At 43.2% G+C, this 208,717-nt stretch overlaps 5 protein-coding genes, 2 long non-coding RNA genes and 5 pseudogenes across 22 annotated transcripts; 6 read left to right on the top strand and 6 right to left on the bottom strand.

Moving 5' to 3' along the window:
* Positions 1–14,917: 14,917 nt before the first annotated feature.
* Positions 14,918–15,844, bottom strand: LOC123804614 (annotated as a pseudogene).
* A 1,291-nt stretch (positions 15,845–17,135) lies between these two features.
* Positions 17,136–18,068, bottom strand: LOC123804758 (annotated as a pseudogene).
* A 5,687-nt stretch (positions 18,069–23,755) lies between these two features.
* On the top strand, positions 23,756–118,846 carry RPRD2 (regulation of nuclear pre-mRNA domain containing 2). 8 transcript variants are annotated; one of them, XM_045816430.1, is made up of 13 exons: positions 23,756–23,896; positions 24,494–24,909; positions 66,178–66,307; positions 88,876–88,976; positions 89,857–89,934; positions 91,216–91,268; positions 91,813–91,939; positions 93,214–93,389; positions 105,937–106,219; positions 107,402–107,662; positions 109,336–109,536; positions 113,337–113,759; positions 114,662–114,890. In XM_045816430.1, the coding sequence occupies exons 2-13, from the start codon at positions 24,705–24,707 to the stop codon at positions 114,748–114,750; spliced, it is 2,127 nt and encodes a 708-aa protein (XP_045672386.1). In that variant the 5' UTR covers positions 23,756–23,896; positions 24,494–24,704; the 3' UTR covers positions 114,751–114,890. The 8 variants fall into 8 exon arrangements, with proteins under 8 accessions (XP_045672386.1, XP_045672384.1, XP_045672382.1 ...); XM_045816428.1 differs by having other exon boundaries at positions 113,337–114,521; XM_045816426.1 differs by having other exon boundaries at positions 107,405–107,662; positions 113,337–118,846.
* Positions 79,293–80,102, top strand: LOC123804311 (annotated as a pseudogene).
* A 6,039-nt stretch (positions 118,847–124,885) lies between the features above and the next one.
* Positions 124,886–138,869, top strand: TARS2 (threonyl-tRNA synthetase 2, mitochondrial). Its single transcript, XM_045816709.1, has 18 exons — positions 124,886–124,979; positions 125,271–125,467; positions 125,793–125,916; positions 126,967–127,091; positions 127,841–127,958; positions 128,075–128,139; positions 128,403–128,481; positions 129,620–129,766; positions 129,948–130,046; positions 130,629–130,846; positions 131,306–131,468; positions 131,682–131,819; positions 131,982–132,059; positions 136,083–136,183; positions 136,389–136,490; positions 136,666–136,738; positions 137,534–137,648; positions 138,506–138,869. Exons 1-18 carry the CDS (start codon positions 124,914–124,916, stop codon positions 138,652–138,654), a joined length of 2,157 nt encoding a protein of 718 aa, XP_045672665.1. The 5' UTR covers positions 124,886–124,913; the 3' UTR covers positions 138,655–138,869.
* LOC123804560 lies at positions 133,927–135,537 on the bottom strand (annotated as a pseudogene).
* A 647-nt stretch (positions 138,870–139,516) lies between the features above and the next one.
* On the top strand, positions 139,517–145,030 carry ECM1 (extracellular matrix protein 1). Of its 5 annotated transcripts, none has more exons than XM_045816712.1 (11): positions 139,517–139,716; positions 140,910–140,960; positions 141,041–141,142; positions 141,284–141,361; positions 141,450–141,560; positions 141,859–141,903; positions 142,226–142,521; positions 142,766–143,140; positions 143,659–143,879; positions 144,046–144,133; positions 144,551–145,030. In XM_045816712.1, exons 1-11 carry the CDS (start codon positions 139,647–139,649, stop codon positions 144,764–144,766), a joined length of 1,653 nt encoding a protein of 550 aa, XP_045672668.1. In that variant the 5' UTR covers positions 139,517–139,646; the 3' UTR covers positions 144,767–145,030. The 5 variants fall into 5 exon arrangements, with proteins under 5 accessions (XP_045672668.1, XP_045672666.1, XP_045672670.1 ...); XM_045816710.1 differs by having other exon boundaries at positions 141,856–141,903; XM_045816714.1 differs by lacking the exon at positions 141,284–141,361.
* Positions 145,031–145,429: 399 nt separating this feature from the next.
* Positions 145,430–150,140, bottom strand: LOC123833506. 3 transcript variants are annotated; one of them, XR_006788280.1, is made up of 4 exons: positions 149,768–150,140; positions 148,552–148,655; positions 147,561–147,754; positions 145,430–146,105 (listed from the first exon to the last, which is right to left on the bottom strand). It is a non-coding gene; the product is annotated as an uncharacterized LOC123833506 (long non-coding RNA). The 3 variants fall into 3 exon arrangements; XR_006788281.1 differs by having other exon boundaries at positions 145,430–145,921; XR_006788282.1 differs by lacking the exon at positions 145,430–146,105 and adding an exon at positions 146,711–146,867.
* Positions 150,141–165,526: 15,386 nt separating this feature from the next.
* LOC123804612 lies at positions 165,527–165,806 on the top strand (annotated as a pseudogene).
* A 12,716-nt stretch (positions 165,807–178,522) lies between these two features.
* On the bottom strand, positions 178,523–182,238 carry LOC123833505. Its single transcript, XR_006788279.1, has 3 exons — positions 181,945–182,238; positions 180,533–180,645; positions 178,523–179,280 (listed from the first exon to the last, which is right to left on the bottom strand). It is a non-coding gene; the product is annotated as an uncharacterized LOC123833505 (long non-coding RNA).
* Positions 182,239–182,347: 109 nt separating this feature from the next.
* ADAMTSL4 (ADAMTS like 4) lies at positions 182,348–193,062 on the top strand. Of its 2 annotated transcripts, none has more exons than XM_045861759.1 (19): positions 182,348–182,461; positions 183,137–183,283; positions 184,855–185,026; positions 185,247–185,304; positions 185,849–185,938; positions 186,126–186,804; positions 187,040–187,142; positions 187,873–188,009; positions 188,368–188,572; positions 188,752–188,924; positions 189,056–189,167; positions 189,277–189,462; positions 189,648–189,777; positions 190,124–190,328; positions 190,656–190,832; positions 191,133–191,318; positions 191,428–191,607; positions 191,886–192,030; positions 192,179–193,062. In XM_045861759.1, the coding sequence occupies exons 6-19, from the start codon at positions 186,157–186,159 to the stop codon at positions 192,313–192,315; spliced, it is 2,724 nt and encodes a 907-aa protein (XP_045717715.1). In that variant the 5' UTR covers positions 182,348–182,461; positions 183,137–183,283; positions 184,855–185,026; positions 185,247–185,304; positions 185,849–185,938; positions 186,126–186,156; the 3' UTR covers positions 192,316–193,062. The 2 variants fall into 2 exon arrangements, with proteins under 2 accessions (XP_045717715.1, XP_045717714.1); XM_045861758.1 differs by having other exon boundaries at positions 182,352–182,461; positions 184,926–185,026; positions 185,583–185,938.
* A 10,430-nt stretch (positions 193,063–203,492) lies between these two features.
* Positions 203,493–208,227, bottom strand: MCL1 (MCL1 apoptosis regulator, BCL2 family member). 2 transcript variants are annotated; one of them, XM_045816630.1, is made up of 3 exons: positions 207,428–208,222; positions 206,844–207,091; positions 203,493–206,322 (listed from the first exon to the last, which is right to left on the bottom strand). In XM_045816630.1, the coding sequence occupies exons 1-3, from the start codon at positions 208,122–208,124 to the stop codon at positions 206,206–206,208; spliced, it is 1,062 nt and encodes a 353-aa protein (XP_045672586.1). In that variant the 5' UTR covers positions 208,125–208,222; the 3' UTR covers positions 203,493–206,205. The 2 variants fall into 2 exon arrangements, with proteins under 2 accessions (XP_045672586.1, XP_045672587.1); XM_045816631.1 differs by lacking the exon at positions 206,844–207,091 and having other exon boundaries at positions 207,428–208,227.
* Between the last annotated feature and the right edge of the window lie 490 nt (positions 208,228–208,717).

The following is a 208,717-nucleotide window of genomic DNA, read 5'->3' as shown; positions in this document are numbered from 1 at the left end:
AGTAGTTGAGTCAGAATAAGTATCCATAGTCAAATTCTTACCATATCTATCTTTATATTTCATGTTGCCTATTGAGGACATGGTGCAAATGAACCAAACACAGTAACTAAAAGCTCTCAATAACTCCCTGCTAGTTGTTGCTTACTAGGCAGTATTGTTGGATGCTTGGCCAGAAATTACAACATTCTGTTATGAAAGTAACCCTTGTATCTTTCAGGTGCTAGTTAGTGTTCCAATTTTAAGGCAGTAGTAGGGAGCAGTAGGATAAAAGAGGTGGGAAAAGACAAAGGAATGCAAAAGGTCTTAAGGAAAACTAGCAAAATCTATAGGTAAGCAAACTATAATCTAGACAGGCGAGGTCACTAATTCTGGAGCAGGATGAAATCTGGAAAAGCCAGACTTCCAACAATGAAGACTAGTTGCTTGCTAGTAATCATCTTTGTATCTGAGAATTGGGAGCTGAAGAATTGAACTTGGTTTTGATAATTTCTTGATTTAACCAAATCCAGGAGGAGAAATCATTGTCATAGAAATAAGAGCTTTTGGCCCTGGCTGGTGTGGCTCAGTGGATTGAACACTGGCCTAAGAACCAAAAAGTTGCAGTTTAATTCCCAGTCAGTGCATATGCCTGGGTTGCGGGCCTGGTCCCAAATTGGGGGTGTGCTGAGAGGCAACCAATTGATGTTTCCCTCCCTCTCTCCCTCCCTTCCCCTCTTTCTGAAGTTAAATAAAATTTTAAAAAATGAGCTTTTGCTTTTATTAAAGATCTATCACAAATATATGTGTAAGTAATTTATGCACAACATAATATAAAAGGTATATTTATACTAAATATATGGTCGTTGCTTAACGATGGGGATGTGTTCTGAGAAATGGGTCATTAGGTGATGTCACTGTGGACATCACAGAGTGCGCTTAAATTGAGATGATAACAGTCTGTGACAGGCTACAAACCTATATGCCATGTCAGTGTACTGAATACTGTAGGAAACTAACACAATGGTGTCTGAGTACCAATATCTCTAAACAGAAAAGGTATAGTAAAAATATGGCATAAGAATGTTAAAAATGGTACATCTGTGTAGGGTACTTTGCTCTGGGTGAGTCAGGGAGTGGTGAATGAATGTTAAGGCCTAGGACATTAGTGTACAGTATTGTAGGCTATAAATACTGTGTGCTTAAGCTACACTAAATTTTTTTCTTCAATAATAAATTAACCCTCGCTTACTGTAACTCCTGCTTTATAAACTTAATTTTTTTAAACTTCAACTTGTAACAACAGCTTAAGACATTGTACAGCTGTACAAAAAAACTTCTATCCTTATTCTATAAACCCTTTTCTATTTTTGTAATTATTCTCATTCTTTAAACTTTTGTTAAAAACTAGGATAAAAACATGCACATTAACCTAGGCCTACACAGAGCCCATCATGAGTATTGCTGCCACAGAGCACATCTTTTCCCACTGGTAGGTCTTCAGGGGCAATAATGCATGGAGCCATCATCTGTCTATGATAACTGCTTTCTGAAACACCTCCTGAAGTACCTGCCCAAGGCTCTTGAGGAGTTACTCTTTTTTCAGAAATTTGTCCATGATGGTTGGTTGGTTTTTGTTTTTGTTTTTTCCGATCATAGATTTGCTTGTGGAAGCAGATAATGCACCGTGAACATGCCTCTCTATAAAAACCTTTTGATTTGGGGATCCATGAATCATGTCTAGGAGCTCCTCAATGTCATCCTCAGCCATATCCAGGTCGAAGTTGTTTACTGTCTCAACCATAGTCTTGATTTTTGCAACCTCATCCTTAGCAAATGACTTAGCATATGACTTTGATGTCATAAATGAGCTTTTTTTTAACAAAGATTTTATTTATTTTAGAGAAAGGGGTGTAAAGGGAGAGAGAAACGGAGAAAAATACTGATAGGTGAGAGAAACGTCAATTGGTTGCCTCTCACACACGCCCCAACCAGGGGACTAGTCCAGCAACCCAGGCATGTGCCTTGACCAGGAATCAAACCAGCAACCTTTTGCCTTGCAGAACTATGCTCAACCAACTGAGCCATGATAGTGATAGATGAACTTCTTGTCTTCTTAATGATGCTGTTCACACACTCCTTGGTAACCACCCCATGCCCAAGCAAGGTTCTCAATGCAATCATAGATGTAATCCTTCCAGACCTGCATTCTTCCTCACTTGCAGAGAAGACACTGGGAAAATGTCCTCTTCAGGTGGTTGGCCTTAAAAGCTGTTGTAACTCCTTGATTGATTGGTTGGATCAAAGAAGTGGTGTTTGGAGGGAGAAACAGCACTTCGCTATTGGGATGAAACTCATCAGTGAAAGGAGGATGTTCATGAGCATTATCAACCATAAGCAAAATCTTGAAAGGTGTATTATTCTCCAAATGGTATTCATTTTGCTGGCATAGAAATTCAGGAGGGCATCTTGGAAGAGGAGCTGGGTCATCCATGACTTCTATGCTGACAGTGTGTGTTTATTAATATGCTTGAAGGCCCTAGGGTTCTCACTTTGCCAAATCACAAAGGGTTTTAATTTATACCTTGCAACATTGCCTCCAAGCAAAACTGATACATTTTCATTAAAAGCCTTGAAAACTGAGGGGTTCCAGTCAATATGGCACAGGTAAACATGGTACTTGGAACCTCCCACAACTACATCAAAATTACAACTAAACTGTAGAAAAGTCATTCAGAACTGAATATAGCTGAACAGAAGTTCTACAACTAAGGATATAAAGAAGGTACATTGAGACTGGTAAGGAGGGGGTGGAGACATAGAATGCTCTGGTCTCATACCCACATGTGGCAGATAAGAATCAGAAGAAAGAGCTCAACTGTGGAAGTCCCCTCTAAGGAGTGAGGGGTCCCAGACCCACAGCAGGACCCCCAGCCCAGGGTTCCAGAGCTGAGAAGAGAAGTCCCCATAACTTCTGGCTGTAAAAACCAGTGGGGCTGCTGGAGTCCCAGGGTTCCTCTTAAAGGGCCTGCACACAGACTTATTCAGACTTACTTGGTCTAAGCTCCAGCACTGGGGCAGCAGGTCAAAAGGCACCAGGGACATACAGGGAGGAACTGAGTTGTCTGGCATCAGGGCAAGGACTGGACAGGCAGCTTTCTCCTAGACAGAAGTGCTGGCAGAGGCCATTGTTCCTTTTCTGAGTCCTCCTCCCACAAAGCCAGCAGGCGGATGCCATACCTGAGTCTCCATCAACCTAGCTAACCCTGTTTACTTTGCCCTGATGATTCTGATACCCTGTCCCAACCAACTTGTGGACACACCCAAGCCACTTCCAGTGGCTTTTCCATACAAATGGTCTCTCGCCTCATGCTTTAAACTTTCCTAAAATCTCTTAAACAAGCAGCATCTGCTTTCTGTGTACCCTCTACATCTTGCTAAGTGACCCCAAGCCCAGCACTAGCAGCAGCCAGCCTTGCTTCTCAGCTTGGCCTCTCCTGGGCACCTCCAAGACCAACACAAGTAGCAGCCATCTGCAGATCATTCTGTAGCCAGGTGGCCCCAGGCAGGGCACAGGCAGTGGCTTATGTTAAACCTCCTGGGAGGCCCAAGAGCCAGTGCACCCAGTGGATAGCTTCAAACAATGTCAGATTACAACCCTACTATTTCCATGAGTGATACACTTAAAGGGCAGACTCAGTGAGCACCAAAGCCCACTGAAGCACATCCTGCTCCATAGCTTCAGCTCCTGCATAGCAGCTATTCCACTATAGTCACAGCTGGTCCTCACAGTCGATGGGCCTGGGGGTCATTCCCTCCCAATGATGTCAATGACAATTAAGGCTCAACTACAGTGCACACAGCCCACACAAGGGTGCACCTGGAATGCCAAGCTCAGGCACATGGGGAGGCTGTAACCTACAGGACACCTACTACCCACCGCTACTTTGTTAAGCCTGGGAGATGTAGAAGCTCTATCTAAAACATAGAAACAAACACAGGGAAGCAGCCAAAATGTGGATACAATGAAACAGGTCCCAAATTAAAGAATAGGCAAAATCTCCAGAAAAAGAACTAAATGCAATGGAGGCAAGCAAACTACCAGACACAGAGTTCAAAACAATGGTTATAGTGGTGTTCAAAGAATTTAGTGAGAACTTCAACAGCATGAAAAGGGACATAGAAACTATTAAAAAGAACCAGTCAGAAATGAAGAATACACTAGAAGCAAAAAGAGTAGATTGGATGAAGCAGAGGATCGAATTAGTGATTTGGAAGATAGGGTAGCATAAAACATTTAATTACAACAGTAAAAAGAAAAAGAATTTTTAAAAATGAGGATCATTTAAGGGACCTTTGGGACAACATGAAATGTAACATCACATCACAGGGGTACCACAAGAAGGAGAGAGAGACCAAGGGATTTAGAACCTATTTGAAGAAATAATGGCTGAAAATTCCCTATCCTGGTAAAGAAAAAAGACACACAAGATCAGGAAGCTAAGAGAGCCCCAAGCAAGATGAACCCAAAGAGGCACACACCAAGACACATCATAATTGGAATGGCGAAGGTTAAAGACAAAGAGAGAATCTTAAAAGCAGCAAGAGAAAGACAGTTACCTATAAGGGAGCTTCCACAAGACTCTCAGCTGAGACTACCAGCCAGGATGCAGTTGTAGGTAGATACACAATCGAAAGAAGGACAACAACAAATCTAAAAATAAAAAATAACCAGAATTGCCAGAAAATCAAACTGTTTGGAAGTCCAACAACCAAGGAGTTAAAGAAGAAACATTCATCCAGACCAGTAGGAGGGCCAAGCACAAACAGCCAGGTGCAGAGAGGACTCAGGCAAGGTGGCAGCTGGAGGACTAGGTCGTCCAACATTTGTGTGGGGACAAGCTGGGAAGAAAAACTGGGGAGCAAGACAGACCAAGCCACCCAGGGTTCCATGCAGGGAAGTAAAGCCTCAAAACCTCTGACTGAAAAATCCTGTGGGGGTCGCGGCAGTGGGATAAAATCCCAGCCTTACAGTAAAGTTCAATGGAGAAACCCACAGGGTCCTAGAATGTACACAAACCCACCCACCCAGGAATCAGCACCAGAAGGGCCCAATTTGCTTGTGGGTAGTGGGGGAAGTGACTGAAAGGCACGGTGAGAGCTGACCAAGCAGCATTGTTCCCTCTCAGACCCCTCCTCCACATACAGCACCATATCCTAGCCAAGTGTGTTGCCCTGTCCTGGCAAATACCTAAGGCTCCTCCCCTTACTATGTAACAGGTGTGCTGAGACAAAAAAATATAGCCCTAATGAAAGAACAAGTCAAAGCTTCAAAAATAGAACTAAGTGATGAAGAGACAGCCAACCTATCAGATAGAGTTCAAAATGCTGGCAATCAGGATGCTCATATAAATGGCTGATATAGTCACAAAATAGAGGAAGAATTGAAGACTATACAAAGTGAAATAAAGGAAAATGCACAGGGAACCAACAGTGACAGGAGGAAATCGGGACTCAAACAAACCATTTGGAGCAGAAGGAAGAAATAAAAATCCAACCGGAATAGAATGAAGAAAAAAGAATAAAAAAAAATGAGGAGAGACTTAGGAACCTCTCAGACAACTTTAAATGTTCCAACATCTGAATCATAGGGGTGCCAGAAGAAGAGGAAGACCAAGAAATTAAAAACTTACTTGAAAAAATAATGGAGAACTTCCCCAATCTGGTGAAGGAAACACACTTCCAAGAAATCCAGGAAGCTCAGGGAGTCCCAAAGAAGTCGGACCCAAAGAAGCACACACCAAGGAACATCATAACCAAATTAGCCAAGGTTAAAGATAAGGAGAAATTCTTAAAGGCAGCAAGAGAAAAGCAGAGAGTTACCTACAAAGGAGTTCCCATTAAGCTATCAGCTGATTTCTCAAAAGAAATCTTGCAGGCAAGAAGTTGCTGGAAAGAAGTATTCAAAGTCATGAAAGGCAAGGACCTACATCCAAAATCACTCTACAGCAAAGCTTTCATTTAGAATGGAAGGGCAGATAAAGTGCTTCCCAGATAAGGTCAAGTTAAAGGAGTTCATTATCACCAAGCCCTTATTATAATAAAATGTTAAAGGGACTTACCTAAGAAAAAGAAGAAAATCAAAAATATGAACAATAAAATGACAACAAACTCACAACTATCAACAACTAAACCTGAAACAAAAACAAAAACTAAGCAAACAACTAGAATAGGAACAGAATCAGAAAAACAAAGATCACAACGAGGGTTATCAGCAGGAAGGAGGATGGAGGAGAATTGGGGAAAAGGTACAGGGAATAAGAAGTATAAATGGTATGTACAAAATGAACAGGGGGAGGGTAAGAATAGTATGGGAAATGAAGAATCCAAAGAAGTTATATGTATGACCCATGGACATGAATTAAGGTGGGGGAATGCTGGTGGGAGGGTAGGTACAGGGCTGACAGGAATAAAGGGGAGAAAAATGGGATAACTATAACAGCACAATCAATAATACATATTTTTAAAGAAAGAGAAATAAGGCCAGGCTGGCAATAAGAACCACTGGCATAGCTCAGTGGATTGAGCATGGACTGCAAACCAAAGTGTCACAGGTTCAATTCCCAGTCAGGGCACATGCTGGGTTGCAGGCCATGGTCCTCAGCAACTCCACATTGATGTCTCTCTCTCTCTCTCTCTTTCTCCCTCCCTTCCCTCTCTAAAAATAAATAAATAAAATCTTTTAAAATTATAAAAAAAAGAAAAAAGAAAGAGAAATAAAAGGCTCTCAGTTGATTTTTCAATACAAACTTTTCAGGCCAGAAGGAATTGGCATGAAATATTCAAAGTGATAAAAAGTAAGGACCTACAACAAAGACTACTTTACCCAATAAGGTTATAATTTAAAATGAAGGAGAAATAAAGAGCTTCCCAGACAAGAAAAAACTATAGGAGTTAATGACCACCAAATCAGTATTACAAGAAATGTTAAAGGGTCCTCTTTAAGAAGAAGAAAAAATTAAAAATATGAATAATAAATGGCCATAAAAAAAGAATGAAACCTTACCATTTATCATAGCATGGATGGACCTAGAGGGTATTAGTCTAAGTGAAATTAAGTCAGTCAGAGAAAGACAAATACCATATAATTTCACTTATAAGTGAAATCTAAAGAACAATAAAACAAAAACAAAACAGAAACAGACTCATATATGCAGAGAACAGGCTGATGGTTGCCAGAGGGGAAAGGGATTGGAGGACTGGGTGAAAAAGGTAGAGGAATTGAGAAGTACAGATTGGCAGTTACAAAACAGTCATGGTCATGGAAAGTAACATGTAAAAATACAGTCAAGAATAGTGTCATAACTATGTGTGGTGTCAGTTGGGTACTGGAGATATCAGGGGGAAAACCCTGTAAAGAACATGATTGTCCAACCACTATGCTGTACACCTGAAACGATATTGTGGGACCTCAGCTCTCACACATAATTCGTTCTGGAAGGCTGTTTGAGAAGTGGTTTGTCCGAAAACCGAATTATACAAGTGACGGATCATGCAGTTATCAGCATGAAAGGGTTGTCGGGTAGAGAGCTGCAGTTTTGTTTGACAACTGAGACATTTTTTCCATGAATAACTTGATCAAGAACCAAATTGTTCAAGATGGGAAACGTTCAAGAAAGTGAGGTTTGACTGTAATACAAAACAATACCGAATGTAGGTCTGGCCAGGGATTTCATTTTGTGTGCTATGTAAAACAGAACATGTGGCCAAAGCACCATTTCATACTCACTAATAACAATCATTAAATGAAAAGCCCCAATTACGTCCCTGGCTGGGTAGCTCAGTTGGTTAGAGCATTGTCCCAATACGCCAAAATTGTGGGTTTGATACTTGGTCAGGGCACTTGCAAGAATCAACCAGTGAAGGCATAAATAAGCAGAACAACAAATTGATGTCTTCATGTCTTTCTCTCCCCTCCTCTCTCTTTCCCTTCCTGTCTCTGTCTAAAATCAATAAATAGCCCTGACTGGTGTGGCTCAGTGGGTTAGGTATCATCCTGCCAACCAAAGGATCAGTGGTTTGATTCCTAGTCAGGGCACATTCCTGGGTTGTGGGACAGGTCCCCAGTTGGGGGTGTGCGAGAGGCAACCCATCAATGATGTTTCTCCCACACATCAGTATTTCTCTGCCTCTTTTTCATCCTCCCTTCCCCTCTCTCTAAAAATAAATACAAATTAAATTAGAAAAATTAAATTAATAAATAAAATATTTAATATAAGCTGCAATTTTTAAATTTTAATTAAAATTTTTTTTAAAAAGCTCTGAAGCCTGACATTGACTTGGCCTCCATTTCCATAATTGGGAGGTTTCATCCATATTGAATACCTCTCTACCATCAGCTTACCTAAAGTTTCTAAAAATTCTTCAGCTGCCTTCACATCAGCACTCAGACTCAACACTCACTTTCACATTAATGAATAATGATTCTTGAATCCTTTAAATAAGCCAGAGCTAGCAGTAAACTTAACATCTTAATTGAGCCCAGCCTTTTCTTTCAACATTGAAGACAAACGTTTTGCTTTGGCTGTGATGGTCATGGTGCTAAAAGGCATGAAATGTGTCTGGTCTTTAATCCAGGCCATTAGAAGTTTCTCTGTGCTAATACAGGCCCTCCTTGAACTTTTGTTCTTACTGCCTTTAATGGAGCAGATCCTTCAACGTCTTCCCTCACTTTGTTCTTGTTCTTCGAGATCGTGGCTATGGTGAAATGGGACATGCCTGACTGGCGAGCAATAACCATCACTGATTTTCCACATTTGTACTCCTTAATCACTTTTAATTTTGTTTTACTTGATATAGCCTCTTATGGGGAACATTAGCCGTGGATTGTGTATGCTTAGGGGCCATGATGAACAAAACAACATGAGGTTAAATTGAGCACAACATAAAATGATGCAATCAAGAGACGCAGTAAACATGAGATGTGAGAGGCTGCTGCCAGCGTAACATGGCACAGTTTTTACAGCACTTTTTTTATTGTTGACACTGTTGCAGATGTTCTTCATTCCCCCATTGGCCCACCTCCACCCAGCTACCACTCCCTCAGCCCTGGCCTTCAAACTCTCTTTTTGATAAGTAGAAAGAATACACTATAAAATAATAATAAAAAGTAAAAGGTAGTAAATACATGAAGCAGTTACCCAGTCATTATGCAGAGTCCAAATATTATGGACTCTACATGACTATACGTGCACAGTAGGTTTGTTTACACCAACATCACCATAAGGAAATAAGTAATGCATTGCACTGTGACATTATGTTGCCTATGCCATCACCAGGCGATAGGAATTTTTCAGCTGCATGATAATTTTTTGGACCCCCTGTCATATATGCAATTCATCTTTGCCCAGAACATCACTCAGCAGCACACGACTGTACTATTGTTCATTATGAAGTGTTCACAATGAGACTTATTTCCGTCTTGAGCAATCTTTCATCTCACTGTGCCTCAAAGTGGTTTTTGTTGTTGTTTTTAATTTTCTTGACCCCATACTTACTACATTGAGCATTTTGCTCAATAAGCATTACCTTTTTTATGAGAAAAGTAGATTTTAGAGGCAAGAGATCTCAGGCTTAGAATAAGTGCTTTTCCCCATGGTTATGGTTAGTAAGTGGTGTGGCTTAATTTGAACCCAGGTGTGTTTGACCTGGGCCCAAACACGCCCTGCGTGTGCTGCCTCATTTGTGAAATGAGGTGGGAGAAACAGACGTGCTCTCTCAAATGAATGTTAATGTCAGCATAGTTCCTGTCTTGGGATACTGTTATCACTTAAAATAGCAATTTCTTTCCTACTCTGTTTCAAAATATGTATAAAGTCTTTAGTTAATGGCAGTTATTTGTCCTCTGGAGAGCTCTGAAAAGAACTTTAAAAGTCATTTGGAACTTACAATGGATAATAAAATGAGGTGATCAAGAAAAATAATCACTTTCTTCAATTTTTTTGTGACCAGTTTTTATTGTTATTCTATTACAGTTGTTCCAATTTTTTCTCCTTTGTCCTCCTCTGCCCATCCTACCCCCATTCCTACAGTCAATTCCTATGGACTAGACAAAGGAATGAATGACCCATGGACATGGACAGCAGTGTGGGAATTTTCAGTTTTTTAAAAAATGTGTCTATAAAGTAATTGGACTGATCCTCCCCCATATGTGGCTTATCTTAAAGAATTTTTAGAAATATTCTTGCATGACCTGTGAACATGAACTAAGGGGGGACTGCTAGAGGGAAGTGGGCTACTGGGCAGAGGGGGCCAAAGGGGGAAAATTGGGACAACTGTCATAGCATAATCAATAAAATATACTTTAAGCCCTGGCTGACATAGCTCAGTGGATTGAGCGTGGGCTGGGAACCAAAGTGTCCCAGGTTCGATTCCCAGCCAGGGTACATTCCTGGGTTGCAGGCCAGAACCCCAGCAACCGCACATTGATGTTTCTCCCTCTCTCTCTCTCTCTCCCTCCCTTCCCTCTCTAAAAATAAAAATAAATAAAATCTTAAAAAAAATAAAAAAATAAAATATACTTTAAAAACATTTTGAACAATGGCAATACCATTGGAATATCAGTACCCAATAGTTATTATTGGATAAGTAATAATTAACAGTGCTTAACAATGTAAAGTTTTAAGGTGCTTTTACATGTTATTCAATGCAATGTTCCTGGAGGTAAGAATACAAATAATTTTATTCAGGGCAGAAGATGTTATTGTATAAAAGAGAAATTCCATCCACTTGGAATGATCAGGGAAGTTTCCATGAAAGAGGTAATTTAAGGTAGCACTTAAAAAATGGGTAGTATTTTGGTAGCAGAAGAGAATATTTTTGGCAGAAAGAACAGAATTAATTATAAGTAGAAAATTACAGGACATATTTAAGGAAAACAATAGTTTAGTGTACAAGGAACTACAGGTGGAAGGCATTTGAGACAATACTGGGAAGTTAGATCATTACCATTGTGGAGGATCTGAAAAGCCAGGGCTTTTACTTAACTTGGTAGGTAAGGAGGGAGAAGTTCACACGCGGGTGTGTTGTTTATTGTGTTTGATTTTGAGTAGAGAACTAGTGGATTAATCTGGTAATGCTATATAAGCTGAAGAGATAGACTGGGAAACTGATTGTGATGCTCTTGATATATAGTTCATCAGAATGGTGATGACAACCTTAAGTAGGTAAAAGCAAGGGGAATGGAAAGAAGGGAATTTATGCAAGAGATTTCTGGGTGGACATCCATAGGATCTGATAACTAGATGGAAAGTATGGAATCAAAGATAACTAGGATACCCCACTTAAACAAATCTGAACGCAGGTGATAAATGTAATCTTTGGGAGAAAATGAGGAGAAAGATGAGAGAAGGGCTAAAAATGAAACTGGCAAACACAAGGGGTGAGCAATGGGCAGAGAAAGGAGCCATTAATTTAGTGGAACTGATTGCGGATTTTGTGTTTAACAGAAGCAAAGGGAAACTAGTTTTAAGAAAGGTTGAAGTGTAATAATAACTGACATCATCATCCAGCCTTTACTAAGGCAGGCACTACTCTAAATAAGCACTCTACATGCATTAACTCATTTAATAATTATAGCACCACTGAGAGGTTATGAAATTTCCCTGAAGTTGCTGCTGGCAAGTGGCAGAGCCTGAGTCTGAGCGGTCTGGTTCTAGATGTCTTGCTCTTAACATCACACTATGTAGAAGAAAAGCAAAAGTTAAGGCTGTAATCAGTGCACTGGAATCGGCAATTAATGGATCATTGGTGTCTTTTAAGAGGGTTTTTCCTCAGCACCTATGATAGTGCACACCTATTTCACTGAGAAAAGAGAAGCAACTGAAGAGAATTTCTGCACATGCTCACCAACAAATGTACCAACCTACCTAAATCTTTACCTAGATTCTCCCTTACCTTGCTGTTGCAAGAAAGGAACTATCTGTGGATCACTTGATCCTAACCTCTCCTACCTACTCAAGGAAATCAATCCATAAATTGTCCTATTTCTATCATGTATCAATATTTCCCCCAATGTATCATTTGTAACAGCTGCAATTATTTTCCATCTTGGAAAAAGGAATGATCCTCTGATCCCACACTTCCTCCAGCTTCAGCTACATTTCTCTGTTCCCATTTTATTTTTTCCTAGTCCTGGGGGAAAAAAAAAAACAGATGGGTGAGTGCACAGATTGGGTGGGGGGCACATGTGTGGAGTGCACAAGTGGAGGGTGTGTAGGAGGTGGTGCAAAAGTGGGGTGGGGGTCACAGGTCTCCCTATTTTATTTCTTGTAAAAATTATATATATTTATAATATATATATAATTCTGTTATGATATATATGATATCTCCATTACTCTAATTCTCTCTAGAACCCTCTCCAATTACTTCACTACCTGGAAGCAGCTCTTGTCAAACACCCACAATGATCACCTTGTATTCAAGTACAGTGGTCATTCCTCATGGAATGCAGTTTACACAGCAACACCTGACAAATGATTACTGCCTTCTTCTTGACAGAGTTTCATTACTTGGCTTTCAGAACATTATTCTCTGGGTTTTCCTTTCAAAGGTATTCCTTTTCAAGTTGCTGTTTATATGTACATCCTTAGACCTTTTTCTTTTTTTAAGTATATTTTATTGATTATGTTATTACAGTTGTCCCAACTTTTTTCTCCCCTTTATCCCAGCTCTGCCCTACACCCCCCAAACCTCCAGCCTTCCCTACCCCCTTAGTTCATGTCCATGGGTTGAACATGTAAACTCTTTAGCTTCTCTGTTTCCTACATCATTCTTAACCTTCCCCTGTCTATTTTATGCCTACTAGTTATGCTTCTTATTCCCTGTACCTTTTCCCCCTTTTCATCACCTCCCCCTCGCCAGTGACAACCCTCCATGTGATCTCCACTGTTCTCATTCTGTTCCTGTTCTAGTTGTTTGCTTACTTTTTGTTTTTTAGGTTTAGTTGTTGATAGTTGTGAGTTTGCTGTCATTTTACTGTTCATATTTTTTATTGTCTTCTTTTTCTTAGGTAAGTCCCTTTAACATTTCATATAATAAGGGCTTGGTGATGATGAACTCCTTTAACTTGACCTTATCTGGGAAGCACTTTATCTGCCCTTCCATTCTAAATGAAAGCTTTGCTGGATAGAGTAATCTTGAATGTAGGTCCTTGCCTTTCATGACTTTGAATACTTCTTTCCAGCACCTTCTTGCCTGCAAGGTTTATTTTGAGAAATCAGCTGATAGCTTTATGGGAACTCCTTTGTAGGTAACTCTCTGCTTTTCTCTTGCTGCTTTTAAGATTCTCTCCTTATCTTTAACCTTGGCTAATGTAGTTATGATGTTCCTTGGTGTGTGCCTCCTTGGGTCCAACTTCTTTGGGACTCTGTGAGCTTCCTGGACTTCCTGGAAGTCTATTTCCTTTGACATATTGGGAAAATTCTCCTTTATTATTTTTTCAAGTAAGTTTTTAATTTCTTACTCTTCTTTTTCTTCTTCTGGCACCCCTATCATTCAGATGTTAGAACATTTAAGGTGGTTCCTAACCACCTTAGAAACCAGAGGTTCCTAAGCCTCTCTTCATATTGTTGAATTCTTGTTTCTTCATTCTTTTGTGGTTGACTGTTTATTTCTTTCTTTTGTTTCCAGTTGTTAATTTGAATCATGGTTTCTTTCCCATCACTGTTAGTTCCCTGTACATTTTGCTTTATTTAATTTTGTGTAGCCTTCATTTTGTGACTGAGCTCACTCTATTCTGTGAGTATCCTGATTTCCAGTGTTTTGAACTCTGCATCAGATAGGTTGTCTATCTCCTTGTCACTTAGCTCTTTTTCTGGAGTTTTCATCTGTTTTTTTCATTGGGACCATACTCTTTGTCTCAGTGCACCTGTTATGTTGTAGGGTGTGGAGTCTTGGGTTTGCCAGGTTGGAGCAACCCTGTTTGCTGCATTGTGGTGCTGTCTGTGTGGGAGAAGTCAGAGAGGGAACAATGTCACTCACTTGCTCTGATCTAGCCGCACTTTCCAATGAACTGTTCTGTGAGACTGGGAGTTTCTCCCGCAGTCACAACCCACACAGCTTTTATAGCTAAAGGTTTTGAGTCTTTAGTTTCCTGTTCAGCCAGTCCTGCCTCACCTGCATGGTCCACCGCCTTGCCCCTCCTACGAGACTGGCTGAATGTTTAACTCTTCAGTTGTTGCAGTTCCATGCAGTTTGATTTTCTGGCACTTCTGGTTGCTTATTATTTTTAAATTGGTCTATATCCTTCTTTTGGTTGTGCAGGGAAGTGAACCGTTTCTACCTATGCCTCCATCTTGGCCAGAACTGTTCCTTGGACCTTTTTTTCTATCTATACTCGCTGCCTGGGCCACCTCATCCATCTCATGGCTTTAAAGATCATCTCTATACTGAAAACCTTAAATTGATATCTTCTACCTAGACCTCTCTCATGAACCCAAACTTACATATTTAATGCCATTGACGTGCCTGATATCTCAAACTCAAGATGTCCATTCCTGAGATTCTGATTCCTACTCTTTTCTCAAAAGACTGCTCCTCTCTCTCTTTTATGTCCTGGTCCATCTGAGGAAATGGCCACTCTATTCTTCTAGTTCATACCTCCTCTCTCTCTCTCTCTCTCTCTCTCTCTCTCTCTCTCTCTCTCTCTCTCCCTCCCTCCCTCAAGTTCATTTGAATCTTTATTGGCTATCTGGGCCTTAAAGCTGCCCCTCAACTTAGGGCTTCCATGAGCTGTACAGAACACCTGCCACCTACTGGAGCCAGAAAGGTGACACAGAGGTACAGAGGTTGGTGGTCCTTGTCCCAACATACACACCCCACCCTTTGGGGCTTATGTTCTAGCACTGAGACTTCTAGGGATATAAACCTGTATCCTCAAGGTTTATATCTCATCATTCTCCAGCTGAATAGCATGAACCTCAAACTCATTTGCAGTGTTCTTAGATTCCGGCATTTCCTTGGAAGCTCTTCTGTTTCTCTCCAGTCAATCTCTGCCTGCCGCTCCCCACACCAGCATCCTCTCTAGGTCCTGGGGCATCTCCTCCAGTCTCTGCCTGCCCACTAGCTTCCTGCACAGGTTCTAAGGACTGCCTTCTTGCCTCCACCTGTCCCCCACCTTCTTCTCTAGAATCCAGGGCTTCATGGGCTTCTTATGTTGATGGTTTTTTAGCTAACAGAGACCCAGCATCTTGTGGTCCCAGTGACTCTTTGAGCTTTGAGTGCCTAGGAGCTTGTCCTGGGAAGTTGTTGAGCTCTGCAGAGGTCATAAGCCCATTTCCATTCAGGTTCTGTGTCTCCAGCATCTTGTCCACTACCAGGACCACCAGTTTGGTAGTGTGAGAGTCAGCAGCTCCAGGGGCCAAAGGTGCTGTCAACATAGATAACATCTCCAGGACATTTAGTTGGGCACTCTGGTCATAGTCATGAAGGGCAAGGAGGTAGAGGAGAACCTGCTCCTGGTTATGTGCTCCAGCTCCCCTTCCATCTTCTCTGGTGCCTTTATGTAGCTCTGCAAAAGTCGGAGCTGCTCCTGGCCTGATTGGAATGGGTTGGCAGGGGCTGCGGCTACACTTCAAGGATCAGCCTCGTGGTTTTACCCTTGGGAGTAGCCTGACCCATGGGCATCAGCAGCAGCAGCAGCAGCACTAACATTCTCATTGTCAAAGGCAAAATCCTTCCTGGAACTAGAACAGTAACACCTTTCCTGTGGCAGTGTGGTGAGGCTCAGGCTGGCAGCTGGCTTTGGTGTCACTCAAAACTGTGCTGCCTGTGCCTCACTCCCAGTACACAGGTGGCTCCATGTCACCATCTAGGCTGCAGCTGCCACCCTGGCACCCACACATCATTAATAAGGCTGATATCACCCCATGGAAGGAAAAATCGTTCTTGGGAGATGAAAAAATCTTAGGTATTACAATAGTTTGTGTCCCTCTGAAGCTCAACTTTACTCAACAAAATCTTATTACTTGATTTTTCCCATTTTCTTGGGTATGCCAAAAGCAACAATGGCATTCAATTCATGGAAGATACACAATATGAATCCAAGGCCAGCACTACAAGATTATGGGAAAGATGGATGTGGTTGGAGAACTTTCTATCTTTCAAATGCCCTATTTTGAAGTCATAACACAGGAAATTGCCTACAAATGACGGTTGACTGTCACATTGCATATGACTTGGGCTGATCCCTGAAGTGTAGCCACAGCCCCTGCCCAGCCCATTCCAATCAGGCCAGGAGCAGCTCCGAGTTTTGCAGAGCTACATAAAAGGACCAGAGAAGATGGAAGGGGAGCTGGAGCACATAACCAGGAGCAGGTTCTCCTCTACCTCCTGCCCCTCCATGACTGTGACTCGAGTACCCAGCTGTCCTGGAGCTGTTGTCAATGTTGACAGCAAATAAAAATTTCATATTTTATCATTTAATTCTACAAAAGTTATTCAATTCATCATTAACTATATCAAATGCTGAGAAGAAAAAACATCAACATCACAATGAATATCAAGCAGTTGATAATTAATAAAAGTTAAAAGTTCATTAAAACTTCTTTTTTAAATTGAATTTTTATTCCAAATGACTATACTAGCTAGTAAGACAACAGCTAAAACTGAAAACAATTTGCATAACTGGAAATTAGTTGATTTGCAGGACAGCAAATGGTCGACAGCCTTGCCACTTGATAACGGTTATAACCAAGAAATCATAATAATAACCAATGTCTTTCTGATGTGCAGTGTTTATAGCAAATAACATAAAAAGAAAACAAAAAGACAAGGAAAACTCCCCACAAAATCCCAAACCTCAGAAATTAACATTCACTCAAGAGCATAATGGTGAAGACTTTTGCTAGCAAAATTATCACAATTCTTAAAATGGGAGTCTTCAAAAGTACTTCTTCAAATTCAAAAGCTAAAAAAAAAGAGGGAACAGTTACAGTGGCTTAGAAGAGCTGCCCCTGCAACGGAGACCATCAGTCCTACTTTTAAACAGTGATAACCGGTGAGCCCGACAAACTGAACAGAGAGGCCGACTGGCTGGCGCTGATGTCACTGAATGTACAAGAACATGTCAGATCACTCGTGAGCCCCAGCCAAAGCCCCAGCTACTGTTTCTCCTGAATGATGCTGAGGTTATCTTTCTGCCCCTCGAGTTGCTCAGCACTGACCATCAACAGGTCGATGGCAACGTATTTGGTTTCATGGAAGTGCAGCAAATGGATCTGTATGTAAAGATTCACCTCTGCACTTCTGCACAAGTATGGGATATTGCCCACTGCTTTAAGGTGAGCTCTCTGGGAATTAGGATACAGTTTGTACGTTTCTTCTTTAGCTTTAGTTGAAAGTGTACTCGGGTCAAATACATCTATAATAGTTACAGGATGTCCTGAATTTTATGAGGTTCCACATAAGAATTTTGACAATTCAGGGTAAGTCTCAGAGTAAGCCATTTCACTCTGACCAAAATTTTCCAGCCTGTCCATCATGAAATCAATGGCATCAACCATCACAGGGTCCACTGGGCCAGACAAAAAGTGTCTAAGAACTGTTGTGGGTTTTTTTTAGCATAAATGATGGCATCAGCTAATCCTCTTTGCAGTCCAAGTTTGATTAAAGATAGCGGTGTCACTGAAGGAATCGCAAAGGATGAGAGAATGGATCTGGGAAATTTGTGAGTATATTCAGCAAATTTCTAGGCTAAAAGGCCTCCCAAAGAAGCCCCCAAAAGATGAATTTTATCCAATTGTAATGGTCCAAAAGTTTTATGAGCCTATCACAGAATTCAAGATGATCCCAATAAACTGGATATTGCAAAGCTATAATTTGGTAACCCCATAGAGTCAAAGCCAAAGTCTGGTGGAAAAATACATCTGCAGTACCATTCACTAGGGGAAGAGATATGAAGGAACACCTTATATTTCTGGGACCTGCATCATAGAGCAACCACATCTTACTGTCTTCATCATCCGCAATCATCTTTTTAAGGGAACTGTATTTCTAAACCAGTTATAATCAGGAGAGACTTTAATTTCCTCCATGGTTAGCTGAAAGGAAGGTTAACCTTGCCATGGCCACCTGAACATCCCTTTCCCTCCTCCCCAAGGCAGCTCTCCTCTCCAGTACAGGAGCCAGCAGGCCAGGGAGGGTGTTTGGGGAGGTGGCTGGGTCCTCATGGGGACCAGCAGCCAGAGTCCAGCAGTCACAGGAGTGGCAGGTGCAGAAGGCAGTAGGAGCATGCTAAAACTTTAAGATATTAATACCTTAAGATATTTAAGATATTAATTTTTCAATTGTTTTAGTTTTGCTTGAAATGTTTTTTAAATTAAATGTATTGGGACGACATTGGTTAATAACATTAAAAGTTTCAAGTGTACAATTCTATAATACATCATCCGTATATTGCATTGTGTTCCTACCATCGTATATTTGATCCTCTTGATTCTCTTCATCCTCCCTTCACCCCCTTCCCACTACTGTTGTCTGTGTCTGAGTTTGTTTTCTTTGTTTTTTGCTTTCTGCTTTATGTCCCACATGAATGAAAGCATATCATTTTTGTTCTTTTCCATCTTTTTCCTCTTAGCATGATACTCTCAGGAACCGTCCATGTCGGAAATGGCAGTATTTCATCCTTTCTTACAGCTGAATAGGATTCCATTGTATGTATGCATTACATCTTCTTTATCCAATCATCCATCAGAGGACACTTAGGTTGTATCCACGTCTTGGCACCATGAATGAGGCTGCAGTGAACATAGATCTTTACAAATAAATGTTTTGAAATGTTTGGGGTAGATATTCAGAAGTAGGATTGCTGGGGCATATGATAGCTCTATTCTTAATTTTTTGAGGGACCTCCCTGCTGTTTAAAGTGGCTGTACCAATTTACAGTCCCACCAGCAGTGTATACATGTGAGGGTTCATTTTCCTCCACATCTTCTCTAACACTTGGTATTTCTTGTCTTATTGATAACAATCATTCCAACAAGTGTGCAGTGGCATCTCACTGTAGTTTTAATTTTCATTTCCCTTGTAGCTAATAAAGTTGAGCATCTTTTCATATACCTATTGGCCATTTGTATGTGTTCTTGAAAAAAGTGTCTGTTCAGGTCCTCTACCCATTTTTTAATTGGATTTTTTGTTTGTTTTTTTGTTGTGAAAATATAACAGTTTAGAATACTTTAAAAAATGTTTACATTGCTATTATTATGTGTTTACACAAATTAATAATTTGCACATGTAATATATTTACAATTTATATCAGTAAAGAAATTACTTGAGCCCTGGCTGGTGTAACTCAGTGGACTGAGCGCGGGCCTGCAAACCAGGGAGGTTGCCGATTCAATTCCCAGTCAGGGCACATGCCTGCAACCATGCCTGGTTATGGACAGGGTCCCCAGTGAGGGGCATGTGAGAGACAACCACACATTGATGTTTCTCTTCTTCTCTTTCTCATTCCCTTCCCCTCTCTCTAAAAATAAATAAATAAAATCTTAAAAAAAAAGAAATTATTTTCAAAGTTAACCAGCAAATATAGTTGGAAAGTTAAGTTAAATATTAATAGCTTAAACATTTTAAAACATTTTGTTAATTTTGTTTTTTTTAAAACTATATTTCATTTATTTATTTTTAGAGAGGGGGAAGGGAGGGAGAAAGATAGGGAGAGAAACACCCATCAGCTGCTTCCCACATGTAGCCCCACCAGAGACCAAACACACAACCCAGGCAGGACTACTCCCAACAAACTGAGCCACAATAGTCAGGGTGATTGATTGATTTTGAGAGAGAGAGAGAGAGAGAAACACTGACTTGTTGTTCCACCTATTTATGTATGCATTGGTTGATTCTTTTATGTGCCCCAACTGGGGATTGAATTCACAATCTAGGTATGTGCCCTGACCAGGAATTGAACCTGAAAACTTTTTCTTTTTTGGTGTATAGGATGACACTTCAAACAACTGCACCACCCAGACAGGGCACATTTTTAATTTTTAACTTAAAGATTTTAGTCATTCTTAACTCTGTATTGAATAAAAAGAGTAAACTTCATGCTTACTCTTGTGTAAAGCATATATATATATGTGTATATATATATGCATATATATATGGTACATATACAGATACACAGTATATTGATGGCATTAAACTTTCATGGGGGTTTAGAGGATTAGGAAAATATCTAAAAAGTATCTTCAGGGGTAGCAATAAGGAAAAAGGGTTTTGAGAAACACTGTTCTAGGTCCAAAAACCTTGGTGTCATACTTGACTCATTTGTTTTTCTTCAACTCTCCTTAAATCCATGAGCAATCCTTTTGGCTCTGCCTTCAAAATATATCCAGGATGTGACACAGCTTCTTGTTATCTTTTTTCTTACCACTCTGGTACAAACCACCATCATTTCCTTGTCTGGATTATTCCAATAACCTCCTTAACCAGTGGCTCTGAACTCATTTTTTTCTTTTTCTCCTCATCTTTCTTTCTTTTTTTTCTTTTCTACCAATACAAAAGTTTATTTAACAAAAGTTCTATGTGAAAATGTACACAACTCAATTTTTATGTTGTAAAGGAACAGGTGCTATGGAGAGGAGACATATGGGAACTCTTCATTTCTCTGGTGAACACAGCCATTCTTTACACTTGTCCCAACTCTTCTAACATGATACTATTTCCTCATATTACCACCATTCCAGTATTGTTCTGTTGCCCACTAGTTGCCATCTCTGCACATTCATTTATTATAAGATTCATAAAGGGATCAAATCTTCTTGTCCATAAAGTTTTTTAACTTGGGAGGATGAGTTTTTCTCATGGTGTCTATTCAGCAAGCTCAAACATACCTCCAAACAGTGTAGTCTATTTTCAACATAGCAACCAACATGATCATTTAAAAAGATCACCATGTAATTTTCCTGGTTAAAACTCTTGTGTTTAAGCCCTGGCTGGGTAGCTCAGTTGGTTAGAGAGTCATGCCAATACACCAAGGTTGTGGGTTCTATCCTGAGTCAGGGTACATGCACGAATCAACCAACAAATGCACAAATAAGTGGGACAACAAATCCATGTCTTTCTCTCTCTCTCTCTCTCTCTCTCTCTCTCTCTCTCTCTCTCTCTCTCTCCCTCCCTCCCTCCCCCCTCCTCTCTGTCTAAAATCAATAAACTTAAAAACAAAACAAAACAAAACAAAACCCTCCTTTGCTTAAAAGGGCTCCCCATCTCAGAGTTAAAAGCTAAAGTCCTGTCCCCTAGAGCAACAAATATAAAGGAAGGAATAAGCAAATGGGACTACATCAAGTTAAAAAGCTTCTGCACAGCTAAACATCAGCAAAATGAAAAAGGAACCAACCGTATGGAAAAATATATTTGCCAATGATACCTTGGACGGGGTCTGATCTTCAAAATATATAAAGAACTCACATGACTCCACACCAGGAAGACAAACAATCCAATTCAAAAATGGGCAAAGGACCTGAATAGACACTTCTCCAAGAAGGACATATGGAGGCCCAGAGACATACGAAAAGATGCTCAGCATCACCATCCATCTGAGAGATGCAAACTAAAATCACCATGAGACACCACTTCACACTGGTCAGAATGGCCATCATAAACATATCAACAAACAACAAGTGCTAGTGAGGATGTGGAGACAAGGAAACCCTAGTGCATTGTTGGTGGGAATACAGACTGGTACAGCCACTGTGGAAAACAGTATGGAATTTTGTCAGAAAACTAAAAATGGAACTGCCTTTTGACCTGGCGATTCCACTGCCGGGATTATACCCTAAGAATCCTGAAACACCAATTCAAAAAAACCTATGCACCCCAACGTTCATAGCAGCATTATTTACAATAGGCAGGTGCTGGAAACAGCCTAAATGCCCATCAGTAAATGAGTGGATCAAAAAAACTGTGGTATATTTACACAATGGAATACTACACAGCAGAAGGCAGGAACTCCTACCCTTTTCAACAGCATGGATGGAACTAGAGAGTATTATGCTAAGTGAATAAGCCAGGAGGTGAAAGACAAATACCATATGATTTCACCTATAAGTGGAACTTAATCAACAAAACAAACAAGCAAGCAAAATAGAACCAGAGACATGGAAATAAACAACAAACTGTCCTTGGCTGGTGTAGCTCAGTGGCTTGAGCACATGCTGCAAACCCAAAGGTCCTGAGTTCTATTCCCAGTCAGGGCACATGCCTGGGTTGCAGGCTAGGTCCCTGCCAGTAGGGGGCGCGTGAGAAACAACCACACATTGATATTTCTTTCTCCTTCCCCTCCCCTCTCTCTAAAAATAAAAACAAATAAAATCTTTTTTAAAAAAAAAACAATAAACTGAACTGAACAAACTGAATTGACAGTGACCAGAGGGGAGGGGGCAGGGGATAAAGGGGGGGGAAAGGAGAAGGGTCAAATCAAGGAACATAAATATAAAGGATCCATAGACCCCATGGACAAAAACGAGGGGAGGATTGAATGTGAGATATCCTAAATTAAATTATATCAGGCCAGAGAGGAAAGGGGAAGAAAAAAAAAGAGGTTAATCAGTTAATACCTGCAGTGTAAAACCAACAAAAGACTGCTCACACTCAGTATATTTTGGAATTATTAAATTAACTTCAGGCAGTTATTTCCAGATCATCTAAAAAGAATAGCCAGGCACTCTCGAGTCTCAGGAGTCTCCACTTGTTTACACACGAGCTTTACAGATTATGTTGTGGACTCTGCTGCACCTATCCCGGCCTCACCTTCTCGCATCCCCTTATCTATAGCTAAAGTAAATTCTTCCGGAGGGATCTATTTCTTACTCCCCAGACTTGATGTATTGAAAACAATGCTTGCAAAACTCAAGGACGTTGGTCCTGTCTTTCTTATCTAGTCATGTTGCTGGTGGTTTAGACCCTACGCCCCAAGACCAGTCTTCTTTTTTTTTTTTTTGTAGCAATGGCCTAATACACCCTTTTTTAAAAAGACTTTTCAGCCGTGAAAGTTAAAGTTTTTTTAACAAGAGCCAAGTGTCACTTTCTTCCAAAGACCTTCCTGATGCACCAAACCACCTTTCCCATGCTTATATACAGGATCACCCATGCAATAAATACCTCTACCACCCTTACCCTGCTTCATACTTCTTTACATAATTTATTACTACCCCTTGATATATGTTTGCTTACGGTCTGCTAACACTGAGGCCCAGAATGAAAAATTTTTTTGTCTGTTTTGCTGTTACTTTTCAACATTTAGAACGGTTCATTCAACACATTCAACATCTTTTTGTTAAATGAATGAATACTAGATATGAATCTGACAAAAGTTTCCCTGCCTCAAGAAACATGAATCTACTGGGGAGACATAAAATTAAAATATAATAATTGCACGTGCTCAGTGGGTCACGGAAGCCTGCAAATCTGCCCAAAGGTTTTGCATCGCGTATGTGATAGAATGGTTAATCTAGGTTGTATAATGTATTATGCAATTGTGAGATTGTGTCGTGACTGGCAAAGGTGAGATACCTTTCAAACTTTCCTTGTGTCGAAAATTTTACGGGGAAAATTTTGTTTCACTTCATTTATTTTCTCTTCCTATAATTCAAATATTCAAGTAGTTACGAATGGTATAGACCAAGGAAAATATAAAATACTGCTTGGTCTAGGAGTCTGCGTAGTGAATGGCTCGCTGGCGCATGCGCATCAGATAAAGCACTGCAAGATGGCTGCTGGCCACTTTGTCGTGCGTCGGTTCCAAGGAATTAGTGCCGTGGCGGCTGTCGCCAGAAAGTAACAGTGGCCGCTGAGTGGTGGACGTCTCCTGGCCCTGATGTGAGCTAGGTATCCTCAAGGGAGAGACTTCGCAACGAAGCAAAAGGTGGGGCAGAGCGGTGAAGCCCCCTCCCCCCTCTCCTTAGTTTGACCAACTCCCTATTCCTTCCCTCTCCGTTTTTCTCCCAGCCCGCTACACGCGGATTTGCTGCGCACGCGCACAAATAATCGTAGCACCTCCTTAGCCCTAGGGGCTGGCGGACTCCTGCGCGCGCTTCTCGTTCTCCTCCCTTGATTGGTCCGATTGCCCCGCCATCGCGGCTGCCCTCTGCTTTCTAGGTTGAGAAGGAAGCGGGGGGCGGGGCTAAGCAGCGCGTGCGCGATACTGTTGCTGTCCCTTTGCTGCTGTTGCGTTGCAAAAAAAATCCTGACTAGGTAGCCTTGGGCCTTTTCTGTGGTAGAGGATCTAAAGGGGCAATCGGGTAGTATTAAATTTAAGATATTAGTGCCCGCTCTGATAGGAGTGTGGTGATAAAAGTGGGGAAGGGTCTTACTTAGGGTTGAGCACCAAAGAATATAAAACCATTGGTTTGGGGGTCAGGCATTTTGAAGGGCTTTGCCCTGTTTTCTGCGAAATTTCTGATTACTGACTAGTTTAAACACAACCCCCTGAACAATTCTAATAAACCTTCGAATCCCGCAGCCTCTCCTTGCAGCGGGTGCGAGCCACCAGGGTGCACAGCAGCTGACCCGCCCGTCTTAGCATCAGAAGAGCCTAGCGCGTGCACCATTCCCTCCCCCTGACCTCCCTCCCCACCTACGGCTTTCACGCACTCGCAGTGATTGTTTTGCTCGCTCCCGCCTCCGTCGCCGCCGCCGCCAGAGGAGCAGCAGCGCTAGTGCAAACCGGGAAGATGGCGGCCGGCGGCGGCGGAGGCAGCAGTAAGGCCTCCTCCTCGTCGGCCTCTTCGTCAGGGGCTTTGGAGTCCTCGTTGGATCGAAAATTCCAGTCGGTAACCAACACCATGGAATCTATTCAAGGCCTGTCGTCTTGGTGTATAGAGAACAAGAAACACCACACTACTATCGTCTACCATTGGATGAAGTGGCTACGGAGATGTGAGTGTTGGGGGTGCTTAGGGGAAGGGAAGCCTGGGGAAATGGAAGGAAATAATCCCAGAATCGCTTGGGGTTTACCCATGGAGTCACTGCATTTCGTTGGGGATGTTCGTTCACATTAAAGCTGTGACCCGAGTGTTCCCAAACCCAGACTCCATTCCTAGCCAGCCTTTTCCTAAATTGCAGGAGGCTTAGCATTTCTTGGATATTTTAGCCACTGACTTGGTGTGACCTTGGGCCGTTGGCCCCGTATCTGTAGATTCCTACATTGTATCATTTCGGAGCCATGTAAGGTTTTGTTGACTTACAGAACCTTTACGGAAATTGTCGCGTCCGTTTGTTTCTTAGATAGGCCTTGACATGTTAATGATTTTTGGTTTCCTTAAGACACACAAGCTCTGGTTTTAGAAGTAGTACATCCACATATTTCGCTGGAATATGTTGGACGACTCTATTTTCTAATGATCTAAACTTGCGATGTGTAGTAAGAAGGGCTTTATCTGGATGAATGTTGAGTAACATGAGCTCCACTTAGAGCACAGGCGACTACCTGCGGGGTTTTCCCTGTACCTGTGTTTGCCGCAATAAAATACAGGCTTTTTGATTCTGACCGGAAGCAAGTATAGTAGGTATCATCAGTACTTTAAAAATCACATGAAATACCGTTTTAAGGAATTTTTGGTCTCATAGGTAATAATCAAAACAAGAAACCAAGAAACGTGCTTTTTTTCCTGCAACCCTTGTTAGCAGAAGAAAACAGCATCCGAATGTTTGTCCACCAAAATGATGTCAGTGTCATCTAGTGGGTGGAAAAAAAGAAATACACTTTTTGAGTATATATAGTATCCTTTTCCCTCTAGTTACTACTGTTTTGTCTTTATTGGGGAGTTTTTTCTTATGCCTTACTACAGAAAAGAGGTCTAGTAAACCTGTCAGGAAGCATGGATTGTTTGCGAAAGATTTCATCTCTTTTATGAGGAAGTGTGGAGAAGTCACTGTTGCTTCCTCCTGAGAAGGGAAGGTTAATCCCAAATCCACCTATATTGCAATTTTAGGTCTTCGTTGCTTCCTGCCCATAGCTTGTCACCACTTCTTACTCCATTTCTACCATTGCTTTTGTAGTATTTTGACTTGTGTTTACCTTTTAGGGAACAGATGGATAAAAAACTTGCAAAATCATAGGCCCCAAGCTTCAGATCATTTGTATACATAAAGTTATTGTTGGGAAAGACGTTTTTTTGGCTCTTTGAATATTTGCTGAAAGGGTTGTAGAACCAAGACGGTATTACCTATATGTACCAATAACAGATCGAAGTTACTTTTTTCCAAGAGGTAAAATTATTCCAATAGAACATACAAAATCAAATATAACAGTCATCAACATGTTAAGTATCTGCTGTGTGCCCAGCCCTTGTTATTTACAGTATATCTATCTTGTTATACCTTAACATAACCATAAGAAGTAGATTTTTTAATCATTGATTTACAGATGGGGACGCTAAGGCTTAGAAACATTAAATTGCTTAAGTTTACACAGTAAAATGGTGGAGTTAGGTTTTGGCTCTACCATATCCGTTGATGATGGCCACATTGAACTTTGTAAAATGTTTTCAAGATTTTTAATGTACTTGGCACACCAGTGGTACAAGCAGTGCTCATGTGAGCCTGAGGACATGTTTTTCTTAAACATATTCTTCCTGTTTTAAGATATTTTTACTAAGTTATGCAAGTATTTAACATTTTCTACCTTTGGGCTCTGGTGCTTTAACACTATGGTTACATCATTTGCAAGAATAAGTTGGTTCTCATCTCTGCCTTGTGGGATTACAAATGACAATTATAATAATGAGAAACCAGAGCCAGAATTTTTCTGCCTCTGCTGTTGATATTGTGTCTGAATTTATTTCCCTTGTTAATATCTTAAAAGGGGAAAATATTGCTTTAGGAAGACAATACTTCATTTGAAGTGCATGATATATAATTTATTCAATTAAATGCTTTTGGCTTTGCAAAAAACCTGATTTTCTCCCTCTTGGCCTAGTGCAGTGCAACTTAACTTTCTAAAATGGTTCAAGATAATTTGTAGTAGTTTTGTATTTACAGTTGACCTTTGAACAATGTGGGGATTAGGAATGCCAACCCTTGAGCAGTCAAAATCCTTGTATAACTTTTGACCATTCCAAAACTTTACTAATAGCCTACTGTTGACTGGAAGCCTTACTGGTTGCAGTCGATTAACATAGTTTTTTGTGTTATATGTATTATATACTATATTCTTACAATAAAGTAAACTAGACAAAAACTGTTAGGAAAATCATAAGGACAAGAAAATACATTTACAGTTTTTATTGAAAAAAAATCCACATATAAGACCCTCACAGTTCAAAACCATGTTATTCCGTGGTCAGCTGTACATTTAATGGGTATCAACTATCTCGTAAGTAAAGCCTTTTGAGAGATATTCAGGAGAGTGGTGAAGGGTGAATAAAAATAATTTATGCATTGGACCTCAGTTTTCATTTAATTTTATTATTATTTTTAAAGGCGTTCTTAATTTTTTTTAAGATTTTATTTATTTTTAGAGAGGGAAGTGAGGGAGAAAGAGAGAGAGAGAAACATCAATGTGTGGTTGCTGGGGGCCATGGCCTGCAACCCAGGCATGTGCCCTGACTGGGGATCGAACCTGTGATGCTTTTGTTCACAGCCCGCGCTCAATCCACTGAGCTACGCCAGCCAGGGCTTTAATTTTATTATTTCTTTATAGTTAGAATTATTTTAGTTTGAGTTTGGTTTCTAAGTCAGCTTTAGGCAAATTTGTGAGGCTGATATTTTTGCCTTTCCAGCCTTTCTGTCCATTTTCCTGATCGCCACTTTTGTTTCTCTCTGTCTTTTCTGGCATCCATTATTTAGTAATTTTTGTTTAGACCTCAGGGTGAATTTAAGTAACTATGTTAGCTCTTCCAGAGATATTTTCATTTTATCCTTTAACTTCATAATGTATAATAAGAGACTTTTGTTCACTTGTAAAGGTGATAACTTAGAGAAGGTGAGTAGGCTTCTTGAAGTTCCATGGGTGGGTCATACTGATTTTACTCAGGTTTCTCTTAATTTGTTTGGATGAAGCATTCATTACCATCATTTTAAAAGTGATCTTTCTGTAGCATAAACATGCCATTCCTGTACTTCAAAGTCCTGTGGCTGGCATTCCATTGCAATGGGGATAAGATCTAAACTTAAAAAGTTTCTGCGCTGCTACTTCTCAGACTTCTTCCAGTTGTCCTCTCATCATTTAGATCCAAGCTCAAATATTACCTCCTTGAAAGGCGTTCCCTAATGACCTTATTTCACGGGGTCTTTTCATTTGCTTTCTATCACATCATTTTATTTTCAGTATATGAAATTACCTTGGTTTTTGTTCACATGTTTGTTGTCTGTCCAGTCCCACTGGATGACAAGGCTGTATCTTCTTTGCTGCTGTATCCTCAAGCGGCTAGAACAGTGGTTGGCACATAGCAATCAGTAAATATTTGCCAACATAATTCAGTGAAATAATCAGGAACTTATATTGTTTTAATACTGTTTATCAGAAGGAAATATTTATAATTTAGTGAAAGAAATAATAAGTATGGTTGCTGGCAGGTTCAACATATGGCTCTTGTCGGAACTTGATGTGCAATTTGACCAGAATATTATTTCTCTACTTCATTTGGCCCTCTTGTTTTTAATGTAAAATAGGAATCAATATGGAAAAGTAGAACTAGATCTAGGTTCAGATCTTAATTCCATCACTAATACCTGGGTGACTCTATACAAAGTACTTAAATTGTGAGCATCAGTCTCTGATTTATAAGTAAAGATAATGATTTCTCATAGGATTGTTGTCTAGATTTAAGAAGATAATGCATGCATTTTAGCATAAGTCCTTGTGTATAGAAAACATTTAGCTTATTTATCATGTTGGTGATGGTTACGCAGAAAAAGATAATCTTAAAATCCTAGGTATTCAGAATAAGTACAGCAGAACTTTGTCTTGGGTATAGTGGTGGAAATTATATTCCCATTCAGGGCAGATGAATTGGATCTGCCTCTCTGTAGTGAATTAGCGAGTGCTCTGAAGAACTAGCAGGACAAACTGGAAAATACTGTGTTCATGATGTCCCCGTGTTGTCTTGTTTCTAAGTATTGAATGGTTAATCTGTTTTATACGAGCTGTTATGAGAATTCAAGTGAGGTTTTGAAGAAAAGTGGGATATAGGGAAGTAGAATCATTAGTAGAATCTGTTAAGATTTCCCTTGAGCTATTTTTGGTACAAACTTTAAATATGTACAAGATTCAGAAAGCATGATATTCCCCCCTTCTGATTACCCCACTTCACTCATTATCAATTTAATGGTCAGTCTCTTTTGTTCTATCCCCTCCTCCCCATTTGAAGCAAATTTCAGTAAATTTTTTTCCATAAGAGAGACTTATATAAATATGGACTAGCATAAAATACCTCTTTGTACAGGATTAATTTATTGTAGAGAATTTGTAAAGTGCAGTTACAGTCATTGGCAGTGGTTTCTTAATTTGGGTTTTGGGATCCTTAGCTGGACCATGAAGATGGTGTTAAACAAAAATTTGAACTTCCATGGTGGAAAGAAAAATCTTTAAAGTAAAAGGTTTGCTCTTGCTGTTGTGGCTCAGTTGGTTGGAGCGTCGTCCCATACACCAGAAAGTTGGGGGTTTGATTCCTGGTCAGGACACATACCTCAGTTGTGGGTTCGATCTGCAGTAGGGGCATGTACGGAAGGCAACCAGTTGATGTTTCTCTCTCACATTGATGTTTCTCTCTTTCTCCCTTCCTCTCTTTAAAAATTAAAAAAAATTTTTTTTTAAATATAAATAAATAAAATAAAATAAAGCGTTTATTAAGCTATTGCTAGCTAAAAAGAAGACGGGTCTTGGGGCATAAAGTCTCAGCCTCTAGCAACATGTCCCTCTCAGAAGTTTCCAAGGGTTTTTATATATCAGGTAGGGGGAAGAAAGGTGTAAGCGATCTGAAAGAATGAAGAATATGCGTTGGCTGTAGGCAAAGGGATGGGAGAAGGTGAGAGGGTGGGTGGGTGTGTGTGTGTGTGTGTGTGTGTGTGTGTGTGTGTGTAGCAGCAGCTCTGGGATTAAGGACAAAGCAAAAAGAAATGTCCCCTTTGTGGACTGGCTGTGGGCAGCGGAGGCTCCTGGAGTTTGAAGGATAATCTGTGGAAATAGCCTCCTGGAAATTAATCTGAAGTTCCAACAAACACAGAAGGAATTTGAGCAGTCTTTTGTTTGTTGGCCTTCCGCCATTAAAAGTCTAACAGTTGTGTCTCTTTCTCTCACCCTCTGGCCCAATAATGTAATTTAGAACATCCCAATTTTCTCCTTTGTCATTTTTAGCTGTGCCATGAAGATGATAATAATTTTATAGCTAATTTACAGCAAGTGCTTAGTATGTGTCAGGCACTGTTCCAAGCATTTTGTATGCATTTATTCATTCATTCCTAACAACCCGTTCAGTCTCTCTCACAAATGGGGATTATTGTGATCCCATTTTATAGATGAGAAAACAGGCACTGAAAAGTTGAGTAATTTGCCCATGGTTATAGAGCTAGTAAGCGGTGGAGCCAGGATTCAACCAGGCATCCTTGATTTACAGTGTTCACTTAGCCATTGTACTAGACAACCTGTCCTAGCCATAAAATATTTTCTGCAGTGCAGAAAACCTTTGATAACCTGATTATTTATTCAAGATTAGGCCACATATGTTAACTAGATTGTTGAGATTTTAAATCTTAGCATTACACTGTTTTGTTGTTGTTTCTGTTTTGGCTTTCTGTGGCAAAACTGATTATCTTCTGTAGATTTGAAGCTCTGATAGGCATTTATTATGTCTTCAATTAACAAAAAATGGAAAAACTAGTCAAACGTTATTAATGTTGTCTACTAGGCAGAAATATCTGAATGTGAGGTATATTTAGGTTAAATAATAAATGCATTTTGGGGGGACAAAGATTTTGGGGGTACAACACTGGGCAATGGGGAGTGTAATCTGTTATATTTGATATTCCATAACTCTGAGTGTCTAGGACCATTTTCTGCAACTTTAGCCCTATTCCTTTAACTGTTTACTTTCTTCATAATCCATCCTTTGTCAGAGATATGTAGGCTAGACATGTAGAGTATGACAGTACTGCTGTAGGTGTAAAGATTTTAAATTGCATATTGTTTGGATACAAATGAATAAAATAGGTGGACTAAAGGCAGATTTTTGAGCTGCAGGATGAATTTTGCTTATAAGTCCCTAGCTTATGTTTAGTTCTTTTAGTGAATATTTATTGAATACCTACTGTGCCAGGCACTGTGGATACAGCAGGTGAACAAAATGGACAAAATTTTTTGCCCTCACAGAGCTTAAACTCTAGTAAGGAGAGACAACAAATAAGTAAAATATTAAATATGTTAGGAGGTAAGAATATTAGAAGTGCTATGGAGAAATATAAAGCAAGTAAGGGGCATAGAGAGTGTTACAAGTATTTTAAATTGGGTGATAAAAGAAAGCCTCACTGAGGTGACATTTGAGCAAGAAAGTGAGGTATTAAGCAATACACATATGAAAGTGTGAGAGAAGAATGTTCTAAGACAAAGAGAACAGAAAAATACAAAGATCTTGAGGTTAGAGTGTGCCTGGTAAGCTTAAGGAACAGCAAGAAAGCTTTTGTGGATGGAAAGGAGTAGTAAAAATGAGGATTAGCAGATGAACTCAGAAATTATGGTGGGGAGATCACAAAGATCTTTATAGATACTGTAAGGACCTTGGCTTTTATCCGGAATGAGATGGAAGCCATTTGAGTAGAGGAGGGATGTGACCCAATTTGTGTTTCTAAAAGGTCATTCTGGTTGCTGTGGAAGCCCTATAACAGTTAGGTGGCTATTGTAGTAATCCTGGGGTAAGATATTGGTGGTTTAGACCAGGTTGTGGCCAGTGGAAGGGATAAGTAATTTGAATCTAGATCTCTTTTGAAGGTAGATCCTGCTGGATTTCTAGATGGATTAAATATGGGGTAGGAGAGGAGAACAATAAAAAATGACTTTTTTTTTTTGCCTGAGTGATTAGAAAGAGTTGACAGTTACTGGTATGGGGAAGGCTGTTTAAGTGGGGCAGGTTTTGGGAGGAAGATCAGAAATTTAGTTTTGAATATATTAGGTTTGGGTTGCCTATGTTTAAAATAATCTTTATTGAGGTATAATTCACAGATAATACACTTTGATCACTTAAAGTGTACAAGTCAGTTTTATTGTATTCAGAGTTCTGCAGCAGTTGCCAGAGTGTTAGTTTAGTGTGTCTTTAGAGCCACTAGGCTGGAAGAGATCTACAGTCATGTGCCAGGTAATGGGGATACATTCTAAGAAATTCATTGTTAGGTGATTTTGTCATTGTTTAAACATCATAGAGTGCACTTACACACACTTAGGCGATATACTTACTACACATCTAGACTATATGATAGATCCTGTTGCTCCGAGTTTGCAAACCTGTGCAGCATGTTACTGTACTAAATACTGTAGGTCTCTGTAACACAGTGGTGTTGGTGTATCTAAACATAGAAAAGGTACAGTAATGATATGGTATAAAAATTGTACACCTGTGTTAGGGCACTTAGGATGAGTGGAGTTTGTGGGGGAACAACTGGAAGTTGCTCTGGGTGAGTGAGTGAGTGAGTGAGTGAGTACATGAATGTGAAGGCCTAGGACATTACTGTACATACACTACTGTGGACTTTATAAACACTGTGCACTTAGACTAAACTAAATTTATAAAACAATACAAGATTAAATCAAGCACAAGAGAAAATGATGCAAGTGGACACTAAACACCACATGTACAAGGCTATTGGCAGTGTAACACAGCACACTGTTTTACAGCAAACTTTTTATTAATGAGTACACTCTAATCATAAACAGTATAGTACATATGTAAACCAGTAACAAGTTTGTTTATCATCATTTTCAAGTATAACTACTGTACATAATTGTGTATGCTATACTTCCGTACAATACAACCGACAGTGCAAGAGGTTTGTTTACACCAGCATCACCACGAAGGAGGAATGAGGAATATGTAACACTGTCATATTGTGATGGATATATCACTAGGCAATGGGAAAATTTAAACTCCATTATAATCTTACGGGACCACCTGTATGGGCAGGCTGTCATTGCCGAAAGATACTGTGTGGCCCATGACTGCACTAGGGACTAAGTGTAGATAGAAAAGGGTAGTAAGATAGTGTAATAAGAGTAGATGGAGAAAAGGTCAAGAGAATGCTCTGAGGCATTCTGATATTTCATTTTATTTCATTTCATTTATTTACTTTTAATTTTATTCTCACCCAAGTACATGCTTACCTACTTGAGGGGGGGTGTGGGGGAGAGAAACTTTGATGTGAGAGAAATATCAATTGACTGTCTCATATGCACCCTGACCTGGGACTGAACCCGCAACCCAGGCATGTGCCTGACTGGAGATCTAGCCTTCAACCTTTTGGTTTATGAGCCAGTGAACCAATGCTCCAACCAACTGAGCCACACCTGCCAGGGTGCATTCCGCTATCTTAGATACATCTTACTACTTATTTGGTCTTATGTTCTTGGCTTAGGTTCTTTTTGAGGTTCAAGGTAAACTTTATCTGAGCTCCTCAAAGAAATATCGTATTTTTTGGACTATAAGATGTACTCCCCACCTCCCCAAGTTTGGGGGGAGGGTGCGTCTTATAGTCCGAATGTAGTTTACCTGGCTCACTGTGAAGGGGTGGAGGGACAGCAGTGGAGGAGGATCACAGGAGGCAGGAGCCTCCTATTTTTTTTTCCTACTCTAAAACCTAGGTGTGTCTTATAGTCTGAAAAATATGGTAATAAGTCTATTTTGATCTCTTTCATATTTCTACTCTTGGTTGAGGCCTAACGGTACTTCTGGATTAGTTAGGCATTAGTTCTGTTACAATTCCCGGCTGTAACATTATTGCATAATTGGTCCTCCTCCCTTTTCTGTGGATACCTCCTAGATCACATTAAAAAAAAAATTTCATTCTATTGTCCTAGGTTCATTGAGATGCAGCTAGTATTTTTGATATTTCCTGACAATATTTAAAGACATGAGACTACCTTAATTACAGCTTATAATTATTGCAGTGGTATATACTAAATGAACCTTTTTACCAGTATTATGAGACTTAAGAAGCCATTGTTAAGTTCTTTATTTAACTGCTTTGTCTCTCAAATGCAGAAGGGTGGTACTATATATGCATGACCCAAGGTGGGTTTGTAGAGAAGGAGCTCAGAGACCCTAGTAAAATTTCTCAAAAACTTAACGCTGTTGTACAAACCAGCTTGACTGAGTTTATCATTTGTTTGTCAAGGAAACAAAAAATAGTTGATGTTTTGTTTAATTATAGAACACTGGAGAAATGCACATCTTGTAGCAACAGAACTGAGTTCCTCCTTTTGGAAAAAGGCAAAAAATTTCATCTGTACTTTGGAACATAAAGTTTTTCTGGCTAAGATAAAGACAGTTTAAAAAATACCTAATTCTTTCTGTTCTTTTCTTAGAGAGAAACATTGCAATAGAGGCCCTTTGATGAAAGAAATGAAAGGTTAATATGCTGATTTTAAATTTTGGTTGTGGCCTTTATCTTTCCCTCATCTTTGTTCCTTCTCCCACTTTACTCTTTAGTGAATAGTTTCACTTGGCCTTCACTGTGTGGTTCTTTGGTATCCACTAGCAGAGAGAGTTTTTTTATTACCCTTTAGTAAAATTTGCAGTGTTCAAGGGGAAAATATCTGTTAATGTTGGGAATTATAACATTCCATGTTTAATTTTAAAAAGACTAGAATAGGTACAGTGCTGTTTTGTGTTTCCTTTACCATTATTATAATTTTAAAATTGTAGTGTAAGGCAGTATTTTAAATTGATGATCTCTTGTGTCCAGGGTTCAGTCAACATTACTTAGTTACTAAATGTTGTTTCTTATAATTCATATTTTTTAGCACCCAATACAGAGTCTTACGTGGAGCAAGCATTCAATATTTCTGAATTCTGGGCCCTGGTAAGGTAGCTCAGTTGGTTGGAGCATCATCCTGATGTGCCGTAGTTGTGGATTTGCACTCCAGTGGGCGCACTTCCAAGAATCAACCAATGAATGTGTGGGTGGGTGGAACAAACAGGTGGATGTTTTTCTCTCTCTCTCAAAAGATAAATCAATAAAAATAAAATATAAAACATCTTTGCAATTAAAAATAAAACGGGTTCTGGAAGTATGATAATATGAGGTGGGTTTTTTTTTTTGTTTTTTTTTTTTTTTTTGGTAGTCCTCACCTTAGGATATGTTCATGAATTTTTAGAGAAAAAAAAATGAAAGAGAGAGAGACATCCATCAGTTGCCTCCTGTATGTCCCTGACCGGGTATTCGGCCCATAACCTCTTGGTGTACAGGACTGTGCTCCAACTAACTGAGCCACCCAGCCAGGGTGATAATGTAACAATCTAAAAGAGGTACTACTTTTTTGGTTGGAGTGAAAGTATTATTCACTGAGCATATTTACTAGATATCATACATATATTACCTATAAATCTGACATTAACTCTGTAAGATATGAGTTATCCTAACTTAAAAATTTTATGCCTTGGCTGGTGTGACTCAGTTGGTTTGGTATCCCTGCTGCAGAAGAAGGGTCACAGTTTGGATTCCCAGTGAGGGGCACATACCTAGGTTGCCTGTCCTGGGGGTTTGGGGTGGGCACATGTGGGAGGTGGCTGACTGATGTTTCTTTCTCTCTTTCATGGATGTTTCTCTCCTTTTGCCCCTCTCCCCCCCCCCCCCTAAAAAATAAATAAATAAAATCTTTGAAAAAAATGTTGAGCTAGGGTTCAGAGAAGTTAATTGACTATTTTGGGGAAATTGTCAGTACGTTTATAGCACAGGAAAAGGAAACCATACCTGGTTTCGGAGTGGCTAAGCATAAGCTTAATTTTAAAAAAAAAAATGTAGGCAGATGGTGAGAGTGAGTGGGATAAGGAAAAGAAATACAATAGAGTCAAAGCCTGGGTTGCTTACAAAGTACTTTCTTGTTATTTAATAATACTCTTTATTAACTTTCCAGTCATTAAGGTAGTTAACTTCACAAGCATATCACTAATAGATTCAGTAATAAATAGCTAACATTTAATGTTAGCTAGTGTTAGCTAATGTTCTTATGTGATGTCATTTAATGTAACAGTTCTTAAGCTTTTTTTATTACTTGGTCTGTTAGTGATGTATATGTAAAATTAGCTATATTGGTTACAGGCACAATAATAAAGTATTATAAATGATAATAAGTGAAGTTCTTGAAGGCTCAAGTGAGGTAAATTATTCAAGGTGCACAGCTAGTGGACAGTAGAGCCAGGATTCCGATCAAAGCAATCTTCACTCCAGAATCTACATTATACCATAGTGCTGGACTGCTTTCCACTTCTTTTAAGGTTTATTGGTATTGTGCAGTGTTCTGTAGGTAACATGGTGAATATAGTGTAATGGTTCCCAAGCAGCCTTGCGCCTATTTTTTTCCAGCTTTACTGAAATATAATTGACATATAACATTATGTAACTTTAAGGTGCTGATTTGTTATATACTTATATTGTAAAATGATTACCACAATAAGGTTAGTTAATATCTCCTTAACCTCATATAATTACTTTTTTTCCGTGAGAACATTTCAAGATCTGCTCTCAGGAACTTTCAAGTATATAAATGCCATACTTTAACTACAGTCACCATATTTTTCGTTAGACCCCAGAATGAGTTCATCTTATAACTAGAAGTTTGTATCCTTTTTTAGTTAGCATCTCCCACTTCCTAGCCCCTGGCAACCACTGTCATGTTCTTTGTTTCTATGAGTTTGTTTGCCTGTGTATTTTCATGATTTCACTGAACTGCAGAGTAGAAAGAAATTCATTAATTCATATATAACAGTAAATTGAATATAGAAGCAGATATGAGAAACTAGTTGACTTCTATTAAGCCAGATACTAGATTTTCAAAAATGTAAAATAGTGCTACTCTACTCAATAAATTTGTTTTGCAAAATATAGTTATTTTAATAGAAATGTATATAACTTAATAACTAATAGTTTTATCACTGTTGTTTTTAATGAATTAACAGATATTTTTAAATTATTCATTTTAATTTCTAAAGCAGTAAATAGTATAGATATAACCCATATAAACAAAAGCTCTTTGGAGTCTTCAATAATTATATAGTTTTAAAGGGATCCTGAAATCAAAAGGTTTGAGAACCATTGCTTGATAATATAGAATAACCTTTATCAAGTTTCTACAGGATACACATCTGTTGTCTGTTTTTTTAATATTGCATATTGTCCATTGATTTTCAGACTTTGTTTCATCAGTCATTTAATTATTATTTTTTAAATTTGTGAGATCATAAGTTTGCTAACATTTTATTATGCCAAATAAGGACATAAAAATACACTGCTATTTATACTATCACTATCATATTATAAACTACCACTTTATATGAAAAATTTGCCTTGATGTTCTTGTCTTTCAGGTCTTAGCTCAAATGTCATGTGCTTAGAGGTTGAGCCCTTGTCATTCTAGCCAAAGAGCCCACCCCATTCCCCGCCCCCGCACCATCATTCTTTTACCACATCACCCTATTTTATTTTCTTTATACATAAAGAACTATTTATTTATTTGCTGCTTTACTGAGATGCATATGCCCCTCACCCCCAACTATAGTCAAGTCCATAACAGCAGGGAATTCATTTTGTCCACCACTACATGCTCAGTGCCTTGAAGAGAGTGCAGAACATAGAAAGTGCTTAATTAACAAATCTTTCTTAAAGCTGACCTCAGACCATACTTGGAGAATTGCTGCTGTTGAGATTATACAGTTTTCTTAGATTTAAATATTTAGGCCTGTCTACTTAAGTTTTAAATTCTTTCAGTTAATCATGCATACTCTAGGTGATATTTGAAGGTTAACAATTCAAAGGAATGAACAGGGACCCTTTTTAGTCCTTTTTATTAATACTAGTGAATGCCCAGAGAATACATTAATTTGAAAACTGTTTACCCATTTTTAAAGGATTTTGTTTATTTATTTTTAGACAGGGGAAGGAAGGGAGAGAGGGAGAGAAATATTAATGTGTGGTTGCCTCTCTCACGCCGCCCTCTGGGGTCCTGGCCTGCAACCCAGGTATGTGCCCTGGCTGGGAATTGAACTGGAGACCCTTTGGTTCCTAGGCTGGCACTCAGTCCACTGAGCCACATCAGCCAGGTCAGGATTTTAAAAATAAATAACTTATCAAAAACAAGAGTTTCTAAAAAGAAAATTTCTTACCAGTAACACATTTCAGAAGATCCCGTTTAAAAGACTTGTTTAAAAGACTTAAAACCTCATCATAGAAAAGGGAAAAGCTTTTGAAATCATTCATAGGTCATCCTTATATAATATGTTTGGTATCAACTAGGTAAGAATTCATTTCTGCCCTTTTGGGTTTCTCAGATTGCAGTGTGTAGTCCCTACGTGTAAACTGACAAATGTGGGTAAGATATTGAGAAAATAAAACATAGCAATGAACAAAAATAATGGAATGACTTTGTACAACAGTATCTCCCCAGACTCTTTGGTTTAGGGTTTTACTGTCAAAGTTTAGGAACTTCCAAATTAGAGTCAAACCTCATTTCATGCTGTTGGACTTCAGTACCTTCCATAACATGCTTCATGAATTTTCAAGAGGGGTGGGAGATGGATATTTAACATTTTCCAAACTTATTTGACCATGGAATCCCTTTCTTTTCTAGTTATTTTAGGTGATTAGTGTTTCATGGTACACACTTTGGGAAGCTTTATTATGGAAGTTTTTCTAGGAAACCCCCAATTAAAGGGGAGAGAGGACCAATTTATATTTGTGTGTAGTAAGAAAGGCTTAATGGGGGAAACAGTTGTTTAGATAGATGTGAACAGGTGAAAGAAGACATCCCAAATATAAACAAAGATGTCCAAGAATCAGATGGTAGCTCAGTTGGTTAGAACTTAGTCCCAGTACATCAAGGTTGTGGGTTCAGTCCTGGTCAGTGCACATACAAGAATCAACCAATGAATGCATAAATAAGTGGAACAACAAGTTGATTTTTTTCTCCTCTCAATCTCTCTCTCTCTTCTTCCCACTCTGCCCAAATCAATAAATAAAAAAATCAGAAGCAAGGAACGACAAGCAGATGTGCACATAGCCAAGTGAAGATGGACAAGACAATGGGAAGGAATAAAAAGCATGACTTTTGAGACATGAAGGGAGAGTTTTTAAAAAGGAAGTAATTATAGATATGCATAAAAGCCACAGTAGGTAGTGATTATAACACTGGACCAAAATTATTTTTATTATGTGTTATTATAATTTTTGGCTTTTGTTCAAAAGCTTTTAGAATTTAAAAACCAAAATCAAATCAGTAAGGTCAGGCATTAAATATTTTAAAAATTTAAAAATTATGATCATATTCTAGAACATTAAGTAAAAATATGAATTTATAAAAACAAATAATAAACATAGATTATCATTCTAATAAATCATCAATTGCTCCTGAATTTGTTGCTTCCTTCCACTATGGCCCTTGTGCCTGAGGCACCCTTACAATTGCCATGTGTGATGTAGCTGTTTGGGTTGGACATCAAAGCTTGCCTCACCCCTCTGACCAGTGCTTTCAGAACCACGTCTGCTTAGTAGTTCAGAATTGCTGACTTTTTTTTTCTTGACCAACTTGAGATAGATTGCCTTAATTGGGGTCTAAATCCTCTCTTTCCCCAAGGAGAGACCCTGGGGTGAGGTGGGTTTGTTCCCTTACGTGCACTCTGGAAGTAGGAGGTAAGAAGGCTACAGGGGAGTGCGTCAGGGGAGTTTCCTGAGCTGTGCAGCAGCAAATAGTAGTAAATAGAGTAAGATGTTTGTGGTGAAAGTTAAGAGGGATGGGGATGGGTGTGTAGGTAGGGAAGAGAAAGACAACCGAGAAAGATGAATGAAGCTGCATTTGAATTATGCCAACAGAAGTACTGTATTTTTTTTTTAAATAGTACAGTAAACTGCAATACCTGAAACTGATACTGTGGTTTTTAAAAATAAATAGTATATTTGGGGAAATGTTGAGAGGCCAGTACAAGGACCTAACCAAATGACAAAGATTTTTAGAAAGTAGAATTTAATAGAACTTTTCAACCAGTTGGATATTGGGGATGAAGTTAAAGGAAAGCTTGGAAAGTGGATTCTGTGGATGCTGTCTTTGGTGACAGGGAATTGAGAAGGAAGAGCTAGATGATGAAAGCAATTTTGAATATGTGGAGTTGGAGTGTCCAGAGGGCATTTCAGAAGAGTTGTTTAGTAGATAATTAGCCTTATAGATAGTGTCTATAATCCTAATATTGACTATCATTTATTGACAGTTATGTACCTGATGCTGTCCTAGGAGTTTTACACGTATTATGTGATCTTGGCAATAGCCTTTGAATAAGCAGGTATTATTATTATTTATCTCTTTGTCTAGATGAGGAGAGAGCAGCATTTTGAAAAGGCCATGCAGTTGGAAATAGGGCCTGGGCTTTGACACTAGGTTTGACTGACTTAAGAAATGTTTATAACCACTGTGTTGTATTTGGAAGGGAGCTTTGGGTTAGCGATGTAGACTTGGGAACTGTAAGTAGTAGTTATTGAATGAGCTTTCAAGGAACAGTGTTAGGAGAAGAGAATAGGGCCAGTGAAAGAACCTGGCAAACACCAGAGTTTTCAAGGGTCAGCAGAAGAAAAGGTGTTCTAGGTAGAGGAGAGGATCGGAAAGTGATTTCTCAGAAACTAAGAAGAGAAAGTTTGCCACAGGAGTTTCAGTGGAGGAAGCTTCTGGGAAGGAGGTTGATTGTACCTGACATCAGGGTGAACGGACGACTTCTGTGTTTGGTGATGTGGCAGATGAGATATTTTGCAACAACCTTCCACTAAAAATACAACTAAATCCTATGGCAGTTGCAGCAGACATAACTTTTAAAAATAAACTGAGGATGGCTTTAGATTTACAGAAAAGTTGCAGAAATAGTATAGTTTTCATAGACCCTACACCCACTTTTCCCTGTTGTTAACATCTTAAATTAATTAGTACATTTGTTATAACAAATGAACTAATATTGACACATACTTATTAACTAGAGTTCATACTTTATTTGTGGATTTCCATAGATTTAGCCTAGTTTCACCTACTCATCATGCTTCTTTAGGCTCCCTTAGACCAACTGTTTGGGGAAGTACTATGGTCCCAGGGGTATTGTAGAATGTGCCTTAATATGGGTTTGTCTGTTTGTTTGTTTGTTTGTTTTCTTGTTTTTTGTTTGTTTGTTTTTTTTTAAATGATTAGCTGGGGTATAGGTTCCTGGAAAGAAGTAAAGTGCCAGTCTTATTACATCATATCAAGGGTAACTCTGTCAGCATGCCTTATCACCGATGGTGCTGATGTTGACCCCTGGCTAAGGTGGTGTAGTGTTTGTCAGGTTTCTTCCTTATAAAGTTGCACTTTTTTCTCCCTTTATCAGACTACACTTTGGAAAGAGGTCACTGCACAGTACACATTTAAGGAGTGGGAAGTTCTACTTCCTTGAGGGGACAGTATCTATATAAATTATTTGAAACTATTCTGTGTGGAAGGTTACAAGCATATTTTATTTTATTTATTGATTTTAGAGAAAGGGGGGGATGCATCAACTTAGTGTTCCACCCATCCATGTATTCATTGGTTGCTTCATGTATGTGATGGAACCCGTAACCTTGCAATATCAGGATTACGTTCCAACCAACTGAGCTACCCAGCCAGGGCTACGAGTCTACTTGTAATGCATTACTAGATATGCTAAAAAGTAATGGAGCTCTTTAAGGGTCTAACCCATATGAAAATGAAGAGGGAGCAATGAGTTATGGGCAGATAGAAAAGGCTGGGTTGCCGGAAGGCAAATGTCCATATTAGCACTGAAGGGAGGCCAAGGCTTTGGCTCACGGCCACATCTGAGAAGGATGTTAAATTGGAGCAAGGTCACTACTATCTCTGACTTTGCTAGAACAAATACAGATACATTTTGAGAGAAAACTTTTTCTGATTAAGCTTTCTGAGTTCCCACTGATAAAATTCAACAAAGTATAAACTCACAATAGACGAGAATTACCGAACACAAGGAAATAAACCACCAAGAGTGAGATTTGGTAGGAACAAACCCCTGAAGACTTAAACTATTGGAATAAGATATAAAATATGAAATGATTGTGTATAAAATGTTTAAATTAATAAAAGATGGAAATAGAAATAGCAAGAAATGAAAGATTCTCAGGCATGGTTGTATATTAGAGTTTTGTAAAAGAACCAAGTGAATGTTATAAATAAATAATGTAGTTGTTGAAATTTAAAATCTCAATGGATGGATTAGTTAAATGAAAGATAGATCTAAAGCAGTTTCTCAGAATGTAAGCTGAGAGATAAGTAGATGTAATAATGAATCTAACATATGTATGATTGAGGTCTCAAGGAGAGAATAGAGAGCAGACAATATTTGAAAGAATAATGATTGAGAAATTTGAAGAATTAATGAAAGATATGAATATACAGGAAGCAGAATATACATGAAGGAGGTTAAAAAATACATTTAAAAAAAAAAACTTTACAGCCCTGGCTGGTGTGGCTCAGTGGATTGAGCGCTGGCCTGTGAACCACAGGGTCACCAGTTCAATTCCCAGTCAGGGCACATGCCTGGGTTGCAGGCCAGGTCCCCGGTAAGGGGTATATGAGAGGCAACCACATATTGATGTTTGTCTCCCTCTCTCCCTCTCTCCCCTTCTGTCTAAAAATAAAATAATTAAAATCTTTTAAAATAATTAATGTAATTATTTTAATTATTTGTTTGTTTATTTTTAGAGAGAGGGAAGGGAGGGAGAGAAACATTGATGTGTGAGAGAAACATCAGTTGGTTGTCTCTCACACGTCCCCAGCCTGCAACCGAGGAACGTGCCCTGACCAGGAATCTAACCCATGACCTTTTGGTTTGGAGGATGTTGCCCAACCCACTGAAACACACCTAGTAAGGGCAGAGAGTTAAAAAAAAAAAAGTTTTTAAATCTCTGCCTACACACAATTCATAGTTAAACTGAAAAATACCAAAGACAAAGAAAAGCCCTTAAAAACAGCCAGGAAGAACAGATAGGTAGCTTAGAAAGGAATAACAATTAGACTGATAGCATCAATGGCAGCTAAAATACATTGGAATAAAATATTCAAAGTGCAGAGAGAAAAACAATTAATCAGTCTAGAACTGCCTACCTGGTAAAGCTTTTTTTTAAGAGCAAGCGTAAAATGAAGACATTTCCAGGAAGACAAAAGCTGGAAACCAACTTTATTACCTTCTAAAAGATATATATGTAAGGAGAAGGAAAATAATTCCAAGAGGAAGGTATGAGAAATAAAATGCTCTGCTGAGCAAATGAATTGGTAATGATGAGAGTACATCTAAATGAACATTATCTATATAAAATAATGTTTAATTTGTGGGATTTTTTTAAAAAGTCATAATTGAAATATTGTATAACTGTAGATCAAGAAAAGATTGATCTGAAATAAAAGTATTCTAAGACCCTCATTTCTTTTTTCAAGAGAGAAGAGGTGTTTAAGGTATTTTTAAACTTCAGACTGTGTGTGTGTGTGTGTGTGTGTGTAGTAAAAATTCAAGAGTAGCTACTAAATGACTAGACATAGGATATGTAACTTCTAGGCACTAGAAGGGAGAGAATAAAAACCAGAAATTTCCCAAAGACGCATGAAAGACGAATAGAGAAACATGACACATGGACAAAGCAGGGCAAATATAAAACAAGTCCTAATATATTAATCACAATTAAATGTAAGTATAATAATCCTGCCGGTTAAAAGAGATAGATGATCAGTTTGATATTTTTAAAAGATTTTATTTATTTATTTTCAGAGAGAGAGAGGAAGGGAGGGAGAGAGAGAGAGAGAAACATTGATTACTTTTAGCCTCTCGCATGCCCGCAGCTGGAGAACCTGGCCTACAGCCTAGGCATGTGTCCTGATCAGGAATCGAACCAGCAGCCTTTTGATTTGCAGGCCAGCACTCAACCCACTGAGCCACACCAGCCAGGGCCAGTTTGAATTAAAAAAAACAAAACAAAACAAAAACTCTTAACTAGATATAGAAACATATCTAAAATGGAAAAGTTAAAGATAGAAGGCAATTACTACCCAAATGTAAAAAATAAAAACCATAACACTATGGTAGATAATTGAATAACAAATTAATGAGACTAAGAAAACGTTTTTAGGGATAAAGAGGGTCCTTAAAATGACAAAAGTTCTATGTAACCAGAAGATGTTAACAGTTCTAAATTTGTATATACCTAATAAAATAGCATCAATGTATAAAGCAAACATTTGTATACTAAAAGGAGAATATATCTGGTTCATCATTCTAGTGGAAGAGTTAAAGCATAGCTCTTAATTATTGCTAAGAGCTTAAACTAAGCTGTTAGTTTAAGCAGATAAAAAATTTGTAAAGATATAGAAAATTTATTATTACTCCATATATCTGGTACAGTAGATTCATGTAGAGAGAACCCTGTGCTCTAAAGTGAGAAAATATGCATTCTTTTTGAAGAAACAAGGAATATTTAAACCAGTTAATGATGTATACTCATCCCTAATGCAAGATTAATATAATTTCTAGTACTTTGTAGCATACAGATTCATGTTCTTTAGTCTAGTACTATTAACTTGGAAGTTAACAAAACAAGAAGTCCCACTCTGTTTAGAAATTAAAACATACATTTCTGAATAACTCATGGACCAAAGAAGAAATCATAAAGGAAAATTTAAAATTCATAGAACAGTAATCAGAATACTGCACGTCAAAGCTAATGTCATGTTTTATTGTATACTATGTGTGTGCCATTTGGGATCCATCAGCAAATGCGTTAAGATTACTGGCCAGTGGAATCAACATTTGATAGTGAAAGGGGCAGACAATAACAGTGAAAAAGGAGATCATCTAGTATGATAGAAAATGGTCAAGTCTTATGACAAATAAAGTAAAAACAGAACAGGGAAATAGGCCTTAGAATTGAAGGTGAAGATGGGTGGACAGGTTGTAGTTTAAAGAACTTAAGTGGGTTTTCTCCGGAGCATGCCCATGCCTTTCTTCCCTCTCAGGTGTGCTTCTTTACTCTCCCGAACTCCAAGGGTTCCCATGAGACTTGCAACCAGGGGAGCTGTGGGCAGTGGCAACTCATCCCAGGCTTATGCCCCCCCCCCCCATCCTATCTCCAAAGCCCCGTTTTCTCTGACTTTTCGGTGAGCCAATAGCAGCCTTGCCTTGGCTCATTTCTTTCATTGTGACTTGTACTTCTCAGTGAGTCCACACAGCTCAGCATGGCCCACTTCTTTCCTATAACAGTTCTAAAGAGCCAAAGCGGAGCACTGCCTAGGCTGTCTCCTGTTGCTTCTTCTATCCTAGACTTTTCGGTGAGCTGATAGCAGCCCCACCCTGGCTTACGTCTTTCCTGTAATGTTTCTAGGGAGCCAAAGCAGAGTACTGCCTAGGTTCTCTCCTGCTGCTCCTTCTACCCTAAGCTCTTCCTTTGTTTCACTGTCCGCAGCTTTAATGTATTCTCAAAAAAAAAATTTTTTTTTAAAGGAAGTACTTAAGATAGGCTTCATTGAGAAAGTGAGAGTCAAGTAAATCCCTGAAGATACTGAATTAGTCAGATAAATAACTGGAGAAAGAGAATTCTAGATAAAGGACACAGAATTGAAACCCTAAAGTGTGAGTACATATGATATGTTCAAGAAACAGGGTGCCAGAGCACTGTGGCTGGAATGAAGTGGATGAGGGTGAACGTAGGTGAGGTCAGAGTGATAAGGGAAATGGCAGGTCATGTAGGATGACAGTCTTTGGCTTTTACTTGGAGGGGAAGGAGTAACTTTTGGAGGGTTTTGAGCAGAGTGTAACATGCTCTGACTTACCCTGTTTTTAAAGCATCCTCCACTGCCACAGTGGAAGAAAGAACAGAAGTAGAGAGACTCATCGTAATAGTAATGTTATATAGTCCATGTGAGAGATGATGGTGGCTTAGACCGGACTGACAGGAATAAGGGTGATGAGAAATAAATGATTTCTGGATATATTTTGAAGATTGAACAGATTGCTGACACCTGATGACAGTATGAGAAAAAGAGAGCAATTCATCTCTACTAGGTTTATGTCCTGAGTAATAGAAGGTTGGAGTTGTCATTAGTGATGAATGCCTTGAATGGACAAGATTTGGGGGAGATCAAGAGTTTAGACTCTAATACAGTGAATTTGAGATGTTTTTTAGATAGTACTTAAGTGGAGATTAAGTGGGTGTTGAGTTAAAGGAGGAAGTCTGGGCTGGGATTCAGTGAAGCTGTACCTAAGGGAAATTTATAACCTGAAATGCAAGAGGCCTGAAAACTAATGAGCTAAAAAGCATCTCTCATAAAAAATTAGAAAGAAGAAAAGCAGAATAAGCCCAAGGAAAATAGAAGAAAGGAGAAGATAAAAATAAGAGCCAAAAATAAGTAACAAATCAACAAAGACAAAACTTCTTCAAAAAAAGCTTAGTAAAAAGTAAACCTAGAGAGAAAGCATAAATTAAACGATATTAGGATTGGAAAAGGACGCCTACCTACAAATTAAGTATAAAATAAAAAATTATGTGAACAATTACATCAATGAATTTGAAAACTCAGATGAAATGGATAAATTCCTTTGAAAAACTAGTAGTGTGGTCCAAGAAGAATTAGAAAATTTGAATAGTTCTGTAAATACCAGATTGAATTATTAGTTTATAAAATCTTCCTGTTAAGAAAACATCAGGACCATGGAACAAACATCTTGGACCAGAGAGCAAATAAAGTACTCAAAGATGAAAGAGATGGCATCAAAAGGAGATAAAAGTTGACTCAAAAGGGACAAAATGTGGGACAGTTTGCACATTATAAAGAATAATGACTAATGACGGAGGGAAAAAAATCCAGTTCATAATGATATTCATTAAAAGAAAGAGAATAGGGAGGGGCAAAAAGAAAACTTTTTATAGAAGAATGTTAACTAATAAGTTATATACTTTTTTGTATATTCAATATTAAGTGACTGAAATTCTTTTTTAAGCCCTGGCTGGTGTAGCTCAGTGGATTGAGCACAGGCTGCGAACCAAAGCATCACAGGTTCAATTCCCAGCCAGGGCACATGCCTGGGTTGCAGGCCAGGTCTCCAGTGGGGGCCACGTGAGAGGCAACCACACACTGATGTTTCTCTCTCTCTCTCTCTCCCTCTCTTTCTCCCTCCCTTCCAGTCTCTAAAAATAAATAGAATATTTAAAAAAATTCTTTTTTAAAAAATAAATCATGAATGGTAGATGAGGAAGTGAAGATATCTGGCCATCGTAGTAGACAGTTCCAAATATTTGAAAAGGGAAAGTAAGAAGTGAGAAGGTAGCTGTGGTGGATCATGCAGTTAAGAAAGGGTTGCTTTCAAATGAGGTACTTCAGTATATTAGGGAGCCATTAACTGGTTTGTTTTTTAAACTAATGTATTGTTAAAGTACATGATACATAAAACTTAATACTTGTGTTATAAAATGAAGAAAAGTAAAAGTAAGTTATCCTCCATCTTGTTCTTCTCTATGCGCAATCTCATTATGAACAATTTCTCACATATATTACCAATGTTGTGCAACCATCACCGCCATCCGTCTCCAGAATTTTGTCATCTTCCTAAACTGAAAGTCTGCCTGTTAAACAGTAACTCCTATTTCCTACCATCCCACAGTCCCTAGCAACTACCATTCTTTCTGTCTCTATGAATTTGACTATTCTAGGTAGCTCATATAAATGGAATCATACAGCATTGTTCTTTTGTGACTGACTTATTTCGCTTAACATATTGTCTCTTCGGGGTTCATCCATATTATGGCATATGTCAGAGTTTCTGTCTTTTTTAAGACTAATATTGCTTTGTATTATTTTAAGAGATGCTTATGTGTGTAATCATATTTTGTTTACTCAGTGTATTTTTGAAAGAGAACTGTCTGCCCTGATTGGTGTGACTCACTGGGTCGGGTGTCATCCCACAAACCGAAAGTTGGCAGGTTCGATTCCCAGTCAGGGCACATGGCTCAGGTTGTGGGCCAGGTCCCCAGTTAGGGGCATGCAAGAAGCAAACGATTAATGTTTCTATTGCATATAGATGTTTATCTTCCTTTCTCTGGCCCTTCCCCTCTCTCTAAAAATTAAAAAAAAAAAAAATCTCTTTAAAGAAAAAAGGACTACCTATAGATACAAAGATTTTTTTAAAAATTACAAACAAATACCTGTTCAACTTTACATTAATAATGTGGAAAGCCTCAAGAAAATTGAGGAAATCCCCATGAAGATATCAATTGTACTGGCTCAAGAAGTAGGAAACCTGAAAAAGGCCTCAGACCCAACCCAGTTGGTTTCCTAGCCACACTTGTGTGATCATGTATGTGTGTTTATGCTTCATACAAAATGGAAAATACACTTGTCAAATTCTTTAATATATGATTCTGTTAGGATTTTGACTGGAATAATATTGAAACTACTGATCAGTTTGGAAGAACTGATCTGATATTGTGATAGTCTTCTCTTTATGGAATCTCACTCTTTGTATTTAAAAGTTCTTTATCAGGTTATGTGATTCCTTTTTATTTTTAATAAGAAAATTATTTGCTAATAATATACACTTAAATGGACACTGAGTTTTATCAAGTTATTCTGTAAATATAGGGAATGACATTTATAGATTTTGTAAGGTAAACTCACCCTTGCATTCTTGAGATAAATGATGTATATCTTATTCACTACTGCTGCTGCTTGCTTGATCTACAGACCATGGGTCCATATAATCTCAAAAGGAACTTCCCACATACAGTTAAAACAACCTAGTTATTGATTATAAAAAGCAGACTAATCAGATGAAGTATTTAAGTTTACATTTATTTTTTTAATCTTTTTTTTTCCATTGCCATTTAGTACCCTTAAATCCCTCCCCACAGGAATCACCACACTGTTGTCCATTTCCATGAGTCCTTTTTTCTTTCTTGTTCAAACCCTTCACCCCTAAGCTTCCCTCCCCCATTAGCTGTCATCCTGCTCTCCATCTATGAGTCTCTGTTTTCCTTGTTTGTTCATTAGATTCCACATATGAGTGAAATCATATATTTGTTTGTCTCTGATTCAGTTATTTCATTTAGCACAATGTTCTCCAGGTCCATCCATACTGTTGCAAATGGTAAGGGGTTGTTTGTTTGTTTGTTTGTTTTAATCTTTTTTTAAGGCTGAGTAGTATTCCTTTGTGTAAATGTCTTATAGTGCATTTATTTTGGTAGGTCCTGGTGAGTCAGGGTCAGAGAAGGTCTATTGAACTAATAGTTTCTAGACATGGACCAATCAGTTTAAGAAAATAAAAAACTGCCCTGGCTGGTGTGGCTCAGTTCTGGCCTGCAAAAGTTCAGAGGTTCGATCCGCAATCAGGCCACATGCCTGGGTTGCAGGCCAGGTCCCCAGTATGGGGTGCATGAGAGGCAACCACCCATTGATGTTTCTCTCCCTCCCTCCCTCCCCTCTCTCTCTAAAAAATAAATAAATAATTAAAAAAAAATTTTTTTTAAATAAGAAAGGGTGCTGAAATGGGATTGTTTATATTGCCAGTTGAGGACATTAAACTTGTTACTATTAGTTCATAAGCATACCCTTAATTATTAGGAAACTAGGAAGAAGATAAAAGAACAACCCCTTAATGTGAATACATTTTTACTTTAAGAAGGATAAGCTATGTTTTTAATTGTCTCATTTTTCTGCAAACCAGTGGAAATTTCATCGCAGGCCTCAGCCAGAATTTGGGAACTAGTGTATCAGGCCATACTATACTGCTTCTTGGTGACTTCACTTATTAGCTAGATAGATTGAGAAAAAAGTCAGGGCCCAATATCCAACTGTGACAGCTGGTTGGCTGATATTATATATAAAGTTTTATGGAAGCGAATTCTCCTAAGTTTTTAATAAATGTATCATTTTACAACTCCTGGTCTCAGATATGCTTTGGTGGTGGTGGCGGCGGCATTGATGTTGAAATGTCAAATGATACCCTGGTTAATATATTGTTTTCTTACAAGTTATTCTTTCCTACTCTTTGTAGAATCTTCCTTACCTACTAGAGATGTAATATATTTTAAATGTTCAGTGGAAATGTTTTGGGAATTAATTTGGTTGAATTAGCCACACTAGTATTTCTCTTCATTGATGTAAATAAATAAAAAAACAGTTATCTTGTGTCAATACTTACTGAAGATGAAAAAGAATAATCTGCTTTTATTGGCCTTAAGTTAGACCATGGCAGAGAGGCAGTCAACAAAATACACATTAGAAAGCTAGTTCATAGTTAGCACCATGGAAGATAGAAAAGAAATAAAACATACAAGTCTATTTTTAAATACTTTACAGTATAGTCAAGGAGAACCTAATGTATGAAACACTGCATGGTATTAAATATCAGCAGTATGAGTTCAGAGGAGCGAGAAATGGAAGTGGTTTCAAGAGCTTTCATTTGACTTGGGTTTTGAGATGAGAATTCAAATAAATGAAAGGACAAGAGTAAGGTGATTTTAGATGGAAGGAATAGTATGAACAATTTTTAAAATTCATGAGCAAACAGCTTTGTGTTATGCCTGAACAGAGTTTTGATTATAATCAACTTTTAAGAACATTTTGCTGATTAAACGATATGTACATAGTTATTATTCTGCATAGTTAAGTAACTCATGTAAATCACTGTACTACTTAACGTTAATTATTGTAGGCCATCCATTTCTGAGGACAGCTCAAAAGAAACAGTTGGCTTGAAGCTCTAAGAATTCTTTGAAGACTAGGGTTCCCAAATATCTGGGCCTCTGATTTTGTGGGGCGGGGGTAGCTTAGATGTTTCACAAGCCTCCTAAATGTTAGGAACCAGAACAAAGCAAGGGAGTCTGGGGATTGGAGGAGCTAAGAATCATTCAGCCTTTTTTCTCCCTATTTTCAGAGTTCAGAGTTAAAGAGGAAGAAACTATTGTCACGTATCTTAATTTAGATTAGTTTAAATGGATGGCATTCTCTCCTCATACTCACCTGGATATATACTAACTTCGAAGAAAGAAAAACTGGGAGAAAACAACTATCAGTGAAGTATTTGATTTACTCTGTAACAGAAACTAAAAACATGGTTAACATAAATTATTTATTCCTTCCAAAAGTCTTTTGAGTGATTATATTTATTTTAATATATGCAAATTAAGGCCTGATATCAATTTTTCTAGTCACTTTTCTTTGGGTTTTTTTTTTTTAAGACTTTATTTATTTATTTCTAGAAAGAGGAAGAGAAAGGAGAATGAGAGGGAAAGAACCATCAATGTGTGGTTGCCTCCTGTGCAGCCTGCACCAGGGACCTGGCCTGCAACCCAGGCAGGTGCCCCAACCAGGAATTGAACTGGTGACCCCTTGGTTTGCAGCCTGTGCTCAATCCACTGAGCCATACCAGCCAGGGCAGTGATATACAATATTACTCAAGGTCATAACCCAGTTAGTCTTAGAGGTAGAATTTGAATTGATGTTGGTCGGGGGCCAATTTCCATTTTCTTTCTGCTATACCATTCTCTGAAGGGGATCAGAATTCTGATATGTGGATTTGAGACAGGACTATTCTTAGCACCTTAGGGGACAGATTATGTTATTTATTTGATATTCCAGGCATGTGCCATAACTGGGAATCTAACTGGCGACCCTTTTGTTTTGAAGGCCAGTGCTAAATCTCCTGAGCCACACCAGACAGGGCATGTTCTTTCATTTGGGCCATAGTTTTTTGTCTCCACACCTGTAACATTGTAAGGAGCAGAGCCTTAGGTACCAGGGCAGGTGACCCTCTTGGCTGTGTTGTGGCGCTGTCCATGGAGGAAGGGTATGAGAAGGGCAATGTTGCTTGCTTGGCTCTCACCCTGTTTTCAGTCACTTCCCCACAACCCACAAGCAAATTGGGTCCTTCTGGTGCTGATTCCCAGGTGGGTGGGTTTTTGTACGTTTAGGACCCCATGGGTCCCTCTAACAGACTCTCCTGTGAAACTGGGAAGTTCTCCTACTGCTTCAACTCCCACAGGTTTTTACAGTTAGAGGTTTTGAGGTTTTCTTTCCCCATGCGGGATCCCTGGGTTACTCTGTCTGTCTTGTTCCCCAGATGTTCCTCCCAGTTTATCTGCACAGGAATGTGGGGCCATCTGGTCCTCCAGCTGCCAGCTTGCTGTGCATCCTCCTCACTCCAGCTGTCCATCTCTGCCCCTCTTACCAGTCTGGATAAATGTTTCTTCTTTAACTCCTTGGTTGTTGGACTTCCGTACAGTTTGATATTCTGTCCGTTCTGATTGTTTTTTGTTTTTTAATTTGTTGTTACTCTTTTGGTTGTGTGAGGTAGCGAAGTGCATCTACCAACGCATCCATCTTGGCTGGAAGTGTCTATGTTAACTTCCTTTCGATAATCTTTTAAAATTGTTGAGCAGGTCCCAAGTTTGTGATCACTAATATAGAAAATGTACATATCTAGGTAATAAGACATCATTGATTTTTTAATATTTTTTATAAAAGTAAAAGAAAAGAGGGCAACATAAAACTAGTAGGATTTTTTTTTTTAAGATTTCATTTATTTTTAGAGAGAGAGGAAGGAAGGGAGGGAGAGCAACATCAATGTGTGTCTGTCTCCTGTGTGCCCTCCACTGAGGACCTGATCTGCAACCCAGGCATGTGCCATAACTGGGAATCTAACCGGTGACCCTTTGGTTGTATTTGAGAAACTAGTGCATCAATATCTGGTTTGAAAGAAGTAGTTGCAACTCTCAATGGGTTCTCAAGGTGGTCATCACATATTTTGGTTTTAATTTTACTCTTAGTGTGTTTCATTCTTGAAAACAGTTGCTTGCAAATGTAGGTGCTGCTAAATAGCAATGACATGAGTAAGGTGTGATTGAAATAGTGAGAGTGTACACATTATTTTACATGACATTGAGACACATAATCACAAAACAAATCTCATAATGTTTTCAGTAATTTACAATTTTGTGTTGGACCATATTCATAGCCATCCTGGGCCAAATGCAGCCCAGGAGCCACAGGTTGGACACCTCTGTCTTAGATCATTGCTTGGTATTATCTAGGGAACCCAAAATATTTGAGTAACTAATAACTAATAGAGAGAAGCAGGTAATTTGGAGCATGGGGGTGATTTTGTTTTATTTATTTAGTTATTTGTTTTTTTCAAGATCAGATAAGATTGGGGGCATTTAGGGTGGTATGGCTATAGACTAGTTATTTATTCTTTTAACAGGAGAAAATGTTCAAAATGTATTATGGAGGTACATGTTAGGGTGCAATAAGATTATGAGACCCAAAAATGTGTTGGACAGTTGAGATGGTATAGTAAATACTGTGCCATTTTGGACAAAGAAGAAGCAGGAGTCTGGGATTTCAAAGGAAAAGTAAACAATTCACAGATAGACAATGTCAATGTAAAAACATTCAAACATAAGAGTTTATTTGAGCCAAACTGATGACATGCTGGGAAATAAGACCTCAGATGCTCCCTGGATGAGGGTGATTTTAGAAGGAAGACTTTGGTTAGTATTTATTTACCCAATAGAAGGTATTTATTGTATATCTGCTAGGTAGCTGATTTGCATTGAGGTACAAAGCCAATGTGTGAAAGAATTTATGGTCTGGTCGGGAGACATTTGTAAATGAGTATTTTCAACTCTGAATAGTACAGTATCTATGTACATGTTGTTAGCAGTATCAAGGATGGACATAAAATGTAGCAGCATAGGGGTGTTTTCTTTTTAATTTTTATATTATTTTGAATAAATACTTGCCCAGGTCAAATTTCAAAAAGTGTACAAATATAAAAAATAAGTTCCTCTATCATGACTCTCCTTGTCTCTTATGATTTTTTGGTTTCTTTTGATAGAGGTATCACAGCAGTTTCCGGTATATATTTCCAGAATTATTCTTTATGAATATAAAGTATATGCTTGTTTGTAGTTTTGTACACGTATATAGCATGCTGGACCAGTTATACCCAGTGTTTTTCACTTTATATCTTAGAGATAGATCTAGATGAGATATAGAAGGTCCTTGTGTTTTTTAATTGTTATGTATATATAATTCAGTGGGGTGGAGGTAATATATTTTATTTAGCTGAGTCCCTCTTAATGGACTTATAGGATATTTCCAGACTTTTGTTGGAAATAGTGCTGCAAAGAATATCTTTATATAGTCTTTGTATGCTTGCTGGGCAAGCATATCTGTGGGATAAATTCCCAGCAGTCTGGAGACCTTATTGAAGAGTGGTGAAACTAGAGGAGGAGATCATTTATTAGGTTTGTTCTAGTAATGATGAGAAACTGAAGTAAGGTGCAGGCAAAAGGAGTGGAAGCAGAGAGAATGAATTAGAAACTGTATATTTTATCAATTCTAAGATGCACATCGTTTTTCACATTTTAATATATTTGAAATCTGCATTTTATAGTTAATGGTTTCATTCAGCTAATTGGAAGTACTTTTAAAATTCCTTGGTGGTATGTAAAATGTTGCATGTTATAAACAGTGGTTTCTTTTTAAAAATTTCTTTTATTCATTGATGAGAGAGAGAGAGAGAGAGAGAGAAACATTGATTTGTTGTTCTACTCATTCATGTATTCATTGGTTGATTCTTGTATGTGCCCTGACCAGGGATTGAGCCCGCAACCTTGGTGTATAGGGGTGACACTCTAATCAATTGAGCTACCTGGCCAAAAAATGGTTTCCTTTTTTCTTTCTTTCTTTTTTGGGTTAACATTTCGTCCCCTTCAACCCCCTGCTTCCCCCAGTTATCATACTGTTGTCCATGTCCATGAATCCTTTTTCATTTTTGCTCAGTTCTTCCCTCCCCCTCCCCCATTAGCTGTCATCCTGGTCTCTGTCTATGAGTCTGTCTGTATTTTGCTTGTTAGCAACTATGGAACATTTACACAATGGAATACTACTCAGCCATAAAGAGAAAATTTAACCTTTTGTGACAGTATGGATGGACCTGGAGAACATTATGCTAAGTGAAATGAGCCAGTCAGAGAAAGACAAATGCATGACTTCACTTACATGTAGAATCTAATGAACAAACTGAACTAACAATGATTTCTTAAATTGAGAAAAATGCAGTAATTAATAAAGAAGGAAGGATTCACAAGACCTAAAAAATAAGGGGAAACAAGAGTCAAGGTTGACATACCTTTTTTTTTTTTTTCACTTTTCAGTATGTAGGCCATTTTTCTCTTTTCTGTATGGACTTCATAGTTGATTAATGGTTACATAAATTTTGTGAATTGAATAAACCAACTCCACTATTGGTGGGTATTTAGATTCTAAGTTTCTTTGACTCTTTTTTAAAGATTTTATTTATTTACTTTTAGAGAGGGAAAGGAGGGAGGAAGAGAGAGAGAGAGAAATATCAATGTGCAGTTTCTGGGGGTCATGGCCTGCAACCCAGGCATGTACCCTGACTGGGAATCGAACCTGCGACACTTTGGTTGGCAGCCCGTGCTCAATCCACTGAGCTACGCCAGCCAGGGCGCTTTGACTCTTTACAGATCATTAATAACACTGAACAGTTTCCTTTTAGAATTAGGGAACATTTAGATTTAGTGGACTTCTACATAATTGTATATAGCAATATTTAACCAATGTTCTGAGTGACAAATTACTTAAAGAACGTCTGAGTTGGTACCTTATGAATGTCAGGAGACAACTTTGAAATTTTTAGTTTAGATGTGGCTCTTTGATGTACATGGAAGTCATTTTGTTTGTGACTCATGTTCTAAAAGCAGTAGTTAAGGCAAAAGATTAGCCTTAAAACTGTTCACTAATTACAATATTTATGCATTTTTTTATCAGCAACCTTGTACAGACATATACATGTATGTGTATGATGTATACTGTAACTGGTATCATATAATTCCATGGAGTGGACCATTCAGAAATTAAGTCAATTGAATGTTGTGATGCTTGGAACACCAGCAAGTTTAGGAAGATTCAGAGTTGCTGGTTCTTCTGTTTCTCTTCATCTTTGTAAATATAATCTTACTATTTCTTCCAGGTCTTCATTAGTCAATATTTCTCTGTGGCCTCCAATTTCTTTCTGAAATTTAATTGCCTTTGTCCCTGAACATTTAACTCTGTTGTTTTTGGTCTTAAACTCTTGCTCAGTACTTATGGATGAATTCTTGTAAGTTAAATGTAAATATGATATGACTAAGATTAAGCTATAGCTCTTGAATCTGTCATTTCTTTGTTGGGATAGTCTTTGTAATTCATTTTATAGAGCATGTGATATTTACATAAGACTTTTGGTTATTGGGGGTGACAGATAAAGTAGTTCCAGGGTTCTCAAAACCGTGACATCTGTCACAGAGTTAGTACATTATTTCCCAGTCTCAACAAGAACACCTCATCGAGAGGGAGTTTCAGGCACATTTTAAGCTTGTTGATTAATCTTTTCTTAGATAAACTTAATTGTAAATCTGAGCCCTTGGACAAAATATTAAGGTATTCATTTTAAAAAATAGTAAATAAAATAAGCACATTGATTCTATACAACACAGTTCAGTAGTTTAAGTTCATAAGAAGAGCAAGAAAGCTCTGAACTTTAGCTCTGAAAGGACCCTTAGGAACTACTTAAATATATTCAGCTTAAGTTCACCAAGGGTCTTAGCTCAGCACTACACATAGGTGACCTCATGTCCTGAGGTTATCAACACACTGTGAACTCTCACACAGTGTCCCAGTTTGGATGCTATGTGATTATCCTCACGTTGTGATGGAGCAGTGTGGTACTCAGATTTTCTCTGTAGTTACAAGAGTGTTCTTTCTCACGCCTTGATATAGTAGATAATTATTCAGGTAATTATTTTTATTAACCTTCAACAAAGCAACTAAGTAATTTTAAGGAAGCTGGCAGATTTAATAAAGAGAAGATATGGATTCTTTGGGGAATGGTGTAATTTTTCTTCTCTAAATATTTTCATGACACTGCCATTATTTGTACTAAATATCCTCACAAATATTTATTTAACTGGGATATTAAAGCCAGAGGATATGTTCTAGATAATATATTATAAATCAGTTATTTTATATACTTTCTCTTTAATATAAAAATCATATAACATTGCATATAACTATCCTGGAAAATGTAGAAAATATCCTATTTTATTTATGGAAATACACATTTTCTTTCCTTTGTTTTTCACTAACTCTAATTCAAGCATCTTCCTGTTATTTATAGACAATTATCAACCACATAATATAGATGAACCTTTATTTACTATTTCCCTATTGTTATTCTTTAGGGTATTCTAGCTTTTGTATAATTATAAATAACATTTTTGTCCATGGGGTCTTTTCTTCATTTTGTTTTTCCTTTCAACATCTTAATTTTACAAATTAAGTCAGATAGAAACTAATGAAAATTATTGTTCTTGAGGGTTACAGCTTAGGTCTTCTGACTGGCATGTTCTGCCCTTTCCATTGTACCATAATGCTTGTTCTCTACGATTGAAGGAACACTCAGGTTGAAATACTTTCTGTATTATATCAACCCATCTTTGGAACAGGCAGGACAGACATAAAATGTTAATAATAATTCAAGTTCAAAATTATTTAACCCTTCTGCCACCAGGTTAACAGTTTAGTTTTGAAGTTACTTAAGCTTAAATCTGTAGTGCTTCTCCTATTGTCAGTCTCTTTCCCCTTCTTCATAATGAGAAAAACAGGGTTAAGTACTTACTTTCTAGACTATTGAAGAATTGCTGTTGTGAGAACACTGATTTTACATCTAGATTAACTTCTGCAGCAGCCCCTAGCATACCTAACTGTGCCTCAGATAAAGTCTAGTCCCTTTCTATTCTGTATAACTACACAGAAACCAGTTGCTGTACTGGATTATTAACTAAACTGAATAGAAAACTATTCGTTATTGTTCATTCTTTTTCCTCTTTTCATTGTATTTTTCTTCTCTTTTTTCCCCTAATTTATCATTCAAAAAATAGTTACAAAAACCTGCTATGTTAGGCATGGTCCCAGGTGCTGAGAGTTCAACCGTAAACAAAACTGACAAAAATCCTTCCCCCCTCGTGAGGCTTATATTCTCATGGGGGGAGACAGGCAAAAAATAATTAAATTCTATAGTATATTGGGAAATTACATATTATATGGGAAAATAAAATAAGGAAGGATGATAGGAGTGTTGGTGGCTTGGTGTTACACTTTTCTTGGTCCAGGAAGTACAGGAAGTCACTGAGAAAGTGATATTTAGGCAGATATTTAAAGCTGATAAGAGAGTAAACCATGAGACTGTATGCGAAGAGAACGTTCCAAGCAGAAGCAGCAGGGGGTTTAAAGGACCTGGAGACAGGGAGTATACCAGGTGTGTGTGTTGTAGGTCTTGCAGCAGCAGGGTGGCCAGAAGGACTGGAATGGAATAAATGGTGACCAGAACAGGGAATTGGAAAGATAACAGGGGCCAGATTGCTTAGGATTTACAGGCCATTATAAAGACTTTGACCTTCACTCTGAGTAAGGAGGGGAGCCATTATTGGAGGGATTTAAGCAATGGAGTGATATGATCATATTTTTATTTTAAAAGGATCACTCTTCTGAGTTGAGATAAGACTGAAGTGTGGGGCAAACAAAGACAGAAACAGAAAAACCAGTTAGGAGGCTACTACAATAATTTTAGCAAAAGGTGATTATGACTCAGACCAGGAGGCAATGGTAAGTAGTAGTTGGAGTCTGTGTATTTTTTTATTTTTATGTGTACATTTTTAATCCTCACCTGAAGATATGTTTTTTTATTGATGAGAGAGAGAGAGAGAGAGAGAGAGAGAGAGATCAGTTGTCTCCTGTCCACACCCTGACTGGTAATCGAACCCACAACCTTTTGGTGTACAGGATGATGCTCCATCCAGCTGAGCCACCCAAACAGGGCTGGAGTCTGTGTGTCTAAAAAAATTTTATTACTTTTTTAGTAATTTCAGATTTAAAGTTTCAATATATTACAAAGACCTCCTGTGTCCCTTTCACCCAGATTCCCCAGTAATTAATGTCTTACTGTATTTGCTTTACCATATTGCCCTCTGCATATACACACATACATACACCCACACGCATATACACGTACTATTTTCTGAACTATTTGAAAGAATGGTGCAGATAACAATGCCATATTTAATACTTCACTGTCTTATTTCCTACAGATTCTCCTTATATAATTGTATTAATAAGCTTGGGATGCCATAAAAAATACCGCAAGCTGTATGTTTGTGTCTTAAACAACAGAAATTTATTTTCTCACAGTTCTGGAGGATGGAAAGCTCAAGATCAAGGTCTGACAGAGTTCAGTTTCTGGTGAAAGTTCTCCTCCTCATTTGTACATGGCCTGTTCCTTACTGAGTCCTCACATGGTGAGATTGAAGGTGGGGAGATATCTTTCGTCTCTCCTCCTGAAGACAAAGACACTCTTATCTTCTTAGAAGGCTCTACTGTTATGACCTCATTAATTACCTCCTTATAGGCCCTATCTGCAAATATAGTCATATTGGAGGTTAAGACTTGAATGTATACATTTTGGGGAGATATAACTTAAAACATTGCAACAATTGTAAGATCTGTACAACTGCCAAAATCAGGAAATGAACAGTGATGTAATACTACCGTAAAATCCATAGACCGTGGTTGAATTTTGCCAGTTATCCTAATAATGATCTTCAACGGTCCAGGGTCATATTAATTGTTATGTCTTTTTAGTTTTCTTCATCTGAAACAGTTCTTCAGTCTTTCCTTATCTTTCATGACCTTGACATTTTTTAAGAATATGGACCATTAATTTGTGTGATATCCATAAATTTGTGTTTTTCTGATGTTTCCTTATTAGATTCAAGTTACCTAGTTTTGGGCAAAAATACCACAGAAGTGATGTTGTGTTCTTAATCCGTTGTATTTGGAGGAACATGATGTCAATCTGTCCCATTAAGAGTGACATTAGCCCTGGCTGGTGTAGCTCAGTGGATTGAGCGCGGGCTGTGAACCAAAGTGTCGCAGGTTCAATTCCCAGTCAGGCCACATACCTGGGTTGCAGGCCACGGCCCCCAGCAATTGCACATTGATGTTTCTCTCTCTCTCTCTTTCTCCCTCCCTTCCCTCTCTAAAAATAAATAAATAAAATCTTTTTTTAAATGTTTTTTTAAAAAAGAGTGACATTAACTTTTTATCAGTTGGTTAAAATGGTGTTTGCCAGGTTTCTCCACTATAAAGTGAGTATTTTGTGAGGAATTCGTTTGCAACTATATAAATATCCTGTTCCACATTAAACCTTTTCTCACTAGTTTTAGCATCTGTTGATGATGGTTGCTTGAGTCAGTTTTTACTGCCATGGTTGCCACATGCTGATTTTTTAAATTACCTCATTCCTTATAGATTTATTAGTTGTCATTTGATTATAAGGCAGGACTTTCTCCCTTATTTACTTATATCAGTATATTTTCATGGATTGCTATTTTATTCAGTGGGTTATAATTATTTATTATTTTTTGACACTTGTCCATTTCATAGGTTTGGCCACTAGGAACCTCTTGAAGATTGCCTGTGTCCTTTTGACATTATTATTTGAGCACTTTTTAACTTCATAGTACATGTTCCAAGTTCTTTACTTTTTTCCTGGCATGGAATCAACCATTTCTCCAAGAAGCCCTGGTTTCTCTTAGAAACCAATATCTAGATATTAAGTAATGGGACATTATTACTTCATGGTCTTTCCTTTTTGGAGGGAGAGACATCAGTGTGTAAGATATATATCAATCTGTTACCTCGCCTCCAACTGGGGGCCCGGGCATGTGCCCTGACTGGGAACTGAACTGGTGACCTTTCTGTCCACAGGCCAGGGCTCAATCCACTGAGCTACACCAGCCAGGGCTACTTCTAGGCCTTTTCAATTGAGAGTTAGAAAATAGTCATATGTACACACAAATGCCCATAAGAACACACACATATTCAGTCACTGTGTTTTCTATATAAAACTGTGAGTTCATACCAAGACTTCCAATTATAATCCAGCACCACAGAATTTATTCTAGCCTTGCTTTTTTCTGTATTTGTAATTTCCTAAGTCTGTATATTTCAAAGGTAGTATTAGTAAGATTCTGTATTGTAAGTTTGGATATGGAGTGTGGAAGACAGAGAGGAGTCAAGAATGACTCCAAGTTTTGGGTTGAAAAGAAGGCATTTACTGAGATGGAAAAGACTGGAGGAGTAGACAGTTTGGAGGAAGACATAATGAGGTCACATGGTGAGTGGTAGCTGTGTATTAGGCATCCAAGAGAAGATGTTGAGTTGGCAATTTATTTGAGTCTGTAGTTCAAAGAAGAGTTCCAGGCTGAAATATAAATTACTTTAAGACAACCAGATTACATTTGTTTAATAACCTATTACTCTGGAAGCAGCAGATATGTGTTGTAGAATGTTAGGAAACAGGCAAGCAAAAAGTAAAAAATAGGCATCAGTACTATTAAACCTTATTTCCATAGCCTTTCCCATCTCTTGTACAGATTGTTTCCTAACATGAGATCATTCTGTGATTGCCTCTTTTTCAGTTGATGATTTCATCTAATCCCAGACCACATTCATATTTCTTCAATTGATCCAAAAATATAATTTACAGCTAGTTAGTCCAAACATATCCAGTTCTCAAAAAAATATCAGATTGCCACATTCCTGGAGTCTCTTAATCTCTTCAGTATATTTTATGCCATTGAGTTGTTGATAAGACTGGACCAACTGTCCTGCAGAGTATTTTAACTTCTGAATTTGTCTGGTTTCTTCCTTGCAGTGTTATTAGTTCTTTTTATTATTTCTAACAGTGAAATCATTTGTTGCTTTTTCTAAAACACCCTTCTGTATAAAAGCTTTTTATGGCTTCTCTTAGCCACAGAAAAAAGGCTAAAACTTTTTAGCTCATTATTTAAGTCCCACCAGACTTTGTCATGTTTGCCTACTCTCCCAGCGTTCTTCCACCCAGACCTTCCTCCTCAGACAGGTAGTGATTAAGAATGTAGATTCTGGAGCCAAACTGTATTTAAATCCCAGCTTTACCACTCACTAGCTATGACTTTGAACAATTCGCTTTATTCTGTGTTGTAATGGAGATAACAGTACCAAAGGGTGTTGTAAAGACAATCAGTTAATATTTGTATCATCTTTAGAACAGTGCCTAACACACAGAAGGTGGTAGTAAGCACTTGTTACACAGGGCTACTCGGCACCTTTGCTCATGACTTGTTCTCACTGGAGTGCTCTTCCCCTTCCTTTCTGGATGTGAAAAATTTAACTTCATCAAACATTTAACTAGTATTGATTGAACACCCATGAGACACTGAATAAGACATTGGGGGCATGGCAAAAACAAGACAGAAAGACTTCTAGCCTTCAGGGAGTTTATACTCTAATGAAGGGTGCAGTCAAGTACACTGCAGTGAGATAAGTGTTGACAGGTTAAGTTCAGGGTTCACTAAAGATTTAGACTTGTGGAGGAAGCTTCAGGGGAGATGTGAGATACAAGCTGAGACCTGAAGAAAGAAAAGGAGTAGCCTATTGAAATGGGTGACACTTCAAGGGAAGGGGGTGGGGTTTGGAGATGAGAACAGTGTTGTTCCCCAGACTGGAGTCTTAAGGGAGAGAGTGGCTGAAGTTGAGGCTGAACAAGTAAGCAAGAAGTAGGGCATAGAGGATTTGGAAAACATTCAGGATGGTCCTTGTCAAATTCCATTTCCTGTAGGCATCTTCCCAGACTACCTCAGCCAACTTCTCTCATTCCTCCTGAATTTCTTAGTGTTCTGGCTAGAGTGGAGGTTTTGCATTGGGGAAAAGTAGCAATAAAATAATTGGGAGGTAATTTGTTTTGAGAAGTAGCAATGAGATGGAGGGTCAGAATCTGACGTGAATAAAATTTAAAATTGTGGACATTTTTCTGTGGAAGAGTAGAAAACATTAAAGATTATTCAGAGTGGGTTATAGAAAAGGACAATTCTGAGAGACAGAGAGAGGGGGAGAGGTTTCTGGGAACCGTAATTCATTAAAGATAGAACTTTGATTTTGAAGAGGAAGAGGTGAGACTGGAACAGAAGGTAAAATCCAGATCGTAAATGGAGTCTTAAGATGTCTGGGCATTTTCCAGTAAGCCATTGGAAATCACTGACAGATTTGATATGAGAAATAACTGGACATTGTTTGCATATTAGAAGATGAATTTAGCAACACTGTAGGGAGTAAATTTGAGGGGGCCAAATCTAGAGGCAAGATAAGCAGTTAGGAGGCCGTCGAAATGGTAATCCAGGTCAAGGGTAAAGAACCCTACAAAGAGCTTTAGTAGGAAGAGAAGGAGAAGAAGGATAAATTTGATGGACGTTATTGGAGACAAAATTGGCTAGACTTGGAGATTTATCAAATGGGGGTGACCATCAGATAGGGAGAAGGAGGAGTCAAAAAAGATTGCTAAAATTCTGACTAAATACAAGAACAGTAACAGATGGAAGAGGGGAACCTTTAGTAGTAAAATGTTGAAAAATTAGCTGAAGGTGCCTCTGAGACTTAGCACTGACTGGTAAAGGAACTCCAGGCTTGATATATATGGATATGGGAGCCGTGGTTACATAGGTGGTTGTAGTTAAGGGCATGGAAGAGATGATTATGCTGATAGCATTCCATTTTCTGTGTGCTAAGCACTGTCCTTAATGCTTTTCATACATTATTTAATTCTTGTATTAACCAGTGGAATTGTCATTTTACAAAGAGAGAAAAAGTAACATATAAAAGAGTTAAGTTATGCATAAGACTCCAAAACTAGTAAGTGATAGAGCCAGGAATGGAACTATTTGACTTAAAATGTGAAGTAAAACACCATGCTGTGGGTGAATAGAGAAGAGTGCTCAGAGGAGAATACCAGAGAGCGTTGACATTTGAAGCAGGATAATTGCAGCAGAGCTGCCTGACTCTACATGCCCACATGTGTATATGTGGAGGAGCCAGAGAGAGAGGAGGAAAATCAGGAGAATGGTTATGACAGTAACCAAAGGAGGAATTACTGAAACAGATGATTCCGTATGCCAAAATCCACAAAGAAATGATATTTGAAAAAATTTCCATTGGGTTTTAGTAAGTTGGAATGTATTGGTAACTTGGGTAATTGCTGTTCGCGTGGAGTGATGGTAATGTAAATGAGATGGCATAATTTATATAAAGTTTTTTAGCACAGAGAATTACTTTTTTTTTAAATAGGGAAGAAAGAGAGATTAATTTCTCCCATACCATCTTCTCTTAATCTTATTTTTTTCTAAAGATTTTATTTATTTATTTTTAGAGAGAGGGGAAAAGAAGGAGAAAGAGAGGGAGAGAAAAATCAGTGTGCGAGAGATACATCAATTGGTTGCCTCTCACATTCCCCCAACTGGGAACCTGGCCTACAACCTAGGCATGTACCCTGTCTGGGAATTGAACCGGCGACCTTTTGGTTTGCAGGCCAGCACTCAATCCACTGAACCACACCAGCAGGGCAAGAATTACATTTTTTAAGTACAGAAAAAAAGTAACTTCTGTAATTATGGAGTTAATAAGAGTTAAGCTAGAGACAGTGAATACAGCAAACTCTTTCAGATTCCTGATTCTGAAAGACCTTAAGTGACTCACCTAAGTTGATCTGGATGGATTTAAATGTGGATACAGTTTTTAAGAGAACATAATTCCCATCCGATTATTTATGTTCTGTCTGTGAAATAGCATAGAAGTTTATCAGTGAGAAGGAATGTGGTAATATAGGAGCTTGGAAAGAGTGGTAGGCAGTTGAAATAGCTCTTACTGCAAATGGGAGAAGGTGCAGACTAGGAATATGTGAGGGTCCAGCCGTTTCAATCCTCCTGATAGAATTTTTCTTCAGAGGAACGCAAGATCAGAAATAAAGTTGTAGCAAAGGCATTCGGTTAGATTGATCCAGATTGATCTAGATTTAAGGTCGTTGAGTATATGTGCTAGAAAGGCTAATACATTTGAGGGGAGAAGGAAAATATGAACGTTTTGATGAAAGAACAACTTGAATAGTGGGTCAAAGACTCTGGAATTGATGGAGAAAAAATTGAGTACTAGAAGGGGCTGCAGAGAAAATTAAGAACTGATATTTTGATGAAATTGAACAACAAATATAATGGAAGTGGGAAGGTTGTGGTCAGAAAAGGGGATTTTAAAAATATAAAGTGTTCTAGGAGGTTATAGAATTTGAGATCAAGAAACTGGGAGACTGGAAAACGATGGATCATCCATCTACGTGGATATTAAAATTGTCTGGGATAACAACAAAACTTGGGGTAGTGTTGCTCAAGGTTCCAGATAGTAAATTGATTAGACCTTGTCATGGGCCTTTGAAAACGGTCGATCTAGATGTGTTTGTGGGATCAAATTACTTATTTCCCAGGACATTCACTTAGTGATGGAAGTAGCCGCAGAACTTCATCTCCAGTAGATGTATCTGAGTGGTATTTGGACTGGTGGATCTACAATAATAATGTAGAGAAAGTTAAGGAATTTGCCTGAGGTCACATTCTGACTGGATTCTAAAGCCCTGGTGTTTTTTCAATAAGTTGAGCTGCTGCCACTCAATTTTTTGTTTTCCCAAATGTTTGGGAGGGCAGTTTTGTTTTTTCTTCAGCTTCTTCAGAATTAATGAGTTTTTTTAGTGTCAAGCATCTATAAAGTAAAGTAGAAATTTATTCAAGGAGTACTCTGAACAAAAACATACCCTGAAGCAGTCAAGGTTTTTAGGTACTAGTTCAATAGGTTGATTATATTAGTTCATTTGTCTCTCCATCCATTCATCCTTCTAATAGTAGATATGCAGTTTGAGAACATTTAGAATAAATTGAACTAACTATAAGTTGACTCATTTGGTTTTATTTATTGTCTTTTGTCATCTCTAGCTGCCTATCCCCACCGTTTGAATCTCTTTTACCTTGCCAATGATGTCATACAGAACTGTAAAAGGAAAAACGCAATCATATTCCGTGAATCATTTGCTGATGTACTTCCTGAAGCAGCTGCTCTAGTGAAGTAAGTAAATTCTTACTGTTCTTTGGGATGTAAGCTTAGAAAAATTAGAATTTTATTTTCTATTTTTATTTTTATTTCTATTTTCTATTTTTATTTTACCCATTAGTAAGAACTGTAATAGTTGTACATGCTTCAAGATCCAAGTAAATTTTGTCCAGTTGTTCATGGTAACCTTCCTGCTAATACACACATTTTTTAAAATTCTTTGTTCCCTTTCTGAAAGCTTGTTATTTACTGCTTGCCTCTGCCTGCCTATTTTATCATATGTATCTCCTAGTCATACTCTCTGGCTGTACTTATTTCTAGCTGCTTCTTCTGTTTCTGTATTTTTTTTTACACATTTGCACACTTCTTTTAAGAGTCTTTCTGAAATATTGTCCCCTCCACAAAATCTGTATATTATGGGAAAATGGAAATGTTTATTACCAACTGCATGTTGATTTATTCCATTCTTAGTAAAACTGTACCCAGAATTTTCCAAAGTGATGGAACACATAATCTGATTTTCTTTTTGCCCTGTTTTAGTTGTTTTCCTTGTGTTTCATTTATATTTCTGAGTTGTTTGGTACAAGAGACACACACATGGAGGATAAATAATTATGTGGAACAATTAAAATAGCTAAATATTTCCTCAAATTATATATTTATTAGCATAATATTATATTTGTTTACATATATGAAGATGCTATATCTTTGATCCAGTTGTTAGTAATAACCCCATCAGAACCGAATGACCCTTGTTCCTTCCTTTGGATTGTTAACTTGAGATGTCTGCTTGGGTATTACAGAAGATCAGAATGTGGTCCTACTTTAATGTACTAAGTAATAAAGGTTTGTACACATGTATGAAATAATAATAGTAGCACCTTACATTTATTGAACACTTGAAATTGACCAGATATTATGCTGTGTGTGCTTTCAGTCATTTAATCCTGTGAACAACTGTATAAAGTATTGATAGCTGCTACTCTTATTCCCATTTTAAGGAAGAGGAAACTGTGGTTTAGAGAGATTAAGTAGCTTGCCTAAGCCCTCACAGCTTTTTGTGTGGGGGTATAGAATTCCCATCCAAGCCTCTCTAGACCCCAAAGCCCGCATTCTTTGCCACCTAACACTAGTCTGTGTTACCTCTTTATATATATATATATAAACCCTGTAATTTTGAGTAAGAAAAGCAATATGCTGGGTGATCTCCACTTAGAGTATCTGCTGTGACTATCACTGTAGTCTTTTTAAAACTTAACCTAGTGTTTCCTAGACCTAGATTTCATGACCTAGTTCATGGGTGTCAGCTTTTATTTTACCATATAAAGATATTTTTTAAAAAACAACTACCTTGTATTACTATTACTGTTACACAATAAAAGATGGGAAAGACATAATCTCAAAATAAAGTACAGTCTTTTTAATTAAAATTTAGGCTCTGAAAATGTTTTTAACTCAGGGAAGGGTGTTTTCAGAAACCTGTAGTAAATATCAAACCTAATGTGAAATGATAAACACATTCCAAGACAGATGCCTTCTATTATTACCATTCACCATTTTGTTGGTTAGTCCATTGATTTCTAAATAAATAAGAAGAATGTGTTTAGAAGAGACAGGATTGTCGTTATTTACATACAATATAATTACCTACATCAGGAGTGGGCAACTTTTTTTTTAAAAGGACCAGGTAGTATTCTGGTAGTATTCTTTTCTCTGAGGCTTTGCAGGTCATAAGATCTCTGTCCCAACTAGTCAACTTTGCCATTCTTGCATGAAGGCAGTGATAGACAATCACAGATAAATGGGGGTGGCTGTGTTCCAATAAAATTTTATTTACAGAAATGGGCAGCATGCCAGATTTGGCCCAAGGTTGATAGTTTGCCAATCCCTGGCCTAGGTAGAATCAGCTAATAAAATAGTTCAGTTAAACATCCAGATTCAAGTTCAACATAGAAAAGTATAGTATCTTTCCTATATATGCTAGCAGTAACCAATTTTAAAAAATGTAAGTTCCAGGCAGGTGACATAGATGAGTGAAGTGGGTTTGAATTTGCGGGAAAAAAAAACATCAAAAAGGGGCAGCAGCTAGTCAGCTCTAGCCTATCGCCATAAATATGAGCCCAGTGTTAACACACACTGCCAGACCTATCAGCGACTTTTTTCACTTTTTAAGCTAGGTTAAAAATCTAGATTTTTATATGAAGTCTCCCAGTTTTTAAATGTGTGAAGCTAAATCGCAATAAAAAATACTGTTAGCCAAACAATACACATCTGATGACTAAATTTGAGCCATAGGCAACCCATTAGAGACCTCTGTAATGAGGCATTATTTTATTCTTTAATCCCTTTATGGAGTTACTTGATTAAAAGTTGCTATGGGGTAGACTCCCTGTCATATGTTAAGACAGATGGCAAAAAGGGACACTAGTTTTTTGTTTTGTTTTGTTTTTTTAAGGCTTTTTTTTTTCTTAGATTTTATTGGTTTATTTTTAGTCAGTGGGAAGGGGAGGGAGAATGACAGGGAGAGAAACATCAGTGTGTGGCTGCCTCGCATCCCAGGCCTCTGCTCTGACTCAGAATTGAAGGACTGGGAATTGAGCCGTTACCCTTAGGTTTGCAGACCAGCACTCAGTCCACAGAGCCACACCAGCCAGGGTGGAAACTAGTTCTTTCAGATGGGTTGGGAACTTTTCCTTTCCAAATGATTATCTAATTATTCCAGTTCCTTCCCTCACTGGTTTGAAATTCCATGGGCTAAGAAGCTGGATATGCTAGTAGTTGTTGTAATGAACATATACATGTGAGAGGGAGGGGCATAAATGAAGATAAACCAACCTGATGATATTTATTTGCTATTTGTATCCTAGAGATTCTAGCTAAGGTACAAAAATGCTAACTCGTCTGCATATATATATATATACATCATTATGAGAACAGAATAGTTGACATTTCTATTTGAAACACAGGGAAAATGTCTTTATGAATGAATGTCAAGAGTTTGTTACCACTTGGAAAACTGTGGGCTATTCTTCCACTTCAATAATTTTTTTTATTTTTTCACCAATAGGTGTAATACACACACATGCCCATGTTATGTATAGATTGTAGAAGAATCTCTATAACTGAAGGTTTGCTTGTATTATATTAGAATTGTGTGAGAGTGGGTGTAGCTTTGATGATAGAACTTTCCTAAGGCCTGTTGCTATCCCAGGTTTTCATAAAAGGCAGTCATTTTTGCTTTTAAATTCTCTTCTTTAATTGAACTGAAAAGTGAATTTATATTAGTTATCATCATCAGAGCTTAATGTTTTTTGGGTTTTTTTTTTTAACTCTGGTGGTATAGAGATGTATGTATGACCTTTGTTGGGGTAAGATATCATGACAGATTTTGGGAAAACAGTGAGTTTGGTACTTTGAAATACACCCAACTTAAAGGGTTTCTTACGTAGTCGTTGATTAGTGAAGAATGTCTTGAAACCATTTGGAGTTTGAATTTTGGCAGTTTTCTCACCTTCTTACTAAACTGTCGGACCTACCTTTCTGCTGTGTTTACACTTTTTCTCTGGGAAACTTAATCTACTCATGGATTTAACTCTTAATTCATGTCTTAATAACTACAGGTACTACATCTGTAGCTCCAAATTTTGGACTGTCTTCAGTTACTTCTGGGATACTGCTTCATTGTTACATGATAATATTCAGCTCAAAATGTCTAAAGCAATAACATATGTTATGTTTGTATAAAGTCCTACTCCTATAATTTGTGTGAAAATATATTATAAATTGATATTATTATACAGTATTATTTGAAACTCATAGTAACCAACTTTGCAGATCAGCAGATTAGATTTTATTATTCCTTTTCACAAATGAGAACACTGAAGCCCAGAACAGTTAAGGAATTGCCCAAAGTAAAATGACAATTTAGTAGAAGACCTCAGACTGAAACAGATTTTTCTAACTCCTAGTCCTCTTTTATCTCTATTCTGCCATCTAGTCCCCCTAAACTTAACTTACAATTTTTATTTTATAGCGATTCCTTGGTAATTTTAGATTCTTAGCCCTTTATTTCTTTTTTTAAATTATTTTAAATATTTTTATTCTATTTTTACAGAAGGGAAGGAAGGGAGAAAGAAAGGGAGAGAAACATCAGTGCCTTTCATGTGCCCCTTAATGGGGACCTGGCCTGCAACCCAGGCATGTGTCCTGACTGGGAATCAAATCAGCGACCCTGTGGTTCGCAGGCTGGTGCTCAGTCCACTGAGCCACACCAGCCAGGGCTTAGCCCTTTATTTCTTAGTCATTTACCAGGGGCCTATTCTTCTTCCATTTCTTCCTCCTCCTCTCTCCACCTTTTAACTTTACATTATCTCTATTTAATATATTTACATTATTATAACAGCCTTCTATCTAGTTTCTCAGTTAGTGATATACTTTTCATTCACTTTAGGCTATGTACACATTGATGTCCAGAGATATGATGGTTTAATAAGGCCATAGGCTCTGGAACCAAGGTACATGGGTTTGAATCCTGGTTTTGCCACCTCCCAGCTCTGTAACTTTAGGCAATTTAAATTAGCCTCAGTTTCCTTTTCTGTATAAGGTAGCCAGTAATAGTCCCTACCCCACAGAATGTGGGAACTGAGTTAATAGTACATTTAAAAAGCTCAGAACACTGACTAGCATATAATAAACATTTAATAAATTTAATTGCTTCGATGATGATCATGATAATGATTACTTCTACTACTATTAACAAATTAATGTTACCAAATCACTACCCTGATCATGCTGTAAAATACATTTTTTTTACTACTTTACAATTTAACAAATTTTTTTCCAACCTTATTATTTCTTTGAGTCTCAAAATTATATAATTAGGGGCAAAAATTATTATCTTCATTTTACAGATGAGGATACTAATAATAAAATAACTGACATAAAACTACTTTAAGATATGTAATTAAACATTAAAAAATAAAAAAGAATGAGATCCTGTCACTCAGCCTCCCCTGAGTTGTTTGTTTGTTTGTTTTTAATCTTACAGTACCATTATCCAAGCTCCTTAGGAAGGTATTGAAAGCTCTCTACAATAAAATCTCAACCTTCTTTTCTATCTAGGTTGACAGCTGTCCCATGTACTAATGATGAACCATTGCTCTAGCCAGACACTCATACTATATGTTTTAATATAAGTGCTTGTGAATTTTTCTTCTTCTTCTTTCTTGGGAAGCAGTGGAGATTAGTAGTTAAGAATGTAAGCTTTGGAATTGGGTTGCCTGATCAGTTTCAAATCTTGTATCTACTACTTGTTAGACTAGTTATTTAATTTCTCTGAGCTCCAGTTTTGTTTTTTTCTTTTTCACTTGTAATAATACAGCTTGTATCTTAGGGTTGCTGTGAGGATTAAACAAGCTGATATATGTGAAGCACTTAATAAAAGTGTCAAGAACATCAAAGAACTCTAAAAATTAATGAACTAAGTATCTCATGAAGTTTAAAAAAAGAAGAGCAGAATAAGCCAAAAAAGGAAGGAAGTTTGTAATAAAAGCAGAAACTAATGAAACTTTTAAAAAGAAACATGCAAGGCGGTATTCAGGATAGTTATACTCTAGAGAAAGAAGAATGATGATTCCCAAAGGCTGGGGGGGAAGGAATAGGGGAGACAACTGTTTAATGGGTATAGAGTTTCAGTTTTGCAGGATGAAGAGTGCTGGAGTTGGATGGTGGGAATGGTTGCACAACACTACGAATGTACTTACTGCCACTGAACTGTTCAGTTGAAAATGGTTAAGATGGTAAATTTTATGTTATGTATATTTTACCACAATAAAAAGAAAATAGGGGGTGGGGGGCACAATAACCACAAGGCCAAATAAACATACAGTAGAAGGGTTCAACAAAGGAAACTTTGATTCTTTGATAAAATAATAGTCAGTAAACTTTAGATAAGATTGATCAAGAAAAGAGAGAAGGCATCAATAAACAGTATTAGGAATGTAAAAGGTGGATATGATTACAGTTATTGCAGATTCTAAGAAGAGGATAATATGAACAGGGTTATGCCAATAAATTTGAAAATTTCTACAAAATGGTTAAGTTCCTCAAAAAATACAAGCAACTATAGTGGCTTGAGAAAAAAAATAAGGAACTAATAATCCTATAACCATTGAATAAATTCTAATCAGTAGGCAGAAATCTTCCCATAAGAACATCCCCTTTTTTGTAATGGGTTTGCCACCAGAACATAGGTGTCATTAAAATCACCACTAAAGTTAAGCCAGAATGGTAAAGGAAAAGACTTGTACAAACACTGTCATCATTGTACACAAGTCCGCCACTTCTGGCCATCTGATCTACAAATACAATGGGATTGATCAAAGCCATTGACAAATTTGACAAGGAGGGAGTTGAGGTGACAAAGGGCTCCTTCAAGTGTCCCTGGATCTTGGAAAAGGTGAATGTAAGTGCCTGGTATCACTATTGATGTCGTCCTGGGGAAATTTGACCATTGGACATGCCCAAAGACACAGAAACTTAATCAAAAAAGATGATCATAGACACATTTCAAGCTAACTGTGCTGTCTCAGTTGTTTCTGCTTGTATTGGTGAATTTGAAGAAGCTATTTCCAAGCATGGGCAGACCCACGAGCATGCCTTCTTGGCTTACACACTGGGTGTGAAACAATTATTTATTGACATTAACAAAATGGCTTCAGTTGAGCCACCCTTCAGCAAGAAGAGATTCAAGTCAATCGTTAAGGAAGTCAGCACCTATTAAGAAAATTGGCTACAAACCTGACACAGTAGCATTTGTGCCAACTTCTGGTTGGAATGGTCAAGTGTAAACCTGCCTTCATTCAAGAAATAGAAAGTCACCTGTGAATATGGCAGTGTCAGTGAAACCACGCTGCTTGACGCCCTTGATTGTGTTGTGTTACCAACTTGTCTAATTGACAAGCCTTTGTGTCTGCCACTCCAAGATGTCCATAGTACTGATACTGTTCCTCTTGGCTGAGCACAGACTGGTGTTTTCAAACCCAGCATGGGGGTCACTTTTGCTGTTGTAACTGTTAGAGCTAAAGTAATATCTGTTGAAATACGCATGAAGCTGAAGCTTTGAGTGAAGCTCTTCCTGGTGATGGTGTGGTTTTCAGTGGCAAGGATGTGTCTGTCAAAGATGTTTATCAACACTCAGGTGATTATTTTGAACCATCCAGGCCAAATCAGTACAGCTCACAGTGCTTGCAAGGTCACTGAGCAGGGAAAATTGATCACCATTCTGGTAAGAAGCTGGAAGATGGCCCCAAACTCTTGAAATAGTTAACGTTGTTTCCAGTAAAACCCATATCAGTTGAGAACTTCTCTGGGATTTTTGTTGTTGTTTTGCTGCTCATGCTATGAGACAAGCCTTTCCTGTGGGTGTCATCAAAGCAGTGGACAAGAAAGCTGCTGGAGCTGGCGAGGTTACCAAGGCTGCCCAGAAAGCTCAGAAGGCTAAATGAATTATTATTCCTAATACCTGCCACCTCAGTCTTAATGAGTGGTGGAAGAATTGTCTCAGAACCTGTGTCTCTATTCACTGTTTAAGTTTAATAGTAAAAGACTGGTTAATGCCTCTGAAAAAAAGTCTATTAAAATTATCACATATATGGTAATAAAAGCTAAGGGACAATACAAAAAAAAGGGGGCTCTGATGTTTTGTGAGTTCTGACCAAGATGGAGGCATAGATAGAACACTTTGCTTCCTGGCACAACCAAAAGAAGGATAACCAATTTAAAAACAAAAAACAACCAGAACTGCCAGAAAATCAAACTGAGGAAGTCCGACAACCAATGAGTTAAAGAAACATATGTCCAGACTGGTAAGAGGGGTAGAGACAGGCAGCTAGCGCATAGAGGATTCCTGGCAGTAAAGTGGCTAGAGGACCAGGTTGGTGGGGAGGGGTTGCTGGCTGAGCTGTCAGTCCCACATTCATGTGTGCATAAGCCAGGAGGAATAATTGGAGAGCAAGACAGACCACTTATCCCAGGGCTTCAGTGCAGGAAACTAAAGATTCAAAGATCTCTGGCTGTAAAAACCTATGGGGGTTGCAGCAGTGGGAAAAACTCCCAGTCTTACAGGGGAGTCCACTGGAGAGGTCCAAGAGTCCTAGAACGTACATAAACCCACCCACCTGGGAATGAGCACCTGAAATGGCACAACCCACTTGTGGGAAATGAGGGAAGTGACAGAAAGTGGAGCAAGAGCCGAGCAAGTGGCATTGTTCCCTCTCTGACCTCTCCCCTACACACAGTGTCACAACCCAGCCAAGTGGGTTGCCCCTGATGGTGAATACCTAAGGATTCACCCCTTACTATGTAATATGGTCCAAATGGAAGAACAGATCAAAACTCCAGAAAAAGACTAAGCAATGAGGAGATAGCTAGCTATCAGATGCAGAGTTCAAAACACTGGTAATCAAGATGCTTACAGAAATGATTGAGTGCAGATGCAAAGTAGAAGAAGTAAAGGGTATACAAAGTGAAATAAGGTATACAGGGAACCACCAGCAGAGGGAAGGAAACCGGGATTCAAATCAGCCATTTGGAACGGAAGGAAAGAAATAAGCATTCAGCTGGAACAGACTGAAGAAATAAGAATTCAAAAATATGAGGAGAGGCTGAGGAACCTCTAGGACAACTGTAAATGTTCCAACATCCAAATCATACTGCCAGAAGGAGAAGAGGAAAAGCAAGAAATTGAAAACGTATTTGAAAAAATAATGAAGGAAAACTCCCCCAATCTGGCAAAGGAAATAGACTTCCAGGAAGTCCAGGAACTCAGAGTCCCAAAGAAGTTGAATCCAAGGGGAAACACCAAGGCACATCGTAATTAAATTACCCAAGATTAAAGAGAAGGAGAGAATTTTAAAAGCAACAAGAGAAAAGCACAGAGTTACCTACAAAGGAGTTCCCATAGACCTCTCAGCTGATTTCTCAAAAGAAACCTTACAGGCAAGAAGGTGTTGGAAAGAAGTATTCAAAGTCATGAAAGGCAAGGACCTCCATCCGAGATTACTCCATCCATCAAAACTATCATTTACGGCCCTGGCTCAGTGGATTGATTACGGGCTGCGAACCAGGCATCGCAGGTTCGATTCCCAGTCAGGACACATGCCTGGGTTGCAGGCCATGACCCCCAGCAACCACACACTGATGTTTCTCCCCTTCCCTTCCCTTCCCTTCCCTTCCCTTCCCTTCCCTTCCCTTCCATTCCCTTCCCTTCCCTTCCCTTCCCTTCCCTTCCCTTCCCTTCCCTTCCCTTCCCCCCCTCCCCCTTCCCTCTAAAAAAAACAAAAACAAGCAAAAAACTATCATTTACAATGGAAGGAAAGGCAGATAAAATGCTTCCCAGAAAAGGTCAAGTTAAAGGAGTTCATCATTACCATGCCCTTATATGAAATGTTAAAGGGACTTACCTATGAAAAAGAAAATCAAAACAGTGAACCATAAAATGACAAACACCTATGAAAAACTGAACCTAGAGAAGAACAAAAACAAACTAAGCAAACAACTAGAACAGGAATAGATCCACAGAAATGGAGATAGATCACATGGAGGATTATCAGTGGGAAGGGTGAGGGGAGAGGGGGGGAAAGGTGCAGGGAATAAGAAGCATAATTGGTAGGTACAAAATAGACAGGGGAGGTTAAGAATAGTATAGGAAATGGAGAAGCCTAAGACCTTGTATGTCCAACCCATGGACATGAACTAAGTAAGGGTGGCGGGGGGGGATGGAAGAGGGTAGGCGGGTGCAGGGGAAGGCATTTTTAAGTTTTTTTGTTTTCCACATTAGTACTTTTTACTGGAAACAACTTGACCAAAACTCTGTCACAGAATTTTGAGACCTATTAAAAAATGTTTAATGAGAAAAATAAAAAGAATGTCCCTGACCTAGAACCCTTACTAGCAAGCTCACCAAATGTTGAAGAAAGAAATAATTCCAACCTATACATTCTCGTTCAGAGAAAAAAGAGAGAATGCTCCTCAATTCATCTTAATGAGACTAACATAATCTTGACACCAAAACTAGACTGGAAGAGTATGGGAAAATTATAGAGGAATCTTACTGATGAACATAGATGCAAAAACAACCTGAATCTAGCAGAACCAAAGAGTATAATACATCATTACTAGGTAGGGCTTTTCCCAGGAATGGAGGCATGGTTTAATGTTGGAAAATAAATTCACATAATTCACTGTGCTTAAAAATTAAGAGAAAAATTGAATGATGATCTCAAAAGGTGCAGAAAACGTAAAAAATTCATTTATTATGAAATAAGCCAGGAACAGAAAGGAACGTCCTTAGTCCAGTAAACATATCCTCCAAAAATAAAAGCCTACATCAAACCTGCTACCTAAGAGGAACCAAACAAGGATGATGCCCAATAGTAACATTTCTGTTTAACTTTGTAATGGAGTTCCTACCCAGAGCAGTAAGCCCTCCTTCACCACCAACACCCCCCAAAAGAAAGAAGAAAGAAAGAGTATAAATGAAAGGATTGAAGAGCAAAAAACCCAAAATTGCCATTAATTGCAGATGATATGATTGTATACATGGAAAATGAAAAAATATTATAGGTAAATTATTGATATTAAGAGAGTTGCCCCTACTGGGTGGCCCAGTTGGTTGGAGTGTCATCTCATACACCAGAAAGGTTGTGGATTCCAATCCCAGTCAGGGCACATACCAGGTTGCAGATTTGATCGCCAGTTGGGGCATATACAGGAGGCAACTGACTGATGTTTCTGTCTGACATTGATGTTTTTCTTTCACATCAGTGTTTTTTCTCTCCGCCTCCAACCCCCACAACTTCTCCCTCTCCCTGTCTTTCCTTCCTTTCCTTTGGCCCACTTCCTCCCTCCCTCTCTCTAAAAACCAGTAAAAAAAAAGTTTGGCAAGGTTGTTGGACTCAAATCAATGTAGTAAAATTATTTTAACTATGGAGTAGAAACAAAGTAAGAAAATGAAAAACATTTTAATTTTTTATGCTGGAAAAAAGAAATACAGTTGATTCTTGTTTTTCACAGTAATTATGTTCCATAAAGTTGCCATGAACACCAAATTAGTGAATGCTGAATCACTGTCCCTGGGGGAAATACAGATTCCTGCAAGTCCCTGGTCACAGTTTCATCAACCGATCGATATATAACCTTGCTTTATGTGTGTTTCAGTATAAAGATACCTTATTATAGATATATATATATTTTTAAATGTATTGTTGATTCATAACATTGACCTCACAGCAATGCCTAAACAAAGTTTAGTACAAGTAATTTCTTAGTAAGGCACATGACAGCCTTCTTGTGCTTAGAAATCTAAACAGAACTTCAGTACTAAGCTTGGAAACCATCATAAATAACAAATTTATCAACAAAAGGGCAAAAATGTGAAGAAATATAGCAGTAAATAAACTATGAAAAGGACATGTGTTTCTGGTATGATAGCTGAAACAAGAGAGCAGAGAGCATCATCCCCTTGTTTGACCTCATCTGAGAACAAGCACATTGACCAACTCAAAATTTTCACTACTTTGTGCATGACCAAGAATGACTGCAAAAGCGTCGTGTTGCTTTTGGGGTTACAAATAAATTTTAGAAAAACGGGTGAATTTGCAGATGTGGCATCTGAGATTAATGAATATTGACTATGAGTATACCAAGAAATAAATCTTAAAAGATGCATAATATCTCGCCCTGACTGGTGTGGCTCAGTTGGGTGTCACACCAAGAGCTAAGGGTCGCTGTTTCTGTTCTTGGTGGGTTGCAGGTTCCATGTTCAGTCAGGATGCGTGTGAGAGGCAGCAGGTCGATGTTTCCCTCCCTCTCTTTCTCCTTCCCATCCATCCCCTCTCTCTAAAAATAAATTAGTTAAGTGTGTGTAAATAAATAAGTAAATAAATTGTTTTTAAAAGATGCATAGTATCATCTCTGGAGAAACTTGTAAAATTTAATTGAGAAACGCTGAAGAAAACCTAAATATCTGTGGATAGGGAAAACTATTTAACAATGTCTGTTCTTCCCAGATTTATTTTATAAATCCAATACAATCTTAATTAAGATCTCAGTAGGATTGTTTTTCCCTGTATTTTACAAAGTGACTCTGAATTTTATATAGAAGTGCAGAGAGCTCCTTCCTCCCTGTCCTTTAAAAGAGAAAGCAGAGAAACTCTTGAAAAATGACCAGTGGGATGATTCACTCTACAAGATTTCAAGACTTACTAAAAGGGGTGTGGCATTGGCTCAGAGATAGCCAAGATGCAGTCTAGAAACAGACCGATATATGTGAATACTTGATTTATATATGAAACTATAGGTAGTGGGAAAGAACTTTTTCATAAATATTGCTGGGACCATTGTTTGTTTATATAGAAAAAATTAAATTTCACTCTCACCATACACAAAAATTAATTCCATTTATTTTGGAATTAATTACCTGACCATAAAAGAATGATAAAGCTTTTTGAAGACAATATAGAATGTCTCATGACTTGACTTCATAAGATTGCTAAACTCAGCTGCATTAAAACAAAGACCTTGCCATGGCTGGTGTGGATTGAGTGCCGGCCTGAGAACTGAAAGGTTGCGGGTTCAATTCCCAGTCAGGGCACATGCCTGGGTTGCCGGCCAGGTCCCCAATTTTGGGCATTCGAGAGGCAACCAATTAATGTATCTCTTGTACACTGATGTTTCTGGCTTTCTCCCTCCCTTCTCCTCTCTAAAAGTAAATAAATGAAAACTCTTAAAATTAAAAGAAAAACAAGAAAACCAAGGACTTTTCATTTATCAGTGGACATCATAAAGTGAAAAAACAAAGCAGTTGGCTTGAGTGCATGGCAGTGAGTGGATATCCTCGACTGTCCCACTTTCTGCCCTCATCACTTTGGTCGCGGGCTGTGTTACTTGAGCTCCTCACGGCTTCCACCTTCTCCTCCCTTCCCCATGGGGTGCACACACCATGACAAAGAAAGACAAGAAGTCCTTTGCCCATAGGTTGGTTAACTGGAAGCTCTTTGACAACTCGACCGCTGGAGTGTTGCTGGGATGCGCTACCAAGGGCTGGGGTTTCATTTTGCCCTTCTACCAAGTCCTTTATGGGTTCTTGGCTGCACTCTTGACACTCACAATGTGGACTGTGCTTCAGAACGATGAGGTTCCAAAATATTGTGGCCAGATTTCTAGTCCAGGACTACAGTTTTTCTAAAACCAGTGCCTGTGTTGGAATATTGATTCAGTATATTTGATTCAGAGTCCTGTAAAGGGTACATTGAAGACCTTAAGAAGTTGCTGAAGTCGTATGATTTAAGTGAACAGAAGAATCTCACGATCTGTTCGGATGGAATACTTTTTGAAGGGTCCCAGTTTCCTGTTGCTTATGCCAAACATGGAGTGAAGTAAATAATCCTGGCTTTGGCTACTCCAGTGGACACCCTTGTATTCTTCTGAGAATGAATGGAAGAATTGGATTACAGCCTCAAGGAGAACTAAGAAAAGAATGCTTTAGTAATTTTAAGAGTGAAAACATAACTCTATCAGCTTTTCCTTCCAGTGCAATTAGAGACTTAAAATATTTTCCATATTATAGGAAAAAATTGCACTTGATATTTCTATAGCCATTAGTTGCTCTCCAGCTTGTCTTTGGTGCTAGCTCTACACCAAAAGAAGTAACAGCCAAGTGCAAGATTGTTGGATCACCCAACCCAAAAAACCATGATGATCGTGCAAGTTTTTAGGACAAGTCGTGTTTAAAATCACAATGCATGCATAGTAGGAGTTAGGATATCTCCACAGAATAGATGTTGTGCTGTCTGTCTTCATTTTGTATCAGCTAGATCTGATATTTTAGAATCATGAGACCACCTTAAAGAAAGGTAGGGTGGTACGTGACACTGGGTAACAGCATACATGCTTCCAGATCATAGTGTTCAGTGTCCTCAGAAGCAACTGGCTGTTGCTTCTGCTGCCTTTGGTAGCATTGTACAGTCACTGGATAGGGACAGGGAACACCTGATTCTAAACTTGACATGTGGAATGGAGGTCTTGTCCTGTTCTTATGTGGTTTACTTGCCAAGTGTCTAAAACTTAATGTGTGCTGTGCTGTGCTATGTAAATATTTTATAGACTTAACGCTGGTTAGCTATCATATTTTGATACCGGCAAAGTTTTAGAGATGAAAAGGTAGGGAAAAAAGTGGTGTGTGGAGTTCTGTATGTGAAAAAGAAAAAAGAAAAGTAGATTTGAAAGATGGTCCTGGGGAAAAAAAATGAAGAACAAGCCACAGAGTGGGAGGAGATATTTGTAGTGCAGTCAACAATGGGACCATAAAGAATGATAAAATGAGAAGAAAAAGACCGCCCCCCCCCCATAAGTTTACCTGGCACTTATCATACTAGAAATTGTTTAAATATTTATTAATCACTTTTAATTTTTTTAAGATTTTATTTATGTTTTTAGAGAGGGGAAAGGAGGGAGAGAGAGAAACATCAGTAGGTTACCTCTGGAGTGTCCCCTGCTGGGGACCTGGCCTGCAACCCCTAGGTATGTGCCCTGACTAGGAATTGAACCGGCAGCCCTTTGGTTCACAGGCTGGTGCTTAAATCCACTGAGCCACACCAGCCATAGCTAAATATTTGTTAATTGCTTTTAAAACAATAAATGCAAATAATAAAAATGTAAAGTAGTTTTTGCATTCTTACAGATTTCTAATATATGGCTTAATAGCAAAACAGCAAAATTACCTTAGATGCTTCTGCAGTCTGTTGTGATACATGTCATTAATAGCCTTAGAACTACTGAGATATGTGATTACATATAAGTCAAGTTCCAGTCAGGAGAGAGAAATCACACACCTGTAATTTAAGCAATGAAAATGCAATATAAAGAATTGTTTAGTAGGTAAAAAGTAGCTAACTACTAACAAGAGTAAAAGAACTCTGAGGTGTGATGGGACACCTGGACCTGAGGGAAAAGTGAATAAGGAGCACCCCTCTACTCCCAGCTGAGACTCTTACCTGAGGAAAGAGGGAATTGCTACACGCACATGCCACTGTAGTTGCTAAGAAACAGGGTGGAGAAATGCAGGAGCAACTTTCTGCTGTGCTAAAACACTGCCAAGATGTCTGTATGCTTGCCGATCCACTTGAGAACAGAACACCAAAAGAATTTCTACAGCCAATTCCAGCCTCTCAGTGTCCCTCTAGGGCCCTCTGTTGGCAGAAACTAACAATGAGCCAAGGGGAAACAGTTTGCATTATGACTCCACTATCAACCAAGAAGAGTGGTTTAGAGCAGAGAGGCAATAAATTAATAACTGGCACACATACCTACCAGATAGGGCACACAATTTTAAAGTTCACCAGTACCAAAATTAGCAAGATAGTGGCACAATGGGAGCTCTTATATACTGTTGGTTTGAGAGTTCATTGGTATAAAACAGCCTCCTTTAATAAAGTTTATTATTGTCCTGACTGGTGTGGCTCTGTGGATTGAGCACAGGCCTGCGAACCAAAGGGTCATCGGTTCAATTCCCAGTCAGGGCACATGCCTGGGTTGTAGGCCGGGTGCACAGTACAGGGTGTGCAAGAGGCAACCATATGTCTCTCTTTCTTTCTTCCTCCCTTCTCCTCTGTCTAAAAAATTAAATTAAAATTAAAAAGTGTATTATGTATACCCTATGATCTTGTGATTCCACCCCTAGTCTTTTACAAAACTCAGAAACTCTTGCATATGTACAGCAACATCAGTGAAAGAGAATTTTTATAGTAATATTATTTGTGGTAGTGAAAATGTGGAAACAACCCAGATACATATTGCAAATGAATTACTTGGGTGTATTAAACAAAGCTTTAAAATGTTAAAAGAAATTATGAAGCTTGAAATAAGTGACACACTAGGGAAGATACTTGTTATAAGCAAATAAAAAAGATAAGTTATAAAATATGAATTATTTTAGTAGATATAAAGAGCAAGTTTTTAGAGATGAAATCTAGCTCCACTCTAATTTTGGAGTTTTTTTAAGTATTGTCTGCCTCCTCTTTGAGTTGACCCATTACTTCATCTTCCATTCAGTCAGCAAATTATTAGGTTAGCCAAAGAATCTGTTCCATTTTTTCTGTAAAATAAAACACACATTTTTTCATTTTCACCAATAACTTTATTGATTTTGATGTTTTAAATATATCAGCTGTCTCCCACCTGGTATAGCGTTGATTGTTTTCAATTAATGTCTTGATTTGATCACCATCGACTTCAATTGGTCTACCTGACTGTGGAGCATCGTCCAGTGAGAAATCTCCAGCACATCTGATCAGTCACAGCACCTTCCCCATACACTGCACAAATCTTTTTTTGCATTTTAATTGAGTCTTTACTGTTCTTGAACTAATAAAGCATAATATGCTGAAAATGTTGCATGTTTTCTTCTATCTTCAGTATTAAAATGACTACACAAAAATTTACCAATTTTGATTTTTTTTTAATGCACACTGATTTGACAGCTATCACAATACAGTCTAGCAAAATTGTTTCAAATGAAGTTAAAGACAACTAAGCACTACTAGAGCCATCTTACAGCAAAATCAAACAAACTTTTTGGCCAACCTAATACTAAGAACTTGCAAGATATAGCACATTATTCTGATGACATTCAAGAAATAAGATAGTGATAAAGAAAAGATATTTCCCTGATTGAAGCACAAGATTATGCTGTTTCATTCTGTTTATTTTAATTATGATACCTGGGCATCTCCTCTTGTGCTCTTCATCAGCTTTATGCTTTGAAGTATTTTGGTGATACCTTGCTGTTTTAAACCTTGGGGCAGGGGTTGCTGTTGAACATCCTAGCAGTTCTGCAAGGTCAGCCAGTTTTTGTTAAGTTAGTCAAACAACAAAGTTTTTAAGTAATTGTTTTATGTTATGTGTAGTAATCAGTATACTATCTACAAGAAATTGAGGTTGTGATTGGTAATGGCCGAAACAGAGGTCTAGAATAGCAAGATAAATAGAGCCCCTGTTCTGGGGTTTGTTTTGGTTTTATCTTAGGAGAATTCCTGAATACAAGAGATGGTTGAATTGTAAAAGTCTGAGAGCTCTGTGTCTGTATATCTATATACAGAATAAAGATATAAAGAATATATATAAAGAATAAATTGCCCTGGTTTGTGTGGCTCAGTGGATTGAGCACTGGACTGCAAACCAGACTGTAAACTTTATCAGTTCCCAATCAGGGCACATGCCTGGGTTGCAGGCCAGGTCTCCAGTAGGGGGCACTCAAGTGGCAACCATACATCGATGTTTCTCTCCCTCTCTCCATTCCCCTCTCTAAAAATAAATAAATATTTTTTTAAAAAAGAATAAATCTAGCTAAGAATTTTAGCACTAACAAATTATATACTAAAAATCATTTTACAAATGAGGAAACCTTTCTCCCAAAAAACTTCCTAGGAAAGCCAGAAGTAAAACCTCTAGGTTCCTCATTTAGTACTTTTAATTATATTATATCCTAGTCTTATTTGTATGTTTTCTTTGCAGTTGCTGGGGTTTTTTGTTTTTGTTTTTGTTTTTTGTTCCCCAGTGTATTTTACTTGAGGACTTTGCTGAATAGCTATTGGGACTTCATAGTGAATACTTTGGTTTGAAAATGACACAATCCAGTTATTATTTATTTAGTTACTATTTAGTGAGCACCTTGTGGGTGTCAGAGAAACACCAATGAATAAATTATAATCTCTGCCATGAATAAGTTCTAGGTCTATTTGAAAAAAAACATGACTTCTGGCTGAATGACCAACCATCTATTCCAAAAGGTTCTTTTAAATAACACATTTACATTTTTTAAGGATTTTATTTGTTTGTTTATTGACTGAGGGGAAGGGGGAAAGGGAGGGAAACATCAGTGTGTGGTTGCACTCGTGCGCCCCGTACTGAGGACCTGGCCTTCAACCCCAGGCACATGCCCTGACTGGGAATCAGACTGGCGACCCTTTGGTTCACAGGCCAGCACTCAGTCCACTGAGCCACACCAGCCAGGGCCAGTTACATTGTTTACAAAATAGCTGAACCAGCAACAGTAGACATATTAGAATGTCAGAGCTGACACTAACCAGTATGTCTGTGTCAGTAGAACCATGTAATGTGGGCAGTTAGACTGGAGAGGGAATAAAGTAGTCTTACATCATAAACTCTTCTGGGCTTCCAATTAGATTTTCTCTCAGGAATGCTTTTCCTGCTTAGACCACCAGGAATCCCACAGATTAAGATCAACAAATATATGTTCCCAGAGAGCAAACACACTGAGAAACAAACCATCATGAGGGAGAATCGGCAGATTTAAACCTCCCCTACTCCCAGTAATGAGCTTCAGATACTAGAATCATCAGACAATGTAAAACAACCATGTAAGAAATGTTAAAGAAAGGTTAAATGAAATAAAATGAACAATGGGCAGATTTGGGAAAGAGCCGAATAGTTCTGAAGAAATCAGAGTTTCAACACTAGAGGTGAGCAAGTGAAGATTAGAATGAGAGGCCTCCTTACCATCAAATTAGAATCCTGGAGGAGAGAACTTCTGAGTTCTTTTGAAGAGGTAATGGCTGAGAACTCTAGAATTGATGAAAAACATGAATCTGTAGGTGTAGGAAGCACAACATGAACAAAGTGAATAAATAAAAAAAATCCAAACCTGGTCATTGTAATAAAATTACAAAACAAAAAGTTTTCAGAAGCAGCCAAAGCACATCTACTTAGGATAACTGTAATTTCAAAAGAAAATCAGAAAATAAACAGTGTTAGAAAAGATGGGGGAAATTTTCTACATTTCTGGTAGTTAACAAACTTCTGAATCAGTTTTACTCTGGGGCATTAGCAATTAAAGGGATGGTGAGTCATGCTGGCTATAAAATAGATGAAATACCTAATAGTGGCTTTTACAGAAGATATGTGAAACCTTTGTTAATAAATTGTATTTGAGACTGTTGAACATAAATTCATAAATATTAATGCTTTGCTGCAATAAAGAATTTTGTATAAATCATAGGTGTTAATAGAAAAATAATACTTTCCAAATTAATTCAAATTAAAAATGCCAAATTTCTCCTCTTTTAGAACTTAATATTACTCTAAATTTACTCTGGGAAAATAAGTGATAATATAACTAAGAAATGTTTTGAAATATAATTGTAATGAAGGAAAGTAAGCTACTGTTTTGAAGATAATACAGTATAAAAATGGATCAATGTAACAGAATTTGCAGCCAAGAAAAGGTCATTAAATACATGCTAGAGGAAGCACAGTAAGTCTATGTAGAAAAGAGAAATGATACTGGAGCAATTAATAGGAAATCTGTTTAGAACCTGACTTTACATCCTATATCCCAGTAGATTTTAAATGAATTATTCAACCGAATGTTAAGAAAATAAGTTACAATTTTAAATATCTTTGTTAGGACATTTTTAAAACATTCAGGGAAATCTGATTATAGAATAAATGTAGATGATACCGAAGAGTTACTGTTAATTTTTATTAAGCGTGGTAGTAGCACTATGGTTATATAACAAAATGTTGTTAGGGATTTTTAAAAGTAGGGGTAAAATGACATGATAGCTGGGATTTGCTTTAAAATAATACTTCAGCCCTGGCCAGTATGGCTCAGTTGCTTGGAGCATCTTCCTGTACATCAGAAGGTTGTGGGTTTGGTTCCCTGTCAGGGCACACGTGAGTACCTAGGTTGCGGGTTGATTCCTGGTCTGGGAGCCTACGAGAGGCAGCCAGTTGATGTTTCTCACATTGGTGTTGCCCACCAACCCCCATCTTCTTTCTAAAAGCAATGAAAAAAAAAGTCCTTGGGTGAGAATTAACTTACTGATTAAATACTTCAACAGAGAAGAGTGATAGGTGGAGAAAATGTGACAAATCTTGATAATTTTTTTAATCCAGGCAATTCTATTCTTCTTTTCAGTATGTTTTAGATTTCTGATAGTACAACTTTTGAAAGAGAGGAAATGGTTAAATTGAGATTACAAATATAAATTGAAATGAGACAAACCATAACTGCAGAAGTGTGGTGAGCAGTATACTCATACTGGTGGTACAGATACAAATTGGTACAGCCCCCTTAGAAAATATTCCACATTGTTAAAGAGAAAGAGAAATTTGGACCACAAGATATTCCGTGCAGCATTAATCGTAGTAACAAATCTAGAAACAACCTAATATCCAATAGTAGGCATGTGGTAAATTTTGGAACGGTCACATGATAGAGTATTGTGCAGTCATTAAAAGTAATGTTTACAAAATTAGAACACTGGGAAAAGCTTCTTTTGTTAAGTGAAGAGAATATAATACAATTTTATATATGTGTGTATACATATATAACTATATGTAATAAATATATAAAATTGGTTTCAAATACAATACTAGCATCCATAAGGGAAAAAACTAGAAGATACTAATGCTGAGATTAGTATGCTATAAAAAAATCTCCATTTGGTGAAAATGGGTGGAGTTTTTCTTTACACTTTTCATAATTTTTGCAGTGCTGTATACATAAATTTATAGTATATGAATACTATATAGCATATATATTATTTGTATATAGTACTTATATAATATACTTAGATTATGGTGTTTTAATATATGAAATTTATAACTTGTAATATACTACTATTGCATACTATATACATAACACTATGCTGTAAATACACTAAATACTACTGTAAAATTACTGTATATACTACTGTATGTGTGTGTATACCATATTTTTGGACCATAAGACATACCTAGGTTTTAGAGGAGGAAAAGAGGGGAAAAAATTTTTGAAGCAAAAAACATGGTATAATATTTAATAACAAATAATATTTCACCAATGTAAATGTAAACAGAACTCAATGGCAGCATAACCAACCATTTATCCTCCCAAATGGGGGGGTGCGTCTTACATCCAAAAAATATATGTGTGTGTGTGTGTGTGTTATAATGAGAAGGGATGTCAGCATTAAAAATAAGAGTAGAGTCTTCATTCTGGTTAATAAATCTCTAGAAAATATAATTTTCTAGAAGTTTAATACAATTCTGTTTCTTTTTTTTTAATATTTTATTTATTTATTTTTAGAGAGGGAAGGGAAGGAGAGAGACAGAGACAGAGACAGAGAGACAGAGACAGAGACATCAGTGTGTGGTTGCTGGGGGTCATGGCCTGCAACCCAGGCATGTACCCTGACTGGGAATCGAACCTGCGACACTTTGGTTCGTAGCCCGTGCTCAATCCACTGAGCTACGCCAGCCAGGGCTACAATTCTGTTTCTTATACATGATGTTATTAGGCAAAAAGAAGAAAGTCCTCTGTTAACACATTATATTATGGATTCGTGTTTGAAGCGGGCCATAAAGTTCACATAGCTCAGCTTTTTGTCATCAAACTCCCTATTGGGTTGGTGGTTTACTTGGGGAGAGGTTAAGTTTTTGTTTTGGGTTGGGTTTTTTTCCATTTTGTCTTTTGACATATCTGCTAAGAATGTCAGAATGTTCTCAGTTCTCTAACAGATCTGGCAGAGTGAAATTTCTTTCCCTATAACTTAATGCCATAGTCCTTATTTTATCTCCTGGGACCACATAAAACCAGTTTGATTCCTTTCCTTTACAGCAATGAATAACTTCCCTGCATTGTTTCCTGTTTGTTCTACAGTTCCACATTAGATATGATTTTAATTTTTGCTTCTGGTAATTATCTGTCAAGCACTTTTATTTTAATACTTTTCTTGCCTTGCTAAAGTTAGATGACTAGCCTGAAGCAGAAGCCCGTCTGTGAAGCAGAGTAAAGTGATACTTCTTACCTCTACCATTCTAGATATGTATTACTATAGTATTAAGTAATTGCTTTTTGGAAAACCTGTTACAGAATGTGATTGATTCATAATGTTTTCAGCGAAAGCTTTAAGGAAAAAAAACTATATAGCATAGCTAAGCCTTGTCTTATTCTTCTTGTGCAATGGACTTTTTGGACCAGGTTCTTCATTATTAATTTTATCTTACTAGATTCAGTCTATCTTTTCAGATTCTAGTATGTCAGTGAGCACACTTAAGTAGCCCTCTCAACTTCATATCCACCAGAAAGTTTAGTGTGTTGTTTATAACATTGTATGTGTCATTGGTAAAAAGTATTGAATAAGAGTACTTAAGATTTTAGTCCTAGGCACTGTGGGGTTGGGGGGGGGGCGAGTTTTAAAAAAAACATGAGCCCTGGCTGGTGTGGCTCAGTGGATTTCACACCAGCCTGCAATCTGAAGGGTCGCCGGTTTGATTCCTGGTCGGGGCACAGGCCTGGGGCCAGGTCCCCAATTGGGGGCATGTGAGAGGCAACCACACATTGATGTTTCTCTCCCTCTCTTTCTCCATCCCTTCCTCTTTCTCTAAAATTAAATAAATAAAATCTTTAAAAAAAAAATCAAAAGACATTTGGAAAATAATTTTGTTGACAACTTTATTTCAGATTCATAGTTTGAGATATGTTAACATTGTTTTCTATCTCACTTTTTTTTTCTCCTCAGGGATCCATCTGTCTCTAAGTCTATAGAACGAATCTTTAAAATCTGGGAAGATAGAAATGTATACCCAGAAGAAATGATTATGGCTTTAAGAGAAGCTTTGAGTAAGTGTCTTTTCTCTCCTGAAAGAAAAAATTTTAGTCACTGTTCAGGCTTTAAAATTAAATCTATTTTATAGGCCTGGTCCTGTTGCCTAATAATGAAAAATAAAATTTTGGATGTAGCCTTGTTTGTTTAAAATTAAATATTTATAAAAATTTGAATTAAAATCTAAGTAGAATTGGTTTTGGGGGGGTGAATTTTGTTTTTATTGACTAAAGAAAGTCAAGCCTATTAGGTGACAATGGCCACCTGATTGTTTTCTTCATTTGCTTTACGTAAAGCGTTTAAACTGTTCACTTTTTGTGCTTAATAACTACTTCCTTGTCCTCTTACTGTTGGAGAATTTTTGGACAAGTTTTCAGTTTTCACTATAACTATTTGATATTAAGCATTATTGTTGGCATTCTTTAGTCTCTACCTTGGTTTAGATTTATGGTAAGTTGTGTACCTGGTGGTTGTTTTTTTTAAAGAAGTTATTTACTGCCTGTGTGTTAGATTCATGTAATTAAGCCATGGAATAGAAGCTGTTAATATCTGATAACATGACCGTTATTTGACTAGAAATTTGCTTTAAAAATAGCATCTTCTAAGAAGCTGTTAAATTCTTCCTTTCAGTGTGTCTACTGGTATTTTTAAGCTTCCTACCTGATTCTCAAGATGAGTAATTTCATTGACTATAGAAATTATGTTTATTTGACAGCTTCTTAGAGATCTAGCAGGTGTTTTATTTTTTTATTTTTTTATAAAAATGAAAGAAAAGGAAAGAAAGAAACAACACACAGTCTCGGATTGCCTTTTTTCATGCTACAACTTTGACACTGAAGTGGACAGACAGAACAGCTTCCCGTAATGCCAGATTGCAAAAACTGAAATGTTTTCCAGGTACCACTTTCAAAGCTCAGAAGCAGATGAAAGAAAATCTGAACAAACAACCGAATAAGCAGTGGAAGAAATCACAAAGTAAGGAACAAAATCTCAACTAATATAAAATTAACTCCTCTTTTTGGAGCAGAAGAAAATGTAGACCATTTGACATCGTACTTCGCATAAACCATGGGCAAGCCTGTGTTTTCCAGGCCTGGGAGGCTCTCAGTGACTTATACTAAACAAGCCATCATGGAGTTACTTCTTAAAAAACAAAAACAAAACAAAAACAAAATACTACTTTTAAACAAAGAAAATGCAGGAAGAGGGTTTAAATGAGTGAAGACTCAAGAGTAGTTGGGGGATTAAAAGAAGAAAATAAATACTTGATAGTGCCCAGGCTAACTCTCAGGTTCAAAGATAAATGAAGTTAGAGGCAGCTGGCATTAAGCAACAGAGCTGAAGAGGAGACTAGGCATTAAGAAGCATTTCTGTGGGAGCCATGAAACCCTTCAGATTTGGGGATACACTCTGCCAGATTAGACATGGGCCTCAGATCCTGGCCAGAAGCTCATTCTCTAACAGGAGCTCCTGCTATGTTTATCATGTTTACCCAGCATGAGACCAAGGGAGTGGAATACTGCATGCGATAGGCTGCTGTGGGCCAAACTAAGGAATATTGAGAAAGACCTGAAGGTGTGGAGGGAACAAGGTAAAAGACAGTGAGAATTAGGAGGTGAATCAAGACACTTGGGATGGTTTTGCTCCAACAAGCATTTGATTTTCATCATGATTAAGTGAGTCCTCTGACATCTTTTTGGGCATAAGTTGCATGCTTAGGAACAACAGGAGTCATCATTTCAGCCAAAATTCCACCACAGTGATAATGTACTTAGAACTTTCCTTGCCTGTTTTTGCTGTGAACTGAGTCAGCAGAAAAAGAAATCCAGAGCTAAATACATAAGAATAGAGTTGATGTTTGTAAGTAACTTTCTTCAGCCAGTGCTCAGGATTAATTGGATGTCCTGCTCCTGAACACTCTTAATTTGAAGTATTGAGATCCTCTTACACTCAGTCAGACTAGGAAGAAAGGTACTTCATGTATCTCCAAATCAATAATTCTAGGACTTTATGACTTAAAGAGCCTATTGGAGGTAAGTAGGTCAGTCCTATCTAAACAATATGTTTTTATATTGACCATGCTTGGGAGTGTTTAAATTTCATATTCTACTATTTATTCTAGAAATTATTATTATTTAAGTGCATGTTTGACATAAGTTCAAAAGTATACCCTTAAATATGGAGCAAAAAAATTTCTGAATATTAGTTAACATTTTCTGCCTGTATTCTTAACGACCTTTTGTTTCATTCCAACAGCATCCACGAATCCAAAAGCTGCTCTCAAGTCTAAGATAGTTGCTGAATTTCGAGTAAGTTACAGAATATGTTGAATATTCCAAAGCATTATTCATCCTTTTTGTGTTACAGTTTCATGTATAGTCCATAATATTCATTTTTATTCAGTTGTACATCAGTTATATTTTATATTTTAAGTTGTAAAGGAATCCAGATTGGGATCGGATTACTTGGAGTTTTATCCGTTTCTCTATTGGAAGAAATAACCTTCTTACAGAAAGTCTATTACAGGCTTCATTCTGTACTGAATCCTCCAGCCAAATTAGAATTTGCATAGAGTTGACATAGTAAGACTAATTAAAATTTTAAAACGATATATGGAACTTTGTTTCATTCTTAACCCTATATTCATAAACCAGCTTTGAATAATTAAGGAAAAGAATCTTTTAAAGTATATGACTGAAAAAATGTTTTGACATGAGAATTGATACTGATATATCCCAGAATATGAGGAAATGGGAAAGGTTTTTCCCTCTCTGGGTTTTATTAGGTTTTAATGGGGAAAGTTAAGTAAGTCACTGATCTTGTAAATGAAATTTGACTCTGCTCTGTGTTCAGTCTCAGGCCCTCATTGAAGAGCTGCTGCTGTATAAGCGCTCAGAAGATCAGATAGAGTTGAAGGAAAAACAGCTGGCAACTATGCGAGTGGATGTGTGTAGCACAGAAACTCTCAAATGCTTAAAAGGTAATATATACATCCTTTCAACTAGAGTAACTCAGATTTTCTTTCCAGATCCATCATTTTCAAGTGGAGAGACTGGCTCTTCTGTAAAGAGAACTTGATGTTGTAGAGAGCAGTTGTGCCAGCTCTGGTTTCTAGTGATTTCATCCATGTACATTTCATAAGTACATTCCTGACACAAGTGTTATATGTCGATTGTATCTCAAGAAAGCTAGAGAAAAAATAAATGGGTAAAAAACCCAAAGAAATCAATTCTGTCATTTTCCCCACATCTAGTGCTTTCTTACGTAGTTTAGGTTATATATAGACAGGTGTGTTTCACATGGGAGAGGAACGGGTTTGGGTATGGTCTTTAATCAGATCATTGTGATGCCTTGTAAATCGGGTTAGTTTTTTTTCCGTACATTGTAAATTATAAGTAACAGTAATTTATTAGAATATAAATCTAATGAAGGTAGAAATTACCTTTATTTGTTCACTGCTATATCCAGTGTCCAGAACAATGCTTGGTACATAATAAAAATTTGATAGATATTTTTGAAGTAATGAGTAAATGGCTACTAGATGTTTGGCATCTGCTTTAAATTTAACATGTTACCAAATTTAATCCTCACAGCATACTAAAAACCTCCATTTTGTATATGGGAAGTCCGAGGCTTTGTAAGGAGATGAGTAGTTTGCCCGGGTTACACAGCTGTTAAAAGACGAAGCCAAAACTTGTATTCTTTTCTAAATCCATATTCTAATAGTCATGGGAAAGTATACTTAGGAGAGTAAGTAACAGTTTGTGATCACATCACTATTGTTGCAAAAATAATGAAGTGTGTGTACTCTTCTGATATGAAATTATCAGGGATCTTTAGATAGGAAAGAATTTTAGTGCAATTCACAGAAAGATCACTTTATTTTTCTAAGCCTTGGTTTTAAGTTAATGTTCTAAGTGAACAGAATCCAGCCTCACTGCATTATTCCTAAGTAGTGGTGTGGCACCAAATTTGTGAAGAAAAGCAGTCAGTGAACTTTCTTTCAGTTGCACTTTCTTTTGTTTACTGTAATCACAGGTGTCTTCACAATGGACTATTGCTTTTAACTCTAGCAGACCTTTCTTGTGATTTGGAGAAGGCTTTTTAAGGTTAAACTATGAGGCTAAGAATATTGCACACTAAGGCAGCAAGAACAGGTTCACAGATCATCGGCAGTCAGGTTTACTTCAAAAGATTAAATTGTTTACTTTGTCTTTTTTTATCCTGAAATGAATACTTCCTCTGTTATTTTAGATAAGACTGGTGGGAAGAAGTTCTCCAAAGAATTTGAAGAGGCCAGCGCCAAACTGGAGGAATTTGTGAATGGATTAGATAAGCAGGTGAAAAATGGGCCCTCACTTACTGAAGCACTGGAAAATGCTGGAATTTTCTATGAAGCACAGTACAAAGAAGTAAAAGTCGTGGCCAATGTAAGTAGTAATTAAAGCTATCGTATGGATTGCTTACCGTATGTCAGTGAGTGTTTTATATGTGCTGTTTAACTCTGAGGATAAGCATTGTTATTTCCAGTTCACAGATGAGGAAGCTGCTTTTGAAGAGGGTTAGTTACCTTGTACCTGTATTGAGCTAGCAACTGTAGAATCTAAATTAAGACCTGGGTCTTTGATGTTAAAGCTCACACATACCTGATTTATGCTTTATGTCTTCGGATTTGAAAAGGGAGTATGTCAAGATACTGTTACAGGATATAAAATTAGGCTAAAATATATGTAGAAAACTAGATGGAGACATTCTGTTACTAAATTTCATGTAAATTGACTAAATTAAGGACCCTCTTTGTCCTTTGGAACGGAAAGTTGATAATTGGACATTTGTCTAATGGTTTCTGAAACTGTCCTTTTTGTACTTAATTTTTTTCAAGTTTTAATCACCACATATGGTCATAAAAGCATATGGAATAATACTGGGTTGGCAAAAGTTTGTCCATAAGATGGCTTAGTTGTCTTTAATTTCATTCAAAACAGTTTTGTTAGGTTGTATTGTAACAGCTGTCAAATCAGCATGAATTATAAAAAAAAGTTATCAGCTATGGCAGGTGTGGCTCAGTGGATTGAGCTCCGGCCTGGGAACCAAAGGGTAATTGGTTCAATTCCCAATCAGGGCGCATGCCTGGGTTGCCGGCCAGGTCCCCAGTAGGGTACATGCAAGAGGCAACCACACATGATGCTTCTCTCCCTCTTTTTCTCCCTCCCTCCCCCTCCTCTAAAAATAAATAAATAAAATCTTTTTCCTTCTTTTTTTTTTTAATGTTTTATTCATTTATTTTTAGAGAGAGGGGAAGGAAAGGAGAAAACGAAGGAGAGAAACATCAATGTGTGGTTGCCTCTTGGTGCCCCCTACTGGGGACCTTGGCCTGCAACCCAGACATGTGCCCTGACTGGGAATTGAACCAGTGACCCCTTGGTTCACAGGCTAGTGCTCAATCCACTGAGCCACACCATCCAGAGCAATAAGTAAAATCTTTTAAAAATGTTATCAAATTTGGTGAATTTCTGTAGAGCCATTTTAATACTGAAGATGGAAAAAATACGCAACATTTTTGGCATATTATGCTCTATTATTTCAAGAAAAAAATGCAACTGAAACAAAAGATTTGTGCAGTGGTTGGAAAAGGTGCTGTGGATGATTGAACTTGTCAAAAGTGGTTTGTGACATTTTGTGCTGGAGATTTCTCACTGAACAATGCTCCACTGTTGGGTAGACCAGTTGAAGTTAATGGAGATCAACTCAAGACATTAATTAAGAACAGTCAACATTATACCATGCAGGAGATAGATGACATACTCAAAACATCCAAATCAATGAAGTTATTGGTGAAAATAAAAAATGTGGCTTTTATTTTATGGGAAAAAAACTAAATAGATGTTTTTGTCCAACCCAATAGATTCCATTAGTCTCACTTCCTAGAAGCAGTTCCTTTTACGTCATTTAGCTTTTTTCCCCTCTGCATTTGCCTGCATATTTCTAAATAATAAGCCCATATTGTTCTTTTTTGATTTATCCTATTTAAGAAATATCTTTTAACTTCTTGATGTAGCAAATAAGGATTTAGCTTATATTTACCTGCCTTCCCCTTTCTCCCAATATAACTATTTTAAATGTGTTGATTACCTTTGTGAACTGAAGTGCAATTGACCCTTAAGCACATGAGGGTTATGGGCATTGACCCCCATCCCTCGTACAGTCAAAAATCTGCACATAACTTTCGACTCCCCCAAAATTTAATTATTGTGCAGTCATCCCTCAGCATCCACTGGGGATTAGTTCCAAGATTCCTAGCAGATACCAGATCTGCAGATGCTCGGGTCTCTTATGTAAGATGACATAGAACAGCACATATGGTCAGCCTTCCCCCCTGCAAATTGAAAATTCTGTTTTTGACCCATGGTTGGTTAACTCTGTGGATGCAAAATCTGGGGGATTCAGAGGACCGATAGACTCTCTGTATATTTATTGGGGGGAAAACCCCACGTATAAGTGGATCTGTGCACTTCAAACTTAAGTTGTTTAAGGGTCCGCTGTACTATACTATTTTTTGACCACTAACTCTAGACTCCCCACTTTATAAAATGAGTTTATGAACGTCCTTATCCTTTCTCATTAGTTTTGATTTATCTCTTCAGTTTCCCAGCTTCAGTGAACTCTTTTATAGTGTTGTCAAAGTTGATAATATTTGCATTTCATTCTATGATCATAATGGTCATCCATGCTTTACAGCTTAGAAATTAATAAACAAAGCTTACATTATACCTATGTCAACATTGCTCACTTCAAGGTTTTATAGTAATTATGGTTATATTAGAGATGGGGTTTTTCCTGGAATTTTTTTTCTTGCATTGTGTGCTTTCTCATTGTCTCCTTCCTCCCTCTGCCCTCTTTCTGGCACATCAGATATTCTGAATCTCCATTTCCCCAGAGGTCTTTCTGCCTGAACTTCCATTCTGCTCCATCATTTGGTCTCTAGAGCTCATCCTAGGACTATTCTATTGCTGTTCTTAGGTAGGCCCTCTGTTTTCCAAATTCCTTGTCTTCTTTTCTTACTTGTATTTTCTGGTTTTGCTGGAGCACCCTCAATTAATTTCCAAAAAAGGAGTTTGGTCGCAAGATATTTTCTGAGTCCTTACATCTTAAAATGTCTTTATTCTGTGTCCATATATGCTTTGATAGTGAATGGTTGAAAAGCATTTTCCTTCACAATTTATCGGACATTTCTCCTTTGTCTTTAGTATGTATTATATGAAGTCTTTGCAAGATCCTTTTCAGGTAACTGGCTTTGGGTTTGGGTTTGGGGTTTTTTTCTGTCTACAAGCTTTTTGGGACATTATCCATGATGTTTAAAATTTTTATAGTGATGTATCTACATGTTTTTCATTCATAATGAGTTACTTGGTATGCTCTTTCAGGCTATAGATGGGTGTTTTTCAATTTGGGAGTAATTTCTCTCTCCCCATTTCCTTTATTTTCTCTTTCAGGAACATTGGTTAACCAGATGTTGGACCTCCTAGATTGATACTTAATGTGTCCTGTGTTTTCTCAACCTTGATCTTTTTGTTCTCCCGTCTGGAAGATTTCAACTTTATCTTCCAGCTTCATCTTTTCATATTTTTATGTTTGAGTCATTTTAAATGTCTAAGAGTTCTCTTTGTTCTTTGTTCCTGTTTTTTTTTAGTAACCCTTTCTGATTTTAGACATACAATAATTGTGTCTCTGAAGATACTAAAACATTTTTTTCTTTTCTTAAATTGTCTGTTTTTCTGGTAGAGTCTTTTGGTTGTTTTGTTTGTTTGTCTGTTTCCTCCTAGATGTCTTGGTCTTTCTCTTTTATGATTTTGACTTTCCTTAAAACTCATATCTCTCTCTGTCCATTCATATTTAAGGATGAAGTATGAAAAAATAGATTGAGGGACTCTGTCCATGGGTAGGGATTATCTACTCTTGGGTGGCGAGCTGACCATTAGTCGGGACAGGAGGAGCTCTAAATGTCAGAAGGCTGAAATCTTTTTGCTGGGGTATTTTAACTCTGTAGAAAAGAACTCATTTTTTTTTTGTCTGGGACATAGTGCCTTGGCTGCTAAGTATGAAAGTTGCAGAGGAGGTGGTAGTAAGTGTTTGGCATTCACGCTTTCAATTAATTGTCCAGATTTTGGCCCCACTACCTACTCTACCTTTTTATACTCATCATTTTCTGGATCAAAGCTGCTCCAGGATTCTGCCAGATGGATCTCCTCTTCCAGATGGAACTCTCTTTCTATGTACTCCTGACCTCATTTTCTTCCACCCTGCCTCATCACTGCTCACTCTTCCACTCATGTTCTGTTGTCTAAAAATCTTAGAAACCTTTTTCTCAAGTATATTTCTTGTTGTTGGTTTATACCTTTGTATTCCTTTACTTTCCATTTTATAGGAGTCTCAGGAGGGAGAAACCGTGAATGGGAATGGTCATTGCATCATTTTGACCCCCCAAAATTTATAATTTTTTGATGGTGACCTATACTTCCGAGCCCCTTATTTATAGAGTCATTTAAAGTCATTTAGTCTGCTTTGGAGGTATTCAAAAAATGGCAAGCATTATTAAGCAAGCATTTACTGAGCACTTACTCTGTGCCACGCATTGTGTGATACAGAGAAAAGAAACCCTGCTCTCATAGAACTCTTGACCTGATGAAGAAAGTACAATGAAATACATAACTGCAGTTCTGTGAGATAAATGCCATAGTAGACATAACCATTGGGTACCGTGAGAACGGATTGAATTGGTACTGTGTCTAATTTGGCAGTGGGAGTGGAAGATAAGAGAAAATTTTTCCCAGAGGAGCTGAACTCTGCAATTGCAGCAATTAAATAAATGAAGCTCTTAATCTCCGATGAACATTTTCAAAATCGTGGGAACATAAGAGAGTGTGGCAAAACTGGTAGACCTGAGAGCAATTTCTGATAACTGGGTCTGTATGAGGAGGTGATAAGTAAAACTGGAGAGGTAGTCAGGAGCAAAGTTCTGAAAGCAGTAGTAGGTAATTGTAGGGTTTTCATTTTTTAAAGTTTATAATAAATTTTAATGATATGGGTTAATTTTATGATGAAATATTTAAAATATTGATGTAAAGAACAAAGTATAAAGTGTTAAATCCACGTATTCATAGTATAAAGAAAAAGCATGTGACTTTTGCCCTGGCCAGTGGCTCAATTGGTTAGTGCAGCGACCTGTGCACTAAAATGCAGTGGGTTTGATCCCCAGTCACAGCACATACCTAGGTTGCACCTTCGATCCCTAGTCTGGGTGCCTGTGGGAGGTAACCAATCAATGTTTCTTTCTCACATCCATGTTTCTCTCTCTCTTTCCCTGTTCCTCTCTCTCAGCTCAATAAACATATCCTTGGTGAGGAAAGGGGGGAAATAGCACAAAACTTTCGTCTATAATGAGATTAGAAACTGAATATTAGAAAATAACATTTCAAAAAAATTATGAGTAGTGGTTATATTAATTTTTTTCTACTCCACTATATGTGATTTTTAAAGAACAGACCATAGGAAATTGCCCTGGCTGGGTGGCTCACTGGTTGGAGCATCGTCCCATACACCAAATGGTTGCAGGTTCAGTTCCCGGTTGGGGCACCTGAAGGAGACAGGTAGTTCGTGTTTCTGTTTCTCTCTCTCTTGCTCTCCTCCCCCTCCCTCCAAATCAACATATTGTCAGGTGAGGATTTTAAAAAAGAGAAAAAATTGTTATAAATTTTAGCAAACCTATCACTTTTGGGAACTGATGAAATTGTTCTCCCCCCAGTATTTTATACTTTTTTGTCAATTTTCTGTATTTCCTACAGAAAAAAAAGTACTCTCCCAAATGAACAAAAATCTTTGTTTTTTTTGTGCTTCAGACATAAGAGCTTTTCAGAAAATTCTGACACCCACTAATTATTAGTTAACTGAAACTTAAGCTGTCAGTTTCCTTATCTGTAAAATAAAAGGGTTAACATTCTGCTTTCTGGCATTGTTATGAAAATTATGTAATAAAATGCTCTGCAGCAATACATCTTCATAAAAAGGATATTTTTTGAATGACTAACTTTTTGGGAGAGCACTGACTTTGACTGGAATTAAATTAGTATGGTTTGTGGCTGAAAGACGCCGTAATTCTTGTAGTTATAACTGGAGTTAACTCTTTAATAGAAAGTGTCTGTTCCTCTTGGAAGACAAAGTATATCAATGCCAATGTCATTCTCTGACTTTGGCAACACTCAAGAGAATGAGACAGAAGCAGAAATTTTGCTAGTTTAGGGAGTCCTGATTTATTTAGTAGGGCAGTACAAGGTTAAGTGCCAAAAAAGGATTTTAATTTGCTAGTAGTATGATCAGGTTTGCATTTCAGAATCAAGATAGCAGAATGGAAAATAAAAGAGTATTACAGGCAGGGAGATAAGTTATTTTCTCTTTGTCTGTAGTGTTCAGTAGTTATACAATGATGAGCCTAGGTGTGGTAGGCGTGATCTTCATATTTGTATGGTTGGAGTTGGGAGAACTATTTAAATTGATGGTATATTAGTTTATTAGGGCTACTATAACAAAGTGCCTCAAACTGGATGACTTAATAGTTTATTGTCTCATACTTCTGGACACTAGAAGTCTAAAATCAAGGTGTCAGGAGGGTTGATTCTTTCTTGGGCTGTGAGAGTGGGTTCTATTCCTGGTTCTCTTTGACTGGTAGGTGGCTGTTTTCTCCCAGTATCTCTTCACATTATCTTTTCTCTGTGCATGTCCCTGTGTCTAGATTTTCCCATTGTATAAGCATATCAGTCATGTTGGATTAGGACACATCCTAATGACCTCATTTCAGTTTGATTACTTCTTTAAAAACTCTGTTCTCCAAATAAGGCCACATCTTGAGGCTTTAGGGTTAGGACTTCAGCATATGATTTTGGGGAAACACAATTCAACCCTAAAAAATGGCTTAATGGTTTTCATAAATTTTAGGAAATTCTTGGCTGTAACGTCTTCATGAATTGCTTCTGTTCCATTCTTCTTTCCTCCTAGAACTCTATGAATACACACAGACAACACGTGCATGCATGATCTCATTGCTATGTTCCAAATTTCTTTTTTTTTTACATCCCTTTTTTTCCCCCTGACCTCTCTCCAAATTTCTTTTTTATTTTCTTTCTGTATTTTTCAGCCACTTTATCTCTGCTTCCTTTTAGATATTTTCTATTAATGTCTTCTAATTCATTATTTCTTCTTCTAAATCTTAGCTACTGTTAAGCCTATCTATTAATTTTGATGGGTTAATTTTCAGGTCTAAAATTGCCATTTGATTCTTTTTTAGAAAGAACTCAATTTTCTAGTCAAATTCTTTTGATGTATTTTCTTCGTCTTTGTTCTTTTTTGTTGTTGTTGTCTTTTTAACAATCTCAAACTTAAAGAAATATCTTAAGTACATTATAAAGACCTTTGTTTTCCTGAATCATTTGAAAATAAGTTCCTAACACTTCATCTCTGAAATTTCGTCAGGTGTATTTCCTCCCAATTATATTCTTCTCCATAAGCATAACATATAGCTTTAATCAGTAAATTAATTGATACATTGACACACTATTACTATATAATCCTCAGACCCTATTCAAATTGAGCAGTTTTTAAAGCAAATGATCCTATCCCACCAGAATCACGATTTGCGTTCATTGCCTTTCTCTTTAGTTTCCTTTGATCTAGAATGGTCCCTCAGTCTTGTCTTTGACTTTCATGACCTACATGTGTTTAAAGATTATAAGTCAGATATTTTGTACAGTGTCCACAATTTGGATTTATGTGATGTTTCTTTATGATCAGATTGAGATTATTCATCTCTAGTAGGAATATCACAGAAGCAATCTGTATGCTTCTCATTTTATCATTTCAAATAGCATACAAGTTTGATTCGTTTTACTACCTATAGTATTCCCTTTGATATCTTTTATTAATGTGGTATCTTTTAGGCTTGTCCTTTGAAAAGTTTTTCTTGGTAATTGCTGTGGGTTGAATTTTACCTCTCCCCAAAAAATTTGTTGACACCCTAACCCCTAGTACATGTGAATATGCCCTTACTTGGAAATAGGGTTTTTGCAGATGTAATCAGATTAAGATGTCATCAGAGTAAGCCTTATTCAAGTATAACTGGTGTTCTAATAAAAAGAGGGAAATTAGGATACAGACTCACAGGGAGAACATCATGTGACAGCTGAGACAAATATTGTAGTGATGCAGCTGCAAGCCAAGGAACGCCGAGGGTAAATGGCCACCACCAGGAGCTAGGGAAAGGCAAGGAAGGATTCTGCCCAGTCTCATGGTCCTGCTGACCTCTTGATTTTGGATTTCTAGCCTCCAGAGTTTTGAGACAATAAATGTCTGATATTTTATGCCCAATTAATACTCAGTTAGTGGTACTTTATTACCACAACCCTGGGAAGGTAGTATAGTAATTAATAAGCATTTTGTGGGGAGATATTTTGAAACTATGTGACTATGTTGTTCCCCATCAAACTTTCAATTTATTCATCTATTTTTATCAGTATGGATTCAGAGTTCTATTTATTTTTTTTTAAGATTTTGTTTATTTTTTTTTTTTTAGAGAGGGAGGGGAGGGAGAAAGAGAGAGAGAGAAACATCAATGTGTGGTTGCTGGGGGCTGTGGCCTGCAACCCAGGCATGTGCCCTGACTGGGAATCGAACCTGCGACACTTTAGTTTGCAGCCCAGGCTCAATCCACTGAGCTATGCCAGCCAGGGCTATTTATTGTTTTAATTATTTACTACCAGTACTTATTTTGATGCTCAAATTGTCCCAAATTTGGCCAGTAGGAGCTCCTTTAAAGCTGTTTTAACTGTTCTTTTGATGCATCCTTGCTTTTTTTTTTTTCTTTTAATCCTCACTCAAGGATATTGTTTCATTGCTTTGAGAGACAGAGGAAGGGGAGAAACACCTATGTACCTGGATCAGGGAACTTGCCTGCCACCCAGGCACGTGCCCTGACTGGGAACCAAATCTACAAGCTTTCAGCTACAGGACAACCCTCCAACCAACTGAACCACACACCAACCAGAGCTGTCATTTTTTTAGCATTTCTTTATTTTTTTGGACCAGGGTGTTAAGGCTCATCTTGCACTGTCTTGCCTCACCCTGGAATCAGTCATTTCTCCACAGAGCCTGGTTTCTTTTCGTGAAAAGTCATGTTTAAAAATAAAGATTTGAGTAGTAGGTACTTACTATTGGGATAGCACTGCTGCCAGACTATTATTGGTGTGCAGAGTTAGGAAATAGATGGGGTGGGCAAAAGTTAGTTTACGTATGTGAGTACGTGAAACAGTTTATTCTTGTACTATTATTTATTTATTTATTTATTTATTTATTTTTGTGTTATTTGTTTGTATTATTTGTCTTATTAGTATTGTTGTTACTTTATCGCCTTACTTGTAATGATTTGTCTTTTAGATAATGATGCCTGGTGATTTAACCTACTTTTGCCCACCCCTGTCTGTGTATATATGTAATTAACCTACATACATACACACTGACCTCTGTATTTATTTCTGTATCTGTCTATATATATTGCAAACCGTAAATTCACACAGTTATCTCTAATCCCAATCCAACACCACAAGGTTTCTTTCTTCCCACATTTGTAATTGCTTTTTCTAACAGTGTAAAAACCTTGTTTCCCTTATCTTTAACATAATCATTTATTTAACCCATCTCCTTGTGTGTAGCCAGTTTACCAACACTGCCATCTCACCCCAGTCACCTCTCTGGGCTTTTTCTTTTGCTTGGCTTCAGTGTCCTGTGCAATGCCTTTCACCCATGTAGACCCTTTTTCTCACCCTATTTTGGTTTTCTTTTCTTTTCCTTTTCTTTCCTTTTCTTTTCTTTTCTTTTCTTTTCTTTTCTTTTCTTTTCTCTTTCCTTTCCTTTCCTTTCCTTTTTCTCTTTCTTTGTTTTGTTTTAGGAATTTTATTTATTTATTTTATTTTTTTAAGTATATTTTACTGATTATGATGTTAGAGTTGTACAATTTTTTTTCTGCCCTGCACTCCCCCTCCCATCAGCATTCCCCTCCCCCTTTGGTTCATGTCCATGGGTCATCCAAGTTCTTTGTCTTCTCCATTTCCTATATCATTCTTCATCTCCCCCTGTCTATTTTGTGCCTGCCAGCTACCATTTATGCTTCTTATTCCCTTACCTTTTACCCCTCCCCACTGATGATACTCCATGTGATCTCCATTTCTGTGATTCTGTTCCTGTTCTAGTTGTTTGCTTAGTGTGGTTTTGTTTTTGTTTTTATTAGGTCCAGTAGTTGACTGTTGTGAGTTTGTTGTCATTTTACTGTTCATATTTTTAATCTTCTTTTTCTTAGATAAGTCCCTTGAACATTTCATATAATAAGGGCTTGGTAACAATGAACTCCTTTAACTTGACCTTATCTGGGAAGCATTTTATCTGCCCTTCCATTCTAAATGATCACTTTGCTGGATAGAGTAATCTTGGATGTAGGTCCTTGCCTTTCATCACTTTGAATACTTCTTTCCAGCTCCTTGCCTGCAAGATTTCTTTTGAGAAATCAGCTGATAGCTTTATGGGAACTCCTTTGTTAGGTAACTTGCTACTTTTCTCTTGTTGTTTTTATGATTCTCTCCTTATCTTTATTCTTGGGTAATAAAGAAATACGATGTGCCTTGGTGTGTTTCCCCTTGGATCCAACTTTGGGAGTCTCTGAGCTTCATGGACTTGCATGTCTATTTCCTTCACCAGACTGGAGAAGTTTTCCTTCACTATTCCAATAAGTTTTCCATTTCTTGCTCTTCTTCTCCTTCTGACACCCCTATGATTCAGATGTTGGAACGTTTAAAGTTGTCCTAGAGGTTCCTCAGCCTCTAGGACATTCATTTTTTTGAATTCTGGTTTCTTTATCTGCTCCGGTTGAATGTTATTCCTTCCTTCTGTTCCAGATTTTTTATTTGAGTCCTGGTTTCCTTCCCTTCATCGTTGGTTCCCTGTATTTTTTTTTTTTATTTTACTTTACATAGGCTGCACTTCTTCCTCTATTTTGCAACCATACTCAGCCATTTCTGTGGGCATTCTGATTACCAGTGTTTTGAACTCTGCGTCTGATAGGTTGGCTATCTACTTGTCACCTGTCTCCTTAGTTCTTCTGGAGTTTTGATCTTTTCTTTCATTTGGGCCGTATTTCTTTGTCATGGCACACCTGTTACATTGTAATGGGTGGATCCTTAGGTATTTGCCATCAAAGGCAACCCACTTGGCTGGGTTGTGGCACTGTGGGGCATGGGAAGGGTCAGAGAGAGAACAGTGCCGCTTACTCGGCTCTTACCCCACTTTCAGTCACTTCCCTGACTTCCCACAAGTGGATTTGCCCTTTCAGGTTCTGATTCTCAGGTGGGTGGGTTTGTGTACCCTCTAGGACCCGGTGTGACCCTCCAAAGGACTCTCCTGTGAGACTGGGAGTTTCTCCTGCCACCACAACCCCCACAAGTTTTTATAGCCAGAGGTTTTCAGGCTTTTGTTTTCTGCACTGGAACCCTGGTTTCCATGGTCTGTCTAATTCTCCAGTTGTTCCTCCTGGCTTATCTGCATGCGAATGTGGGATATCCGGGTCCTCCATCTGCCGCCTTACTCCCCCAGTCCACCAGCTTACAGCCCTGTTAACGTGTCCTCACCAGTCACGTGTCCTCATCATCCTGGCTTTCCATCTCCACATCTCCTACCAGTCTGGGTGAATGTTTCTTTAATTCCTTGGTTGTCTGGGTTTGATTTTCGTACAGTTCTGGGCGTTGTGGATGTTTTGTTTTGTTTTGTAAGATTTTATTTCTTTTTAGAGAAAGGGGAAAGGAAGGAGAGAGGGAAACATCAATGCATGGTTGCTTCTCACACACCCCCTACTGGGGACCTAGCTCGCAACACAGGCATGTGCCCTGACTGGGAACTGAACCAGCAAACCCATTGGTTTAGCAGGCCTGCACTCAATCTGCACTCAATCCACTGAGCTACACTAGCCAGGGCTGTTTTTAAATTGGTTGTTATCCTTCTTTTGGTTATGCAAGGAAGTGAAACATATCTACACCTTCATTTTGACCAGAAGTTTTTGTTTTTATTTATTTTTAGAGAGGGGGGAATGGAAGGAGAAAGAGAAGAAGAGAAACATCAGTGTGTGGTTGCCTGTCACATGGCCCCCAGTGAGGACCGGGCCTGCAACCAGACGTGTGCCCTGACTGGGAATCGAACCTGCCATGCTTTGGTTCGCAGCCCGCGCTCAATCCACTGAGCTATGCCAGCCAGGAATAAAAGTTTATTTTTTTTAAATCAATAATATTTTAAGCCCTGGATGGCGTAGCTCAGTGGATTGAGCGCAGGCTGCGAACCAAAGTGTTGTAGGTTCGATTCCCAGTCAGGGTACATGCCTGGGTTGCAGGCCACAGCCCCCAGCAACCGCACATTGATGTTTCTCTCTCTCTCTCTCTTTCTCCCTCCCTTCCCTCTCTAAAAAAATAAATAAATAAAATCTGTAAAAAAAAGAAGAAGAAGGGAAAAAATCAATATTTTACCTCTTAGGCTGTGCTTGATTTATGGATTTGTTTTTTTGTCTGTATTCATAGTCATTATATTTCTAGTACCTGGGAGAGTGGTCAGCACATTTAGACTCTTGATAAACATCGATTGATTGTATGGATGGAAGAGAGCAAGGGAAAATGAATTACAGATAACCTCTAGGTGTCTGATACAGGCACCTATGTGGATGGTAATACTCACTTGGGGAATACAAAGAGGAGAGATTGGAAACTACTTCATGCTTGACAGATGATATTTTTTTGTTGCATATCTGTGATATAGTTAATAATTAAGAAATCTGATCAAAGTCAAAATGATAGCTTCTCGGTTCTTTTCTCAAAGCAGTAAACTATTATTTTTTTCTTTTAGGCATACAAAACTTTTGCTAATCGAGTCAACAATTTAAAGAAAAAGCTAGATCAATTGAAGTCAACCCTTCCTGATCCAGAAGAATCACCAGTCCCTTCCCCAAGTATGGATGCGCCCTCTCCAACTGGTTCTGAGTCTCCTTTTCAGGGAATGGGAGGTGAGGAATCCCAGTCGCCAGCCATGGAGAGTGAGAAATCTGCCACACCTGAGCCTGCAACTGATAATCGCGATGTGGAAGACATGGAGCTCTCAGATGTGGAAGATGATGGGTCAAAAATCATTGGTATGTCTTTGTGTGACTAGTAGGCAACTTGTTCTTTATGTTTTGCTTCCCACCAATGAACTTGTCCCAGACAGGTATTAAAAGATAGTTCCATCCTTACAAAATAGAACACCAAGATAGCATTAACTGTCTCTAGAGCAGTGGTTCAGGATTCAGTAAGCCACATGGATTAAGAATCATTGCTCAACATCTGTGTTGTTCAGTATGGTGGCCACTAGCTACAGGTGACTGTTGAGCGTTTGAAATGTGGCTTGTCCAACTTGAGATGTACTCTTAAGTATAAAAGGAACACACTGTATTCTAGAAACTTAAAACTAAAAAATTGAGTGAAATATCTCAATATATTGAAATAAATAAATGTTATTAATTTTACCTTTTTTTTAATGTGGCTACTAGAATATTCAAACTTGTACATTGGGCTTGAATTCTGTTTCTGTTGACCAGCACTGCTCTAGAAGGAGGAGCACTCACTTATACTGGAATTCCTTATTCTCTGTTACTTTTGACCTTCAAGATTCCAAAGCCACAGTTTGTTAACCACACTTTCAAAACTAACCTGGATTGGTGAATTGTTCCTGAATTGTTCCTTGGACATCCCAACTTTTAGAACTATTAGAGCGTTTGACTTGTGTGGAATGTAATGTACTAGCTGTATGGTCCATAGTGTTCTAGCTGTTAAAAGGCATCAAGAGTTAAAATTGCAGTTTCAAATTAGTGCTTAATTGTACCCCCCAGTAGGTCAATTTCAGAAAGTCACACACACATAAATACGATGAAATATGTACAGTGTTCCTACTCTTTAGAAAGCTCTCAGGTTAATGAAAAAGGGCAATTTATGACATAAGTATCATTACGGAAAGACAGAACACAGATGTGTGCCCAATAACAACATGCTTCTAGAAATGTACAAATTCAGTGCACAGATACTAAGACGATGCGAAGAAATCATAAGATGAAAAATTAATTTGGGAGATTCATTTTAAATAGGTGTTAAAGTCAGAAAGAATCAAATTATAAAGAATGGGGCTTTAAAAAAATGAAGTGAATAATTTTCTTTAAAGCATAGTGCTTTTTACTCCCCAATCAGGAAATAATTGGGACATACTGTTTCATAGTGGAAGCAGAGTCTGGAAAGTAGTAAGGTGCAGTAATATTTGTTTTTTGTTGTTGTTGTTGAAATAGTAGAGGACAGGAAGGAAAAACCTGTGGAGAAGTCAGCTGTATCCACCTCTGTACCGACAAAGCCAACAGAAAGTGTATCAAAGGCCTCTTCATGTACCCCAGTGCCTGTGACCATGACAGCAACACCCCCTCTTCCAAAGCCTGTGAATACTTCTCTTCTGCCCCCTTCTCCAGCATTGGCTTTGCCAAACCTGGCTAATGTGGATTTGGCAAAGATCAGTTCCATCCTTAGCAGCCTGACATCAGTCATGAAAAATACTGGTAAGTAAGCTCTGTAAAGAGGATAAAAGGCAGGCTTTCATTTTTATAACTGAACCATCTGTCTGTAGGGATTTTTATTGATTTTTTAAAATTAAAAGTATTTTAATTAAAAATAAAACCAGCACTTTGTCATTATAGAAAAATCAGAAAATAAATACAGAGGAAGGAAACCACTTGTGTGTAATCTTACACCCAAATGTTTTGGGAGATTAAATATTTGTCATAATTTTTTCTTTCAATAATTGAAACATATTGCATATAATGTTTTAAAGCCAGCTATTGAAAATTTTAGCTATATAGGATTTGATTTTTTATCTAAGCCTTTTTATTATTAGACAGCCAGTATGTTTCCAGTTTTTCACTGTTTAAAATAACACTGTAAGCTGAGGGCTGGTAGCTCTGTTGGTTAGAGCATCGTCCCCATACACCAAGATGTCAGTCAGAGCTACCCGAGTCAACAAGAATCAACGAATGAATGCATAAATAAGTGGAACGACAAATCGATGTCTCTTTGTCTCTCACTTTCCTCCCTCTTCCACTCCTTAAAAATCAATAAATTTTTTTAAATCTTAAAAAAGAACACCATAAGGGACAACCTTGATGATAAAATTTTTTGCACAGCCCTTCCTGTAAGGTCTGATAAGTGTATAGAGCTTTTTTTAAAATGGAAATTTTAATGAAAATACAAAAGTAGAGCATCTCCACGTACTCATTACTCATCTTCAACTATATAGACGTATGGCCTACCCAATCCTGATTATTTTGGAAAAAATAGTAATTATTTTACTTCTTTATAAATACTTACATATGTTATTTCTAAAAGGTAGATTCTCAGATAAACAGCATTTAGGTTTTTTAAGCCTTTTCATGTTGTAACTAAAATGATCTCCAGAAATGTACTATTTATGTTCCAAGTACTATATGAAAGTCCCTGTTGTACCTCAGCTTCTCCAAAACTATTTTTGTTTTAACCTTTGTCAAATTCATTCTTAAAAAGTCATTTGTTTAATTTTCATCCTTTGATTAAAGATATGGTTAAAATACCTTTCACTTATAAGTTTTCTTTGTGAAAAATAAGCTAGTGATCATATTTTGATCATTAAAAAATCAGAAATTACTTTTTCTTACTTTTTTATACTTTTTCCCTGTTAAAAATTAACTAGTGTTTGAAAACATAAAAGTGTAACAGCGGTTGCTTACATAACCTTATTTTATTGACCAGCTCAAAAGCAGAATCTTACTAATCACATAAAATCACACTGTGGCTGAGTTACACAATTGCAGTGGCTCTAATCAGAATCACCCAGCAACATGTACTGAGTGCCCACAGGACTCGAAGGCATAGGTTTCATTCTGTAGAGAAAAAATAAATAGGTTCCCTAGTTCCTTTCTATTGCAGCTCTCAAAACTAATGGAATATGTGTGAAAAACAACTTAATACTTGTTTATTTTAGGGGCGATCCAGCTAGATGGGAACAAATCTTCATCTGATTTTCAGATGTGTGTGTGTGTGTGTGTGTGTGTGTGTGCAGGCCATGATATGGACCATTTGTGAATCAGTCACAGAAGAATTCCTGTTAAACATACCAAACTTTGTGGTTTAAGTGAAAAGTACCATGGATGTAAAGGTCATTTCGAATTGCATTTTCTTGAGTTAATCTTTCTGCCACCAGGGGTCAGTCCTGCATCAAGACCTTCTCCAGGAACTCCTACAAGTCCTGGCAACCTCTCCAGTGGCCTGAAAACACCTGCACCTGCCACGACAACATCTCACAACCCTTTGGCAAATATCCTCTCGAAGGTGGAGATCACCCCAGAGAGCATTCTGTCTGCTCTTTCCAAAACCCAGACACAGTCAGCCCCTGCGCTGCAAGGTAAACTGACCTGCCAGAGGGATTTGAACTATGAATGTTTGTCTCTGGCTTAGTCCTGGTTCCATTTCTGAGCAACCCAAAGCCAGGAAATATATAATACAGTTAATTCATTATTCTCTTTATTATTTATCATCTCTGAGCTGGCATTTGTAGAATTATAAAGTGTCAAAGATGAAAGGGACTTTATATATCATGTAGTCTAATCCCCTCCTTTTCAAGCGAGGAAATTAAGGCTCAGTGAGGTGATGCGACTTGCATCTGAATAGGTCACAGTACTACCTATTTCGTGATGAGCCAAGACTAAAAGCCAGATTTCTTGACTGGAGTCCAGTACTCTTTCACCTACATACACCATGGCACCCTTAGGGGCTGCATTTATCCCAGCTCTTAGTATGGATTAGTATATATTGAGTTTTACATATATTAATGTTAACTGAAGCTAAAAAGAGTAAGGTCAATCTATCAAATATCTTATGAAAATATGATTATCTCATATATATCCTAATGGTTTATAGAAGCTTCTATTTATAGATATACAGTAAATATTTTTTGGTTTTGCCTACATATAACCTCTACCTTATTTGAACCTCTCTTCAGCTTTGTTAATTATCTGCTTTGTGCCTAAAACTATTTGCTGCTTACATCAAGTTTTCATAAAACTTACCTACTCTCTGTTCTCCCATCCTCCAGATACCAACACAACCTCTTTAAAGCATCTCAGTATAACTATGCGATGAATTGCAAAAACCAGAACAGTATCTGTATAGTGTTTTACTTTGTATCAGTAGTTCCCAACCAGCTAGCTTCCAGGGGACGTTTAGCAAGGTCTACACTTGATCTTAGCCAAAAGGCCAAGAGGCAATACAATTGGCAAGGTCTAGACATTTTTGTCTCATAACTCGGGCAAGGGTAGGGATGCTACTGTGTCTGATGTGTAGGAGTCAGGGTAGCTATGGAACATTCTCCAGTGCACAGGGCAGCCCCAACAATATAGAATTATCCAGCCCCAAAAGTCAGTAGTGCTGAGGCTGAGAAACCCTGCTTTACGTGGAGAGCAAGCAGTACTTGTATCTATTAATGTTATTTCCTAAACTGTTCTGTAAGTGAATCAGCCAAGTATTATATCATAGCAGACTTTGTCTTAAGATATAGGAGAATTTTGTTAAGTAAAACCAAATAGTCCTGGGCTTGTGTAGGTCAGTGGATTGAGTGCCAGCCTGCAAACCAAAGGGTCGCCAGTTAGATTCCCAGTCAAGGCACATGCCTGGGTTGCGGACCAGGTCCCCTGTAGAGGGCGTGTGAGAGGCAACCACACATTGATGTTTCTTTCCTCCTCTTTCTCCCTCCTTTCTTCTCTGTCTAAAAATAAATAAAATCTTTTTTAAAAGAGAAAAGAACTAAATACTATTAAGTGATCATTCATAGCCCCCATGTATTGGCACAAGCAATAAAGGATTAATGATAATACTACAGCACATCTTACACTACTAATTTCAGGGATAATCAGTTTGAAAGATTGGCGTGTTTATGATTCTCCCTTCTAGTCGTATAATTAGAATAAAAAGTTAAACTCACTTGTTTTAGCTTTTTATATATAGATTTAACATGCCTTAAAGAAGCAGCAGCTCCCCCCCCCCCCAGCAAATTGTTACAAGAATATCATGGGAACTTCCTCATTAGGTAAAATTTGAGCAGAACTAGGTGTGTTCTGACAAACTGAGAAGTGGGAACCCCAGAAAACAACTTTTGTGGAATAACGGGGGGTAGTTCATCACCTTTCATTTCATTATGGGAAGTAGAATTCTCCTTGACTTTTAAGAGAACTGTGCCCAGCAACTTAAATAGATGTGTTTCTTCAAGGACTATAAAGGAAATCTTGTAGAACTTTGTTGTGATTGTGTCATTCACAGCCCATATTGGAAAATTTTCTTTTTTTTTTTTTTTTCTGGAAGATTTCAACACAAAGAATGACTTCAGTGGACAAAGAGTTGTAGTGTATGGCTTGTAAAGATTGAATAAAAGTAATAGTTTGTAGCACAAGACTGTTTCACCTATTGCCAGAAATCTGAGTAGCATCTTTTTTAACAAGATGGTCTTTTGAGGAATTTATCTCACAGTATCTGAAAGATACACTGAAATACCTTTCTAAAGTCATTTGGCATTATCATGTATCACATTCCAGTGCTTTGAGGACTTCTGGTTTTGGTAAGAACAATGACTACTAAAAATTAAATCATACTATTAGAAGCAAGAAAATTATATAGCTAGGGAACTTTTTGGAAGTGAAACATGGGGTTTTTTTTTTCAGGAGGATAATTGAAATAAAGAATATTTCAATTCTGTGGATACTACTGAATATTGGATAACAATAGAAATTATGTACCATTGTTTAGAAGCAGATGGCAGTTCAAAGTGTTACATTGATAGAGCCTTAAAAATTTTCAGGCCTTAAATCTCTTAGCAAATATGGATTCAAATTTTCAAAAAACATTAATTGGAGTATATGTATTAACTGAAATCTTTTTTTTTTTCACCATGTCATTATGAAAGAGCATTTTTAGTGTATAACTAAAAGATTTAAGTTGAGGTGGAGTGTACACAAGTTTTCATGTATGGCCAGAAAGTACGTAAATTTTCCAAAATATGATTGAATGTATAGGACCTTCTGTTACCTTTTTATTATGTTTTTCTAAAAAACCTTTCTACAGGAGCAGTTTGCTTTGGTGGATTTCAGCCTTTGCCCCAAAATATTTTGAGTTTCTGAGAGGAATTGTCTATCATTGTGTAGGGTTGAATCTTCTCAGCGTCAGCTTGGTAGATCAGTAATCCTTGAATTTTCCCAGCTATAAGGTGGGGATTGTGCGTTGTTTTGTGAAAGAATCAAAACCTTTGATGGTCTAGCTTTGTAAGTCTTTATGGTGTATGTTTACATGTTTATTATTGCTACGTTTTACAACTGAAAAATGGTAACTTACCCTGGCTGGTGTGGCTCAGTGCATTGAGTGCCAGCCTACAAACCAAAGGGTCACTGGTTCGATTCCCAATCTAGGGCTCAAGTGTGGGTTGCAGGCCAGGTCCCCGGTAGGGAGCCCTCAAGAAGCAACAACACACTGATGTTTCTCCCTCTCTCTTGCTCCCTCCTTTCCCTCTCTCAAAATAAATAAATAAATAAATACTTTTTAGAGATTAAAAAAAGAAATGATAGCTTAGAACATTGTTTCCCCCGACGGTAACACCAGTACAGCAAGAGATGCTTCTTTAAAAATTCTCCCTGTTCAAAAAAATTATCTGTATTTTGCATGTTATCCCCCTCTTGAGAATACCGTAAGTACATTAACTTATTAGAAACAATTGTAGAGGTTGCAAAGGAAGGGCAGAACACCTATTTAGGGGAACAGTTCCACAAATAAATACTAAGAAATAACTGGCTTAATATGTTATCTTAAGAATAGCTTTGCTTCTTTTATTTTCCTGCTTTGTCTTGTTTAAACTATAAATGATTCTGACACTAAAATCTCCCCCTTCCTGTTGCCTTTTGTTGTGCCATGTTGGACTTGTTTCAGGACTGTACTAGAAACATTTCAGTGATTTCCCTCCCTGTCTTTATATTGACAAATTAAGTCCAGTGTTTTCTGCGACATTTAGCAATTGCTTGTTTGGTCTGTATTCCCTTTGGTTTCATATTTTAATGTCTATCTGGTTCCCACTTGAATGAATGAGAATATCTGATTAGCCTAAATTGTTTTTATTGTAAGGTAGGAAGTTGTTCTTTTCAACTCCTCTAATCTTTGTTTCTACAGGCCTGTCATCTTTACTTCAGAGTGTTACTGGGAACCCAGTTCCAGCCAGTGAAGCTGCATCCCAGAGCACTTCAACTTCCCCTGCCAACACCACCACAGTCTCTAGCATAAAAGGAAGAAATCTGCCCTCCAATACCCAACCCTTTATTCCCAAAAGCTTCAACTATTCTCCTAATTCATCAACATCCGAAGTCTCTTCAACTTCAACCAGCAAGGCCTCAATTGGGCAAAGCCCAGGGCTCCCAAGCACTACTTTCAAGCTACCATCCAACTCTCTGGGGTTCACAGGCACCCACAATGCTAGCTCTGCTGCCCCACCTACTGAAGTTGCCATGTGCCAATCTTCAGAGATCTCCAAGCCGAAGCTGGAGTCCGAGTCCACCTCCCCAAGCCTGGAAATGAAGATCCATAACTTCTTAAAAGGTAATCCTGGTTTCAGTGGCTTAAACTTAAACATCCCAATCCTGAGCAGTTTGGGGTCCAGTGCCCCAGCAGAAAGCCATCCCTCAGACTTCCAGCGTGGCCCTACTAGCACTTCAGTCGACAACATTGATGGAACCCCTGTAAGGGATGAACGCAGTGGGACGCCCACCCAAGATGAGATGATGGACAAGCCCACGTCCAGCAGTGTAGATACCGTGTCCCTGCTTTCTAAGATCATTAGCCCTGGTTCTTCAACACCCAGCAGTACAAGATCACCGCCCCCTGCGAGAGAGGAAAGCTACCCCCGGGAGCTCTCCAATTCTGTATCTACATATCGGCCCTTTGGCCTGGGCAGTGAATCACCCTATAAGCAGCCGTCAGATGGAATGGAGAGACCATCTTCTCTGATGGACTCTTCACAGGAAAAGTTCTATCCAGACACTTCTTTCCAGGAAGATGAGGATTACCGAGATTTTGAGTATTCAGGGCCTCCACCCTCTGCCATGATGAACCTAGAGAAGAAACCAGCCAAGTCTATCCTGAAATCCAGCAAGCTTTCTGATACCACCGAGTACCAGCCAATCCTGTCCAGTTACAGCCACAGGGTCCAAGAATTTGGAGTAAAGTCTGCCTTCCCTCCATCTGTAAGGGCCCTCCTGGACTCTAGTGAGAACTGTGACCTTCTCTCACCTTCCCCTGGGCTATTTGGTGCCTTCAACATAAGAGGGAATGAACCTGGGTCTAACCGGTCACCATCACCGAGTAAGAATGATTCATTTTTCACCCCCGACTCCAACCACAATAGCTTGTCTCAACCTACCACTGGGCATCTCAGTTTGCCACAGAAGCAGTACCCAGACTCTCCTCACCCAGTCCCACATCGTTCCCTTTTCTCTCCGCAGAATACCCTTGCTGCTCCCACGGGCCATCCACCCACATCAGGCGTGGAGAAAGTCCTAGCCTCCACCATTTCCACCACGTCGACGATTGAGTTTAAGAATATGCTTAAAAACGCCTCACGAAAGTCCTCAGATGATAAGCATTTTGGCCAGGCCCCGGGCAAGGGCACTTCCAGCGATGGTGTCAGTCTCTCAAACCTCACCCAGCCCGGTTTGACCGCCACTGACCAGCAGCAACAAGAAGAGCACTACCGCATAGAAACCCGAGTCTCCTCCTCCTGCTTAGACTTACCTGACAGCACCGAAGAAAAGGGGGCCCCAATAGAAACCTTGGGTTACCATAATGCATCCAATAGGAGGATGTCCGGGGAGCCAATACAGACCGTAGAGTCCGTCCGAGTTCCTGGGAAGGGAAATAGAGGACATGGGCGTGAGGCTTCAAGGGTGGGTTGGTTTGATCTGAGCACTGCAGGCAGCTCTTTTGACAATGGCCCCTCAAGTGCCTCTGAGTTGGCATCCCTTGGGGGTGGGGGCAGTGGAGGCCTCACTGGCTTTAAAGCAGCACCATACAAGGAACGGGCACCCCAATTTCAGGAAAGTGTCGGCAGCTTTCGTTCCAGTTTCAACTCAACATTTGAGCATCATCTTCCCCCATCCCCCTTGGAACATGGGACACCCTTCCAGAGAGAGCCCGTGGGGCCGTCGTCTGCCCCGCCCGCCCCTCCCAAGGATCATGGTGGTATCTTCTCTCGAGATGCACCCACTCATCTACCCTCTGTGGATCTTTCGAATCCCTTCACAAAGGAGGCGGCCTTGGCCCATGCTGCCCCACCCCCTCCTCCTGGAGAGCACAGCGGAGTTCCTTTCCCCACCCCACCCCCTCCACCCCCTGGGGAACATAGCAGCAGCGGTGGGAGTGGTGTTCCCTTTTCGACTCCACCCCCTCCTCCCCCTGTTGACCACTCTGGGGTTGTACCCTTCCCAGCCCCACCGCTGGCAGAGCACGGAGTAGCAGGGGCAGTGGCAGTGTTTCCCAAGGACCATAGTTCTCTCCTTCAAGGGACCCTGGCTGATCATTTTGGGGTGCTCCCAGGACCCAGGGACCATGGGGGCCCCACCCAACGGGACCTCAACGGCCCTGGCCTTAGCCGTGTGCATGAGAGCCTGAGCTTGCCCTCTCATTCTCTGGAGCACCTGGGCCCAGCCCATGGAGGAGGTGGGGGAGGCAGCACCAGCAGCAGTGGCCTCCCCTTGGGTCCCTCACACAGAGACGCCATCAACCGGAGTGGTATGATTTTGCGGAATCCCCGGCCAGACTTTCGGCCTAGGGAACCTTTTCTCAGCAGAGACCCGTTCCACAGTTTAAAGAGACCCAGGCCACCTTTCGTTAGGGGCCCTCCGTTCTTTGCACCAAAACGCCCATTCTTCCCTCCCAGGTACTGATGGAAACCAAGAGAAAGGCATTTTAAACAGTCTAGAGAGCATTGGAAGTAGGAGTTTGGTTTATTGTTGGTTTTGTTTTCCCTCCTCTGGTTTATTTTTTTTTTATGACCAAGGGCCTCCCTTCCAAAGTAAGAAGTCATATGCTTACATTTCACTATTCCATCCAGTCCTCCTTCCCACTGCACTCACCTACCTTCCCCAAGTTGTTTGTATTTTAGGGGGCGGGTCGGACAGGGGGCAGGGAAAGAAACACAACCAAAGCCACTTCCCTTTGGCTGGGAGTTTGAGGGATGGGAAGGAAAGCAAATCTTATATTACCCTATCTATTGAAGAGTATTACTACATTTGAAATAAAACTTCCACCATTACAGATGATAGCGTGCAATGTTGGGGTGTTATTTTGGGGTTGGCTTATCAGTAGTCAGTCACTGGAAGGGTTCCTGTCCCCTTCTCTCTCCAGCTAAGGAACCTGCTGTGACCGGCTTGACTCCCTTCCCTGTGTGCTCTTTGCCCTGCTGACGGCCGAGAGATGTTGCAAGGGAGGAAATGTGGGAGACCTTGGACCTGTCAGGCTGTTGTGTTTTGTTTGTTTTTAAAGGCATGTTGAAGTTGAGTTTTTTACCTTTGTCCTAAAAATCTTATTTAAAAAAAAAAATCAGACTCTTCCAAAGTATTACCAGGCAGTGACTTTAAGAAGACATAAACTGCATTCTATCCTTGTAAAATGTCTTTATTTTTGGAATGAAAGAGAGTGGGCTGGATATACTTTTGAGGTTAAAATAAGGAGTAACTTCAATGTAGAGAGTTAGAGAAAGGACCTATTAACAGTGCGATGTGACCTGCCCATTCTTCGTAAATGAGAGAATGGAAAACACCTTTGAGATTGCACTCCTCTTGCACCAGGCTCTTGCTTCTCTTGACTCTCAGCTTTCACTCCTGCTGCCAGAAAGAAAGGCACTACAGTTGACAGTTACTACAAAGGTGCAACTGGAATATTATTATCCCTGTATTTTTTAATGTAAGAAGTAGACATTTTTACCATGGTGCCTCCCTAATGTGATACTTGTCGGTATACTTCAGCAAAGGTTAACTACTAGGGAAAAGGAATTGCTTATCTTTCCTTTCTTCTTGCCTTTGTCCTGTATTCACCCCCTTGGTCTTTCAAAGGAGAAGGTTCAGCAGTACCTTTGTGTTAACACCTCTTCAGATGTGTCCAGTGACAAGTGAGCAGTACGAGACGTATCTTTACAGAGAAACCGGAGAACCCGATAAGTCCAAATGTACCCCACTCTCCAGTAGCAGCCATTTACATGGTCAAGGCTCAAGCCTTACCCTCACCTCCCACTCCTAATAGGAAATAAAGATATTTCTGCTCAGTCATTTCTCATGAAAGAGTTCTCCATGAACTGAAAGGCTTCTAATTTGTGTTTCTACAGCTAGTACTAGGAAAAAGACAATCACCATACTTCGTTTATATCTGATGTCTAGTGACACTGAAAAGCAAATGTTGCTTTACATTTTTTATTTCGTGTCTTACCCTAAGGTACACACACTGGAAATCTCCAGCTAAGTGAGTAAGACAATATTATGTTGAGTGTTCTAGAGAACCCTACTAAGTTTCATGTTTTCTTCCAAGTTAGTATAGAACTAACAATAGGAAGTATGGGGATTGCTTTGGATTCCTGCAATATTTCCTTAGTGAAATATTTAAGGTGGGCGAGAGGGCAGTGTAGTGGCAGAAGGTGATGCTTTGTCTCAAAGTAAACTTGCTTTTCAGATAAAGAGCAGCTTAAACCAGGTGTGTGTCATAGGTTGGGAGTTCCGTGTAATTTATGTCATGTTATTTATTTGGGCTTGCTATGTGTTCTGTGGTTAGGATGGAGCAAGTCATTCATCTTCCTCATGCATTTCTGTTCCTAAACCAACTTACTTTCTTTGACCCTCTCAAGCCTCTCTGCCCTGTAGCTCTCCCCACGACAATGCATGATACCATGACCTTGTATATGGGATGGGGTGTATAGTGTAGCAAAGAAACGGTCTAGTTACATTGAGTCCTCAGACATTTGTTTAGGGAAAAGATGAGTAGGAGAGGGGGTGGGGAGGGGGAGGGAGAGTTCTATTTGACTCAACTGAAAGTTTGGTTTTGTTTTTTGTTTTTGTTTTTTCTGTGTGGGTTTTTTTTTTTTTTCCACAGAAACTAAGTGGGATGTGTTTCGTTCTAAAATAAAAGAATGTGAATTCTTTCTGCTGCTCTTGTTTAAGCTAAAAGTAGTGTTTACTTGAAAAGGCTCTCTGACCATTTGGTTTTATTAGAAAAATGTGAGGGTGTCAGGAAAGTGGCTTCCTGAATGCTGGGGCAGAATAATTGTTCTCAAAAGTACAATGGCTAATACATGAAAGGAAGACCTTGTACAGTTTTAAAGATGGACTTTTAAGGGTTGAATCTTTTGTGGGCTGTTTTGTTTTTTAAGCCACAAAAATCCTCGCACTTGTTTCAGGATGGACGTGAGGATTTGTATGACTGTCAGCTGTTAACTTTAAGGAAATCTGTCTACAGCAGTAAATGAAGACGACAATGTATATATGTGATATAGTGAAACAGAAGACAATTCTGGTATTCATAACATGAAACAAAGGGGTTTTATTCTTTTCTGTGTCTGTGATTTAAAACTCCGTGCCCATGCTCTGACTTTTGTATTTCAACCTGAGTTTAAAAAAAAATAAACAAGATATTTTTTAAAGAAAGCATAGCATAGTGTGTCTTGGAAAGGACATGATTCACGTGAAAGCTCAATATACGAAGTTGTTAACTGAGGTCCTTGGTGTTCACTGTAAAATCACAGACAGAGAATTGGTGGGGGTCGTGGGTACACTGGTACCACTTAAAAGCTCAGTGATAACAGCATCAGAAAATAGAGTCCTAAAGTATTTTGTAATAGTTTACTCTTCTGTGAGCTTATATGAAAAGCTCTCCCTGCTTCCCTCTGCCCTCCCAAATGCTGAGAATAAGTAGAATTTTGTTTGATTCCAGGTAGGGTAAAATGATCAGAGAGTAGGGCTTAATCCTTTCCAATCCCCAGAATACAGTGTTTGTGATATACATGGTACAGCGAACCTATCTAGATAATGTGAATATGCTAAACTTCCTAATTGCAGAATATTCACTATCCTGAAATTACTGGTTTATGCAGAATTAAGCCTCAGCTGTTACTGTTTTTCAAGCCGCTGTAAATTACTGCTTTTTCCCCCTTTTCCCCTCCTCCCCCCCTTTTTTGAATGGGCAGGGGTGCCTGTTAAGATTAAAATTAGATATGTTGGATTGATATTCTCACATGTTCAGTGTGGAAGACAAAACAAGTACATGCTTTAGAGGCAACAACAATGAAATCCTTTTGAAATGTGTATTAATATCACTTAATAAAATAACTAGTTCTAAAGGTTTGACATTTTTCTTTGAGATTTGGGGCTTTAACCAAGGGCCCCTGGCTTCTCCGGTGAGTGCAAGGTGGAAATTCCTCCAGGAGCGGAAACTGCTGCTTTGTGGTACAGGCCAGTGGTTGGAAAACCTAAATTCTCTCCAGCAAAGACCCTCCGTGACTGTCCAGGGCTGAAGGTGAAACCGGCTACAGAATGCAGAAAGCAAGCCTGGATGTATCTCTGAAGATATGATCGGATTGGCTTTTGGTCTAAGAGTGTGTGGGGGGAGAGGGGGTGGTGGGTGTGCCTGCACATTTCTGAGGCACACACAAAGATACCACAGACCACCCATCTCCCTTCCGTGTGACCACTTGCACTTTCCTCTTCTAGCCATTCCGTCCTTTTTTAAGTCTGTTTGTCCCCAGTGTTATGTTTTTGTTTTCCAATTTAATAAAATATGGTTTCCTTTGTTGTGTGGTTGACTCTTCCCCTCTCACATTGATCTTGTCCAGCTGTCTCCTTTGACTTCTGCACTTGATGTCACAAGGCAATCTGTGCCTCTAAGAAAGTCATAGCCTTGTGGGTTTTCTGTTTGATCCTTTGTGTAATTCAATTTTGGAAAGGGATGATGGGTGGAGTGAGATCAAAGCTGTTCAGGGAGTGGCAGTAGTGAAGTGGGTTATACTGTATGGATAGTTATTTGTGTATGCAAAAAGTTGTACAATTATGAGCAAAGGAACATTTTTAAAGCAAGCATAAAATTGGGGGAGGGGAGTGACAGGGATCCTTCTGGCCAATTCTTTGCCCACAACTACCTTTCTTACTGCATATTGGCAATTTGTCACAGAAACCACACTTAACCCTCTCTTGCCCTATCCCTTAACCCAGTGAGCCTTAATGAATTGAATGTTGGCTTCAAGGAGCAGAGAGAGACATGGCACCTACATCAGGCCTGGGTCACTGGCAGGGTAGAGGCTCTAAATAGCCTTGATTACGGGAAGCTACACATGTGTGTCACCAAAAATCCAGAAATGGCAGTGGCCTGAGAACACACCCAGCCGGTAGGGTGTACTGCTGAGCTAACTGCCTTTATTTCTTCCTTGTCCCCTCTTGGGACCTTGACTTGCCCACCTGATTCTTGTCTCCATTCCAAGGAAGCAATAGCGTTCAGACTTCCCTGTTGGCCTTTCTGGATGTGTTGGAAATGTATCCTTCCCCTGAAGTTATTTTTAAGCCAACCCGGTATAGGAGGGATGAGTTACCCCCTCATGTATGTAGATAGTAATGCAAACACCATCTGGATGGATACAGGGTTTGAGGTGTTTCTCATACTTGTTTATGAGTAACTGTATAGACAAGTTTGGCCAGTTGCTGCTCACAATTGCTGAGTACTAACTCACAGGCTGCATAGACGAAGCTGCTAGAGGGACATACTTGAGATATTGGCTCTTAAGTAAACATCCTGTTCTCCCTTCCCCCATGTAGAAGTAAAAAGCATATAAACTTCAAAGGAAAAGAGTAAGTGCAGTATAAAACTCAAATTCTGACTAGCTACTGGGGAGGAAAGGAGAAACCTTTCATGCTTAGTTGTAAGTTTGAGAGGAAGGGAAGAAAAGAGCTGAGATCTCTAGAAAATGATGATGCAGATACCTTGTGTTCCTTTATTGATTTATTTTCCTTTCCCTTTGTGCTAACTATGGCAAAAGTCAGAAGTTGAGAATACAGGTGTGGCCGGAGGGGCCAGTGAGCAGTGCCAACAGAGGAAACACAAATACACGCAGATTTTCGTGTTTGACTCAAAATGGGTGTTGGCTAACCCAGTCCACCCCAGACCTGTTGGGGTTTGTAGCAAATTAGATGTTCCAGCAACTTCCTTTCGTGACCATTGTAGCCCCTTATTTTTGAGAATTACTCAAGGGCTTTGCTGCACAATTTGTGGAAAAGAGATGAGGACTTGCAACTTGTTAACATACTTCTTGGATTATTTCAGTCCGATGGGTAGAAGAGCTAGGTGGCCTCCATTGCCTCAGTTTTGCCCATCCCTGGCTAGGAATCCTTTGCACCCACATGAGACATTTAAGATTCCATATCTTCTAGGTAGCTGATTGTTGCTAAGGGCAACAGATTAGGAAAGGATTAATTTGAAATTTTGGTTATTGGATAGTGGGCTTTGCATTGTATATTGCCTTCTCTAGATGTATCGAGGATGTTTCAGAGTGCTTTGCTTTTTCCTTTGTTTTTTACTTAATTATGGAACCTAAGTTGACATCCCTGCACTGGCTCCTGTGTTTGGGACACTTCCCTGTTTTTTCCTTGGCCTTGACCTGACAGATCAGGGTTACTTAAAAGGCAGGGGTAGCAGCGGTGCCTGTTTCCTTGTTTCTCTTCTACAGACTAGAGATGTCTTGGGGAAGGGAAGTCTTAGAGACTTTAGGTGCGCCCAAGGCTTTATTTTCAAATCCAAGTTCAAGTTGTCCCTGTGCTCCTGATAAGAAGCTTCCCCCTCTTTATTTACTCAGCAAATGTGGCTGAACTTTATCTCTCTTTTTGGCATTTTAAAGCAATATTAAAAAGCTTGGCCCTTTCCTAGATCTTTATTACTAAGGAAAAAAAAACATTTTAATATATCTAATCTCCTCATACCACCTACTGCACCTTAGCCACTTGGTTAGTTCTGTGAGCCTCAAAAGCATTTGGTAGCAATGATAGAAACCTTTCTTTATATATTTTCATCTTAAATTTCTTTTACCTCCAGTATATCTTATACCTCTTTGATGCAGGGAAATTTTGCTTCTAAAAGCTCATACAAATTTAGAGGTATTTGTGGATCTGATGACAAGTGGAAAATGCACTTTGCCTTCCGTGGACAGCATTCTTACATATAGTTTAAGGTTATAACAATACCACCTCAATCAAAGCTTCAGTTTTAGGATGTCTCTTCTAAAAGAGTAAAGCTGAGAATTTCCCAAAACTTCCTTAAGGAATACTCTTCACCGAGAATTCCCTGTCCCCTAGACTCCTGTGAAATTGTATTATTTCCTTAACACTTTTTTCCCTATCCATAGTCTGCCAGAGAAAATTTGGTAAGATGCCTCTTTTCTTGGCTTTTATTGGACCCCCCTCTCCAACCTTTCAAGGCCTTTTTGGCCCCAAAGTCTCCAAGTAGTGTAACCTGGGAAGGAAGCAGGGCTGTGCTACCAAACGTAATGCATTCTGACTATTCTGGTGTCTGAGAGGCAGCAGAGTATGGCATAGTACAGACTTTGGATTCAGGAACTGGGGCTTTTCTAAGGGTCATTTTCCAGGTTATAAAGGAAGCCTAAGAAGAACTACTATTTGTCAGGGTTATTCTAGGAATAGTGAAGGCAGAACTTGGCACATAATAGGTGTTCAGTGACATTCTGGGTAAGAGCAGTTGTAGGGGTGTTTACCAGGAAGACTAACCTGTTAAATTCCTTGAGGCTGAGACATGCTAGACACAATTCAGAAGTACAGAGGAACCAGCGATGAATGAATTGGCCTTATCTAGCTTGCTTTTGCTGGCTTGGTTGCTACAGGAGGAAGAATGGGTTAACCTGACATTCCTTCCTTCCTCAACTGCAACACAAGTTACATAGGTGGTACTTGACTGATCAGCACCCCCTGACCACACAGCTCAGTGCATCGTGCAGGCACAGTGAGCAGTCAGTAAATGTTTGAGGGGTGAGTGGAGGAAGCTGCCATAACAGTCAGGCTTACTTACTCCACCATCCCTCTGCTGTCTGCACGAAAGACATGGTAGAGTGATTAAAGAATGTGTGTGTGTGTGTCAGTATATGTATCCTTTGCAGTTTCAACTCAATACAGTAATTTGTACATTCTTGATTCAATAAGTATTTATTGAGCACCTACCATTTTGTTGCCTGCTATGTAACACTACCCTGTCCCTTTTGGTGTGGAGCCCTAGGGAAAGTTCTGCCTGTTGTCACACTTTCTGAACTTAAAAATTCTCACTACCTTTTCCGAACTACACACACACAAGTAATCTTCCTCTTCCACAGTCTTGTCTATTTCTTTTTGTATTTCAGGATTCTAACATATCAGAAGATGGAGCCAAGAGCCAGAATGGTGCCTGTGACTCAGATCAACTGCTGTTTTTTCCCCGACAGAACCTCTGGCCTCTGGAAACCTACATTAAACAACAATCTCTGACAGCGCTTCCTCCACAATCCTTGATTCCATCACTGGAAACTTGAGAACCAACTCTAACCACCCCCACCCCCAGGTGAGGGCACTGATAGCAATTACGGAGAACTTCACAGCTGCCCCCAAGTCCATTTCCCCTCACACTTGACTAAAATCTGACCACGTTTCTATTTTTACTGTGTAAAAATAAATCAAATATACCTAGTCCTGTGTCCTAGATACAGCAGGGAGAGGGGAGAGAAGGGATAAAAGAAGTTGAAAGCTAGAATGGGAATGAGAGGCAAAAGAGAGCTAAGATTCTAAGGTCAGACAACTGTGAAGGAGGGGGCACATACTGGGAGTAAACTTGACTACCAGCAAGGGTCTGGTGTGGTGGGAAAGTGCACGAGTTCAGTCAAACCCAGCATCGGCACTTAACCGATTGACTTTCAATCACTTACCTTCTCTGACCTTAAATTCCTCATCTGTAAGATTTAGAGGTCTCTTAGGGCCCTCTTAAAACACCACGAATATGAAGGACTCCAGGAAGTGCTCTCTGCAGATTCTCTGTTCCAGCCCTTGAAGTTGTTATATTTATTAATTCTAATAGTTTGTCGCTATTGTTGCCCTTTACCATGTACCATATATTAGGTGAGTTATACAAAATTAATTTAACCTTAACGATTGGGAGTGATACTATTATTCCCATTTCATAGATGAGAAAACTGAAGCATAGAAATTAAATAATTTACCCACAATTACGTAGTGAATGGCAGGCAGATTCAGGATTTAAATTACTAGGTCTGTTTTGGTTCCAAATCTATGCTCGTGTTTTCTACCTGCCAGTAAAGACTATATTTAAAAAAAAAAAGATTCATTGTTAAAAAGGGAATTACTATTCCTTCAGGTCCGTTTTTCTCCCTCTCTTTCTCTAGAGTTTCCTGCTCCCGTCCTCCAAGCCGCAGGACACCTATTGCTACTTGGGGCTGGAACTGCAGGTCTCAGGATTGCGTGTGTAACAGTGTAGGTCTTCCGGACAGGCGGAACCACCCACATCGCTGCTCGTGCTGTGTAGGGTGTGCCTCTCCGCAGTTCCTAGAGGTAGTCCCAGGGAAGAGTGGCAGCTTTAACAACCAATAGACATGAACGTTGAGGGGCCAGAAGCCAATGAGGAATCTGGTGAAGGAAATGCAGCGATCATTTGAGGATGTAGGCATTGGTCTGAAAGAACATGGGACTGTGTCAGAGGTGGCGGCGGCTCCGGCTCCCAGGGTTACAAGCCTGCGGGCTGCACACGGTGCGTGAGGTACCCAAAAAGTTCCGAGCCAGCCCAAAGTCCAAGGTGTAGACTCTCATCCCAGTCTGACCACCCTGTGCTCCCACCCTGAGTCCCCGGCTACCCTAGGCTTTTTATGCACTTTTTCCTAGTGTCAACAGCCTGGGGAGCGTAGGACCCCCAACGTAGGACCCTGTATCTCTTAAAGACTAGAGAGAGGACCGCGGCCACTTATATATCACCTCCCACCATCCCATAGCTCAAGAATAACTGATTGGGGCCTGTGTTACCTCCTAACATCTTTCCTTCCAGGCAGCTGTGCCGAACCCTCCACACTGGTTGGTAGAGCGGCTTGGCCTTTTTGAGGAGCTATGGGCTACTCAGGTAAAGAAGGTAGCAAGCATAGCAGAAAAGGAACACCGGACTATTAAGATAGCGCTTCCCGGAGGCCAGAAGGTGGAGGCAGTGGCATGGAACACAACCCCTTACCAACTAGCCCAGCAGATCAGGTACCAGGCCCATTCTCTACCTACCAGTATTCTACGTCTGAATTTCCTTCCCCTGGACCAGAGCAGGGGAAGAAAACTGCTTCTTTCTGTTCCATCCCATCAAGCTAGCTTTTCTTAAGGATTCGTCTTTATCTGCATTAGTTTCAGAGTCTCTGCTCTTTCCCTGTTATCCTTGGGGTGGGAGGAGAGAAAGGATAGGTTTTATTGCTCCGGTAACACATTTCCCCTTTGCATGTTTGAAGTTCATACGAGATTAGTCCCTCCTTCCCCCGTGGATTGTAATCTTGTCTGTTTCTTTATTCCTGCCCCCGCACCCGCACTGAAGTTCAACCCTGGCAAATACTGCAGTGGCTGCTCAGGTGAATGGAGAACCTTATGATCTGGAGCGGCCCTTGGAGACAGATTGTGACCTCAGATTTCTGACATTTGATTCTGCAGAGGGGAAAGCAGTAAGTTTCTTCCTTATCGCAAATACAGCAGCTACTGAACTAAGAGACATTTAAATGTGTGTTTCTAACTTTTTTTTTTGCCTTAGTATCTCTATTTACACTTGAGAAGAAGACCTACCACAGATTGCTTGTCTTGACCATTCCTAGCTAAGCTGGAAACTTATGAGGAAAGTGTTTACTTAGCCTAGATCTGTTATACACAGACATCATTTGTGTTCATGAAAGGGAAAGATAATAAGTTGAAAACAGCAGGATGATATGCCAGTTCAGTGCTCCCGGCTCTTGAGACGCCCATCATAAGTCATCTGTAGCATGTATTTAATTCTAACACGGCTTCCACAGCTGAGCACACAGCCTGGCCCTCTGTCCATTTTGTCCTCTTCGTGTCAGCTTAGGTAATGTAGGCCTCATCTGTTAAGGTGCAGAAAGATGAAGTTCTCACTATCACCTATCTACAAATGGTCACCAAATCCTAAAGCGGTGGTTGCATCACACTGGATTCCTGATATAGGGGGAAAAAACGGGGGGATGCTGAGTAGACCCTTTAAAAATCAGTCTTGCCCTGGCTAGTGTGGCTCAGTGGATCGAGAGCCAGCCTCCAAACCAACGGGTCCTGAGTTTGATTCCCGGTCAAGGCACGTACCTGGGTTACAGGCCGGGACCCTAGCTGCAGGTGCATGGGAGGCAGCCACACACTGATGTTTCTCTCCCTCTCTCTCTCTTTCCTCCTCTCTCCCCCTCTCTCTGGAATTAAATAAATAAAAACTTAAAATAAATCAGTCTTAACAAACTAGGTTACCCTGAAGCCCTAAAAGGAATGTTACAGGAGAGCAAAGGAAAACCAACTGGGCTTCTACAACTGGGAAGGGAAGCCTGGAGGAGTGGGGCTGGGGGTACTCTCTTCGGTGCTCTGCCCCTACTGACCTCCAGTATGTGGTAATCCTAGAAGAGCCATACTAAGTTCACACCAGACTCTCGGAGGAGAAAATCAGAAACTAGGAGTTACAGGGGAAGGTTATGAACTCGTGAACCCCTTTCTCGTGAATCCAGGTGTTCTGGCACTCCAGCACCCACGTCCTGGGGGCAGCGGCAGAACAACTCCTCGGTGCTGTCCTCTGCCGAGGTCCCAGCACAGAATGTGGCTTCTACCACGATTTCTTCCTGGGAAAAGACCGGTGAGTAGTCCACGGAAGGAGGAGAATGGTTTCTTTTTTAGGGACTTTGTCATATTTTTTCAGGTTTTTTGAGGTATAATTGACAAAATTGTAATATTTTTTAAGTGTACAAGGTGATAATTTGATATTTGTATACCTTGTGAAAGGATTCCTACAATCTAGTTAATTTGTCACCTCACTTTTTGTGTGTATGTGTGAGAACGCTTAAGCTCTACTCTTGGCAGATTTCAGCTGTGCGGTACAGAATTATCAGCTGGTCACCATGCCAGGCGTTAGCGCCTCAGACCGCACTCAGTTCGCGTCCTTCCACTGGAGTGGTTTCCGAGGCCCTTTTCTGGGGCCTTGGGCATGTTCAGTCTGGCGGAGCAAGCTGGGAAAGGGCCTCCAGGTCCCCGCTGTTACTTTGGTGTCACCTTCTCCATTGGTCTGTGTTCTTTCTCTTCTGTCTAATGCTCCTCAAACCTTATCTTTTCTAGCCTTTAGGAATTCTTCAACTTTTACTTCATAACTATTGCTTTAATTTTGTCCATCCAGATTGCCTGTACTCAACTTTTAATTTTATACATTGAGCATTTGCTCCAGCTATAAAGTTTGCACCTGATTTCCTGTTAAAGTTTTCCCTTAGTTTGCCTAAAAGCAGATAATTCAGGATGTTTCTCGAAGGCAGGATGGCACCTCCTAGCCAACAGGTATGTCACCCAGGTGATGCTTCTTAGGGGATGCAGACCAACCAATTCTCACCTTCCCAGGACTATCCGGGGCTCAGAGCTGCCTGTTTTGGAGCGAATTTGCCAGGAACTTACAGCTGCTGCTCAGCCCTTCCGGAGGCTAGAGGCTTCACGGGATCAGCTTCGCCAGCTCTTTAAGGTGCATTGGAATCCCACAATTTTAGGAGGAAATCAGAGGCATGAGGGAAGGGGTGACTCTCTCCCAGGACATCTTTGTGGGGATAGAGACCAGTCTCCACTCATCCATTCTTCCAGGATAACCCCTTTAAGCTTCGCCTGATTGAGGAGAAAGTGACAGGCCCAACGGCGACAGTGTATGGGTGAGAGTGGTCCAGACGAAGGGAATCCGGGAGAGGTGGGGCTGCGCCACGAGGGCCGGAAGTGGGGTGAGGGAAGGAAGACAGAAGGTAACCTGCTGCTCCAGAAACAGGAATGGGAACAGGACTTGGTTCTTATCTCCCATTGCTCTGTCTGTGGAGTAGTTTTCTTTATTTCCTCTTTCTGTCTGCTAAAGGCCATGGGAGGGAGAAAACCAGAAGCTCCAGAATTTGGCAACCACTGACTGACTCCTTCCTTCTCCCAGGTGTGGCATGTTGGTCGACCTTTGCCGGGGCCCCCACCTTCGGCATACAGGACAGATTGGAGGGCTGAAGCTGCTCACGGTCAGTGGTGAGGACAGGGTTAGGCTGAGACTCCTGTTTTCACTGGAGGGGGCAGGAAGATAATCCTCTCTCTCAGCCCCTTGATACTCTAATAGCTAAGGAGGGAATCCTAGAGGAGAAAGATACTTAGTCTCTGCCTTCTAGAAACTTTGAGTCTAACGGCAGATACTGGACACACTGCCAGGGCCCAGAAGCCAACACAAATTCCATAGTTAGGTGTCAGTGCTACAGGAGGGGGAGGGGGAGGGCACGGGCAGGCCGGACAAGGCCATGTAGGGAAGGCTCCTGTGAGTAGAGGGGTGTGAGATGCCGTTTAACAGGCACAGGGAAACTGTTCTACGTCGGGGGCATGTCTTTGATGAAAACGGTGTTCCTGGGCACGGGGAGTTACTAGATGGAATGGGAGCAGAGGGCGAGGTGAGGCAGACATGCAGAACAAAAAGCGCAGACTGAAAACCCAGCCAGCTGCGCCTTGCCCCAGCTCGGATGTCGCTGCAGTGTGTGGCCTTGGGTAAATCTCCTCACCCATTTCCCCCTTCTAGTAAACGAGGCTGTTAATTTCTGTCCCACCAGTAAATCCACATCTAGGGACAGAACCCGCTAGCGCAGAAGAAAGCGTCTGAGGAAAAGTTAAAGGCGCTGTAAAATGCAGGCTGTTTCTTACTAGTACTGTTGTTCGAGGACAGCACAAGCAGAGGCATTGGATTTCGTGTGGTCGGGGACAGGAGCTAGTGTGGGAGATTGAGTCTTCTGGCAGCTGTCTGGGGGGTTGATAAACAGATGGATAGGATGACATTCGACCAGATCTCAGGCTAGTCTCCGGAGCAGTCATTGATTGGAACAGGAAGGAGCTACGTACAGGGGTGCTGGCAGGGCAGCAGTGCTGAGGATGGGGAGAAAAAGAGGTGGCAGGATAGGGTTAGACCTGAGCAGGACATGGGTGGAAATCAGGAGTCGGGCCCCTCCAAGGCTGTAAACATCGCAGGGGTCTGCAGGACCAGCCTGCTGGTGTCGATGGTGGGAGAAGTAGTGCATACCTGTGAGGCCTACACTGAGAGTATCATTTGAGGTTTGCAAGAGAGGTTTGGTGTCTTCAGCCCTCTCCGTCTTCCCTTTGACTCCCGCTGTCCTCCCACAGAACTCGTCATCCTTATGGAAGTCCTCGGGCACCCCAGAGACACTGCAGAGAGTGTCCGGGATTTCCTTCCCCACAGCAGAGGAGCTGAGGGCCTGGGAAGAATGGAGGAAGGAAGCAGAGTTACGGGACCACCGGCGCATCGGGAAGGTACTGAGATTGGGGTAATGGGGGGCTGAGGATGAGGGTCGGAACAAGATGAAGGAACCTGATTGTGAAGCTGGGAGCCGATTCAGAACCCAACAGACTGAGCAGCTCCATCACTTGTTTCTTCTGGGTTCCAAGGCCCTCGCTTCCCCCTTGAAGTGACCACTGCCATTCCTGACCCCAGGAACAGGAGCTCTTTTTCTTCCACGAACTGAGTCCTGGGAGCTGCTTCTTCCTGCCGCGGGGGACAAGGGTGTATAATGCCCTGGTGTCCTTTATCAGGGTAAGGGGGGCCCAAGTCCAGGGGAAGGAAGATCAGGGAGGGGCCGAGGGCCTAGAAGAAGCCAAGTGTTAAAAAAGGAGGGCTTACAATAAACTAACAAACAAAATAGAACCATAGGCATGGGAACGTGGAACAGACTGACAGTGGCCAGAGGGGAGGGGGGAGGGGGTAATGGAAAGAAGGGGAAGGCACTAGACCATGAACATGTGTGAATGGCCCACGGACGTGGACAACAGTGTGGGAACTGAGTGCGGGACCGGGGCCTGGGATGGGTGGAGGAGGGCAAAGGGGGGAAAATTGGGAAAACTGTAATAGAAAAACAATAACAAAATGATTTAATTAGAAAAAGGAAGTAAAAGAGGGATTAGAAGCATAAACGTAAGTATTGTAAAGTGCTGGTGATGCTCATGAAGACACTGGAAACCTGTGGTCTGCAGTGGGGGGCGTAGAGAGTTCACGTGGTACTTAGCAGGCTGACTGTCATCAGCACAACCTGAGGACCCAGGAGAATCACACAGCTGCCGCCCGCCCTTCTCACCTCAAGGTCACGTTGACCTTTCACGTCTGTGCCCTCCTTTCCAGGCTGAGTACGCCCGCCGCGGTTTCTTAGAAGTGAAGACGCCCATGCTGTTTGCTACGAAACTCTGGGAACTCTCAGGACACTGGGAGCATTATCAGGAAGACATGTTCGCACTGCAGTCCGCAGGCTCTGACAGGCCCGCCAGCTCCCAGAGTGATCACCCCACGAGCCATCCCACAGACACGCTTGCCCTCAAGCCCATGAACTGCCCTGCGCACTGGTGAGCAGGGACCGGGAGGCCTGGGTCCTCCCAGGGCTGGGGCCGGGCACCCAGCTTGCTAAATATTCAGTACTAGGAAGCACCCTGAAGCGTATCAGGGCACTGATCTGAGTCCTGAATCTGCCCTCTTGCCAGCTGTGTGAATTGGGAAGATCACTGTGCCGCTCTAAGCCTCAGTCTCGTGTTGTGAACACCAAGGGTTTGGAATTACTGTCTAAGGTTCCCCTTCCAGCACAGTGCCTGTCACAGAACAGGTGCGCAGTAAATGCCGTCTCTTACTGTTGTTACTGGGAGATTCCCTTTGAGCCACGAAGGGCTCCCATTGTGATGAGCAGGACTGGCAGGACTCGGGGAGGGCACGCCAAGGCTGGAGAGGTCCTTAGCTGACGGCACAGGGAAAGGAAGTCTTCGGGGGCCAGTTTTTCCTGTGGCACTAACCTCTCCCCACCTCGACCTTAGCCTGATGTTTGCCCACCGGCCCAGATCCTGGCGAGAGCTGCCCCTGCGACTGGCAGACTTCGGGGCCCTGCACAGGGCTGAGGCCTCTGGCAGTCTGGGGGGACTGACCCGGCTGCGGTGTTTCCAGCAGGATGACGCTCACATCTTCTGTGCACCCGATCAGGTGGCCCTTCCCCCGCCCCACCAAGGCACCTTCATTCCCCTATGAGCCACCAACATTCCTGACCCTCAGCTGCCCTCCTTATTAAATACTGCAGTTCAGCCACGTGCTATCCCCAGCTTTCCCCTGTGTGTGTGCCCTCCACCTCCCCCAAACTACCGTCATCCCAGAGCCCTAGCTAGCACACCGCTCACCCACCCTTACTTCCTGCCCCAGCTGGAAGCAGAGATCCGAGGCTGCCTGGATTTCCTCCGCTCGGTCTATGCTGTCCTTGGCTTCTCCTTCCGCCTGGCACTGTCCACCCGGCCGTCTGGCTTCCTGGGAGAGCCTTGTCTTTGGGACCAGGCTGAGCAGGTGAGCAGGTGCTGGGGAAGCAGAGGCGGATAAACCCCTCTCTGATGGAAGAGGAGGCAGATGGGAGTCAGGGTGCTCAGGAGAGGCGTGTGCCGAGAGGGCCATCTGCGGGAGACCGGAGGGTTACGTTGCTCGTGAAGTCCTCTCTCCTCCCCTGTAAAGGTCCTTCAACAGGCCCTGGAAGAATTTGGGGAACCCTGGGACCTCAACCCCGGAGATGGTGCCTTCTATGGGCCTAAGGTAAGCTGGAAGCTTTATTGGACAGCGTTTGATTCAGTTTTTGTTTTGTGTTATTAGATATTTAATAGATAACTTGTGGTGGATATAAACAAGGGCAGTACAGTTCCTGCCCCGTGGACTTAGGATCTAGTGGGGGCTGTGAGGCCGTAGGTGCTGAGGGAGCCTGTCACTCAAGAGGGACAAGAAAGGCTTCCTGCAGGACTCTTTCCAATCTGAAACGTAAATGTCAGCGGAGTGAAGAGGTGTTTCAGGACGGAAGAGTGTAGGCGAGGCTAGGGAGGATGAAACTCACAGGGCAAGCTGGAAGAAGTGAAAGACATCAGGGGAGAAAAAGAGCTGAAAAGTGTCTGCTGGATTTAGTAAAAAAGCTGTTAGGTTTTGGGGGGATTTGTTTCTTTGTTTTTTATGTTACCAATGAATGTATTTGAGAAATCCAAATTACATGCATACAGAAGAAAATTGGTTACAAAACCATTACATTACTAAAATTTTTGCAGCGTTTTAAACATTTCCAATCGTGCAATAGTGATAAAGATCAAAAAAATGTATAGAGTTGATGGAAGCTCAACAAACAGGACTTAATATATTATACAACTGAAACCACAGTTGCACAGCACATCCAGTTCCCCAAATTTATCCGTGCATTATGAAATTGAAATGTATGCTATCTCCCCAAAAACGTTCCCTCCAACCCCATTTCCCAATTACCTTATCTACAAACCTTTTCATTTAACCTATTAAATCAGCTTTGATGGGTATATAATCTACAGGATAGTCTTCATTATTACTTCAGATCAGACACTGCCTTCCTTTCAAAAGGCATTTGAACTGCTGCCATTGTCTTTGAAAAGTCAAGCCTAAGAAACTGACCAAATTGGTACTCAACAATCTGGTGTAGTAGGTAATTCTGTCAACTATAATACCAGTAACCCATGTGTCCACACACTTGTAAAAGAAGGATTTCCTCTCTGGGAAATGTTACTTAGTAGGTCTCTGAAAGGAAAGTTGTATGACTCTGCTTTCTCATACAAAAGGGTTAGGTGACCCTAAATATTTACCCAGTTGGCTAAGAAGCTTACAGTTGAAATGTTTTTAAAATATTCAAATCCACAGGAGTAATTATGGAAATAAAATCTCAGCAGAACATAAGACACATACAGAATTACTTTTTTTAAAATATTTTTTTTATTTTTGGAGCGAGGGGAAGGGAGGGCGTAAGAGAAGGAAACACCGATGTGCTGGAGATACATCGATTGACTGCCTCTCGCGCGCCCCCAACTGGGGGCCTGGCCCGCAACCCAGGCACGTGCCCTGACGGGTAATCAAGCCCACACAGCCTTTCAGTCTGCAGGCCGGCACTCGATCCATACCAGCCAGGGCCAGAATTGCTCTTAAAGTGGCACATCCAAAATAAATCTAACAAGGAAACACAAAAATCAATTTAATAACAATTGGAAATCGTGTCCAGTGGGAAGTGCTTCTGTTAAAGTCATCAACCAAAATTAATGAATGGCAAAAGATTACTGTCTCAAAATATACTGAATTCATGTGTTAATATTACCATAAATTCAGGTTATCAATTAAGTTAAACAAATTTTAGAGCTATTGTTATAAGATAAATAAATGTACTTCATGATAAAAGCACAGCGGCAGCTAAAAGAAATTTGATAACATTTGTCACAAAATACAAACTTCCTTAATCATTCACAACCCAGGACAGTAAAATTTTCTTGGAAACTTCTTTAAAGGCTTGATTTAACATGCCAGGAAAAGTTATTTTTCAGTTAAGGTGGATTGATGTAAATTGGTGTGAGGTCAGTTGCACACCTGGAACCCAGCAGAAGTGCCGGCTGCTGACAATGCTTGTTTACCTGTAACGCAGCTGGACGTTAAACTGTGCAACTGCTGGCGCCAGTCTGCTTATAAAGGCGATGCTCTGGGTGCAAAGTGTTCTCGCAAACAGTGGGCAAGCAGGTTTCATTATTATATATTCAACAATAACCCTGAATTCATCAAACAAAGTCCGACAATATGGCTTCTTCAAGAGGAATATCAAAGAGTAAGAAATCTGTGGCATACAGGATGGAGCGAAAAAGCAGGTTTACAGTTGTATCCACTTTCAAATAAAATAATAATAATGCAAGAATGAACTCTATGTTTCACAAGTAGGTTTACAGTTGGGAGTATGCAAAGCAGTTTATTTTTGAATTATTGTTTATTAATTATTCGAAAGTAGATACAACTGTAAACCTACTTTTGCCCCACCCTGTATTTCATTACAAGCAATGAATTTCAGAATATTCTGTTGATTAGCACTTAATTTATCCAAGATAAAGCTCAGCAGAGGTAAACTATTTGACCCTTTGCAACGAGGACTTTTTTGTACATGTGGCAGGATGAAGCAAGGGAAGTAGCAGGCCAGGGGATACTCAGTGTAACAGGATAGGGACTGAAAGAGGAGAGGACACAACAGGTAGTGGCAGCTGCCCTGTAACAAACCTGGGGCCAGAGCGTTCTGCCTTCCTGGAGGGGCGGCAGCCTTTGGTGCAGGCTCGAAGCACTGCTGGTAAGAGCACTGGCCAACAAAGCACATTGGTAAAAGCTTGATGCTTCATGCACCCCAAGAAAAGGCAGAGCCAAGAAAGCAGAGCAGTAAACTGTGGATGAGGAGAGAGCCACACGGCCATGTCCAGTTTATCGTCATGAACTGGGCTGGGCCTGCCCCAGGGGGACACTGTCCAGCACAGAAAAGAGCAAAGCTGGGTGTCCAGAAAGACCAGGGTGAAGGCGGAGCTCGAGGCTCTTGGGTTTTGCAGGACCATTTTTGGTAAAGTGGAGACTGGGGGTGGAGTCAGAAGTGAATGAATGAGGCAGAAGAGAGTTACTGGGGCCTGAGTAGTCAGAGGCGAGACTTGAGAATGTGTGAATGCTGCGCTGAGAGGGCGCCTGTTTGGGTCAGGGAGAAGTTGAAGTTTAGGGGAAGTTCCTGGGGAGGCGCGAAGGGTGGGATGGAGGGCCCTCCACCCGACCAGAGGGGTAACCTTTGCCGTTGTTTTGGGGGCAGAAAGAAAGTCTGGAAGTAGATTCTGGGAAGTTCATAGGTGTGGAGATAGAAGTTGAGACATTTTCCCATCTCATGATACTAATTACCTGGGTTTTCCATGAAATGGGGAAGAGGATCATTTGGTGCAATGGGAATGGGGGAGAGGAGAGTTTGGGAGGGGGGCGGAAATGAGAAGAGAGAGGAGAAAGCTTGAAACTCCTGAAGGAGAACAGCGCCCAGCTGACCAAGGCAGCTGGAGGCCTGGGGCAGCAGCAGGGTCCAGCCGACTTGCCTGAGGTACAAGGCAGTGACTTGCATGGTGGCATCGGTCCCTGGTTTTGCACCTGCGCGGGGTGTGCTGCGTTGGGCGTGCCGCGTTGGGCAGCGCCGAGCGGTTGTGTTTCGGTGCCCCGGAGATGGAAGGGCGGGCACCATCAGGGTGGGGTTCCACCACGTGGATGTGACAGAGGAAGAACGAGCAGGGACAGCTGTGTGGGGAGGAGTCAAAGGCAGGAGGGGTCTGTAAGTGGGAAGGAAAAGAGGAATCGAGGAACCTGGACATTGAAGTGTTTTTAAAAGGAATCATCATCAGTGCTAGAAAACCGAGAGTTGGCGGTCAGAGCCGGGTGGGCCGTTGCAGAGGTGCGGCCTTTCCGGGCAGTGACGGGACGTGGGGGGTGGGGCTGTAGTGCGTGTGTGGACGAAGGTCTCTGAGATGAGGGGCTCAAGGAAATGAGAAGCCAGGGTAGGGATGGGTCATTCGTGTGAATGTCGGTGTCCTCTAATATTATAACACCACAATAAGTGGAAGGAGCCACGGAGACTGGCTGCCAGAGTCGCCAGTGGGTGAGTAGAGCATGATACAGCTGGGTGACATGTCTCTCCGAGCAGCCTGGGACACGGGTAGGTGGGAACGGGGGTGGCACAGACAATGGTGGATGCTGGGTCCGGGGTCTGCCATGCCTTCTGTGTCTCCCCAGATTGACGTGCACGTCCGCGACGCCCTGGGTCGGCCCCATCAGTGCGGGACAATCCAGCTTGACTTCCAGCTGCCCCTGAGATTTGACCTCCAGTACAAGGGGTACAGGGCCTGCCCATCCCCTTTCCCTTGGCTGCCCGTGGAATAGGTGGAGAACAACCTCCCATTCTACCTTTGACCCTAAAAATACCAAATTCTCCACACCCTCCCCTTCTGGGCCTGCATATTTCTAAAAACTGGAGGGTGATCTTGGTTACACAATTTGTGCCGCTTCCTCCATTCCATCCACCTCCCTTTTCCCTCCAAGGCAGGCGGGGGCCCTGGAGCGTCCAGTGCTCATTCACCGAGCAGTGCTGGGCTCTGTGGAAAGGATGCTGGGGGTGCTGGCGGAGAGCTGTGGCGGGAAATGGTGAGACCTCCGGCTCCAGACTTCTCCCTGACCCTCCAGCCGCATAGTGCATGCCCCAGGGCCTGGCCCCTTCAGAGTGCAGCTTCTGTCTCCTGCTTGATTCTGCTTGCTGCAGCCACACTCAAAGCCAGAGCCAGAATAAGTAATTTTCCCTTCCCTCTTCTCTCGCAACCAGGCCACTGTGGCTGTCCCCATTCCAGGTGATGGTCATCCCTGTGGGGACCGAGCAAGAGGAATATGCCCGGGAGGTGAGGAGCTGGGGGTAAGGACAGGGCTGAAGCGAGGCTAATGGATAGGATGGGAAGCGACCCCCGGGGCAGCACAGTGGGCACAGCAGTAGGAACCGGGAGACTGGGCGCGGATGGCTGCCGGCCTGTGTGCTGGAAAGTTCACATCTGAGGAATGAAACTATCCCTGCCTTGTGGGGATGTGTGAAAAAAATCATTTTTTAAAAGGTTGTATTTATTTTCAGAGACAAGGAAAGAGAGGGAGAGAAACAGCAATGTGTGAGGGAAATATCAGTTGGTTGCCTCTCCCACACCCCCAGCCACCCAGGCATGTGCCCTGCCTGGGAATCGAACTGGTGACCTTTCGGTCCACAGGCCCGAGCCCAATCCACTGAGCCACACCAGCCAGAGCAATGTATGCAGATTAAGTCCACATACATGAAATGCTGACAACAGAGCACTTGGCACAGAAGGCGGTGTGGATAAATGTTGGTTTTATTTTTCGTCTCTAGACAGAAGTGAGGATATGGGCTGTCCCCGAGACGAGCAGCTGGTGGGTCCAGTGGTGGCTAGAAGCAGGCAGTCGAGGGGATGACTGGCAGGTGGGGCTGCAGGAGGAGGCAGACAGAGGGGCTGCAGGGGGCCAGGGCAGGGCCTCTGCAGAGAGACGAGGAGGAGGGTCCTCCGTGTGGGCTGGTCAGCCTTGAGGCACAGGAAGGAGGACCATGTGGGGGCTTGGGGAAGTTTGGCATCAGACTGTTCTAGCTCCTCAGCCTTCCATTAAATTAAGTTGCTGTCACCAAACCTCTGTCCCAGGCACAGCAGAGCCTGTGGGCTGCAGGACTGGTTGGTGACCTGGACGCTGACCCCAAACTGACCCTCAGCCGGAGAGTCCGCCGGGCTCAGCTCACCAGCTACAATTTTCAGTTTGGTAAGAGACCAGGTCAGGCACCTGCCCCATACACTGTTCTTTCCTATTTATTAAGTTTAGTCATCTTCGTATTTGGCCCAGTTGGGGCTCCATTCCTGAGCTGGACAGGAGCCAGGATTCAGGATGCCTGAGCCATTTGGGCCCCAGGTTTCTTCGCCGCTACAGCTGCCCGTGACCCTCAGAACAGTTTCTTCTGACCCTTCCTATAGCCTGTGGTGTCTGTTAGGCTAATTAACCAAGGGAGCATCAGAGGGAAAGGGGCAGGAAGGGTTAACAAGGCATCAATTAGTTAGCTCTGTTTATTCTAGACATAGGCTAGTCAGCCCTACGGAGGAGGAGAAAGGTAAGGAGAAAAGGTAGCCCTGCCTGTCCCTTTTTTCGTTCTCCAAGGCTCAGAGCTCTGTCCTGAAAGCAAGGAGCAGAAACTCCTCAGCCAGATGACCTGATTCTCCAGTTTCACACCCACTCACCCACTCGCGCTGCGCTGCCAGCACCGAGAGCAGGCTGCCTCGTGGGCCGTGCACCCCGCCACCTCCCGTCCCTCTGACCTGCACACACGCGATTCTCTCTGGGTCTGCTCCTTGACCCCTGTGGTCTTTCTCTGGCTGACCCTACTATCTCTGACCCTGGGCTCCTGACTAGAAGTGATAAGGCATATAGGAGAATGTCTGGAACATTTTCTTATCTCCTCAGCAAGAGCAGGGAACTGAAGGGCAAGAGACAGCTAAATATATCCTTCCCTCAACCATATCTGGGCTTAGCTCTCACCCTTTCCAAAGATTTAGATCTCTTCAATTTCTGCATAGCAGAGGGAGAGCGCTTACGTGGAGGTACCCAAACCTCCCCCTTTCTTGCAGTGGTTGGCCAGAAAGAGCAGAGCAAGAGAACAGTGAACATTCGGACCCGAGATAATCGGCGACTTGGAGAACGGGACTTGGAGGAGGCTGTAGGGCGGCTGGTGGAGCTACAGAACGCCAGGGTCCCAAATGCTGAAGAAATGTTCTGAGCTTTTGTATGCTGCAGAGACAGAGGTCTGCCGGAGCCACCAGCCTCTGAACACGGCAGAGGCCAACCTAACTGACAGAGTCCAGAGTCCCCAGACCCTTTGGAACTCGTGTGGAGGCGTGAATCTACTCCCCTAGAAAGAATCGGGTCTGGAGGAAGCTGTGGCTCTTTGCATGGGAGGACAGTGAGACTAAAAATAATAAACTTGAAACTGCTGGGGTTGTGTCTTCATCTCTGGCTGCTGATGGGATCAGAGGTAAAAAGTCCGCCTCCCTCTTTTGTCCCAAGGTGTTGGGGAAATTGAAGAGGGCAGCCCAGGCCCTGGCTGGGTAGCTCAGTTGGTTAGAGCATCTTCCCAGTACATTCAGGTTACCCCAAGGTTATGGGTTCCATCCCTGCTCAGGGCACATATAAGAATCAACCAATGAATGCATAAATAAATGGAACAACAAATTGATGTTTCTCTGAAACCAATACATGCTTTTTTAAAAAGTAAGGAAACGGGCAGCCCAGGCCTCTTGCCGCTCGGGGAGCCCCTGGGATAGCTGTCCTGTCCCGACCCCAAACTCAGTGCCCCATTTCCCCAACCACGATTCGGCAGGTTGTCAGAGCCCCTCCTCCACGTGCAAATGGAGAAACTGAGGCATAGAGTAAGCTCCCAAACACCTCTTGAACCATATCTCAGAATCTGTTTCTCTTGGGGTCATAAAAATGCCCTCTTCTCATTACCCCCATTCTTCTCAATCCTCTCAGGATGCCTCAGGGTGAGTTTGGGAGGAGTGGCTGCCAGAGGAGGAGCAGCTGGGACTGAGTCACAGCAGGAAGCTGAGGAGGGCGGGAGCTGTTCCCAGATAAAAGGACCGAGCTGGCCCTGAAGTTCTCTACAGCAGCAGCAGCAACCAGAGAACCAGGCTCCCAGCAGTCCAGCCCTCCCGTCCAGATCTGCCTGACAGGACTCACCTCCCGGGTGGCCACTGACCAGTCTGCCCCAGGATGGGGACCATGTCCGGAGCAGCCTTGGTCTTGGCCTGTTTGGCTGTTGCTCTTCTAGCCTCTGAGGGAGGTGAGTTGGGGTTGGAGTCAGCACTTGTGGGGGGGTCCCCGCCAGCATGGGCCTGGGGCCTGAGTCCAGCCATCCTAGATGGCTCATCACCAGCAGGTTGATTCTCCGTTTGGTCCTGCCTTTGAGCAGGCTCCAGGTGGGCCCGTGCACTGAAGCCTTTGACAGGGAGGGGGCTCAGGAGCACAGAAATAGACGTCTGGAGACTGCTGCTGCTAGAGATCATTCCTAGTGATTGCTGCCAAGAAACACAAAATTAGAGTCAAAGGACGACTCCTGGGGCGGGGCGGGGCGGGGAGGTGGACTGTGTCAGAGAAGGGCCCTGCCTGAAGGAGGAGAATGTGGGACCTGTTAGGCAGGGGCCGGGGAAACAGGGGTCCCTGCTGCTCACAGCCCTTTGCTGACCGTCCTGACAGACCCCCTGCCTGGGTAGGGGACTAGTCAGAGCCACCTTCCACCCAGTGCACTCTCTGCATGGATGCTGAACAAAACGCTACTGAGGGAAACCAGAGAGCATCCTACGTCTAGCCTGGATCCCTGTAAAGCTGCATCGTGCCGTCCATCCTAAGTCCTAGTCCCTGTGACAAGTGATTCCTTTGCCCGGGCTGAGGAGTGGTTTGCCCCAGTCCTGAATCACCGCAGCCTCCCGATCCTAAACTGAGACCCAAACTAAGCAGCATCTAGGACTAGTTAAAGGGGAAGGAGGCACTTGACTTTCTGGGCAGTTCCTTATCAGAAGGCCCAGAGATGAGTAAAGGGCTTGGAGTGGGAGGGGAGGTGGGAGAAGTGGACAGGTGAGGCCCCCATCAGTTCGAGGTTCAGACCTCCTCCTCCGAAGGCTAGGGAAGCGTCACAGCAGAGAGGCTGTGGGGAGGAGAGCCCAGGCGTCCTAAGGGGCCGACAGGGACGCAGGTCAGGTCCTTCCTCCCCAGGCCCGTGTCTCCCATTCCCTTTAGACTCAGACTTGGGAGACCCGAGGCTTTGAGCCCGGTAGAGGCCGGAACCCAGTGATTCACGGCTAGGTGTGTTTGGGGCGGGGGGTGGACTAGGGGCCATGGGGTAGGGGCCATACCGAGGGGCTTCTGGTGTCTTGCTTGTCTTCCCTGCACTCTTGACCTCTAGTGCCTCCCCACTTTGTGCGCAGGGCCAGGAAGGGGCCTCTCACAACCACCCTGACTCACCCTTCCTCGCTCCAGGTTTCAAGACTTCAGGCCAGAGGGAGCTGGGGCCAGAGTACCTTCAGGAAGGTAAGAGTCTGGGGAAGTGGCATGGGATTGGGGGTCGGGCAGGAACTGCAGGCTCTGACCATCTCCCCTCTTGCCCCTAGTTGGCTATGCAGCACCCCCTTCCCCACCCCTGACACGAGCCCACCCCGTGGACCACCCTGACACCGCTGAGCATGGCCCTCACTTTGAGGAAAAGAGTGAAGGTAAGTCCCTCCTGTCCCCCCTCCAGGGTTCTAGTCTGGCTTTCGTCCCCCTGTCTTGAGGTGGGGGAGGAAAAGAAGTCCCTGTGCCCTCTCCTCACCTGGCCAGAGGAAGTGGGCTATTCACACACTGCCCTTCTATAGTGCCGCCCCCTCCCTCTCTGGAAGATGGCTTTGCCCAAGTGGAGGAGCTGTTTTCTCCCCAGCTCCTTCTGGAAGCAGGTGAGTGCTCGCCGGCCCCTGGCCTGCCGCCCACCGTGATCTTGCCGACATCGGCCTGACCCGTGCTCCTTGCTGTCCTCGCCCTCAGGATCCTTCTCCCTCTCGGAAAGCCATGCAGCGGATCCCTCTCTCCCGCAGAAAGCCATCCCTGTGCAAGAAGAGCTGCCCTCCTCCCAGCTCCCTATTGAACAGAAGGAAGGTAAGTGACTCCCTCTCCCCTTCACCCTCCCGCCTGCCCCTGGCTTTGGGGGCTGTGCCACTTACCAGCTGTGTAAACTTGGGTAAGTTACATCTCTAAGCCTTAGCTTCTTCCTCTGTAAAACAGGGGCAATCATACCTATTTTACAAAGTTATGAGATTAAATGGCATAAAAGTAGCATTTATTTTCACTTCTTTGTTGAGTTCCTCTCCATGCATGGGAGCTGGCCAGGACCCCGTCTTTTAGAGAGAGCCACCCCGACGTGATTGTTGCTTTTGCATCTTCTTCCCCCCAGTAGACTCACATGTGCCACAACAGGAGGAAACGATCAACCAGAAGGAGGGTGAGTGACAGCTCCGGTCTGTGACCCCTGCTTCAGGGCCCAGGACCGCCTGGGCTGGGTGCAGGGAGCCCGGGCCTCGGGAAGCAGCACAGGGAGTGGGGCTGACTTAGGGGGACTATCGGGGGGGACACCCTGCGGGCCTCAGTTCTCATTTCCTTTCAGCCCCTCAGTCTGAAAGTGAGTCACGGTCCATTTCTTCCTCTTTCCCCATATCCTTCCAATCCCTCCTCCTCAACCCCAACTTCTTTCAACCCTCCAAGTCATCCGGCCTTTCTCTACGCTCTGCACGACCCACCTGCCCACTCTGTTTTCCCCACTCTAGAGAAGCCAGGGCACGTGTCTTTGAGTCCAACCTCACACTGCCAACAGGGCCGATCCCAAGGGAGCTGGGGCCACCGGCTGGACGGTTTCCCCCCTGGGCGGCCTTCTTCCGACAATCTGGACCAGATCTGCCTTCCCACTCGTCAGCATGTGGTGTACGGGCCGTGGAACCTGCCCCAGTCTGGCTACTCTCACCTTAGTCGCCAGGGTGAGACCCTCAATATGCTGGAGACTGGATACTCCCGCTGCTGCCGCTGTCGCAGCTACATAGAACGCATGGACTGTGCAAAACTTGTGGTAAGGGTTGGGCTCTTGGTCCTGGGGCGTCCCTTGAACCCCACACAGTATGTGTGTGTTTTAAGGACTAGACTAGGCCTCGGCCTGGGTATGCGGGAACCTTAGGTCCTGTCTTTGGTGCTGAGAGCAGAGACAGTCTCTGCTTCTTTCCTATCTACGTGCCCGGGGTCCTTTTCTGGAGCCTGGGAGGAAGACAGGAAAGTGGACAGTGGGCTGCTAGGCTGATCCACCCCTCTTGCTCTAGTGGGAGGACGCAATGACCCGGTTCTGTGAGGCCGAGTTCTCGGTCAAGACCCGAGCCCACTGGTGCTGCAAAAAGCAGGGGGAGGCTCGATTCTCCTGCTTCCAGGAGGAAGCTCCCCAGCCGCACTACAAGCTCCGGGACTGCCCCAGCCTCCAGCCTGTTATTTTATCGGGCCTCGAGCTGCCTTTCCCCCCTGGGGTACCAACGCTGGACAATATCAAGATCATCTGCCACCTAAGACGCTTCCGCTCTGTGCCACGCAACCTCCCACCTACTGACTCCCTCCAAAGGCAGCTGCAGGTTCTGACCCGGCTAGAGGGGGCGTTCCAGCGCTGCTGCCGGCAGGGGAACAACCACACCTGTGCGTGGAGGGCTGTAAGTGCAGTTTCAGCTCCCCCGAGAGCCTGTCTGCCTGCCCACCCATCTCTGACCTCCGATCCTGCTGGTCCATTCCTCCACGTACCTTCCCACTGTGAACGCATGTACCCGTCCGTCTGCTTGTGAATGAATGTTCGCCCATCTGTTGTGCTGGTCATCTGAGTCTGTTCATCTTGAGCCTTCATCCTGCACTCCTGGCCTCGTCCACCCAAGATCCCACTCGCGCGCCTGTCTGCCATCCATCCGTCCAGCTCTGGCCTCACCCGACCCTCTCCGTCTGCCCTCCCAGCTCGTCTCCCGTGGCCAGCTCCAGACCTCACCTGTGCTTCCGCCCTCCGCCTTCCCAAACCCACACATCCCGAGCCGCCTCCCTGCCCTCTGGTTCTTTGTCCTCCCCTGTGGCACTTGGGGTTGGGAGTCCCTCACCTTATAGTGTGGGGCAACAAGGGAAGCGGAAGGTGAGGAGGAAAGGGGCCACTGTCCAGCCTTTTGACTTCTCTCTTTCTGGCCCACAGTGGGAGGAGACCCTTGATGGATACTGTGAGCAGGAACACGGTATAAAGACCCACCCCCACCCATGCTGCCACCACCCTCCCAGCCCCGACCGCGACAACTGCTTTGCCGACAGCGCTCCCTACCCCAACTATGACCGGGATCTCTTGACCATTGACCTCAGCCGAGTCACCCCCAACCTCATGGACCATCTTTGTGGAAACCAAAGGGTTCTCACCAAGCAGTAAGTCTTGCACAGTTCCTTCCCAACTCTCTCCCCTTCCCCAAAACCTCCTTTTGGGGCACCCTCCTGGGTTCTCTTGGCGAGAACATAATCATGGTCTCCAAGCACCATTTTTATTGCCTGGGGGTTCCTAAAGAGCCTGACCCCTGTCTCTTTCCCACCACAGTAAACAGATTCCTGGGCTAATCCGGAACATGACTGCCCGTTGCTGTGACCTGCCACTTCCAGAGCAAGCCTGCTGTGCCGAGGAGGAGGTGAGTGTGGTGCAGGCCGTCACAGTTTCCGAGGGAAGGGAGGGGAGGGGTGGGGAGGGGATGCCTAGACCTGGAGTCTGCCCATGCTTTTAGGACATCAACACAGCCCACAGAAATAATGAGGACTAGGGGCGGAGGTCTTTTTTCTTGGGTCCCGAAGTCCTCATTCCTGACCTGACCTGCTCCCCACTGCCAAGTTCCTATTAAGCTCCAAGCATTTCCAGATGTGCACATCTGTCCATCACAGGAAGTCTAGCTGTGCAAGGCAGCTTTGCACTGTCTCTGGACCCCAGGAAGGGATCAGGAGGAGAGCAGTAACAGTTGAGGGAAGGGGGACTTTGCGTGCCCAGGTACCCATGCCTGACCTCTTACAACCCGCCCCCTCACCGTCTCTGCTCTTTTCTTCTCACTCATCAGAAATCAGCCTACATCAGTGACCTGTGTGGTGAACAGAGAAGCATCTGGCGAGACCTTGCATTCTGCTGTAAACTGAGTCCTGGGGATGAACAGATCAACTGCTTCAACATTAATTATCTGAAGAATGTGGCTCTAGTGGCTGGAGACAGTGAGGATGACAAGGGCCAGAGGAAGCAGAACCCAACTCAGGGAACAAATACCAGTCCCAGCCCTTGAGCCCAAGGAAGAATGAGTCACCCCAGAGCTTTGGAGGATCAGACTGGGGGAACCCCACCCCACCCTCCTGGAACACACAGTAAACACCTCTGGGATTTGGCATGCTCATTGTCTGTAATGTCTCACATACAAACACACCCTCCTAAGCCAGCCTGCTGGGGTTTTCTTCAGTGACTGGACCCTGAGGCCCACTGCCCTGCCCTTACTGACTGAGCAGTCATTCCACAGGCTGTGATGGAACCATAAATAAATGGCTTCAATTCACTATTCGTCATCTTGAATTTATTCACATATTTTAAAGAAATGTCACCTTGTCAGCTGGCTATCAGGATTCAGAAGTAAAAAAGACATGGTTTATGTCCTTGGTGAGCCCCCCAAATGCCACAGCACTACCTGACATCTTTTTTTTTAAAGACTTTGTTTATTTTTAGAGAGAGAGAAAAGGAGGGAGAAAGAGGGGGCAAGACAGCGATGTGTGAGGAAAACCTGGTTCTCGTGCCAGGCATGTGCCCTGACCAGGAATCCACTGAGCCTCACCAGTCCAGCCCATGACTGACACTTTTTAATCTTTTTTTCTTTTTCTTTTTCTTTATTTTAGATTTTAATTATTTTATTTTTAGACAGAAGAGAAGGGAGGGAGAGAAACATTAATGTGTGGTTACCTCTCCAGTGCCCCACACGGGCAAACCTGGCCCACAACCCAGGCAGGTGCCCTGACTGGGAATCGAACCAGGGACCCTTTGGTTTGCAGGCCCATGCTCAATCCACTGAGCCGCACCAACCAGGGCTGACTTTTTAACCTTAACTTTTGATCTTTGAAGTCCATGCATTGGTTATTTCAAAATCCACCTATTTGAACTATCAATGTCCACTGTGCTTGTCAGATTGCTCACATTCCAGGGACCTAGCAGGTGTGGTAAGTGGTGGGGTGCAGCGCTGCCACGGAAGTGCCTGTATCCTGAGCGCCCAGAAGTGGCAGTTAGGGCTGGGGGCAGTCGGGGAGCGCTGGGGAAGGCCTCACGTTGAGGTCGGAGCTTCTCCAGGAGAGAAGTAGAAGGTGCAAGGGGCAGGTACCACCCAGGCAGCGGCAACAGCTCCTGCAGAAGCACAGAGGCTGAAAGGGCTTCACTCCAGCGGTGATCCTCTGAGATGTAGCTGCAGAGATAAGCAGCTCATCAGGAACAGCTCATCCACCCACAGTTATTAAAGTGGATCTTGGCGCCTCTGCCCGCGAGGGGCACCAGCGGTTTCAGGCAGAGGATGTGTTCAGATGTGTCTTTTACAAAGTCTAGTCGGCAGCTGGCCAGGCAGGTACATGGGAGGCCAATTCGGAGAGTGCCTGGACAAGGCGGAGGGGAGGAGGCTGTAACCGCCAGACCTAAGCTGGACCACAGGTTGGAGGGACTCCAGCCCTTCTAGGCTGACCCCTGGAAATCGGAGCTGAAAATTAAGACTGGGCTTTATAGAGACTCTGCTGCTAGGACAACAGTCCAAGAAACGGGACTTCCCTGGCCCCAGTTACAGCGGAAGTGGGTGAGCCCAGGCCCCCGCCAACCTGACCCTGTCAGAGACAAGCGGAGCCCCAACAGCTCTCAAGCCCACAAAGCGGCTCCCCTCTCCCATCCCCCATAGCCTTTTGTTTATTTACTAACATTTTGCCGGGAAGGCTGTTTCTAACCAAGCAATGTCTTATGGCTCTTTCGCCAGTCCGTCAGCACAGGAGCCAATGAGAGAGCAAGGACTGCGGTGGGTCCCGCCCCTTCACCGGCTACCCAGCGCCAGGGCGACCCGGCAAACGGCGCTCGTCGCTCGTTACGCTCTCGCTCTCGAAGAGCGTCACTGCGCCTGAGCGGAAGTCCGGCGTACCTTCGATGGGCACTAGGACCCAGGGACTAGAGAGGGTGAGGCGGGCCAGTTCCTTCCCCTACCCACCCACCCACTAGCTTGTCCTTAGCCGAGGTCCTTACGAGCTCTTCGGGAGCGGCAGGTCCCCGGCGGGTGGGGGGACCCGCCGCACGCTCAGCGAGTGATGCTTTATTTGCAAAACGCAGTTCCAAGTGCTGGACGGGGAGTCCGAAACGAGTAGGGCCACTGTCCCAACCTGTCGGAGTTTACAGTTTACCGGAGAGGAGAGGAAGGGAACCGGAAAGCAGTAGTAAGCAGTGTAGTGAAAGAATATCAGTGCTAATTAAGTATACGCATCATCAGCTGAGTTAAAAGAAGTCATTCTCACTAGGGGTCAGCGAACTATTAAATGAAGGAGATGGCTTTGGATAGAGCCTGGAAGCAGGGATAGGATTGCTGTTAGTTTCCAAGAAAAGGTGAAAGTGTTCACATCTACTGCAATTGTATAAACTATTAAAATATGATTTATGAGGTCCAGGGGCGGTGGATAACGGAGTCAGAGCACCAGACTACTTAGAGGGTCCTGGAAAGCCTCCTGGAGGAACTCAAGCTTGAGTTGGATTTTACTGGAAGGAAAGGGGAGGTTTACAAAGCCCTGGGTGTATGCAAAGCTCAGCTAAAGTAAAATAGAGTGTCCGTTTTTTATTAGGCAAAGTGCTAAGTATTCTGGTTAAAATTCTCAGGGATCATTAGCTCTGTGGAGACTTGAATCCGAGCCTGGCTTTCAGGGAGATCTTGGAGAAGGCCATAAGGCAGAAAGTGTGGCTGGTATATTTGAAGAGCCACTAAATAGTAAAAACGGAGTGAAGGGGTAGCTAGACAGAAGGTTAGAAATTTAGACTTAGTCATGCTTTCTGGAAGACCTTGAAGGATTAGAAGTCATACTGACCTGGCAAGAAGCTCCTGTGAAGGATTGCAAAAGAAAAGTTACATGAACAAATTCTCTGGCTGAGTAATTGGTTAGAGCACCGCTCCATACACCAGTGTTATGAGTTCCATCCCAGGTCGGGGCACAAATAAGAATCCACCAATGATTCATAAATAAGTGGAGCATCAGATCGATGTTCCGCTCCCTTCTTCTCTCTATAAAATAAGTAAATTACAAAAAAAAAAAATAAGAAAATTGATGTGAAAAGATTTTTAAAAATCTCTTCTTTTAAAGATTTTACTTATTTATTTTTTAGACACAGGGGAAGGGAGGAAGAAAGAGAGGTAGAGAAATATCAGTGTGTGGTTGCTTATGCGCCCCCAACTGGGGGCCTGGCCTGAGGGCACATGACCTGACTGGGAATTGAACTCACGGCCACCCTTTGGTTTGTAGGCACTCAATCCACTGAGCCACACCAGTCAGGGCAAAGTATGTGCTCCTTTGTGTTTGGCTTCTTTTGCTCATTATGGTTTTGTGATTCATCTGTAATTGTATGCAACTGTTCATTCACCGATTTTTTTTTTTAAGATAAATGGACAGACAGGTGGATAGCAATAGATGAGCTGGAGAGAGGGTAGAGACAGGGACCAGATCGGAGGTTGAAATTGTAATTTTTCAATATCAATAACACTGAGGAACTCTGAGATCCAGAACTCTGTTAATGATACAGGGAATGAAAATTGGGTGGGTGGGTGGAACATCTTTTAAAGATATTTAGGAAATGGGATTGATTCACCCTGTTTGCTGCGTATGTCCAGGATGACTCCCATGTTGGAGGTCTGGATAACTGTAGGACAGGATATACAGGAGGGGGATAATGAGTTCAATTTTGGAGTCCTCAGTTGTTGGTGTCCTTAGTGAAAGTGCCTTCAGGAGGAAAATGTCAGAGCCAAAGTGCAGGGAATTTATGCGAATGGGAGGCAAAGAAGGGCAGGCAGCGAGGGTCACCTACTCCGAATGTGCTTCTGCACTTGAGACCAGTGGCCTGTTAGGACCTTTGGAAGTCTCTTAGGTGCCATAAGTTTGGCTTGCTCAGAAACGAACTCCTTGGGGTACCTGGGATGATGTGAAAAAGAAAATAGAGCAGTACGTGAATTATAGAACCTAGGTGGTGGTTATAGGGTGTTTGCTGTACAATCTCTCAACTTTTCTAAATTTTTGAAAATTTTCATAAAATACCAAGAAAAAGGAGCTCATCATCTCTATCCTCCAACTGTTCCTCCCCTGGCAGGCCCCATCTCAATAAATAGAACCACCATCTAATCAGTTGTTTAGGAAAGAGACTTGAGAATATTATAATTATTACTATTATTAAATTTTTTTAGAGAAAGAGGAAGGGAAGGAGAAAGAGAAAGGAGAGAAACATCAATGTGTGGTTGCCTTTCACATGGCCCCCACAGGGGACCTGGCTCACAACCCAGGCATGTGCCCTGACTGGGAATCAAACTGGCAACCTTTTGATTTGTAGCCTGCACTCAATCCACTGAGCTACATCAGCCAGGGCGAGAATATTATTCTTTAATTAATCCCTCTCCCTCCTATTCCAATCACCCACCCAATCTCCTAAATATCTCAAGTCCTTCAACAATGGAGTTGCTCCTTACACCAAGGTTAGGTTCTAAAATCAGTGTGTAAGGCAGAAGTTACATAGTCAAATCAACAGGACCTTCAGGAATCCCTTAAATTATTCATAGAATACAGTAAACCTGATATTGTGTGCATCACTCTGTACACAAAATGTATGTGCGAGTAAGTATGGGTATATAAGCATGTACTGTACATGGTAAGATTCAGTATATAACGGTACACAATATAACAAAGTATTTCTAACTACTTACAAAAGAAATTAATGCTGCATATAGTTGAACAGGGCACAAAGACACTGTATTCCTCACTCTCCACTGCCTCCACCCTAGTCCAAGCTTCCACCGACGCTCAGAATTACTGAAATGGCTTCTTAAGTGGCCTCCTGGCTCCTCCTCCTGACTGTGTCTAATCTATTCCCCATGTTCCAGGCAGAATGAGCCAACTGATCCAATCGGGTCACTTCACTGCTTTAAAATCCCTCAATGACGTTGCACTGTTCCTTCAGGACAACGTCTGAAACACTCATATGGCTGCCCAGCTGTCCACCAGCTGGCCTCTGCCCAGTCCTCAGACTCACATACCTCTTTCCACTTGCTCTCTAAGCCCCTGCAAAACGGGGCTGGTCACCTTCCAGCTCCTCGGGTTCACCACATTCTCCTGAACGCCTGCGACTGTGACCTGCTGCTGTCTCCGGATAGAAATCTCTTCCGCTTCTGCCCGACTGGGTAAGCTCTGTCCCCTGTGGCAGGCACTTCTTGGCTACCCGACAAGCCACCCTCCTCAACACCCCAATACTTTGTTCTTGCTGAATTTTCAATTAAAAATAAAGCATTGTGAAAAATAGCACACATTTTTCAAGTGTGCTAAACATCAGTGTATAGTTCAGTGGATTATTATTAACTGGAACTCCCTCAACAACCCCCCAGGTCAAGGAAAGGACATTGCCAGCACCCAGAGCCCCCATAATGCCGCTTTCTGGGCACAGACTCCTCCCACCCCTGTGAAGTCACCAGTATCTTGCTCTCCTGATACTCATGGGGATCACTTATTCGCTTTGTCTTTATAGTTTTACCACCCAAAAATAAATCCTAAAAAGAGTCATTTAGGTTTTCTCAGAAGAAGCTTTATTGAGATAATCCACATTCACCAATTCGAAGTGTACAATTCAATGGTTTGGGGTATGTTACATTATTAATTTTTGGAGATTGTAGTAAAAAATATACAACATAAAATTTGCCATTTTAACCATTTTTAAGTATACAATTGAGTGGCATTAATTACATTCTGAATGTTGTACAGCCACTGTAACTATATATTCCCAAACTTTTTCATCACCCAAAAATGAAACTCTATAACCATGAAGTAAAAATCTCCGTTCTCACCTTCTACCAGCCCCTGGTAACTTCTAATCCATTTTCTGCCTGTATGAATTTGCTATTCTAGAAACCTTGTGTAAGTACCTTCAGTATTTGTAGGTACTTCTGGGCCTTGCTTATTTCACTTAGCACAATGTTTTCAAGGTTCATCCACATTGTCACATGTGTCAGAACTTCTTCCTTCTTATGGCCGAATAATATTCCGTTGTATGGGTAGACCAATTTGTGTATCCACTTATCTGCTGAGGGATACTTAGGATGTTTCCATCTTTGGGCTATTATGAATAACTAGCATTTAATTTTGCCCACTTTTGAATGTTATACAAATGGAATCAGACAATGCATTGTTTATGTATCTGGCTTTTAAAGCATGCATTCATGTTATTCCATATACCCATAGTTCCTTCATTTTCCTATAGAATTCCATTTCAGAAATATACCACAATTTATCCATTCTAATGTTGATGGATATTGTTTTTTTCCCACTTTTCGGCTGTTTCAAATATGGTAATATAAAAACAGTACATATTACATGCATTTTTATTGAGCATACAGCTAGAAATTGAATTGCTGGTCATAGAATCTCTTCAACTAGATAGGCCAAAGTGGTTGTACAGACTGAAGTACAAAGTGAGTGTACTTACCAAGGGTATGAGTTCCTTGTTCCAGTCCTCATCAGCTCTTCACGTGGTATGTCTGTCTGTTCAGGCATTCTGGTGAATTTGTGTTGATATCTCTGTGGGTTTTAGTTGCATTTCCGTGGCGATAGATGAGATTCAGCACCTTTTTATATGTTCCTTGGCCATTTGGACATCTTCTGAGAGATACCTGCTCAGGTCTCTTGCATATTTTTATATTAGACTTTTCCTCATTAACTTGTAATTCTTTATTCTGGATATGAATTCTTTGGCACTAATATGTTGAAAATATCTTACCCACTCTGTGGTTTACCTGTTCACTCCCTTGATAGTGTCTTTGGGAAAAGATCTTCTTAAATTTAATGTAGTTATTATGTTTCACGCTTTTTCTGTTTTAAAAAATCTACACCCAGGTCGCAAAGATCTTCTTCATTTCATCTTCTGAAAAGTGTTGGTTTTACCAATCTCACTAAGACTAGTGTGCACCTGGAGCTGATTTTTATTTACGCTGGGAGGTAGGGGTCATGTTTCAGTTCTGCCAGCAGCCGTTGTTGAAAGGACTGTCTTTTCTTCATTGCTCTGCAGGGGGGCCTCTGGTACAAATGAAGTGTCCGTATTTGCATGGTTTTATTTCCGGATCCTCTGTTATATTATTTGTTCATCCTCGCACAATACTATAGCTTTATATCAGAATTTTATATCTATAGAGCAAGTCCTTTTCAGGAGCATTTAATGATCAGACACAAACGTTAGGAACAGTTTGTACAAATTTTTTATGTAGGTATTAAAAATAGAAAATCCATGTCGTTGCCATCCTTTTCTGCATAGTTGTTCCAGTGACTTCCCAGTTTAGTAGTTGGCCGTGTTGTCACCAGGCACATATGAGTATCTAGCATTGGAATGTGGCTTGTCTGAATTGCAGTGTGCTGTGAGTGTAAAAAATGCCAGATTTTGAAGACTTAGATGAAAAAAAAGCAAGCTACCTTATTAATAATTTTGTGTTGATTACATGTTGATATGATAGTTTATGTGTATTGAGCTAAATGGAATTTATTATTAAAATTAATCTCACCTGTCTCATTTTACGGTTTTAAAAATGTAGCTACTAAGCCCTGGCTGGCATAGCTCAGTGGATTGAGCGTGGGCTGCGAACCAAAGTGTCGCAGGTTCGATTCCCAGTCAGGCCACATACCTGGGTTGCAGGCCATGACCCCCAGCAACCACACATTGATGTTTCTCTCTCTCTATCTCCCTCCCTTCCCTCTCTAAAATAAATAAATAAATAAATAAATAAAATCTTTAGCCCTGGCTGGCGTAGCTCAGTGGATGGAGCGCGGGCTGGGAACCAAAGTGTCCCAGGTTCGATTCCCAGCCAGGGTACATTCCTGGGTTGCAGGCCATAACCCCCAGCAACCGCACATTGATGTTCTCTCTCTCTCTCTCTCTCTCTCTCCCTTCCCTCTCTAAAAAATAAATAAATAAAATCTAAAAAAAAAAATGTAGCTACTAAAAATTTTTAAATTACATATGTGGCTTGTATTTGTGGCTCACATTATATTATGTTTTGGACAGTGTGGCAGGCTGAACAAGGGTGTCCAAAGATATGCAGCTCCTAGTTACCTGGAACCTGTGAATGTTACCTTAGGTGGCAGAAGGAACTTTGCAGGCGTGACTGAGGGTATGGACAGTGAGATGGGGCAGTTATCCTGGATTATCTGGGCAGAGCGTAAATGTGATTGTAAAGGTCCTGATAAGAACACAGATTGAAATGTGACAAAATAAGGGGAGAAGGCATTCGACTGTGGAAGCCGAGATGGGAATGACTGATGTGGGCAACCACCAGGAGCTAGAAGAAACAAGCAGAATGTTCTTCCCTGGAGCCTCCAGAAGGAGCCAGCCCTGCTGACACCCGGATTTCAGTTCTGTAAGACAAGACTCTGGACTCAGATTTCTGGAATTTTGGCCTCCTCTGTGACTGTCAGAAAAGAAATTTCTGTTGTTTTAAGACACTAAATTTGTGGTAATTTGTTACAGCAGCCATAGGAAACTGATACAGTGTTAATCAATTTTGTAAATTTGAATATTATACACACCATATACTCAATAAAAATTTAGGCCTTTGCCCTGGCTGGTGTGGCTCAGCGGACTGAGTGCTGGCCTGTGAACCGAAGAATCACCAATTCAATTCCCAGTCAGGTCACACGCCTGGGTTGTGGGCCAGGTGCCCAGTAGGGGGCGTGCGAGAAGCAACCACACACCCATGTTTCCCTCTCTTCCTCCTCGCCCCTGTCTCTAAAAATAAATAAATAAAATATTTTTTTAAAAATGTAGGCCTTTAGAGCACATTATCAAAGCTAATGGGAAAAACTAGACTACCAGTCCCAAAGATGCCAAGGATAGCTTATCATTCTGCGAGCAAGATCCAAGACCAGAGTAAAGCTGTGTTTGACAATTCTACTGACCACCTGCATGTACATCCAGAAGAGAACATTCAGAACTTGTATACCTCCATACTAAGAAAACAAACAACCCAATCAAAAATGAGCAAAAAAGTAGATATTTCACCTAAAAGATATAAAAATAGTTCTTAAGCAAGTGAAAAGATGCTTAATATCATTAGTGGTTAGGGACATGGAAATCAAAACCACAACAAGATACCATTAAAATGGCTATAATTAAGCCCTGACTGGTACGGCTCAGTTGGTTGGTCATTGTCCCACAAGGCAAAGGGTCACTGGTTTGGTTCCTGGTCAGGGCTCATGCCTGGTATGTGGGTTTGGTCCCTGGTCTGTCCCTGGTCAGGGTGCATCAGTGTTTCTCTCCCTCTCTTTCCTCCCCACCCTTTCCCTCTCTAAAAACAAGTAAATGTAATCTTGAAAAAGAAACTTAAAATGGCTATATTAAAAAAAACAGACAACAAATGTTGGCAAGGTTGTGGAAAAACTGGAAGCCTTGTATATTGCTGGTAGGAATAAAAAAAAATGGTACAATCTCTTTGGAAAACTGGCAGTTTCTCAAAAGATTAAACATACATTTACCATGACCTAGCAATTTCACTCTTTGGTACCTACCCAAGGTAAATGAAAACATATACCATGTTAAGAATTTGCACACAAATGTTTTAGCAATATTATAATAACCAAGATGGAAACAAAATTGGAAACATCCTGAAGTCTACCAACTGGAGAATGGATAGAAAAAAGGTGGTATGTCTATACAATGGAATACAATTAAAAGGAAAAAACAGCCCTGGCTGGCAGAGCTCAGTGGATTGAGCATGGGCTGTGAACCAAAATGTCGCAGGTTCGATTCCCAGTCAGGGCACATGCCTGGGTTGCAGGCCATGACCCCCAGCAACCGCACATTGATGTTTCTCTCTCTGTCTCTATCTCCCTCCCTTCCCTCTCTAAAAATAAATAAATAAAATCTTTTAAAAAAGGAAAAAACACAGGGAAATACATCCAACGGCATGGATGAACATCAGAAACACTATGCCCCGTGAAAGAAGGCAGGCCCAAGAGACCTCGTATCGTATGAGTCTGTGTATCGGAAATACCCAGAAAAGGCAAGGCCATAGAGACAGAGAGGAGGTTAGTGGTTGCCTGGGGTGGGAGAGGGGACTTGATGTGCGTGATAGATCTTATTAGAATGAGGAAAACATTTTAAAACTGATTTATGGAGATGGTTATACAACTTGGTAAATTTACTGGAAATACTGAATTGTACACTTAAATTGTATGATGTGCAGCATAAGCTTCAATAAAGTTATTTTAAAAACATGGACATAGAAGGTAGACCATTCAAAATGTCTAAGACATGTTAAATGCATGATTATATTTCTAAATTGCCATTGGTTTATGCTTTGTATTTCACCAGAATTTGTTTATCTGTTATAAAAACTACCCCATTCACTGCCCGTGGAATGTTAAGTTTACACACAAGACAATAAAGTCTCCCTTGATTCAATTTCCGGTTGTTCAGAAACATTAGCAGCCTCATAAAAATGGAAATTTACCTAAATTTGTAAAACAGAACAAAGTGAGGTAGAATTTCCACCTTCTTGAAAGTTTGTTTTTAGGTTTTTAGCTACTAAAAAAACTTAAAATTTTGTTTCTAGGGCTACGCATTTACGAAGTAGTCTATAGGCTGTTTCAAAGGGAGGTGCCAGGACCACTGATAACCCTGGTGTAACACGGGCTCCCGGCTCCTGTGCACCCACGCTGGGCCCTCCCTGTTTCCCGTGTGGTCCACCCCAGTGGTCTTCCTCCTCCCCTCCTTGTCCCTTCTCTTCAAGATAGTCTTCACGTTCCAGCCTCAATTTGTTTTCTAAATTTAACCCTCTCTCTTTTTGTTTTCTTTTTACCTTGTTCAGACTTTTTTTGGTAATCTGAAGGTTTATCTTTCCTGTCTTTCTTTAAATATATTTTATTGATTATGCTATTACATTGTTCCATTTCCCCCCTTCACTCCCCTCCACCCTGCACACCCCCTCCCACCCACATTCCCCCGCTTTAGTTCATGTCCATGTGTCATACTTATAAGTTCTTTAGCTTCTACATTTCCCATACTATTCTTGCCCTCCCCCATCTATTTTCTACCTACAATCTATGGTACTTATTCTCTGTACCTTTTCCCCCTCTCTCCTCCCTTCACTCCCCTGTTGCTAACCCTCCATGTGATCTCCATTTCTGTAGTTCTGTTCCTGTTCTAGTTGTTTGCTTAGTTTGTTTTTATTTTTGTTTTTGTTTTGGGTTCAGTTGTTAATAACTGTGGGTTTGTTGTAATTTTACTGTTCATATTTTTTTATCTTTTTCTTAGATAAGAAAAACAAACATTTCAGATAATAAGGCTTCTTGATGATGAATTCCTTTAACTTGACCTTATCTAAGAAGCACTTTATCTGCCCTCCCATTCTAAATGATAGCTTTGCTGGATAGAGCAATCTTGGATATAGGCCCTTGCCTTTCATGACTTGGAATACTTCTTTCCAGCCCCTTCTTGCCTGCAAGGTCTCTTTTGAGAAATCAGCTGACAGTCTGATGGGAACTCCTTTGTAGGTAACTGCCTCCTTTTCTCTTGCTGCTTCTAGGATTCTCTCCTTCATTTTATTCTTGGTAATGTAATTATGATGTGCCTTGGTATGTTCCTCCTTGGGTCCAACTTCTTTTGAGACTCTCTGAGCTTCCTGGACTTCCTAGAAGTCTATTTCCTTTACCAGACTGGGTGAGTTCTCCTTTATTATTTGTTCAAATAACTTTTCCACTTGTTGCTCTTCCTCTTCTCCTTCTGGTACCCCTATAACTTGGATGTTGGAACATTTAAAGATGTCCTGAAGGTTCCTAAGCCTCTCCTCATTTTTTTAAATTCTTGTTTCTTCATTCTTTTCTGATTGGATATTTCTTTCTTCCTTCTGGTACACACCATTGATTTGAGTCCCAGTTTCCTTCCCATCACTATTAGTTCCCTGTATATTTTCCTTTATTTCACTTAGCATAGCCTTCATTTTTCATCTAATTTGCAACCAAATTCAACCAATCCTGTGAGCATCCTGATTACCAGTGTTTTGAACTGTGCATCTGATAGGTTGGCTGTCTTCATCACTTAGTTGTATTTTTTCTGGAGCTTTGATCTGTTCTTTCGTTTGAGCCAATTTTTTTTTTTTTTGTCTTGACTAGCCTGTTATGTATGAGGGGCAGAGCCTTAGGTGTTCACCAGCGCGGGCCACTCAGTCCCTGGGTTGTGACGCTGTATGTGGGGTGGGGTCCAAGAGGGAAAAATGGCGCTTGCTCCACTCTCTGTCAGATTTCAGCTCCTTCTGCCACTTCCCCCAAGCAAACCGGGCCCTTCTGGTGCTGATTCCCAGGTGGGTGGTTTGTGTACATTCTAGGACCCTGTGGGCCTCTCTGACGAACTCTCCTGTGAGGCTGGGAGTTTCTCCTGCTGCTGCCTCAGCCCCCACAGGTGTTTTCAATCGGTGTTTTGAGGCTTTATTTCCCTGCGCTGGGGCCCTGGATTGTGTGGTCTGTCTTGCTCCACAGCTTCTCCTGGTTTATCTGTGAGTGAATGTGGGATCGCCCGGTCTGCCAGCCGCCTTGTGCGCCGCGCCCCTCCACAATCCACCACCTCGCTGGGTCCGCCCACTGCCGCTTTGCCACAGCCCCTCTCCACCCAGCCACCCGACTCCGCCCCTCCTACCGCCTGGATGGATGTGTCTACTTTAACTTCTTGGTTGTCAGACTTCCACACAGTTCAATTTTCTGTCAGTTCTGGTTGTTTTTTTGTTTCTAAACTGTTGTCCTTATTTTGGTTGTGCGAGGAGGCACAGTGTATCTACCTACGCCTCCATCTTGGCCGGAAGTCGCCTATCTTTTCCTGTCTTTTTTTTGCTTAGCTTCAGTTGTTACAGGGCAGCCTTGCCCGCTGCCCAGGACCTTGAACTCTCTGTCAGTGGAATTGGTTTTGAAAAACTGCAGTATGAGAGCAAAGGCCCAGGTGGCTTAGGAGGGAAAGAAGGCGCCTCTTAGCCGTGGAGTCTTCGAGATTTTCTGTGCACACAATCACACCCATTGTGAATATCAACAGTTTTGTTTCTTCATTCTAATCCTTTTGCCTTTTATTTCTCTTTCTTTTTTTACTACCCTGGAAAACCTTCAAGTAACGTTGACGGAAAGTAGAGAGAGAAGGCACCCTGGCCTCATTCTGTCCCTGGCTGTGGTAGCCAGCCTCCGAGGCAGCCTCCAGGTCCCGCCTGCCGGTGTGCACGGCCCTGTGTGGCCAGTCCCCTCTCATACTGTTTGTGTGACCAGCTGAGCGTGACAGAAATGATGCTGTGTCACTTCTAAAGCTGAGTCATAAAAGACAGTGGCATCTGCCTCTCTCTCTTAGAAACTAGTTCTGGGGAAGCCAAGCTACCACCTTGTGAGCAGAGGTCCATGCAGTAAGAAACTGAGGACTCCAGCCAGTAACAAGTAAAGAGCTGAGGGAGGCCTCCTGCCAGCAGCCCCGTGAGTGACTGCCCCGCCGTCTGGCCCCAGTCAGGCCTTCGGACACTGCAGTCCCAGCTGACGTGTGCACTCATCCTCACGGGAGACGAAGCCAGAGCCATGCAGTTAAGCCACTTCCAAACTCCTGATGCACAGAACCTCCGAGATGTTTATTGTTTTGACCCACGAACAAGTTGAGGTAACTTGCTACACAACAGTTAATCAAATCGCTTCACTAATCTCAAGGGGAAAGCTTTAGATGTTTCACCAGTAGTCAGAACATTTGCTCTTGAGGCTTTGTAGCAATCCTTCATTGTATTAAGGAAGTCCTCTTTTATTCCTACTTTGCTGAGAGTTTATATCATGAATGTATGCAGAATCTTATTAAATAATTTTCCTACAGCTATTGAGATGGCGTATGATTTCTTTCTTATTTGGTTTGTTAATGTAGTAAATCCATTAATTGATTTTTTAAGGAAGTTAAACTTGGCTTGCATTACTGAAATAATAATAAACAGCTTGGACACGATGTATCATTCCTTTGTATATAGTGCTAGATTCGACTTCCTGATATTTATTTAGAATTTTTGTGTCATTGTTCATGAATGAGATTTACCTGTAACCTTTCTTCCTCATACTTTGTTTTGTGGTTGTTCTGAGATGGTAAGTCAGGAGAGGTCACAAGAGGAGAGGCTCAGGGAAACAAAAAAGTTTATTATACTCAGGCCCTAGAGACAGAAAGCCAGCCACAACCCGGTGTCACGCAGGGCCAAATCTGAAAGGCTGCAGGGTGGTCAGAAGACAGGGGGACCAGTGAGGTTAGGCCACAGCCTTTATTGGGGTTTCTGTGGGAAAGGCAAGGCAGGGCAGGGTGAATGGTTCGGGACTGGATAGTTTCAGTAATTCTGGCTCTCTTCGGGCTGTAGGGGCAATCCCTAGTTGCCTGACCCCTGCCCTGGGATGATTAAGGTAGAGGAGTGTTGCCTTTTGGGATTCGGGGGCCAGACAGAGGAGGCGTGGCTCTGGATGGCACCCCAGGCTGGGGATCTTTTGCTGTCCCTGGGAATGATCTGTCCCCGGGCAGAAAGGTGTTTTTCTTACATGTCAAAACATCATAATATATGGAAAAATTTTTAATATTTACAATACATTATACTAGCTTGAAAATGATTTGGCAAGTGTAATTACTTTTATTCTCTAAAAAGGTTTGTATAAAATTGACCGCAGTTGTTCTGTTTGCTAGAAGTTGCTGGTGAAGTCTTGTGGGCCTGGAACGTGCACAGGGGCAAATGTTTACCCAGTATTTAAATTCTGGTAAGTTATTGGCATATTTGGAACTTCTTTTTCTGCTTTGGCAAAATTTCATAAACGGTCTTTTTTTCCCCTGGGAAATTTATCCAAGTCATCAAACTTTTCAAATGCTTTAGCATCAAGTTCATAATATCCTCTCGGTTCCCTTTTAAGTTCTGCAGGGACAATAGTAATGCCCTGGTTTTCGTTCCTGATCTAATATTTGTATCTTCTCTTTCTCTTTGTTTCCCTTTTTCATCTCACCAAAGGTTTATCACTTTTCATTAGTCTTTTCAAAATACCAACTTCTGTTCTTTTTATTCTATTGTGTGTATGTTTTCCATCATCGACTTTATTATTTCCTTTTTTCTAATTTCATCAAGTTTAATTTTCTATTCTTTTTCTACCTTTGAGTGCATATATAGTTTATTAATTTTCAGCTCTTTAATTTTTAAGAAAAAGATATCTTATTTATTTAATTTTAGAGAGAGGGGAAGGGAGGGAGAAAGGAAGCGAGAGAATTATCAATGTGTGGTTGCCTCTCACACTCTCCCAAACTGGGGAACCTGGCCCACAACCCAGTCATGTGCCCTGACTGGGAGTTGAACTGGCAACCCTTTGGTTCGAAGACCGGCACTCAATCCACTGAGGCACAAGAGCCAGGGCTCTTCTTTTTGAACATAACTTTGTAAGGCCATAAATTTCCCTCAAAAGAATAGTTTGTATCCCACAATTTTTAATATGTAGTATTTTTAAATGATTAAGTTCAGACTTTTAAATTTTATAATTTCTTCTTTGATCGATGGATTATTTAGAAATATGCTGTTTTATTTCCAAACATATGAGGTTTTCTCGCTGTTGTTTTGGGGTTTATTTATTCTTTTAAATTTTAAATTATGGTTTACTGTCAATGTTGTTTTGTACCAGTTCCAGGTATACAACATAGTGGTTGGACAGTCATATTCTTTACAAAGTGTTTTCCCTGATATTTCTAGTACCCAGCTGGCACCACTGTTATCAAATATTATTGACTTATTTCCTATGCTGCACTCCTGTTGTTTTTTTATCTCTAGCATAATTGCATTTTGTGGCTAAGAAATAAACTCAGAAATCAATAAACATATTTTAAAACTTTTTAAAATACTGATTTTAAAAACTAATAACAACAATTTCCACACACCAAAAAAATCCCCAAAGAGTCCACAAGACATTCTCCTTTCCTTCTGGAGGTTTTACAATGCACTGTAAACCATTACCCAGTCTTTGGACTTGTTGAAACTAGCTCGATGATTTAGCATATGGGCAGTTTCAGTAAATACTATATGTGTGTATGAGAGGGATGTGTATTTTACAAGTTTTCAGGTATAATGTTCTATGTATCTGTTTGGTAAAGTTAGTCAATAGTGCTGTGCAAATCTCCTATATCTTTACTGATATTTTTGTCTAGTGAGAGAGTATATGAAAATCTCTACTATAATCGGATATTTATTTAATTTTTAATTAAATGCATTGTGATTATGTTATTAGGTCCAATATATTTAGAATTATTATATCATCCTGGTGAACTGAACCTTTTGTAATTATGAAGCATTATAGTAAAAAGCATATAGTAGGATTTAAAATAGTTGAATTTTAAAAATTTATGTATAGTGACTGAAGGAAACCAAACTCTGGGTGGTGAGCATACAATACAATATACAGATGTTGTATTACAGAACCGTAAACTTACACATGTTCCCCTAATAAATCTAATTAAATTTTTAAAAATCTAGGCAGACAACCAATGTCTTTTAACTGGTGCATTGGTCCATTTATATTTAATATAATTAGTGATATTTTGGGATTTAAATGTACTCGTTTCAGTTTGTCCCACCTGTTCTGTGTTCTGGGTTTTGCTTGTTAGTTTGTTTGCTTTGGTAACAGCTTCACTGAGACCTAATTCACTTACCGTGTAACCACCCATTTAAAGTATACAATTCAAAGGTTTTTAGCATATTCACTAAAGTTGTGTAACCATTGTCACAATCGATTTCAGAACACGCTCATCACCCCAGAAGACACCCTGTAGCCTTTAGCGGTCATCCTCATTCCCCAGCTACCCCCTCCCCCACCCAGGCCCTGGGCAACTCCTAATCTCCTTTCTGCCCCTGTAGATATTTGCCTATTCTCTAAATTTCACGTGAAGGGACTTATTCAATAGATGAGCCATTTTTTAACCTGGTGTAATATGTTCAAGGTTCACCCATGTAGTCGCATGCATCAGTACCTTGTTCCTTTTCAATGGCTGAATGATATTCCATTGTATGGATATCACACACTGTACTTATCCATTCATCCTCTGATGGATATTGGGTTGTTTCCATTTTTTACTATTATTAATAATTAATATGAATATTCATGTACAAATTTTTGTGTGGACAATTGTTTTCATTTCTCTTGTATATACCTAGGAGAATAGTTGGGCTACATGGAAATTTTATGTTTAATCTTTTGAGAAACAGCCAGATTGTTTTTCCAAAGTGGCTGCAGTATTTTACCTTCCCAGCAGGAGTATATGAGGGTTCCAAATTTTCCACATCCTCATCAACACTGTCATTATCTGTCTTTTTTATTTTAGCTTCCTGGTGGGTGTGAAGTGGCATTTCACTGTGGTTTTGATTTGCATTTCCATACTGGTGAATGATGTGGAGCATCTTTTCATGTGTTTATTGTCTGTTTGTATGTCTTCTTCTAATCAAATCCTTTTGTCCATTACTTGATAGAATATTTGTGTTTTTATTACCCCAAGAGTTGTAAGAGTTCTTTACATAATCTAGATAAAAGTTCCTTATCAGCCCCGGCTGGTGTGGCTTAGTGGGTTCACTGCTGGCACCAAAGGGCTGCCGGTTGGATTCCCAGTCAGGGCACATGCCTGGGTTGCTGGCCACGCCCCCAGTGGGGAGTGCACGAGAAACAACCACACATTGATGTTTCTCTCCCTGTCTTTCTCCCTCCCATCCCCTGTGTCTAAAAATTTATTTATTTATTTATTTATTTATTTATTTATTTATTTATTTATTTATAGAGAGAGGGGAAAGGAAGGAGAGAGAGGGAGAGAAACATCAATTGTGTGGTTGCCTCCTGCAAGTTCCCAACTGGGGACCTGGCCAGCAACCCAGGCATGGGCCCTGACTGGGAATCTAACTGGTGACTCTTTGGTTCACAGGCCCATGCTCAATCCACTGAGCTACACCAGCCAGGCCTAAAAAATAAATTTAAAAAAATTAAATATGCTTATCACATAGATATATGATTTACAAATACTTTCTCCCATTCTGTGGATTGTCTTTTCACTTTCATGATGGTATCTTTTGAAGTAAAAAATTTTTCATTTTCATGTAGCCCAATTAATCTATTTTTTTCTTCAGTTGCTTTTTGTTTTGTTTTGTTTTCTTTAGGATTTTTTTTTAATTATTTTATTGTTGTTCAATTACAGTTGTCTGTATTTTCTCCCCACCCCTCCACCCCCACCAAACTCACCTCCCTCTCTTGCTTCTACCCTCCCCCTTGGTAGTTGCTTATATTTTTAATGTCATATCTTACTCAAGGTCATGAAGATTTACTCCTATATTTGTTTGTTTATAAGAATTTCATAGTTTTAACTCTTACACTTAAGCCTTTCATCCATTTTGAGCTAATTTTTGTGTATGACATGAGATAGGGGTCCAATTTCATTCCTTTGTATATGGATCTACAGATCTGTAGATCTGTAGATTCTGTTGTCCCAGAACCATTTGTTGAAAAAAACTATAGATACCCCATTGAATTTGTGGTATCTATGTGGAAAATCAATTGACCATAAACATGAGGATTTATTCTGGCTTCTGAATTCTATTCCATTGTTCCATACATCTACCCGTATGCCAGTGCCACACTGTCTGGATTACTGTAGCTTTGTAGTAAGTTTTGAAATCATGGACGTGTGAATCCTCTAAACATTGTGGTATTTTAAAAGTTATTTTTCTGTTTTATTCTGATTACTTTTATACATACATATATATTTTTTACCTTCACCTGAGGACATGCTTATTGATCTTAGAGAGGGGGAAGAGAGGCAGAGAGAGAGGGAGAGAAATACTGATGTAAGAGAGAAGCATCCGTCGATTACCCACTCCCTAGGCATTTGCCCTGACAGGGAATCAAACCCGTGACCTTTTGGTTTACAGGACAACACTCCAACCAACTGAGCCACACCAGCCAGGACTGCTTTTATTGTTTTTCCTTTGTCTTTGGTTTTCTGCAGTTTCACTATAAGGTGTAAGGCCATGTTTTGGGGGAGTTTTTTGGGTTTTTTTTTAAAGATTTATTTATTTATTTTTAGAGAGGGAAGGGAGGGAGAAAGAGAGAGAGAGAGAGAGAGAGAGAGAGAGAGAGAGAGACATGAATGTGTGGTTGCTGGGGTACGTGGCCTGCAACCCAGGCATGTGCCCTGACTGGGAATCGAACCTGCGATGCTTTGGTTCGCAGCCCGAGCTCAATGCACTGAGCTATGCCAGCCAGGGCAGGGGGAGTTTTTATTGTTGTTTTCTTTTGTTTAATCCTGCTTAGGATTTGTCAGATTCTTAAATATATAATTTGGTGTATTTAATCAATTCTGGAAATAAATTTTTCAGCCATTTTTCCTGAACTATTGCCTATGTTCATTCTTTCCCTTCCTTATGGGACCCTATTCAGTTCTTTCCATCTTGGCATCCATGTCTCTTGCCCAGTCCTCTGCATTTTTTGTCTTTTTGCTCCATTATGCATTATTCTGGGTATTTGCTTATGACCTATATTCCAGGCCATGAATTTTGCCTTCTGCTATTTCTAATCTGTGGCTACAACTATTGGTTTCTTAATTTTGGTTATTTTTGTTTTAAATTCTAGAATTTATATATTGTTTTACCTGTTAAATTTGCTCTATTGTTTTTTAAAGTTTCCAGCTCCTAGCCAAATTTTCCATTCTTGACTTTTATTTCTTGAGCATAACAAACATAATTGTTTTGTAATCTGTGCTGATAATTCATATCTGGAGACTCTCTGAGACTACTTCTAGTTTCTATTGTATCTACTGTTCTTATTGATGCTGTTTTACATCCTTTGGCTATCTTTGTGTGCTAGAAATTGTTTTTGAAAAATTATTTATAGAAATGACTGACACTTGGGATACTATTGTCTTCCTCTAAAGAGAACTTATTTTTCTGTTGGCTCCTGAGGTCACTAGCAATTGGGAACCACCTTAAACCAAGTTCAGGGCTTGGTATTTTCTTTTTTTTTTTTTTAAGATTTTATTTATTTATTTTATTTTTAGGGAGGGAAAGGGGAGAGAGAGAGAGCGAGAGAGAGAAACATCAATGTGCGGTTGCTGGGGGTCATGGCCTGCAACCCAGGAATGTACCCTGGCTGGGAATCGAACCTGGGACACTTTGGTTCCCAGCCTGCGCTCAATCCACTGAGCTACGCCAGCCAGGGCAGGGCTTGGTATTTTCGGGGTCACTTTTGCGCCCGGCGTGCATCCCTTTAGCATCACACCCAAAGCAGAGAAATGTTCACTAAGTTTCTCGTTCTTGGCAGGGCTCTGACTCTGCAATTTCACCCTAGCCCCTCAGGCTACCAGGATTGCAGCTCACACTTTTCCAGAACAAAACCCCTGAGACATAAGCAGCCTTCAGGGAAGGCTTCACCCCTCCACCCTCCCAGCCTCTTCCGTATCTCAGCGTCCCAATTCAGGGACGCTCAAACCTTGTTACTTCTCTGATGTTTTTAAGATGACTTGTTTTAGTTTTTAAAGAAGTTTTTATTGGTATGAGGATTTGTTTGAATTATCTAGGCTTCCATATCCAGAATTGGTGGTCCCTTTCACCCTCAACGGAGGGGTCTTCTGAGAAGGTAGGGTCCTCACTGTGCTATGGGATAAATCATAACTGGTCCCCGTCAATTACGGCAACCCCTTCCTCCTTGCTCATCTGAGAAGGGCATATCACTCACTCTGGGGCAAAAAGGCAGTTACTCGGTTCCGACCTAGTTTGTGGCACATGGCTCAATGCACCAAGAAGGTTGAAGGTATCAGTAAATATGAAACCTATTATGGCACCTCCCTCAGTAAGATGGTGAAGAAAATTGAAATCAGCCAGCATGGCAAGTACACTTGCTTCTTCTGTGGTGCAGCTGAGATGAAGAGGCAAGCCGTGGGGGTCTGGAACTGTGGTTCCTGCTTGAAAACAGTCACTGGCAGTGCCTGAATCTACAACACCGTTTCTTCCATCACATTAAAGTCTGTCCTCAGAAGAACTGAAGGAATTGAAAGACCACTAGGAGCTCCACAATTTGAAACATGCTAACCTATAATAAATGGATTATATTATGTTAAAAAAAAAAAAGGCCCTGGCTGTGTGGCTTAGTGGATTGGGCACCGGCCTGTGTACCGAAAGGTTGCTGGTTCAATTCCCAGTCAGGGCATATGCCTGGGTTGCAGACTAGGTCCCCAGTTGAGGGCGCAAGAGAGACAGTTGGATTCCCTCACACACTGATGTTTCCCTCCCTCTCTTCCTTTCTCCTTTCCCCCTCTTTAAAAATAAATAAAATATTTTTAAAGACATTTTTCCCTTTTTGTGGGAACCTGTCAAGGAATTTTTGTGCCCTTTTGAAAGGGAGCTTTTTGGGAAACAGTACCTTGTCTCTTCTTTTTGTTTTGAGATGATGTTATGTAATAAATCACCCTTGAATCTGTGATAACCCCGCTGAGGTTTAAAAATGACTGACGGAAAAGAAAATTGAAGAGATGCCAAATCATGGCTCTTGATGTTGCTGAGCCACTTAAAAACCCTGGAGCCCTTTGCTTTCAGGCTTCTTAAGAAAACAATAAACATTTTCATGGTTTCAATGTTTGGTTTTCTGTTGTTTGCAGCCCAAAGCATTCCTAACTGACATATCATCCTTCAAGACTCAGCTTTGTTTTTTTTAAGATTGTATTTATTTTTAGATTGAGCAGAAGGGAGGGAGAAAGACAGGGAGAGAAACATCAGTGAGTTGCCTCTCCTATGCACCCTGACTGGGGACCAAACCTGTAATAACCTAGGCATGTCCCCTAACAGGGAATGGAACCAGCAACCTTCTGCTTTGCAGGATGATGCCTAACCAACTGAGCCACACCAGTCAGGGCAAGACTCGGCTTTAAATGATGCTTGCTTGGGGGGAGGCCTTCCTGAACCCCCCATTTCAACACATTTGATAATACTTTCCCTTTAGTAACCCTCATCATATTTTTAATGATTTGTGGAGTGATACTCTTTCTCTCCGGCCTGTAGCTCCGTGAGAAGAGACACCATGGTAAGTATCCCAGAGCCCAGCCTGGTGCCAGGCATGGCAGCCTCTAAAAAAAATGCCAAATAAGCAAATAAATACAAGAGTCAAGAGCACAAGTGGAGGGAGAAACTGGATTAAAAATTTAGAGGACATGAATTAAAATATGTGCAACTGTGCTTTTTCTAACACATGAAAACTTTTAAGGCTCAAAGAATCATTAAGGAAGCGTTGAATGGCCATGCGGAGAACAGGTGTGTGTTTATGTAACCTCACGGAAACTTCATGTCTTCAATAAGACCTGTTCTTTTTTCTTTTCTTTTGATTCCAGCCTGCCTCATCCAGCACCCTGACTCACCCGCCTCCTTCTCCCTTGTGTTCACTCCCTTAATCCATAAATCCTCAGGCCAATGAGGTCCTGGTGAGCCTCAAATAATCTTAGGAACAAAGCCTTGGGTCTCTGGACCCCGGAGACAGAATTTCAACCAAGCTGGAGATAACATATAGAGCTTGGTTGTGTTTCAGCTCCAGGCCCAGAAAAAAGCAGTAAATGCAGACAATGCAACACCATGGCTGACATCAGGACCAAATAAACTGATTAACAACTCCCTCTAGCACCGATTAATCAGTAGTGACCATGACCCTAATGCCCTAATGCCCTCAGTCACCATGATTAATGAGTTTTCCATTGTATAACCCATTTCCTGGAAGCCAAGGGGAGCCAGGTCACCTTCGCACATATTAGCTCACCTGGACTCTGGGCGTGGGCCACTTCCTGAAAACAAACCCTTTCTTTGCTACAAGATCCTGTTCGTGTCTTGCTGGGCTCGGTTGTGCACAGGCAGAGGGACCCTTTTAGTCTGGTAACAGTTCATCTGGTACCAGTAGGAGGTGCCAAGCAGTGTTACAGACCCATCGGGGATTAGAAACCATAAACTTGCACTGGCAGGAACCGGCAGAAGTGTGAGATTTCCCCCAGCAGCGCTCAGCTGTCTGGGTGTGGGAGGGACTGACCCGGAGACAGGGCTCCCAGGACAGGCTGCTTTCTGTTCTGTGCTCTGGCGAAGTAAACAAACGTAGATGCAGAATTTTGTTTCCACTCTCTCAATACATGAAACTTTCAGAACTCAAAGGCTGGCCTTGTCTTTCCAGACTGGAAAATACCCTTGGCTAAAGCCTTTACCCAAGAAGACTTCCGCCTTCACCTCCTTGCTACGGGAAGACTTGAAGGGGATCGGTGAATTTCCTAAAGTGTGTACAAATTGTGTGTGTGCGCATGAGCATTTTTCTGGGAAGAGTTTCTACAGCTTCCACCAGATTTTTTTTTAAAGGATTTTATTTATTTATTTTTAGAGAGGGAAGGGAGGGAGAAAGAGAGAGAGAGAGAGAAACAACAATGTGCGGTTGCTGGGGGTCATGGCCTGCAACCCAGGCATGTGCCCTGACTGGGAATCGAACCTGCAACACTTTGGTTGGCAGCCTGTGCTCAATCCACTGAGCTACGCCAGCCAGGGCTTTCCACCAGATTCCTAAAGGTGTCTGTCATCCAGAAAGGCAAGATCCCTTCACTTGGGGATGGGTCCTAGCCATGGACCACTGTGTGGCTCCACTGTGTGGGTCAGGGCCGGACTGAGGGGCAGTCTCGGCCCTGCTTGTGGACAAGAGATAGAGGGACAGTTGTGGACGTGCTGATTCCAGGGTCAGAGGCCTCGGCTGTGCCTCTTGGCTCCTCGGTTTTCTCTTTTCTGAAAAAGGGGAATGATAATCACAGTTCCTTATTGCAGAGGACTGTTGTAAAGATGAAGTGTGTTAATACATGCAAACGCTAGGACCCTGCCTGGCACTCAGTGAGGGCTGATTTTTATCATAACGAGTGGTTGGTGATGTGTCAGGAGACACATTCAAAGAAAGCATAGTAGCAGCTAATCTATGCAAAGAACACAGTCTGGGCATTCTCTCCCCTCTGATAAGTCCTTTGTGAGCCTGGGCAAGTTTCCTAACTGCTCCGTGCCTCAGTTTTCTCATCTGTGATTTGGAGATGATAACAGTAACTATCTCATAGGATCATTGCATGCTTTCTATGCAGGGACAGGGCAGTAACTGAAACTCACTAAACACTGGTATTAATGTTATCATTATTACTGCATAGATAATAATAATAATCTCCTAGGGCTCCTCGTTTTGTGCGAGGCCCTTTCCAGCTGGTTCCCATGGCCTTTCCTCTCAATGACATCTTCACAGTCACTTCACATACACTGTCCGCCCCACCAAGGCTCTGGGGAGTGGAGAACTGAGACCCGAGGACAGTGAAGTGACTAACCTGCAGGCCCCCTCCACGTGCGCCCTTCCTCACAGTGTGCCCTTCAAGAGTCTCCCCTTCTTTCCTTTCCTACTCATGAAATTCCACACTGACCACAAAGCCCTCCTAATTGCCCCAATCCACTTCCCTGCCCCAATCCTGTGGCACGGTCACAGCCTGCAGTCACGGCCGGCTCCCCTCTTGCACTGGACTGCAGACCCCCAGGCACAGGGCCTGCCCAGTCCTACCCCCTACCCCCTTTTTTTTTGACATTTCTCAAATGTTTCAATTTTTTTTTTCAGAGAGAGGGAAAAGGAGAGAGACAGAGAGAGAGAGAAACACCAATGTGAGACAGAAACATTAATTGTTTGCCTCTCATATGCACCCAGACCCAGGACCAAACCCACAACCCAGGCCTCTGACCTGACCGGCAATCGAACCGGTAACAACCCCCACCCCCTCTTTGGGGTGATGGCCAACCATCTGCGCTACACCCGTCAGGGCAAATCCTATCCCCCTATTCCTTTTATTGTATCTATCACCATTCTTTGCACAGAAAATGCCTTCTCTAGAGAGCACCTGAGTGAAGGAAACTAAATACTGGATAATTCCACTACTGCAAAGCCCGCACGTGTTGAAGGGAAGTAGGGAAGAGTCACCGAAAGGCACTGTGGGCTAAGGGGCTGCACACAGTCCGGACACAGTAGGCCGTGGAGAAAAACAGGACTCTGATCCACAACCGGCAAAACCCTGCTCCGGAAACCAGCTCAGGAAGTGAGACTATCTCTAGTAACAATCCAGGAAGCTACACAGTAACTTCTGGAACAACTGGCTCAACATGGCCAGGACTTGATAAATAACTGACAGCTTCCCTAATTTTTGTCCGCATTTCAATTTAGAACCACCCAGAGAAAGCCAGATATGCCCTCCCCACCAGCCCTACAGGGTACCAGGCTCCCAGTTCGCCGCCGGCAGCCTGCCCCAGCTGACAGCCTCCGGGCAGGGCACGCCCGAACCGTCCCCTTCTCCACTGCTCAGCGTTCCCACTCCGCCGGTCAAAACGCGAGTGACCACAGCTACTCCCTCATCATAACAAGTTCTGAATGAGCAGACTTTGCTTTTCTCATTTGGTTGGTCTTCGTTTATTTCCAGAAGACCCAGGCATGAAAGGGCAGTGAGCGGAGGCCCAGAAAGCCCTCCATCAGTTCCCTGGTCCCCGGGGGCGGGGCTCTGGGCCCTCCGACAACGCGGTTGCTGGCCGCTCCACTGGAAACGCTGATCAGACTTTGGACTCGGTTGAGCGAGAGCAGGAGAAGCCAAATTGACTCAGATTAAATCCCCCGGGCATAAAATCATAAAGGAGTTTTTGTTAAATGCTGATTGGGAGGGAGGAGCTCCAGAGATCTAGGGAAAGGGTAGGACAGCTGGGACTAGAGAAGCAGGGAAAGCCAGCAGCTTTGCCTGCAGCCGGAGCCTGGAGCTGCCTTGGTGGGACTACCCTGAGTTAAAGTTAAGATGCTTATCTAAACTGCACCCAGATTCTTTACTCAATCCACAGATATTTGCCGAGTGTGTAGTGTATGCTTGGCACGGTTTTAGGGGCTGGAGGTATGACCAGCAAGGCCAATGACATTGTGCAGCCCACACTGACATTGTGCGGGAAGGCAGACAGTAAATGACTAAACCTGTAAGTTAATTGCAGAAGTGGTAAGTTCCCTTTCGAAAATAAACTGGGATGAGGTGATAGACATAGGGTGGTAGGGGGCGGGCGCACAGCTTTAGGAAGCATGGCATTGGAGCTGGCACCAGAAGGAAACCAGAGTGCAGCTGCGCAGGCAGAGGGCACGGCTTGTGCAAAGGCCCTGAGGTGGGACCAGGTTTGACATGTTCAACGAGGAACAGAAGGCAGGCTGGTGTGGCCAGAGCGGTGTGATCAGCAATGTAACGGTGGCGGCCTGGAGCCCCGGGGAAGGCTCTGGTCAGACAGTGCACAACGGGCCTTCCTGGCCCTTTTACGAGTTTACACGTCGCCCTGACCCAGTGGCCCAGGCAGCGGGAGTGGCATCCTGAGCACCGAGGGGTTTCGGGTTGGGCCCTGCAGGGCGCATCCTGGGTTGTGAGTTCGATCTCCAACAAGGATCCTCTTTCACATCAATTTTTCTGTCTTTCTCTCTTCCTCTCTCTCTAGAATCAATAAACATATTCTCGGGTGAGGATTTTAAAAACATTAAAATAAACTAATACTTTTTAAGTTTAGATTTTATTATAAATAAAGCAGGAAGTCACCGAAGGAGGGCACTGAACGACCGGCTGGCCGGCCGACTGGCCTGAGCTCTTCCGTCAAGGCCTTAGATGAGCTTCCGGGGCGAGACGCTGTGCAGCCCCGGAAGTCGGGGCGCGTGACCCGGGGGACGGTCCGGTGCTGAGGCCCAGCTGCCAGAAGCCACGCCAGAATCCCTTGCTGAGTAGGACAAAGCGGGCCACAAGTGTGTGAGACCCCCTAAAGTTGTACACGACTTTTTTGTGTGTGTACCATCTTGTAGAGAAGAACCAGGAGCGTTGTTAGACTCAGGGGAGTTTCTGTGGCCAGAAGCAGACAGAGAAGAACACTGGTCTGTCTGCTCGCACGCGCGTGCGCCAGTCAGTAAGGACACACAGATGTTGCCTCAGAGGAGGGGAGCGGGCGGGGGAGGGAGACACTTTCCACTGCGTGCCACATGCACACGCTTTACCTATTTTTAAAAACCCGCTTCAGTGTGAAGGACTGAAGCTGGAAAGGAAGGACGGGTGGGGAGGAAGGTGCAAAAGTCTTGGTGTGGCCGGGGCGGAGCAGTGACGAATTCGCCGGTCCCGACTTGACCCACCCCACCCCACCCCTAACCTGTGCGCACAAGCCCCACTCTCAGGGGCTTGTCTCCGGGAGGCGGGTGGGGGTCACACCTCGCCGAGCCCACAGGTGGCTGTGCTGCCCAGCGAGCGCCAAGTGCCCTGTTCTGGGAGAGTGGCTGCGACGGAGCCCCTGGGGCTGCCCTTTGCTCGGGTTGCTGAAGCCACTGCTCTCCTCTGCCCACGCCCAGCCTCTGCTGAGCCATCACATTCCTGCAGGGAAGCCCCGGCCTCCTCATCACAGCCCCCTGCCGAGCCCAGCAGGAGCTCAGGGCTCCGATTTGGACGCATCTCTCAGCTGCGTCCGTGGAGGGTCTACTCCCAAAGCCTTGGCTGGTCATTTTGCCTGGAGGAAAAGTTCCCCTTGCTCTGCCTGGTCTGTGCCCAGTGCTAGCCGGGCAGATGGAGGCCAAGATGGGCATGTTTTCTCTAATCCTCCCCAGATTCTTGGCTTGGATTCGCTTTGCCTCCCCACAAATAGGTCTGGACTGGCCTTCGGGACCCACCTGTCCTCAGCAATCAGCCAGTGGGCAAGGACCCACCGCCCTGAGGTGTTCAGATCCCCAGTAATCCAGGGACACGAGTCAGGGAGTGGAGTCAGCTGCTGATGATGACAGGTCCCTGGCAGGGTGCAGAGCAGGCCAGGGCCTCGCGGTCCCTGGTCCCTACTCTCCCTACTCAGGGAGGGTACCAGGTCCATCAAACCACGGAGCTGCCCTCCTGCTGTGGAACAATGGAATCCTTTCAATAGCTTCCTCCTGGGACCTGTGGTGCGGGTGCAGGCACTCACACTGGCATAGCCACGCAGAATTTTACCGCCGGTCTGCCAACTCTCCATGGAGTAATGACACCAGCCAATATTTGTGGGGACTTACTGTGTGCCAGGCACTGTTCTGCTAATACTGTGTTACCATCTCATTTAAACCCCACAGAATCCCAAGGCAGCGGGATGGAGACCCCCCTCTCACTCAGCCCATCAGCAGGGAGCTGCGATGGGACCCGGTCTGGGGCCCAGCGGCCAGAGAACAAAAGCGTAGATCCTGACAGGTCCGCACGCTGGGCTCTGAGCACAATGTGGGGCACCTGTGGCCTGGAGTTGGGACATGGGCACCAGGCTCTGCACCCCCAGGCCTTGTGACTCCAGCAGCTCGCAACCTCCTGGGGCGAGGGGGCGTTTCCTTCTGTAAAACGGGGCGGCCTGCACCTCACCAGCCCTACCAGCTCCGAACAGCTGCAGTAACTTTGGATAAAGGTTGAGCGCCTCCTGCTGGGATGAGCACCTGAAAACCATGGCTGAGCCGGCCAGCCCTCTCCTTGCCCTGCGTGCTCAGGAAGGCGCTGTGGGGTTGCTGGGCCGGGGCTGGGAGGCCTGGGTTCTGGCTCCAGTTCTGCTTCCAGTGTCACAAAAAACAATGGGGCATCTCCGGCCTCATTGTTCTTACCTGATCAATGAAAGCAGAGTCCACCAGCCCACCCCACTTTATAGGGCTCTGGGGGCAAAGCAATGAGATGGTGACTCTGAATCACCATCGGAGACCGTGAGGCTCTGTGGGTGCTGGGGAGTTCAGCGCTGGATGTCTGCTGACCCTCCACCTGCCAGTGTTTCCCAGTCGCTGAGATGAGAGCAGGACCTGAAGTGGGAGAATGGCGGGTGGGACTGGGCTCACAGAACAATCACCGCCTGGGTCCCGGCCACCCCTCCTGGGGCAGCAGGAGGCCCTTCCCAGAGGTGGAGGAAAGCCAAACAGAGGATGGAGATCGAACTGCCTTCAGCTCACCAGGTGAAGTGGAGGACACTGGGAACTCAGAAACGGGGTTTCCTTCCGATGCTGGCTGGCCCTGTGCTGACTCATCAAAGGCAAAGTCTTGGGGAGCTGACCCCAAACGACAACTCGCTTGTTAGAGATTGTAATCGAGCACCCAGTATGTACCAGACACTGGAAAACAGCTGCAAAATGGCAACGGGAAGCCCTGCTGTTGAGTTTAGGTGCGCCCTGTGCACCCCTGGCGCCCGCAGAGCCAAGGGGCTGCCTGGGAAGTGCGGTGGTTGCTGCAAAGTCTTGGCTCTAACCTGAGGTCTCTGAGCAGCAACCACCACACTTCCCGGCCCCAGGAGAGCAGGGACCGCCCTAGAGCCCCAGCAGTCCCGCAGCGGCCAGTGGTGGCAGCCGGAGTCGGGCGCCTCTGTGCATGTACGGGCAGGCGACCCTGGGCCAGTGGGTGCCTCCTGCCTCAACCTGCACCTCGTCCACAAGCCTCCACCCTGCTCTGCCTGACTCCAGCCCTTGGAATGTGCAACCTTCCCCCTGGTGCTGGAGCAAGATGCCTGCTGGGCTTGTGTACCTAGTCGTTCCCTCACCTTCGGCTCCTCTGAGAGCTTGCTTACCCCCCAAATTAAACGTTTCCTTCTCAGTGTGTATCCCCAGTTCACTGGGGCCAGCGGCTCAGTGGACAGTTCTAAGCGTTTTGCTGACGTTTCGCCTCATGGCATATGTCACATAAGCAGTGACTGAAATGTTATCAGGTCGTTCTCAATGCCAGGTCCTGCCGGGAAAACCCAGAAGAGCAAGGCAAGGCCCTGCTCTTAGGGATTTATAAGCTAGTTATTGAAACGTAGTGGCACGAGGACGCAGCCCACTACAATCCCAGCCTGCCATCCAGCGTGTGGGTTACAGAGCTGGGTGCAGCTGGGGGGCGAAGGTGTGCCCGGCCAGCTTCCGCTTCTTGCAAGAGGTGGCATTTGAGCTGATCTGGAAGAATGAGTAGGATGGGAGGGAAGGGAGAAGGGCAGAAGGCATTCCACAGATGCCCTGAGCCAAGGGTCATGCATTTTGTATTGATCACTGTCAGTGTGACCCATGTGGGAGGTGATGGCTTAGTCAGGTGGCAGTCACAGAGCAGACGAGGACACTTTGCTATGTGAAGGACAGCATGTCTTTGGGCTAAGAGGACTGGACTCCGTGTCTCTGACATGGCCCAGGATCTAATTCTGGGTTTGCCAAAAATTGCCACAATCTCTTCCCCTGTAAACGAAGGCACTGGCCAGACTGACCTCTCAGTTCCCTACGGGTGTGGAATGAGGAGGGAAAAGGGGGACGATGACTCTAGGACTCTGAAGAGCAGCCCCGTGAGAGGAGGTAAGAAGTCAGGAGACGGAGCTGCTTTGGGAGCAGAGCTCGGCTTTACATCAGCTGGGGAGACCCCTTCACGACCCTTCCCTCCCCTGGGTCCTTAGTCCTTCCAGGCCCCTGCTGCTCCCCTCCTCCCTGGGAGCGGGTCCTGAGCCAGAAAGGAACTGGGCTTTGCTCCAGGAGCTCTTCCTGCCTCTCCCTCAGGGAGTAAACACCTCTGCCATCACCTACACCATCTGAGTGTGTTCACAGGTAAGACAGGTGAGGCAGGAGTCCCCTAAACTGACGTTTCCACTGCCCCGGGGGAAAGGGCTCTTGAAACAGAAATGAGGGTCTTACTGAGAAATAAATTGAAGTGTGCCTCCCGCATACCCGTGTGCCAGGACCCAAAGTAGTTCCTGGTTCACTGGTAAACTCCCAAGGAGTGGTGTAGACCAGGGGGCCTCAAAACCGGGTGTGCATAGAACCCCTGTGAGCTCAGGAACAAGATCACGCAGACCAGGCGCCAGGCACCTGCATTTTTGTCAGCCCTGCAGGCACCTTCAGGCGCATCCAAGTGAGAGATTCCCTGGCCTGGAGACAGCTGTTGTGGCCAGGGTTTGGGGCTGGGAGAGGGATGGAGAGCGGTGGTCCAGGCAGGTGAGGGGTTCACTCAGACAGAGAGGGAGCTGGGGCTTGGAGGGTGGATGTCCCAAGTTCAGAAGAGAGGGAGTGGGAGAGAGTTGCAGGAAAGGAGGCCCTGGCTGGGGGGCTGTGGCCTCAGGGCGAGGCTTTGAGTGCCGGGCTAGGAGTCAGGACCAGATCCTGAAGCTCCTAAAGCCCGGGAGGCTGTGAGCAGGAAAGGGAGACCCTTTCCAGCACCAGGAGCAAATGTAGCTCCTTTACCCACTCGGGGCCCTCGAGGTGTCTGAAGTGAGCCTGGGCCCACGGTCAGAGGGGTGAGCCCCTCAACTCACTCTGGCTTCAGAGCACACCCTGACTCTTCGGTTTCGGGCTCAAGTCCTTGGTATGTAGAAAATTCTGCCTCTCTCTTGGCTGCCCTGCCCGCGTCTCTGGCCACAGTCTCCAGTCTTGTGCCCTGATTCCTACCCTCTTATGTTTGCCTTTCTTAGGCCATCGGCGCAATCCGTCACGGCTATTTTGACACCAAACTGGCTTTCCCTAGAACGCGCCCACAAACTGCCTTTCCCTGGGCACAGAGCAAGGGTCACACGGGGAGGACGGCCTCTTCCTCGGGCAGTCCTGAGGGCGGAGTCTGCCGTCTCCAGCGGTGGCGACGGTGCCCTGGAGGAAGAGGCCGTTTCTTGGAGCTCAGGTGGTAGAAGGAACCTGCTCAGATTCTGGCCCCTGGGATCTGGCACCCACTCGCCTGATCCTCTCTGCTCAGCTCTGCAAGGGACACCTTCCTCCAACCACGGAGAGAGCCCACATCACCTCCAGAGCCTGCTACTCTGCATACCTCTGCTTGGCTCAGAAAAAGTTCTTAATTTACTCCTGGAATTAGGAGTGAGGGTGGGAACTGGGCCCCATTATCACATGGACCTTTATTCTCTTGTAGGAGCCCCTTTGGGGAGGGAAGATGGGTTTCTGTCACCTTCCTCACTTGGGACAAACTGCACTATTTCCTGCTTTTCATTCACATCTGCAGTTGGGCTTGGAAGTGGTCACAGTACAGTACTTTGTGTGGCCAGTGCATTAAGTGCAATTCCAGACTCAAGAACGAAACAATGGATTGCTCTGTTTTCTCAAAATTCTTGGAACCCTGCAGCCCTGTCCCCACCACCAGGTAGCGCCGGCCCTTCTTTCTGGGGCTCAGCCTGCTCCCCAGACATCTTTGTCCTCGGCAGCCACAGTCCAAACCTGTGCCAGCCCACAGCACCTCCTGTTCTGGTCCAGGAACCCCAAGGCGCAGGAGCCGGCCCAGCCGGGCCAACACCACAGAACTCGGTCTTGGTGGTGCGTCTGCTGCCAGATTTCTCAGCTGGGAAGAAGGCTCTGCCCAAACAGCAACATCGCTTTTTCCCCAGCCCCTGGCACGGAGGCCAGGCCACTACACGCAGCCTGGTGCGAGGGCCCATTAGCGTGTGCTCTGGCACCGGCCCCGCCCCGCACGCTTACGGGGCTCCGACACAGCACCATAGACTGCAGAGAACTCCGGGCATCGTGATGGGCAACTTTACGTCTTCACACGTGCAGAGTCTTTTATTATTACTATTGTTGTTGTTGTTGTTGATTTTAAAGACAGAGAAATGGGCGAGGGGAAGAGAAAAAGAGAGAGAGGGAGAAACATCAATTTGTTGCTCCATTTATTCATGCCCTCACTGTTGGCTGTTGTGTGTGCCCTGACTGGTATCAGTGTCGGGATGACGCTCTAATCAGCTGAGCTGCCCGGCCAGGGCACAACGCAGAGCCGTGACCTGTATGGCGAAGGAACTAAAAATAGATTGGAATAGCATTCTTAATCATAGCACTGGCTTACTTTTTTTTTTTTACTTTTATTTTTTATTTTAGAGAGAGGGTAAAGAAGGGAGAAAGAAAGGGAGAGAAACATCAATGTGAAAGAGAAACCTCCACTGGCTGCCTTCCACACCTGGAACCTGCACCCCAGGCATGCGTCCCAACTGGGGAATCGAACCGGTGAACTTTCGGTTTGCCCAACCAACTGAGCCACACCATCCGGGGCCTAGCTTACTTTTCTATGTGAACCCACACTCACACCCCTCGGCTCACACATGCAACCATTTTTATTTTGTTTTTTTACCATAGCGTATGAAATAGATACACTGGGCCCTGATGTTCCTCTCCAAGACCCCAGGATGCGGCTGAGGAACGGGTCCTGGCTCACTGCTCCTCATTCCTGGTGATGCGCTCCATTTTATTACATCTGCATATCAGTAACATCCAGACTCTAATGGGAAACATATCATCTGAGGAATCTTCCCAATCTAGCAGACCGTGAATATCCTTAAACATTCTGGAGGCCTAATCCAGAAGCTCTAGCTCATGGCCACATTTCCCAAACCCGTGTGTAAGGAGATGTGCACCCTTAACGCAGATGTCAAAGTGCTGACGGTTTTGTAAGCTTAATGGTTGCCAACGTTATGTCTGATCAATTCATTCAATTCCACAAACATTTACTGAGCATTTCCTGTTTTCAGAATGCTGATGGACAGACACACGGCTCAGGGCTGTACCCAGGCAAAGTCTGTGCCCAAGGGACCCCCAGGACCTGCTGAGAGGCAATGGTAGATTGAAATTTGGAATCAAATCAAGAAGAATCCTGCCCTGGCTGGTGTGGCACAGTGGATGGAACACCTGTCAGTGAACTGAAAGGTCGTTGGTTTGATTCCCAATCAGGGCACGTGCCTGAATTGCAAGCTAGATCCCCAGTTGGGGACATGTGAGAGGCAACTGATGTTCCTCTCCCTCTCTCTCTCCTTCCCTTCCCCTTTCTCTAAAAAATAAATAAAATCTTAAAAAAAATTTTTTAAAAGAATTCTCACTTCGGGAGTTCCTGACCAAGTTCAACATCTCCAGAGCAGTGACCAGAAGACCAGAATATTCATCCACGTCTTGATGCTCCTCTTACCAGACAAGTCGCACCTGTGTCTTTGTCACTTCATCACACCAGAGCCAGCTCAGCCATGACGGGGCGAGACAACCAGAAAGTGCTGGGATGTGGCCAGAGCTGGACAGTGCTCACCATATCTCATTCATGGGCTCACTCTACCAGCATTAATTAAGTACCTACTACATGCAAGGTGAGGTGGTGAGTATAAGAGTAAACCTGGCCAGGAGGTCCCCACACTCTAGGCTCCTTGCTGAGAACAGGTAACAATAGGCTGTTCTCAGAACTGTTGCAGGGAGATTGAACTGGGCCAAGGCAAAGCCAAAGGGCCAGAGGAATGGCATCGGTGAAACAAAACAGTGAGGAATAACGTGACCGGACACTGGGAGTCCACCGCTGCCGACCAGCCCAGTGCGAAGTGGCTGGGAAGAGAACAGCTCTTCTGGAACAAAGGAGCCGAGCAAACCACGATTCCGAGAGGCAGAAAGGCAAACAAACGCCAGGCTTCCTGAACATGGTTGCTGCCGTGGCCACAAACCAAAGCCAGTTTCACGTTGGTTTCTGGTCCCATCGGCCCCCACTGGTGATAGCATTGGTATTATCCTGGAACAGGGACAACGTCTCATAGGAAACACTGGTTTACAATGTTATCTAATTCAACACAAATACAACTTCCTTAGCTTACAAGGGGAAAAAATTAATCTAACTCAGCTACATTTCTCAGAAATTTCACTTGCAGCCCTGGCTGGTGTGACTCAGTGGATTGAGTGCTGGTCGGCAAACTGAAAGGTCGCTGGTTCGATTCCCAGTCAGGGCTCATATCTGGGTTGCAGGCCAGGTCCCCAGTTGGGGCGTGTGAGAATCTGATGTTTCTCTCCCTCCCTTCCTCTCTAAAAATAAGTAAATAAAATCTATAAAAAATTTTACTTGCATATAATATATACTGATAGTAGCTTCTAACTGTGAGATTTGGGGCAAATTACTGAATTTCTCTGTGTCTTTGTTTCCAAACCTGTTATGACGAAGACCGTACACTGAGTAAGTGCTATATCCAGGCTAGCTGCATTATTGAGCAGCAGGCCCACCAATTCTACCTGGCATTTCACTGGTTGCCAAAGCATAGGAAACTCTTTTCTCACTATGGAATCTGCAGACCACCAAGTCAGGAGAGGCGACAGCTGTAGCTGATCTCATGATCTCTTTGGTCTGCAGCCACTTTTTAATGGAAAGGGCTATTCCTGACCTTCAGTTCACAGCAGTTAAAAATGTCAAAGGCAGACCTTTCCCATCCTCCCAGGCTCCCTTCTCGCTCTGCTGTCTTCACTCCCACCTTCCTGTCCGGTGCTTTGCCTCCTTGCAGATGAGTGAATGCTGACGGGGTGTGACTGGGGACCACAGAAAGGTCCCTGACCTAAAACGTCTTCCCGTGCCCCGTGGGCTGGGCATTCCTCCCTCCTCCCGGCACTCTGAGGTCTGAGCAGAGGGGCTCCGCTCCAAGTCTGAGACTATAAATATGCCTCTTGGTGAGGGCTGTCACCGACAGCCCCTAGATAAACCAGTCGGCCTGGGAGGGGGACACTAATCGGCTATCTGTCCAGGCTCGTCAGGAGCACAGGGCATTTTGAGGAGAGGTGCAGACTTAAGGCCTGCAGAAAAACCTGACTTGGGTCATGTTTCCTGTGTTGTGCTTGGTGTCTTAAAGGTCTGTGGTTGTTTCAGTGGCTTTTTTACTATTTTAAAACCAGGGTATTTTATAACTTCTCTTGATAAATGAAAACAGAGAAACAGAAGCTCTAGCAACATTGTCCTGCGTCCCCACAACCACAGGGGTCTCCGGTGTCCCCAGCCAGCTCACCTGCCTGCCCACGGGCCTCTGAGCTTCGAGGGGTTAGTCGGAAGAGCAGGCCTGGGCAGCTGGGACTCATTTGTCTGTTCTGTAACATTGCAATTCTAGTATTTCCTTCAACCCTACAAATAGAAAAATACAAACAACAAATGCAAAATATGAAAAAATATTTTACAAACTAAAAAGAACTCAGGTATTTAATGAGAAAACAAAATATGCCTGTTAAACTTCAAGTAAGGGTACAACCTCCTCACGTTGTAAAAGCATTTTATATCTGCCCCTCCCTCATCTCAGAGATAACCTGGCTGCCGTGGAGTCCAGCACTCACTACCCCACGGCTGGCTGCCTCCGGCGAGACCCAGCTTGCGAGGGCACAGCTTGTCATCGCACTGTGCCCTCATCGCCAAGTGCTACAGGTGCCCGAGAGCGGCAGGCGGGCGAGCCCGGACCAGACCGCGCAGTCCCCTGGAGCGTTCCCCCGATACGCCAGGGCTGTGGGTTTGATCTGTGGTCAAGGCACGAACAAGAATCAACCAACAAATGCATAAACACGCGGAACAACACACCAATGTTTCTATCTCTCTGAAATCAATTTTTAAAAAATACTGAGTAGGCTAAAAGTACCCAACTGTGACTCATGAGTAAATGGCAATTTAAAAAAAAGTTAGCACTGGCTGGTGCAGCTCAGTGGGCTGAGCGCGGGCCTGGGAACCAAGGGGTTGTGGATTCCCTGTCAGGGCACATGCCTGGGTTGCTGGTCAGGTCCCCAGTGGGGGACACATGGGAGGCAACCACACATTGATGTTTCTCTCCCTCTTGCTCCTTCCCTTCCCTTCCCTCTAAAAATAATTAAAGTATTTTTGAAAAATTAATAGTAGCAACCACTTATTACCTACTCTATGTAAGCCATATATTATTATTTTTAAACATAACTCATAACACAGCTAACACTTGTGGTTAAAAATTCAAACAGCATATAAACGTATAAGGTACAACGTGAAGGCTTATTTTTTCCTCCCCAACCCCGCCCCCCATTCGAGGCGTCGCCACATAGATGGAGTTTGGGGGGGCATTTTTCCGGATATGAATGGATACAGACATATTTCCAAACCTATTACACACACACACACACACACACACACAAAATACCAGATTAGCGCCACTTTACAGATGAGGAAACTGAGGTACAGAAGAAACGAAGCATTCGCCCAAGACCACAGAGCTGGCAACTAACTACTGGTGCTGAGATTCAAATCCCGAAGTCAGCGCATTCCTCCCGCTACGCCCCAGTGTAAAACTTTATGGGCGAGGAAACCGAGGCTCATAGAGGTCCCCGAGCTGAGAACCGCAGGGCGCACGACCCAACTTGGAGCCGCAGGGCTAGCCCGACGGGCTGCGCGGAGGAGAGGGCCTTGACTCACGCGGGTCCGGGGGCGCGCGAGGCCATCCTGGCCGGGTTCACAGACCCCATCTGGGGCCCCGACTCGCCCACGCTGCTCGGGAACAGGGACCACGGAGCGCCTTCGTGCCCCTCGCGGCGGCCCCCTCGGAGCGGGTCCGGGGGCCTGGGTCAGGCAGCCCCGAGTCCCTGCCCGGCCTAGCGCCGGGGCCCGGGGACCGCGCAGGGGGCGACGCCGTCTCCCAGCCGGCTGGGACCGCCCGGTTTCCCCACCTGGCGCCGTCCGCGGGCCACCTCGAGTGGGTGGCCCCGGTGAACCAGGGCTGGGGGTGGGCCGCCGCACCCCGGGGGCCGCCGAGGGGCGCGGGCCGGGCGCGTGGCGGGCGTGGCGGGGGCGTGGCGGGGGCGGAGCCGCGGCCGGAGGCGGCAGTGTCCGGAGCCCGGCTCAGGGGCAGCTGTGGCCACCGCGGAGCTAGGCTGCCTCGAGAGAGCGCCCGGGCGCAGAGGGGCTAACGGGCCGCCGGGGCCGCGCAGAGCAGGTACAGACCTCCCCTGGGACCCCCGCCCCCGGCCCCGGCGCCCTCTCTCCCGGGTCCCGTTAGGCCACCCGCCCCGCGCCCCCGCGCCGCCCCTGCTCCCTGCGCCCCGCGGTCGCGCCCTAGCCACGACCCTGGCCGCAGCTCTTACAGCCTCGGAAGGTCCTCCAGTCCCTGGGGTCGAATTCCTGGGGAGGGGGCTCTGATCCCGTGGAACTCTGCCCCTGTCACCCGGGAGGAGAACCAGCCAAAATTCCCAGTAAGTCACACAGTCAAGTTGGAAAACATACCTAGGACCTCCTCGCACGCGCCGGCGCCTCCTGCCCTCCTCTAGAGGATGGTGTGCCCCGCCGCCCCCCACCCCGACCCACCACCCCGTCTCTCCTAGAGTTGCGGGACAGGGGCACCGGGAGGGATGCAGGTGGGCGCCCGGGGTCCAGCTCAGCCTGAGGACTAGAAGGAAGGGCACCTGTTGGGACGGTCCCCCAGGGCCCCGGGACGGAGGGCACAATGAGGACCAAGAGGTTCTACCCAGGACAGGGGCTCCTGCCAGCCGTGAAGCACGCTGTCCAGCCCTCTCCCGCCGCAGGGAGACCCGTTTCCCAGCGGTGAGGCCTTCTGGGGGTAAAGGGGCTGGCCCTGCCCAGATCTCTCTCCTCTTTGATCTGCCCCGGCCAGTGTGGAGGTGTGGCCAGGAGGAGCCCAGGTTTGTCCAGACCAACGTCCAGCCTGGCACTAGAGGACCACATCTGACCTCTTCTTTCCTCACCCTGGGCAGTGAGACACACCAGATGAGGGACGTGAAAAGGGGTAAAAAGCACTAAGGTGTGTCCTGTTTCTCTAATGGAGGGGCTGTCGGCCCCCTGCCCAGCTGTGCAGGAGGGCTGGGGTGGGACTTTTCCAGAGAGGGAGCCAGGCCTGGCCGGGGCCCCAGGAGCTCACGTCACCCCCACCCCTCACTTCTCCAGGGAACTGCCGGAGCCAAAGCCAGCTCAGGACAGGATTATGTGTACTGGGTAGACCCTGGAGAGAGAGGCATGACACGGACCCGGGGCAGCAGAGAGAGGCAGAGTCAAGAGAGGGAGTGGAAAGGGGACCCCAGAGCAGAGAAGGATGGACGGTGGCCGTCACCCTCATTTCTCCTTTCCTCCGACCTCAAGGAGAGGAGTCAGGCGGAGAGTGGAAGGCTCGGGTGGAGCCTTGGCCCTTCTCTGGAGCCGATACCCACACCCTCCCGTCTCTCCCCTTCCATCAGGGCGGAGTGCTGACCTCAGTGGTCAGCCCGGCCAGGGGAAGGAGCAGCTATCAACCACCCCCTCCCCAAGCCCCAGCAGCTGGGGTGACCCAGCAGGCCGGGCTCAACCATGGTGATCCGCCCTCAAACTCCCATGTCCTGGGTCTCAGGGAGGGAAGGGGCTGAGCGTTGCCGTCCTCACGCACATTCCCGCCCTTCCCTCTGTCATTGTCCCGCCCCTGAGCTGGCCCACCTCGGCACTGGCTCCTTGGACTCCTTTCCCGGGTGCCTTTCAGATCCAACAGAAACATTTTTTTTTTCCTGGAAAGCATAACTAAGAGTGGGATGGAGAGTGGGGGTGGGAAGGGCTGGTACCGAGCAGGAAGGGGCTGGGGAGTGATGGGCGGGGGGGCAGTGGGAGCGGCAGGCTTTGGGGTCGGGCAGGGTTCCAAGCCCCACTTTCCCCACGGCCTGATCAAAGCTGGACTTCGGGAGGACTTCTGGGCTCTTCAGGATGGCAGCCCTGTGACTGGGGAGCAACGGCAGCTACAGCTGCACCTCTCCTTCCCAGGCCCCCCCACCCCCACCCCGTCCTTCAGAGTCGCACCTGAAATAAGCCCTCGTTGAACCAGTGCTGGGTGCTGGCCCTGAAGGAGGTGGAATTGCAGAGGGGACAGTCACCTGCTTCTCCCGAGATTAAGCCATCAATCAGCCCACTTAGTTTATCCCTGGGCTAGAAAGTGCTTGAGGCCGGCAGACTTGTGCCCGAGTGTTCCAGAAGGACGTTAGCTAAGAAGGGAAGGAGAGGCTTGGAGGCAGGTAGGAAACAAAGCCCCAGGGGCTTCCTGCCAGCTCCTCAAGGGGGCGCCTGTCCTGCCCTCACCACATCCTCCGTCCTCTTGGGAGGACCTCCAGCAGGGCGGGAGTGGGATGAAGACCATCCTAAGGCCGATGCGTGTGCCTGAGCTGGCCTAGAAGCAGTTCCTGGCTGGGACTAGGGAGGAGCTAAGAAGTTCCTACAGGGCCGAGGGGAGGAGGCTGAGCCTGCACCCTCCACCCTCCAGCCTCAGCAGCTGGACAAGGGCAGCCAGCCTCCTCAAGCTCACCCTGAGGGTCATACAGGGATGAGCCAGTCTTCCCCACCCCTCCGTCCTCACTTCAGGCGGCCTTCTGAGGAGCCATCCCTCCCAGCCCCAGCTTTCTGGGGTAGCCACCGGGCTTCTGTCTCTGCAGAGCGCACCTCCTCCACGTCCAGATGTCTGAGTAGTGTGTTTACTTCCGGCCCCTCCTCCCTTGCCCCACCAGAGGGGAGCGATGGAGAAGTGGGCGGGCAGGTAAGTGGTGGGCTGCCGGGCAGAGGGGTGGCTCTGTCCTTCCTTGGAAGTGAGGGAAAGGAGATCACTGGGAGGGGTGGAGGGAGTGATGGGTAACTTCTGCTTTCTCAGAAGTTCTCTCATCAGGATGACAGAAGTTCTCTCCTGCTGGGGGTGAGGGGCAGTGACGCAGGCAGTGACACCTCTGGTCCGACATCCCCGCTCTGCCTTTGGTTTGTAGGCCCCAGTTTGGTCTGATGCTGCTTCTGTCCCTCCCTCGGCTCTGCCTGGATCAGGAGGTGAGCCAGGGGCCAGAGCTGCGGTCCTTCCATCTCCCCGGCCTCCCACCCACTTCTCGAGGGCAGGGCATCTGATGAGCTGGGGCCCTTTCTCTCACGCTTGGCTGCCCCCTGCCCCCCTTCTCTCCAACTCCCTAGCTCCTTGCCAAATAACACCTCTGCTGCTGAGTGTGACCTTGGGCTGGTAACCACCTCCCTGAACCCTGAGCATTGGACTGGAGCCCTATAGGGTCCCTCTAAAGTCATTCCAATTCTGTTTGACCTTTTTGTCTACATAGGTGTTGTCTGGACATGCTCTTCAGACACCCCCTGAGGAGGGCCAGGCCCCTGAGGGCATCTGGGGTCCTTGGAACCAGTGGGCCTCTTGCTCCCAGCCATGCGGGGTGGGGGTGCAACGCAGGAGCCGGATATGTCAGCTCCCAACAGCTCAGCTCCACCACAGCCCGCCCCTCCCATCCCGGCCCCCAAGACATCCAGAAACCCTGCCTCCCCGAAGACAGGGCCCCAGACCCCAACCTCCCCGACAAACCCTCCCCCTGTACAGGCCACCGCCTCGGGGAAGAGGTGGCCCACTTCGAGGTCCTGCTTCCCAGTCAGGGAGAGAGGAGGCCCAGGAGGCTCAAGGAGCCAGGAGGTGAGAAGTGGGGTTTGAGGGAAGGGGTGGGCCTTAGGCAAGGGGCGGGGCTTGGGGTAAAGGGAAAGGGGAAAAGGACCCAGGGCTTGGGGTGGGGCTTATCTCTGGAGCTAGGGAGTAGAGGGGGAGGGGACGCAGGGTCAGAGACTGCCAGAACTGTGACCCCGTGTCCGCAACACCTTCTCAGATCTCGGGTTCGAGACCCCATCAAACCAGGAATGTTTGGTTATGGGAGAGTGCCCTTTGCTCTGCCGCTGCATCGGAACCGCAGGCACCCCCAGACATCCCCCGGACCTGCGTCCTCCCAGACCGCAGAGCTCCCTTCATCCCTGCCTCCAGGAGCAGAGCTGTCCCCCGCAAACCACACCCCTCAAACTCAGCTGCCTCCTATGGCTTTCTCTGCTCCCACCCTGTCCCCTCCAGCAGAGTCTCCAGGCACGGAGGCTGCTGGGACAGAGGTGCCCCCTGGGGGCAGGCCTGCCTCCCCAGGACCCCAGCCCAGAGCCCAGGCCTCTGGCACAGCTCCCCCATCCTCCTCCTCCTCCTTTGGAGAAAGTGGCTCCTTCCACGTGTCCCCTCAGCCAAGAATGCCAAGTCCCAGGGACTGGGCCGGCTCCCGGACAGTAGAGAGACACCCTAATCCTTTCCTTCCCGTCCCTCGGGGCCGAGGCCCACAGAGCTGGGAGCACTGGAGGCCTGCGGGGAGTCTGCACGGGCCAGAGTCCGCCCCTCACCTCGCAGATGGCTGGCTGCCTCTGCTAAGGGCCGGCCCCCACGCCAGCTCCCAGTGGAGCCTCTTTGCTCCCAGTAGCCCTGTCCCGAGATGTCCTGGGGAGAGTGAGCAGCTGAGAGCCTGCAGCCAAGCGGTGAGTTCTTCCTTGGACACCCCCGCCCCCATTACTGCTTCCCTGACCCCGAGTCTGGGTCCTCAGCTTGTCAGATCTGGACCCGAGGGGAGAGGCCTTCCATCTGACCTCCTCAGGGCAAGGGCCTTGGAGGCCCCCTGCAGACCTGACTTCGTCCCTGCTCCCCAAATCCAGCCCTGACCCACACCCCCATTTTCCTCCCTAGCTTTGACTCCTCTGTATCCCCCCACCTCAGCCCTGCCCCCCTGAGCAGCCAGACCCTCGGGCCCTGCAGTGTGCCGCCTTTGACTCCCAGGAGTTCATGGGCCAGCTGTACCAGTGGGAGCCCTTCACAGAAGGTGAGGTTTATAGCCCGCCCCCTGGGAGGGGGGCTCAAGACTGGGGCGTCGTGGGGCAGGCACCACCCAATCTCCCTGTGTCTCCCCTGTGGGCCCGTGCATTTCTCCTGTGCCATGTCTTCTCTCTTATGTCCCGGGGCTCGGGTGAAGGGACAGCACAGGCCTGGACAGGGGAGGGGTTTCAGGCGGGCTCAGATGGTAGTGGGTGGTCAGCAGAGCGGCCAGGCCGGGAGCCGATGTGTCCAGTGGTGCCCTTCGGTTTCCTCTGGGAAGAAGTCCATCCTGGGAGGTGAAGTAGGCAGCATGAGAGGGACACCGTGGGAGAGGTGACAGCAGGCGGGGGTGTGCCACGGATCCTGGGTGGGGTGGGGTCACATCACTGGCTCCCACTGGCTCACATCACTGCCCACTTGACTTCAGGCCTGTACCAACTTGGTACCAAGGTGACCCCTCGTGAGCTCTGAGCTCACATAATCAAAGGTTTCAAGGAACTCTCCTCTTTCGCAACCCTGGTCTGTGACCTACGGTGACCTGACCCAAATTCTAAGTGACCCTCAAATGAACCTCTCAGAGTACAGCGTTGTCACGTTCTCTTCATCCACAGTGACCTGGGCAACCTCTGGATGCCCGACAGCTACCGTCAGCCAAGCTTCTGCCAGGGCCCTGGGCCTTTCCCCGTCAGCCTTGCCCCAGGGGCCCCAGCTAACCAGCCTCCCGCCCCATCTCTCAGTCCAGAGCTCCCAGCGCTGTGAGCTGAACTGCCGTCCCCGTGGCTTCCGATTCTACGTCCGTCACACCGAGAAGGTCCAGGACGGGACCCTGTGTCAGCCAGGAGCCCTGGACATCTGTGTGGCCGGACGCTGCCTGGTGAGGCTGGGCAGATGGGGTGTGCGCGCGTGCAGACACACACACACACACACACACACACACACACACACAGAGTCTCCCTGTTTATTGTTACAAACACAGGACACCAGACTCGGGTGGAGACGAGGAAGGGTCTCACCCCCCAAGCTGGGCTGAGCAGAGCCCAGAGGCAGACGCGGGAGGGCCCCCTCGGTCCCAGCCAGGCTGCCCTGAGGCTGGCTGGGGGTGGTGGTGGGGCTGGCGGAGGAACACGTTCTCCCTCGTGGTGCGAAGATGGGGATGCGTGGAGGGCCGAGTGGTCCCAAGGGGACTAGGCTGAGGTGGGAGGTGGCCCCCGGCTCACCCCGCTCTCCCCCAGAGCCCCGGCTGTGATGGGATCCTCGGCTCTGGCAAGCGTCCAGATGGCTGCGGAGTCTGTGGTGGCGATGAGTCTACCTGTCACCTCGTCTCGGGGAACCTCACCGACCGGGGGGGCCCCCTGGGCTATCAGAAGATCCTGAGGATTCCTGCGGGGGCCTCCCGGCTCCAGATCGCCCAGCTCCGGCCCAGCTCCAACTACCTTGGTGAGCCCTCCGGGCCCCCCAGGTCTTGGGCTCCCCGGACTCTCTTCCCGGTCTCTTGGTTCTGCCCCCCACACCCCATGCGTCCCAGGAAACAAGCCCTCTGAGGCTCTGAGGGGTTCAGGAAGTGGTGGGACGGCAGAGCGTGACTCACCTCCTATGTCCTGACCCACCCCCTCCAGCACTCCGAGGCCCGGGGGGCCGGTCCATCATCAATGGAAACTGGGCTGTGGATCCCCCTGGGTCCTACTCGGCCGGTGGGACCGTCTTCCAGTACAACCGTCCTCCTCGCGAGGAGGGCGCGGGGGAGAGCCTGTCAGCGGAAGGCCCCACGACGCAGCCTGTGGATGTCTATGTGAGCCGGGGTCTGGGGCAGCAGCACCGCCCGGGAGGGGCTGCCCCTCTGGGGGCAGAGATGAGGGGAAGGCAAGTAGCATGCACCCCTGCCACCCCCAGACATTCGTCATCTTCCCTTTTCCTCCCCAGATGATCTTTCAGGAGGAAAACCCAGGCGTTTTCTATCAGTATGTCATCTCGTCACCTCCTCCGAACCTTGAGAACCCTGCCCCAGAGCCCCACGTCCCCCAGCTCCAGCCTGGTGAGACCCCCACCCCTAGGCTAGGAGCAGCACGGGTGGGGAGAGGGTGAGGGGAGGCTCCGAGGCAGTGGGGAGCATCTGATTTGCCTGCTCCACTCTCCCTGCACAGAGATTCTGAGGGTAGAGCCCCCTCCGGTCTCGGCGCCCCGCCCCACCCGGACCCCTGGCACCCTCCAGCGTCAGGTGCGCATCCCCCAGATGCCCGCCCCGCCCCGCCCCGGGACACCCCTGGGGTCTCCAACCGGATTCTGGAAACGAGTGGGACACTCCGAGTGCTCAGCTTCCTGTGGAAAAGGTGAGGCCTCGCGCACCAGCCCGCATTCCTGGCGCCCGCAGCCCCAGCCCCAGCCCGAGCCCCAGCCCGGCGCCCCTGACGCGTGTCCTAGACCGTGGGTCCACACCCGGACTCCGTGCCACGTCGGGGGCCCCGCTGACACTGGACTCCCCCCCGCCCCCCGGCTTCCCTCTCCTCCCCTTCAGGTGTGTGGAGCCCCATCTTCCTCTGCATTTCCCGTGAGTCAGGAGAGGAGCTGGATGAACGCAGCTGTGCCGTGGGCACCAGGCCCCCAGTCTCCCAGGAGCCCTGCCATGGCCCCCCGTGCCCCCCATAGTGAGTATGACCTCCAGGGAGGACCAGGGTCCTAGCGGCGCAACAGGTGTCCTGGGCAAACGCACCCTCGCTGCCCAGAGGTCTCGGCTGGGCTCCGCACACAGCCCGGATCTCCCGGCTGCTGAGAGACAGTGTTCGGCCGGAAGGCCTCAGGGTCCGTAGACAGCGAGAAAATCCCAGCAGCCTGAGCCTCACCAGGGGACCCCGACTCCAAAGGCCAAATACGCCCGCCCTCCTCGGAGCCTGCCCACCCCCCGTGTGTCCGCCCCCTCTGTGCACAGGACGCCCCCACGCATCTTCCCTCTGCCGTCTCTCTGTCCCGTCCCCACCCTGCGCATGACCACAGCTGGGAGGCCGGTGAGTGGACGTCCTGCAGCCGATCCTGTGGCCCTGGCACCCAGCACCGCCAGCTACGCTGCCGGCAGGAGTTTGGGGGCGGGGGCTCCTCGGTGCCCCCCGAGCGCTGTGGGCACCTCCCGCGGCCCAGCATCACCCAGCCCTGCCAGCTGCGCCTCTGTGGCCACTGGGAGGTTCGCTCCGCCTGGAGCCAGGTGAGTGGGACGAGACAGACAGACAGGTTCTCGGGGCGGGGGTGGCGGGATCCTAGGGGAGTCGGCCCCAGGGAGCCACAGCAGTGGTTTTCCCACTTATTTTTCATCAGCAGAAACTTTTTACCAACAAGATTTCATATGGAGCCCCAACCTACAAGTCAGATAACAGCCTGAACCTGGGTTGGGGCCCAAAGTCCCACGCTCACCCCACAAAGCCATGCAACGGCTGAGCGGGGAATCAAAGGCAGATGGTTGTTCGAAAGCCACCGAGCTGGAGGCTGGTGAGGAAGCCTGGACCCAGCTCCTTGGACCCTCTCGTCCCCCTAGTGTTCCGTGCGGTGCGGGCGTGGCCAGAGGAGCCGGCAGGTGCGCTGCGTTGGAAACAATGGTGACGAAGTGAGCGAGCGGGAATGTACGTCAGGCCCCCCACGGCCCCCCAGCAGAGAGGCCTGTGACATGGGGCCCTGTACCATGGCCTGGTTCCACAGCGACTGGAGCTCCAAGGTGGGCCCCAAAGCCAGGACACCCTATCAGAGCCTTTCCAAAACAGTTCAGTAAACATTTACTGGGCGGGCACATGCTACGTGCTGGACACTGCTGTTGCCGGGACCTCGGAGGTGAGAGAAACTTCCACTGTGGTCCTGGACTCCTGGCAGAGGTTCCCCTCGTCTGGCTGGGACCCTTGGGGCATTCCCTAGCTCCCAGGATCCGGATCCGGGACACGCGGATCCTCAGCCTGCTCCTCTTCCCCTCTCATGCCAGGGAGCCCCCCCACACAGCCCCTTCTGCTCTGCTTCCCAACAGTGCTCAGCCGAGTGTGGGACGGGGATCCAGAGACGTTCTGTGGTCTGCCTTGGGAGTGGGGAGGAAGCAGGAGCAGGAACCAGCGAGCAGAGCTGTGCCCCAGGAAGCCGCCCCCCTGACATGCGTGCCTGCAGCTTGGGGCCCTGTGAGGTGACATGGTGCTGGTACACAGGGCCCTGGGCTGAGGTGAGCTGCGAGCCTGGGAGGGGGCGCCTGTCGGCGGCTTCCCTGTGGGCGGTTGGGAGTGACCCTGCTCTCCCTACTCCTTGCACACCCAACGCTTCTCCTCCATCAGTGCTCCTCAGATTGTGGCTCTGGCACACAGCGTAGAGATGTCATCTGTGTGTCCAAACTGGGGACTGAGTTCAACGTGACGTCTCCTAGCAACTGTTCCCACCTGCCCAGGCCTCCTGCCCTGCAGCCCTGTCAGGGGCAGGACTGCCAGGACCGATGGTTTTCTACGCCCTGGAGTCCGGTGAGTGCCTGGTTGCCCTCCCCTGCTCAGCGTGGACTTCCAGGGGCGGGGGGCTCCTCTCACCAAACCCCGCCTGTGCCCCAGGACAAGGCCAGCTGCAGTTTAACACTGCCCTACTCCTTGTACACCTGAGGATCAGGTGGCCCCTCTCCACTCGGGATGTCGTAATGCTCCAGGACAGCCCGCTCACATACTCCTGTCCGAGGAGGAGGAGCCTGGGCTGCAGGAGGAGCCTGGAGCACAGCCAAGGTCTGATTTGGCAGCCGGGGTCTCCCCAGTGTTCTCGCTCCTGCCAGGGTGGCGTGCAGACGAGGGAGGTCCAGTGCCTGACTGCCAACCAGACCCTGAGCACCCGATGCCCCCTTCATCTGCGGCCCTCCAGGAAACGACCCTGTAACAGCCAGCCCTGCAGCCAGCGCCCCGGTAAAGAGCTCCCCTCCCTAGCTCCAGTAGAATGGAGGTAGCTGAAGTGTGGGTGGCATGAGAAAGGACCCGTGGGAGTGGGCAACACTCCTCCAGAGGGATGGGTCTTGGTGACTCTCTTCTGCCCACTGGCCTTCTCTGTCCCCAGATGATCAGTGCAAGGACAGTTCTCCACATTGCCCCCTGGTGGTACAGGCCCGGCTCTGCGTCTATCCCTACTACACAGCCACCTGTTGCCGCTCCTGCGCCCATGTCCTGGAGCGGTCCCCGCCGGAGCCCGCCTGAAATGGGTCCAGGAGACCCTCTCCTCATGGTTTCTCACGCCACCATCAGTCACCCATCAGTCAGCTCGCTCTGTACCCTCCGGCTCTCCAGCTTGTCCCAGTCCCACCAGGGATCTCCCCTAGAGTGGCTGGAGGTGGCAGGATGACTGACAGTGACTCTCTCAAGACATGTGTGAGTGTGTCAGTGTGGTGGTGTGATGGTGTATGCGCACACCTGTCCCCAAATGTGCATCTGGGCCTGCAAGGGTGTGTGTGCACTCATACGTGTGCCAATTCCCACAAATAAGTTAGACTGAGAGGGAAGGGGGAGGGGATGAAGCCTGTTTCCCGAGACTTTTCTAGGCTGAGAGGAAAGCAGGTCTGCAGCTCCTTAGTAATCTGAGATGCTTAGCGACTGCTGCCCCCGACCCCCCCAGTCCCAACTTTGTGCCCTAAACCTCAGTTCTCCCGGTCAGGCCTCACTCTTCTAATCACCCTCTGTCCTCAGACCCCTTCTCCCCTCACCTAGGCCCTGCATCCCTGCCTCTCCTAATTAATTAGCTAGGGGTAGGGGTCAGACACTGCCAACCCTGCCTTATCCCAGGAAGAGTGACTACCTCCCCAGAACAGGGACCAGCTGGGCAGGGGATGGAAAGAGAAAGGCTAAGAAAGGCCACCCAGCCCCTGCTCCCGCTCCCCACCTCCTGAAGTGGTTCCCACCCCAGAACTAATTTATTTTTTATTAAAGATGATTATGACAAATCAGAAACAGGCTCTTTATTTTCCTCATGGGAACTCAGCCATACGAGCCACCTACGTAAGCAGTGCGCGGTCAGAATGAAGGGCGGGAAGGGGAAACAGCACTCAGAGCCCACTTGGAGAGAGTCTGGACCCAGAAAGGCGAATGTGTGAGCCCCAATCACATGAGATCAGGAGCCTGGGTCAGGCGAAGAGGATCGTGGGCCACAGGCCTGCAGGTTGGTCACTGACCACTAGGGGTCACCACTTCTCCCAGTTTAGCTAAGGAGCTGGGAGCTTGAGTCCAGAGCCGAGGAAAAAACTGCCTGCTCTGTGGTGGGTCTCTTAGCAGGCTGGGTCTTTCTGTAGAGTCTCTTGGAACCTAGTAGCACGTCTTTCAGTTGGGGGCTGAGCTGAAATGGCAGCTGGCTTTTCAAGTGTCTTTTTTCCTGTTCTCTTTCTCCGGCCTTGCCTTCCTGCCTCCCCTATCCTTTCTGCTGCTACTGCCCATTTCCCTATTAAGCTGTTGGTTTACTGCTTGTCATAGGGTGGGGGAAGTGATTTCTGCTCCCACCCCTTCCCTCCAGAAACGCTGGAGGAGGTGGAGCCTGGCCCAGCTCTAGGCAGTACTGGATGTCCTGCCAAACACACATTCTTTCTAGTTGTCTCACCCTAGTCTCCTCCCTCCTGCCTCCCGGCCGGCTCATTTTATCTCAAGGTAAATAGCTTGCTAGAGGTGGAGGGAGAGCAGGCAGCCTTTTCCATAACACAGATTCTCTCTCTGACCTTGACCGATCTGAGAGCTGAGTCCGGGTCTCTCCGCTTCTGGAAGCCAGGCCTCCCAGGGGTCCCTGTGCCTAGGAAGGGGTCATTGCTACAGAATCAGACTCCTCTCCCCATTGGGAACTTCCCTCTCCACCCACCCACCCGTCCCTGCACCTCCACAAGTCTGGCCGAAGAAGAGCCTTCATAAAGACCTGCAGAAACAACTGAGCTCAGTGTCTGGGTGTGCTCTGTGTCCTGAGCACACCCAGACCTCGTGATGGACAAGGACTTGTCTAGTCAGACTTCTGCCTCGGGACTTAGGCCCTCTCTGGGCTGGGAGTGGCCGAGAAGGAAGACTTTGGCCTGTACCTTGAGAATGGGTGGAGGAGGCAAAAGGGAATGGAGGAAAAGGAAAAGAAAACGGACTTTAGCCCAGGGCAAGGAGTGAGTAGGAGGCAACCTCAGTCTAGCAGGCCCTGCTCAGCCTAAACGGCAACACTAAAGAGACGGGTTCTTCTCTCTGTGAACTTATAAGGGAATCAGATGTGGGAGACTAAGAAGTGAGCAAGCCCAGTGCATATCGAGGGCTAAAGGCAGAATCCTTAGAGAAGGAAGGGGTGGTGCCGAGTAGCTGGGGCCCTCCCAGCGATTCCTGGAAGCCGAGGGCTGGGCAGTGGCCCTGGCTCAGCTGACTTCCCTGAAGTTCCCCCTCCCTGGTAGGGCCTCTCAAGGCTGTTGCTGGGCAGGTTTGGAGCTTGGCGTACCAATCATTTGGCGAGCCAATCACAGGTGAGAAATGCAGACACAGCCCCTATGAAAGCTCTCTCCAGCTTCAGCACCCCCCTTCAGCAGCTGCCTTCCGGTCTCCAGTCCCTGACTTCTCAGGAGTGGGCTTTCATCTGGGGTTGCCCCCTTCCCCTTCTTATTTTAAAGCTAAGATTCTGTAAGGTCCCTAAGGATTCTTTCCTCTGGACACAGAGGTCAGTATGGGGTCAGTGCTGAAGTTTTCAGGAAGGGAAACCTGACCCCAAGCAACCCCTTTTCCTGGCCCCATAGAGGGGATTAGTGTGGCCAGACACCTCTGCTGTTGACCTCTGAAGCCCTGGAAGGACTTGAGAGAGAGGAAGCTGCAACCCAAGGCCAGGGAGACGTGGAGGGGCCCAAGTTCTGGTGCAATGGGGGAAATTTAGGGAGGGACTCAGGAACTGCACCCTGAGAACTGAGGTGGGGGTGGGGTGGCGATAGGGATGACCTCGATATGCACAGGAGAAGCGGCATGCAGGCCAGTGAACTGCTGAGGGCTCCTCGTTTCCGAGTGTTTGCAAGGGGACTGTGGGTCTATGTCAGCGTACATAGCGGGTAGACTTGTGAGGTCTTAGTCCAGCTGGGTCAGAATTCTCCCCTTCCTGTGTCAGCTTCCCCAGGGTAATCACCCACCCAATTAAGCTGTGGCCTTCAGACTAAATTTAGCTCCTAGACTTCCCCAACCCCTTGGGCCTCCCCCCTAGCAGGTGCTCACAGCTGCAGGCTGAGTCTGTGGAGGCTTTTTGTCACTGTCACCTCCATGGTCCAGATTCAACCTCTCTGGTAACTAGGAGTGAAGCAGAGCAAAGGAACTCACTTGCTGGCCCAGGGCAGGAGTGTCTTGGCCATAGGGCACCTCTCTCGAAGAGTGCATCAGACAACTGCGTTTGGAGCATCTAGACAAACCTGGAGGGCTGTGGGAGGGCAGCGGGGCCAAGGGAGAACCAAGTATAAGGGGACGCGCCCCTCCAGATTCTCTCCAACCAGATCTTTCATTTCTTGCTTTGCCCTTCTCCCCATTTTACAAATAGAGAACTTCATTTTTACTTGACAGCCTCCCCCACTGGAGTAAATGAATCGGGGAGACCTCTTCCTGAACCTGGCAGAATCATGCTAGAATAGATACCGAGTTTGGGGCTGTGTGTGGTGGGGATGGGGGTCCCCACCCTCTCTCCTACAACATGCCTCAATTCCACCATCTCCGGTGCAGGGAGTCAATTGGGTGGGGAAGTTAGAGCAGAGGGGGCTTATTTTTCACAGGCAGATGATGAAGTATCAGTTTTAAAGGGTGGGAGGCACCTTCTACAGGAAGAAGAAAGCCTCAGGAAAGTACCTAAGACTAAGTTTGTCAACAAGAGTGGTATTTGTGTTAACCTCAAATGACAGCACCCACCATCTCAGCAGTCCCCAGCCTTTTTGGCACCAGGGACCAGTTTTGTGGAAGACGGTATTTCCAAGCATGGGGTGGGGGTGAAGGTGGGGGTGGGAATGGGGATGGCAGAGGCAGGATGGGGCACAGCACCGTTCACCTCCTGCTGTGCAGACCCCGTGGGGGGCACCCTTGAATCTAATTTTGGTCTCCTTGACCCAGGAGAATGGGTAAAACTCTAGAGGAGGGTGTATTAGCGCTGAGGTCTGAAAGTAGAAAGGACTGGAGAGAGGAATGAGCAAGACTAGTGCAAATAAGGTGTGCATGAGCCACGGCCATCAGATCTGAGGGAACCAATCAGCCACATCAGCTGAAGGGGAAGTGCAGCAATGGCTAGGAACCAGACAGACCAGAAAATTTTCTCAGAGAGCCTCAGAGAACTATGAGTGGCCTGGGAAACCTCAGTAGTTACAGGGGTTTGGATTCCATTTCAGGAAGGTCCGGGGCTGGGGTTAGAATGCGTGTGTTGTACTCTCTGAGCCTTGTGTGAATCTCTTGACACAGCTCCCCCGAACTCTGAGTGAAGAGGAAGAAAACTGGGGGAAGCATACACGGTTCCTCACAAAAAGGAGCAGACTGTGTCCCTGGGACCCCGAGGCTAAAAGGCAGTTGTCAAAGGCCCTGCCCTTGATGGGAGGGGCAGAGATATCTGGCCCTGGACCCAGAGTGCACGTTTCCTTCACCCCTCACCCCCCACTATTGACTCTCGGTTGCCTTCCTCTTTCATCACGCTGGAAGGCTCCTTTTTAGCTCTAGTAAACTGTCCAGTAGAGGAGTGGGCAAACTTTTTTCTCAAGGACCACGTGTAAATATTTTCAGCTCTGTGGGCCGCAGACTCCGTGCTGCAACTCCTCACAACTGCAGAGGTGAGGAATTGCGACACAAACACAGCCCTGGACGATATGTAAACAAATGGGCGTGGTGACTGTGTCCCAATCAACGTTTTGATGCTGACACTTCATTTTATATAATTTTAACCTGTCACAAAATATGTTTTTCCAACCATCTAAATATGCAAAAACCTTTCTTACCTTTCAGGTTGAATAGAAATGAGAACTAGGGCCAATCTGGCAGGAAGGCAGGATACTGACTCCTAGGATTTTTTCCACATGGCTGAACTGCTCTCTGTCCAGCCATAGAAAATCCTGTTTGTGTCTCCTCTGGGCTTCAAAATACAGCTGTAGAATCTTTTAATTAAGCCTCCTACCTATGATATCTGCTTAGTAGCTCTGCCCAGGGAATTCAATGACTTGGAAATGGCTAACAGTAAACTAGTGTGCCACAAGAATTTTTAAAACATGCAATACTTACCCTGGCTCGTGTGGTTCAGTGGGTTAAGCGCTGGCCTGTGAACCGAAAGGTCACTGGTTTGATTCTAGGCATGGTACACACCTGGGTTGCGGGCCAGGTCCCTGGCTGGGGTGTGCGAGAGGAAGTTTATCGATGTTTCCCTTCCCCTCCCTCTAAAAAGATAAACAAATACAAATTTTTAAAAAATAATTAAAAAATGAAAAACATGCGATACCTGTCCTGGCCAGGTGGCTCAGTGGGTTGGAGCATCATCCTGTACACCAAATGTTGTGGGTTCGATTCCCAGTCTGGGCACATACCGAGGCTGTGGGGTTCCATCCCAGTTGGGGCATGTACAGGAGGCAACCAATCAATGTTTCACTCTCACATTGATGATTCTCTCTCCCTCTCGCTCTAAAATCAATAAACATATCCTCAGATAAGGATTAAAAAATAGTAATAGTAAAAAAATTAAAAAATAATAAGACATGCAAAACCTGACTGTTTAGTCAGGGGCACTGACCTCTTTTCCCTTAGATTGTCAAATTAAAAAAAGACAACAGCCAACACACTAGCCATCTGGCATGAATGAGTCAAAATTATAACTATTTTTTGGTCATATCTGCAAAAGATACATTTTCTGGTGTGCCGCAGAATTTTAGTAATTAGTTTATGTTTGCCATGAGATGAACAATGTTGAAAATCGCTGGAGTTAACCCTTGAAGAATATTTCCCGAGATTCCTTCCGTTTGTATAGTGCATTAAGGTAAAGCACTTGTATATATTATCTTTAAATCTTAATAATAAGACAGTTAAATCCAGTTTACAGGGGAGGAAGTTAAACTTTCCCCTTATTCCTTTAGTTCTGGTTGGTTGAATAATTCAAATGACATACAGCGGATTAACAGGAGAAAATAAAATTTCAATACCGTGTGCATGGGGAATTCACACGAGCACCAATATTCCAAAGTCAGTGAGGCAAAATGAGGTGTATGTGTCATTTTACTCGAGGAAGGGGAGGTAGAAGGCGAACAAAGTTTTGCCACCTCAAAATATGCCTTTTTGGATATTGATTTTAAGATGGTTTTCAAGAAACAAAAGAATCAGAAAAAACCTTTGACTTCCCCCCAAATTTTGGGCATTTTCTCCTGTTAATTCGTCTCTGTTAATTGGATTACTGGCCTAGCCGGAACAAGTGAGAGAGAGAGACAGAGAGACAGAGAGACAGAGAGAGAGACAGACAGAGACAGAGAGACAGAGAGAGAGAGACAGAGAGGGAAGTTGTTTTGTGCTGCCTTGCACAGGCAGTTCACAGGTAGACCAGAGCAAACATTTGATGAACAAATCCCTACAGGGCCACCCAGAAACAATGGGACACTAAGGGGAATCAGGCGAACAACTTTGGGCTGGGATCCTCCCCGTCTGCCACACTTAATTTGTAACTGTCTGTGCTAGGGTGATAACACCAAGGTTCCCATTCTGAAGCAGGTTTTTCTATCTGAATCTCTTTAGGCAGGTAAGGGGGAGGGGAAAAAAACCCCAAAAAACCTCTTCCTGAGTTTGTTGGGCTTTGTTTTTAGCTCAGAATAATCTGTATGCCAGGGTGGCACATTCTGGGGAGGTTTGCTCCAGACCCCCATGAAATTCTACCTGATTCTTTTGTTCTGTTACTCAGTTTCACTCAGACAGGGCACCTTTATCAAAACAGTAATTTGGGCCACGGTGATGGTGATCCAGAACTTGAATGGTTTTAAGTGTTTTGTTTTCAAATGTATTCAGTATTTGGGTCCAAGAAAATAATTTAAACAAATAAATTTGGTTTTTATTTAAGGTACACTATCATGCACGGACATAAGCTTATGTATTACTAATTGAGTCACTTAATTACTAATTTCCTTCCCTGGGACAAACTTTATCAAAGTTGTGTGTTAATGTTTTCTGTACTTAAAAACAGTGCAGATGCATTTAAAACAAAAATAATGTGTACCAGGGATTGCTTCCAAATCCTCATTCTGTTATTACAAGTTTTTCTTTCACTCACTAGTATTGATACACATGTCCTTCAAGGTTCACAATGGGGAAAAAAGATTCAGATGTCCCTATCCTGTTTCAGACCTGACTACCAAACTTGGAGGTGGGACATGAAGGGGCAAGGAAGCAAGACACCCATCACTCTTCCCCACCATTATAAGCTCTGAAAAGACCTCATTTCGAAACACAGAAACACAAAACCTCATTTCGACATGAAGCTATTTCCTTCTTTCTGTTTCTCTACTTGCCTCATGAGGGATTTCTGAGAAATGAAAAATGTCACTTCCCACAGCCTGTCTAGTTGTTTTTTTTTAAACGATGAAAAGGAAATAGTGGTGCAAAGGAGCTGCTTAAGCATATAGTATTTATATATACTTTTTTTGTTTTTTATTTACTTATTTGAGAGAGAAACATCGGTTTGTTGTTCTACTTATTTATGCATCATTGGTTGATTGTTTGCATGTGCTCTGACCGGGATCGAACTGGAAACTTTGGTGTATCGGACAATGCTCTAACCAACTGAGCTACCCAGCCAGGGCGTAAGCATATAGTATTAATCCAAAACCTAAGACAAATGCCCTTCCTGTCAGTGGATGTGGGTCCCACCTTGCCTTAGATCTGGGCTTTCAGGGTCTAAAGAAACAAACAAGCTATCCTCCCAGGAAGTTTCAGTACAAGCAGTGAAACCTAACAGCTGCTCCTTGCAGGGGCCCAGCTGTCTACTCGTGCCCCCCACCCCCTTGCCACCAAGGACAGGAGATGAGTGGGAACTGCTCCAGGCAACCTCAGGAATGGAGGTGTGAGCTGAGGACAAAATGCAAGAGAGATCTACACACACAGACTGAGGAATAAAATGCACACAAAAGTGATGTTTCCTAGGGAAAGTCCCTATCTTCGTCCCACGCCCCCAAATCTGGCCACCTGGGAGTCATACCAGCCTAAGGGAAACTACGAAATGTATAGAAAAATTCTTAAACCCAGCTACTCCTACCAGACAAGAAATTAACTTTTTTAGGGGGCACAGAATTGATGCATTTCTTAATCAAAATGAAATGGAAAGCTCATTTAAGCCAGCATGAAAACCAACAGTTAAACATTCTTTTCCTTGTCTGCGTCCTTGGCTCTCTTTCCCAGCACACCTTGTCCCAGGCTAACTTGAATAAACATACACATGTGACCACATGAGGGCGGGAGGAAAACCAAGTGGGGGTGGTGAAATTCTGAATGGAATGCAGCCCCAGCTAGTTAGGGGCCCAGGCTGAGACCTCTGGCACTGGCTGTGGATTTATACAGGCAGAGAAGCCAAAACAATGAGCTCATGGGCAAGAATGCAGCCGGTGGGGAAGTCTGGGCAGTCAGAGCAAACTGTTTTTTTTGTTTTTTGTTTTTTTTTTTAAACTAGGATGAGAATAGCTGTAACAGTCTCCCACGGGAACAAGATTAGGGAGTGTAGCGCCACCATTCAGTATCTGGAGGTCCAGTTAAATAACTGTGGGGGACGGGACTGTTCCTTAATAAAACTCTGTTCTGCAGAGAGCACAGCACTCTCAGTCCTGTACTGAAAAACTTGGTTATGAGAACCTAGGTGGAGAAAGACACAGGGCTGGTGAGATGAGTGAGTGAACTATCCTATAGGTGATGATGCTCTTAAGACAACTTTATTCAAAGCAGGTCTGCCATTGCCAGCTCCTGCACTCAAGGTCCAGTGATGGCTGTGACTCTGAAATCGTGTGTTCGGGGCCACCATTTTAAAGATAGAGGAAACAATGAAGTCTATCTTTACTTAAAGAAACACAATGCACTCAGCTGTGTCATTTATACCAAATTCAGACCTCGAAGACCAAAAAGACATTTTTCTTTTTCTGCCAGTGTTTTCAGTATTTTTATAATCCCCAAATGGAAGAAACTGAAGAGATAATATGTTCCCTGGTCATGTATGGTGACAGGGAGGAAGGCAGAGGGGAAAGATGAAATGATGAGAAGAAAAAAATTATCTCCAAATCTCCCCCTCCCCCGACAGCCGCAGAGGTTCTTTGCCAACTCCAGCGTCTGTGCATGTTGCTTCCTATTCAGTCTTTCAGGTCCAACCCCTGACCACCTTCTGCTTCCAGAACTTGTCACCTGCTGTGCCCCACCTTATTCTTGTAATACCTTTACTGTAGCACTTTGTGCACTGTGTTCTAATTATTTTTGTCCATGGTTATCCTACTAGATTGGGGTTTAATATTCTGCCTCAGTTGCTTTCTCATTCTAAGGACTGGTTATGCACAAATTCTTCAGGATGTATCTCCGAAGAACAAGGACATTCTCTTACATAACCACAATACAATACACTCCAGAAACTTAACAATGACACACTACTATCTGACATATTGCCCACACCCAGAGATCACCCTGCACATAGTTGTCATGTTTCTTTCAACTGTTCCCTGGTCTTTTTTTGACTGAGTTTCTCAGGAGGAAGAACTATTCCCTTTATAATTCCCGCAACCAACAGTGCATGATACACAGTAAGCAGTCCACTGCCACGAAATGGTAATGATTGAGACTCAACATCTGGCTGCCTAGAGCTCATTACAGTATTGAAGAATTTTTAATAAACTAAGGTAATTCTGAACATGGGATCAGTATAGAAGGCAAAGAAAGAACACAGAAACCAATGCCCAAAACAAGCTATGGAAATGGTTATTTATAAAGGGGTAAAATCCAGTAGTATTTTTGGTCCTAACATACTTCGTAACGGGTCAGGAACTATTATTCTATGTAGGTAAAGAACAACAAAATTTGCCATTTGTATTCTTTTTTTGACCTCACAAGAATAATCTTTAGTAAAGAACAGTGAATTCTCAGGAAAGGTCTGTTACATCTGCCTGGAGGCAGATTCCCAACCCCCATCTTTCCACATGCTTCACATACCTAAGATAACACTGTAACTTTGAAACAAAAGAAGAGGGACAAAGTTTTCAAATCTTGAAACTCAGAAGCCTTTGAACAGTGTGGGAGGGTTCAAGAAGACAAAATTCTGTAATCACCAAACAAGTGGAGGCAAAAAGAATTACGATAAATTAAGAGACTCAAGTCATCATCTTGAACCCCACGCTCTGAGAATTTGGCTAGAGCCATGCAGCACACTAGTTGTACAAATCATTCCACTTTCCTTTTTTGTGAAATTCCCCAGCTGTTACAATTTCTTGAAAATTTTCTTTAAAGCAAGATCTGGCTCTGACGTCGCAAAATAGGAAAAAAAAATAATGAAGTCGCAAAACAGGAACTGAAATAAAGTCTGGTTGTGTCAAATGAAGGGAAGTGTTATTCTGACTTGCTCAGTGATCATGTTACCTAGTTACCCCAGTTTGAGGTGTTTCACTAAGGAATATTGCCATAGAAATGGCTTCCCATCAGAACACATTAGTGGGAGCAATAGTATGACTCAGAACTTGGGCCAAGGCTAGGGGCCTTGTGTCTTGTCACCTTCCCTCCATCCCTCCTCTTTGGGGTATACCAGTATTTCTTCAAAATACAACGTTGCTGCCTCTGGTAGTGATGGGGAAAGCACAGAATTGTTTGCACAATTAGCATTTGGTGCTCAGGGCTTAAAACCAATATGCAAACCTCACATTTGCACATTTCCATAGTAATTCTAAGGTGTCAGGAAATACAGGACAGTTTCTGAAACTGACTCACTTATTCTGAGCTCCTTTTTGGCAGAGGTACGGTAAAAGTACTGAAACATTAATTAGTACCACGAACCATATTAAAAACCTTAACACTGGTTATTGCTTCTAGCTCCTTCAACTAAAAAAATTGAGACAGGAAGTTGAACCCTTGTACTTCAACATTATTTCAATACTTGATGACTAACAAAATATTGGGACAGAGATTTTGATTCTTAAATTAATATGTACAGACAGATACTCCAAAGTACAGCAACAATACATTTAATTAAAAGCCCAACACCTCTAATCTAAAGGAAAGGAGTTTTTCTGAAGGGAACTGCCCTGTGCTCTAAGGCAAATGAGCTCTATGGGGCTGCTTTTTGCTTAAGTCACCTGCACTTATTTGCTCAGCTGACTTCCGTAAAAGGCTGGCCCTAAGAGGGGGAAGGAAGACAGGCATCGTTTAGAAAACACCCATACCACACCTTGTATTTGAATAAAAGATTTATTATTTTCTCCTCAGGAAAAACAGGAAGTTAGGGAAACACTACATTTTACAGCCCACATTAATTTGTAGTTGGTCCTAATCCTAACTGGTACAGCTGTCAACAGTGTTGGCTGTTTAACCAGAACCAAGGTGTTAACCCGATAGAATGTTACATGGACAACGCTAGAGGACTGAAGGTTTTTCCCTGAGAGAAGCATAAGACAGAAGTTGCTGAGAGCCATCTTTCCAAGCAGCTCCCCCTTTTCCATTTGGGAGGATTTGCCTGAAGTATGTAGCTAGTCAGCACTTAGAAAGTGCCTCCTCTCCCTACAAAATCATCCACCCTTCCCCAAAGTATTAACTAAGGTCCTCATCATTTCAGCAGTCACACCCAGTAAATTGGGAAGTGGGGCCCCTAAAGGCCACCAACTTGTATCTATGCACTTATTTCCACAACTGGATTATGGGGAGACAGGCTTTTCAGTATCTGAACCAGATCTCAAGATGAAAAAAAAAAAAAAAAAACAAAAACTACATAAAGTGCTTTAAGTCCCTAGAGACAGACATGATATAAATAACTGGTTTATGATCAAGAATGATAAATACACAGGCAAAAACAGCTCTAGCTACGTGACCTAATGGCTTGGAGATGGGCAGGCAAGGCATTCTTCCCTATTACATTCTTAGTCATTTTATTCACGCCTATTTTTATCTGGAGTCCATAGACTAAAGGTCATGTTCTGAGGCTGAAGCTTTCAAATGACAACTTTTTTTTTTCTTTTCAGTTTAACCAGTAGTCTTTATAGCACTCTGTACTTATTTCTATAATTTTAAGTGAGCATACGCAAATTCAAAGGAATCTAGGCAAAGTCATATAAGATATTCTCCCTTCCTCTGAAAATTCTTAAGGGGACTTTTGAAACTTCTCCCCAAAAGGTAAGAAAAGAAACAAGTCCGAGAAAAAGGGACTCCTCCCACCTCATGACTATGACTGTTACTGCCACAGAATCCATTGTACTACCAAGGATAAAATTCATGAAGTATGAAGGTCTGTGGATTCCTGTAGGGGGGAGGGAGGGTTACTTAGTTTCCTGGTGCCCAAAATTACAGAAGCTAGAGTTCAGGGATGCAGGGTAAAAGATGTAGGAACTGATTTAAATATCTGTAGAAGGAGCAGAACAAATAGCAAATATTTCAAAGGAAAAATAAGAAACAAATGTGAAGTTCAACAACGGGTCTGAAATCCAAAGAGATGCCAATGCAAAAATTTAAAACAGTTTGGGAATCATTTAGAAATTAATTTGCTTTATTGAGATACTAGGCTTAGACTTGCGTTTAACAAGCCAGCCTAAAATAGCACCATGGTTAGACTATAGCCTGCTTTTCCAAGCCATCATTTTACAACTTATTAAGCAAACAAGGAATCAAATATCCTCCACCTGATGTGGTCTTTTTATACACATGCTGCTAACAAGTCCAATTTGGAACAGCTGAGTATCTTTTTAAAAGCTTTGCAGATGAGCTCATGAACACAAATTTCACCAGTTAGGTCAAACAGAAGGAACTCGAACAAGTTGTTGTCCAATCAGAGCTCATTATTTATAAATCATTGGCCTGCCCCCCCCACCTAATAACCACACCTTCTGACTCAATTATTGAAAATCTACATGTAACAAAGTGAAAGGATTAATTTCTATTGCTCAATTTTTCAGCCCACGTTAAAAAAAGCCCTAAAAGGAATACTTACCAAAATCAGATAGGAAAATTAAAGCCTGCATAGTTGTGAATCAGAATTGTTCCATTACAACCAGATTGAATACAATTACATCAATTGGTTCTGTATACAATCTAGAATTGAACAGGACAAAGTTTAGAATAGAAAAGTTGTAAGAAATAGATCTGTAACTATAGAATTTGTAAATTTCAAGAGTATGAAAAAACTAATGAAATTCAAGACTATCGTCCTTTACATTTCAAAGAAATAGACTTTCTGTAAAAATATATACAATTTTTACAGACAAATACATTTACAAGTTGTTTCTATCTTAAAAAAAACTGAGGAAATTCCACATTGTAACTGCAGTTCTTGAGCCTTAAGTCAAGTATTCTTGGACATTACAAGGCTAATAAACTAAATCACTCAAATGGAGCCAAAGTAGAACAGGTATAAGTCCTGAGCACTTGGACTGTCTATTCCTCAAGAAGCATACCTGGGAAAGCTAATTCTAGAGAGGAAAAAGCTTCCCTTCACACTCTGTTGGACAGTACTGAGGCTTCTAGTCATAGTTCTGTTGTAGCTTAAACCCACTTTACACAGTTCACTGGCATTGTTAGTTCGCTTTTAACACAACAGAAAGTTAATAGATTCACTGGGAATACCTAATGAGCTCTATGACTAGCCCGGCTACTGGCCACTCTCTCCTAGACAAGGATATCAAGTCTCTCCATACTACCATCTTCACTACATCTAAAAGTCCTCCTCCATGGCCTCCCAAGTTTGCCTCTTGCTGAAACTGAACTTTGCTTCTTTCAGACAGAGACTTCTCAAAGGGGACAACCTTTCCCCCATTGTTTATTCTTGTTGCCCATAATCCTCTTGCCACTTGCTGTTGTACGTTGCTTGGAGTCCAGCTTCATAAATAGACTTCACACCAGGTGGATGTGGATTTGGTGCCAGGAGTTGGTAAAGAGTCAATTACTTCACTTATAAGGCTATCTTATTAGATATGCCAAACCAGCTCCTACTCCAGCAACACCTGCAAAAGCCAGCAGCACATTTCTGATGCCGCCTTCTAGGTCCTCTACGTGGAAGAACTCCACAAACCCATCCTAGAAAACAAAAGAGAAAAACACATTTTCAAGTATGGGGGTTTCCACTTAACTAAAAATTAAATTGAAATACCTAAGGTCCGCTTTCTATGCAAGGATGAACCAATATTAAACTCCAGCTGCAAAAGACACAAATCCACTTAAAACGCGGAGTATGTGTTGAGGAATGTCTTTTACTGCTATCCCCAGGTGATTCTTACTGCTTCATAATTTGAATCCACTGCTGTGAAGAGTATCCAGCTGAATTACAATAAGCAAAAGACTACCAAAAGCAAAAGACTCAACAACCAGTAAAATAGCCTACAGGAAACCAGGATTTGATGAAACAAATCAAGACAGTCACACCACTACCTCCATGGACCCACTACTTACATCAACATCAAGCAAACAGAGATCCGTAAGTTAAAACTGGAAAACTGAGTTGTGCATCATAAAAACCTTTAGCTATCCCCAGTTTCTCTATAAAATCCTCCATTCTATTTCCACTCCAAGGGCCCTCTTCGACCTTAAAACAAACTTACCCAGCCTCTTTGTTTGACTAGCCAGTCTCGTTTTGTCCTTACGAGAACATCTGTGATGCTTTCTGCTAATGGTTCAATGCAGCTTTCTTGGTTTATACTCTTCAAGTGTTTAGCCACAAAGGCACCAAAAGAAATGAGAGTCACAATCCTGCCCCAGTTTGTTACTCCGTCACTAAAAACATGAACCATCACTCGAGACAAAGATTTGACGTCGTCTTCATTTTTGATGTCCAGTTTCCGAAGCATACCTGAGAGGAAGAAAAGCATGTGGGTTCTCACGGCCTCCTTTGTCTAAGCCAGAGCACGATTCGCCTGCCCACCCACGGCGGGGGAAATCGCTATTTGGGCTCTACAGAACTCAGGCCGACCCCACTTGAAAATTGACATCCCACCCTTTCCGGCCTTTGAACAGCGCTATTTCCAAAAGAATCGAGTGGGCGGAAACAATGACTCATGGCCAGAATATTCTGGTTTCAGAAATAGGATGAGAGTCGTTTCAACACTGACCCGTTTCGGTTTCCACCCACAGTGAGTAGGCTGAGAGCCGACAAAAGACAGTGCAGCTTCCATGACTACCCCCTTACCTTGGAAGGCCGTCTCGTGGTTACGCTGCACACCGTCCCCGACCCGCCTGAGGGTCTCTAACGCCTTCCGGCTGGCGGCCGCAGACCCGCCCATTGGCTTCGCGTCCTTGGCACCGGTCGCCTGTTCCCTAAGGTACCGGCAGATAATCTCCAGCGACTGCCGATACAACTCATCGTCCTCCTCCTCCTCTGCTGGGGGCGGCGTGGAGGGCAGTGAGCCACTTGTAACGGAGCCATTAGTGGCCTCCCCGACCAACTCCAGCAAAGGCAGGACAGCCGGCCGCTTCCCGAGAGGCTCCGGCTCGTACCCGTCCAGCTCCTCTTCGGGCGACATGATGGCGTCGGCGGCCGGGGATTCCATTTCTTCAGGCAGCGCCGCGCGGCGGACAGGCGCGAACAGCCGCCTCACGGGGGTCGCGATGACGCTGGGGCCCTCGGCGCCAATGGGCGAGGGCCGCGCGACCCTCCGGGGGTCGGGCACGAGTGTGGCTGGGGGGCTCACGCCGGTGCTTCCGCCAATCACCGCTCCCGCTTCCCCTCCCCCTGCCTCTCGCCGCGCCGTGGCCTCCTTCCCCGCGGCCAGATGCCGCTCTCCCGGAGGGGAGGCGGTGCCGCCGTCGCCGCTGCCAGCCCCTAACTTGGCCCCCCCACAGTAGAGGTTGAGTCCAATTACTGCGTTTCTTTTGAGGCCAAACATCTCAAGCTTCAGTCTCCGTCGCCTGGCTGAGAAAAATGGGGTAGGCAGCGACCGACTCCTTACTTGAAGGAAGCGGAAGTAAGGAGTGAGACAGGCGCTCCCACCTCACGGTTTTAGGGCCGGTGTTACGTTCAACGAAAATGGGCGGAAGCTTCTGGAGACTTGCTTACCATTGACCGGTCGGTTGCGAGGGGCGGGGCCTAGGGCGGAGCCCCTCGCGACCGGTTACGTAAGGGCGGCCCTCTGCGTCGGTGCTCCGCGTGTCATTCTTTCGGCGCGCGTGTGGTACCTGCGGTAGCTGCCCCGAGCTGTGACGTGCAAGCCCCTGCCTTTGCTTATAAGCTCGAGGCTTTCCCATACCGAACACTTATCCGGGGAACCCCTCAGATTGGGGAAGGGGTGAGGCAGTGCTGCCTCGGGTGGGGCTCAACAGTCTTAGGTAGCATGGGTAGCTGAGGGCACTGTGGGGCACCTGTGGTTATTTTACATATTGGCAGCTCTCTCATTCTAACAATGCTTGGAAGTGGGAAAGCTCCACGGACTGCTTTATAGAATCGTGTAAGTGCACGTTTGACTAAATGAAATTGTCTGTC

This window comes from Phyllostomus hastatus, unplaced genomic scaffold (genome assembly GCF_019186645.2).
Source record: "Phyllostomus hastatus isolate PE091 unplaced genomic scaffold, TTU_PhHast_1.1 phas_scaffold_216, whole genome shotgun sequence".
In the NCBI taxonomy this organism is placed as follows: domain Eukaryota; kingdom Metazoa; phylum Chordata; class Mammalia; order Chiroptera; family Phyllostomidae; genus Phyllostomus; species Phyllostomus hastatus.
This window is presented reverse-complemented; position numbering and strand designations above follow the sequence as displayed.

What these genes read in the sequence shown, in the direction of transcription:
- RPRD2 (XM_045816423.1), top strand. Translation starts at nt 24,705, where the DNA reads ATGGCGGCCGGCGGCGGCGGAGGCAGCAGTAAGGCCTCCTCCTCGTCG. An exon ending in AACTCTCAAATGCTTAAAAG is followed by an intron (nt 91,940 to 93,213) that starts GTAATATATACA and finishes CTGTTATTTTAG; the next exon opens with ATAAGACTGGTGGGAAGAAG. An exon ending in GTCAGCCCCTGCGCTGCAAG is followed by an intron (nt 109,537 to 113,336) that starts GTAAACTGACCT and finishes TTGTTTCTACAG; the next exon opens with GCCTGTCATCTTTACTTCAG.
- TARS2 (XM_045816709.1), top strand. Translation starts at nt 124,914, where the DNA reads ATGGGACTGTGTCAGAGGTGGCGGCGGCTCCGGCTCCCAGGGTTACAA. An exon ending in CAACTAGCCCAGCAGATCAG is followed by an intron (nt 125,468 to 125,792) that starts GTACCAGGCCCA and finishes CCCGCACTGAAG; the next exon opens with TTCAACCCTGGCAAATACTG. An exon ending in CCCTGGTGTCCTTTATCAGG is followed by an intron (nt 130,047 to 130,628) that starts GTAAGGGGGGCC and finishes CCTCCTTTCCAG; the next exon opens with GCTGAGTACGCCCGCCGCGG.
- ECM1 (XM_045816710.1), top strand. Translation starts at nt 139,647, where the DNA reads ATGGGGACCATGTCCGGAGCAGCCTTGGTCTTGGCCTGTTTGGCTGTT. An exon ending in CCAGCTCCTTCTGGAAGCAG is followed by an intron (nt 141,362 to 141,449) that starts GTGAGTGCTCGC and finishes CCTCGCCCTCAG; the next exon opens with GATCCTTCTCCCTCTCGGAA. An exon ending in ACACCTGTGCGTGGAGGGCT is followed by an intron (nt 143,141 to 143,658) that starts GTAAGTGCAGTT and finishes TCTGGCCCACAG; the next exon opens with TGGGAGGAGACCCTTGATGG.
- ADAMTSL4 (XM_045861758.1), top strand. Translation starts at nt 185,007, where the DNA reads ATGGAGAAGTGGGCGGGCAG. An exon ending in CTCAGCTTCCTGTGGAAAAG is followed by an intron (nt 189,463 to 189,647) that starts GTGAGGCCTCGC and finishes CCTCCCCTTCAG; the next exon opens with GTGTGTGGAGCCCCATCTTC. An exon ending in GGCCCCCCGTGCCCCCCATA is followed by an intron (nt 189,778 to 190,123) that starts GTGAGTATGACC and finishes GCATGACCACAG; the next exon opens with CTGGGAGGCCGGTGAGTGGA.
- MCL1 (XM_045816630.1), bottom strand. Translation starts at nt 208,124, where the DNA reads ATGTTTGGCCTCAAAAGAAACGCAGTAATTGGACTCAACCTCTACTGT. An exon ending in CCACGAGACGGCCTTCCAAG is followed by an intron (nt 207,092 to 207,427) that starts GTAAGGGGGTAG and finishes TCTTCCTCTCAG; the next exon opens with GTATGCTTCGGAAACTGGAC. An exon ending in TAGTCAAACAAAGAGGCTGG is followed by an intron (nt 206,323 to 206,843) that starts GTAAGTTTGTTT and finishes TTTGTTTTCTAG; the next exon opens with GATGGGTTTGTGGAGTTCTT.